The sequence below is a fragment of the Salvelinus alpinus genome, chromosome 38 (assembly GCF_045679555.1).
Source record: "Salvelinus alpinus chromosome 38, SLU_Salpinus.1, whole genome shotgun sequence".
Taxonomy (NCBI): domain Eukaryota; kingdom Metazoa; phylum Chordata; class Actinopteri; order Salmoniformes; family Salmonidae; genus Salvelinus; species Salvelinus alpinus.
Window position 1 is genome coordinate 2461938 of NC_092123.1, and position 288358 is coordinate 2750295.

General features: G+C 43.4%; 4 protein-coding genes across 13 annotated transcripts; 1 reads left to right on the forward strand and 3 right to left on the reverse strand.

Annotated features, from left to right (window-relative positions):
- Positions 1-2359: 2359 nt before the first annotated feature.
- Positions 2360-126429, reverse strand: LOC139566314 (beta-1,3-galactosyltransferase 1-like). Of its 4 annotated transcripts, XR_011673083.1 has the most exons (5): positions 126341-126429; positions 63116-63170; positions 35391-35538; positions 30411-35020; positions 29960-30162 (listed from the first exon to the last, which is right to left on the reverse strand). XR_011673083.1 is itself a non-coding variant. In XM_071387425.1 (4 exons), exon 4 carries the CDS (start codon positions 4515-4517, stop codon positions 3528-3530), a length of 990 nt encoding a protein of 329 aa, XP_071243526.1. In that variant the 5' UTR covers positions 4518-4796; positions 35391-35538; positions 63116-63170; positions 126341-126429; the 3' UTR covers positions 2360-3527. The 4 variants fall into 4 exon arrangements, 3 of the variants coding, with proteins under 3 accessions (XP_071243526.1, XP_071243527.1, XP_071243528.1); XM_071387425.1 differs by lacking the exons at positions 29960-30162; positions 30411-35020 and adding an exon at positions 2360-4796; XM_071387426.1 differs by lacking the exons at positions 29960-30162; positions 30411-35020; positions 35391-35538 and adding an exon at positions 2360-4796.
- Positions 126430-127392: 963 nt separating this feature from the next.
- Positions 127393-186082, reverse strand: LOC139566168 (xin actin-binding repeat-containing protein 2-like). 4 transcript variants are annotated; one of them, XM_071387145.1, is made up of 12 exons: positions 185934-186082; positions 185128-185427; positions 161434-161554; positions 152055-152230; positions 150735-150875; positions 148420-148512; positions 146116-146185; positions 145652-145755; positions 135020-145367; positions 131875-131913; positions 130758-130891; positions 127393-130660 (listed from the first exon to the last, which is right to left on the reverse strand). In XM_071387145.1, exons 2-11 carry the CDS (start codon positions 185356-185358, stop codon positions 130797-130799), a joined length of 11418 nt encoding a protein of 3805 aa, XP_071243246.1. In that variant the 5' UTR covers positions 185359-185427; positions 185934-186082; the 3' UTR covers positions 127393-130660; positions 130758-130796. The 4 variants fall into 4 exon arrangements, with proteins under 4 accessions (XP_071243246.1, XP_071243248.1, XP_071243247.1 ...); XM_071387147.1 differs by lacking the exon at positions 185934-186082 and having other exon boundaries at positions 185128-185612; XM_071387146.1 differs by lacking the exons at positions 131875-131913; positions 185934-186082 and having other exon boundaries at positions 185128-185509.
- Positions 186083-190771: 4689 nt separating this feature from the next.
- LOC139566311 (cysteine/serine-rich nuclear protein 3-like) lies at positions 190772-216060 on the forward strand. Of its 3 annotated transcripts, XM_071387422.1 has the most exons (7): positions 190772-191056; positions 192098-192147; positions 193484-193635; positions 208421-208609; positions 209371-209630; positions 211402-211713; positions 211950-216060. In XM_071387422.1, exons 4-7 carry the CDS (start codon positions 208453-208455, stop codon positions 212955-212957), a joined length of 1737 nt encoding a protein of 578 aa, XP_071243523.1. In that variant the 5' UTR covers positions 190772-191056; positions 192098-192147; positions 193484-193635; positions 208421-208452; the 3' UTR covers positions 212958-216060. The 3 variants fall into 3 exon arrangements, with proteins under 3 accessions (XP_071243523.1, XP_071243522.1, XP_071243524.1); XM_071387421.1 differs by lacking the exon at positions 193484-193635; XM_071387423.1 differs by lacking the exon at positions 193484-193635 and having other exon boundaries at positions 211402-211698.
- Positions 216061-220713: 4653 nt separating this feature from the next.
- Positions 220714-259017, reverse strand: LOC139566188 (sodium channel protein type 2 subunit alpha-like). Of its 2 annotated transcripts, none has more exons than XM_071387200.1 (27): positions 258710-259017; positions 253182-253498; positions 251703-251821; positions 251272-251361; positions 250575-250703; positions 249007-249098; positions 245996-246277; positions 241591-241654; positions 240515-240656; positions 239916-240122; positions 238860-239123; positions 238286-238627; positions 237917-238046; positions 237181-237419; positions 236340-236513; positions 235721-236077; positions 234918-235463; positions 228662-228797; positions 228144-228298; positions 227515-227688; positions 227121-227243; positions 225893-226168; positions 224997-225050; positions 224630-224767; positions 223666-223770; positions 223156-223426; positions 220714-223058 (listed from the first exon to the last, which is right to left on the reverse strand). In XM_071387200.1, the coding sequence occupies exons 2-27, from the start codon at positions 253443-253445 to the stop codon at positions 221893-221895; spliced, it is 6039 nt and encodes a 2012-aa protein (XP_071243301.1). In that variant the 5' UTR covers positions 253446-253498; positions 258710-259017; the 3' UTR covers positions 220714-221892. The 2 variants fall into 2 exon arrangements, with proteins under 2 accessions (XP_071243301.1, XP_071243303.1); XM_071387202.1 differs by lacking the exon at positions 249007-249098 and adding an exon at positions 249295-249386 and having other exon boundaries at positions 258710-259016.
- Positions 259018-288358: the final 29341 nt, after the last annotated feature.

A 288358-nucleotide genomic window follows, 5' to 3' on the forward strand; every position in this document is an offset into this window, starting at 1 on the left:
TCTTCGATCATTTCTATTTCAAGGCTTTTCCTCAGCACTCACAACAAGTGATCTGCACTCACCCACTCAGAAAAGCAGGTCAACAGCATCCCCGGCCCCCCTTCCTGTGTGTATGCTCCCATACACACAGACCACAGGCTCAACAAGAAACAGTGTACAATGAGTACCCTAGATAACTTCTCCCTATTAGATCCACCAACGCCCTCCGTGAAACAGACGCACAAAATCCCTATGCATATTCCTCCCACTGAACAACACCAACCAACAGCACCCACTCCATAATCCCATTGTATATTCAGAGATCATTTTGTGACACAATAGCATCACTGAAAATAAAAACGATTGTGTGCCCAGCTGCTTTCAGTGAGCCCTCATCTGAAGGAGCCCTTTGCTACCACGGCAGATGGTACATGCTGCCCTCAGATTGGTACCATATTTTTTTTTAACTTGGGTCGCAAATTTTTATGTGGTTCAGTTTTTTACTTAAATGCACTTTGAATGTGATAAAAGTCTACTAAGAAACTTGTATCTCTTTATTTTCCAATTTGTTTTACCAATGGCCTAGAGTCTATTGCGATAAACACACAAATGAATCCACTTCAAAGACTCACCAGAACTACCGTACTATCTGTCAACACAGCAGTTTGTCTTCCCTGTCTGTCTGATGCCTCCTTGGCTCCCACATGTCTTCCATTACCACAGTATGTTATTCCCAATTGTTCCGTTTATTGCACAACACTGCAAATATAACTACAATCTATGGAACACAAAATGAGTCATGTAGTGAATGTATCACCCGTGAGTCATTTAATAGAAAACCATCAGCTAAATGGCCATTCTACTGAACAATCTCTGGGAATGAAGGCAACATGTGGCTAAGTGGATCCATTTAGAATAGAGCAAGCCATCAAAACACCATTTATCTACAGTATTAAAAGTCCAATTACATTTCAAGGGGTTTCAAGTTGAACACAAGTTAACCAAATAGATTTTCAACCAGAACAGCATCTGGGAATACTCCTATTGTGAGGAAAACGGTTAGGACATAGAGATGTGTCTGTCCCCAAAGATGTCATGACAATATTGTGAGAACACTGTAAATGTTTTACCACAGTGTGTCTTTGTGTGTTCAACATATATACTGTTGAGAATCCCTTTTGTTCTATATAGAATCTACCTAACTCCCCAGAGGCTCCTAGCAGCTCCCAGGAGCCATGATGGTAAACTTGTGTTTCAAAGTGTTCTCACCTCCGCCACACACACACACCTGTCTGCATCTGACAAACCTGCTCTCACAGATAGGAAGAACCAATTACTGGAGCTCTATTCTTACATATCACACACACACACACACACACACACACACACACACACACACACACACACACACACACACACACACACACACACACACACACACACACACACACACACACACACACACACACACACACACACACACACACACACACACACACACACACACACAGCTCCCCATGTGACCTACTTTTTGTGTGTATGTACTGATATGTATGTGTAACTGATAAATGCACATAAACACATGTTTTTAAATGTCTGTAATGTATGTGTCGGACCCAAGTAAGACTAGCTGTCGCCAATGGCGTCAGCTAATGGGGAGCCTAATTGAAAACCCAAAACACACACACACACGTTTTTAAATGTCTGTAATGTATGTGTCGGACCCAAGTAAGACTATGGCGTCGGCTAATGGGGAGCCTAATTGAAAAATCAAACACACACACACGCCTCTACAGATGAGCAAATGTAAATCTTGAGTATTCAGTCGAGTAGTTCAGAGTCATAGCACGAAGGCGTTTCTCTGAGTAGTTCAGAGTCATAGCACGAAGGCATTTCTCTGAGTAGTTCAGAGTCATAGCATGAAGGCGTTTCTCTGAGTAGTTCAGAGTCATAGCACGAAGGCGTTTCTCTGAGTAGTTCAGAGTCATAGCACGAAGGCGTTTCTCTGAGTAGTTCAGAGTCATAGCACGAAGGCGTTTCTCTGAGTAGTTCAGAGTCATAGCACGAAGGCGTTTCTCTGAGTAGTTGTTCATGGCGTGTTGAGAGCTTTACACAGAGAGTTGTGTTGATAGGCAATCTTAATGAGCGCCGAACATGTTGACAATTCATTACCGGATGCACTGCAACTACAGAGAGGGACTTGGGTAAAGCTGAAGTCATTAATTCAGGTATAAATAGGTATTTGGCAGTCTACTGCATGTATTGAAATAAAACCCATTGAATAATTAAACAATATTATAAACTGCCCTCTTATTAGGATCACACACAATAAATTACAGCATTTTTAAATCCCAAATACGTGGAAAAAAAGAATGCACTCTAAAATGAAACAAGTCTTTAATGTAATGCGGCTTCAAGTAATATAAAATATAACACTCTGCAGTCTGTCTTGTCACAGCACGGCTTAAAGAGCAAAAAAATTATTGCACATCACATACAGATAGAATAACATTCACCTGGGAATGCATGTGGTTAATATCATTACATCGCCATTTGTACAGTCCCATAAGAAATACTGGTGTTCAAGAAATGAAGTCTTTCTCTACATAGTACAATACAAAGGACTCCAAATACATAGTAAGAAAATATGTTTGATCTTTAAAACAATATATTACAACTCAATTGCAGAGGCAAGTATGTCCGTCATGTCACACAGTAGGTCCATTGAACTGTTCTAACAATCTTAGGTCATTCCAATGAACACTCAATCTATGTCTACAGGACGTTGTTACATTGTGAACTTATCATGGTCTTTTCACTATGACAACATCTGTTGCGGTACCAAAACAGTACATCCCACAAATACATCTTTATTAAATATACAAAGACTGGAAATTAAGAGTGGACATTCATTATCAACCTAACTGACAGCAGAACATTTACATAGGTTGTATATCTTGGTATTTCTTATCATCCCTACTACTTCAGTAATGGGGCCAGACTTTTTCTGTAAATTAGCAGCGTTGCCTACATAGATTAGCCTGATTGCATCTGAGCTATTCTGTCCCACTGCTAAGCTTCTACCTCTGTGTTTTAGTGATTTCATCTAATAAACAATATATGGTGCAAATGGCATACTGCATAAATTGCATTGTGGGACATTACTTGATTTTCATAGAGTAAAATAAAGTCATTGAGTAATTTTAATCAAATATATTTCAGAAAATGTATAGAATTATTTTATTTTCTTACCTGTGGCCTTTAAACTCATCAATAGCTAAGGGGGAGAATGCAGGAGTTACAACAGCAGAGAGTAACCTCGGTCTGATAAAGAGGCTTTTAGCAAAGTGTCTCTTGAACTATGCAAACGGCCAGACGGTTATTGTTATAGTACCGTTCCCTCAGGGTCATGTGCTGTACATTGACAAAGAAAAGCAGAGATCGGAAGAGGAGGAAGGGGCAGAGGAGGAGGAAGAGAAGAAGCAATAAAGGAGAAGAAGAAGAAGAATTCCAGACCTCCTCATATTGGCACTAACTGTAGTAGCTGATTAACACTTGAGGTGTTTCTTGCTGGTCATGTCATTCCAGATGCGGTGCATCTCCTCCGGGGAGATCTGGTGGACCGTTACGACCCGTCTGTAGCGGCATAGACTGTAGGCCATCTTCCAGTGGTTGAAGCCACTGTTTTGGAAGGGGTGGATGCCCAGCTTGCGAAGGCACAGCCCCACGTACACATCCTCCAGGTGAAGCAGTCTGGTGTGCAGGGACGTCTTGTAGATGAGCTCGGCCACATCCGCCGAGAACACGTACCCCGTGCCCGAACAGAAAGGCGGGTACTTAGCCTCAGGGTAAAGGTCTCTGGGCATGTACCACTTACTGCGCATGTCTCTGATCGGACCTCCGTTGATGACGTAGCCCGTGAAGTAGCGTCTCCGCGGCTTGGAGGCGGGCTTGAGGAGGTTGTAGACCAGGTTCTCCATGTTGACGAAGATGTCCGAGTCCGTCTTGAGGACGTACTGTGCCTTGGAGCAGAAGGTGGCCACCCAGCGCAAGCCCATCAGGGTCTTGAGGGTGAGGTTGTGGTAGGAATCTATGAAGTCCTCCACCACGACATCGTGGAAGATCTGGCTCTCCTGTTCCACCATCTGGTTGAGCACCGGGTCCGTGTTCCTCCCAAGCAGGAAGAGTGTGAGGACGCGAACGCCATCGCCGAACGTGCTCTCGTCGCCCCACGTCTCTCGAATCGCTTGACGTGCGTCAAACTCCTTGTGGGTGGTGCTGATCAGGATGACTAAGAAAGGTGCCACCGTCTCACACTTCTTGGGCTCGTTGATGACAAAGTCGAAGGCGTGCGGGTTGAGCGGCCGAGTCCGTATATTGCTAAAGGTCACGTTCTTGGTGAGCTTGGTCTTCTGGCGGATGGGGATGGACAGCTGGCCCACGTAAGTGGTGGAGGGACGGGACAGACTCAGGTACCAGAGAGCGCTAGCCCAGCAAACGACCGTCAACAAGTATAAGCAGCTGACCTTTGAAGGCATTTCTGTTTACTTGGTGTGTGTTAGGAGCATTGAGAACGTTGAGAAGGCGGAATCTCCATGGGTGGTCCTCCAGCTACTTCCAGCGGTGCAGCATGATGCTGCCTCCACGAGACGCTTGACATTAATTCAATACCCTCGACTGCTTTAATACAGCCTAGCGGTGGGATTCTGGTTGAAAAGGAGGGTTGTCGTTTTTCCTCAATGCAGCCATTGTACTATTCCATTCCATTAGAGGTCCCAAGGGTGTTTTCCTTGCATTCTTCTCGCCAGCACTTGATTCTAGACAGAAACAGATAAAAAACAAATTAGTCAAGCCTTAACAAGAATGTTTCATAACTCTTTGGCAAAACTAGAGTGGTTATGAGGAGGGTTAGTATGAGCTTAGAAAAACATACAGAAAGATCCTCTTTGTTTGTTTCCTATAATCCCAGATAACAGATAACTCAACATGTGAGACGATCTCTATTGCTTTAGGTGAGTGAATACTCCTCCAAGCTGGCGGTATGTTTATTGCCTGCTTTTTCTTCTTCTTTAGTTCTGGCTACTTTTTGTTTACAAACACTGTTTATCTCCGCGTGTCCTTCCCTCGCTGCATATGCCGTGTCAAATCAGCAATATCACTCTTACTCTCTGAAAAGTCTCCTCAATAAGAAACACTCCCGAGGGAAATGCTCTGGAACCTCTCTTTATCCTTGCCTTTCTCTCTCTCTCTCTCTCTCTCTCTCTCTCTCTCTCTCTCTCTCTCTCTCTCTCTCTCTCTCTCTCTCTCTCTCTCTCTCTCTCTGTCTCTCTCTCTCTCTATGACGGGACATATTGTTCAGTAATGAGCTCTTCCTCGCTTGGTGGAATAGCATCCAGAGAAATAATGCAACAGTGCTCTGGCGCCATTATTATGAGTTGTATGGCATTCTCATGGGTATATATGTATGCACACACACTGCTTTTTAGAATGGTTTATGACGGAGCAAAATGAATCACAAAATAACCATTGTTTCGCTTCGATGATAAAGACATGATTAAAGAAAGTCAGCTCTGATAAAAAGCCCACCATGCTCAGTGAGTGTTTCCATCACACACAGCAACAGCACTGGTCCTGGATCAAAGTCAAGAGTGCATTTTTCCATCATTACAGTAACAAGAAGTGAGAGGCACTCTACTGGGTTTTACTCAGGGAACATGCACCTGTTGCTTCCAGCAGTGAGACTACTGATTGTGGTGTGGAGTAAAAAAGTGTGTCTTATGGGTGTGTTGATGAAAAACAGATTTCCACCATACGGAAATGTACAGGTAACTGCCAAAATAAAGGAAACGGCAACATAAAGTGTCTTTATAGGGTGTTGGGCCACCATGAGCCAGAACAGCTTCAATGCACCTTGGCATAGATTCTACAAATGTCTGGAACTCTATTGGAAGGATGCGACACCATTCTTCCACAAGAAATTCAATAATTTGGAGTTTTGTTGAAAACGCTGTCTCAGGTGCCGCTCCAGAAACTCCCATAAGAATTCAATTGTGTTGAGATTTGGAGACTGAGATGGCCATGGCACATGGCTTACATAGTTGTCTTGCTTATCAAACCATTCAGTGACCACTCGTGCGCTGTGGATGGGGGCATAGCCATGGTAGCCAAAATATTGACCTGCCCAGAATTTTTATACATGACCCTAAGCATGATGGGATGTTAATTGCTTAATTAACTCAGGATCTACACCTCTGTGGAAGCACCTGCGTTCATTATACTTTGTATCCCTCATTTACACAAGTGTTTCCATTATTTTGGCAGTTACCTGTATGTCGATACCAAAGATTAATCCCACAGTACAGTGGTTCCTCCGAACTTACATCGCGGGATTTAGAGGTACCCAGCATCACGGCTTCATTGCTCCACGCCACCACAAGGGGAGGTAGAGCACTCATTATGCATTTGGGTCCCAAGGTTTTTAAATGACCAATCATATCGAGTGGTTCCAATGAACCACCAAACGTTCCAATGAACCGCCAAATTTCTTGTTAACAAACTATAGTTTTGGCAAGTCGGTTAGGACATCTACTTTGTGCATGACACAAGTCATTTTTCCAACAATTGTTTTTCAGACAGATTATTTCACTTATAATTCACTGTATCACAATTCCAGTGGGTCAGAAGTTTACATACACTAAGTTGACTGTGTCTTAAAGCAGTTTGGAAAATTCCAGAAAATTATATAATGGCTTTAGAAGCTACTGATAGGCTAATTGACATTATTGTGTCAATTGGAGGTTTACCTGTGGATGTATTTCAAGGCCTACCTTCAAACTCAGTGCCTCTTTGCTTGACATCATGGGAAAATCAAAAGAAATCAGCCAAGACCAAAAAAATTGTAGACCTCCACAAGTCTGGTTCATCCTTGGGAGCAATTTCCAAATGCCTGAAGGTACCACGTTCATCTGTACAAACAATAGTACTCAAGTATAAACCCCATGGGACCACGCAGTTGTCATACCGCTGTAAGGGGTGCGTACTGGCGGCAGAGAAGTCAGATGCAGGTGGACAAAAACTGTGTTTCCAAACGGCACAGTTTAATAACAAAAAATCCCACCGGAAAACAGAACAATCAAATAATGGGTACATAACCCGACGCACACCAGGACAGACGTGCGCAAGCACTTACAATAAACAATCCCCGACAAGGACATGAGGGGGAACAGAGGGTTAAATACACAACATGTAATTGATGGGATTGGAACCAGGTGTGATGGAAGACAAGACAAAACCAAAGGAAAATTAAAAGAGGTTCAGCGATGGCTAGAAGGTCGGTGACATCGACCGCCAAACGCCGCCCGAACAAGGAGAGGGACCAACTTCGGCGGAAGTCGTGACAACCGCTCAGGAAGGAGACGCATTCAGTCTCCTAGAGATGAACGTACTTTGATGCGAAAAGTGCAAATCAATCCCAGAACAACAGCAAAGGACCTTGCGAAGATGCTGGAGGAAACAGGTACAAAAGTATCTATATCCACAGTAAAACGAGTCCTATATTGACATAACCAGAAAAGGCGCTCAGCAAGGAAGAAGCCACTGCTCCAAAACCGCCATAAATAAGCCAGACTACGGTTTGCAACTGCACATGGGAACAAAGATCGTACTTTTTGGAGAAATGTCCTCTGGTCTGATGAAACAAAAATATAACTGTTTGGCCATAATGACCATCGTTATGTTTGGAGGAGGCTTGCAAGCCGAAGAACACCATTCCAACCATGAAGCACGGGGGTTGCAGCATCATGCTGTGGGGGTGCTTTGCTGCAGGAGGGATTGGTGCACTTCACAAAATAGATGGCATCATGAGGATGGAAAATTTATGTGGATATATTGAAGCAACATCTCAAGACATCAGTCAGGAAGTTAAAGCTTGGTCGCAAATGGGTCTTCCAAATGGACAATGACACCAATCATACTTCCAAAGTTGTGGCAAAATGGCTTAAGGACAACAAAGTCAAGGTATTGGAGTGGCCATCACAAAGCCCTGACCACAATCCTATAGAAAATTTGTGGGCAGAACTGAAAAAGCGTGTGCGAGCAAAGAGGCCTACACACCTGACTCAGTTACACCAGCTCTGTCAGGAGGAATGGGCCAAAATTCACCCAACTTATTGGGGAAAGCTTGTGGAAGGCTACCCAAAACGTTTGACCCAAGTTAATCAATTTAAAGGCAATACTAATTGAGTGTATGTAAACGTCTGACCCACTGGGAATGTGATGAAAGAAAGAAAAGCTGAAATACTATTATTCTGACATTTCACATTCTTAAAATAAAGTGGTGATCCTGACTGAGCTAAGACATGGAACGTTTTGCTAGGCTTGAATGTCAGGAATTGTGAAAAACTGAGTTTAAATGAATTTGGCTAAGGTGCATGTAAACTTCCGACTTCAACTGTAGCTCAGATTTGAAAAGAATGCCGTCTTGAAATTTGTGGAGTGGTTGAAAAACGAGTGTTAATGACTCCAACCTAAGTGTATGTAAACTTACGACTTCAACTGTATATATATACTGTATATATATATAAATTAGTCATGACTCCCGAGTAGCGCAGCGGTCTAAGGCACTGCATCTCGGTGCAAGATGCTTTACTACAGTTCTTGGTTTGAATTCAGGCTGTAACACATCCAACCGTGATTGGGAGTGCCATAGGGCGGCGCACAAATGGCCCTGCGTCATCCGGATTTGGCTGAGGTAGGCCGTAATTGTAAATAAGAATTTGTTCGTACCTGACTTGCCTAGTTAAATAAAGGTTCAATTTAAAAATCAACTGGGGGAAACCGCAGCGCAATCAATAGGAGGTGAACAGTGGCTGGTGCTGAAAATATAGCTGACTTGTTATGCAAGTGTTGCACACCAACAGATGGAGGAAACCTACAGCAGTCGAGCAAATCATTTCAACAAAAATCTTTATTTTAATTTGACTTTACAAACAACAAGAGGGCTTAGTTGGAGTCTATTTCTTCGGAGCCTAGACCTATATAAAATAACTTAACTGGCTGAGGTAGGCTCTGAGCCTAAACAGCCTAATAGAAGTAGGATTTTTATTAGGCCTACTTACAATTGCAACTGGTCAAAAATGTAGCATCCTACATAAAATAATAATTTAAAGAAAAAAAGTCTGCACGTTCGAACTAAAACAATGTAACGAATAATTAAAAGTGCACATTTGTAAATCCCAAACTCTAAAAGTCATTGGAAAGGTAGATACAAAAATAATGTGTGGCATTGTGGTAGTCCATCATGCAAATGTTTGCTATTGGCAGGACAATATACTTTTTATAGCCCGGCTACTGTTGTGAAAATCCCTCAACTTGCAATGTATTCGATGCCTAAGTACTCTAAAGTGTTACATTTCTAACTCAAAACAGCAGTACAGTATTTCTTCATCAACATCTTTATGCTTTCGTTAATAAAATAAAATAACAAGAAAAAAGACATTCAAATGCAGATGTTTATATTAACTACATTTTAGTCACACTTCCACCCAGCTCCACGACCACAGGTAAAACCTTGCTTTCTCTAGCCAAAACATCTTGATGGCCTTGACCAGTTCATCTTTGCCTGTCGGCTTGGCAGAGTTACAGATGAATGTATTCAGTTGATGCCTAACAACTTCGGTCGGGTTTAAATCAGGAGACCTACATGTAGAGATGAAAAAATATATATTTTTAGATATACTGTAGGCCTACAGAAGGTCTTGTAGGTCTTTTATTTACTTATTTTTATTGAACCTTTATTTTACGACATAAAGGTCTACTTCCTCTGCTGGCGTCTTGACCCAGTTTTTGCCCTCATTTGCAATGCAAACCCGGGTGGCAGTGTGTTTTGGGTCATTGTCTGCATTTGGAGAAGAAAAAAATACATTTGGCCTAACAGCTAAAATTAGGTACAATAATAGAAATATACATGTAAATAGGCCTAAACCTAACAAAATATTGCTATAATCCTACCATGAAAGAAACGATGTGTACCCAGAAACACCTCTCTGACATAGGATCCAGCATATCTCTTTGATGTTTTCTTCCTCAAAGAAATCTTGAGCCATTATACCTGAAAAAGGAGGCAAGAGTGAATTATTGTGGAACACATAACAGTCCGTGTGGTGTAGGCTACAATATTTTAAGTACCTTTTGCTTTGTAAATAGCCAAACTTACCATCAAAAATCAAATATAGGCCTGGTCCCTGGCGAGAAATTGCCCCCCACACATGGAGTTTGAGGGGATGCTTGGGACTCAATGGCCACGGTTGATTCGTCTGTGAAGATGGCATTGTTGAATGTCTCGCCAGCTTTTTTCCATGCCTGGACCTGTAGGACGCGAAGTTCTTTGTTTGTCAGACGAATCATTGGGTCGAAACTACAGAACAGTACAAAACAAGCGAACACACATGCTTAATGTTCTGATAATTAAAAAAATAAATATATATAACATTTCTTACCGAGCCTTTCCATAAGTCCACACAAGTTTCTTCAACTGTCTTCTGACTGTGATCAGAGTGATGTTGATGTCGTGCCGTGATGCCAGCAGATTACAGATTGCCTTTGTCGATTGCTCATCATCTTCATGAATATAAGAAAGTGATGTCTGCTAAATAATCAAGTTAGGTTTCTCCAGAAATAAATAATTCTAAATAACAAACTGGCTTTATTTACAAATTAGTGAGAATGTCTCACCCCATGTTCAAGAATTGCCTTTTTCTCGCTCACTCTAGGTTAAATGAAAACGAAATCTCCAAAATATTGTTACTTTTTAAACAAAGCGATTACTATTACTACCATTTCGAATCCCACCGTACCTTCGTAGATATTCTCAGATATTCTCACAGATTCTAAAGAAAAATTGCCCCATAGATATTAATGTAGAGTCCTCCAATCCTCTAAATGTAAATATTGGCGGAGAGTCATGTCATTGATTTATTTTCTTCTCGATATACTGTAGGCCTACCATAGGCGAAATGAGTCTCACTAGTGTTGAGTAATGTGCTGTTAAAAATGGTGTAGGTCTTATTTATTTAAAGAGCATATAAAAGTTAGAAGCAAAAGCCTACAACTATTTTAGCACCGTTACGCGCTGCTCTGAGGCAAGCATGGGGACTGGTCTTGATAAATCAATGAGATTTTTATTTTCAGTTAATCTCAGTTTGGGTATTGGTTAGACAAGAATTAGAAAATTAAAGTGCAGAAATGTTATGCTCTTGGTGTAACCTTTATTTAACTAGGCAAGTCAGTTAAGAACAAATTCTTATTTACAAGGACAGCCTACTCCTTCCTCGTGCCCTGCTGGGATTCTTTAGCTAAATAGCCCAGTACTGTACCGTCACGTTGTACCGCGCCATAATTTCGGTTCCAGCAAGTACTGGGTGTGTCCAAAAGTTTGGACACACCTACTCATTCCAGGATTTTTCTATACTTTTACTATTTTCTACATTGTAGAATAATAGTGAAAACATCACAACTATGAAATAGCACATATGGAACCAGTTAAGAACAAATTCTTATTTACAAGAACAGCCTACTCCTTCCTCCCCACCGGGGATTTGAACCCCGGTCTCCCGCGTGCCCCACATTCTGTAGTACAGACATGGCCTGCTCTCCCTTATGTAAGGAAACAAGCACTTTCCCATGTTTACTACAGTATGTATTGCAGACTGCACAGTAGCCTAATAAACAAACAAACACATTTCGTTAATAAAATAATGATAAAAAAATACTCTTTCAAAATGCAGATGTTGATTTAGTTATGGATCCATAACGAATTACTACGGGAATAAATATCACTGATTTACAGAAATATTGGAACAAAGTTGACTAAAGAAGGCAAACAATTTAGAATCCTACAATCCTGTAGCCTATTCCCGACCGTCACATTGTACAACGCCATATTTTCCATTCCATCCTAACGGAAAGCCTGAGGGTTTCGTTTTTCATTTTTCTCTGAATAGAAACACCATTATATTAATCAAATTAATTAAGCCAAATTTCTTAAAATCATTCCCATATACTATGTTATTACAAAAAAGGTTTTCAATTCTCTGGTAATGCCAATACTAATGATAATGCAATATGACATCTAACTAACATACTAACTAATGCTTCTCAAAGATGCCCTCTGGTGGTCAAACTAGCAATAACTTGCAGTAAAAGAAAAAATGGCTGACAATTAAATGACGTGCCACAGAATGCTGCGGCACTATGACGCAACTTTTAAAGGAGGAACCACTGTATGTGTCCCTTTTATTTGTCACAAAGATAATCTTTCGGATAATGCAATATGACATCTGTGCATCAACATAGGTGAATATTTATATTACTGTATCCAAAGGATTATCTTTCTGACAAATAAAATGTTCAGAGGGCTGAAATCTATGTCTTTTGGGAATGAACATAGTTTTGGCATAGTTGAATGCTGTGTTGCGTGATCAAAGGAAAGTCCTGTGGATATCCCACAAATGTCATTTTGAGTGAGATGCTCAAAATGGTGAGATACTATCATGATTTTTTGGATTAGCTTGACATCACAGTTCTGGAGTTGTGGTCCTGCCTTATCTGTCACACTTTGAGAGTGGACACTATTACATCTAATCATATTCTTTATCCCATCTCTTTCAGTGGCAGAATGATCTATTCTATGTCCTCACATTTTCCATCCTCCCACCACTTTTCACTGGGAGTTCAATCCATCTCATCATGTTTCCCTACCTCTCCTCTCTTCTCAATCATTCCTCCTCCATCTCTGTTTATCACTCTCTCCCTCTCTCTTTCCCCATTGTTCGCCATAATTTCTCCTCCATCCCTTTCTCTCCCCTCATTCTCCATCATTCTTCTCTTTCTATCACTCACCCTCGCACTCCTTTTTCTCAGTGATACTGTTGATCCCTCTCCCCATGCTCTGCTGGGTCTTAGACACCCACTGAAAACACACTACCTTACTGGCAGCTTTTTTACGCCACCCACTATAAACCATTCAATCTCTATGGACACCTCTGGCTGCTTCCTCTCATCTATCTCTCTATTCCCCTCTCTCTTTTAGTCTATCTCCGCTACTAAATCATCTGCCCTTCTTCGTCCCGTTCACGCTATTATTTCAGTCTCTGAGCGAGAGAGCAATAGAGGGAGACATTTTGCTCGCTTTACATCAGTCATTTCCTTGGGATTGTACTGTACAATTCCTTTAATTATTCTCTCTTAGGCTGATTATTTGTGCTGGAGATCCCAGTGTCAGCTGATTCTGTTAAATGGTACAGGGAAAGTAGTACTAGAAACCTCAGCTCTTTCCATGACAGATGGACGTACTATTTCCTCACCATCTTAAATAAGCATGCCCCTTTCAAAAAATGTAGAACTAAGAACAGATATAGCCCTTGGTTCACTCCAGACCTGACTGCCCTTTGACCAGCACAAAAACATCCTGTGGCGGACTGCAATAGCATCGAATAGTCCCTGCGATATGCAACTGTTCAGGGAAGTCAGGAACCAATACACACAGTCAGTCAGGAAAGCAAAGGCTAGCTTTTCCAAACAGAAATTTGCATCCTGTAGCTCTAACTCCAAAAATGTTGGGACACTGTAAAGTCCATGGAGAACAAGAACACCTCCTCCCAGCTGCCCACTGCACTGAGGCTAGATGACACGGTCACCACCGATAAATCCATGATAATCGAAAATTTCAATAAGCATTTCTCTACGGCTGGCCATGCTTTCCTCCTGGCTACCCCAACCCCGGCCAACAGCTCCGCACCCCCCGCAGCTAATTGCCCGAGCCTCCCCAGCTTCTCCTTCACCCAAATCCAGATCGCAGATGTTCTGAAAGAGCTGCAAAATCTGGATCCCTACAAATCAGCTGGGCTAGACAATATGGACCCTCTCTTTCTAAAATGATCCGTCGCCATTGTTGTAACCCCTATTACCAGTCTGTTCAACCTCTCTTTCGTATCGTCCGAGATCCCTAAAGATTGGAAAGCTGCCGCGGTCATCCCCCTTACTCTAGACCCAAACTGTTATAGACCTATATCCATCCTGCCCTGCCTTTCTAAAGTCTTTGAAAGCCAAGTTAATCAACAGATCACTAACCATTTCGAATCCCACCGTACCTTCTCCGCTGTGCAGTCTGGTTTCCGAGCTGGTCATGGGTGCACCTCAGCCACGCTCAAGGTACTAAACGATATCATAACCACCATCGATAAAAGACAGTATTGTGCAGCCGTCTTCATCGACCTGGCCAAGGCTTTCGACTCTGTCAATCACCGCATTCTTATCTGCATTCTTATCGGCTACTTCGCAGACAGAGTTCAGTGTGTCAAATCGGAGGGCCTGTTGTCCGGACCTCTGGCAGTCTCTATGGGGGTACCACAGGGTTCAATTCTCGGGCCGACTCTTTTCTCTGTATATATCAATGATGTCGCTCTTACTTCTGGTGATTCTCTGATCCACCTCTACGCAGACGACATCATTCTGTATACATCTGGCCCTTCCTTGGACACTGTGTTAACTAACCTCCAAACAAGCTTCAATGCCATACAACACTCCTTCCGTGGCCTCCAACTGCTCTTAAACGCTAGCAAAACCAAATGCATGCTTTTCAACCGTTCACTGCCCGCACCCGCCCGCCCGACTAGCATCACTACTCTGGACGGTTTGGACCTAGAATACGTGGACAACTACAAATACCTAGGTGTCTGGCTAGATTGTAAACTCTCCTTCCAGACTCATATCCAACATCTCCAATCCAAAATCAAATCTAGAATCGGCTTTCTATTTCGCAACAAAGCCTCCTTCACTCACACCGCCAAACTTACCCTAGTAAAACTGACTATCCTACCGATCCTCGACTTCGGCGATTTCATCTACAAAATAGCTTCCAAAACTCTACTCAGCAAATTGGATGTAGTCTATCACAGTGCCATCCGTTTTGTTACCAAAGCGCCTTATACCACCCACCACTGCGACCTGTATGCTCTAGTCGGCTGGCCCTCGCTACATATTCATCGCCAGAGCCACTGGCTCCAGGTCATCTATAAGTCTATGCTAGGTAAAGCTCCGCCTTATCTCAGCTCACTGGTCACGATAACAACACCCACCCGTAGCACGCGCTCCAGCAGGTATATCTCACTGGTCATCCCCAAAGCCAACACCTCCTTTGGCCGTCTTTCCTGAATTGCAAAAATCGCTGAAGCTGGAGACTTACATTTCCCTCACTAACTTTAAAAATCAGCTATCTGAGCAGCTAACCGATCGCTGCAGCTGTACATAGTCCATCTGTAAATAGCCCACCCAATCTACCTACCCCATCCCCATATTGTTTTTATTTACTTTGCTGCTCTTTTGCACACCAGTATCACTACTTACACACCATCATCTGCTCATCTATCACTCCAGTGTTAATCTGCTAAATTCTAATTACTTTGCTACTATGGCCTATTTATTATTATTGTCTTACCTCCTCATGCCATTTGCACACACTGTATATAGACTTAATTTTTTTGCTATTGTGTTATTGACTGTACGCTTGTTTATTCCATGTGTAACTCTGTGTTGTTGTTTCTGTCACACTGCTTTGCTTTATCTTGGCCAGGTCGCATTTGTAAATGAGAACTTGTTCTCAACTAGTTTACCTGGTTAAATATATATATATATTTTTAAGTATTCATTCTCCCCTCATGTTGAAGTAGGTTCTTTTTTAGAGAGAACACCTTGACCTGCAGATGCTATTTGAATGAACAGGATATCAACAGGATATCATTGCAGTATCATATTCATGTTTTCTCCCTGATCCTGGGATTGCCATAACGGAAACGGAAAAGACAGGCTTTCAACAAAGCTTTGTTTAACTTTTTCTCAACATTCAATTAAAGATGAATAATTTTAACCGAAAATGTAAAAAAAAAAAAAGATCCTTACACTCAATAAAACTTAGTTAAACTTTTTCCCTTCACTCAATGAAGCGTTGTAGAGCTTAATTCACAAATGAAGTATTTGGTATAAATGACAATAGAAGCCTATTAACATCAAGCAACAGCAGTCTTTGACTGATGTGAGCTATTGTATTGGTTGTCATAACAGCAGGAAGCAGACAGTAAAGCCTCGTGTAGAGGGAAAGAGAGAGAGAGAGAGAGAGAAGGGAATGAAGAAAGAAGAAAGAGAGCCACTGTCGTCCCACCACGCCGCAGCCCTGTCACCGCTCCTGACTGACAACTGGCAGACAACAATGCACTCTGGGTAATTGAAAGGAAGTACTGTCTTCACACTGGACTGGGTGGGGGCTGGAGAGATGGGGGAGAAAATGCAATGCATCTGTCTGGATTAAACCATTTAGCTCTAAATCCTCACAAGCACCCCCCTTCCTTGAAGAACACAATTTAGCAGCCTTATAAATCATGGCTCACCCTCTCCTTAGTGTGTGTGTTTTTGTGTTGTTCATTTGTGTGTGTGTGTGTGCGTGTGATAATACACAAGCACTCTGTGTTGATGAAGGCTGGAGCCAGTTAAAGGTATTTTCCTCCCAGAAAGAGTATAATATACTGACTCTGATGCGCCACAACATTAGACCAGCCTGATGGTTACTCACTTCTGAGTAGCCTCTCTTTTTGTCCTAATTAACTGAAGTTGTTAACCGACGTTGTTATTTAAGAGGAAAATGTCCTTGGCTAGAAGGGTGTGATTAGGGACGGACAATTCACAACAAGTGTTCAGGTAGAGGCTATTGTTGAGTAGACTGAGAAAATGGAGTGTTTCAGAGATGGACTTCAGCTCATAAGATGAGAGGAACATGCTGCTTTATAATAAATCATACATCACATCCATCAAATGCCAAACCAAAGGTAGACGTCTCACGCTGCCCTGTCTAATTTACTGATCTATCTCGAGATAAAAGGCGGAAAGGGAGAAAAATACATAACTACCCCCTACAGATGTGATGCCTACCATCTCTTCATGAAAGAAGCTCCCATCTCCCTGTGATTATCAGATGTAACTATATCTGAAAGCAGGGAAAGAACTGTAACATAGAACTGTAATATAGAACTGTAATATAGAACTGTAATATCATTCAATCAAATCAAGGAGTACGAAAGGCAGATTTAAGACTGAAATGGAAATCCCCCTACATCCAAATAGAATATAGAGTATGCCGTTTCAGATATATTGTTAGCCAGACATGAAGTCTTGCTGTCAATGAGGTATGTCTCGGAAAGCTGCTGCTGCAACTTTGGGAAATCTCAAGAGACCCACTTTTCATTCTCTTTGAAATGCAAGCTGTGGAGTCAGTCAGACGGAGGCTGCTTGGGAATGCAGCACTGTGGGCCCCCATAGGCAGCGATACAGTGACATGGATTAATTCAAGGCAGCCTATCAACAGCCACCTTATATCTAAGACTGGACCTAACCCTATAGTAATTACATGGGCAGCAGTGGAGGCTGCTGAGGGGAGGACGGATCATAATAATGTCTAGAACGGAGCGAATTGAATGGCATCAGACACATAGAAACCATGTGTTTGATACCGTTCCACTGATTCCGCTTCAGCCATTACCACGAGCTTGTCCTCCCCAATTAAGGTGCCACCAACCTCCTGTGATGGGCATCTACACATAGGGAGCAGCTGGAGTAAGGGGGAGGGAATTGGGGTGCTCAGTGTCTTGAAATTAAATGAGTGTACTGCAGGTTGGATGGAGCCAGGAGGACATAGTGTAATACATAGTAAACTACACCTTAACACAGAAGCATAGGAGGAATATGAATATGTCACTTTTTGGGGGACCTGACCAAATTCACACAGAAATTTGAGTTATAGATCTGTCATTCCCATTGAAAGCAAGTCTAAGAAGCAGTTCTATGTGCACTATTTCTATGCTTCCCGTTCTTAAGATTCGTTTTTGTGTCTTTTACTTTCAGTTTTGTGCACCAGCTTCAAACAACTGAAAATACAAGATTTACAAGGAGAGTAAATCAGAAATCAACCCATTATGTTTGACATTCTTCCAAGCTTCTCTCATCCACCAATTGGATGTTGCTGTGAATACTGTGAAGATGTCATTCTGCTTTCCTGCTGTTAAATGATGCGTGAAGGTCCTGACGGAGGCTGAATTAATAAGCACTCTCTCACTTTGATTAGTGTTAATTAAAATGGCATTGATAAAGATTCCCAGTATGGTTCTAGCCTTTGTGTATTCTCCTGTTAACAGATATAATTGAATGATTGTTGGTAAGAAATAATTAACTTAAGGCCACACACTTCACTTCTTGGAATAGAGAATAATGCCGAGCTGCTTGGAAGAGGCTCTTAGAGAATGAATGTATGTTCTGCGCAGACACTGTTTCTGTAGGGGCCACCTTAACTATCTCTGGTCTCCTTATCAAATCTGTTAAAGATAAACAGATGCTGGCATTATTGGCACAGACTCTTCATTCAGTACCAACTTGTGAGTACACTATATGTTTTAACTGTGAGTCGCTTTGGATAAGCATTCGCTAAATTACAAATACATTTGAAATTCTGAAGAGGGTTTTGTATGTCGGAGTCAGAGAGACACTGCTACTGTTTGAGGAGGGACGGAGAGAGAGAGACAGAGAGAGAACAAGAGAGTGGACAGCATTAGTAGTCTGTCCATGGCACCAGGACCTGTGCTCTGTCATGAATTGGAAATGACAACTTGATTCATGCCGGTGATATATTTTACCGTAGGACCGGGTGACATTCTTATCATCTAATATCCGAGACTTGCTGTAGCGTTCCAGAGACGCGATGGGATGAAAATACTGGGTCCAGACGAATGAAGTAGAGCGAAAAGCAGGCCTAGAATTCCTAGTTTAGTATAAACATGAGTGGGTAGACCAGCTGTGCATGTGAAATCAAAGAAAATGGAAGGGGGTCTTTAAAACCTGCCGATACACTGTGAAGGAAGTACAGGATGTTTTACTACATCAATAGAGTAAAAGCCTCCAGCTAAACATGTAGGTGACAGAGACCTTCAAAACCCTCTCTCTCAGCTTAGCTATACTGTATATTCTGGAAGTTTGAACTCTTATTACCTGGTATGGTATCGAACACATGGAAACAACGTGTTTGATGTGTTGGATACCGTTCCATTCATTCGCTTCCAGTCATCACTATGAGCCCGTCCTTCCCAATTAAGGTGCGACCGGCCATCTGTGACTGAAACGTTCAGACTTCAAGAAGACAATCACTTTTCTGGCATTGACCTGTAACAGTTGATGGAGTTAGTTAGGGAGAGACAGAGTCCAACTCAGTGTGCCGATTGTTATTCTATTCATTTCTATGAACAATAGAACAGGACAAACAAGAACTGCTGCATTGCACCAGCGGGGCCAATTTGGATACATTATTTTACCCTTTAAAAGAAAGTGAAAATCTGTGCTTATAATTCAAATCAAATCATTTGATCTCAAGAGCCACTCCTGACAAAATGAAAAATACTTATTAGTACAGGCGAAACATTTCAGGAAATAATTGCACTAAGGCTATATTCTAATGTATAAATACACACACACACACACACACGCACACGCACACGCACACACACACACACACACACACACACACACACACACACACACACACACACACACACACACACACACACACACACACACACTACCCTCATCCCCACCCAGCCCTACTCTGACAAACACATATTCTGATTGTTCCAAGACCATTTTGCTTAGATAAACATCTGGAGGCCTGGGTGATGGAGAACTAGCAGCAACCAAAACACGTGTCCAGAAAATACCCCCTCCGGTGCCATTACCAACCCCCTGTGCTGCCCAGTCCAGACACAGCATCACACAAAGAGCTCCACCAATAAATGAATGAATGACATTTTATTTTCATGTGAAATCGTCCTTTCACAGTGAGAATGTATTGGGAATTATCACAGGCACCATCTCAGTGCTCATGGGTAGAGGCAGGCACGCTGCGAGTACCCTGAACATATCCCATTATACAGCACAGCTGAAACACCATATCTGTCCTGATAACATCACAGCTCTGTACAATAGGCTTGCTCTATCTCACACTCTCTTACACACACACACACACACACACACACACACACACACACACACACACACACACACACACACACACACACACACACACACACACACATACACACACACACACACACACACACTCTCTTACACACACACACACACTCTCTTACACACACACGCACACGCACACGCACACACACACACACACACACACACACACACACACACTCGCTCTCTCTTTTTCTCACCACTGCTCCATCTCTGTCTTTTTCACTTTACACACACGCACAAACACGCACACACACTCTCTCTCTCCCTTGCTCCATGTTGGTGCTGGAGGCTGACAGGGGTCCTGTTAGTCGCTCTGATGAACCTGGGAGGGGAGCTGTAGCGGTGTCTGGGCGGTGTTGAGGCGCTGAGCAGGCTTATGGCAATTACCCTGTCTTGTCCTCCTCTCCTCTCCGTGCCAGACCCTGCTGCTGCTGACACAGCCAGGCACAGGGACAGCCAGGCACAGGGACAGGACATGATGCGCCAGCATTTCCTTTCTCACTGCACTACTCCCAGAGAGGGTGCTGAAAAGCTGTATAAGATAGATGCTCTGTGTGAAGATAGATGCTCTGTTACGACAGCAACACATGCACACATACCGTATAAAGTCATGGGTATAATCAATTATATACTGTATTTGTGCATATAATCAATGCACACACACACACAATGGTACACACACTCGTCCCAGTGATATGTCAACCTGAGTTCAATACTTTCTGAGCCATGAGCAGGGTAAAGCATTTCCAGTGACCCTCTCTGGACCTAACCCGACAGTAAACTGTAGCAGATCCAGGCTGCTAACTACCGAGAATGATGCTCCGCTGGTAAGGAGCTGTCGCTGCTACATCTAACTACCCAGCATGGTGCTCTGCTGGTAAGGAGCTGTCGCTGCTACATCTAACTACCCAGCATGGTGCTCCGCTGGTAAGGAGCTGTCGCTGCTACATCTAACTACCCAGCATGGTGCTCCGCTGGTAAGGAGCTGTCGCTGCTACATCTAACTACCCAGCATGGTGCTCTGCTGGTAAGGAGCTGTCGCTGCTACATCTAACTACCCAGCATGGTGCTCTGCTGGTAAGGAGCTGTCGCTGCTACATCTAACTACCCAGCATGGTGCTCCGCTGGTAAGGAGCTGTCGCTGCTACATCTAACTACCCAGCATGGTGCTCTGCTGGTAAGGAGCTGTCGCTGCTACATCTAACTACCCAGCATGGTGCTCCGCTGGTAAGGAGCTGTCGCTGCTACATCTAACTACCCAGCATGGTGCTCTGCTGGTAAGGAGCTGTCGCTGCTACATCTAACTACCCAGCATGGTGCTCCGCTGGTAAGGAGCTGTCGCTGCTACATCTAACTACCCAGCATGGTGCTCTGCTGGTAAGGAGCTGTCGCTGCTACATCTAACTACCCAACATGGTGCTCCGCTGGTAAGGATCTGTCGCTGCTACATCTAACTACCCAGCATGGTGCTCTGCTGGTAAGGAGCTGTCGCTGCTACATCTAACTACCCAGCATGGTGCTCTGCTGGTAAGGAGCTGTCGTTGCTACATCTAACTACCCAACATGGTGCTCTGCTGGTAGGGAGCTGTCGCTGCCTCATCTAACTACTTATTTCCAACCTCTGCAGAGCAGGAGACCATAAATAAATGATTAAACTTGTCAGATCCACTCAAGCCTGATCGTTCAGGAAGTGGCTTGAGAGGAGGTGGTGGTGGAAGCGGGGCAAGGGGGTGGTGGCGGGGGACACCGGAGGATGTCCACAGGTTAGAGGTGGGAGGATTAGATGGAGGGCATGGGTTGGAGGTGGGGAAGGGTGTTACAAATGATATCTGTCTTTTTGAGCGATACAGTGAATCAAGCATACTTTATTTGATCTATTGTATTTTACCCTTATTTTACCAGGTAAGCTGACTGGGAACACATTTACTTTTAAAACAACGACCTAGTGAGTAGCTGCAGGGGAGAGGAGGCACACACACAGACAGATACACACCCCAGAGAAAACATTCGACATTAAGATCCCTGCCCCTCTGCCCACAGGCAAACAGATCTGTATGTGTCCAGGCCTTAACCTTTAACACGGCCTCTGTTTGACTACAACATGCTTCAAGGCAAAACAGAGTTGTGGGGAGTGCGTGAGCGTGTGTGATTCTGAGACAATGCGGATGAGAAAGATATAGTGTGTGAGTGAGTAATGTGTGTGTGTGTGTGTGTGCGGTATGTGTGTTTGGTAATGGAAGGGTGTGCATCGAAACACCCTTTTTGACTCCGAATGGCCATGTTACTATGGCAACAGGCTGGGTGAGGCGAGGGAATGTTCTCAATAGGAGAGTTCTGACACTGTGACGTGATCTGAATTCTCCCACATGATCAGCCGGACTCAGAACGATGTCTGTTCAAAAGAAAAGCCAACTTCCTCTTGGGTTTGGGCAGACTTGTCCTCTGATTTAGCCCAATAGACAGAGAGACTCAGGAATATTAGGCAATACTGGAACCACAGTGTGGTATCTAAATGGTATCATGAAAGTGATGTCCATCGGTGATTAGGAGAGCGTCAGGAGTGGTTATGTCAACGACTGACAGGAACAAATCATGAGATACACATTTCAGGTTTAGTTGATATGAAACAATGTATAATCCACAGCATTAGCAGGGTGAATCAAGTAAAAAATAAATAATAATCAGCTCAATAATATCATTATTGTTCATCCTCTATGGGTATCACATGATAAAGCCATGTGCACCAGCTTAAGCAGCCTTGGATATAGAGGACTTAAATGTATGCTGATACAAACACGTCAACAAGCAAAGATTGGCACAGCACGTTGGGTAGAATAATTGGCACAGCTCTGAATGAATATTTTACTATCTTCTGGACTGGTTCCCTCTGCTGAACGAGGGGGATCCACAACGCACTTCTACTGAGAGCTCCGTTTCAAATCCCTGACCATTGTTTTTAATGAGTGCACTCCATATGTTTTCTTGTGTGTGTGTGTGTGTGTGTGTGTGTGTGTTCGTTGGGCTCCCTTAACACTGTTGACAGCCATTGATACAGCACCAGCTTCACTGAGTATGACTGGCTGTCACGGTGGAAGGGGACATTAATTCATTGGAGACTGAAGGAAGGGGACTGGCTTTCTGCCATGACAGATCGATAGAAGGAGGCGTTAGGGAGAGACACCCTTTGGAAGACACCAAGATAGCAGCCAGCAGGCAGATATTGTAGGAACTCTTCAAAGAGCACTCAGTGGAACCTTAAAGAGACTGACTGGTGGGCAGCTGTCTGACTTAAGAGGAGGAGGAAGGAGGGAGGAGGACTGAGACGAGCCGTCATATCTAGCTGGCTGGCGTGATTAATGTTGAGATTGGAGAGGGAGGCTGTTCTACTTTATGAGGCCCCCGTCAGCTTTTACTGCCTGAAGTGAAGGGCCATGCAATCTGTTCTAAGATGGAGCCATCATGGAGAGATAGGGGGTTTGCATTCGCGGCTCGGGTTCACCTCTTGTCTTGTTGCTGCTTCGAGTTTATCCTCCATTCACAGTACCATTCAAAAGATGGGACACACCTACTCATTCAAGGGTTTTTCTTTATTGTAGAATAGCAGTAGACATCAATACTATGAAATAACTCATCTGGAATCATGTAGTAACCAAACAAGTGTTAAACAGATGAAAATATATAATGTATGTGAGATTCTTCAAAATATCCACCTGTCACGATCGTCATAATGATTGGACCAAGATGCAGCGTGGTATGTTTCCATCCCTTTATTTAGGAAGAGAAAACTCAAAGAACAAAAACAATAAAGCGAACAAAACGAAACATGAAGCTCAAAATAGTGCTAACAGGCAACTATACATAGTCAAGATCCCACAAAGCACAATGGGGAAATGGCTTAACCCTTAACCACCCTTAATCACACCCCGACCTAACCAACATAGAGAATAAAAAGCTCTCTATGGTCAGGGCGTGACACCACCCTTTGCCTTGATGACAGCTTTGCACACTCTTGGCATTCTCTCAACCAGCTTCATGAGGTAGTCACCTGGAATTAATTTCAATTAACAGGTGTACCTTATTAAAAGCTATTTTGTGGAATTTGCTTCTTTCTTAACGCGTTTCAGCCAATCAGTTGGGTTGTGACAAGGTAGGGGTGGTATACAGAAGATAGCCCTATTATGGCAAAAACAGCTCAAATAAGCAAAGAGAAATAGTCCATCCTTATTTTAAGACATGAAGGTCAGTCAGTCAATACAGAAAATGTCAAGAACTTTGAAAGTTTCTTCAGGTGCAGTCGCAAAAACCATCAAGCGATATGATGAAACTGGCTCTCATGAGGACCACCACAGGAAAGGAAGTCCCAGAGTTACCTCTGCTGCAGAGGATAAGTTCATTAGAGTTACCAGCCTCAGAAATTGCAGCCCAAACAAATGCTTCACAGAGTTCAAGTAACAGACACATCTCAACATCAACTGTTCAGAGGAGACTGCGGGAATCAGGCCTTCATGGTCGAATTGCTGCAAAGAAACCACTACTAAAGGACATCAATGAGAAGAAGAGACTTGCTTGGGTCAAGAAACACGAGCAATAGACATTAGACCGGTGGAAATTGGTCCTTTGGTCGGATGATCTCCGCATGTGTGGTTCCCACCGTGAAGCATGGAGGAGGAGGTGTAATTTTGTGGGGTGCTTTGCTGGTGACACTGTGATTTATTTAGAATTCAAGGCTCACTTAACTAACATGGCTACCACAGCATTCTGCAGCGATACGCCATCCCATCTGGTTTGCGCTTAGTGGACTATCATTTGTTTTTCAACAGGACAATGACCCAACACACCTACAGGCTGTGTAAGGGCTATTTGAACAAGAAGTAGAGTGATGGAGTGCTGCATCAGATGACCTGGCCTCCACAATCACCCGACCCCAACCCAATTGAGATGGTTTGGGATGAGTTGGACCGTAGAGTGAAGGAAAAGCACTCAACAAATGCAAAGCATATGTGGGAACTCCTTCAAGACTGTTGGAAAAGCATTCCAGATTTGTTTAACACTTTTTTGGTTACTACATGATATGTGTTATTTTATAGTTATGTTGTCTTCACTATTATTATACAATGTATAAAATAGTAAAAATAAATAAAAAGCCTTGAATTAGTAGGTGTGTCCAAACTTTTGAGTGGTACTGTACATGTATCAGCTGTATCTGGAGTGACACGGTTAATCAGATTGTTTTAAACCTTTTTAATACTGATCCATCTGCACATTATATAAGTTAAGAAAAAGGTGGAGTATATTATATACTGAATAAAAATATAAACACAACACGCAACAATTTCTAAGATTTTACTAAGTTGCAGTTCATATAAAGAAATCAGTCAATTGAAATAAGTTCATTAGGACCTAATCCATAGATTTCACATGACTGGCAATACAGTCATGTGGTCACAGATAACACAGATTTTAAAAAAGGTAGGGTCGTGGATCAGAAAACCAGTCAGTATCTGGTGTGACCACCATTTGCCTCATGCAGCGTGACACATCTGTTGATTGTGGCCTGTGTAATGTTGTCCCACTCCTCTTCAATGGCTGTGCAAAGTTGCTGGATATTGGCGGGAACTGGAACACGCTGTCGTACACGCCGATCCAGAGCATCCCAAACATGCTCAATGGGTGACATGTCTGGTGAGAATGCAGGCCATGAAGGAACTGGGACATTTTCAGCTTCCACGAATTGTGTACAGATCCTTGGGACATGGGGTCGTGCATTATCATGCTGAAACATCAGGTGATGGGGCGGATGAATGGCATGACAATGGACCCCAGGATCTCGTTACGGTATCTCTGTGAGTTCAAATTGTCATTGATAAAATGCAATTGTATTCACACTCTGTTCACAATGTTGACATCAGCAAACCGCACGCCCACACGACGCCATACACGTGGTCTGTGTTTGTGAGGCTGGTTGGACGTCCTGAAAATTCTCTAAAACGACATTGGAAGTGACTTATGGTAGAGAAATGAATATTCAATTCTCTGGCAACAGCTCTGGTGGACATCCCTGCAGTCAGCATTCCAATTATAAGCTCCCTCAAAACTTGAGACATTTGTCACATTGTGTTGTGTGACAAAACTGCACATGTTGGAGTTGCTTTTTATTGTCCCCAGCACCTGTGTAAAGATCATTATCTTGGCAAAAGAGACACTCTCACTAACAGGGATGTAAACAAATTTGTTCACAACATTTGAGTGAGGTAACCTTTTTATGCACATGGAACATTTCTGGGATCTTTTATTTCAGCTCATGAAAGATAGGAACAACACTTTACGTGTTGCGTTTATATTTTTGTATATAGTTGGTCTTTGAAAGTGACAGGCAGTGGAGCTGTCAGATGAGTGGGGCACGGGGGGAACTCGAGGTCTGTATTGTTCGTTAGTTCTCAGACAGGTAGCTATAGCAACGTGAGAGAGGAGCCAGTGTGAGTTTGCTCTGTGTGAGAGGAGAGTGAGTCGAGTGTTGCCTGTGTCGAGGGAGTGAGGGAAGAGGTAGCACTTCTCTGAGGTCTCAGAGGGAGAGCAGTGTGTGGTGTTTGTTTAAATTGGACCAGTCTGGTCTCCTGCTGGAGGTTGAGTGGACCAAGGGACCTCAGGGCCAGATATTGTAATGATGAGAAACCGATGTGTGAAGACTAGAGACAGGAAGCTGTCAAAAAATGCCTTAGCAGGAAGTAGGAAGTCATTAGAGCGACAGGTGGTGTGGTGTGGCATCCTTCTCATCACTTTCTTGTGTCTCTCGCTCCCCATCTTGCTATCTTTTCTTTCAGTCTCATCTTGCTCTATTACCCCTTACCTGAATACCTTCCATCTCTCCCCTTTCTCTTCCTGTTTCTCCTCATCTCTCTCTCGCCCCTTACCTGAATCCCTCCCATCTCTCTCCTTTCTCTTCCTGTTTCTCCTCATCTCTCTCTCTCTTGCCCCTTACCTGAATCCCTCCCATCTCTCTCCTTTCTCTTCCTGTTTCTCCTCATCTCTCTCTCTCTTGCCCCTTACCTGAATCCCTCCCATCTCTCTCCTTTCTCTTCCTGTTTCTCCTCATCTCTCTCTCTCTTGCCCCTTACCTGAATCCCTCCCATCTCTCTCCTTCCTCTTACTGTTTCTCCGTCTCTTTCCTACTCATTCACTCTTAGTTTTTTTTTCACCTTCCAATCCAAGAGGTTCTTCTAATCTCTCCCTCTCCTGCTCTTGCTTTTGTTGCTCTACTTCGAAATCAATTACAAAACAGTCTGCAGTTGTGATTGGTACAGCAGCGTCTGCTATATTGGAACAGTGAGTTCTTTTCAGGTTTACTTTATGTTAAATCTAGTCCTCTGACTCCCTTCTCAGAGTGCTACTTAACGAGACTGCTCTGCTTCTAAATGCATTAGGGAAGGTTTCCAATTATACGATGCAAATAGAATTAATAACATTCTTTGTCAGATAAATGACACATATCAAACTAAGGAGAGAGAAAAGGCACCAGGTTAGTTAGAACCTCTGCTCATTTAAATATTTGCATAGCCCCCCGTTCCTACTCTGCAATAAATAGAGGTGTGATATCGTGATCGACCAAAACAAAAAGGAACGATCGTGACTAGTAGAGTACTTGTCTTGTTTCTAGGGCTATTAGCGTTTCGGCTATTTTGAAAGGATCTGTGTATAATCAGGCTACACAACACATTATCCAGAGATGGGAGTGGTAATTATGGGCTCTAATAGGGGCCAATTAGGCTGACTCTTCAAGCTTTACACTGTAACGCTTTGTTTCATTCCTCTATCCACAGTGGCATGTGGTATTTCCTGTACTGTGAGGGCTGCTGTTACTGTGGTAGGAAGTCGGTTAAATCCTAGTGTAACCACGCCCATTTCTATTGTTCTATGATGAATACTAGTAGATTCAAAAACATGAACTGGCGCACACCCAGAAAAATGTGTTTGTGTGGAGGTGCTGACTAACGGCGAATAAACTATAAACTATCAAAATAAAGGAAGTCGCACACTCCATGTATAAACTCCCAGCATTAAGTTGCTGCAGCATTAAGTTGCTGGAAGTTTATACATGGGGTGTGCGACTTTCTTTATTTTGATAGTCTATGATGAATACTAAACATTTTAAAAATATATATTTAACCAGGCAAGTCAGTTAAGAACAAATTCTTATTTACAATGACGGCCTACCCCGGCCAAACACGGACAGCGCTGGGCCAATTGTGCACCGCCCTATTGGACTTCCAATCACGGCCGGATGTGATACAGCCTGGATTCAAACCAGGGACTGTAGTGACGCCTCTTGCACTGAGATGCAGTGCCTTAGACCACTGCGCCACTCAGGAGCCCCTAAATGTAGCTCTATGATCAAATATCATGACAAACATCATGTTTGATATTCTTGTGTCTATCCTGTTTGACTCAAATCAGGACGAGAACACACTTTTAGGTACATTTGTGATATAGCTTGATTAGCTCAAAGCTCCCCCTGAAAATCAAGCTAGATAGCAGATACTAATGCCTTGAGAAAAAAAGACGTCAGGCCAACACTACAAATGGAACACTTCAAGATACCCACTTGTTACCAGACGCCATGATCTTGTTAAAAAACTTGTTTTTGTTACTTTGTTAGTACTTTTATTTTATTATTTTATGATGTGATTATTTTACTTTGATACTTGTATCTTAACACTAAACAAATACATTTGCCTCCCCTTCCTCCCCCCAGTATGTCCTCTCCTCCTAGGCTGTAATGTGAAGGACACCTCCCATTGTGTCTCATCCAGAGGCTGCGATGTGAAGGACACCTCCCATTGTGTCTCATCCAGAGGCTGCGATGTGAAGGACACCTCCCAGTGTGTCTCATCCAGAGGCTGCGATGTGAAGGACACCTCCCAGTGTGTCTCATCCAGAGGCTGCGATGTGAAGGACACCTCCCAGTGTGTCTCATCCAGAGGCTGAGATGTGAAGGACACCTCCCAGTGTGTCTCATCCAGAGGCTGCGATGTGAAGGACACCTCCCAGTGTGTCTCATCCAGAGGCTGCGATGTGAAGGACACCTCCCAGTGTGTCTCATCCAGAGGCTGAGATGTGAAGGACACCTCCCAGTGTGTCTCATCCAGAGGCTGCGATGTGAAGGACACCTCCCATTGTGTCTCATCCAGAGGCTGCGATGTGAAGGACACCTCCCAGTGTGTCTCATCCAGAGGCTGAGATGTGAAGGACACCTCCCAGTGTGTCTCATCCAGAGGCTGCGATGTGAAGGACACCTCCCATTGTGTCTCATCCAGAGGCTGAGATGTGAAGGACACCTCCCAGTGTGTCTCATCCAGAGGCTGAGATGTGAAGGACACCTCCCAGTGTGTCTCATCCAGAGGCTGCGATGTGAAGGACACCTCCCATTGTGTCTCATCCAGAGGCTGCGATGTGAAGGACACCTCCCAGTGTGTCTCATCCAGAGGCTGCGATGTGAAGGACACCTCCCAGTGTGTCTCATCCAGAGGCTGCGATGTGAAGGACACCTCCCAGTGTGTCTCATACAGAGGCTGCGATGTGAAGGACACCTCCCATTGTGTCTCATCCAGAGGCTGCGATGTGAAGGACACCTCCCATTGTGTCTCATCCAGAGGCTGCGATGTGAAGGACACCTCCCAGTGTGTCTCATCCAGAGGCTGCGATGTGAAGGACACCTCCCATTGTGTCTCATCCAGAGGCTGCGATGTGAAGGACACCTCCCAGTGTGTCTCATCCAGAGGCTGCGATGTGAAGGACACCTCCCATTGTGTCTCATCCAGAGGCTGCGATGTGAAGGACACCTCCCATTGTGTGTCTCATCCAGAGGCTGCGATGTGAAGGACACCTCCCATTGTGTCTCATCCAGAGGCTGCGATGTGAAGGACACCTCCCAGTGTGTCTCATACAGAGGCTGCATGGTGTTGGAGAGATTGTGTCCCTGGAGCTCTAGGCCCAGGTAGGGAAGGATTCACTACTGTTCTCTAAGAACTCTGAAAACGTACAGCTCAAAACACTCTCAGTCGCTTTTCCAAACTAGATTATATTTTTGTGTGTGTGTGAGAGATAAGAGGGAGGGAGAGAGAGAGAGAGAGGGAACAAATTACAAAAATGTTCCTTGCCATAGAACAAATCAGTGGAGACAGTCGATGAGGAAAATAACCAAACCAATAATGCAAGCAAAGATAATAGCCTAGTTTAATAAAAGTTCTCATCAAACACATCTTTTAATTAACAAAACACTTTTTTCCCCAGAGATGCCAATGTGTAGAACTGGTTTTAACCTTAGTGACTCAAAGTCATGTTTTCCATCCACGACAGTAGAGGACAGTAGCCACTCTTCCAAGATGTTCAAAACCATGACAACGGCATACTGTAAGAAGAGCAAATACCACACTGTTAAAGAGCATCGTTCCTTGCTAATAGAACTGTGATGACTCCAGACATTGCAGGCTGGGTAATTCTGATTGGTTCTCTGTTGGTTCTATTGGCCTTGCCGAGCAGCCCTCTTTCGAAGCCCTCATTTCAACACTCAACGGAACACTGAGCAATATTGATTGAGATAGTTGGGTTGTTTGAACATTAAAGAGCCTAAAAGTGGTTATTTGAAGACTGACACCCCTTGCCCAGCACGCATAAAGACACAGATACACACGGACACACAGTGACAGTTGCTTCTAGTCAAACAGTCTCAGTCTGTGAGCCATAAGAGCATAAGATTCCCTTCAGACATGTGGCCCGTCAGTGAGGGGTGTTCCCAGGGCTCTATAGGTCTCTACTGCATACACCCCAACTTAACCCTTGTTTGACACTCTCAGCCACTGAACAGTAATCAGTGTACTATTGTGCTTGCATACTTTATATGCCTCAACTGTATATAAACCCCTTGTTAACCCTTGGTTGACACCCTCAGCCTCCTGGCAGTAATCACTGCACTGTTGTCACTCACACACTGACACCGACATGCGTTACTAAGACCCCTGCTACACCGTGGAAAGAGTGTGAGATCGATGTGGATCCAAACTGAATTGAACCATTATAATGAGGGCAATTCCCTGGGAAACTGCAGGAGAAACAAATCTCCTTAAATCACTACCCACACAGCAGCCTATAATGACCATATAATGGAGGCCTCCAGTGCTCCCACTCGATTTGGGCTGAGTGTAAAGAAATCATATTTGCACGTCTTAAATTATACACCACAATTTTTGTTTTACGTTGTAAAATGACTAAGCAACCATTTATTAGAAATATTGTAAAATACGGAAGCAAGTGTTATTGCAAAATCAACCATTGTTACAGCCTGAACAGTGTTAAAACATGTAATGTGCTATTTAGAACGGAAGAGGAGGGGGTGTGATGATTTACATTAAAGAACATATCCGATGTAAACAAATTGAGTGGTCATGTGATAATGAACTAGAATGTATTGGCCTGAACGTTACACTGTCTCCCCAAATGTCTTTTACCCTCATTGGAATGTATAGGCCACCTTCCACCAAAAGTGTGTTTTTTGATCAGTTTAATACCATGCTTAGGGAATGTGATTTTGGGAAAGAGGTCATCTTAATGGGAGATTTTAACATTAATTATGAAGACAAGTGTTGTAGGAAAACCCTCAAACGGATCACTAATACCTTTGACCTTACACAGCTAGTTAAAGGGCCAACCAGGGTGACTTGTTGCTCTAAAACACAGATTGATTTGGTGTTCAGTAATAAACCAGAGAGAGTGACTAAATCATTCAATATGGTTACTGGGCTGTCTGATCATAATCTGACACTTATAGCCAGAAAGCTGTCTAAGAGCAGGTTTAACCTCTCTACTGTTAGAAAGCCGGATCAACTCAGAATACCTAAGAGTGAATTAAACTATTTTGAAAAAGCAATTAAGGGAATAAACTGGAATGATCTCTTGTCCTATACAGACGTGGAAGCTGATAGTCAGGTTTTTCTATCCACAATCCAGACTACAATAAATGGCTTCCTAAAGAAAATCAAATCCAAACCTGGCCAAAAGAGCACTCTTCCTTGGCTAAATGGAGAAATCTGGAAATTGATGAAAGAACGAGATTATGCTCTAAAAATAGCCCTAAAATCTAAATTAGAGCATGACAGACGTAGGTTTACCATGTTGAGAAATAAGGTGATGAAAGAAATCAGACAGGCCAAGGCAAACTTTTTTATTAACATAATTGGTGAAGCAAAGGGAAATTCTAAATTGATATGGGAGAATCTAAAAAAGTTAACAGGGAAAGACCATAGTAACACTGCAAAAAGACTAGAAATCATGGTGAATAACAATCCAACACAGGATGCAGTCGAAATAGCAATAGCCTTCAATTCCTACTTTATTGACTCTGTCAGGGTAATGACACAGAACCCCTCCACTGGTTTCTTGGGCTCAGTGTTAGTGAATGACACTCAACCTGTCTTCATCATAAGGGAGGTTTCTGAGTCAAAGGTGAACAAGGTGATTAGCTCACTAAAGAACTCTAAAGCCAAAGATGTGTTTGGGATGGACTCTACCTTTCTTAAAAACTACAAAGAGTCACTCATTGGCCCCATTACTAAGGTCACCAACACATCTATTGGTCTCGGTGTGTTTTCAAGGTTATGGAATTCGGCCATAATAACGGCCATCTTTAAATCAGGCGACCCTGCTGACGTGAGTAACTACAGGCCCATTAGTATACTACCTGTGGTGTCAAAGGTTGTTGAAAAGTGTGTAGCAGAACAACTGATTGCCCACCTCAACAACAGCCCCTTCACATTACACTCCATGCAGTTTGGCTTCAGAGCGAAACACTCCACAGAAACAGCCAACTGCTTTCTTCTGGAAAATGTGAAGTCCAAGATGGACAAAGGGGGTGCTGTTGGGGCTGTGTTTCTGGACCTAAGGAAGGCTTTTGATACTGTTAACCATGAGATTCTCATCACAAAATTGTCCAAGTTCAACTTTTCCCCTGATGCCTTGAGATGGATGAAATCATACCTTGAAGGCAGAACTCAGTGTGTCAGAGTGAGCAATGAGCTGTCGCCCACTCTTAGCTATGATGTGGGCGTGCCCCAAGGGTCAATACTGGGGCCCCTCCTGTTCAGCCTGTACATTAATGATCTGCCTTCTGTCTGTACTGGGTCTGAAGTTCAAATGTATGCAGATGATACAGTGATATATGTGCATGCAAAGAGCAAACAACAAGCTGCACAAGAACTCACTACTGTAATGGTCCAGGTTACAAAGTGGCTCAGTGACTCGTGTTTGCATCTCAATGTGAAAAAAACTGTTTGCATGTTCTTCACAAAGAGGGCAACAGATGCTACTGAGCCAGATGTCTATGTGTCGGGGGAGAAGCTCCAGGTGGTATTCGATTTTAAGTACCTTGGCATCATACTTGATTCCAACCTCTCTTTTAAAAAGCATGTGAAAAAGGTAATTCAAATAACCAAATTCAACCTAGCTAATTTCCGATTTATACGAAATTGTTTGACTACAGAGGTAGCAAAACTGTACTTCAAATCTATGATACTCCCCCACTTAACATACTGCTTGACTAGTTGGGCCCAAGCTTGCTGTACAACATTAAAACCTATTCAGTCTGTCTACAAACAGGCTCTCAAAGTGCTTGATAGGAAGCCCAATAGCCATCATCATTGTCACATCCTCAGAAAGCATGAGCTCTTGAGTTGGGAAAATCTTGTGCAATACACCGACGCATGTCTTGTATTCAAGATCCTTAATGGCCTGGCTCCCTCTCCACTCAATATTTTTGTTAAACAGAAAACCCAGACATATGGCAGCAGATCCACAAGGTCTGCCATGAGAGGTGACTGTATAGTTCCCCTAAGGAAAAGCACCTTTAGTAAATCTGCATTCTCTGTGAGAGCTTCCCATGTCTGGAATACACTGCCATCAGACACACATAACTGCACCACATATCAGACTTTCACAAAATGCTTGAAGACATGGCTAAAGGTCAATCAGATTTGTGAACATGGTCCCTAGCTGTGTGTTGCCGCTTTCCATGTCTGTTGTCTGTAACTTGTAAGGTGTGGAAACACTTTGTTGCTTTTATGAATTTTGTCTTGCTGCTTTTTGTTCTATGTTGCTCTGTCTGTATGCTACGTCTTGCTTGTCCTATGTTGCTCTGTCTGTATGCTATGTCTTGCTTGTCCTATGTTGCTATGTCTTGCTTGTTCTATGTTGCTATTGTCTATATTGTAATTGTTTTTAATAACCTGCCCAGGGACTGCGGTTGAAAATTAGCCGGCTGGCTAAAACCGGCACTTTTACTGAAACGTTGATTAATGTGCACTGTCCCTGTAAAAATAAAAATAAACTCAAACTCAAAACCTCTTTCTAGGTAAATCTCCAACATGGTTGCCTAAACAATAGAACAAGGAATATCCAAGAGAATCTTGTATTAATACATCTCTTATTCAACGTAAACACTAAGTCCTACTTAAGTAAAGGGAAGTCGAGCATCACGTCAGTATGAGGTAGCGGAAAGTCTTTTTCGTGAACATAAATGACAATTAAAGAAAAAGCAGACAGTGAGAGAGTGAGAAACAGCGGGTATAGAGAGAGGTATTTGGAGCGGAGTGGTGCCGGAGCGCTCATTAGCCGAGGCTGAGGTGGCAGTACAGGATGCCCGACACGTCTTCAAACATGAGATTGCGCCGGTGTTTGACTCGCTTCTACACATTAGCATCATCAAAGTGAATAGTTAAGAGACCGAATTAAGAGAATAAAGCATATGCATGACAGAACCCATGACGCGTAAACCTTAGCAAAGGGCGTTAGTGTGGAAGAGAGAAAAAGAGAGATTGAGAGAGATAAAGAGAGAGAGAAAGGATGTGTGCAGTGCATGCAAGCAAACCTTAGCTTCCCCTGCCTGAGAGAGAGAGAGAGAGAGAGAGAGAGAGAGAGGGGTGAGATTTAAGCACACATCAAATCTATTGAACTTTTACCAATCAAAACAATGAATTACACTGTAAATACCGAAGTAATAGAAAATGACAATGCTGACATATGACAGTCAGTGCAATTCAAAGCTGCATCAAGGATACTTCTTTAGAAAAGGCTGGATAATGTTTTCTATAATTGTAGTCTTCAGGCCATGAAAAGAAAATGAACAAACAGAGAGATTTTCTACAGTGCAAAATCCTTGAATAAAAAAAATGGGAGGTACTTTATTTTCAACAGTTTTTCCCCCAAAACTATGGCGTCTTTTCATAAAGACTGACTTTGCATTTTTATCTCACCTTAAGGTATAGAGCTCGTCATCAAAACGTAATCTCTCACTGGTCCTGCAGGCAAAACAATGGACAGCCTTGACCTCAATCTTTCAGACTTCTGGCTTGGTTCCTTCAGCCCCTAGCCCCTTCTTCTACCCCTTTGGTGTTCACAGATCTGAAAGGAATGGATAGGAGTAAGCAAGAAAGATGATGACTCCACCTCTCCCATAGGCTAAGTGGAGTTCCTCCGCCATTATCTCTTACCAAACCAATCCTTTAATATCTGTGAGCCTGTGTCTCTGATTGGCAATTACTATTACCCTGCAATTACTCTTCAATTCAATGAATAGCTTACGATCACAATAGATAATTACAACACTCCTATTCTGACAGAGGCACAGTAGGCTGCTCTGAGGAAAATAGGAATGAATACACCGTCCAAGGATTTTAATCAGTGCAATTAGTAAATGGTGCACAATAGAAAGAGTATAAATGACAGTTTATCTTCTTGTAGAGTCTCTGTTGATGTGTCACCAGGTGGTTGTGGGTAAATTGGTGAGATGCAGGACCTGTAGACACTAGATAATACATGAAGCACTTTATACCATAAATTACCTGAAGTCTACCAAATAAACTATTTGCCGTACCTCCCAAGCTCCCATTTGAGCTTGGGAGGTACAGTACATTCCAATTATGATGTGAATTAATTCAGGCTAAAGCGTCACCATGGCATGTTGTACAGTACAAACAATGTAGGGATACAGAGAAGGTTAGAACTCTGAGTGAACTGTTTAACTTTGGTGTGTTTCGTCAGTGATGAGGGACTCTGTGTTAGTAATGTGATTTATGGTAGTTGGCAGATCAGAAGACAATTTCTCCAGGCATCTCTTTGTACTGTATGTGTGTGGGCAGATGTACGATACTGTGTGTATGTGTGTGTGTGTGTGTGTGTGTGTGTGTGTGTGTGTGTGTGTGTGTGTGTGTGTGTGTGTGTGTGTGTGTGTGTGCATGCGTGCGTGTGTAAGAGAGAGAAAGAGACTGCCTTAGGTACTCGTGTGTACAATAACTGTTAGTGTCTGTGTGTCCTTGTGTTTTTGTACGCGTGTGTTTGTGTGCACGACTTAGTGTGCTTATGTGTGACTTCGCAGTGTTCACAGGTCCGTGAGTGGGAAGAGAAAAAGCACATGGGCTGGGAGAAGGAGAGTGTGTGGTTGCATGGTGCCAGTTCTTTGGTTTTAGAATCTAAATTAGGATTCTTTTCAAAGAAAATAGAACAAAACCATTAGAGTCACAGTGCTCTTTGTTTGAGGTCAGAACAACTCGCTGAGGTAAAGCACTTTCAAATATTTATCCTTCTACTTTTTAAATTACCTTTAGTCATAGAGATTGATGAGCATCTAGCAAGGGAACAAGGATGAACTACAAAACAGAACATCAAGACGGTAATGGGTACGTCTACTTCACACTCAAACATGCATCCTTCAACCAGACACACTGTAGAAGAGACTCTGTCTTACTCTCTCGCTCTCTTTCTCTCTCTCTATCAACCTGTCTATAACCCTGTCACCATGGTGATAATGAAGACAAATTGATAATATATGCAGTAAACACACCTTGACCACAAATCTAAATGACTAGATAGATACCATAGGGTTCCCAGCCAATTTTCTCAACCAGGTGTTGATTGGCTATTTCTCTCTAGAACCATGACATAACAATACCTTCCATACCATCCATGGAATACATCATACATACATATCTACCACACTACACATATTTCTCTTTCTCTCATGAAATGTCCCAGATAATACTGACAAATCTGCTTCTTGGCCCAGTTTCTGCATTCAACATTCCTATACATAATTGGGTTAGTGTACAATAATCTATGCAGCTTCATGATGGTTCAAAGACTCCCCTGTTCCCCCTCCTCCCACCCCCGCCCGTCCCCCAGTCTCCAGATCGGTTTTGTTGCTAAACAACCAACCTAAGCGTGCGCAACTATGGGACAAAACAGACTTACTGTAGATTGTTGACAACATGTAAACTATATTTAGTGTCCAATGTTGTTGGCTCTCAAATACATAGTCACAGTTGTTGGTTAGCTAGCTAGCCAGCACATTTTTGCCATATTAACGTAGACATGACATCAGCCAAAACACCTAATAACAAGATGGTATCAAGAACAACATAAAACTAGCTGAAATGAGCATCCTGCAATTCTCCACATGGCAGCTTCTTGTCATCGTCATTGCTAGCTATCTGGCCATCCAGATTAAATTACAACAACACACAGACTTCTGCCCCATTGAATCGTGTGCATCTCTTCGGTGATGTTGTCAGCTAACCCGTCTATAAAGTCGAGCAGTGATGCGGTGACAGAGGGGGAAGGAGAGGAGGACGATGTCACCATGGGACAGGAACTAATTACGCTTCCATTATTCTACAGTTCCACTCTCTGCATAGCATTAAAAGCTTACACCCTCATAGAGTAATGTGCTCTGCTAGTGTGGTGTCTGTCAGTGTATCCTCAGAGCACAGCTGCATGGATATACTGCCATTTAGGTAGACACCCTGTCGCCATGGGGATAAGAGTGATGTAGCCTGGTCATTTTATTGGATATTTTTCATTCGGTTAGTCTTGCCTTACCTCTGCTCAGAGTACACTCCTGTGTTAGTAGTTCTAAGGCAAGCACAACATAGTAAACTTGACAAAACTGAATAGATGAATATTGAATAGGCTGACGCAATAAGGTAAACATTCCATAGAATGTAATTAATGGGGCTTGTGAAGCAAGAGTCCCCACTTTAAATCTTTGTCATACTTCCTATTATTAGGAACGCTACTCCTCTTATACTGTTTAAGCTAGAAACCTAATTCCAACTTTAAAATGTGCAAAAGGGTCAGGACCAGTGTGCTTGCATACAACTTTTTTATATATATTTTATACTTTTAAACTCCCAGATTTCCAACATTCCATTCACTGGGAACAATGCAACTTTTGACAAAAATCTGCTAATTTGACCCCTTTCGCAACCTGTTAGTCAAAACGTGAGAGCATGTGAAATCTTCCTCTACTTCTCTGCTATTCAAAAATAACTGCTACCAATCTACCGATACAGCTGTTTTAGTAACCGCATTAACATTTTTCCCCAGAACCTTTTACAAACAACTGAAAAATGACATCTTGGTCTACTGCTCTGGTATTACAATAATCTGGAATCAAAACAGAATTATCTACTACCAATCAAAAGTTCCAGCTGTTTGTCTGAGTTTAGAGCGACAAAAAGTAGCTAGCTAAAGCCAGCTAACAGCTCTCAGTCATGTCGTTGAGCAGCCCAAACGGAGCCATTGCTATGGACACTCACAAACACTTAAAGGCTATGACATCTTGGTTTACTTCTGTTCTATTTAAAGCTGGAATCAGAACGTAATTATCTTCTACCAATCAACAGTTACAGCTGTTTGTCGGAGTTTAGAGTGACGAAAATTAGCTAGCTAACATCAGCTAACAGCTCTCTCATGTCTTGTCATTAACTATATAACGTAAACTCACCCCATTCCGTACAAATGTGCGCAACCGCAACATTCAAACGAGGCTACAAAGAAAACGAATGGGACTGTAGCGACTGTGTTGACTTCAAAATCGGGGGTGTGAACTAGGTTTCTATTCAAGCGTTGATCGACATGGTAATGGTTCTATGGTATTGGAGAAAAGTTGAAAAAACGGACCCTCCGTTACATCGTGACGTGTCATGTCGTAACGTACAGCACGCATAAAGCAACTATTTCTGTCTTACAATCTCTCTCCACCAGGTGTAGCACTTCTCTCATCGTTTAAAAACAAGAAATGGACAGTGACGGGGTAAGGGGGTGATACCTAGTCATTTTTTGCGTCATCATTGCATGCGATCATCATTCTCAAAGCCGCTGTTTACTTCTAAGATCACTTTAGCACCGCCCTAAAAACCCGATTCAAATTCGACACAAACCTTCAAATAGGTATGTAATGACACATTATATAAACTCTTTATAGTGTTTTATTTACATTTTAGGTGACCTTACATAAGGTGATAAGTTGGACAGATCGAGTGAAAAAAAGCAATTTTCCCACACAAAATCTCTCCTTCTCACTATCACGCATTAGTTTCACTTCCCCACCCGCCATTTTTAAAAAGACCCGACGGGACTCATTGCCTGCTTGAATTATGCAGAAACGGGCAGCGTTTAGGTCATGTAATTGATCATGTTGGAAAGGGGAGAAATTGTGCTTTACAATGGTATTGATATTACAGTTGATCTGGAAGTATTACGTTTTTGGGGCGCTAAAATAAGAGCAATTGTACGGACCAAGGCGATGTACGAGTTTACGTGAGTTTACGTTAAATGTGCATAAATGTGCATAAAATAACTTACCAACAGTAATTCTTGAACCGTTCAAGATAGAGACCCCAAACCAACTTTCACATGTTCAGGCTATCTTAACCTCAAGTTCTCAAAAACGTTATTAATAAGGATTTGCCCTTTTTTTCAATTTTCACCAAAAATGACATACCCAAATCTAACTGCCTGTAGCTCAGGCCCTGAAGCAAGGATATGCATATTCTTGATACCATTTGAAAGGAAACACTTTGATGTTTATGGAAATGTGAAAGGAATGTAGTAGAATATAACATAATAGATCTGGTAAAAGATAATACAAAGAAGAAAAAATAACGTTCTTTTGTATTTGTTTTGTACCATCATCTTTGAAATCCAAGAGAAAGGCCATAATGTATTATTCCAGCCCAGGTGCAATTTAGATTTTGGCCACTATATGGCAGCAGTGTATGTGCTACGTATTAGACTGATCCAATGAACTGTTGCATTTCTGTTCAAGATTTTGTATCAAGACTGCCCAAATGTGCCTAATTTGTTTATTAATAACTTTTCATGTTCAAAATTGTGCACTCTTCTCAAACAAAAGCATTGGTATTATTTCGCTGTAATAGCTACTGCAAATTGGACAGTGCAGTTAGATTAACAAGAATTTAAGATTTCTGCCAATATCAGATATGTCTATGTCCTGGGAAATTTTCCTGGGAAAAACCTCATGTTGTAAGTAACAAGTACAACCTCATGTTGTAAGTATCATGTTTGTCGGAGTTTAGAGTGACGAAAAGAAGCTATCTTATGTCAGTTAACAGCTCTCTGATGTTTCGTCATTGAGCAGCCCAAACGGAGCCGTTGTTATGGATACTAGCACCCGCAGAGGAGCTCATGGGGCAGCACAGGAAGCTAGGGACAGACAGAGATGGACAGAAGTTGATCCATCCTTAGTTTTCCACTATCACAGCCATTAAACTATGTAACTGTTTTCCTTCCTCTCTGGCAACTGATTTAGGAAGGATGCCTGTATCTTTGAAGTGACTGGGATTATTGATACACCATCCAAAGTGTAATTAATAACTTCACCATGCTCAAAAGGATATTCAATGTCTGCTTTTTATTTTTTACCCATCTACCAATCAAATCAAATTGTATTTGTCACATGAGCCGAATACAACAGGTGTAGACCTTACAGTGAAATGCTTACTTATAAGCCCTTAACCAACAATGCCGTTTTCAGAAAAATACCTAAAAAATAAGAAATAAAAGTAACAAATAATTAAGAGAAGCAGTAAAATAACAATAGCGGGCTATATACAGGGGGTACCGGTACAGAGTCAAAGTGCGGGGCACCGGTTAGTCGAGGTAATTGAGGTAATATATACATGTAGGTAGAGTTATTAAAGTGACTTATGCATAGATAATAACAGAGTAACAGCAGTGTAAAAAGAGGGCCATTGGAAAACCTCCCTGGTCTTTGTGGTTTAAATTCAGTGCTCGACTGAGGGACCTTACAGATAATTGTATGTGTGTACAGAAATGAGGTAGTCATTAAAAAATGTAATTCAAACACTATTATTGTACACAGAGTGAGTCCATGCAACTTAATATGTGACTTATTAAGCAAAGCTTAACTTCTAAACTTATTTAGGCTTGCCATAACAAAGGGGTTGAATACTTATTGACTCAAGACATTTCAGCATTTCCTTTTTAATTAATTTGTAAACATTTCTAAACACATAATTCCACTTTGACATTATTGGGTATTGTGTGTAGGCCAGTGACACAAAATCTCAATTTAATCCATTTTAAATTCAGGCTGTAACACAACAAAATGTGGAAAAAGTCAAGGTGTGTGAATACTTTCTGAAGGCACTGTAACGGCTTTGCTTTAATAAATAGTTAGTTATTTTTTTTTAACTTCTTCCACTACCACAAATATACTTTTAAAAGAGCTAAAGCAAGCCCCACAACCATCTAGTTATCTAGTTATTGTTTTACTCTTCATAAAAGTAGAGTTTGTACATTTTGGAATTGGAAAACATGTTTGTTTTCAGCCAAAAAAGACTAACACTATCCTGCTTTTAAGCTGTACATTATACTGCAACATGGACAAAGGTCAAATGGACATTAGAGCCTTCATGAAGTGGCCACTAAAAGCACTCAACGCAGATTTGCCTACAGAATGTGCACTTGCTCTTACTACGAGTCAAATAAATGCTCCCAAAAAAGAACATAATATCCATAATTTGATTCAGAGACCAAAAAGGGCCTTGGGGGTATTTTATCTAACGTTATCAGAGAAGAGGATTCCAAAGTATTTCTTTCTTTATCAGTTTCAGAGGCACATGTTTTATATATAATTCCTGAAGACACATATTTTTTTTTAGCTGTTCTACTTTTCTCTCAGTCTATTGTACAGCCTGAAGAGGTACAGATGCTCTGATTTATCTACTACACACTATCCTCAAGGTCTGTTCAGCAATACATCCATTCGTTCTACTGACAGACAGCAGTAAAAATACAGGAAGACAGGTTATCTTACATATGCTAACATTGTAGCTTTATCTTTATGTTCACTATAGACCTACAGTAGAGCACACATCCAATCTGTTTAAATCTTCCATAGACCGTACCATAGACTACCTTGTTGTCGTTGTACCTAATGATCATAGGGCGTGATAATATGTGCAGGGGGCACGTCTCACCATTTGGCAACGTGGGGAAATGTACCTTTGTTCACTGCTGCAGACCACATAATATGACAGAGCATAAAGTCAGCCTGGAGCAAACGGATGGTGTTCAGAGCACAACTGTGGCCCATGACAAATTGGGTTTGGACAATCGTTTTATGAAATTAAGCGTGTGTGTGGAGGCCAGAGCATGCTGAGCTGACATGCCCCTGTGCTGTGAGACTTATGGTACGGGCCGGGGACAGACTCACAATTAAATCATGGCCCTAATGGCAACACAAACACACACACTGTACATACATCGGGCGTGGGCCAAGGTTTCACTAAACAAACATGGGGAGAGCAGAGAGAATCATATGCAAACAGGTGATAGCTGAGTAAAGCCAGCAAAGCTGGTACGGTTCCCATTCAGTGAGCCTTTGATACCTAGGTCCATCCCTGTCAGTGTAGGTCCCATGGTGGCACTGTAGTGCAGTACAGTAGCAGGATAGGGCTGTCGGTGTAGGTCCCATGGTGGCACTGTAGTGCAGTACAGTAGCAGGATAGGGCTGTCAGTGTTGGTCCCATGGTGGTACTGTAGTGCAGTACAGTAGCAGGATAGGGCTGTCGGTGTAGGTCCCATGGTGGTACTGTAGTGCAGTACAGTAGCAGGATAGGGCTGTCAGTGTTGGTCCCATGGTGGTACTGTAGTGCAGTACAGTACCAGGATAGGGCTGTCGGTGTAGGTCCCATGGTGGCACTGTAGTGCAGTACAGTAGCAGGATAGGGCTGTCCGTGTAGGTCCCATGGTGGCACTGTAGTGCAGTACAGTAGCAGGATAGGGCTGTCGGTGTAGGTCCCATGGTGGCACTGTAGTGTAGTACAGTAGCAGGATAGGGCTGTCCGTGTAGGTCCCATGGTGGTACTGTAGTGCAGTACAGTAGCAGGATAGGGCTGTCAGTGTAGGTCCCATGGTGGTACTGTAGTGCAGTACAGTAGCAGGATAGGTCTGTCAGTGTTGGTCCCATGGTGGCACTGTAATGCAGTACAGTAGCAGGATAGGGCTGTCGGTGTAGGTCCCATGGTGGCACTGTAGTGCAGTACAGAAGCAGGATAGGGCTGTCAGTGTAGGTCCCATGGTGGTACTGTAGTGCAGTACAGTAGCAGGATAGGGCAGTCAGTGCAGGTCCCATGGTGGTACTGTAGTGCAGTACAGTAGCAGGATAGGGCTGTCAGTGTAGGTCCCATGGTGGTACTGTAGTGCAGTACAGTAGCAGGATAGGGCTGTCAGTGTAGGTCCCATGGTGGTACTGTAGTGCAGTACAGTAGCAGGATAGGGCTGTCAGTGTAGGTCCCATGGTGGTACTGTTGTGCAGTACAGTAGCAGGATTGGGCAGTCAGTGCAGGTCCCATGGTGGCACTGTAGTGCAGTACAGTAGCAGGATAGGGCTGTCAGTGTAGGTCCCATGGTGGTACTGTAGTGCAGTACAGTAGCAGGATAGGGCTGTCGGTGCAGGTCCCATGGTGGTACTGTAGTGCAGTACAGTAGCAGGATAGGGCAGTCAGAGCAGGTCCCAAGGTGGTACTGTAGTGCAGTACAGTAGCAGGATAGGGCAGTCAGAGCAGGTCCCATGGTGGTACTATAGAGCAGTACAGTAGCAGGATAGGGCAGTCAGAGCAGGTCCCATGGTGGTACTGTAGTGCAATACAGTAGCAGGATAGGGCAGTCAGAGCAGGTCCCATGGTGGTACTGTAGTGCAGTACAGTAGCAGGATAGGGCAGTCAGAGCAGGTCCCATGGTGGTACTGTAGTGCAGTACAGTAGCAGGATAGGGCAGTCAGAGCAGGTCCCATGGTGGTACTGTAGTGTAATACAGTAGCAGGATAGGGCAGTCAGAGCAGGTCCCATGGTGGTACTGTAGAGCAGTACAGTAGCAGGATAGGGCAGTCAGAGCAGGTCCCATGGTGGTACTGTAGTGTAATACAGTAGCAGGATAGGGCAGTCAGAGCAGGTCCCATGGTGGTACTGTAGTGCAGTACAGTAGCAGGATAGGGCAGTCAGTGCAGGTCCCATGGTGGTACTGTAGTGCAGTACAGTAGCAGGATAGGGCAGTCAGACCAGGTCCCATGGTGGTACTGTAGTGCAGTACAGTAGCAGGATAGGGCAGTCAGAGCAGGTCCCATGGTGGTACTGTAGTGCAGTACAGTAGCAGGATAGGGCAGTCAGAGCAGGTCCCATGGTGGCACTGTAGTGCAGTACAGTAGCAGGATAGGGCAGTCAGAGCAGGTCCCATGGTGGTACTGTAGAGCAGTACAGTAGCAGGATAGGGCAGTCAGAGCAGGTCCCATGGTGGTACTGTAGTGCAATACAGTAGCAGGATAGGGCAGTCAGAGCAGGTCCCATGGTGGTACTGTAGAGCAGTACAGTAGCAGGATAGGGCAGTCAGAGCAGGTCCCATGGTGGTACTGTAGTGCAATACAGTAGCAGGATAGGGCAGTCAGAGCAGGTCCCATGGTGGTACTGTAGTGCAGTACAGTAGCAGGATAGGGCAGTCAGTGCAGGTCCCATGGTGGTACTGTAGTGCAGTACAGTAGCAGGATAGGGCAGTCAGAGCAGGTCCCATGGTGGTACTGTAGTGCAGTACAGTAGCAGGATAGGGCAGTCAGTGCAGGTCCCATGGTGGTACTGTAGTGCAGTACAGTAGCAGGATAGGGCAGTCAGAGCAGGTCCCATGGTGGTACTGTAGTGCAGTACAGTAGCAGGATAGGGCAGTCAGAGCAGGTCCCATGGTAGTAGAGTCCTGCATGGGTCAGTTTTTTGGAGCCGCACCCGCCCCGCGCGGGCCATATCAAGTCCCCGACCCACCCGACACTTAACATCATGACCAATTTTACTCTGCAACCTGACCCAACCCACATAGAATTGTTCCAAGAGCCGACCTGTTACCTGCCAATTACATTAATGTATTATTATTTTATTTATAAAAAAAATACCAAAAATTAAGGGGTGGATCAGCTTTATATTGTGGATAGATTGTTGCTTCCATCAATGTAATTGTCTGCATCATTTCCAATCCCCCATATATTTTGGGGGTAATTATATATATCCATATAAATACATACATACAGTTGAAGTCGGAAGTTTACATACACTTAGGTTGGAGTTATTAAAACTAGTTTTTCAACCACTCCACAAATTTCTTGTTAACAAACTATAGTTTTGGCAAGTGGTAAGGACATCTACTTTGTGCATGCCACAAGTAATTTCTCCAACAATTGTTGACAGACAGATTATTTCACTTAATCACAATTTCAGTGGGTCAGAAGCTTCGGATAGGCGAATTGACATCATTTCAGTCAATTGGAGGTGTACCTGTGGATGTATTTCAAGGCCTACGTTCAAACTCAGTGCGTTTTTGCATGATATCATGGGAAAATCAAAAGAAATCAGCCAAGACCTCAGAAAAAAATATGTAGACCTCCACAAGTCTGGTTCATCCTTGGGAGCAATTTCCAATGCCTGAAGGTACCACGTTCATCTGTACAAACAATAGTACGCAAGTATAAACACCATGGGACCACGCAGCCGTCATACCGCTCAGGAAGGAGACGCGTTCTGTCTCCTAGAGATGAACGTACTTTGGTGCAAAAAGTGCAAATAAATCCCAGAACAACAGCAAAAGACCTTGTGAAGATGCTGGAGGAAACAGGTACAAAAGTATCTATATCCACAGTAAAACTAGTCCTATATCGACATAACCTGAAATGCCGCTCAGCAAGTAAGAAGCCACTGCTCCAAAACCGCCATAAAGAAACCAGACTACAGTTTGCAACTGCACATGGGGACAAAGATCGTACTTTTTGGAGAAATGTGGCCAAACAGAAACTGGCCATAATGACCATCGTTATGTTTGGAGGAAAAAGGGGGAGGCTTGCAAGCCAAAGAAGACCATCCCAACCGTGAAGCACGTGGGTGGCAGTATCATGTTGTGGGGGTGCTTTCCTGCAGGAGGGACTGGTGCACTTCACAAAATAGATGGCATCATGAGGCTGGAAAATTATGTGGATATATTGAAGCAACATCTTAAGACATCAGTCAGGAAGTTAAAGCTTGGTCACTAATGGGTCTTCCAAATGGACAAACACCAAGCATACTTCCAAAGTTGTGGCAAAATGGCTTAAGGACAACAAGGTCAAGGTATTGAAGTGGCCATCACAAAGCCCTGACCTCAATCAAACAGAACATTTGTGGGCAGAACTGAAAAAGTGTGTGCGAGCAAGGAGGCCTACAAACCTGAATCAGTTACACCAGCTCTGTCAGGAGGAATGGGCCAAAATTCACCCAACTTAATGTGGGACGCTTGTGGAAGGCAACCCGAAACGTTTGACCCAAGTTAAACAATTTAAAGGCAATGCTACCAAATACTAATTGAGTATATGTAAACTTCTGACCCACTGGAATTGTGAAACAGTGAATTATAAGTGAAATAATCTGTCTGTAAACAATTGTTGGAAAAATGACGTGTGTCATGCACAAAGTGGATATCCTAACTGACTTGCCAAAACTATAGTTTGTTAACAAGACATTTGTGGAGTGGTTGAAAAACGAGTTTTAATGACTCCAACCTAAGTGTATGTAAACTTCCGACTTCAACTGTATATGCCAATTATGTGATGCTCTGACCGCATTCTGTCCCCTATCAACACTTTTTAATATATCAATGTATTTAGCTAATTGTTATTATGACTCCAGACAGTAGGCTATTTCCCTTCTCTGCATGCAATTCATTTGTCTGCATGTCAACTTTATTTTCAGGTAGTACATACAGTACCAGTCAAAAGTTTGGACACACCTACTCATTCAATTGTTTTTCTTTATTTTTACTATTTTCTACTTTGTAGAATAATAGTGAAGACATCAAAACTATGAAATAACACATATGGAATCATGTAGTAACCAAACAAGTGTTAAACAAATCAAAATATATTTTTGATTTTAGATTCTTCAAAGTAGCCACTCTTGTCCTTGATGACAGCTTTGCACACTCTTGGCATTCTCTCAACCAGCTTCATGAGGTAGTCACACGGAATGCACTTCAATTAACAGGTGTGCCTTGTTAAAAGTTCATTTGTGTAATTTCTTTCCTTCTTACTGGGTTTGAGCCCATCAGTTGTGTTGTGATAAGGTAGGGGGGTATACAGTAGACAGCCCTATTTGGTAAAAGACCAAGCCCATAGGCCAAGGACGATCTAGCGAGATCCTATTGGCATGTTATAGCCTGTGAAGTGTGCGTGTGCAATAACTCAATTCACCTTTGCAATCCTTCCAAACAACGCAATTTTTAAAAGGGTAAAGTCTTTAAAACTCATAACAGATTCTACTTTTGGGAACAGAAAACTGTATTGAGATTAAATATTTTATTTTTTACCAAAATCCATCTTGTTCTATCTTCTCCCACTGCCGGCCGGTGGGCTTCCTCTCACTACCATATTTGGTAGTGAGTGGAAACGCCAAGTGGATGCTTCACATTTATACATCTTTTGAAATATCTGTCTCATTGTTCTATCTGTGGTGGTACTGTACAGTACAGTTGCAGGATAAGGCCGAGCTGCTGACTGAGGCATTGGGCCGGCTCTGAAACAGTTACAGTAGGGAGAATAAAACTGCATAATGACTTGGGGTATTAATATTGTAAAGACCTGCCCGGGCTGACAGACTCTAGCTCTGAAATATCTGAGCCGTTAAGGGGAAAAATCTGTCTGAAATACCTGAGCCGACATGATGAAAATCCTTGAGCATAGCACTTACCCCTAATTTGCTACAGGGTCTCCGTACTAATATGACTGACCCTGTAAAACAACACATTTCACTGCACCTATCCGGTGTACTACTGCACGTCGAACATCTCATTCCAAAATCATGGGCATTGATATGGAGATGGTCCCCCCTTTGCTGCTATAACAGCCTCCACTCTTCTGGGAAAGCGTTCCACTAAATGTTGGAACATTGCTTTGGGGACTTGCTTCCATTCAGCCACAAGAGCAATAGTGAGGTCAGGCGCTGATGTTGGGCGATTAGGCCTGACTCGCAGTCGGCGTTACAATTCATCCCAAAGGTGTTTGGATGGGGTTGAGATCAGGGCTCTGTGCAGGCCAGTCAAGTTCGCTACGCGTTTCAGCACCCGGCGGTCCCGTTCTGTGAGCTTGTGTGGCCTACCACTTCGCGGCTGAGCCGTTGTTGCTCCAGGACGTATCCACTTCACAATAACAACACTTACAGTTGAACGGGGCAGCTCTAGCAGGGCAGAAATTTGACAAACTGATTTGTTGGAAAGGTGGCATCCTATGACAGTGCCACGTTGAAAGTCACTGAGCTCTTCAGTAAGGCCATTCTACTGCCAATGTTTGTCTATGGAGATTGCATGGCTGTGTGCTCGATTTTATACACCTGTCAGCAACAGGTGTGGCTGAAATAGCCAAATCCACTCATTTGAAGGGGTGTCCACATACTTTTGTATATATAGTCTATGGAAGTACGGTAATGTTGTCATGCACTGTATTACAAACACACATTACCTCTAAACACAGATTAAAAAGGCTAGAATAATTAAGTCTCTCTCTCTCAGCCCTGCGTTCTGTGGGTAATCCATGTTTTAATAACTCAAGGTGAGTTGGTGAGCCAAACTACATTATCCCCCAAGGAAATCACTTCTTTAGCACCTACGGGGCACCTTTGATTTTCCCCTATAGATTCGGACTCCCTTGGACCCTTCTCCTCTCCTCTCCGCTCCTCTCATGTCCTTATCCCTCCTCTCATATCCCCGTCTGCTCTCTTGGCAGCGTTGGCTCTGGAGTCCTTTTTCATTTCAACTTCAATTACCGCTGCCTTCAAGGCAGGAGTCCCTCCGCACTGCGCATTTTCAGGTGTCTCTGAAAGACGATCCTCGCTCTCTAGCAGCGCACACACTGATAATCGCATACACACACACCAAAGCCCCCATCCCACACACTCTACTTTATTTTTAATGTGAAACAGAAAAGGTGCAGTGCCAGCGTGGGGGACTGACTGAGCCAGGGTGTTGGGTGTAATCCCTCTCATAATGCCCTTCACCACTGCCAGGACATGATGTCATAAATGAACCTGCCGGGAGGTCAGCAGGACTAATGACCAGCACAGCAGCCTTGAAAACATCATGTATTATATCCTGAAAGACATTCAGAAGGTCGAATGGTGAAGTGGTCAAACGGTACTAAGGTGGTTGTGCTAGAGTGTCACACGTGAATTCATCATGTAAAAGTCTGTGAAATACGGCCATATGACCAGATGGTCAAGCGATCGTATGGTCAAGTGTCCAGACGGCCATGCCAGAGTGTTACGCATGTGATGACAGAAGGGGATGAAAGATCAGCTGTGGGCGTGTAAAGTGGTTGCACCGTCCTCCAGTGTCCCTGTCACAGACACACATGATGCCTGGGGGGTTGGAGTGGGGCCAGGCGGTGTTGTGAGCCTAGGTTAGCCAAGTCAGTGCAGAGCCAGGAGGTGAAAACAATAGCCCTCTTGTCTTGTGAATGTCTGGAGGTCATGTTGAATCTGACCCCTGTGATGATAGGTGAGAGCAAAGAATGTCTCATGGGAAACTAGAGCCTTGAGTTTGGCATTCTGCTATAGGCATTCTGCTATGGTGGGTGGACTAGGACTCATGGTTCACCTCTGTCTCCAGGGGCCCCTGGGGAACGTAGACCTTGCTGAGACCTTGAGCTACTCTCTCTTCGACACTCAGACATGCAAAAACTCACACTCGCAAACAAGCATATACACATGCACACAATGGCACAGCCCACACTTGTATCACATCATTGTATCAAATTAAGGTTTCGTTTGTTACAATATTGTAACAATCAATATTGTTACAACAGATACTGTTCTGTACACACCAACACACAGTCCTCAATATAAACCCACACCAAACACAGTGATCTGTCACCATACAGCACCCCAACACAAGGCTTCTATACTCCCACTCAAAATCTGTTCTGATAAAACTAACTGTGGCTCACATCAACTCCTGAAGACCATCGAAAAACACTTTAAAAGTTAACAGCCCCTCTAAACAGCAGGCTCCCACTGGTCAAACTGTTAAGAAGATATATACGTATACCTTTCTCTGATTACTGGGAGTAATACTGCCAGGTTAAAACATCAAATGATAAAATGAATGTTGTCTTTGTTCCGAGACAAAGCAGCAATTTGTGATATTCCCGCAAAAAATTGGTTCCGAGTGGAAGTCGGGAATAGAGGTATGCCTCACGTTTACCCTCTCATACAGGGAGGACCAACCAAACAGGAAGGAAGGACATGATAAATGAGGTTTGGAAACATCCGTCTTGAAACCTGTGTTCATTTCACTGGGCATCACAATACTGGTTTATTGTGTTCTTGCTCCTGACCTGGACTTGAAACAAATGTATTGAACTACAGAATAGTATTTTATGTGCTGTACTATAACTGAGGCAGCGTTTGTCTGTTCATCTACTGAAGTTCACCTCATCAAAGGTCGGTCTAGTGAAAGGGCTGCTCACTCTTTCAGTATGCAAAGGATACTAGGAGTCTGTGGTTATAAGGACTACGTGAACATAAAACAGGGAAGTGGACAGAAAAGTAAAAAAAATAATAATAATCTTAAAACGATCCTGTTTTTATTTGCTTATTGGTTTCCCTTTAATAGGTCCAGCATACTGTATTGTCAAAGATGCAGCACTTTGGCAACCTGATGGACGTGTTTGAACTATCAAGTACAGGCGCTTTACACTCTATAGTTCTACGCCAAAATCAGATATTTCTATCACCTAAAAACAACAAATCAACTGGACAGAAACACTTGACTGAGCAGTATACATTACAGATCCAGAAAACAGCTTCAGGGTTTACCCTATTAAAGCTACTCTGTAGCCACAACACTAAAAGGTATTTATCGTGCTTCTGAGGGCTACACCATCCAAGCTTTCACAGACTACAAAACAATCTCGACACAATGTTCTCAGCTTAGCGAAGCCTGGTGAAGATAATTTACAGTTGTGAATGCTACACTATTTTTGTGAAATGTCATTATGTGTCTAAAAACATGTATTTTCCTCGATCTGTGTAATCAGACTAGGCTGAAGATTTCAAACCTTTCTTTGTGGCTGACCCTAGTTTTAGACCTTGGGACTCTAAAGCTCAATTCAACTTTACAATTGCTTTTGTGGGTTACAGTACAAAGGGTTGAAGCTACAGCGGAGACAGGCTTTAACCCTATGAGCTATGATTCCATAATCTAGCCTTCAAATCTGAAGTGGTAGTTTGAATTTCTCCCATTGCATACAGCGTAATCTGCAGTACACAGCACTTTGAGTCCCCTAGAAAAGGGTGATATGAATCTAATCCAATATCAAATCAATTATCATTTGTTTTTTGTTTGTTTCCCCCATAAACCAGAGAACAGATTTGATTGAATATCACATCCCCACATTCCTGCCCCTCTATCTCAGGAGCAGTGGGTTTGTGTGTTTATACCCCCTGGAACTGAAGAGAAGCACTTCACGCTAGACTAATGAAACCTGTGCACTGTGTCATTTAATCTGACACTAGCGTAATCTTCTCAAATGCCTGTTTCCCACCCTGGTATGTTGCATTATCCCAATTACAGCCATGCTCCATTGATCTGAGGAGATTAAACGTGTTCTTAGCTGTTGGTACTCTCCACAGTAACTACATATAGACTGGAAAATAGAATCATGTCACCCAGTACCACTCAATAGTTTAATTGGTCATTTTTAGTTGGTGTGTGTGTGTGTGTGTGTGTGTGGCACTTCAATAGAGTGGCAGGCAGCAGATGCTTGCTTTGTGTGCCTACACTACTATAAGGGAACCTTTATCAGGAATGTGGTACTAGAGAAATCCACTCAGTGGCACTTTTCCCTCCAAGAAATGGGTGGGATCATTCCATGACTTCATTTTTCAGAGAAGAAAAAAATTCAAATATGTTTTACTGTCACATACAAACACTATATGTTGACTTGCTTCGGTCATTTAGCATTTCCTATTGATTCTCAATGGTAATCCTCGGATGCATCCTTAACATGTTAGGGAAACAGCTTTCCTACACAGCTGTAGTAGAAACAGCATCCCTTTCCCTCCCTCCCTCCCCCACAACCCTATACATGCCAGAATGGATTTTCCTCAGAGGTCGGCATTTAGGGTGCATCCTTCTAATTTCCCTCTGTAATTCAGGTCTGATTGATTAGCGACTATCGACTAATTAATTAAAACGCACAGGGCTCTGTGGGAGAGAGGCTGTTCATTTCAGAGTAGGATCCAACGACTCCATTAGCTTAGCATCCATTCACCAATAATCACAGGAGATTGGCTGCAGTTGGCTACTTTACCAACCAGGAAGCTTTGTACTGCTATAGTGTATGGAGTTTACACACCACAGACCATCACTGTGTCTGAAGTGGCACCCACAATGTCCCCTATAGAGTGCACTACTTTACCCTATTCCCTATAAGTAGTGCCCTATAGGGAATAGGATGCAATTTTTACAAAGCTCTACTACACAAGCTTTCAACTTACCTAACTTCGCTGTTAAAATATAAAAACATGAGATACCAAACCCATTCACAAGGTTGCTTAACTCTTGAGGTTCCTCAGGTGTCGTGTTAAAGCTTTTAGCTTTAAAGCACCTCATTGCTGGAACCAACTACAAAATACATTACAATTAGATGTTCTGGTGTTTCTGTATGGACCTCGCTTTGTGCACAGGAAAGGGCCTTCTCCAAACTGTTGCCACAAAGTTGGAAGCACAGAATCATCAGAATGTCATTGTATGCTGTAGCGTTAAGATTGTAAAGGGGCCTAGCCCAAACCATGAAAAACATGGTTCTTGTGCTGACGTTGCTTCCAGAGGCAGTTTGGAACTTGGTAGTGAGGGTTGCAACCGAGGATAGACGATTTTTATGCGCTACGTGCTTCAGCACTCGGGGGTCCCGTACTGTGAGCTTGTGTGGCCTACCACTTCGCGGCTGAGCCGTTGTTGCTCCTAGACATTTCCAATTCACAATAACAGAAATTACAGTTGACAGGGACAGCTCTAACAGGGCAGAAATTTGAAAAACTGACTTGTTGGAAAGGTGGCATCCTATGACGGTGCCACGTTGAAAGTCACAGAGCTCTTTAGGAAGGCCATTCTAATGCAAATGTTTGTCTATGGAAATTGCATGGCTGTGTACTCGATTATATACACCTGCTAGCAACGGGTGTGGCTGAAATAGCTGAATCCACTAATTTGATGGGGTGTCCACATACACTATATATAAAAAAGTATTTAAAAATATATATATTTCACCTTTATTTAACCAGGTAGGCTAGTTGAGAACAAGTTCTCATTTGCAACTGCGACCTGGCCAAGATAAAGCATAGCAATTTGAGTGCAAATGAGGTAAGATAAGGGAGTTAAGGCAATAAATAGGCCATGGTGGCGAAGTAATTACAATATAGCAATTAAAACACTGGAATGGTAGATGTGCAGAAGATGAATGTGCAAGTAGAGATACTGGGGTGCAAAGGAGCAAGATAAATAAATAAATACAGTATGGGGATGAGGTAGGTAGATAGATGGGCTGTTTACAGATGGGCTATGTACAGGTTCAGTAATCTGTGAGCTGCTCTGACAGCTGGTGCTTAAAGCTAGTGAGGGAGATATGAGTCTCCAGCTTCAGAGGGTTCCTTTGCAGGGTTCCTTTGTGAAAGAGACCCTGGTCTCAATGGTGACTCCCTGCTGAAAAAATTAAAATAAAAATATAAATAAAAATACAATCGGAAACACTGATTGCCAAAAACACAGATTGCATATCTATTCCAGATATAATGCACCTTGTGGAGTGGCATTGCGTGCATGTAAAATGGCACCCTATTCCCTGTATAGTGCACTACCTTTGACCAGGTCAGAATTAGTGCACTATATAGGGAAAAGGGTGCCATTTTGGACGTACCCCGATGCTAATCACATGGATACAACTATGTCCTTTGTGAAAGGGTGTGAGGCCAATGAATGTGCTGAAGACCAAGGAGCTAGTGGTAGATTTGAGGAAAAATAAAGATGTTTTTAATCCTATTTATATTAACGGTGAAGAGATTGGTACTGTTGACGCTTACAAGTACTTGGGTGTAATAGTGGAAACAAACTGAACTGGAAGGAGAACTCCCACAGCATCTACAAAAAAGCCCGATCCAAACTGTACTTTTTAAGGAAGCTTAGATCTTTAAACGTCTGTGACAAAATGCTTCGCATGTTCCATGTTCTACAGCAGTGTCGTGGTGAGTATAGTAAGCTATGCCACTCTCTGCTGGAAAGATAATTTAGCCAAGGAGGATATAAACAAGCTTGACAAAATCATCAGGGAAGTCAGCGCTACAATTGGCTGCAGCCTGGAATCAATGCAGGACATGTTCATAAAAAAGCTGCAAGCAAAAACACACATGATCATGGACAATGACACACACCCACTCCACAGCACTCTAATGCAACACAGGAGCAGCTTCAGTAGCAGGTCCATCCTGCCCAGAAGTTCCACAGAGAGGTTTAGACATTTTTACCCAAAGACATGAGGCTTTTTAACGAGTATAATCGATGAACTGTTTTATGATGTCTTCCTATTGTGAACAGTATTCTTGCAGGTTTTTCCTCCAGAGTGGGATGGAAAACAGCACTTGAATCCGACTGTTCTTCTGCGGATGCTAAGGAGCAGGTGCCTTCATGTGTCTTGATATGTTTTCTGTTTGGTTGTGTGTCTGTCATTGTGTCCTGTCCTTATACGTTATGGATGATGAATGCTGTGATAAAACAATTTCCCAAGTTGGTATTAATAAAGTAATACTCTACTTAGTCCACGCACAAGGACGGGCCAGGAAGATGTATGGGCTGGAAACATAATGTATTCATAGGGAGGACGATGGAAAAATTGGTCTGGAGACATGATGAAGCACCTGCTGAGGTGTCATTGATAAATGATTATGGAGTCTATAGAAATTGAGTCAGATCCCCACCGAAGACCATTCAATTAGCAGAGCACTATAACAGTGCTTTACTGCTTCAGTTGAATTGACATATATACAGTAGTGTAAACTGAACATATTGGGATGATTTGCATGGGAAATGACAAGGAAATATCCTATTTGAATATTTCAGAGGATGCTTACAACCAATATTAGTTTATGATTGATTTAATTATGCTAAGTGCATTGCTGCACACTGAGTCCTGAAGCACACTGTTCTGTGATGTTATCATCAGACTCTTGTCAGGTTGCAAGTCAACGAAAAATCTGCAACTTCAAGGCACTGACTTAGCTAGATTAGTGAAATGCTTGTTTTTGCATTATAGTTCTACCCAATGAGAATTGAATTTATACCGCACAAACTAACCATAACAGATTGGGTTTATCTGGCACATTTTCTTAGCTCGCACACTGTCACGCCCTGACCTTAGAGATCCTTTTTATGTCTCTATTTTGGTTGGTCAGGGCGTGAGTTGGGGTGGGCATTCTATGTTTTTGTTCTATGTTTTCTATTTATATGTGTTTGGCCGGGTGTGGTTCTCAATCAGAGGCAGCTGTCTATCGTTGTCTCTGATTGAGAACCATACTTAGGTAGCCTTTTCCCACCTGTGTTTTGTGGGTAGTTGTTTTCTGTTTTGTGTGTCTGCACCAGACAGAACTGTTTCGTTTGTTCCGTTTTGTTATTTTTTGTTCTAGTGTTCAGCTGTATTAAAAATCATGAACACGTACCACGCTGCACCTTGGTCCTCTCCTTCAGCCCACGAGAACCGTTACACACACGCCCATTATTCACAATATAGACTGTGTTAGAATCTGTGTCAGACCAGGTACTTTACTAAAACCTGCTCTAATGACGTGTGCATTATTCATAGGTAGCCTAACACTGTCTTTGTACAGTTTCCCTTCCTCGCTTCCCCGCACCAATCCTCTGGCTTTTCAGACAATTAGCCTAGCGCAGGGGTTGGAATATTTACAAGGGTCTTGCACTGAGTAACATCATACATGAAAGCCTTGGATAAATTGAGTGAAATTGATTTCTTTTAAATGTCTGACATCTTCATGTTGAACTCGATATGACTTCCGCTAGAACTAGCCGTGGATCTGTTCGGACGGGTTCAAAAGTGGGCCGAGGTGGTTTCTCTCTCCCAGACGTAGGCTATGCATCACTGACTGGATTTCCATTCTGGGATCACTGCACTCCTGGCTTTCACTCATGACCGGCCTTCGCCACACTGTATCTAGGAACTCTTCTGCTGTTGCTTCCCAATCATATCTGCATTCACGTAACGCGGCAGGCAGCTCTTGAAAGTTCTCTGTGCTGTTTGCCTTTGGTAATTAGACTGTGTCAAGACAACATGGGCGTCTACGAAAGCAGAGACGGGTTTGACTAACCCAGCCTCCCACTTTTCACAGAACACAGGGTGAAGCGACGAGTTGAACACAGTCTCACAAAAAGACGTAGGCCTTTATACATCTTCCTCTATTAGAAATTGATCTCTAGTAATGGTTGCTGAAGCTGTGTACATTTCTGATTTACTCGGTGTCTTCAATAAAACACTATAGTTCAGTGTAAGTAGAATGATTACCACTAATTCTGATCATTTCTACCCATATTATTATCATAATAAGTAGTGTTAGTCGTATTAGTACTGAAGTAGTATAGCAGTTAGTTGTACAGCAGTAGCGTGTAGCAGTGGTAGCAGTGGAGGTGGCGGAATTATCCCTGACCTCATTGACATACAATAGCCTACTTAGAGGTATAAATGTCAATCGTATGCAGATTGACAGAATGATTCACTCCTTGTATCGCCAAGGTGTTCAGCTGTAATTATGTGAGTGGGCTGGAGCAGTAGGTAGTAGAGGTCGACCGATTATAATTTTTCAACGCTGATACCGATACCGATTATTGGAGGTCCAAAAAAAAGCCGATACCGATTAATCGGACGATTTTATAGTGACAATAATGACAATTACAACAATACTGAATGAACACTTATTTTAACTTAATATAATACATCAATAAAATCAATTTAGTCTCAAATAAATAATGAAACATGTTCAATTTGGTTTAAATAATGCAAAAACAAAGTGTTGGAGAAGAAAGTAAAAGTGCAATATGTGCCATGTAAGAAAGCTAACGTTTAAGTTCCTTGCTCAGCACATGAGAACATATGAAAGCTGGTGGTTCCTTTTAACATGAGTCTTCAATATTCCCAGGTAAGACGTTTTAGGTTGTAGTTATTATAGGAACTAAAGGACTATTTCTCTCTATACGATTTGTATTTCATATACCTTTGACTATTGGATGTTCTTATAGGCACTTTAGTATTGCCAGTGTAAGAGGATAGCTTCCGTCCCTCTCCTCGCTCCTACCTGGGCTCGAACCAGGAACACATCGACAACAGCCACCCCCGAAGCAGCGTTACCCATGCAGAGCAAGGGGAACAACTATCGTTGTCTCTGATTGGGAACCATACTTTGGTAGCTTTTTCCCACATGGTTTTTGTGGGTAGTTATTTTCTGTTTAGTGTTTTGCACCTTACAGGACTGTTTCAGTTTCATTTATTCTCTTGTTATTTTGTTTTGGGTTCAGTGTAAATAAAAAACATGAACACTTACTATGCTGCGCTCTGGTCCGACTACTCTTCTTCAGACGACGAAAACCATTACAACCTGGTTAATATTGCCTGCTAACCTGGATTTCTTTTAGCTAAATATGCAGGTTTAAAAATATATACTTCTGTGTATTGATTTTAAGAAAGGCATTGATGTTTATGGTTAGGTACAGTCGTGCAACGATTGTGCTTTTTGCGCAAATGTGCTTTTGTTAAATCATCCCCCCGTTTGGCAAAGTTGTCTGTCTTTGTTAGGAAGAAATAGTCTTCACATAGTTCATAACAGCTGCATATACCCTGACTCTGTTGCAAGAGAAGTGACACAATTTTCCTAGTTAAAAGAAATTCATGTTAGCAGGCAATATTAACTAAATATGCAGGTTTAAAAATATATACTTGTGTATTGATTTTAAGAAAGGCATTGATGTTTATGGTTAGGTACACGTTGGAGCAACGACAGTCCTATAATCGATGCGGTGCGCATTCGCACCGCATCGATTATATGCAACGCAGGACACGCTAGATAAACTAGTAATATCATCAACCATGTGTAGTTAACTAGTGATTTATTGATTGTTTTTTATAAGATAAGTTTAATGCTAGCTAGCAACTTACCTTGGCTTCTTACTGCATTCGAGTAACAGGCAGGCTCCTCGTGGAGTGTAATGTAAAGCAGGTGGTTAGAGCGTGGTTAGTCTCTCACTGTTGCCACTTGCTATAGACCTCCCTCTGCCCCCAGCTGTGCCCTTGATACCATATGTGAATTGATTGTCCCCCATCTATGTTCTGAGCTCGTGCTACTAGGTGACCTAAACTGGGACATGCTTAACACCCTGGCCATCCTACAATCTAAGCTTGATGCCCTCAATCTCACACAAATTATCAATGAACCTACCAGGTACAACTCCAAATCCGTAAACATGGGCACCCTCATAGATGTCATCCTAACTAACTCGCCCTCCAAATACACCTCTGCTGTTTTCAAGATCTCAGCGATCACTGCCTCATTGCCTGCATCCGTAATGGGTCTGCGACCAAACGACCACCCCTCATCACTGTTAAACGCTCCCTAAAACACTTCTGTGAGCAGGCCTTTCTAATCGACCTGGCTGAGGTATCCTGGAATGACATTGACCTCATCCCGTCAGTAGATGATGCCTGGCTATTCTTTAAAAGTGCCTTCCTCACCATCTTAAATAAGCATGCCCCATTCAAAAAATGTTCACTCCAGACCTGTCTGGCCTTGACCAGCACAAAAACATCCTGTGGCGTTCTGCATTAGCATCGAATAGCCCCCGTGATATGCAACTTTTCAGGGAAGTTAGGAACAAATATACACAGGCAGTTAGGAAAGCTAAGGCTAGCTTTTTCAAACAGAAATTTGCATCCTGTAGTACTAACTCAAAAAAGTTCTGGGACACTGTAAAGTCCATGGAGAATAAGAGCACCTCCTCCCAGCTGCCCACTGCTCTGAGGCTAGGAAACACTATCACCACCGATAAATCCACTATAATTGAGAATTTCAATAAGCATTTCTCTACGGCTGGCCATGCTTTCCACCTGGCTACCACTACCCCGGTCAACTGCCCGGCACCCTCCACAGCAACCCGCCAAAGCCACCACCATTTCTCCTTCACCCAAATCCAGATAGCTGATGTTCTGAAAGAGCTGCAAAATCTGGACCCCTACAAATTAGCCGGGCTAGACAATCTGGACCCTCTCTTTCTAAAATTATCTGCCGAAATTGTTGCAACCCCTATTACTAGCCTGTTCAACCTCTCTTTTGTATCGTCTGAGTTTCCCAAAGATTGGAAAGCTGCCGCGGTCATCCCCCTCTTCAAAGGGGGTGACACTCTAGACCCAAACTGCTACAGACCTATATCTATCCTACCCTGTCTTTCTAAGGTCTTCGAAAGCCAAGTTAACAAACAGATTACCGACCATTTCGAATCCCACCGTACCTTCTCCGCTATGCAATCTGGTTTCAGAGCTGGTCATGGGTGCACCTCAGCCACGCTCAAGGTCCTAAACGACATCATACCCGCCATCGATAAGAGACATTACTGCGCAGCCGTATTCATCGACCTGGCCAAGGCTTTCGACTCTGTCAATCACCACACCACATTCTTATTGGCAGACTCGACAGCCTTGGTTTCTCAAATGATTGCCTTGCCTGGTTTACCAACTACTTCTCTGATAGAGTTCAGTGTGTCAAATCGGAGGGCCTGTTGTCCGGACCTCTGGCAGTCTCTATGGGGGTGCCACAGGGTTCAATCCTCGGGCCGACTCTCTTCTCTGTATACATCAATGATGTTGCTCTTGCTGCTGGTGATTCTCTTGTACACCTCTACGCAGACGACGCCATTCTGTATACTTCTGGCCCTTCTTTGGACACTGTGTTAACTAACCTCCAAACAAGCTTCAATGCCATACAACACTCCTTCCGTGGCCTCCAACTGCTCTTAAACGCAAGTAAAACTAAATGCATGCTATTCAATTGATCACTGCCCGCAGCTGCTCGCCCGTCCAGCATCACTACTCTGGACGGCTCTTACTTAGAATACGTGGACAACTACAAATACCTAGGTGTCTGGTTAGACTGTAAACTATCCTTCCAGACTCACATTAAGCATCTCCAATCCAAAATTATATCTAGAATCGGCTTCCTATATCGCAACAAATCATCCTTCACTCATGCTGCCAAACATACCCTCGTAAAACTGATCATCCTACCGATCCTCGACTTCGGTGATGTCATCTATAAAATAGCCTCCAACACTCTACTCAACAAACTGGATGCAGTCTATCACAGTGCCATCCGTTTTGTCACCAAAGCCCCATACACTACCCACCATTGCGACCTGTACGCTCTCGTTGGTTGGCCCTCGCTTCATACTCGTCGCCAAACCCACTGGCTACAGGTTATATACAAGTCTCTGCTAGGTGAAGCCCTGCCTTATCTCAGCTCACTGGTCACCATAGCAGCACCCACTCGTAGCACGCGCTCCAGCAGGTATATCTCACTGGTCACCCCCAAAGCCAATTCCTCCTTTGGTCGTCTTTCCTTCCAGTTCTCTGCTGCCAATGACTGGAACGAACTGCAAAAATCTCTGAAGCTGCAAACACTTATCTCCCTCACTAGCTTTAAGCACCAGCTGTCAGAGCAGCTCACAGATTACTGCACCTGTACATAGCCCATCTATAATTTAGCCCAAACAACTACCTCTTCCCCTACTGTATTTATTTATTTATTTAGCTCCTTTGCAACCCATTATTTCTATTTTGCACATTCTTCCACTGCAAATCTACCATTCCAGTGTTTTACTTGCTATATTGTATTTACCTTGCCACCATGGCCTTTTTTGCCTTTACCTGCCTTATCTCACCTCATTTGCTCACTTTGTATATAGACTTATTTTTCTACTGTATTATTGACTGTATGTTTTGTTTATTCCATGTGTAACTGTGTTGTTGTATGTGTCAAATTGCTATGCTTTAGTTGCAAATGAGAGCTTGTTCTCAACTAGCCTACCTGGTTAAATAAAGGTGAAATAAAAAATAAAAATAAAATAAAAAATAGCGTTGGACTAACGTTAACCGTAAAGTTGCAAGATTGAATCCCCGAGCTGACAAGGTAAAAATCTGTCGTTCTGCCCCTGAACAAGACAGTTAACCCACCGTTCCTAGGCCATCATTGAAAATAAGAATGTGTTCTTAACTGACTTGCCTCGTTAAATAAATGTGTAAAAAAATAAAATAAAATGAAAATAAATAAATAAATCGGCCAAATCGGTGTCCAAAAATACAGATTTCCGATTGTTATGAAAACTTGAAATCGGCCCTAATTAATCGGCCATTCTGATTAATCGGTCGACCTCTAGTAGGTAGGTAGGCAGGCGCCTCTTGCCGTGTTGTTAGCCAGCGCTAATGATGAAGGCCGCAACATACCTCTCAGCTTTACATAACAGCATGGAACATGGATGACCTTTCTACCTGCAACACACTGTCTGTATTCCAAATGGCACCCTATTTCCTATATAGTGCTCTACTTTTGACCATAGCCCTATGGGGCCTTGTCAAAAGTAGTGCATTATATAGGGAATAGGGTGCCATTTGGAATGCAAGCACTGATTCACTAAAAGAAAAGCGGAAGGTCAGCACAAGGCTAAGAACCCCTCGTAGCTTAGCATAGGATTGTATATAGTTTTTCCTCCCAATCACGTTACATAGCAGCCATACTGTAACACTATAGGTCAATGTGTTAGCTAGCTAGGCTGCTACAGGTAGATTGACAAGGTGTTAGCTAGCTAGACTGCTACAGGTAGATTGACAAGGTGTTAGCTAGCTAGGCTGCTACAGGTAGATTGACATGGTGTTAGCTGACTAGGCTGCTACAGGTATATTGACATGGTGTTAGCTAGCTAGACTGCTACAGGTAGATTGACAAGGTGTTAGCTAGCTAGGCTACTACAGGTAGATTGACATGGTGTTAGCTGGCTAGGCTGCTACAGGTAGATTGACAAGGTGTTAGCTAGATAGGCTGCTACAGGTAGATTGACATGGTGTTAGCTGGCTAGGCTGCTACAGGTAGATTGACATGGCGTTAGCTGGCTAGGCTGCTACAGTTAGATTGACAAGGTGTTAGCTGTCTAGGCTGCTACAGTTAGATTGACAAGGTGTTAGCTACAGTAACTAGGCTGCTACAGGTAGATCGAAAAGCAGCTTTGAAACATTATAACAGTCAAGGTGTTAGCCAGCAAGGTTATTACAGGTAAATTGACAACAGTGCTGTACTGTGTGTTTTCATATATATTCTGGGGCCTTCTGTTGCAATATTATACTGTATGCTGCCAGATACTGGGATGTTTTAGTACAGTACAGGCAGCATAGTGAGTCAAATACAATGTTGGTTCTTTATATCAGTTATGAATGATGTGATTTGACAGAGAGACAGAGAGGCCAAACCAGCAGAAAGGGTTTGATAGAAAACACTGAGTCATTCCTTACCTCACACAGCTGGCTCCTGCCCTTAACGATAGGCTCTTTCCTCTTCACTCCATCTCTGCAAACAGAAGACAAGACAGCAAGGTTAGTGGTGACGAGAAAGAAAAGAGAGGTGAATCATGAGAAAGAGAGTATAACGAGTCATCAAATCAAATCGTATTAGTCACATGCACCGAATACAACAGGTGTAGACCTTACAGTGAAATGCTTACTTACGAGCCCCTAACCGACAGTGCAGTTTTAAAAAAATACGGAAAAGAATAAGAGACAAAAGTAACAAGTCATTAAAGAGCAGCAGTAAAAAATAACAATATATACAGGGGGGTGCCGGTACAGAGTCAATGTGCGGGTGCAACGGTTAGTTGAGGTAGTATGTACATGTAGGTAGAGTTAATTAAAGGGACTATGCATAGATGACAACTGAGAGTGGCAGTGGTGTGGAGATGGGAGGGGTGTGGGGGCAATGCAAATAGTCTGGGTAGCCATTTGACTAGATGTTCAGGAGTCTTATGGCTTGGGGATATAAGCTATTTAGAAGCCTCTTGGACCTAGACTTGGCGCTCCGGTACCGCTTGCCGTGTGGTTGCAGAGAGAACAGTCTATGACTAGGGTGGCTGGAGCCTTTTTAGGGCCTTCCTCTGACACCGCCTGGTATAGAGGTCCTGGATGGTAGGAAGCTTGAGGGTTCGCACTACCCTCTGTAGTGCTTTGCGGTCGGAGGCCGAGCAGTTGCCATACCAGGCAGTGATGCAACCAGTCAGGATGCTCTCGATGGTGCAGCTGTAGAACCTTTTGAGGATCTGAGGACCAATGCCAAATCTTTTCAGTCTCCTGAGGGGGAATAGGTTTTGTCGTGCCCGCTTCACGACTGTCATGGTGTGCTTGGACCATGTTAGTTTGTTGGTGATGTGGACACCAAGGAACTTGAAGCTCTCAACCTGCTCCACTGCAGCCCCGTCGATGAGAATGGGGGCGTGCTTGGTCCTCTTTTCCTGTAGTTCACAATCATCTCCTTTGTCTTGATCACATTGAGGGAGAGGTTGTTGTCCTGGCACCACACGGCCAGGACCCTGACCTCCTCCCTATAGGCTGTCTCGTTGTTGTCGGTGATCAGGCCTACCACTGTTGTGTCATCGGCAAATTTAATGATGGTGTTGGAGTCGTGCCTGGCCGTGCAGTCATGAGTGAACAGGGAGTACAGGAGGGGTCTGAGCACGCACCCCCGAGAGGCCCCTGTGTTGAGGGTCAGCGTGGCGGATGTGTTGTTACCTACCATTACCACCTGGGGGCGGCCCGTCAGGAAGTCCAGGATCCAGTTACAGAGGGAGGTGTTTAGTGCTTTGAGGGCACTATGGTGTTGAACGCTGAGCTGTAGTCAATGAATAGCATTCTCACATAGGTGTTCCTTTTGTCCAGGTGGGAAAGGGCAGTGTGGCGTGCAATAGAGACAGCATCATCTGTGGATCTGTTGGGGCGGTATGCAAATTGGAGTGGGTCTAGGGTTTCTGGGATGATAGTGTTGATGTGAGCCATAACCAGCCTTTCAAAGCACTTCATGGCTACAGACGTGAGTGCTACAGGTTGGGAGTCATATAGGCAGGTTACCTTAGTGTTCTTGGGCACAGGCACTATGGTGGTCTGCTTAAAACATGTTGGTATTACAGACTCGGACAGGGAGAGGTTGAAAATGTCAGTGAAGACACTTGCTAGTTGGTCAGCGCATGCTCGCAGTACATGTCCTGGTAATCCGTCTGGCCCTGCGGCCTTGTGAATGTTGACCTGTCTAAAGGTCTTACTCACATCGGCTGTGGAGAGCGTGATCACACAGTCTTCTGGTACAGTTGATGTTCTCATGCATGTTTCAGTGTTATTTGCCTCGAAGCGAGCATAGAAGTAGTTTAGCTCATCTGGTAGGCTCGTGTCACTGGGCAGCTCTTAGCTGTGCTTCCCTTTGTAGTCTGTAATAGTTTGCAAGCCCTGCCACATCCGACGAGCATCAGCGCTGGTGTAGTACGGCTCAATCTTGTCTTACCAGACGCTGCTGTTCTATCCTACATCGTATAACCAGCCAGCTGTATGTTGATATTGTCGTCCTTCAGCCACGACTCCATAAAGCATAAGATGTTACAGATTTTAATGTCCCGTTGGTAGTTTAATCTTCCCAGTAACTCATCCATTTTATTGTGGAAAGATTGCAGTTTTTTTCTAGCAGAATTGCGGGAAGTGCGGGTCTATTCGATCGCTTCCAACTTCTCAGAAGGCAGCCCGCTCTCCAGCCTCTCTTTCTCCGCCTCCTCTTCACGCAGATCACTAGGGTCGGCGCCTGTTCCCGAGGGAGCCGTAAATCCTCCGCCTCAGGCTCGTCAGAGTCGTGAAAGAAGAAAAAGGATTCTGCTAGTCCGTGGTGAGTAATCGCAGTCCTGATGTCTAGAAGTTATTTTCGGTCATAAGAGACGGTAGCGGCAACATTATGAACAAAAAGTGTAAAAAGGTAAGTTACAAACAACGCAGATAAACGAACAAAAAACACAATCGGTTGGGTGCACGTAAAACGTCTGCCTTCTGCTCCAGCGCCATCTTACAGACGGACAGAGAGTGAAAAAAACACAGGGAAGATACGAGTCATTTGTATACTCTGCAGAATAAATGCACTTAGAAGTTGCACGTTGCCTTATCTATTATAACAATACTATTTCTATTTTACGACTACAGTGATACTGTGCAAAGGTAAGGGATCACAGCCGCTACCTCGCTCTCCAAACCAAGGTGTATGAATTGTGGACCAAACTGAAGTAGAGAGGCGATAGAGCAACTCCCAGAGGACAACAAAAGTAAATTAAAAAGCATATTTTTTTTGTTACAAGTAAAAACCTGATATTGTGAACAGCCTTTCTACCTCCACTGTGCAGTCATAACAATGAACAGGGTGGCCAATGAAAGAACAGATGTGGCCTCATTCATCCACACTGCATACAACTCAAGCCAAATTCATGTTGATATGGTAGAAGCGGAGAGCCAACATCTGATCAGTATTCTGCAGAAATGTTGCTGTATTAACCATCAACACTTCTGGAAGGTTGAGAATCGATTGATGTATGTGCAGTTCTTATTCAGACCCACTTACTGCATAAAAGGTCAAATGAATTTCTCCCGTATCAAATTGAGTTTCCCCTTTCTCTGTTGATGAATGTGTTGCTATGGCTGACAGTGCTGATGCAAAATGAAGGACTAAAACACATATATTACTATCAGGTTCTCATTTCTGTTGTGAATTATATTCATTTGAAGGAAAATGTATGTATTTAAATAACCATAAAATAGTCAAATTAATTGATTAGCATAATGCATCGGATTACTTTTTTTTAAATGAGGGAAAAGAACAGTGATTAAATGGAATCAAACACTTGCCTGTATGACAGCATCGGTATGTGCACACAATAGCTTGATAAAGGTTTTCAGAGAAACCTATATATAAAAGCAGAGAAAAGTTACTGCAATTACTGCTAGACTCTATTTTGCTCATAAAGGTTAAAACCCTGTGTAGTGTTTCTAAATGGGAAAGTAATTGAGAGTACAGTAATTTTAGAATACAAAGTGCACTTAGGTGTTCTGGAAACATAAAAAATAAATGTTGTTTTTCCACAACATGCCTTGTAATCCATTCTGAACCACTTCCTAGCCGAAGCCATTTCTAGTGCAAGCCAAGAACCTGCCATCTACCATTCAGCCTCTCTGTCAATCATAGAACCATACTGACTAGGTAAGTAAAGAGTAGAGCCAATTGAAAATAGAAAGGGAGAGACTGAAAGGGGTGGAGAGACACAGACAGAGACAGGAAGAGAGAGACTGTTGCCCCACCTTACTGCAGCCCTGTCACCGACCCTGACTGACAACTGGCAGACAACAGTGCATTCTGGGTAATGTAGAGGAACTCCTCTCTTCATAATGGACTCTAAGTGGCAGAAGGGAGTCTGTCTGTCTCAACCCCAGCATGTGCACTGTCACCTCAGGCTCTGACCCCTGAGAATCACAGCTGATAATGTCTTATACACCCATTCCTATCACCCAAGGGCCATAGCAGTCAGAGTACACGCAAGACATACATCTACAGGGCTGACTCACTGTAAGAGGGACACCAGCATGCACAAAGATGCATGTATGCGCACACACACATGCACACAAACAGGAACTCCTTAAACAAGTGGCCTGCCGATGATCTTTCATTACTTTATGAAAAACCCTTTATAATAGTGATAAATTAAACCGTTTGAAATCTATTTCACATCCCATCCACCAGGCATAGGCAATTTGGTCGGGATTCTGTGAATGATTCCGCATTCGGGGAGGTCTTTCTCACATTTACACTAATGCATTTATCGCAGTTAGAAAACATGCCGTTGTTCACAGTTCACTCCATTCATCTGAAGCTGTAATCATTTAGCCATTTGAAATGCATTATGCAACTCTTTCTGTGGGCTCATCAGCATAACATGAATTATTGCCATCATTACGGAGGGCAAAGCAGAAACACAGTATCAGTTAATTATTCACCAATCAAAGAATGAAGGTAAATTATGGCGCTTTTATTTTAACTGACAAGAAAGATAAGTCGCTTACTAGATTTCTCTCCTTCAGGAACATAAGACAGCACTAACATTATAACCCTTACTGTACTGGATCTCTCTCCTTCAGGAAAATAAGACAGCACTAACATTATAACCCTTACTGGATCTCGCTCCTTCAGGAAAATAAGACAGCACTAACAGTATAACCCTTACTGGATCTCTCTCCTTCAGGAAAATAAGACAGCACTAACATTATAACCCTTACTGTACTGGATCTTGCTCCTTCAGGAAAATAAGACAGCACTAACAGTATAACCCTTACTGGATCTCTCTCATTCAGGAAAATAAGACAGCACTAACAGTATAACCCTTACTGGATCTCTCTCCTTCAGGAAAATAAGACAGCACTAACAGTATAACCCTTACTGGATCTCTCTCCTTCAGGAAAATAAGACAGCACTAACATTATAACCCTTACTGGATCTCTCTCCTTCAGGAAAATAAGACAGCACTAACAGTATAACCCTTACTGGATCTCTCTCCTTCAGGAAAATAAGACAGCACTAACATTATAACCCTTACTGTACTGGATCTTGCTCCTTCAGGAAAATAAGACAGCACTAACAGTATAACCCTTACTGGATCTCTCTCATTCAGGAAAATAAGACAGCACTAACAGTATAACCCTTACTGGATCTCTCTCCTTCAGGAAAATAAGACAGCACTAACATTATAACCCTTACTGGATCTCGCTCCTTCAGGAAAATAAGACAGCACTAACAGTATAACCCTTACTGTATCTCTCTCCTTCAGGAAAATAAGACAGCACTAACAGTATAACCCTTACTGGATCTCTCTCCTTCAGGAAAATAAGACAGCACTAACAGTATAACCCTTACTGGATCTCTCTCCTTCAGGAAAATAAGACAGCACTAACAGTATAACCCTTACTGGATCTCTCTCCTTCAGGAAAATAAGACAGCACTAACAGTATAACCCTTACTGGATCTCTCTCCTTCAGGAAAATAAGACAGCACTAACAGTATAACCCTTACTGGATCTCTCTCCTTCAGGAAAATAAGACAGCACTAACAGTATAACCCTTACTGGATCTCTCTCCTTCAGGACAATAAGACAGCACTAACAGTATAACCCTTACTAGATCTCTCTCCTTCAGGAAAATAAGACAGCACTAACAGTATAACCCTTACTGGATCTCTCTCCTTCAGGACAATAAGACAGCACTAACATTATAACCCTTACTGGATCTCTCTCCTTCAGGAAAATAAGACAGCACTAACAGTATAACCCTTACTGGATCTCTCTCCTTCAGGAAAATAAGACAGCACTAACATTATAACCCTTACTGGATCTCTCTCCTTCAGGAAAATAAGACAGCATTAACAGTATAACCCTTACTGGATCTCTCTCCTTCAGGAAAATAAGACAGCACTAACAGTATAACCCTTACTGGATCTCTCTCCTTCAGGAAAATAAGACAGCACTAACATTATAACCCTTACTGGATCTCTCTCCTTCAGGACAATAAGACAGCACTAACAGTATAACCCTTACTGGATCTCTCTCCTGCAGGAAAATAAGACAGCACTAACAGTATAACCCTTACTGGATCTCTCTCCTTCAGGACAATAAGACAGCACTAACATTATAACCCTTACTGGATCTCTCTCCTTCAGGAAAATAAGACAGCACTAACAGTATAACCCTTACTGGATCTCTCTCCTTCAGGACAATAAGACAGCACTAACATTATAACCCTTACTGGATCTCTCTCCTTCAGGAAAATAAGACAGCACTAACAGTATAACCCTTACTGGATCTCTCTCCTTCAGGAAAATAAGACAGCACTAACAGTATAACCCTTACTGGATCTCTCTCCTTCAGGAAAATAAGACAGCACTAACAGTATAACCCTTACTGGATCTCTCTCCTTCAGGAAAATAAGACAGCACTAACAGTATAACCCTTACTGGATCTCTCTCCTTCAGGAAAATAAGACAGCACTAACAGTATAACCCTTACTGGATCTCTCTCCTTCAGGAAAATAAGACAGCACTAACAGTATAACCCTTACTGGATCTCTCTCCTTCAGGAAAATAAGACAGCACTAACATTATAACCCTTACTGGATCTCTCTCCTTCAGGAAAATAAGACAGCACTAACAGTATAACCCTTACTGGATCTCTCTCCTTCAGGAAAATAAGACAGCACTAACAGTATAACCCTTACTGGATCTCTCTCCTTCAGGAAAATAAGACAGCACTAACAGTATAACCCTTACTGGATCTCTCTCCTTCAGGAAAATAAGACAGCACTAACAGTATAACCCTTACTGGATCTCTCTCCTTCAGGAAAATAAGACAGCACTAACAGTATAACCCTTACTGTATCTCTCTCCTTCAGGAAAATAAGACAGCACTAACAGTATAACCCTTACTGGATCTCTCTCCTTCAGGAAAATAAGACAGCACTAACAGTATAACCCTTACCGGATCTTGCTCCTTCAGGAAAATAAGACAGCACTAACAGTATAACCCTTACTGGATCTCTCTCCTTCAGAAAAATAAGACAGCACTAACAGTATAACCCTTACTGGATCTCTCTCCTTCAGGAAAATAAGACAGCACTAACAGTATAACCCTTACTGGATCTCTCTCCTTCAGGAAAATAAGACAGCACTAACAGTATAACCCTTACTGGATCTCTCTCCTTCAGAAAAATAAGACAGCACTAACAGTATAACCCTTACTGGATCTCTCTCCTTCAGGAAAATAAGACAGCACTAACAGTATAACCCTTACTGGATCTCTCTCCTTCAGGAAAATAAGACAGCACTAACAGTATAACCCTTACTGGATCTCTCTCCTTCAGGAAAATAAGACAGCACTAACAGTATAACCCTTACTGGATCTCTCTCCTTCAGGAAAATAAGACAGCACTAACAGTATAACCCTTACTGTATCTCTCTCCTTCAGGAAAATAAGACAGCACTAACAGTATAACCCTTACTGGATCTCTCTCCTTCAGGAAAATAAGACAGCACTAACAGTATAACCCTTACCGGATCTTGCTCCTTCAGGAAAATAAGACAGCACTAACAGTATAACCCTTACTGGATCTCTCTCCTTCAGAAAAATAAGACAGCACTAACAGTATAACCCTTACTGGATCTCTCTCCTTCAGGAAAATAAGACAGCACTAACAGTATAACCCTTACTGGATCTCTCTCCTTCAGGAAAATAAGACAGCACTAACAGTATAACCCTTACTGGATCTCTCTCCTTCAGAAAAATAAGACAGCACTAACAGTATAACCCTTACTGGATCTCTCTCCTTCAGGAAAATAAGACAGCACTAACAGTATAACCCTTACTGGATCTTGCTCCTTCAGGAAAATAAGACAGCACTAACAGTATAACCCTTACTGGATCTCTCTCCTTCAGGAAAATAAGACAGCACTAACAGTATAACCCTTACTGGATCTTGCTCCTTCAGGAAAATAAGACAGCACTAACAGTATAACCCTTACTGGATCTCTCTCCTTCAGGAAAATAAGACAGCACTAACAGTATAACCCTTACTGGATCTCTCTCCTTCAGGAAAATAAGACAGCACTAACAGTATAACCCTTACTGGATCTTGCTCCTTCAGGAAAATAAGACAGCACTAACAGTATAACCCTTACTGGATCTCTCTCCTTCAGGAAAATAAGACAACACTAACAGTATAACCCTTACTGGATCTTGCTCCTTCAGGAAAATAAGACAGCACTAACAGTATAACCCTTATTTGTGATCAGTTGTAAAATAAGTTGTGATGCCAGACTCTGGTAAGTTTATTATTATGTGGCAAGATGTTGAGCGTTGACATTACATTAAAGGCACACTAAGCTTTAATAATCCTCTAAACAGCTACGAACAACACAGGGCCGTCGAAAAACGTGTGGCAAGCAGACATTTTCCCTTTTCAATCAGGTGGAGCACCATTTCTTATTTAGTTTAATACAAAATATTGAAGCAAAGTACTGTTTTTTAGACTGATTTGCCTCATGATTTGTCAACTCGCAATTTATCTGTCCTTCACATCAGAGTACTGAAGGTTCGGTGAGTGCTTGACCAATCAGATTCACGGAAATCACGGGCTGCGTGGGCTGGGCACAACGCACACTCAAGTGCGCTTTCCACTTTCCTCCTGTATTTATTTAGCAAACGTGGTAATACATCACCCTGACAGACACATGCAAAAACTCTTTCAATAAATGTTGCAGGACTAGGTGTCACATCTGCTCCTGCAACGCCCTCTACAGCTCATCCTGTGTCTCCTTGACCTGCCGCCACTCCCCCTCTCCCTCTCTCTCTGTGTGTGTGTGTGATTGTGTGGGCGGAGACAGGTGTGCTGGAGTCAGAGCAGATCCCGACCAGCTGCAACCTGTTCCATAATCAAGACCTCTACAAATACTCAGCCCTGCCACTTCCACGCTGCCAGATCGTAATCTCTGCTCAGTCATTCTACGCATCTAGCTGTTACTATTAGATCCTAGTCGTGCCTGTTTTTCTTGACTGACGCCGTTTTCCTCTCCGCTGCAGTTTTGCCCGCTCTGACCCTGGCCCCTGTCTCCAGTTCCACATCTCGTCATCCTGCTACTCTGTCCTGGATTCCCCACTCTACTATTCCCTTGGATTCCCCTCCGGACCTGCTTACCCTGTCCCAACCCCTCTCGCTCCAGCCTCAGCCTCCGTACCTGGTTTCCTGCAACCCACCCGAGCTTCCCCTGGCCTGCACTCCAACTTCCCCCTGTGTTTCAATAAATACCTTGGTTACTTCATCCCAGTCTCCTCATCTGAGTCTGCTCTTGGGATCCCCTGTCCACTCCGCGTAACACTAGGCTACTAACAACAGCAGCTTCATACAGCCTATGCGCCCTGTCCATCTGGCCAGGGTAAATAAAGTGGTAATGTTAAGTATTTATAATCAATTTATTTGTGTTAGGAGACAATGTGTATGTGATTAAACTTGGTTTATATTAAAACCTGGGCTGCCTATTCCTTTTCCATCCAAAATGTTTAACTGGAATTAATTAATCAGTAATTTATTTTATTAGACATACAGTTTTTATTGTTTAAATGTAAACTTTATTTAACTAGGCAAGTCAGTTAAGAACAAATTCTTATTTACAATGACGGCCTACCCCAGCCAAACCCAGACAACGCTGGGCCAATTGTGCGCTGCCCTATGGGACTCCCAATCACGGCCTGGATGTGATACAGCCTGGAATCGAAACAGGGACTGTAGTGACGCCTCTTGCACTGAGATGCAGTGCCTTAGACCGCTGCGCCACTCAGGAGCCCTGCATAGTTGCATAGGCCTACACGATGCAAACATGCATAACGCATGTTCTATTGTCCAATCCCAGTTGTCTCTGTGTTTGTAGAGGAAACCCCTGTTAGTCTAGTTTTAAAATATAATTCATATGAACAAGTACAAGGTTGCTGAAGTTTGACAAGATTTTCATCCTCTCCAGGACCAGTTTTTCCATGATTCTTTTTTAAAATCATGTGACCTGATAACAGTTTTTTCCATCCCATTATACCCCAGATAAAACATTGTCACAACTGATTTAATCACTGTCATACGCTATAGAGTCTGAAAAAAATGACCCACCACTCTGGGACCTGTGGTTCCACCTCTGTAACAACATCTTAGCGACCAGAGAACATTCTGATTTTGACAATGTAAAATCACTGTAAAATATATCAGCACAATACCTGATTATCTATGTAAGACCTGCGAGCATACAGGGTAGATCATGGATCAATTAGCCATTCCGGTGTTAATTAGCTGAAATATGCTTCCGCTTCCTCACTTAACAAAATAGTGTTACCGTCCCTGAATCAATCAATTCATTTAAACACTGTTAAAGCATCCGTGGTCTAACCATCCTCTTCCGTTGTCATGGCGCATTACCATCAATCGTAGCCTATTTTGTGAACAAAACATTAGGTTCAATCCACACATCCATCTTACTGTATTATTATGAACCATATCAAATCAAGTACTGCCAATCACGTCTATCCATCTTAATGACTATGGTAACAGCGAGATAATAGTGCCAGTGATTAACGACTTTAAATATCCTTGTCCGTCAAAAATGAACCACCAAAAGTCATGGACGGCTCTGGTATAGATGAGTTATGACTTCCTGTTGATGGAAAAAGAACGACGTTGTTTCAGATTGTGTGGCGTCACCTGTAGATTAATGATACCACCCTCCATCCTCCCCTTCAACCCCCCCTCATTATCCCCCCCTCGAACGCCATTGTAAGAACACGGCCTTGGTGACCGAAGGCCATTAGAAGCATCAGTCAAACCCACCGTCTTCCCTTTAAACTTTTACATTGACACTCCTGCTCTCTCCGATCCTAATTACCGTGGAGAAGTGTGCGGCTGAAGGGAGCGTTCTGAATTCAAAGTGTCAGCGGCTCGGCTGCTTGGAAACGGATAGCGAGCGTCTGATCCAAAGAGGACCACAGGCGGGAAACGGGATGATTAACCTTCAGAAAAACGTTTCTTAAGGGGAACCTATCAGATGTCGTTAGCGACGGGGAAGTGCCCGAAAGACTGATGACATTAAATAACTGTGTGAGCGTCATGGAAGTGTAGGTGCTGAAACGTTCTCTAAGCGGTTCCATGAGATTAATGGCCTCAAAGTTGTAGGGTTGAAATACATCTGGGAAGATAGGGAGATAGCAACCCTGAAGTCAATGTGTTTTCAAAGTGGATATAATTAAGGATGACAATAATGGGCTCTGTACTGTAGGTACTGTACCACAAACTCTAGCCAACATGAACCTACCGGCTCAAAACAATGTCGGCCCATCGACCTTTATCAACATCATGCCAAAGACCATAACACCATTCTTGTAATACTGGTGAAATCATGTTTGTTGAGCTTTGTCTACTCAACAAAACTCTCAATACATTGAGCAGAAAAAGCTTCCATACACAACTCCATCTCTAGCAGTATTGAAATTCCTAGTGAAACACTACCTGTAACCTGGAGAAATGATCTTCAGTCTGCCCTGATAGGCTCACATCTTGATGTAAATGTTTACAAAAAGGAAGTGTTCCAATCAAGGTTGATCTGAGCACTTGTCACTCTTTAAGCTCTGCTCAGCATTATAAGTCAGATGTCCTTCAAGCTCAGATGCAGAGATAGGTTTGTGCATAGCAGTGGAAAACACAGGGCTGATTGAAGTGGAAGCACATCCCTCCCTCTCTCCCTTTATCTCTCTCTCCCTCTGAACAGTGATTTACCATCGATTCACACTTGAGACACTGGATATAACGGTTTGCTCTACCGGAAAATACTACAGAGGATGTTATGGACATACCTAGGTAGGGCTATGGTGGTCACAAAATGTTGTCAGCCGGTGATTGTCAAGCAAATAACTGTCGGTTTCACGGTAATTGACCGTTAATTAACATAAACACATTTAGCATCTCCTGGCTTCCACACAGAGCCTACAAGCCATTTTAAAAAGTCTAATAAATCCATGTAATATAGCCTACACCTTCACAATAAATCCATTATTTATTTTAGACAGGTCTAAAAAAGGATGATATGAAGAAAATGTAGTATATTTAAGAAGAAAATAATAGCATACTCTGAGTTGTCCTTATGTTAGGTCCCGATGTGGCTATGCCAAATGGCTGTGGGCTACACTAGTTCATTCAGCAGATAAGATTTGCTTATAATTCCGTGGCATTATTTTATAGTTTGAAGAATACAATTGAACAAAGCTGAATAAAATATACATATTTTCTCCAAACGATTTGAGGGAGTGCACACATGTTGGACTATATGTTATGTTCAGATTTTTAATACAGTGTAAGGCTGAATGATGAGACTCTAATGATGATTTGAAAAAAGTTGCTTGAAAGGAATGAGCCCTGCTTTGTTTTTTTTTGCCCAGGCTGTTCACACTCCAATAGTCTCTCATTCACAATTTGACAAGCACTTGATGATGCCTCAAATTTCACGGCAGCATCCCCTTTGTGGCCGTAATGCACTCTAAAGAAATCCATGGCTTTTGTGGACCGGAGTGATGCATTGTGCCCTTCTCCTTGTGTGTGCTGCGCAATCCAAAGCGTCTCTCACTCACACAACTCTCCGTCACGTGATCGGGTCTTTCTCACAGGCTACAAGTTAAGACAGACACATCGGGGACACAACTGTGGGCATCCTTATCCAATTCCGAGGTGCATATTGAATATATTTTTTCAGCAGCCAACAAGATGAGTAGGCCTACCAAACAGCAAAAGCACTAGCCTATGTCAATCTACTATCCCCCATAGTACAAAAGTCGACCTATTCTATTCTGTGCGAGAAATACATATTCCAAACACAGTCTGGGACAGTTGTGGGATGAATACAAAACTTTTTTTTACGCAACAGATCAAAACGTTTAGCTTAAAATGTTGATAAACTATTAGACTATTTCTTGACATTATCAGCGCAGCAATGCACACATGGTAGTAGGCTATAAGTGCGAATGTTCCATAAGCGGAAAACACAATTATCAAAAGTGACCGCAAATGCAATTATGCATGTAATGCTTTTATTAAAAAGGTGCATTTTTATGGTGAAAATTATCTTCCCCAAACTTGAAACTCACGCACTGCTTATGTATATACCAGTTAGGCTCTACACCCCTTGCAAAGCGGATTAATGTGCTTAATTTTAAGAAGTTATTTGACCACTTTATTTGTGATACAAACCTTATTAAAACATATAGGCCTATGGGCTAGGCTACATGAGGTGTGTGACCATGATTCGAACAAGTCGCAAAAAAAAGCATTGTTTCTTATGCTGGGCATCATTCACAAGTGATAATATATCATTCACAAGTGACAGGCTAATATTGTCACCCATCAGACTATTCTTGATTTAATCTTGTCTTTACATATTCTAAATAATATATGTGTGAAATATGTTTTGATTTAGAATGGACCATTATCATTCACCTGTATTGAAACAGGGGCAGCGGGAAAAAATACATGTCATCTATGCACTTAAATTGCGGATGGAGGACACTTTTCCCCGTAGTTTATTTTCATGCCAGCCAGGTAGGCTATACTCCTGCTGTAAATATAAGCAATGTGCTTAATATTAGGAAAGTTGAGAAAAAAATATATGAATCCTAGCCTATAGAAAGCTGATGGGATCCTCCTCTTTTTATTAGCGGCCATCACTCTTTTTTCTCCCGCAATTGCATAGCCTATAGAAATGTTGCGCAACATGAACTCATGGGCTCTCATGAAGTGTTTGATTAGATTTTCGAAAACATTTGCAATAGAGTGCTGAGTACCAGGCAGTTAGCAAGTTTGGTAGGCTACTAATGACCAGCAGCAGCATCAGAGCTTGGAGAAGCCTAATTACAGTGATTAAATGGTCATGTGGAATTTGACTGCCTTCATGACTCGTGACCACCGGTGTAGCAGTAATACGGGCACCGCAACAGCCCTAGATATTCAGTTGAAGTCGGAAGTTTACATACACCTTAGCCAAATACATTTAAACTCAGTTTTTCACAATTCCTGACATTTAATCCTAGTAAAAATTCCCTGTCTTAGGTCAGTTAGGATCATCACTTTATTTTAAGAACGTGAATTGTCAGAATAATAGTAGAGAGAATGATTTATTACAGCTTTTATTTCTTTCATCACATTCCCAGTGGGTCAGAAGTTTACATACACTCAATTAGTATTTGGTAGCATTGCCTTTAAATTGTTTAACTTGGGTCAAACGTTTTGGGTAGCCTACCACAATCGTCCCACAATAAGTTGGGTGAATTTTGGCCCATTCCTCCTGACAGAGCTGGTGTAACTGAGTCAGGTTTGTAGGCCTCCTTGCTCGCACACGCTTTTTCAGTTCTGCCCACACATTTTCTATAGGATTGATGTCAAGGCTCGGTGATGGCCACTCCAATACCTTGACTTTGTTGTCCTTAAGCCATTTTGCCACAACTTTGGAAGTATGCTTGGGGTCATTGTCCATTTGGAAGACCCATTTGCGACCAAGCTTTAACTTCCTGACTGCTGTCTTGAGATGTTGCTTCAATATATCCACATAATTTTCCAACCTCATGATGCCATCTATTTTGTGAAGTGCACCAGTCCCTCCTCCAGCAAAGCACCCCCACAACATGATGCTAAAACCCCCGTGCTTCACGGTTGGGATGGTGTTCTTCGCTTGCAAGCCTCCCCCTTTTTCCTCCAAACATAACGATGGTCATTATGGCCAAACAGTTCTATTTTTGTTTCATCAGACCAGAGGACATTTCTCCAAAAAGTACGAACTTTGTCTCCACGTACAGTTGCAAACCGTAGTCTGGCTTTTTTATGACGGTTTCGGAGCAGTGACTTCTTCCTTGCTGAGCGGCCTTTCAGGTTATGTCGATATAGGACTAATTTTACTGTGGAAAAATATGCTTTTGTACCTGTTTCCTCCAGCATCTTCACAAGGTCCTTTGCTATTGTTCTGGGATTGATTTGCACTTTTCACACCATAAGTGAAATAATCTGTCTGTAAACAATTGTTGGAAAAATTCCTTGTGTCATGCACAAAGTAAATGTCCTAACCCGACTTGCCAAAACTTTAGTTTGTTAACAAGAAATGTGTGGAGTGGTTGAAAAATGAGTTTTAATGACTCCAACCTAAGTGTATGTAAACTTCTGACTTCAACTGTACCTCATCATGAGACTCAAAAGTTTTAACAATTGAACCATTATTTCTTGGACTTTGTGGATGCTTCCTCTTGAGAATCTGAGGCTTCGCAAACCAGAGAGTCTTAAACACTTCCATCACTGCCTCACTGGAAGTCAACCTTCCTTTCCTCTCCTCTTCTCCCATCATCTCCCCTCTTTTCCTTTCCTCCCCTCCACTCTCCTCTCCTTCTTCCCAGTATGACAAAAGAGCATCTGCGCTCCACAGTAAAATAGGTCAGGCTGGCCTAGATTTCCTCAGTAACCTTCTGGTTCATTATCATCATGTGTAATGAGGGAAGTCGCTCTCGAGGCATCGTTAAACATGGAAGTGTGTGCACCAGGGCCACCAGGCCACTTCGTTTTACCACCGGCATGTTACTGTCCGCGACAAATAGCCAGAGGGTGCGTAGACTGGGCGTAAGGCGGAAAAGCGGAAAAATGGTCAGTCACTCACATGGCCAATCGGTCTTGAGGAATGAATCTGCTCAGTCAACTGTATGATAAGCAGTGATTCATTTTAAAAGCTTTTGCTAGTGTAGGTTCAAACATCTTAGTAATGATGATGATAAATAATATGAATATGCTAACGATTAAAGAGAAAAATGAAGAGAAACGGTTTTAGCTAGCTAAAGGAGAAGGCTTCGTCCATCCTGATGGCTACAGAGTCTCGTCCCTCACTCTCAATTGGCATTGCAGTGCATCACAGCCGAAGAAGAGACAATCTTCCCTTAATATGATTTCCTTTGATCTTCCGGAAGCCTCCAAACACCCCGCACTCTTTCTACGTCTCTTATACCTCCTCTCTCCCCTACCCTCTTACTCTTTCTTTCTGCCTCTCCTCTTCTTACCCTCTTTCTTTCTCTCTGCCTCTCCCCCTCTCCTATCAATTAAATTCAAAGGGCTTTATTGGCATGGGAAACATATGTTTACATTGCCAAAGCAAGTCTCCTCTCTCTCTGTCAGGACCCTGAAGTGTGGCATGTCTGTCTGCACCTCTCCTCACCAATCGCACCTCATCCCGCCATGGACACCATCGCTGACCGTCTGTGTACCTGGGCTCCCTTCATCCTCTCCCAAACCTAACGCCTTGCACGTCACGTGGCCAGTCCACCGAGAGTGCTCTTCTCACTAATCGGAGCTGGCTATTCCCTCCGTCAAAGCGGAGCCATTCGATGGTGAGGGGATGTTCCTTCCTCAGTACAGCCAATTGTCTAAATTACGGTACGGTGCTGCAACTGTGCGAGTGTGTGAGAGACTGGTATGAAGGATGGGGATGGCTTGCTCAGCTAAAGAGACATTGTGGAATTCCAGTGTTTTAAGGAGACATAGCTCCAATTTAATGTTTGTATGGGGTTCTTCATACATTGTGTACAAGACACCCAAAATGGTGGCGTGATCTATTAGGTTCAGATTAGGAAGTACAAAGAAGGACGGAGAATCATTCCTCTCTGTTGGCGCTCTGTTATTTGTTCGGCCTGATGTGTTTTGATGTTAGATCAATGCCTCCTCACAGCAGGCCATTTCAATCAACGTCTTTTCTTTTCTCTGACTAGACTGGCTCACTTACTGTTTATATGTCTGATGAGACTGATACTTCTCATTACCTCAATGTTCTCCTGCACCTCGTGTTAGTCAAAGCCCTTTTCATTCTCTTCACTTCTCTATTGGACCCACGTCCCAGTCTCCTGCTTCTCTATTGGACCCACATCCCAGTCTCCTGCTGCTCTATTGGACCCACATCCCAGTCTCCTGCTGCTCTATTGGAGCCACATCCCAGTCTCCTGCTGCTCTATTGGACCCACATCCCAGTCTCCTGCTTCTCTATTGGACCCACATCCCAGTCTCCTGCTGCTCTATTGGACCCACATCCCAGTCTCCTGCTTCTGTATTGGACAAACATCTCAGTTCCCTGCTTCTCTATTGGACAAACAAATCAAATCAATTGTATTTGTCACATGTACCGAATACAACAGGTCGCCTTACAGTGAAATCCTTACATACAAGCCCTTAACCAACAATGCAGTTTTAGGAAAAATAAGTGTTAAGTAAAAAAATGGATAAGTAAAAAAATAAGAAATAGAAGTAACAAACAATTAAAGAGCAGCAGTAAAATAACAATAAGGAGGCTATACAGTCGTGGCAAAAGGTTTTGAGAATGACACAAATATATTTCCACAAAGTCTGCTGCCTCAGTGTCTTTAGATATTTTTGTCAGATGCTACTATAGAATACTGAATTATAATTATAAGTGTCAAATGCTTTTATTGACAATTACATGAAGTTGATGCAAAGAGTCAATATTTGCCGTGTTGAACCTTCTTTTTCAAGACCTCTGCAATCCGCCCTGGCATGCTGTCAATTAACTTCTGGGCCACATCCTGACTGATGGCAGCCCATTCTTGCATAATCAATGTTTGGAGTTTGTCAGAATTTGTGTGTTTTTGTTTGTCCACCCGCCTCTTGAGAATTGACCACACGTTCTCAATGGGATTAAGGTCTGGGGAGTTTCCTGGCCATGGACCCAAAATATCGATGTTTTGTTCCCCAAGCCACTTAGTTATCACTTTTGCCTTATGGCAAGGTGCTCCATCATGCTGGAAAAGGCATTGTTCATCACCAAACTGTTCCTGGATGGTTGGGAGAAGATGCTCTCTGAGGATGTGTTGGTACCATTCTTTATTCATGGCTGTGTTCTTAGGCAAAATTGTGAGTGAGCCCACTCCCTTGGCTGAGAGGCAACACATGAATGGTCTCAGGATGCTTTACTGTTGGCATGTCATAGGACTGATGGTAGCGATCACCTTCTCTTCTCCGGACAAGCTTTTCTCCGAATGCCCCAAACAATCGGAAAGGGGATTTATCAGAGAAAATGACTTTACCCCAGTCCTCAGCAGTCCAATCCCTGTACCTTTTGCAGAATATCAGTCTGTACCTGATGTGGCTTCTTTGCTGCCCTTCTTGACACCAGGCCATCCTCCAAAAGTCTTTGCCTCACTGTGCGTACAGATGCACTCACACCTGCCTGCTGCCATTCCTGAGCAAGCTCTGTACTGGTGGTGCTCCGATCCTCCAGCTGAATCAACTTTAGGAGACGGTCCTGGCGCTTGCTGGACTTTCTTGGGCGCCCTGAAGCCTTCTTCACAACAATTGAACCGCTCTCCTTGAAGTTCTTGATGATCCGACAAATGGTTGGTGCAATCTTACTGGCAGCAATATCCTTGCCAGTGTTTCCTTGCAGGTAACCGTGGTTGACAGAGGAAGAACAATGATTCCAAGCACCACCCTCCTTTTGAAGCTTCCAGTCTGTTATTCGAACTCAATCAGCATGACAGAGTGATCGCCAGCCTTGTCCTCGTCAACACTCACACCTGTGTTAACGAGAGAATCACTGGCATGATGTCAGCTGGTCCTTTTGTGGCAGGGCTGAAATGCAGTGGAAATGTTTTTGGGGGATTCAGTTCATTTGCATGGCAAAGAGGGACTTTGCAATTAATTGCAATTCATCTGATCACTCTTCATAACATTCTGGAGTATATGCAAATTGCCATCATACAAACTGAGGAAGCAGACTTTGAAAATTAATATTTGTGTCATTCTCAAAACTTTTGGCCACGACTGTATACAGGGGGTACCGGTAGAGTCAATGTGCGGGGGAACCGGTTAGTCAAGGTAATTGAGGTAATATGTTCATATAGGTAGAGTTAAAGTGACTATGCATAGATAATAAACAGAGAGTAGCAGCAGAGTAAAAGGGGGGGTGGGGGGGCAATGCAAATAGTCATTTGATTAGCTGTTAAGGAGTCTTATGGCTTGGGGGTATAAGCTGTTGAGAAGCCTTTTGGACCTAGACTTGGCGCTCCGGTACCGCTTGCCGTGCGGTAGCAGAGAACAGTCTAAGACTAGGGTGGCTGGAGTCGTTGACAATTTTTAGGGCGTTCCTCTGACACCGCTTGGTATAGAGGTCCTGGATGGCAGGAAGCTTAGCCCCAGTGATGAACTGGGCCGTACACACTACCCTCTGTAGTGTCTTGCGGTCGGAGGCCGAGCAGTTGCCATACCTGACAGTGATGCAACCAGTCAGGATGCTCTCGATGGTGCAGCTGTAGAACCTTTTGAGGATCTGAATACCCATGCCAAATCTTTTCTGTCTCCTGAGGGGGAATGGATTTTGTCGTGCCTTCTTCACGACTGCCTTGATGTGCTTGGACCATGATAGTTTGTTGGTGATGTGGACACCTTGAAACTTGAAGCTCTCAACCTGCTCAACTGCAGCTACGTTGATGAGAATGGGGTTGTTCTCTGTCCTCCTTTTCCTGTTGTCCACAATCATCTCCTTTGTCTTGATCACGTTGAGGGAGAGGTTGTTGTCCTGGCACCACACGGCCAGGTCTCTGACCTCCTCCCTATAGGCTGTCTCATCATTGTCGGTGATCAGGCCTACCACTGTTGTGTCATCAGCAAACGTAATGATGGTGTTGGAGTCATGCCTGGCCATGCAGTCATGAGTGAACAGGGAGTACAGGAGGGGACTGAGCACGCACCCCCGAGGGGCCCCCATGTTGAGGATCAGCGTGGCGGATGTGTTGTTACCTACCCTTACCACCTGGGCCGGCCCGTCAGGAAGTCCAGAATCCAGCTGCAGAGGGAGGTGTTTAGTCCCAGGGTCCTCAGTTACGTAATGAGCTTTGAGGGCACTATGGTGTTGAACGCTGAGCTGGACAACAGTAGCAGAGAACAGTCTAAGACTAGGGTGGCTGGAGTCGTTGACAATTTTTAGGAGGGCAATGCAAATAGTCATTTGATTAGCTGTTAAGGAGTCTTATGGCTTGGGGGTATAAGCTGTTGAGAAGCCTTTTGGACCTAGACTTGGCGCTCCGGTAAGGAGTCTTATGGCTTGGGGGTATAAGCTGTTGAGAAGCCTTTTGGACCTAGACTTGGCGCTCCGGTACCGCTTGCCGTGCGGTAGCAGAGAACAGTCTAAGACTAGGGTGGCTGGAGTCGTTGACAATTTTTAGGGCGTTCCTCTGACACCGCTTGGTATAGAGGTCCTGGATGGCAGGAAGCTTAGCCCCAGTGATGAACTGGGCCGTACACACTACCCTCTGTAGTGTCTTGCGGTCGGAGGCCGAGCAGTTGCCATACCTGACAGTGATGCAACCAGTCAGGATGCTCTCGATGGTGCAGCTGTAGAACCTTTTGAGGATCTGAATACCCATGCCAAATCTTTTCTGTCTCCTGAGGGGGAATGGATTTTGTCGTGCCTTCTTCACGACTGCCTTGATGTGCTTGGACCATGATAGTTTGTTGGTGATGTGGACACCTTGAAACTTGAAGCTCTCAACCTGCTCAACTGCAGCTACGTTGATGAGAATGGGGTTGTTCTCTGTCCTCCTTTTCCTGTTGTCCACAATCATCTCCTTTGTCTTGATCACGTTGAGGGAGAGGTTGTTGTCCTGGCACCACACGGCCAGGTCTCTGACCTCCTCCCTATAGGCTGTCTCATCATTGTCGGTGATCAGGCCTACCACTGTTGTGTCATCAGCAAACGTAATGATGGTGTTGAAGTCATGCCTGGCCATGCAGTCATGAGTGAACAGGGAGTACAGGAGGGGACTGAGCACGCACCCCCGAGGGGCCCCCATGTTGAGGATCAGCGTGGCGGATGTGTTGTTACCTACCCTTACCACCTGGGCCGGCCCGTCAGGAAGTCCAGAATCCAGCTGCAGAGGGAGGTGTTTAGTCCCAGGGTCCTCAGTTACGTAATGAGCTTTGAGGGCACTATGGTGTTGAACGCTGAGCTGTAGTTAATGAATAGCATTCTCACATAGGTGTTCCTTTTGTACAGGTGGGAAAGGGCAGTGTTGAGTGAAATAGAGACTGTATCATCTGTGGATCTGTTGGGGCGGTATGCAAACTGGAGTGGGTCTAGGGTTTCTGGGATAATGGTGTTGACATGAGACATGACCAGCCTTTCAAAGCACTTCATGGCTATAGATGTGAGTGTTACGGGTCGGTAGTCATATAGGCAGGTTACCTTGGTGTTCTTGGGCACAGGGACTATGGTGGTCTGCTTGAAACATGTTGGTATTACGTCACAGACAGGAGAGGTTGAAAATGACAGTGAAGACACTTGACAGTTGGCCAGCGCATGCTCGGAGTACACGTCCTGGTAATCCGTCTGGCCCTGCGGCCTTGTGAATTGTGAACATGTTTAAAAGGTCTTTCTCACATCGGCTACGGAGAGCATGATCACACAGTCGTCCGGAACAGCTGGTGCTTTCATGCATGTTTCTGTGTTACTTTCCTTGAAGCGAGCATAGAAGTAATTTAGCTCGTCTGGTAGGCTCGTGGGCAGCTCGCGGCTGTGCTTCCCTTTGTAGTCTGTAATAGTTTGCAAGCCCTTCCACATCCGACGAGCGTCGGAGTCAGTGTAGTTCGATTTGATCTTAGTCCTTTATTTAAAAAATAATTATTATTAGGGGTAGATCAGCTTAATATTGTGGAGAGAATGTTACTTCCATCAATGTAATTGTCTGCATCATTTCCAATCCCGCATATATTTTTGGGGTAAATATATATATCCATATACATACACGCATGCATACATATACACATATATACATACACATACCTATATAGACATACATACTTTTTAGAATATACCTTTATTATTCCCCGCAAACCCTGTGCAGTGATGCTTCACAAAAGTATTGAACCTTCCTATTCTCATAGCTTCTACAGATTGTAAATAAAAAATATATTTTTTTGCTAAAATAATTATTATATTATTGATTGATTGTCTATGGCTTTTCAAATCACCCAGTAGTGCTATCTGCAGCGTTAGTTCTAGGCAAATGTTGCAATTCTTCAGCCATTCCTGGACCTGTGACCAAAAATGAGCTACATATGGACAATACCAAAATAAATGCTCTAATGACTCTGCTTCCTCACAGCAGAATCTGCAGAGCTGGGAAGATTGTATCCCCCATATATATAACATTCTATTGGTTGCAAGACTTTTGTATAGTAATTTAAATTGAAAAATGTGAAGTTTTGAATCCGGCGTTGTTTTGCGTATCAATTCATAAACCATGTGCCATGGAATGGGTACATCGAAAATCTCTTCCCAACTATTTTGCAATTTATATGGCACAGCTGTCAGTTTTTGGTCCTTAAATGAAATTGGTATATGTTTTTATTTATCACACTTTTCTTTAACCATTTTTGTTCTTTAATACAGGGCCAACATACAAGTTCCTTACTTTTTTCCCCTTCTACTTGCCTCTTCCATTTTTGTGGTAATGCTGCAATTAATTGGTTGTAATTTTGGGTAGAGCAGACATTTCCATATGTCTGTGGTAGCTGTATGTGTGACATAACTCCACCAGTCCTATTTATGATATCATTCACTAAAATTATACATTTTTTAAAAATTTCTTCGAAAAATATGTTTTTTTAATCAGTTTAACCACAATATTTGTTGTATTATTTGTTCTGCCTTTTCAGGTGGATTAAACTGAAATTGCAACCAACTTTCTAAGGCTTGTTTAAAAAATGACGATATTTTGGAGATTATTTTCTTTTCAAACAACCGAAAGTGAGCAGGTGTAATCTGAATAAAGAGAAAAAGGCCATTCTTGAACATAGGATGAGACATTCTTACCAATTTACTAGAGAACCAGTTTGGATGTAGGTATAACTTTTGTGTGACTGATGCCTTTAGTGAGAGGTCTAATGCTTTAATATTTAATAATTTCTGCCCTCCGAATTCATATTCGTTATATAAATAGGGCCTTTTAATTTTTTCTGGCTTGCCGTTCCAAATAAAATTGAATATTTTTTGTTCATATAATTTAAAAAGCAGGTCACTAGGTGTAGGCAAAACCATAAGCAAATATGTAAACTGTGATATGACTAAAGAGTTAATCAGGGTGATTTTTCCACAAATAGACAGGTATTTTGCTTTCCATGGTAGCAAGATCTTATCTATTTTTGCTAACTATCTATAAAAATGTATTGAAGTGAGATCATTTCTTTCTTTTGGGATTTGTATACCGAGTATGTCCACATCTCCATCAGACCATTTAATTGGTCAACTACATGGTAATTTGTTAGTGATCCAATACGTAATATAGTACACTTATCATAATTTGGTTTTAATCCAGAGAGGATAGCAAAAGTATCTAGATCCTCTATGAGGCCGAGGAGAGATTCTAATTGTGGTTTTAAACGAAAACATGAATCATCAGCGTACAATGACACGTTCGTTTTTAAGCCACGGATTTCTAATCCCTTAATATTATTGTTTGATCTAATTTTAACAGCTAACATTTCGATGGCAATAATAAATAGATATGCTGATAGTGGACAACCTTGTTTTAGTCCTCTAGATAGTTTAAAACTTTCTGAGGTGTAGCCATTATTTACTATTTTACACCTAGGGTTACTATACATAATTTTAACCCATTTTATAAGAGATTCCCCAAAATTGAAATATTCTAGGTATTTAAATTAAAACTCCAGTCGTACTTTATCAAAAGCCTTTTCAAAATCAGCTATGAAAACTACGCCTGGTGTCCCTGAAATGTCATAGTAATCTATTGTTTCCAGTACTTGTCTTAAATTATCTCCAATGTATCATCCATGTAAAAAACCTGTCTGATTAGGATGAATAATATCTGACAATACTTTTTTAATTCTATGCGCCAAGCATTTTGCTAGGATTTTTGCATCACAACACTGAAGTAAGTGTAAGAGGTCTCCAATTTTTAAATGGACTGGATCTTTATATATACCATTTGGGTCCTGTTTCAATAATAATGATATCAGACCTTCTTGTTGCGTTTTGATAATCTACCATTTATATAGAAGTGGTTAAAACATGCTAATAATGGTCCTCTGAGTATATCAAAAAAAGTTTTGTATACTTCCACTGGTATGCCATCCAGCCCTGGAGTTTTCCCATCCTTAAAGGCCCCAATTGCATCAAGAAGTTCCTCCTCTGTAATTTGGCCTTCACATGAGTCTTTCTGTACAGATGTTAATTTTACATTTTTATTAGGGGAAAAATCCATACAATTAGTTTGAATTAGTGGAGATGGAGGAGACGGAAACAAAAACATATTCTTAAAGTACTTTACTTCCTCTTTCAAAATATAATTCGGTGAATCATGCATGACTCCATCATTTGTAACAAGTTTTAATACATTTTTTTTCGTACCATTTCTATATTGAAGATTGAAAAAGAATTTGGTGTATTTTTTCCCATATTCCATCCAGTTCGCTTTATTTTTATAATATATTACACTGGATCTTTCTTGAATAAGTTCCTCCATTTCTTTTTGTTTTTCCTCTAACTTATTCTGTGCCTATATGGTACAGTTTTTATTGCTATCTAACTGTACTGTTAGTCCTTCAATTTCCTTTGTTAATATGGACTCTTTTGATCTAAATTGCTTTTGTTTTATAGATGAGTACTGAATTGCATGGCCTCTAAAGGCCATACAATAAGGGGATCTGCTGTACCTATGTTATGTCTGAAAAAGTCAGTTATAAATTCTTCTGTCCTAGATCTAAACAATTTATCATCTACTAGGCTTTGATTAATTTCCAATATCCTCGCCCACGTGGAAGTTCTGTTAGAGTAATATATATGCCAATTATGTGATGATTCGACCGCATTCTGTCCCCTATCAACACTTTTTAAACTTTTGGTGCCAGAGAGAATGGCATAAGAAAGTAGTCAAGACGACTAGCTTGATTAAGCCTCCGCCATGTATATCTCACTAGGTCAGGGTATTTAAGTCTCCATATATCCACTAATTCCAACATATCCATGACATTCATGATTTCCTTAAGTGCCTGAGGGTGATAGTTTGTAGTGTGTTTTCCTTTCTGGTCCATAGAGGTATTTAAGACCGTATTAAAATCTCCCACCATAATAATAGAGTCTAGTGTTGCTTGTAGAGTTGATAAATTCTTATATATATTTTCAAAGAAGCTTGGATCATCATTATTTGGATCGTATAGGTTAATAAGCCATATCTGTTTATTGTCCAATAACATATTTAAAATAATCCATCTACCTTGATTATCTGTTTGGACAAATTGCACATTTGGATCAAAATTACTGTTAATTAAAACCATCACCCATTTTGAATTTCTTTGACCACGGGATAAATATATTTCACCCCCCAGTCCTTTTTCCACAAAACTTCCTCTAAAATTGTTGAATGAGTTTCCTGTAATCAATAGATATTATATTCCTTCTCTTTTAGCCAGGTAAATACTGATCGTCTTTTCTTATTATCTGCCATTACAGTTGTAACTGGCTATACTTATTATTTCACCATAATGAGACACAACTTTAAATTCTATTTATCAAAATATATGTTTGTAAACGTACCATTAAAAAGTAACATGATGATTGAGTGTCTATATAGCTGTATCATGATATTTGCATTGCTACTAAGTAAACCTCCAATTGGTCCCCACTGTTCCACCCTCTAAAAGCCCTCCTCCTCCCGAGTTGGGTTGTCATCCCAATGCCCGGCAGACCACCCCCGGCCCCCCGTATCCCATAGCCCTGAAAAGACTGGGATCCATCCTTCGAAAAGAGCACACAGTCCCATTTACAGAACAGAAGTAGATCAACTGCCAAATGCATTTCCATCGCCCTCACCTCAATTTGTATTATATATAGCCATCCCAAAAAATAGATATATATATTTTAAGAATTCTGTTTCTTATTTTCCATAATTAGCTATTAATATTTGTAGTAATGTAGGCAATTTATGAAAAGGATTTTACCTCTCACCAGTCTCGCCATTATCAAGATTACATTATTACAAGCAATTATTATATTAGCAAACAATCGCTGTGAATCATCCTCTATTGTCCCTAACATCTGTTACTCCTTCACAACAATTGTGGGATACACACATACACATACACCCACACACTCATACTCACTCAACCCTTTACCCCCACACAACCATAGGCTCACATTCTCAACAGTTGCACCATCCCAGAGCCCAACTCTTGATTTACAAATGCATTTACAGTTGCAGCTGTATGAGAAGGCCTGCAAGACTGTGCAACAAAAAAAATAAGAAAAAAAGGCAGAAATTGAGAGATTTTATTAACCATTGTCATGTCCTAGATCAGGGGTGTCAAACTCAAATACCCAGTGGGCCAAAATGTAAAACCTGAACAAAGTCGCGGGCCAACATTGAACAAATGAACCTTTTAATATGGACCCAAACAAGTTTTGCTTTAACATTGAATATGGAACAAGCATCGCTTATTACCATACAATATATAATTTAATAGTGGAGACATGCAAAATGGAATTTCAAATGAAAAAACACATCAATGGCATTCATTTATTAAATAAATAAAATGTAATTCCTGCTCAGGCTCACGTTTGAAAATGCTTGCTTTTTCTCTGGGCATACGAGGTCACAAACTTTCATCATGCACTTTTTCACGAACTCTCCCTCATTAAAGGGCCGGGCTGATTTTGCGATCTCTGCTGCCACTATATAACTAGCCTTTACAGCAGCCTCACTTTGTGATGTGGCTTTTTTGAACATATTCTGTTGTGAAACCAAACTTATTTTCATCTCCTCTACTTTCTGGCTCCTTTGAGTCATGTCCATGTCCTTGTATTTGTCATGGTGTTTCGTTTCATAGTGTCGTCTAATGTTGTACTCCTTACTTACAGCCACGTTGACTCCACAAACAAGACAAACAGGTTTGTCTTTTACATATGTAAACAGATATTCTGCCTCCCACTTGTCCAGAAAGCTCCTGTTTTCTGCCTTTCTTTTCGCCATTTTTGGGAAGGGATAGCGCGCTGACAGTTGTAGCGTCTATGTTGCTATGACTACTGTCACAGAGGAGAGGGCGTTTCTGGGTCCTGTCCTGATTGGCGCGCGAAAACAACAGCAGAGCATTATGGGATTCGTAGTATTAGCGGTGAATGCGCTGTATAATACCGGCGGGCCAGCTCTAGTAGTAATTTGGTATTGTCTCGCGGGCCAAATATAATTACCCCGCGGGCCAAATTTGGCCCGCGGGCCAGAGTTTGACACCCATGTCCTAGATGATGGAGGGCAAATGTAGTCCCGTATTGACGCGTTGCCTGTTTGATGGTTCGTCGGAGGGCATAGCAGGATTTCTTATAAGCAACCCTCTGCATCCCTGTGATTGGACGTTACATAATTATGATAAACATGAATGATATGAGTCTGAGTAACAGCAGAGTGTGAGCTGAACAGTGAGAGTTGATTGGAGTGCACAGACCTCATCACTGCAGGCTGCTATAGACGTTAATGGAGGGAGAGGGTAAACAACATTGAATGTTAAGTTCTCGCCTTGTCAAAGCCAGCAGAACAGTAGCGGGCTGATGAGAAAATTACATATTGCAGTAACGGTGTCTTGCTATGAAAACATGCTTTCAGACCTTGATCAATAAATTGTATTATGCGGTGGTAGGAGTCACCTTAACCTGGTTAAATATGTAAATGAATGCACCTTTTGAGAATTAAATGCATAAATTGGTGTTAATAACCTAAAGTGAGCGCATTTTTATCATATTTTGTATGATGAATTGTCTGTGTGGAACAATGCCTTTGTGGTAACAATATTGTGACTAGGCAAAAACACACATTTGAATGAATCATGGTTACTTATTAAGGGAAATATTATGCAGCAACATAGTGTAAAGAAAAGTATTATGAACATACTTTTTATTCATTATGTTATGAACGATTCCAGGTAAGTTTAGAAATACAGTGTATTTCTTCCACCACGGCGTAACCTTTGCCGTGACTGTCTACCATTATCTTTACCTACAATTTCCGAAAGCCCAAATCCTTTTTAAGACGCCGAAATGGTTGGATGACAAAAACTGTCACCTCAGGCAGGAATAATGGTTACCAAGGGAACCTCAGAATGGAGAGGAGGTCAGAGTAAGCCAAAGTCATCTCTCTTCACTTCCCCAGAGCCATTAGAGACCTGCACAAGGCGTTCCTCTCAACAGAGCATTACAGCTGGCACAGTAACTTACAAACTCACACAGGGTTCAATTGTTTCCCCTCTGACTGAGCATTTTAACTAAAAGCAATGACCTACTAATCAGGAAAGACTTTGGGTTTAATTTTTTAACCAAAGCTAAGTGTTTACACAGTGCATGCTAAACCCTAGGGGAATAAATACTTTATTTACCTGAAACACTTTGCCAAACAATCTGAGACGAAAATGGAAAAGTTCAATCCCGTGTTGAATATACGTATTTTGCCTCTATGGTAAAACGGGTCGGTCATCTGAGGTGAAATTTGTCAATATTATGAACATCATCAGAACGATGAGAAAACATAAGTAGAGGAGAACGAGAGAGACAGATATAGAGAGAAAGGAAGGAGTGGGGGAGAAACATGGACAGAGAGGGAGAAAGAGAGACCTCGTCCAATGGAATGTGCGTAGGGTTACTTTCTAAAGAAAACAGTTGAATTCACACCTCAGCTTTCTCTGGCACAGCACGCCTGCACTTAAAGGTGAACGGAGCCAGAGCCAGAGGAAAAGGAAAGGCATGATCTGTCTTAAAGGTACAGTCATAACAACCTGCCTTGTGCCTCCTACCTAGACAACATCCCAGGTCTTTTACCAGCACGCATACAGGAAGTGTTTCGCACGGTAGCAACAGCTACGGACACCAGGGAGTGAAGGTTACACTGGAAGGCGTGAGCTACACATTACTGATAGCCTACAGAGTCACTACCCAAATGAAGAGACAGAATGTGGTAGGCAGGAAGCAGCTCTCTAGGTGAATTAACTGTCACCCTTAGTCACCTGCTCGTGTCCGGATGCTGCCATGAACTGTCACCGTCATAGAATCACAGTCGTGCCAAGGAAAGAGAGAAAAAAGAGAGTGAGAGAGAGAGAGAGAGAGCAGACGGACTCATCACAGGGCCTGTTGCTTTTTGAGCACCTCTCTACTGTGACTCTGTCTGTAATTCATGACTACCGCTTCCCCGCCACGCCTGTTATGACAATATCCTGTAGATGAGATTTTAAAAAGCCCATTGAGGTAGTTTCGTTTGCCCTCTCTGTCCTATTTGAAATGGGCTGCTCAGATGGCAATCAGACACGCGCCACAACCTAGCTGACGTGGCGGCGAATAAATAAAGCAGTCGCTGCTGGGAGTCGCAGCACTGTGGGTAGGCATTGACGTACAGGCAGAACCCAGACAATTTCACATTGATTCTCTCACAATGTGATTATAAAAGGGGATAAAAGAGGTTCAATGTAGTGGGTCGATAGAATTATTCTAGCTTTTAACCCTTTTGAGTGAGAGCTCAAGGATACAATGGAAGCAACTAGGCTCCTAGGGACTACAGCGAGGCAGTTCACCTTCCCTTCGGTCGTCACAGACAAAAACAAATGAGACAGAGAGAGAGAGGTCTTCAGTGAAAGCTCTGTTGTTGCTTAGAAGCTCTATGAAACCACCAGACAAAAACGAAAACGCCCCAAGCTCGAAACGAACAGCAGGCATTATGTGGGAACAAAAAATGAATGCACTTGCGCTTTCGACATACAAGATGGAGTATTACTCATTCTAATTAGACACACTCTTTCTTTTCTTCCCTCTCTAGATACAAACAGCACACACACTATAAAAGATGAGACTTTGAATGAGAGTGTGAATGGAAGCTATGCCCTCCAGACAGATATGGTAATTAGGCTTCTTTTCAAAACAAACCAGTCAATAACTAGTGTAGTCGTATTCTCCTACCTTTTGGACCATTAAACCCACTGAGTTTGATGCTTTATAAAATGTCAATTATGACATGTGAACTGGATGAATACAAAGTATCTGCCCTCCCACACAGATGTAAAGAATTGTCCTCACACGGGGCACCATTACACACATATGCACCCACGTAGCCAAATGATATGAGCTGTCTTTATCTGTCTCTCGCTAAGCAAGAAAAATAAGATATTTCTGCACATGAATAAAGCAATCACATAGTTGTCAAACTCATAATGGTGTTTACACACACAAGGAACAACTGTTGGTTATTGTTTCACGAGTAGACAAGTCCCCATAATTGCTCATCTTTTCACGAGGAGCCTGACACCCGTTCATCTATATTATCATTACTGACTGCCGGTTATTATTCTCAGCCTCCTTGTTAGCGCGGCAGAATGGCAACGACACTCGTTTGTTTCCCCATGATTCCCTTTCTTCACGGCACAATTGGCTGAATCATATTTCTGCAGGAAATTGCACAGTGGCGGTTGGCAGGTGGTGGTCTGAAAAAAAACGGAACGTGTGCGTGAGAATGCAGATAGGGAGAGAGAGACTCACTGAGCCCGGCACACACATCAGCTCTGACACAGACGCACCAGATGGGCAGCAGCAAAACAGAGGTAGGGCAAAAAAAGTTGCTGAGAAAACAACAGCTGTCAAGCCACAGAGCTGGCAAAACAAAGACGTTATTATTCCAATCCACCCTTGTACAATATCTATGGTCCCAACCTCTAATTAAGCCCAGGTAAACTGGCTAAATCTGATTGGTGTTGAATTATCTGTCAATCTCATCAGGAATCATGGAGGGATTAGCGAATAAACATGTCAACAGCTAACAACATGTCAAAATGTCAGCCGGCTACGGAGCAGTTTTTCTCTGGTAGCTGCCAGAGCCAGAGAGAAACATTTACATGTGTTCATGAAGCTGATTGGCGAGGAGGGGATAGAGGATGAGTAGTGCACAGATGGAACACAAGCACACCAATGGACCAACACACAAACAGTGCAAACATGCACACATGCATAAACATGCAAACACACAAGCGCGCACATGGACACGCATGTGCAGACGCGCACAAACACTTCCGTCTATCCACCCACCCAGCAATCCATTCCCATACGTCATTCTGATTCACCTAGCATACAGTGAGTGTGGAAAGGGAGGGGGAGTCTCTCAGTCCGCCATTCTCTCCCCCCCCTCATCTCTCCTGGGTGTGAGTTATCAGGATCCAGCCCTGCTCCCAGCAGCTGCTGCTTCCCCAGCTCTGGACTGCAATGAGCTGTGTTAAATGATCGCAAGCCATCTGCAGAATCAGGCTACATACACACAACTCCCCCTTTTATACATATTGTATGTACGGAATGATATGATATAATATATTACAAGGAGAATGTATACACTATGTCACCAGAATGGCGAAGAGAAATCAACAAGGATTACTGGGCAACAAACATGGCTGCATCCCAAATTGCAACCTATTCCCTATATAGTGCACACCAAATATTTCTAGCCCGGGCTAACGGAGGGACGGTTGTTTCATTCATATTACATATAAAAAGGGAAGGGAACGGATGAAAGTGTGTTTGGTTAAATTAAACTGATATGGAGTTATTTATCCTGGAGTATAGGGACACTGACTAGGAACATCAGCCACATGTCTAGATGCTTCTAAGCAGAGGAGACTTCACAACCCAATTGGTATTCATTTATGCAGAAATGGGGCGGCTGTGGAAAAGACCCAGTCTAGTACATAGAATATTGTTTTTTTGGTCTTTCTCCCAATCTAACGCTTTCCTCTCTCTCAATACATATTTTCTTTTCAGTACACATTTGTGAAGAACAATATATTGTTATAAAACGTGTTGTTTGTATCCTGGATGCTGATTGGTTGATAGCAGGGAGTTATTAACGACAATCCCTGGGTAATGCCTGTTAACAGGGTTCCTGAGTGGCGCAGCGGTCTAAGGCACTGTATCTCAGTGCTAGGGGCGTCACTATGGACCTTGGTTCGATTCCAGGCTGTATCACAACCGGCCATGATTGGCAGTCCCATAGAATGGGGGCACAATTGGCCCAGCTTAGTCCGTGTTAGGGTTAAGCTGGGGTAGACTGTCACTGTTCTTAACTGACTTGCCTAGTTAAATAAAGGTAAAATTTAAAAAACAGTTTGAATAATCAATGCGCATCCACTGTCCCACAACCCAGCCAAGCAATTCATAAACTTCATTTCCCCTGGAAAAAAGCATCTAGACATTTCCCCATGCTTCTAGCCTAGTCTTCTAAACCAGACATTTTCAAAGTTAGAGACAGTGGGCCTCCCTTCGTTCAGAACAAACTGTCATGCAAACATTTAAATCAAACTGACCACAACCCGATGCTACAAATTCCGGTTGTATTTGCATTTTTAAAACAATTCCATGCTCGCAATTTTAGGAATTGAAAAAATAAACGTGGTAGCACTGGAAAGCTAAAATATGTGTTTTCCCCTCGATTGTAGCTAGAAACAAGCCTAACATTTATTCATTTTAGAGAACCAAATACAGTTTGACTTGGCTTTCCTTTCACGCCTCCCCTGAAAACTCTCTGGTACCCCCCTTGGGAGGTGCGCCACACACTTTGAAAACCTCTGGTCTAAACCTTGCTGCCTGCCTCTCCGACCTGTGCAACAATGTTGCTGGGGTGCCATTGAGAATGAACGTGTCCAGAGGAGACTCACTATAATGGATATATCCGAAGAAATTACAATAAAAATCAAGGTAAAACAAACTCTAATGTACATAGTTTGCTGTAATTACAGCTGCTTGATGTGATTGTCTGAAAGCTTTAGTTAGCTAGCTAGCAAAGGAGAAGTAGCCAGCTTGCATAGGAACTTTTTTAGCATAGAATGGATGACCAGTCCGCTTGGCGGGAAACCATGCCAATAGAATGGACGACCAACCTGCTTGGCAAGCAATTTCAAAATCTCCAAACTAACTAATGGCTTTTTCACAGACTATATTGTCTGGTGGAAGGATGAAATAAAACAAATGTAAAGTTTTTAATGTAAACCTGTCTTTAAATATTTTTTTAATATGTTGGCAACCATTTTATAAAAGCAATAAGGCACTCGAACCCGGGGATTATTGTGAATAACGTAAGAGCTGTTTTCCCGGCCCTAAGCTTCACGGCAGCCCCGGGTTCGAATGCCTTATTGCTTAAATACTCTGTTAGTTTCTCAAAATATCTCTCAATTTCTCCTCAATCCTTGTAAATGTAGCTGTTGTGAAGAACAATATCTTAATAATATATTTTGTTCAAATGCTCTCTCTCTCTCTCTCCATATCTCTCTGTTCAGTGAAATCCCTGTGCATGTTACTGTTTCAGTACAATGTGGTGAGAAACAATAGCCAAAATACCTCCAGCAGCCGCAGCCTGGAGCTAAGCTAAATAGCCTACATTAGTCTAAAACAAGGGCACTAATATCCCAGAGGGAGGGAGGGATGGGGACCACACTGGCAGAGTCCTCATTTACTCTAGACTCACAAATTGCTGTGCATTACGGGAGTTCTCCCCGTGCCTAGACTGTTCCTGCCTGCTCAATTACGGGTCTCATTTTCCAAGTTGGCTTTGCAAAAGTCCCAAATCACGAACAGCATGGGGACGTCAGAGCAGTTCATCTTAGACAACACAACTCTAATGGCTGCACAGCCAGCGCACACATTTTTGCAGCCCACTGTATGCATATTTTACTGTCGTATCAGCGGTGTTTCATGTATTGGACTAAATTCGATAAAACAGTTATATTGCATCTGCTCAGTATACAGCAATAATGATATGTGACCGACCGGCTCGATTCGGTCTTATGTAGCACATTTTGAAGTGGTGTTTTTTTACATTGGATAAAAGTAGAGACTCAGAGCTAGAAAATGGTATATCATACACTACAGTTGAGGAACAATGTGAAAGTAATTCTGCTTTGAAAGTTGATACATTTGTAACCTCACTTTTGAGTGTATTCTGGGCATTTGTAAACTTGTCAGATTGGCCGTTCGTAAATTCAGAGCGTTTCGCTCCCGGAGCTCTCAAAGCACACACTGGACGCTATGGCCGAAAAGTAGGGTTGATCCGAGCGTTCTGAGCTAACAACAGCAGTCAAGCACCCAAGCTAACTGGCTAATGTTGGCTAGCTTGCTAGCTACTTCCAGACACAAATGATAGAACAGCTGACATTGATCATTTTACTCGCCCTAGCAGAACTGGTTAGGCTGTTGTTATGTTATCCATTGCGTTGGTGACTGTCAACAATTTAATTATGCTTTTTTGCCAAAGTTTACTGACACCAGCCATATTCAACAGGTGTTGAGCGTTCGTAAATGTATCAGTTATTCTGCACTCTGGCACACTTAGATGAGAGTGCTCTGAAATCGTAGTAGATAGCCAGAGTGAATTTACCAGCTATGTCTATCGATAGTGGTTGCAGTGACATTTCATTTATTTCATTTAAGTCATTTAGCAGACGCTCTTATCCAGAGCGACTTACAAAATTGGAAAGTTCATACATAAGTTCATACATACATATTCATCCTGGTCCCCCCGTGGGAATTGAACCCACAACCCTGGCGTTGCAAGCGCCATGCTCTACCAACTGAGCCACACGGGACATCATAAACATTTGAAATAGTTACTGAAATAGTTACTTGCACAGTGGAGTCTTTTGTTTCACAGATCATACATGTAACGTTAGCTAGCTAGCCAGCTAACAGTACATTTTAACTTGAAGTTAAGTTAAAATTACTTTCTGACAAAATTAGAAACGTGTAATATCTGAAAATGTAGCTAGCTAGACTCTCTTACCCGTATACATGGATGGACGCTTCTCAATCTCTGTCACGGGTGCCATGTTTGCCCTTAGTTTGAAGATGTAATCCAGAGACAGGTGTTTTATACAACAGCCTTCCGTGTGTTCTCTTTTCAACCCCGTCTGCATATTTGCAATCAAACGCCTGAATTTTCTCCATCTCCTTAGCTATCATACTCTAATTCCACTGATTTCAAAACTACGTCTTCCAGAAAGCGAAGAGCAAAACTTATACAGTTCTACTACGTGATATCTTTCAAAAAGCCGCATTAGAAAGGATGACCTACACATACTGACCAGCTCATATTATAGACAGAAGCGGCAACATGGCAGACCAATCCAATCCGAACTCATCTCTCGGCATGTCCAGCACACTCATTATCTCAGCCAATCATGGCTAGCGGGAAGGTTGCTCACTTTTTCGGTGGCTAAACCAACTAGGCTTGTAATTTAACAATTTTATTCGTATTTACAGATGGCATACAAGTTTGTTATTACAGCACATGAAAGTTCAAATATTCCAGAAGGCATTTCTGCCCCAAAAAGTTAGTTTACATTCAAATGGCACTCCTGTGAAGTAGTGACACACGACATACGCCTAGTTTCCTGAAATGAGTCACATATAGCTAATCCTTTAGGGTTACCCACTTTATAATGTCAGCCCTAGGCACACTTAAACCTAATGAGACCACCTACAGTATTACAGTACAAATCATGCAAGGCTGTGCCAACACATCACTCTTCTCCAGTGCACCTCTGCATCGTTATCCGGAAACACCTCCACTCATTAATCAGACAGAGAGAGAGGCAGTGTCCCAAATGGCAACCTATTCCCAATATAGTGCACAGCCTTATGGGCCATGGTGAAAAGTAGTGCACTACATAAGGAATAGGGTGACATTTGGGACACAGCCAGAGACTAGGCACTGGGCCCGTTTTCTTCGTGCAGCATGACACCACGTCACGAGGCTGAGAAACATATTAGTCGCTGACAAGTATTGTTGCTCTTCAAATGTTTTGCCCAAGAAGACATGAAATGAAGACTGAGTAGAACACTGTAGGCGCAGGAACTAAATCCCTATTTTCAAAGACTGGAATACATGCAAATAGGATGTCATTGTCTTTAGGCATCTTTCACAATTGAAACATTGGTATGTTTCTGTGTATTGTATGCAAAGACAAAGCCACTAAGCCAGTGGGTGTTTATCTACCAATGAAACAAGTCAATGTCCAAGGCCAGAAGCAGCCAGCCAGGGAGGATGCAGTACAGTAACGTTCCAATGACATTCAGGAATGGAAATCTCACCACCAGCCCTCCTTCCCCTTGAATATGGAACAGGGCCATAAATGATTATGAGAATTTTGAGAATAAATTAGAGAGCTTGCAACTGGAATTCTAATGTCCATGTTAACCGGTTAGCCAAAGTCCCTTTGACATTCACTTTGAGGGTCCTCGTGTAATTCCACTTAAATGCAGCTCAACCTTTGCTATTTTTTTTACCCTTGTGTTCTGAGTTTTGCCAATCTAATTGGGAGAGAAAACTTCCAGTGGATGAGAAGATTGAAAATCAGATTAAAGAAGATTAATGTAATTCAAATCACAGCCCCCCCCCCCCCGATGACATCAAGGGCTACAGGAGAGTAAGGAGAGTATAAAAGCTGTTTGAACTCGTGTGTGTGTGTGTGTGTGTGTGTGTGTGTGTGTGTGTGTGTGTGTGTGCGTGCGTGCGTGTGTGCGTGCGTGCGTGCGTGCGTGCGTGTGTGTGTGTGCGTGCGCGCGTGTGTGTGTGCGTGCGCGTGTGAATAGCGTATGATTAATATGCGATCATCTGATACCGTCACTGAGGCATGAACCATTTCAAACGTCATCGTGCCAGGGCCCACACAGCGTTTGTCAACTGACACATCACCGTTACATCACTACACCACAATTAGTCTTAACTCAGTGATTAACAGTCAAACAGCTACATACCTCCACTTTTAAATAACACACGCTTCATACAGAGAGGATGAGACCTCCTCTTCCCGAATGCCCTTTTATGAGGCAAAACATACAGACACACACGCACGCACGCACGCACGCACGCGCGCGCGCACACACACACACACACACACACACACACACACACACACACACACACACACACACACACACACACACACACACACACACACACACAAAGCAGAAGCAAATCTCAGGAGGGAGACGGACAGAAAAGAAGAAGAGAGGAGTGGATAGAGGAGTGGATCCAGCAGCATGCAGGCTGTGTTGTCTGTGCCTCCAGGTGGGTGCTTATCTATTCCAGGGAGATAAGAGAAAAACAAGCGTGCTATCTCCCCCGAGGGCTGGCCTGTGTTGGGTGGTTAACCTCAGAGCGCCTCGCTGCAACCCACAGCAAATGAAACCGAGAGCAAGAACGATACAGCTGAATGCTCACACACGTTCCCTTAGCACACCTATCATCTTGAAATGAGAAATCTATGCCAACACAGCATAATGTGTTTGGTAGGAAAAGCCATACCTTTAACATTCCAAGTAGCGAGCGGAGGTTTAGCGCCTTTCTGCACTGAATAATAATGGTTTATGATGTTTATGATGCAGTGGGCTGAAACATTATTGTATGTGGAAATGATGTTTGTGACAACCTGTGGCTGTGTATCTAGGGAGAGAGAGAGAGAGAGAGAGAGAGAGAGAGAGAGAGAGAGAGAGAGAGAGAGAGAGGGCGAGTAGAGGAGGAAGGGGGAAGGGATGTGGAGAAAGGGAGGGAGGGGTATGGAAAGATGATGTATGAACAGAGGGATGAATCAGTTGAAAGACTGCCATTTTCATACCACAGGATCATTCCTGGATGGATGAAGGTTTGATTTTTTTATTTTTTATACAGGTAAAACTATGTAATACACAACACTAAGAATGACAGTATGGATCTCCTACCAAAGATCATTGTAATATTTCTATATTTTTAGCAGATCGATTATCACCTCATTTTACAATGTTTCGAGATACAGTAAGTCCTGCAGCAAGTACTGGGAGTAATAGGGTAATTTCTGCCCATTCCTGTGCCGTTTCCTGTCACCCTGGAGTCTCCTGTCAGAATACCCTGGTAATTCTATCGTGTAGGACTCAGTTCCTCATCCTCATTTCCATTTGGCCTGGACTACAAACAGAAGTAAAACTTTTTTTTTTTACTGAAAAACACTGGGTTTATTAATGAAATTCAGCCTGCCTGCCCACATATTTTCCTTCTCTAGAGTATTTACATAAAAGAGCTGCCCCCCCCCTTTTCTAAATAGGAGATGGTAGCTTCATCAGTGTGAGTTCTGGGTTTGATGCTGTCGCTCTGCCAGAAGCCCATCGCTCATAATTACTGCATTTAGCTATCGCTGGGTCTCGCCTACTAACTGAGCTCAGACCAGTCTTTGCATGTGTCTTAAATTGTACCATATTCCCTACATAGTGCATTACTTTTCCATTTATAGTGCATGACCTCTGGTCAAAAGTAGTGCACTAAATAGGGAATAGGGTGCCATTTGGGATACACTGTTTTTCATCGGCTGAGCTGGGAATCAGTCTAAGACCAACGGTGTGGTCGCCCACGTGCCGATACTATATGTCCTATCTAAAAAAAAAAAACTGGAAATGGGAATGCAATGTAAATGAATTCATTGTTATTGGCGAGATAACAGATGGTGGTGAATGAAGGCATAAGGGGTGTGGTTCTGGCTACAGGGAGCGTCTTTGTGAGGTAGGAGTGATGATGTTTTTGTTTGCGCCTCGCACACTCTCTCTCTCTCCCGCTCTCTCTCTCTCTCCCGCTCTCTCTCTCTCTCCCGCTCTCTCTCTCTCTCCCGCTCTCTCTCTCTCTCCCGCTCTCTCTCTCTCTCCCTCTCTCTCTCTCTCTCTCTCTCTCTCTCTCTCTCTCTCTCTCTCTCTCTCTCTCTCTCTCTCTCTCTCTCTCTCTCTCTCTCTCTCCCGCTCTCTCTCTCTCTCCCGCTCTCTCTCTCTCTCTCTCTCTCTCTCTCTCTCTCCCGCTCTCTCTCTCTCTCCCGCTCTCTCTCTCTCTCTCTCTCTCTCTCTCTCTCCCGCTCTCTCTCTCTCTCCCGCTCTCTCTATCTCTCCCGCTCTCTCTCTCTCTCCCGCTCTCTCTCTCTCTCCCGCTCTCTCTCTCTCTCCCGCTCTCTCTCTCTCTCCCGCTCTCTCTCTCTCTCCCGCTCTCTCTCTCTCTCTCTCTCTCCCGCTCTCTCTCTCTCTCCCGCTCTCTCTCTCTCTCTCTCTCTCTCTCTCTCTCTCCCGCTCTCTCTCTCTCTCCCGCTCTCTCTATCTCCTCCTTGTTCGAGCTTGAGGTTCTTCTTATCACTCCCATACTCCACATCTGACAGTCGTTGTAGGAGAAGAAGCATCACATAGCTAATCTTTTTATCAACTACTGTGTACAATAATTTGTGAACGCAAAGTTAATACAGCATTGGGATTTAATCGAAGGAATCTTCAAAGACAGCATCATAAGGGAGTCGGGTATGGCCCGGAGGCTATAAAACAAAGTCATAATGTTATTATTTTCCCATGTGAATAATACAATCTACATTTGACAGTCAGGGATGGTTATTAGCTTTTGCTTGTGAAAAAGCATTTTGGATAAAGGCGTATTAAGAAGATTACAACACTAATCTATCTCACAACATAATGAAGCAGCTGTCTTTATACAAGCCTTTCGGATCTTATGTATTTGAGTACTGCGTGTATTTAACTCTCCGATACAGAATCACATGGAAAAATAATGCCTGTAAATTGCCACAAACTTCCATCTATGTAATTACGGTATTGAACATTTCCATGTGAAGGCAGCCTCCACCATAATGTGAAATTAATGCATTTCTGAGACGCAAACGAGACACAAAAGATAATGTTCTGCAATGAAATTACCCGTTTGATTGTGTTTTCTGCTGTGATTCAATTCACCTTGTGAAAACAGATGCCGATGTGCCACGTCTTCCTTAATTGTTTCTGTGCAATGTGTTTTTTTATAGCATCAATTCATAAAACACATTATATCACAATTATAAGCAACACTAGTGCATTTATATTTTTGTATGTGGAACTTTCCTACCATGACAGAGAGCAGCTTAGAGCTGAATTCTGAAAGAGCACCAAGTACGTACTTGCTCATTCCTCACACAGTCAAGTCGTATGATACCTCCAAAACAGGATGGCTTCCATTGGAATAGAAACAGGAAGAAAGACAGGTTTTTTATTGAAGTATGCAGGAGAAGGTCTCAGGCTATGGCCAGGTGACCTGTGAGTGACTGTTCTGAAAAGTCCCTTCTTAAGAACAAAAAGCACAACACCACGTTAACATCGCTATCTGCTGCTGCACGGCGGCAGTAAATCCAGTCTTTCTCTCAGGCTATTGCTCCATCTATGGCATCATAGCCTTAACAAAAGCTCCCAATATAAAAGAGGCATGGACAAAAAAAAGTGGTAAACAAAACAAAAACATGAAGAGCTTTCTACTGTGGAACGCAATGGGACTGTAACACCCAATCCGTCGAGCGTCGCCATCCTCCATATAAAACCCCAACAGCTTTCACGGGGAGATATCAAGCCACTTTAAATGAGATCTGTCTGTGTTTTGTGTGTTTTTTCAATTTCACAGACCCAGGCCTCCGTGTTTTCTTAAGAAATGGACAGACACTAGAAGACTGTCTGTTTAGACTTAGAGTCACGTGTGTGTGTGTTTACACGTCGTGCCTGTCAGGGAACACAGGGGACAAACACATCCCTGGAGGTTCACAGCGCTGCTCCTCCACTTCTCCGTCCGCCAGGGTCACCATGAAAGATAGGAAAGGACTTGTACGGCGACGTCGTCATAACCAGGCCTGGGATCAATTCAATTCAATTCAAATGGCCATTATGATCACAGGAGGTGAATGACAAAAATAGTTTTCCATGCTTCAGAAAATTTCACTGTTGGAAACTGGAAGCATTGGATGTATTCAAATGTTTTTTTTTGCCTAAGGTCTGATTTTCACTCTGGAGCAGGGCTGATTTGTTAGGGAAGCAGAGCTATGATTTGCCTGCTGTCTCTGTGCAGGTGAACAGAGTCTACTAATGATACTGATTTGCCTAAATAGGTACACTGCCAAGACAGGTGGGTTTAGGCAACACAACTCCATTGTTGAGGTCAGAATGCCCTCTGATTATTATCATATCATAATCACCATTAACAACCAATAAAATCATATGAAATTAGGCCTATAGCTGATATTCAGCCAGGTTCAATAGATATTTTGTAGCTGTCTACCTTGCATCAGGATCATAAAGGTCTACTAATAATGATGATGACAATAACGGATTGCACATATACAGAAAATGTTTGACTCTCAAAACGCTTCACATTGTGTGGGGTTGCTCACCCCATCCATCATTTATGTGAGTTTCTGAAATATCCTGCGTTTTCCCAGAATCAACCACATTTACAAGTCCCTGGAATAAAACCAACCTCTCACAACTGGGGAGTTCTGAAACAATAACCTCAACGCCAGGCTCCTGTACATTCAACAAGAATACTTATCATCTGTTTTCTCCTTCTCATCCCATCGCCCACACTGTCCTATAATGACACACCCTCGGGCTCCTAGTACCAACATAAGCCAACTATATAAAAAGGCAATGGTAAACATGTGAATGATGCAGTACCCCCCTTAGGCCAATCAGTGTAATTTTGTAAATTACAGATCTTTATGGCAAGACGCATCATTCACCCAAGTTTTGTCAAAATCAGGCTAGTGATGTCTGAGATATTGTGTGGGTTAGCTAGACTCATATCCCTGAGCATGTGAGCCAAATTTCATCACTGTGAGTCAAACAGCTCAAGAGATATAAACATGTGCCTGTTATAGCGCCACCATGTGGTCGATGTTGAGGCTTGACAGTGTTTGCAACATGTGTACACATTTTGTTACACACACCCACGTGAATGTTTATTGGCCAATAGCAGCCATGTTGTTTTAGGTACTAGTCTGGAAAGTATTCAGCTGAGAGAGCTTTGTCCATAGTTTCGTGCAGATCGGTCATTCGGTGCCAGAGAAGTAGCATTTTAAGTGTTTTTCACAAACTTCAAAATGGCAGAAAATCCATCATGGCGGACCTTATTGGTCCCTGAGGCAAATGTGTTCCTTGTGATGAGAGAGACCTTTGTACCGAATTATAACTTTAGGTCAAACAGGTTGAGGGGCATGACATTTCAAAGTTATAATTTTCAATCTCTTGTTAACGCGATACCAACTTGCCAAACAGTGTAATTTTGTAAATGTGTGATCTCTATGGCAAGACGCATCATTCACCCAGGTTTCGTCAAAATCGGGCCAGTGCTGTCTGAGATTTTACGTGTGACTATCGCATGAATGTACTAATGTACTAACAGAAGGAGACAGATCCACAGTCCCCTTCACGCTTTCATTGTGGGGGACAATAATATCACTGTAAAATTAATACAATAATGCAACAGCAGGTCTGAAGGCAGGGTGAAGTACCCTGTACAGTACAAGACACAGGACCTTGGTGAAAACATGTGGGTCAGCCAATTCATGTTGGAATGCAGCCCTCTCCAGCCTTCTATTTTGCTCTGAGGGAGTGAGGAGTTTTGCATGGCTATTATTTGCCTGAGAGGGAAAGTGGAGATGTATCTAATGTTCAGGGTTAGAGGTAAGAGCAATGACCCGCCTCGGACAGAGAGAGGGTGGGGGCCACAATGAGCAATGGGATGTTCAGGTGAGAAAAGGAAGCCCTATGATTGGTGGGCTGGGTTTTCCAGGTGGGTGTGGCCAGGTAGATGGAGCAGGTAGAAGAGCAGCAGCAGGGTCAGTTCAGCTCCACACCACATTGACTGATCATCATGCAGAGGAAGAGCAGCTTCACTGGGCTCCTCGTCACTGCTCTGTGTGCAGTGGCCTCTGGGCTGACCAGCAAAAAGTACTACCATGTGGATAAAATATTGACCTGGCACGATGCTCAACAGTACTGCCGAGAGCACTACACTGACCTGGCATTCATCAGCAACCAGGAAGAGGCAGAGCTGGTCTTTAACATTAAAGAAACGACCAAGGTGATGTGGATTGGTCTGTACAGAGATAACAATGACCCAATTGGGTGGAAGTGGTCAGGAGGGGAGGACTCAGAGTTCAGGCTTTGGGGAAAAAAAGAACCAAGCAAAGGTAAATCTGAGACCTGCGCCCATGTGCTTGATAATGTATGGATTGACACATCATGCAATAATAAACACACTTTTCTCTGCTATGGAGGGGAGCGTGAGCTGATCCTGGTTCAGGAGAATAAGACGTGGTTGGAGGCTCTGAAGTACTGCAGGGATCACCACGCAGAACTCCCCAGCCTACTCTCTGAGACAGAGCAGCTCCAGGCCCAGAGCAAGATGAAGGGGGCCCAGACGGACCACGTGTGGACGGGCCTGCGCTTCCATGCCGGCTACTGGCTGTGGGTGAACGGGGATGCTCTGGAGTACCAGGCCGGGTTAGGGACCGGGGGAAAGCTGCCCCAGTGCCCAGGCAGTTACCACTGTGGGACCCTGGCCAAAGAAGAAGAGTACTGGGGAATTAGGGACTGTGAGGAGATGATGAACTTCCTCTGCTGTAGAAAGTGATTTGACTACATCGGCCAACTGTCTTATCCATATGCCTCCAAGTCAATTTTGCCAGGTTTTGAAGGAGCACATTTTATTGCCGTGTGTACAAAGTGTATCTATTACTTATTTACTGTGTGATAAATATACTGAACGTGTATATTCATAAATTAATCAAACTTTCTTTTACTATCAGAAAATACATACAAATATTTATGAAGAGAAAAAAGCTCTAATGGTTTCTGTTTGTTCATGCTTCATATTGTAGACTGCACATTATTGTCTTACAGAAGATACAGTAGACTTTGCTTATGCTGGCCTTTTACGAGGCTGGCAACGCTACATTAGAGTTTACTTGATAACTGATAACTGTAACTTGATAACTGTGGCCAGAGTTGTCATACATGCAATATGTCATCGGTGTGGGAGATGTGCTATTCCTCTTCACGTAAGGGAACATGTTTTCCCTGTCATCTATAGCAGGGATGGGCAACTTTGGTCGGAGTGGGGTCCACAAAAAAACGGAACTCATCATGTTTGCAGTTTTTAATATGATAACTGATGATCAATGGGCCCCACCCCGGGTGGTAATTGGACCATGCTTACTACAAGTTTAGATAGCTGGCAGCTAGACTCATTTACCAATCTCATTTGTTTTAGCTGACATGGGCTAAAGTGACTGCTGATGCACAACCAATTTTTGAAATTGCACATTGGATATTCTATTATTCTAACTCTCAACAGTAAGTTGAGACCCCGACTGAGTTCCAAAAAAAAGTATTATTATTTTTTTTTTAAAATGGTCTGCGGGCCTACAAAAGTGGGGTCCAGTTGACCATCCCTGTTCTATAGCATGCACCAGCTGAGACACAGGTAAACAGAACCGGCAGGGCTGGCCACCTGCTGTCACCCTTCCTTTCCTACGTCTCATCCTCCGTCTCGCTCCGGGGCCTACCCGCTCTGCATGGTAGCAGCCTCATCAGCATTCACTCAGGGGAGCACCTGCTGCTGCTGAGGTGGATGCTCCACCGTTATTGGATCGCTAATCTGTTCCTGGGAGGCCTTTCAGACATGCGAACGCTGGAGGAAACGGTAATAAGCCATCTACAGGGGCCGTAATGATAAACTTTGAGCACGGCAAGGCGTGAGAATACAACGGTGGCCCAGACACGTTTGGGTTTGTGAGGGAAAAAGACAGTCGGTTGTCGGTTGCTTGCCAGCTAGGCCCGGCACCAACCGGAAGCACAGAGTTATTGCTTTTATTTGAAGACTGCTCCGGTTTTCACCCCCAATAAATCACAGCACTCGATATTGTAGCGGGGAGATGGTGGAGGAACCTGGCCTGCAAACCATCTGGTCTCTGTGTCTCACAGACTACTATGCCAATCTCCTGGAACATTGAGTGCTTGCTCAATGGTGATGAATATACTGTAGCCTAGCTACCAGTGGAGAAAAATGTATTTCTCAAATTTGGTTTCACTTTACTGTACCGAGGCTGCTCTGTACAAACCTCCAACTGTGACTCAAAGCGATTCATTCTTGCAGTGAAAATATTTCTCATTATTTTCCTACAATGCACCTACAAATTACTTATGGCTCTTGGAGATCCATTACATTTCCACCTCCAATATTAATTAGAAACCACAAAGGACGATGCCCTTAGACTGTAGTATTTCTCAATTCGGTAACACAATACTTGACACACAGCGTCATAACACGTTATGACACAGTCATAATCATGTCATAATACGTCATAACAGCTGACATAACTTGTCATAACCTGTCATAAAATGGTCATAACGCTGTCATGACACATATATTTACATCTGTTGTGACATATATTGCGTTATTTTATAGCTGGTTATGACACCCACATAAGAGTGTCAAAACCCAATTTTATTCAAATGTGTTTTTTCCCTGCCGAGAAGTTTCCTTTTGATTTAAAGTTTGTTTCTTAAATCCCTTGTTGTTGTTGTATTTCATTCTTTACAGTCATGTTTTTTCCCCATCATATTTTAAATAACTGGTAGAAAATACACTTTATGACACTGTCATAAAGCATCATGACCATCTTGTGTCACTTTACTTGGACTAAGAAAATATACTTTATGACTATGTCAAGAAGCATTATGACCATCATAATCATATAAGCCAGATAAACCTATCATGTCCATGCCATTATGTCAGTCATCAGTCAAAAAGAGGGAGACGTGTCCTGCTCCTGAAATCCTGAAATGTTATATAACATAAACATACCGTTGACAGGTAAATTATGGTTTAATGGAATGTTTTTCCTTGTGTGGTAGGTTTTGTGGGTTTTGACACTCTTATGTAAGTGTCATAACCAACCATTTAATGACCCAATATATGTCACAACAAGTCTAAATATATGTGTCATGACAGTGTTATGACCATATTATGACAGGTTATGACACGTTATGTCTGCTGTCATGACATATTATGACATGGTTATGACCGTGTCATAACGTGTTATGACGCTGGGTGTCAAGTAAGGTGTTACCCTCGATTCCTTTCTATTTTGCTAGCCAGGCAATGAGTTACTTTGTCTCACTAAACCTCATCAACAGTAATGATAGTGTATAATTAAAAGAAGATGCCGCAAAAGAGAGAACAATTCTAGGAGAAAGTTCATAGAGAAAGATACAATCAAACATCTAAGCATTGAGCACAAAGCAAAAAACGAAATGTCGGATAATAAAACAGATAGCTGTCATAAAACAGATTCTGCTTGGCCTAATGGCTGTAAGTTTGGCTTTTAAACAGAAGAACCCATTGGTTCTGTGGTTATAAGAATCACAGTGTGCCCGCCACATCTTTGATTCAGAGCTGTGATCAACACTGCAGAGCAGACATGGGCTGTAAAAGCACTGGTGGTGTGCTTAATGGCTCTCAGTTGATGTTTCGCTGAGAAGAGTGATGCATGCATCCTTGACGGTGTCTTTTTTACGAGACAAAATGATGGCATGTAGCCTCTGTTCTTTTGATCTCTCTCCAACCGCTGCCAGTCTTTAATGCCCCCAAACTGAAATGCCCAATAAATGAATAGCGGATATTCATAACACTCTTTCCATTTGGGCTGACATCCACTACTCTGTTGGCAGAGTACGGCGTCAATAATGGATCATTCATTATCGTTGAACAATGGTGAAGAGTAGCGCAGTGGTAAATGGCTTGTGGTAAAATGTCCAAGAGGAACAGATGGTGAATTAAAGTTGAGATATGTTGCATGATGGTGGATGGAACACTGTCAAAAGTTACAGGTTTGGGATACGGATATACTGCTACTCTCAGAACTGGCAATTTAAGCAGGAGGCTAAGAGCAGTACGACAATAGATAAATAAGAATTGACAGAAACAATGAATGACCATGAGTAGAGCTGTTGCGTTGACCGTATTACCGCCACACTGTTTAGTCACGGCAATTAGGCTTCTCCAAGCCCTGATGCTGCCGATGGTCATTGGTAAACTTGCTAGCTGGTACTCAGTACTCTATTGTTCCTCTAATCACTCTGACATCAATGCAAATGTAATCGAAAATCTAATCAAACACTTCATGAGAGCCCATGAGCTCATGTTGCGCAACATTTCTATAGGCATGAAAATGAACCACAGGAAAAGTGTCCTCCATCCACTATTTAAGAGCATAGATGACATGTATTCTTTCCCGCTGCCCCTATCCTCCACCGGATGGAATGAGTCGGCTCTGGTCACCGGGAAATCTTGGTGGTCAAGAAGGCTCTGAAGGTGTAGAGACACTGGCTGGAGAGGTCCAAACACCCTTTCCTGGTGTGGACGGACCACCACAACCTGGAGTACATCAGGGCAGCGAAGAGGCTAAACCCGAGACAGGCCAGGTGGGCTATATTCTTCGCCAGGATCCAATTCCCGCTTTCATATAGGCCAGGCTCGAAGAACGTGAAGGCAGACGCCCTGTCTTGCCTCTATGACGCAGAGGAGGGGAGACCCCCATCATCCCTCTGTCCCGTGTCATCGCACCAGTGGTGTGATGCACCTGCTCATGCACAGTGCCCGGAGAATCGCACGGGTGTGAGGGACCGCCTCCTTACCTAGGCACCCACGGCGCCTGTGTCGGGTCATCCTGGGATAAGCTGTACCATCGCCTGCCTGACTGAGAAGTACTGGTGGCCCACCTTGGCTAGGGACGTTTAAAGTCCTGAGGAGGGTTAATGAGGTAAGGTACCGTTTGCAACTCCCTGCTGATTACCGCATTAACCCGACTTTTCATGTGTCTTTTCATGTGCCAGTGGTGCCTGGTCCCCTCGCTGAGGCTGGACCCAGTGACTCCCCGTCTCCTCCTCTGGACATCGAGGGAGGTCCAGCGTACTCGGTCCGTGAAGTCCTGGATTCGAGGTGTCGGGCGGGGCGTCTCCAGTACCTCATGGAATGGGAGGGGTACGGCCCAGAGGAGCGGTCCTGGGTTCCTGCGGTGAACATCCTGGACGATTCGCTGACCAGGGATTTTCACCGTTGGCGCCCTGACCGACGCACACCACGTCCTTGTGGTCCTCCCCGAGGCCGGTGTCATCCAGCTGCTGGTACAGCGGGTCAGGGGGGTACTGTCACAGATCCCCCCGGTACTGCTGCTCATTCCGTTCACCAGCTCCGGAGGTCTACGTCACCGGCCTTCTAGACATCACTGAATTGGATACATTACCACCAACCCCGGACTGTCTTGTCTCATTACACAAACCTGGTTCCCATTCCCCCTGATTAGTATGTATTATGTGATTAGTATTATATGTGCCCTCTGTTCCCCATTGTCCTTGTCAATTATTGTCCCCATGTCTGTTGGTCTTGTGAGTACCTGTGCTCTGTTGTATCGGCTTTCGTGCTACGTGTTATTGTGTACTATTACGGGTCTCGTCCCTTGTATTATTCAGAGGTTTACTCCTCGCTCTTTTGTTTGGGTTACATCACTGTGTTATATATATATATATATATACTTATTTGTTTTGGGCTTCGTCCCCGACATTTTCATGACGTACTTTATTTTTGGTGGAGAAATAAAAAAAACTCTTACGTATTCCTGCGCCTGTCTCCAATCATTAAACAGCGTGACAGTAGTACTTTAAAGTATTTTTACTTAAGTACTTTACACCACTGCTTTTGATAAGGGTGTTTTCCCACTAATGGAAAATTTGCGCTTATAGCCTACTGCCATATGTGCGCATTGCTGCGCTTATTATGTCAAGAAATAGCCTAATAGTTTATCAACATTTTAAGCTAAACGTTCTGATCTATTGCGTCAGACACATTGAGTAAAACAAATGTTTTATGCTAGTGGTTCTATTAATTTGGGATCTATTGCACCCCACAACTGTCCCAGACTATGTTTGGAATATTTATTTATTGCACAGAATATAACAGGTTGACTATTTTACTATGGGGGATAGTAGATTGACATAGGCTAGTGATTTTGCTGTTCGTTAGGCATACTCATCTTGTTGGCTGACGAAAAGTAAATGTGGACAGTTCTTCTAAGATCTTCAATATGCACTTTGGAATTGGATAAGGACGCGCGTATTTGCATCCTCAATGTGTCTGCCTTCACTTGTAGACTGCGAGAAAGACCCGATCACGTGTATTCTTCATACTATAAAATAATATTAAATAATGCCACGGAATTCTAAGCAAATCTTGTCTGCTAAATGAACTAGTGTAGCTCACAGCCATTTGGCATAGCCACATCAGTGGCTTGTAGGCTATGTGTGGAAGCCAGGAGATGCTAAATGTGTTTATGGTAATTAACAGTCAATTACAGTGAGACCGACAGTTATTTGCCTGACAATCACCAGCTGACTACATTTTGTGACCGCCACAGCCTTAATCATGAGCTCATCTTAATTTAGCTGGAAGGGTCATAAGGGTCAAATGTTAACTTAGTAGATCAAGACTAATGATAACTATCAACAACATTAATAAGAGATTGATTATTTGGACACACATCGGCAGATGCTTGGGAATATGTCAGGAAAGAATATTCCAAATATTCCAAATGGCACTTATTCTTTGCTAAGGCGATGTGATAAGCACAGTGAACAGAAGTATATTTTCCTATAAGCCAATATAAAGAGATTGATGTGCATCTGAAGTCTAAGCTTGGTTTATTCTCCATCATGTGGAGTTATCAGATCACTCATCATAATCACTCCATCCCTTCCCAATTTTCTGGGTCGCTGGCAGATAGCTCCTAAGCACAATGAGATTAAATCCGTATTGTATGAAGATCAAGGAGTTTGCTATCAAAGATTTAATCAAAAGGAGGCTCATCACATATTTCAGTTTCGGGAAAGACTCAATGGCTTTATGTACTGATGTACAGTGGTGGAAAAAGTACCCAATTGTCATACTTGAGTTTAAGTAGATGTAATTGCAAAAATAAACTTAAGTATCAAAAGTACAAGTAAATGTATAAATCATTTCAAATTACTTCTATTTGGCAATCCAAATGGCGCAACTTTCTTGCATTTTTATTTTATTTATGGACAGTCAAGGGCACACTCCAACACTCCAACACTCCAACACTCCAACACTCCAACACTCCAACATAATTTATAAATGAAGCATGTGTGTTTAGTGAATCCGCCAGATCAGAGCCAGTAGGGATGACCAGGGATGTTCTCTTGATAAGTGTGTGAATTGGACCATTTCCTGTCCTGTTAAGCATTCATAATTTTGTACTTTGGGTGTCACGGAAAAACATACATTATTTCTTTAGGAATGTAGTAGAGTAAAAGTAATAGTTGTCAAAAATGTAAATAGTAAAGTACAGATACCAAAAAAAACGACTTAAGTAGGACTTTCAATTATTTTTGCTTAAGTACTTTACACCACTCCTGATGTATAAACTGGTCCTGGGTCAGATGACAGCAAGGTGAAATGTGCACAGGACAAAGTGAGAAAGGAAAGGGAAAGGGGGATACCTAGTCAGTTAAACAACTGAATGCATTCAACTGAAATGTGTCTTCCACATTTAACCCAACCCCTCGGAATCAGAGAGGTGCGGAGGGCTGCCTTAATCAACATCCACGTCTTCGGTGCCCGGAAGGGGCCAAGGGAGCATAATGTGTGTCACGGAAGCAATCCTTGTTGCATTGAACAGATTTAATTGAATTCCTGCTTTCATAAGGTAATTGATAGCATCTGATAAACATCTGAAAAAATAGCTGGAGTATTACCGACTCGTGGTAATCATGATGTATAATACGTATACTCAAGACATAATCCAGTATCTTCCCTTGTGTGAGTTCATCCCATCTAATGCTCTGTGCTTATTAAATACAAACATCCTCCAGAAACTGTAATCAACTGCATCATGAAATATGCATGGGCGCAACAAATGAGAGATGATATTGTGTGCAACACATCACAGTGCCCGTATCATGAAGCAATGACATTTTGTGTAGCCTGCGAAAGGAAAATAAGGACTGAAGGAGACAGATGTTTTGCTAAGAAATGGCTAAATCCAAATATCTGGATTACAGTTACAGTACAAGTCAGGTCGCATTTACTATTTTTGACCGCAACAGATGATGTTCTTTAAAACCTTGTTAAACTACAAAATGCAATATATTCAACACCCATGTTCAAATCCATGTTCAAATGCCTACAGTACTGGGGGTCTCGTCAAGAATAAACTGTGAAAACGGTGACCTCTATATGTACTGTATATCACATGATTAAACAAAAACAAAACAACTACAAATTAAAGGACAATAATGTAAGCAGTGCACACAATTGATTTCAAATTCCTCTCAGGAGGGATAATAGAGCATTCCTTCATCCTTAAGTCACAGATTTTCTTTCCCACAATTCCCAGGGGACAGTAAATACACGCAATTTGGCTCTATACACCAGCATTTTGGATTTGAGATCAAATATTTCATATGAGGTCACAGTACAGAATGTCACCTTTTATGTAAGAGAATTTTCACTTGATGACAACAAAAAAATCATAAGCATTTTGACAAATTCACGTAAATGTAAGTGTATTCAAGTATGCAAAATGTTAGTATTTGGTCCCATATTCCTAGCCCGCAATGACTACATTACATTTGTGATTCTACAAACTTGTTGGATGCATTTGCAGTTTTCTGGAGGGTTTGTGTTTCAGATTATGCTTTGCCCAATAGGAACTGAATGGTGCATAATGTCATGTTGTAGTCGTTCTTATTGTAAATAAGAATAGAAGATGTTTCTCAACACTTCTACATTAATGTGGATGCTACCATGAATATGGATAATCATGAATAATGATGAGTGAGAAAGTTACAAAAGAACAAAGATTATACACCCCCCCCCCCAAAAAAATGCTAACTTCCCCTGTTTATTGGTAATGGAGAGATATTGGATCAGAGCCGGGCTACTGCATTTGAGGCCCTGGGGCACCGGCCTCCAGCAAATGTCCTGCAATTCTACACATTTTCCTAACATATACAATGTTACCTCCAGGAGGCACACAACCCCCCAAAACAAAAACATTACTTGGTTAGGGGCCCCCTGGAAATCAGGGGCCACAGGGCACGTGCCCTGCATGCCCGTTCGGTAATCCAGCCCTGGGTATGATCTCAAATCCAAAATGCTTGGATATAGAGCTAAATGTACACATTTTAGCTTCACCTTGGGGAATTTATATCCTTGGTAAAATGAACTACTTGGAAAACAGACAAAATGAGGCAAGCCAGTACCATGCTGTAAATATATCTACAGGACAGAGTGGTACCAAAAGAAGCCATTTTTGGGTCAAAATTGTAGCTGGGGAGTCTGACTCCCTCCCTGAATATGCTCCAGGAAAAGCAGTGCATTCCTTTGTTCACTGGCTTTCTTCCAGTCATATCATCTCACCTAGCTAACTACGGTAAACAGAGAAAAAAGAGGGGGAGGTGATATCCCTTCCCATTACACAACAGTAGCTAAGATGGGAAGAAGTCTGTCCACAATAAAGCCCTTCTCTGCCTTCTTAACAACACTATCAACAAGGCAGGTCCTACAGGTCCTAGTTTTGTCGCACCTGAACTTCTGTTAAGTCGTGTGGTCAGGTGCCACAAAGAGGGACATAGGAAATGTACAATTGGCTTAGAACAGGGCAGCACGGCTGGCCCTTAAATGTATACAGGGAGCTAACATTAATGAAATGCAGGCTGACCACCTGTTACGCGAGTGCAGCAAGGAGCCAAGGTAAGTTGCTAGCTAGCATTAAACTTATCTTATAAAAAACAATCAATCTTAACATAATCACTAGTTAACTACACATGGTTGATGATATTACTAGTTTAACTAGCTTGTCCTGCGTTGCAAATAATCAATGCGGTGCCTGTTAATTTATCATTGAATCACAGCCTACTTCGCCAAACTCGTGATGATTTAACAAGCGCATTCGTGAAAAAAGCACTGCCATTGCACCAATGTACTTAACCATGAACATCAATGCCTTTCTTAAAATCAATACACAAGTATATATTTTTAAACCTGCATATTTAGTTAAAATAAATTTATGTTAGCAGGCAATATTAACCAGGGAAATTGTGTCACTTCTCTTGGGTTCTGTGCAAGCAGAGTCAGGGTATATGCAGCAGTTTGGGCTGCCTGGCTCGTTGCGAACTGTGTGAAGACCATTTCTTCCTAACAAAGACCTTAATTAATTTGCCAGAATTTTACATGATTATGACATAACATTGAGGGTTGTGCAACGTAACAGCAATGTTTAGACTTATGGATGCCACCCGTTCGATAAAATACGGAACGGTTCCGTATTTCACAGAAAAAATTTAAGTTTTGTTTTCGAAATAATAGTTTCCGGATTTGACCATATTGATGACCAAATGCTCGTATTTCTGTGTGTTTCTTATATTATAATTAAGTCTATGATTTGATATTTGATAGAGCAGTCTGACTGAGCGATGGTAGGCAGCAGCAGGCTCGTAAGCATTCATTCAAACAGCACTTTCCTGCGTTTGCCATCAGCTCTTCGCAATGCTTGCTTCACAGCACTGTTTATGACTTAAAGCCTATCAACTCCCAAGATTAGGCTGGCAATACTATAGTGCCTATAAGAACATCCCATTGTCAAAGGTATATGAAATACAAATGGTATAGAGAGAAATAGTCCTATAATTCCTATAATAACTACAACCTAAAACTTCTTAACTGGGAATATTGAAGACTCATGTTAAAAGGAACCACCAGCTTTCATATGTTCTCATGTTCTGAGCAAGGAACTTAAACGTTAGCCTTTTTAAATGGCACATATTGCACTTTTACTTTCTTCTCCAACTGTCAAAACCTGAACCTATAGGGGAGGGTCTGGGTGGGCATCTATCCGCGGTGGCGGCTCAGGTGCAGGACGCAGACCCCGCTCCACCACTGGCTCACCCCACTTTCGTGGCACCTCTGGTGTGGGGACCCTGATAGCGGTCCCCGGACTGGGCACCCTCGTTGCGGGCCCCGGACTGGGCACCCTCGTTGCGGGCCCCGGACTGGGCACCGTCGCTGGAAGCTCCGGACTGGAGACCGTCGCTGGAAGCTCCGGACTGGAGACCGTCGCTGGGGGCTCCGGACTGGGCACCGTCGCTGGGGGCTCCGAACTGGAGACCGTCGCTGTAGGCTCCGGACTGGAGACCGTCGCTGGAGGCTCCGGACTGGAGAACGTCGCTGGAGGCTCCGGACTGGAGACCGTCGCTGGAGGCTCCGGACTGGAGAACGTCGCTGGAGGCTCCGGACTGGAGAACGTCGCTGGAGGCTCCGGACTATGACTCCTCCCTGGAGGCGTCGTGCCATGGATCATCACTGGAGGCTTCTTGCCATGGATCATCACTGGAGGCTTCGTGCCATGGATCATCACTGGAGGCTTCTTGCCATGGATCATCACTGGAGGCTTCGTGCCATGGATCATCACTGGAGGCTTCGTGCCATGGATCATCACTGGAGGCTTCTTGCCATGGATAATCACTGGAGGCTTCGTGCCATGGATCATCACTGGAGGCTTCTTGCCATGGATTATCACTGGAGGCTTCGTGCCATGGATCATCACTGGAGGCTTCTTGCCATGGATCATCACTGGAGGCTTCGTGCCATGGATCATCACTGGAGTGAGGAGACGTATGGGCAGTCTGGTACGTGGAGCTGCCACAGGGCTCACCAGGCTGGGGAGACATACCAGAGGCTTAGTTCTGGGCGCAGGCACAGGACTCACCAGGCTGGAGAGACATACAGGAGGCCTTGTCCTTGGCAGAGGCACCGGATACACTGGGCTGTGGAGGCGCACTGGAGGTCTTGAGCTTAGAGCCTGCACAACCCGTCCTGGCTGGGTGGTTATCTTCACCCTGCAAATGCGGGGCGCTGGCACAGGACGCACTGGGCTGTGCAGACGTACCGGAGACACAGTGCGCAGAGCCGGCGCAGGATATACTGGGCCGAGGAGGCGCACTGGAGGTCTGGAGAGCAGGGCTGGCACAACCCGTCCTGGCTGGATGCTCACCCTAGCCCGGCAGATGCTGGGATGTATCGCACCGGGCTGTGAAAGCGCATTGGAGACACCGTGCGCTCCACCGCATAACACGGTGCCTGACCAGTACGACGCTCGCCACGGTAAGCACGAGGAGTTGGCTCAGGTCTCCAACCTGACTCAGCCAATCTCCTCGTGGCTGCCTCTCGGGCTTCCTTGCTAGCCATGTTCCCTTGTAACGATGCCGTTCCGCCTTTGCTGCCTCCAGCTCCTCCTTGGGACAACGATATTCCCCAGCCTGCCTCCAGGGTCCTTGACCGTCCAGGATTTCCTCCCAAGTCCATGAGTCCCCCTTACCACGCTGCTTGGTCGTTTTGTGGTGGGAGGTTCTGTCACGGCCGTCAACAGCCAAGGTGCAGCGTGGTGAGCATACATAATCCTTTATTTATTATGACGCCGACAAAAACAACAAACAATCAAAAACAACCGTGAAGCTAAAGGGCTATGTGCTACAACCAAAGTTAACCTCCCACAAAGACAGGTGGGAAAAAGGGCTACCTAAGTATGGTTCTCAATCAGAGACAACGATAGACAGCTGTCCCTGATTGAGAACCCTACCCGGCCAAAACATAGAAATGCAAATAATAGAACTAAAGAACATAGAATAACCACCCCAAATCACACCCTGACCAAACCAAATAGAGACATAAAAAGAATCTTTAAGGTCAGGGCGTGACACCAACACTGTGTTTTTGCATTATTTAAACCAAATTGAACATGTTTCATTATTTATTTGAGAGTAAATTGATTTTTATTTATGTATTATATTAAGTTAAAATAAAAGTGTTCATTGATTATTGTTGTAATTGTCATTATAACAAATATATATATGTAAAAATCAGCCGATTAATCGGTATCGGCTTTTTTTGGTCCTCCAATAATCGGTATCGGTATTGGCGTTGAAAAATCATAATCGGTCGACCTCTAGTACACACACACGCATACGCACACAAACGTTAGCACTCTACACACACGTACCTTGAAATAATGTTGTATGGTGGTATTATACATTTTGTATTGTAGATATGTAATAATGTTTTATGATGTACTGTTTTATCTTTTGTTTTATGTGTGATGTAAGTGCCTTAATGTGTTGGGACCCCAGAAAGAGTAGCTGCTGCCTTGGCAGGAACTAATGGGGATCCATAATAAACCCCAGCAAGAGTAGCTGCTGCCTTGGCAGGAACTAATGGGGATACATAATAAACCCCAGCAAGAGTAGCTGCTGCCTTGGCAGGAACTAATGGGGCTCCATAATAAACCCCAGCAAGAGTAGCTGCTGCCTTGGCAGGAACTAATGGGGATCCATAATAAACCCCAGCAAGAGTAGCTGCTGCCTTGACAGGAACTAATGGGGATCCATAATAAACCCCAGCAAGAGTAGCTGCTGCCTTGGCAGGAACTAATGGGGATCCCTAATAAACCCAAGCAAGAGTAGCTGCTGCCTTGGCAGGAACTAATGGGGATCCCTAATAAACCCCAGCAAGAGTAGCTGCTGCCTTGGCAGGAACTAATGGGGATCCATAATAAACCCCAGCAAGAGTAGCTGCTGCCTTGACAGGAACTAATGGGGATCCATAATAAACCCCAGCAAGAGTAGCTGCTGCCTTGGCAGGAACTAATGGGGATCCATAATAAACCCCAGCAAGAGTAGCTGCTGCCTTGGCAGGAACTAATGGGGATCCATAATAAACCCCAGCAAGAGTAGCTGCTGCCTTGACAGGAACTAATGGGGATCCCTAATAAACCCCAGCAAGAGTAGCTGCTGCCTTGGCAGGAACCAATGGGGATCCATAATAAACCCCAGCAAGAGTAGCTGCTGCCTTGGAAGGAACTAATGGGGATCCATAATATAAAGAATACCTCTCATTTTCTTTCTCACAGAAGACGAGTCTAGTGGAGCAAATGAGATGAGTCAATGTATGTGTTTAAAAAAAAGGTGATCTTCAATTTTTGGTTCATTTCAAAGTCAGTCAAAGCCTTTAAAGAGCACCTCTGATTCATAGAGTGTTTAAATCCCCTAGTACTAGTAGGTCATGTGACCATCGGGGATAAGCCAGGGATCAGACAGTTCCATATTAAACCTGCCTCCCTTCAAAATCTATTTGAGAGGCATAATTCTGAGCGGAAGGCAAATGTCAAATTGACATGCAGATCTCAGAGGGAAACTGAAACATGCGTGGTCTGTATCTAATTACTGTTTGCAATAAAAATACTGTTAGGTCTACTCCATCCTATATACCGTATAAACAATCAGAATAGTACATCAGTGGAGGCCGCTGAGGGGAGGCGGCTCATAATAATGGCTGGAACAGAGCGAATGGAATGGCATCAAACACATAGAAACCATGTGTTTGATGTTGTTGATACCTTTCCACCTATTCCGCTCTAGCCATTGCCACTTGCCCGTCCTCCCCAATAAAGGTGCCACCAACCTCCTGTGTAGTACATAGCCTATTGGAGTGAACAAATTAGTATTCAAATGGAACATTGTAGTCCACTGAGCTGTAATATTGTTTTGTTCACAGACTCACAGCGTGGAAACAGACTAGAATTGACAATGTGAACAAGGTTACCTTGTCACATCTAAATGTAGCATGTCCTTCCAACAAGCCATAATCCTTCAATGTGACATCTGGGGGCTATAGTGGTCTGTACATTGCTTCAGATATGCAAAGTAACATGTATGGACCAAGCCTCCTCTTCCTCATCCTCCCTTTCTCTCAGTCTCTCGACCTCTAACCCAGGCCCATCATGAGTTCGGAGTCATGCTGTGTTCTAGGAGGATAAAAAAAACAATTATGAGCTTAAATGGTTCTAATGGCGCGCTGAGCCTGACCCTCCCTTTCTATATGGCACAGGACCAGAGACATAATGTATGTGGTGTGGGTGGGACATATCAGCTTCCACATAATGGAAATATAGGAGCAGATTCAACAACTACTATTGTTGGAAGAAGGGCACTTGCCAAAGTTTAACACAAGGAGGCAGCGAGGGGACCGCTCGTTCCCCTGAAGCCCCTCTCTTGTATGACTACCGCAGCGCAAATCCAATCATCCACTTGACCAGGGGAGCTGGGAGCCGTCCGCCTCCAGTGGCCAGGTTGGCAAACCAACAAAGGCCCTTCAGCAGAACCAAATTATACCCGAGACCCATGAGAAACTCTCAGAGCTTGGAGCTCTTCCCTTCCCACAGCCAACAGTGGTGTGGTGGCCTATGCTCTGTAGGCTGCTCATGTACTGTAGATCCACACACCAACACCGCAGAGCACGGACCAGAGTCGGTGTTCAGTCCCAGCTTGGTGGCGGCAGGGCTGCAGAAAACAAAGTGGGCTACGGCTGCTGATGCTGCCGATGTGGTGGAATCGTGGTGCATTTGCCTCCTCTTTATCTCTTGTCCCAGATTGGCTGTCGAACACAGTGATACCAGCTCTACGAGCTCCAAGGACATGTTAAAGGGGAACCTTTGTCCTAAAGGTCCTCACATACTGTCTAAAGCACTTAAAGGAAGACTGCAACTGCAAGTTTACAGTTTAGATCCCCACATAATCCGCCATTGGATTATATTGGGAAAGCTAATGGACTGAGTTTATGTAGCTGCGTTCATTAGACATCACATTGCTCACAATTGTTCAGATGGCGGTAGCTCACCTCATCAACCACGGATGTGTTTGTGGTTTTGGCGTGACAGCCGCTTGGCTCCGCTCCGACACGTTCACATCACATCACACGCTATTCAATTGTTTCACAGAAAATGAATGTGGACGTCTGCCATTAGAATGCTTATGGAGGATAACAATGCTGTGTTTGCCATACAGGGCCATTTGCCATTCTTGTAAACAAATATGGTGGACAATGCTTGTGTCTATAGCTTGGCTTTGCTTAAATCACTGATAAAACAACCATTCACATACTGTACAACACAATCAATTTGACTCTGTACCTTCCTAATCACTGGCGTTGCATGCAGTTTGGTATACAACACAGTGTTGTGGTCCTTTGTGGCTCAGTTGGTAGAGCATGGGGCATGCAACGCCAGGGTTGTGGGTTTGATTCCCACGGGGGACCAGTACGACATTGTATGCACTCACTACTTACTGTAAGTCGCTCTGGATAAGAGTGTCTGCTAAACGTCGTCAAATGTATCTAGCTAGCCTATTTTATGCATGTGTCAAATCAAATAGAACTTTAAAATGGTAACACTGTCTCTGTGGTTGACTGACTGTGTGCTGCTGTCACATTTGGGCCTTGGAAAGCACAAGCAGGACGGGAGCCATGTGTGACTGTCATAGCTAAAGGGATTATCTAGTGATCCAATAAACTCTGGACGGCAATGACAAAGATGATCACGGCCGAGCACTGAGTGAGACGGATGAAATGTACAGTTGCATTTGTTAGTGACTCCGTATAGAGGAGGACAGCACAGGTCAAATCACATCAGCATGAAAACGTCGGAGACGCTTGGAGAATGAAAGTCACTAATGGAAATGTGAGGAATTGTATTATAGCTGTACTGTGGTTCATATTAAGACTACACTACACAAGACTTTTATGCATGGTATAACAAACACAAATGACATTACCAGCAGAAACACATAGAGTCTTTTGGTAAAACAAGTGAACTACTGCTTTAGGCAGAATATAGTCCCACAAAAACGTGGTCACAAAAAGAATATATAGCCAACAGACTACAGGTACAGTCTTAGAAAAAAAGGTGCTATCTAGAACCTAAAAGGGCTCTCCAGCTGTACTCATAGGAGAACACTTTGAAGAACCCTTTTTGGTTCCAGGCAGAGCCCTATTGGTTTCCATGTAGAACCCTTTCCCAAAAGAGTTCTACCTGGAATCAGAAAGAGTTCTACCTGGAACCAAAACGGGTTCTCCTACGGGGACAGGAATAGAATAGTAAAATATATGACACTCTAAGTCATATTAATTCATAAGTAAGGGGTAAACTGTATTTATTGTAAACAGCGGAGGACACTTTACAGGGAGTTTGTGCTACTGCTAGGCCACTTACTAAACCAACCTGCCATATAGCAGGCTTTTAAAAGGCCTTCAACTAAAACAATCCCAAATACTGACCCAATATACACACATCCACAAGGTGTTAATAAAATGGCAGATGTTTCAAGCTGACTCTGTTTGGACAAAAGAAGATTGGCATTTGACAAGCTCAGGCCGGCTGGACTTGAAAGACAGAAATATTCCCCTGAGAAAAAAAAAACTAAAAAAGTTTACCCGCGACACAGATTTTCCTTTTAAATTGTTCTGATAAGAAAAACAACTAACGCTGAAGTGCACATGACCTGGGAACAGCGTAAAATGCTATTTTGCAATCCACATTTATATTGCTCTCTTATCGATGCCATCCACCACTGTCACATAGTGTTTATCTCCTGAATGAACTATTAACCGTGTAGATTCTTATAAATAACATTCCACCACAGCACACAAATGTAACTAAGAATATGTAGCTCTTGGCTATTTTATGATCCCTGTGGGTATAAGAGCATTCAATATTCCATTCAATTAGAACTGTGGCAGTACACTGTTGCATGGTTCTGAAGTGTTTATTTCAAAGGATCAATTTCTCAAGTCAAATACATCCTAGATGTAGATCTACATGTTCCCTACACGAATGGAACAACGCATACAATGAATCTTAAGCAAGTAGCCAGTGGAGAGAAGGGCCATAAACACGCAATCAAATAGAGAGTTAATACATTGGGTACACTTCTCCTCACCAGTGTCAATGGGACATGGCTTACGGGAAAAGATAAGTAGCTATTTATAGATAAGAGGGTTTGTGATATGACCTGGATCGGTACACGTTCAATATTGCAATAGATTTGACGGGAATGAGTGCTTCTAAAAAATAATGCACAGGGTGTTTCCTAAGGCAAATTGTTGTTTCCCGTCTACCACCGCTGTTAACGTAAGGGAATGTGCATCCAAGGCTTTTAGTGGGTTCCTATTACACTTGACCGATGCATGGCCTGCTGACAGCACACGGCTACTTATTGTATTGACTTACTATCGATCTATATCTAAGGTAATGCAAACGTGAACATAGACGCTGTAGGGTACAGCCAGGAGAAATAAGACGCTTTCGCTTTGATTATAGCCCATGATTGCCATTGAAGGAACCGTAATCTTTCAATGCAGTAGAGAAGAATAGTCAATTGTGATAAGTATGATATTATTGAGATCTGTCAATATGACAGTGTTTAGATGGATCAAACCAATTCAGCATCTCAATCTCTTGTACATATAAAGACCCCTCCTCTCTTCTACCACCTTCATTGTTCTCCACATTTAAAGCTTCCATCTGTCCAAGACAACTATGTTGATATGTAATTGTTTAATTGAGATTCAACTGCTGCATTTCTTGTCGAATTAGATAAAAGGGGCACTGAGGATGTTTGAAATTAAATGGGACATTTTTTTTCACCCGTAAAATATCAGTTACTGGTAGGATGCCAGAACGCAGGTTTAAATGAGGGAATTTTGGCAGGACCGGGGGAATTAGCGACCAGGCACTGTAAGGTCGAGAGACAGAGAGAGGCTGCGCTTACACAAGATGGACTATACTTCTTGCTACAGCATTACTCTCTGACAAGCAAGTGTGTGAAAAGTATTAATGTAGCAACTTCAAACAGCAGTGTAATTCCAAAAGAGGATCAGTCGCCCAGTGAAAAAGCCTTTGAGATCTATGGCGTTTCGCCCCACAAAGGCTCTGTTAGAATAAGTCTCTGTCAATAGATTTCCCGAGGTTTAGACACACTGTCCACAGAATGACAAGACGCTGCAGCTTAAATGGTCACTATGCCCTATTGGCTACAATCAACAGTTCTATAAACGGAGGAGGTTCAGTCTTGCTTTGATTAACTTTGTCATGCTTGTGTATACTACACCTAAATGGTAAACAGTGGTGATACTCTAGTCCTGGAGAGTAAACAAATCAACGCCTACTACTGTTGGGTACGTAACAATTGTTGTCCACATGCAGTTATTGGCTTTGTATGTGCAAGGTCATTGTGGTAGAACAAGTGCATTGAACTTACTTACTGCAAACAGATGCCTCTATCAACACTGTTCGTCCTCTCCTCCCCTATAATATAATTAAAGGCTTTTTCAAGTATAGCAATTACATTTTCATCTCAATCGTGTGGTGCGGCTGGTGCACCATCATGTCAAAAAACAGATGCTTTCCCCAAAACGTAATATGAAAATCAATACGTAAAAAGTGAATATACTGTAGCCTATGCAAAGTCGATATTAAGAAACCATTCATAATTCATATGTTTATGCTTTGAATATGATGACTCCTTGTCACCCAGGGCTTATAGGTTCTCACTTGATGAGGGAGATTCTGAGTAAAATATACTGTCAGCGTAGCCTATGTGTGGTATTTAAAACAGTAGTTGTATATTAATGTATGTCCCTATGCTGAACGCCCTGTAGTATTTGGATGACATACAGTAAGTACTAGTGGACTTGTTCCCGAGGCATGTGCTCAGTATGATAGCCTCTATCAACAAACAACAATATGACATGAAGTTCAAAATGAGATAAACATGTAGGCTAGCCTCGCGCAATTCACTTCAAGCGCAGCAATAAAAGGGTTTCAACTCATAGCTATTTGGATCGCTTTGCATCAAAGCCGTAGGTTACATCAAATCTGACGACAATCCTGGACCACAAAACATCGCAGCATCACTGCTAATGTGAGACGCACTCTTCAATACAGAACATTCCTTTGGAGTCCCGGACGGTCCATCAGAGGGCAAAGCCAATAGGACAACAGCAAACAACGGACGGTGTATTTCTAAAAACAAAGAAGCAGCGACCGAATGGTTTGCACTGTCACTATAAAATGATTCTAATCTAACCACAAAGTAGTCGCATGCACGAAATAAAAAGGCTGAATGACGACGAAAGCTTGTACCAAGTGTTCAGTAAGCTGTTGCGGGCTGTCGCCACTGGACAAACACAAATAGCAGCAATAGGATTCAGTTTACAAAGCATTTGAACCTACCGGTCTACTTGTCTACATCCCACCAAGACAAGAGGTGCTGAAACTGTGTCCGTCCTGCGCGGGGCTCTGCATCTGATCTCAACGCAAGAAAGGAGTTGGGGAGACATGATAGTGACTGTATGCGGTACTGCAGCTGACAAGAGAGCTGTCCAATCAGGATTATTTGCGAAATGAATAGTAGCCAATCAATCTGTCTGGAAGTGAGGATTCTACTTTCTTTAGCAAGGTTGACTGACATTGCTACTAAACACATTTGCAATGCATGACCGATGGCTTCAAGGAATTGCACTGCAAAAGATGAGAAGTTTGAGGTAGGCTAATGTGTATTTTTGTAGAGTTTGCATGGATATGATGCTACTCATAACAGACAATTGGAATTAGACAATTTTAGGCTAAACTAACTCATGACTCGACTTCACAGTGTGGCCATTTTGCTAAACTGCTATGTGACAGAGCTCTACAGTGCCTTCAGAAAGTATTCACACCCCTTAACTTTTTCCACATTTTGTTGTGTTACAGCCTGAATATTAAAATTGATACACCATAATGTCAAAGTGGAATTTTACTTGTAGAAACGTTTTGCAATCAATAAAACATGTCAAGCTGAAATGTTAGTCAAGTATTCAACGCCTTCATTATAGCAAGCCTTAATAAGTTCAAAATGTAAAATGTGCTTAACAAATCGCATAATAACTTGCATGGACTCATTCCGTGTTCAATAATAGTGGGTAGCATGATTTTTGAATGACTACCCCATTTCTGTACCCCGACACATACAATTATCTTTAAGGTCCCTCAATCAAGTAGTGAATTTCAAGCACAGATTCAATCACAAAGAGCAGGGAGGTTTTTAGTTGCTTTGCAAAGAAGGGCACCGATTTGGTAGATGTGTAAACAGACGCTGAATATCCCTTCGTGTACGGTGAAGTTATTAATCATGCTTTGGGTGGTGTATTGATACACCCAGTCATTACAAAGTCACAGGCGTCCTTCCTAACTCAGTTGCCGGAGAGGAAGGAAACTGCTCAGGGATTTCACCATGAGACCAATGGTGATTTTAAAACAGTGACAGAGTTTAATGGTTGTGATATGAGAAAACTGAGGATGGATCAACAACATTGTAGTTACTCCGCAATACTAACCTAAATGACAGAGTGAAAAGAAGGAAGCCTGTACATAATAAAAATATTCCAAAACATGCCTCCTGTTTGCAACAAGGCACTTAAGTAATACTGCAAAAATTACTTTTTGTCCTGAATACAAAGCGCTATGTTTGGAGCAAATCCAACACAACACATCACTGAGTACCACTCTTCATATTTTCAAGCATGCTAGCATGCTGGTGGCTGCATCATGTAATGGGTATGCTTGTCATCGGCAAGGACTAAAGAGCTCTTTAGGATAAAAAGAAACAGAATACATCTATAAACTGGTTAAAATTGCTTTCCAACAGACACTGGGAGACAAATTCACCTTTCAGCAGGACAATAACCTAAAAACTCAAGGCCAAATCTACACTGGAGTTGCTTACCAAGATGTCATTGAATTCTCCTGAGCGGCCTAATTACAGTTTTGACTTAAATCGGCTTGAAAATCTATGGCGAGACTTATAAATGGCTGTCTAGCAATATCAACAATCAATTTGATAGAGCTTGAAGAATTTTAAAAAGAATAATGGGCAAATATTGTACAATCCAGGTGTGCAAAGCTCTTAGAGACTTACCCCAAAAGACTCACAGCTGTAATCACTGCCAAAGGTGATTCTAACATTTATTGACTCAGGGGTATGAATACTTATGTAAATTAGATATTGCTGTATTTCATTTTCAATAAATTAGCAAACATTTCTAAAAACATGTTTTCACTTTGTCATTATGGGGTAGTGTGTGTAGATGTGGGAGACAAACATATATATATATATATATATATATATATTGAATTCAGGCTGTAATACAACAAAATGTGGAATAAGTCAAGGGGTATGAATTATTTCTGAAGGCACTGAACATGTTAAAATCTGTATTCCTCCTACAACCCTCTGGTTCCCTCAATGGAAATTCAAAATGGCTCTAACTTAAGAGATCTCAGCTGGCCATACATACATACATACATACATACATACATACATACATACATACATACATACATACATACATACATACATACATACAGACCCGTAGACCAAACTACACCTCTACACACAATGTTTACCTTAGTATCTCTTCCCCCACTGATTAAAAAGTCATGTACCAGAAACATGTCAAGTCTTTAATAATACCTACATTACTAACGTAGAAACAATAGAATATGAAAAGTAAATCATCTTTAATCAGACTCAGAAGATTAAACCTCATAGGCATTCTTTACAACAAACCAAGCAAATTGAAAACCATTATACTGTAGCAAGAAATTATAATGAATGTATTGCAAAATATGAATATGTTCTGTTTTAATGGTTTTAAAATATCAGAATCAATGTATACAGAAAAACATGAAACAAAAAATCCCTTTATCGTTTTTAAAAAACTGCACACCAGTTGCTTTTAAACAGTGAGATCAAATCTAGATAATGTAATAAAGAGCATCGATATCATTGCCAAAACACGGTACAAAAATTGTTATAGGGAAGTTGTGATATTAGCTTGATTCTTCTCTCCACGGACAGAAATTAAATTAGGGATTGCATGAGGACAGAATTAACTAATTGAGTGATAGAAAATATGGATTAAATGTTATCAGATTTAGGAGTTGTCACTGTCGTCATCGTCATAATATCTGTTCCTCTTGATTTGTTCCTCCACTGACAGCGAGTCATAATCATCTTTCCACAGCATGTTGCTTTTCCCCTGTGCGCAGACATCCTTCATGGCAAAGCTGTCAAGCTGTTCATCCCTTTTCCACCCGTCTTTGGGTTTATCTGTGTGTCCTCTTGACTCCATTCCAAAATCCAAAAGGTGGTCCAGCGATGACACCAAGGGCCTCTCGCTAACAGACTCACTGAAGATGTCAGACTTGAAATCAGACAGGAGGATGGAACTGTTATCGAGCCCAGCAAAAATGTCCTCCAGGAAGCTAGAGGTGCTAATCTTTGGTTCCGCTTCAAAAGAAAATGTACTTTGAGTCGCCTCTGTGAAGACATGTTCATCTAGACTGTTGTCTGTGGCCTCCATACATTTGGCACCCATTGGCACAAAAGCGTCCTCCCTCTGTGCCATGTCTAGAACATCGGTTGGCATCCATTTTAGTTCTTTATCCCCGAATATGCCCTCCTTAAAATCGCTTTCGGCAGCAGCTGGTTCTGTGGACTGAAGTATTATATCTCTTTCTCTCGTTTTGTAGTCATCAAGCATTTTGAACATTGGTTCATGGTCAAATAATAATTGTCCGTTATTGTTGTTGTTGGAGTTTGCGTTTACTGCTGGCTCACCTGATGCCTCACCATCTATCACTGTGACCTTGACCTTATCCTCCTCACTCCCATTTACTTTCTCGATTTTCTTCTTCTCCTCTTTATAAGGGTTCTCTGCCTCAGCCTCCCTGCTATGCCCATTTACTCTCACATCCTCTACCTTCTCTCCACTTTCCTTTTCATCTTTTTCTGTCACATTCCCACTTTCTACAGCTCCTTCCTCGTTCACCTCGCTTGTCACTTCCACATTGGCTTCCACTTTCCCAGCTACCTCTATGCCACTGTCTTTTGGGGGTTCATGGGTGGGACTACTCTCTGTTACCTCTACTAGGTCTACAGGAGTGGTCAAAGCCTTCTTCTCTGCTGGAGTTTCTACAGTTACAACGGCACTTTCCCATGCAGTTTCTTGAGGACAATTTTGTGTTTTTATAGCAGGGCTATCATTTAAAGAAGGTTCATTGATCTGGCTTTTATTGGCATCGGTGTCGGTCTGTGGAGAGCTATCCTGGGGGGGCCATGAGGGTTTAACCAGCTTCACCTCGTCCTCCATCATGAACACTTTCTTGGGAGAATCATTCTGAGGGGGCCATACAACCGCAATCTTACTAGTGGGCTTTTTGTTTTCATCCTGTGATTTGCTCACTTCCTTTTCCTGTGGAGGTGGTACCTCTATCTTTGTCGAACTGACACTGCTCCTGGCTGTGGAATTTCTGGAATCTAGTTTTTCAGGGGACGGTGATTTTAGCTTAGTCTTTTCATTTTCAATGGAATACTCTTGATTTTTAGTACTCCAAAGGTCTTTGTGAGGCTTCTGTCCGAATCCTTCGTCATAATTTCCTTTGGACTTGAAGAGTTGTTTGAAGTGGGGCTTGCAGTACATTCGTCCATGGAGAGAGGCGTAGTTGCCAAGGCTGAGAAAGACAAATCTTGTAACTATTCAGACACAACATTTGAAATGAGATAGTTGTTATTATTTGTACTGATTATAAGTCCAAGTTTGTGGTTTACCTTAGTTTGCCACTGCAGTGCTCACAGCGGAAGCAGCTTTTATGGAAATTGTGTTTGTCTGCGATCAGACACTCCATCGGATACACCCTCTTCCGACACACCGTACACAGTTCGGACTCTGGAACTCGAATTTTCTGAAAGAGAAAGATAGTGTTAGGTCATTCTTTTATTGACCTTTTCAGTAAAAACAAACAAAGCAACAACACTATTAGTTAATAATTAGTCATTATTACGAAACCTACTGGACTGTAAATCATTTATGAAATCACAAAAAAAATGGTTCCCACTTTAAACAAACTACAAATTATGAAGGCTTTATGTAGCATACATACAGTAACATCTTACTAAGCACTACACAGATGCTTCACAAATCTGTTAATTCCATACTCTATAAAGGGTGTAGAAAAGGTGACATAGTCTACCATTTTTTTACCTTTATTTTTAACTAGGCAAATCAGACAAATTAGTTTTACAATGACGGCCTACCCCAGCAAAACCCTCCCCTAACCCAGACGATGCTGTGCCAATTGTGCGCCATCCTATGGGACTCCCGATCACGGATGGTTGTGATACAGCCCGGGATCGTACCAGGGTCTGTAGTGACGCCTTGAGCACTGAGATGCAGTGCCTTAGACCGCTGCGCCACTCGGGAGCATCTCCCTATGTATAGTAGGCTGCATTGCCAAATGTGACTTAACCGAGACAGACATAACACACACGGACACACAGATGTTACCAAGCTAAGCTAAGCAGGCCTCATAAAGATGGCGTTTGTGCTGATGTTAATGATGATGATTGTATGTTAATGATGATGATTGTATGTTAATGATGATGATTGTATGTTAATGATGATGATTGCGGGTTCCGATACTGATTGTACATTAAAATAACACTCCTGTAACATAATTGTTCACCCAGACACATTAATGTGACTTTTTATCTAGTTATAATTTGGAAGAAAACAAGCCTAGCAGAATTGCTATTTGGCTAGTTAGCGGGTAGGGTATTTTGAAATAATAGCTAAGCTAGCTATCTAACAAGGTATTGTTCAGGCCGGTTAGCCTTGCTAATTTCAAGGGTATAAGGGTTTCCTATTAATTTTCAAAAAACAGATTACCTTCTTTTCCAAAACCTCTTCTCCTGCGTCTTCTTTTATCTGTTTATAACAGATAAAAGAAGAGGTCAATAACAGGACAATTAACTTGGCTGTTAATAGCTGTAAGTGTATGAGACCTCATGTCCGAGGCCTGTAACACACTTATTCAGCATGCATCTGTGTTTTACGAATGTCTAAATCCAAGATTCTCATAGCTAACCTAATTTAGTTCAGATGCATTGTTTCCAATAGGAATGGTTGTCACACTATGGGCAGAGCAAGCAAGGACGTGTGCAGAACCAAGCAATGTGTGTCACTTTAAAGGAAGTATGACAAAGCACTACCCAAAGTAGTCATGAGTGTGATCTAAATTAATCTACCCTATTATAAAGGTAGTATCGGGAATGATTGGTTACTTTAGGTGTGATAGGGTGTGTGACATCAGATCGGCAATTATTTTTATGGCGTAGATGGAGGCCTCTTCATGCAAGGTATGTACAACAAAGCAATGTTAAAGTAAATATGTAGCATACACCATGTGGCCTACCTATGCCATTCAAACATTTGTGTGTATGACTATAAGTGGTGACTGGGTCCACGTGTCTGTACGTTTTGGCACTGAGAAAGATGTAACTTGGTGGTAGGTGTTATAATACCGGTTGTCTGCTTTCTATCCCCTTTTAAGGCCCTAGTTGAGGGCTTTCCTGAAAACAAGTAATGTCACCATCAGAATTGCCTCCTAATTAGTAGGGCTGTGACGATACCAATATCAAAATATTTTTTACATGGCAAAAATGAAAACACGAAGCAGACCAAACACGCTGGTCCTTAAAAAATCTGCTGTATTTAAAATATTGTGTGCTATAGCTTGGAAAATAAATACCTGTGACTGGTTGACAACATAATGATGTTTGTTTCCAACATTAAGGATGTTTTCCTGAAGAAATTAAATCCGCTTTCAGTTGTGTTTCCTTGCCATTATACTAATGAGTATCGCGATACTGGTATCGTCCGGTCCCTACCAATAAGCATACGTCATGTCACCCTTTATAAAAACAGCTTTTTGGGGGAATTAGCATAGTGTGTTATGCATTTAGCAGTGCACCCTACATATGGAGCGGTTATGTTAACCATCTATTTAGTGCTTTATAGGTGACTCGTGAAACATCTACAGTCGGTTCCCACACCCTTGATAAAGATCAGCAATAATGACTGTATAAAATACAGAATTCAAATGCTGAGCTCTATTGTATGCTAAAAAAATTAGAAATTATATCATTTTTCCACTAATACAATTGCTCAGAGAAAGATATTTTGTTTAACAAGTAATACTTTTTTTCTCTCTAAGGGGGGCCCTAAAGATTCTTAAATAAATAATGTAGTCAAACGTTTAGTATTTGGTCCCATATTCCTAGCATGCAATGACTACGGATTACAGATAATCTTGAATGAATTGTGAATAATGATGAGTGAGAAAGTTACAGAAGGTCAAAGATCATACCCCCAAGACATGCTATCCTCCCTGTTATTGGTTATGGTGAGAGGACAGCATGTCTTGGGGGTACGATCTTTGAACCTCTGTAACTTTCTCACTCATCATTATTCAGGATTCATTCAGGATTATCCGTAATCATGCTAGCATTCATATTAATGTAGAAGTGTTTAGAAACATATTATATTCTTATTTGCATTAAAAGTGAATCCAAAATGACACAATACATTATTTAGCATTCATTACTATTGGCCACAAAATAATCTGAAACACAACCAAAACTATGTAATTAGGCAAATGCATCCAACAAGTTTGTAGAGTCACGTGTTCGAAATATGGGAACAAATACTCAACTTTTGAATACTTTATTTATAAGATTTATTTTTATGCATTTGACTTATTCAATAAAATCTCTTTCTCTGAGCAATTGTATTAGTATAAAATAATATAATTTCCCCATAAAATGTTGCATACAATATACAGTAGCTCAGTATTTTAATTGTTTATTAGTCATCAGTCATTATTGCTCATATTTATTAAGGGTGTCAATAATTTAGGACCCCACTGTATGTAGTGCTCACGAAGACTTTATATTATACTATATGAGTCCATTATAAATTGTAGTTCATGTTTAGATCATTTCAATTTAGATTTAAAGGTACACTATGCAGAAATCGCGCCGCCATCTCCTGGTTGCTAAAATTCGAATAGTTCGCCTAATTACATTTTTAGTGACAAAACAAGTGAATATAGTGTAGCGAATCATTGTACCATCTAAACCGCTGTGAAATCTATTTTACATAACCAAAAATATTGTATTTTCAGCTGTTTGAAGATGGTGTACAAAACCAAAAGTGGAAGACTCAAAAATGAAACTTAAGAAATGGAAGCATTGTAATAACACAGTAGAACATATCTACCGCTTCTTAGACTTGCTTTCAATGAGAAATCTATAACTCACATTTCTATGTGACTTTGGTCGGGTCCCCCAAAAAGTTACATATTGCAGCTTTAAATCCTATAACTTGTTACTTTTTGATGGAATATACATGCTAATTCTATACTTAAGCATACGGCCCGAGGAGGTGTGGTATATGGCCAATATACCACGGCTAAGGGCTGTTTTTAGGCAACCCCCGAGGTGCCTTATTGCTATTATAAACTGGTTACCAGTAAAAATATATATTTTGTCATACCTGTGGTATACGGGCTTAAATACTACGGCTATCAGCCAATCAGCATTTATGGCTCGACCCACCCAGTTTGTAATTAGAAATATACAACCGCATCCTCACACAAGCATGAAAACATTCATCCATAACTTCCCATCACTGCTTTTTGCAAAAGCAGCTCTATATCTTAGGCATCGACTCAACCACCCCCTGTAGACAAGCACATCATGAGGCGCTTTCTTGCTGTGTTTTAATGCATTCTAAACAGACTGTCAGTACCCATTAGATTCATTATGCTTTAGAAGTATTAGTGTCTGTCAGATAAAAATAAATAAGAAGAGCAACAAAGGGGAAATGCATCATTAAAAACAGTGCAGATGCAAAACTTTAATGCTGAGTTTGAAGGCACTGTTAATATTTTTTTTACTTTCACACAAAAAAATATGTTAAACACACCATCACTCTCTATTAGTCTCCCCTCATGCTCCACGCGTTGGTTTACCCGTCACGACAGTCTCCTGCTGGTGTGTTACGATCTGTGATGTCCTCTGTTCTGAGACACTGAATCCCAGATTCTGGAACACACTCTCGCTTTCGGCCCAGGACTGGTGGAAGCTCTTCAGTAGGTCCTCGGTGGCGGCCTCCACAGGAACTGCCATCTCTTCAACCGTCCCTTTCACCACGTCGGCATAGGAGGGAGGGAGGGGGCGGGTCATGTGGCTCTCAGAGTGCATGCTGGTCTCGCTCCTCACCCCTCTTGTTACGGTGCCAAATTCATCCATGCCAGAGAACTCCTCAGTGACGGACTTTGTTTTGGAGTGCCCCGTCGGTTCGGCAGACTCTGATTCTCTCCTCTCTCTCTCCTCTTGTTTCTCTCTCACTTCTTTGAGAGCATTACGATCACCCAAGTCAAAGGCATTCTTGATGGCCTTTATGTTGAAGGCAGGTGTTTCATCGGTTTTTGGCGTTTTGGGGTCTGCCTCTGGATCTTCAGTGTCACTTCCCAGTCTATCTGTGATGATGATGGGATCTTTTCTGATGTACAGCTTTGGTTTTGGGGATTCAAATTGATTGACCAGCTTTGACAGGTCAAGCCTAGGGAGATCCTCTTTCATTATGTCTATATTCACACCCTCAGGAACTTCCTCTATATCCTCTGGACCCAGGCGCTCTGGGATTTCTATGGGGTCCTTCCGCATGTAAGTCCTGCTCACCTCTGCCTTCTGAGCTTCCTCAAAGAAGAACTTTTTGTCTCTGACAGTCATCATGGAGTCAACCATATCAGCCACATCCGGAGTCGTCGTCCCAGTCTCCATCTCCTGTGTCTGCATGTGGATCTCAGGTTCAATCAGCGCTGGGGAATCCTCTCTGTCAGAGGCTTGCTCTGTCGTCAGAAACTCAGGCATGGGTGGGGGAGGGGTCATGCCCCGAGAGAGCTTCGCAGTGGTGTCCTTCAACTTGGCTAGCTTCTCTGAGCGGCTTAAGGTGGGAGAGGGTGTGGCCCTACAGAACCGAGAGGTAGGGGTGCGGGGAGGGGGAGGTGGTGGGGTTGGGGTGGCACCAGACCTGTATGACAGAGGAGGTGAGGGTGTCACTGTGAAGGGTGAGTTTGTTCTCCTCACTGATTCAATGCTTATGAAGGTAGGTGAAGGTGTTCGCGTTGCAAGCATGGGAGAGGGAACTCTGGGATCAGGACCTTTTACTTCAGTCAGCTCTGGCTTTTTGCTCTCATGAGAGATCTTCTTCTCCTCAACCACTTTCTTATGGGTTTCGACTCTTGACGAGCCAATGCTTATTTTAGATATCTTGGCTGTTGCTCCTCCAAATCGTTTCTTTTCAAGTGCTGGTGCAGGTGATGGTGCAGGTGGTGGTGCAGGTGATGATGCAGGTGCCGGTTCACTTTCCTGTTTTGCCATGGCTGCCATGTGTCCTTCTAAGAATACAAGTTTTGCTTGTGCTAGGTTTCTCACACGGAAAAGGATCTCTGTGAGCTTATTCTTATTCTGCTGAACAGCAACCTGTGTTAAATCACGCTTTTCCTCCGCCCTGATCAACCAGTCAGGGACCTCACTAAGTATTGTCCTCACTGAGTTTGAATCCATGTTCCCTGGATGAAGCTGCTTAATGTTAAAAAGCAGCTTCTGTACCATTACACATTTCTCTGAATCTGTGCTCTCCTCCACTGATTGAGCTGTGTTTTCCACCATTGATTGAGCTGTTTCTGTTTGTGCTGCTGCCTTCCCTGCAATGTTCATGGAGTCAGCCTTAGACTCTGCCTTCGACCTCTCTTGATGCTGCTGCATTTTGCTTACTTCTCCTTGTTGTTGGAAAGACTTGACCTGCTGCTTCTGTGTGCAAACCTGCTGTTCCTGCTTCTGGAAGCTCTGTTGAACTACTCTGTCATTAACAATCACTTGCTCGTGCTTCTGAATGTGCTGTTCCTGCATGCTTTGTTGACTACGGGAGACAGATATGTGGCAGTGCCTTGGAGTTTGAGCTACTGGCAAGGGAACTAGCTTTGGCTCTTTGGGCAAAGGGACTTTAATGCCTTTCTGCTTTGCCTTTGTCTTCATTTGGATTTCCAGCTTTGTTTCCTTGGCAGCTGCAGTTTTCTCAACCTCCTCAGCTTTCTCCTGTGTCACATTCATCTCCACCTTTACTTCATTTTTTGCTGAGCTACTGGTGGCCATCTGGGTGCTCTCCTGAACTACTCTGGTCTCACTCTTAGAAATAGTCTCCATACTCGTTTGATGTACATGTAATTCATTTTTCACTGCTCGTTGATCTTTTTCCACCACCTCGCTTTTCTCCTCCTTCTTCTCTGTTGGCAACTTCACTGTTCTCACCTTGAAATTTGGTGTCACTTTTGGAATTTTGATTTTGGTGGGCTGAGATGGAATCTTTTTTACTTCCTGTGTGAGTAAGGCGTTAGTATTCTTTGCATCCTCTGCTTCGGATGTGACGGCGGATTGGGATTGAAGATTGACATTTTCCTGGACAATGCTCTGAGTGGAGATGATAGACTGTGAGCTAGCATTCATACCACTCTGCTGCTCAGCTACTGAGGACGAAATCACATTAGAGCCAGATTGGACTTTAATGTTGGACTCATGGTGAAGGTGAGCAGCAGAGACTGAAACAGCCTGATGCTTGCCAGAAGAAACAGACTGATGCTTGCCAGAGGAAACAGCCTGATGTTTTCTGGAGGCAGCAGATGAGGTGAGTTCTTTCCCAGAAGAGGCCATAGAGGACTGATCAGTGGTAATGTGTTTCTTATCTGAGGAAATATTTCCAGATTCAGAGGTTGATTTCTTATTTCCCACTGAGATCAAAGGTTTGCTCAGGGGGATATGTGATAGAGCTTTCTTCATGGGCGGCTCTTGTGATGCTGTGCATACTTTGCTTTTAGACTGAGTTTCCTTAGCCTGTGTTACCTCTGAGGTCACTTTTGACTGCTCTGTTTTGTGTGCAACTGAGTGTTGTTCACTTGCAACATTGGTTGAGCCCATCATCTGCATCATATTAGTTGGAGGAGAGGAGGGAGATGCGACTCGTGAAGTGGCGGGAGTTGTGTCTTGTGACTTGTTTCTCTCAGCCTCCTCTCTTTGCACACGATACCTTTCCTCTGCCAGCATCAGTGGGGTTTTGAATTTACGGGCATATGGTTTAGGTTTTGCCACTGGTGCAAGTTCTGCAGGTGGGGGTATTTTGATTGGAGGGATGAATACCTTTTTAGGTGGTCGTGGCAACTCTTCCTGTGGTGGTTTTGCCACTGGGATTGGTGAAGGGATTTTAGTCGTGGACACTGTAGAATCAGATTGAACCTGTGTGTTGGTAGTATTTGTATTTTCTTCCTGTTTACAACTGATTTCACTTTTGACTTCCTGGACTACTCCTTCCTCTTTATGTTCTGTTTGAACTGTCATTGGCTGAAGAGGTGGAGGAGTCGGTGGTGGTGCTGCTTGCTTTTTCTGCCATTTTGGTTTGACCAGTATTGGTTGCTTGGGTGGCTCAGGTTTTGGGATTTTGAATAAAGGCCTAGCTTTAAATGGCTTTCCAGGTGGTGGTGTAGGCACTTGGTGTGGCATTGAGTTTAGCTCTTGTTGTGAGGGCGGTGGAGGAAGAAAGTCTTGCCCTGCCACGGAGGGAGGGGGTGGGGGAGGGGGAGAAGGGAAAAAGTCGGGCTCCCCGCATTCTACTGGGGGTGGAGGAGGTGGAGGCGGAAGGTCACTGTCCTGTCTCATAATCAGGGGACGGGATGTGGGAAACATTGGGCTACAGCTTGACAGGGACATTGGGCAGCCTGCCACTGGTGAGGGCGGGGGAGGTAGAGACATCTCAGACTCAGAGGGTGGAGGCGGGGACGTGGGAGGAGGGGGGAAATTAATCTCAGGCGTCCCTTTTTTTAGCATACCTTTTCCCTTCATGTCCAGGTTCCGGAAATTTGTATTCAGATTTTTGACGTTGTGTTTTTGTGTGACAGTCTTATGCTCTGTCACTGTTGTTTGCAACTGTTTCATTGTTTTTGTTTCCTGTGTTTGCTTTGAAACAATATTAGTTTGAGATGTGCTTTGTGTTTCTTTCATCACATTTATGTCTGAGGCTGCTTTATTCTCAGTCATCTGATTGGCTGCTTTAATCTCCTTCACCTGATTCGTTGATGTATTATCAGTCATCTGATTGGTCACGTTTTTCTTGTTTATGAAGATGGGTTTAGGGGGTGGTGGTATTTTCTGTTTCACAGCCTGTTCTTTAACATGTGTCTTCTGTGAGGACTCAGACATATTGACTGTTTTGACCTGTGTTGTCACGTTCATGTCCGAGACTTGTGTTTCTCTCTGTGTTTCTTTCGTCACATTTTTGTCTGAGACTGCTTTATTCTCAGTCATATGATTGGCTGCTTTATTCTCAGTCATATGATTGGCTGATTTATTCACACTCATCTGATTGGATGCTTTATTTTCAGTCATGTGATTGGCTGATTTATTCACAATCATCTGATTGGCTTCTTTATTCTCAGTCATATGATTGGCTGATTTATTCACACTCATCTGATTGGCTGCTTTATTTTCAGTCATCTGATTGGCTGCTTTATTCTCAGTCATGTGATTGGCTGATTTATTCACAATCTTCTGATTGGCTGCTTTATTCTCAGTCATCTGATTTGCTGCTTTATTCACAGTCATCTGATTGGCTGATTGATTTACAGTCATCTGATTGGCTGCTTTAATCTCTGCCATCTGATTCATTGATGTATTATCAGTCATCTGACTGGTCAGGTTCTTCTTCTTTATGATCATGTGCTTAGGAGGGGGTTGCATTTTCTGTTTCACACTCTGTTGTTTAACATGTGTCTGTTCTTTAACTTGAGTCTGTTCTTTTACATGTTCCTGCTGTGAGTCCTCCAACATATTTACTGTTTGGACCTGTGTTGTCATAGAGTGTTCCTCTTGGGTGAGGGTCTTGCTGCTCTTCACTGATTTGTTCTCGGTGTACTTCTCAGTGTGCTTTTGTGTGGTGTCCTGTGATTTACTGCTCAGGTTTTTCACAGCAGGGGCTAGATTGACTGTGACGTTCTCATTCTTAGCCACATCTGAGTATTCATGGTCCACCACTTGCTGTGTGGGTAATGGATTTTTCACATGAGCTCTGGGAGCTTTCCTGGGAGGATACTTTCGTACTTTCCGATTGGAATATTCTTTTCTCTGCATCAGATTCTTTATGGCTCCTTTAACATCTCCCTTTATCACCTCCTCCTTCTCCATCTGTGATTGCTCCTCATCCTGGTCCTGCCCCTGCCCTTCGTAGAGGCATTTTATGGAGGTCTTCACATCTCCCTCAGTGCTTCCCCTGCGTTGCATTCGTGGGGATGTGGATGGTTCTAGTAACAGCTGTATTGTGCCTCTCACGTCCCCCTGTTCACTCACTTGGTGCTGGTAAAGTTTTTTCTCACTCGAGGCCTCATGCAAACCCTTCAGCGCAGTATGAATGTCTCCCTTTACAATCTCCTCCTTTTCCATCTCTTTCACTGCCTGCTTAGCCTCTTCTAGTGATTTCAAGGTGCCTTTGATATCGCCGGGCACTAAATCCTCAACAGTTACCTCAGTCTTGGTGGTCGCCGATTTCTCTAATGATTGGAGGGCTCCTCGGATATCACCTCGGACAATTTCTGGCTTTTCCATTTCCTTGGCTTGGTTTTGAGCCTCCTCCAAAGACCTCAGAGTGGTGTGCAGGTCCCCTTTCACCACTTCCTCTTTCTCTATCACGACTCTCTTGCTAATAGTTTTGGTCAGTGAGTCCAGGGCCGCCCTCAGATCTCCCTTGACAATTTCCTCTTTCTGCAGGTTTTCCAGTAAGAGAGCAGGTTCCATCATGAACACCTTCACTGTGTTGTTGACATCACCAGGGACAATATCGTCCTCAGCTACTGTGCGTTCAATCTGCTGTTGATTCTTCCTTAGTGTCATTTTGGTTTCCATAACGTCGCCGCCAATGATACGTTCCTTCTGCGCCTGTTCTTGTTCCTCATTAGGTTCAAACTGGAGTTGTTTGAGGTAATCCAGAGCCCCAGATTCAATACAGGTGGAGTAAAAGCTAACGTTACCCCTCTCCGTGTCTTCCACCCTTATCCTTTTAGATTCCTCTGACCCTGGGTTGGACAAGAGTCTGTGAAGGGTCCTACTGACATTGCCTTTGATGATATCCTCCTTCTCAATGCCAGCACCGTCTTCCTTATTGAGGAGGGAGTATATAGTCATTCGCACATCTCCCTTTTCATCTTCTTGAATCAGAATTCCACGTTTTGAGGAGCCCTCCTCCTTCAGTAGGTTGTTGATGGCCTCTTGAATGTCGCCTCTGAGGATTTCCTCCTTTTCAACATTGAATCCCTTTTCTTGGTTGAATAGCTGTTTTACCGTTGTGTTGATGTTGCCTCTCTCGTCCTGGTCTATGACTATCCCTTTCTCTGTCATGTCTCGTCTGTTTAGGAGGTTCATCATGATGTTGTTCAGATCCCCTCTGATCACCTCCTCCTTCTGGATTTCTGGAGCATCTTGGTTCATGAGTCTGTATTTTGCCATTCTGACATCTCCTATCTCATCCGTCTCAATGAGAATCCCTTGTGAGTCAACCATTTTCTGACAATAGAGCTCTTCAAGGGTCTCTTTGATGCTCTTCCCCATTATTTCAGTTCTATCTACACTGTTCTCATTAAATTTGGTTAAAGGAGTGGTTTCAAAAAGCCATGTTGTTGTCTTTACATCTGCTTGTGGGATCTCCTCCCGGGTGACAACAGTCTCTGTTCCGTCTGACTCTTTAATGCTGTCAAGCGGCTGCTTTTCAAAGAGCCACACAGACTGCTTGACATCTCCTTTCATCACTTCTTCTTTTGTCACTGTCTCCATTTCATCATATTCTGAGCCCTCGCCATGGATCTTATCGATGCTGTGTGTTTCAAACATCCATGAGGCCGTCCTGACGTCCCCTTTTTGGATCTCACTCACGCTAACAGTTCTAACATACTTCTGGGACATTTCATCTGTCTCAAAAAGGTGTTTGTTTGTCTTCACATCACCACCCTGGATATCTTCAACTGTTTTAGTCAACACTTTCATGTCCTCAGCGATTTCATCAAGAGGTTGTGTTTCGAACCTCCACCTGGCCGTGCTGACATCACCTTTCTGGACGTCCTCCTCAGTGACAGATTTGATGACATAGACGTCGTCTGTGTCCCTTATTGAATCCAGAGGTTTTGTCTCAAATAACCACCGGGCCCCCACCACGTCTCCGCTCATGATTTCTTCCTTTGTCATAGTGGTAACTTCATGGTAGTGGCCCTCTTTGTCACAGATTGCATACAGTGGCTGATTTTCAAACATCATGGTGTAGCTTTTCACATCCCCTTTCTCTATATCGTCCCTGATGATGCTCTGGAGTTTTGACATCTCAGTCTCGGTGGACTCCTCCTGGATTTTATCGAGAGAGTAAGTCTCAAAAACGAAGCGACCTTGACCAACGTTTCCTCCCTGCACATCGGTTACGGTGCGAGTGTCCTTGGCTTCCTCTGTATCCTCGCGGATAGTGTCTATAGGTTGGTTTTCAAAAAGCCACATGTTGTTCACTACATTTCCTTTCTGAATTTCCTCCGCCGTAAGGGTCTTCAGCTTATGCATTGTTTCAGATGAGGTTGAGGTCATGATGTCGGAAGACCGATTCTGAAAGAGAAACTTCATCCTAGACACATCTCCAGACTGGACATCAATCTTAGTCACCCTTCTGAAGGCACCACTCTCCTCCCCTGTGAGGTTCTCCAGGTTCTCTGTCTCAAAGAGGAAGCGAGCATGATGCACATCTTTGCCTTGGACGTCCTCTTGTTTGACAGTGCAGGTTTTGAGAACGGTCTCCGATTGGTCACAGATGTTATCGAGGTTCTGAGTCTCAAAGAGCCATGTGCATGTTTTGACGTCCCCTTTGTTGACCTCCTCAACCTCAGTCTCATTCCTCACCTTATCTGCTTTCTCATACAGATTATCCATTGGTTGAGTCTCAAACAGCCACCTGCAGGTTTTCACATCACCTTTCTCAATTTCAACACTCTCCTTTGTCTTAGTTTCATCTTCTTCAGTGTTGCTGAAATGTTTAATACCATCGAGGGGTTGAGTTTCGAATAACCACTTGGCAGTCTTGACATCGCCCGATTCAATCTCCTCCTTTGATATACCTTTTATAATCTGGAATTTATTGCTACTTTCATCAAACTCATCGATAGGACGTGTTTCAAACATCCACCTGCAGCTTCGAACATCTCCTTTTACTATCTCCTCACGTCGCACGGTTTTCACCTCGTGGTAGTGTCCCTCGCTGTCTTGCATGGCATACATCGGGGTGGATTCAAAAAGAACTTTGTTTGATTTCACAGACCCACTGGTAACACCTTCAACTTGAATTCTCTGTGCCCCCTCACATCTGCTTAAATCCAAGGTTTCAAATCTTTCCTTGTGATTTGTGACGTCGCCCTTATCAAGTTCTTCAAGGTTTATAGAGCGTGTCATTTCCTTCTTCTCCTCCCTTAGGTTTTCAAGTGGTTGACTTTCAAAAACCCACTTCTGATGTCTAACATCACCCTTCTCCTCCTCGGACGCAACCATCTTCTGAAGTTTCCCTACTTCAGCCAAATCCTTCAGGTTCTCCATTGGCACTGTCTCAAACAGATGTTTTGCTGATCGCACATCACCTCCTACAATCTCCTCTGAGGGTAAAGGTCTGGCATTGGCGTTGTCTTTCAGAGTATCCATCTGCTGTGTCTCGAAAACCAGGCAGTGCTTCCGCACATCAGCTCCAATAATCTCCTCCTTTTGCCTGATGCTTTGCCATTCCTCATCTTTAATGGAGTCCAGTGTCTTTGTCTCGAACAGCCACCTCCCTCGGTTCACGTCTCCCTGCGAGTTGTCCTCCATGGAGACTCCACAGATCAGCTTCACCTTGGCAGGGTCTTTGTTGATCATGTCCAGAGCTTGGGTCTCAAAGAGCCAGCGGGAGGTCTTCACGTCTCCTTTCTCCATCTCCTCCCTGCGGATGGCGGTGATCTCCAGTATATTTCCAGAGTCGCCCCTGATGACACACATGGGCTGGGTCTCAAACATCCGTGTGGTTGTCTTCACTTCCCCTTTGATCTCCTCAAGCTCTGACTTCAGGTTCAAGAAGTGGCTCTCCTCAATGGTCTCTGTGTGGCTGAGGGAATCCAAGTGTTGAGTTTCAAACAGATACCTGGCCGTTTTCACGTCCCCTCCTGTAATATCTTTAGTGAAGACAACCTCCAAGGCTTGCTCATCCTCCTGGTAGATTTTATTCAGACAATCCAGTGGCTGGGTCTCAAAAAGATATGTGGCTGTTCGTACGTCTCCTCTCGCCAGCTCGGTCAATTTCCCTGTCTGTACGGTGGAGTCTGGGGTGTCTGCACGCAGCGCATCCATGGGCTGGGTCTCAAACATCCAGGCTGTGTATTTGACATCACTTCCTGCAATGATTTCCTGCTGAGCAATGTTCTTCACTTCATCATCCTCATCTGGGGTGTCATCTTTAATGGTATCCAGCGGCTTATTCTCAAACATCCAGCGCATGGACTGCACCTCCCCTTTAAGGATCTCGTCCCACTCCAGGTAATCTCCCTCAGGGCTCATACATTCATCCCCACCACTGTTCTCAAACACATAGCAAGCCTGCTGGACTTCCCCGGTCATCTCATCTTCACTATCCAGCTGTGCCTGCTCGATCTCCGTGACGTCGGTGAAGTAGTCCTTCTCCATGGTCCTCCGAACCTCTGGGTGCATGTGCTTGTACAGGCGCTTCAGCTCATTGCGGTTCCTCTGCTTGGAGTACTGCTCCTTGTTGAAGATGTATCTCTGTTGGCCAGCCTGCTCCTGAGGCGGGAGAAAGTCACAGAACTCTGGGACCTCCTGGGACATTAGTTCAGTGGGTGGAGGAGGGAAGTGCTCCATGGTCTCATAATCCATGGATGAGGCTGAGGCAGCGGTAGAGGAAGAGGCAGCCCCTGTTCTCATAGTGGATGAGGCTGAGGCATTGGTAGATGAGGAGACAGCCCCTGTCCTCATAGTGGATGAGGCTGAGGCAGCAGTAGATGAGGAGACAGCCCCTGTCCTCATAGTGGATGAGGCTGAGGCAGCGGTAGATGAAGAGACAGCCCCTGTCCTCATAGTGGATGAGGTTTCATAGCTCGTTGCTGCTGAAGCTCTGGATGACTGTTTAACAGTGGAGGAACTTTCATAGCTAGCTGCTGCTGAGGAGGACTGGTTTACCGGTGCCCATTGAAACTGGTTGTAATCCAGATCAATCTATGGTTTAATGATTGATGGAAAGAAGGACAGTGATAGTTGCAGTCAGAATATGAAGTGAGAGAAATGGAAAAGAGGACAGTATAGCAGAAAAAGCGTAGAGTAGATTTAAGCAGATAATGAGATCTCTGAATATGTTTGTTTTTACACAAAATTCTCACGTCATCCAATTTACTCAGTACACACTACCCTCAAAGTGAATTCCCCTGCTTTGATGTTGATATCATGACATCGTCTATAGACACACTATAATGGCCATGTAGATAAACAGACTGCATCATTACCTTAATTTGCTTGCCCGGCGTGGCCTGCTCGATCGTCTTCTCATACTGCTGCTTCAAAGCCTGAGTGGAGACCTTTGGTAAGTCCTCTCCTCCTATGACCCTAACTGAAATAGAAACAGGAAGCAGTTGTCTCATTAAATGATTCTCAGTTTGAAGTCCAGGTGGTTTGGAGGAAACTAAAATTGTGTCTTTAAAACCTACCATTTCCAATTCCGAAAGTGGCATTGATTACCCTATTCCCAGTTGCAATATTTTTTACCTTCCTATGCCTTGATTTAATTTGCGGCCATGCACTGAATTTCTAATAGAAAAGCATCTGCAATACAATTCAATTCCACACCTCCTCTGTAATTTAGGCTTGGAGAATAATCTCCAGCTTTTCAACAGTCATTACAATACAACGTACACTCTAGGGTGTGATCAAAAAAGCCAACATTTGAAATGTGAATGGTATTATACTCTACCCGTTTCATCATAATGCTTTTCATAACTGGAGGCCACGTTGTTTTGTTGAACTCTTTGATCATGAGTCACCTGTAATGAGATGGAGGCAAGCGGTGAGCACAATAGGCAATTCTTCAAATTGATTTCCTTTCCACACACAGACAACAGAAAGGGTGTGTACGTTGACTGTTCTTTCGCTATGAAAACAGCATTTTTCTTACCACGTAAGGTTAATTTAGTCCTGCATTCGTTTTTTTTAAACTTTACTCTATGTAGGAAAACTTTGGTAAACAAATAAAGTGATATGAGAAACAAAAAGTGTTCAAATGATTCACGTACACTTAATTATAGATGTTGCGGGTAGTTGCATTGGCAGCTAACATATTGAGTTTAAACAATTCGACTTATTGAGTAGATGTGGGCTGAAATTATGGGAAACGGCCTTGCAGGCTTCATGATGGGCTCAATATGCGTTTGTGAGAAATAGGTTTAGTTTGAGACTGCACAGTTGCAGGGTTAAGGGTCCAACTGAATATAAAGACTAATTAAAATATATATACAGTTGAAGTCGGAAGTTTACATACACTTAGTTTGGAGTCATTAAAACTCGTTTTTCAACCACTCCACTAATTTCTTGTTTTAACAAACTATAGTTTTGGCAAGTCGGTTAGGACATCTACTTTGTGCATGACACATGTCATTTTCCCAACAATTGTTTACAGACAGATTATTTCATTTATAATTCACTGTATCACACTTCCAGTGGGTCAGAAATGTACATACACTAAGGTGACTGTGCCTTTAAATAGCTTGGAAAATTCCAGAAAAAGATTTATGGCTTTAGAATATTTTGATAGGCTAATTGACATCATTTGAGTCAATTGGAGGTGTATCTGTGGATGTATTTCAAGGCCTACCTTCAAACTCAGTGCCTCTTTGCTTGACAAGAGAAAATCTAAAGAAATCAGCCATGACCTCAGAAAAAAATTGTAGACCTCCACAGGTCTGGTTCATCCCTGGGAGCAATTTCCAAACGCCTAAAGGTACCACGTTCATCTGTACAAACAATAGTACGCAAGTATAAACACCATGGGACCACGCAGCCGTCATACCGCTCAGGAAGGAGATGCGTTCTGTCTCCTAGAGATGAACGTACTTCAGTGCGAAAAGTGCAAATCAATCCCAGAACAAAAGCAAAGGACCTTGTGAAGATGCTGGAGGAAACAGGTACAAATGTATCTATATCCACAGAAAAACAAGTCCTATATCGACGTAACCTGAAAGGCCACTCAGCAAGGAAGAAGCCACTGCTCCAAAACAGCCATAAAAAGCCAGACTATGGTTTGCAACTGCACATGGGGACCAAAATCGTACTTTTTGGAGAAATGTCCTCTGGTCTGATGGAACATAAATAGAACTGTTTGGCCATAATGACCATCGTTATGTTTGGAGGAAAAAGGGGGAGGCTTGCAAGCCGAAGAACACCATCCCAACCGTGAAGCACGGGGGTGGCAGCATCATGTTGTGGGGGTGCTTTGCTGCAGGAGGGATTGGTGCGCTTCATAAAATAGATGGCATCATGAGTATGTGTAACTGCTTTCTTCCTGGGGTGAAGGAGAGGACCAAAATGCAGCGCGGCTAGTGTTCAACATGATTTAATAAAGAAGAGACAATGACGTGAACACTATACAAAATACAAAATAACAAACGTGAAAACCGAGACAGTCCTATCTGGTGCAGAACACAAAGACAGAAGACAACCACCCACAATCCCCAACACAAAACAAGCCACCTATATATGATTCTCAATCAGGGACAACGATTGACAGCTGCCTCTGATTGAGAACCATATTAGGCTGAACACAGAAACAGACAAACTAGACACACAACATAGAATGCCCACCCAGCTCACGTCCTGACCAACACTAAACAAGCAAAACACACAAGAACTATGGTCAGGACGTGACAGTATGTAAACTTCTGACCCACTGGGAATGTGATGAAAGAAATAAAAGCTGAAATAAATCATTCTCTCTACTATTATTCTGACATTTCACATTCTTAAAATAAAGTGGTGATCCTAACTGACCTAAAACAGGGAATTTCTACTAGGATTAAATGTCAGGAATTGTGAAAACTGAGTTTAAATGTATTTGGCTAAGGTGTATGTAAACTTCCGACTTCAACTATACAGTTGACATTTAATCCTAGTAAAAATTACCTGTTTTAGGTCAGTTAGGATCACCACTTTATTTTAAGAATGTGAAATGTCAATAATAATAACAGGTAAGTAATGCATTGTAATAAGGTTTAAGTGATATTACCTCCTGGTCATGGAAGTAGGCCACTTGCTGAGTGGTGGGAATGACCTCCCTGACACTGCTCCTCACTGTCACCTCCTGTGAGCTGGACACCTCCTGTCAGAAAGACCACACAGACCGTTCACACACTAGGCCTACATATTTATGATTCACAAACACAAATGTCTCCAGATGCCGGTGGGTGTGGTTTACACCGGTTCTACTTTACGGGGGTACTTTACTTGAGGGCGGCATACAGTATTTTGTCACGGACCTGCTCGACTAGCGTCTGTCCACACAAACACTTTAACACACACACATTGTAGCTAGCAGTCACAAACACACAGCAATATTGTGTTCTCCATGACAGCAGACCATATTTAGCAGCAGGAGGGGAAAATATGAATGTTTAGAGAGCAAAGCTTACTGGAAAATTAATCTGCTACAAATAATACATTATTTTATATCAATTGCAGAGCTCTCTCCGTGAGAAAAGTAGACAGTAACTTAAGGAGAGAGTGAGTGACAAATAGAGAGAGGTGGAAAATCTCTGAAGTAAATTGAAAATACACCAAATGCACCTCAAATAGGTTTTCGAAATTGAATACCTGAAATTGGACTTTCTTTCCCTGGCATGTAGAGCATAGAAGCATACATGCCAGAATAGTACTGGCTCCCGGAGACCACCTAGGTCTGGTATAACATACAGTGGGGCAAAAAAGTATTTAGTCAGCCACCAATTGTGCAAGTTCTCCCACTTAAAAAGATGAGAGAGGCCTGTCATTTTCATCATAGGTACACTTCAACTATGACAGACAAAATGATAGAAAAAAATCCAGAAAATGATTTTTAATGAATTTATTTGCAAATTATGGTGGAAAATAAGTATTTGGTCACCTACAAACAAGCAAGATTTCTGGCTCTCACAGACCTGTAACTACCATCAGTAACACACTACGCCGCCAGGGACTCAAATCCTGCAGTGCCAGACGTGTCCCCCTGCTTAAGCCAGTACATGTCCAGGCCCGTCTGAAGTTTGCTAGAGAGCATTTGGATGATCCAGAAGAAGATTGGGAGAATGTCATATGGTCAGATGAAACCAAAATAGAACTTTTTGGTAAAAACTCAACTCGTCGTGTTTGGAGGACAAAGAATGCTGAGTTGCATCCAAAGAACACCATACCTACTGTGAAGCATGGGGGTGGAAACATCATGCTTTGGGGCTGTTTTTCTGCAAAGGGACCAGGACGACTGATCCGTGTAAAGGAAAGAATGAATGGGGCCATGTATCGTGAGATTTTGAGTGAAAACCTCCTTCCATCAGCAAGGGCATTGAAGATGAAACGTGGCTGGGTCTTTCAGCATGACAATGATCCCAAACACACCGCCCGGGCAACGAAGGAGTGGCTTTGTAAGAAGCATTTCAAGGTCCTGGAGTGGCCTAGCCAGTCTCCAGATCTCAACCCCATAGAAAATCTTTGGAGGGAGTTGAAAGTCCGTGTTGCCCAGCAACAGCCCCAAAACATCACTGCTCTAGAGGAGATCTGCATGGAGGAATGGGCCAAAATATCAGCAACAGTGTGTGAAAACCTTGTGAAGACTTACAGAAAAGGTTTGACCTCTGTCATTGCCAACAAAGGATATATAACAAAGTATTGAGATAAACTTTTGTTATTGACCAAATACTTATTTTCCACCATAATTTGCAAATAAATTCATTAAAAATCCTACAATGTGATTTTCTGGATTTTTTTCTCTCATTTTGTCTGTCATAGTTGAAGTGTACCTATGATGAAAATGACAGGCCTCTCTCATCTTTTTAAGTGGGAGAACTTGCACAATTGGTGGCTGACTAAATACTTTTTTCCCCCACTGTATGTTGTTGCTGTACAACTTGCCACACAGCATGTGGACCCATTACCTGAGCTGCATTACCTGAGCTGCAGAGACACGTAAAAAGGCTCTTGACGCACAGTAACAACAACTCAACAAAACCCACTGCTCCACATCTGACCACAGCCCCATGCATCATTAAGTATTTACACAAGTCCGGGCCCACTCTCTGAATCCAGCCTGTTTTTAAAGCTCGGCAGGATGAGAGAGAATGCATGACTGGGCAAAATTGAGTCGACTTCTATGAGATCCAGTGAGATCACTACAGCATGCTGAGTCATCAGACACCTCTATCCCTGTGTGGCTGTGACCTGTATATGGGCTTTCTGCCTTGTTTTACTAGGAATTTGTATGGTTCAGTATGCTTTACTATGGTAGTGCAATATAAATAAATAAGAATACATTTCTATGTATGGCTTATGCTTTGCCTGTTTAGTTGCCAGTACCTGTACGGATCTCTTTTCTAAGTGGACCTGCTTAACGCTGGTCTGGGACTGGGAGGAGGAGGCGTACTCCTGGCTCTCAAACTGTTTCTTCACGCTGGCCAAACCCCCTGGCAGAGAACAGGCTTCAGACTCCTCCATAACCTATTAAGAGAAGACATAGGCATCATTAGTTCGAGTCATCTCCATGCAAACAGTTCTCATTAAAGTATCTTCAGGGGTACAGTGGTAGTTAATGCAGAAGTGATAGTTCCCAGGACTTCCTGAAGGGGGCATAAGTGAGCAGCATATTCCACAGGACTGGACTACTTCCAACCCTAAATACAGTAGGGAGTTATGACTTGGACCTCATGACGTTTGCAAGAGAAGGATGTCCCCAGTCTCCCCACACGATTGGAAATCCCAAACATCTGTGACATCAAGTCAAATCAAACTAACTAGTACAACACAGTATAACAGTATCAAGCAATGTTTTAGCGGCGTATGCAGACAGTGGCTGTAAATGTATTGATGGATAATTCTGGTCCAGATTCTGTCTGTTACCCCTCAAAGTGTGCAGTAACCCTACAGCCCAGCCTCCCACCGTCAGCTGTCAGCAGTCTCCCCATGGGCTGTGACACTGGGATCAACGGAGGTCACCGCAGTGGCACTGGCAAATGACACTGATGGCCTCAGAGCAAATCTACATTGGTGTACATTATTCAGTACTGAATGTAAAAGTAAATGATGCATGGTGAATGTTGATATCCCACTACTTGTCTTCAGAATGTTACATATTACTGTGTGGACAGAGGTTCCTGGAATATGTGGTTGCTGGAAGATCTTTGTAGTGTCCAGTAATATTCAACGTTGGGTTTCTTCATGACAAAAGAGGAATTATTTCTAATTATGAGGATTCTCAATATAAAAAGGCTTAGGAATATGAAAATGTATTCCTGACTTCCTTTCAGTTCCAATCAGATAACAGTGACCTGGGTATGAGGTGTGAGCTGCTTTCGGAGAGGTGTTTCTTTACTCTGATGAGCCAGGCATGTAAGCTCTTTTTTGTTGTGTTTTTTACACAGCATGTTTGTGTGGTCATGGATGTCTGTGTAGAATAGTTTTGAGAATGCGTCATATTTGGAGATATGTGAAAATGTTCTGTTAATACTATGCATTAAAATGGGATGCACTGCCAATTATACCACACACATTTCAATGTGTGTGTTTGAAGGTATAGTATCTGTCTGCCTGTCCTGCCTGCTTAGCAGCCTGTCTAGTTATTATCCTTGGAGTGTCTTTCCCTCCATCTCTCTTTACGTCCTTGTGGAAGTATCCCCTTACCGTGGCGGATGAGCTGCTGGCCTCCTTCTTGGACACGGCAGCCTGATACATGGCCATGCGTTCCTTTAGTGACCCGGACTCCGGCTCCTCGCTGGTGGGCGCTCCTCCTTCTCCTTTCCTCTGACTCACCACCCCTTCCCTTTCCTCAGGACGTCCTGACCTGGTTCCACCCGCAGCTGCAAAACGCAACAGTTTACTCTCCAGGACATGAGAATGCAGTTTATGCACATAAAGAGCCGAATCCTGACTTGAAAGTGGGGTTTGTCACACGGATGTCTGCATTCGTTCTCATCCTTGATTTACAGTAAATCCATGGTTTACGTAAGAGATCAGTTATGAGTCAACCTTTCAGCGTTTCAGCCCATTGATGTCCACCATTTTGTGGTGCCAATAGACTAATGGTAAAATAAAATAAAACATGTACAAACAGAATAGATACTTTCAAGAGATACTTGTTGAAATAATCATGGACGACATTTTACCAGGACGTATTGGAAAACAGCTCTGCTAGCTACATCCTATTATCTGTAAGGACGGGGCCATGATGTAACTGCGAGCGGCAGAGCGACAACAGTGACAATCTCCACCAGTGTAGGCTGCTGTAGGGAGGACGGCTCATAATAATGGCTAGAATGGAGTCAGTGGAATAGTATCAAACACAAACACGCGGTTTCCATGTAGTTTATACCATTCCAGCCATTATTATGAGCCGTCCTCCCCTCAGCAGCCTCCACTCATCTCTTCTGCCATCCAAGTTAGCTACACACCTCCGTCTGGCTTGTTCCAGAACCAGGCCCTGTCACATGTTCCTTACAGGACCCCTCTATACATAGCCATAGACAAGACAATGGGGATTCACAAAGGGGGTTGTCATGAAACTGAATCGAGTCAAACTCATCAATCAACCAGGACTGCTCTAACATCACACGCACGCACACACAAATTGACGCGCACACTGATTAGCGGTTAGTACAGTACATCCCTGTAGACGTCCAATTAGAGTCAAGTATTGATTTATGGTTGACTCCGCTACGCTATAAAGCATCGTTAAGCCAGTGAGATGACTCCCTAACACCCATACTGGACCTCAAGGCTTTTAGCATGTTGATTCTGCCTGGGTTATAATGCATTGGAAACGGATGGAAATGGTCATTGTGTTATGTAGTACACGTTGACATTTCTATGTTGTGGATTTTCTCTGCTGTTTCACATACTGGGGGGGGGATCTTAGCCAAACAGAAGCACGGATAGAACACTGGTATCTTTTAAGGAACTATTCCAATGGTAGCTCGGCTACAACTATTAGCGATTAAAGCTATTCTTTGCTTGGTACATACCGTACGCATATACCCCTATGGATAAGAGCTAGTCGTCCTAATGCCTGTCACACCACTTTTAGAAAAGTCCTATGAATACATGTGTTACGATCTGCCGGTTTGATGTCCTATTCCTGGAATTGACTGGTTATCCGACTGGATGACACAAGTCAAACATGCTCCCTACTTCAAGTCTATTAAAACAGGGCCAAAGTATATATTTGTCTCATAAACAAACAGGATTTCTCACAGGAGCAGAGCACATGGATTGGCTACCATGTGATGAAACCACCATTTTTTGATCCTCCTGCTATGGCGGGCGTGTTAGTGTTAACCAATCACCCTGCGCTGCCGAGAGAGATAGGTAGAGGATTACTGACCAGCACAGCAACGTCCAAAAATAAATGTGGGTTTTACCCGCTCTTGACTATAAATACGGGTCAGATACTCTGCACCTGAGATCACCTGAAACCTGACACTCGTTTAACACAGCGAACGAGGGATAATGTCCTCATTTATCACTGGGGATAAGTGCGTACCACACGTCATGGTTCTGGTCCCGGTTTCCCAAAGGCATCTTAAGGCTAAATTCCTCGTTAGAACCTTCGCAGGAGCATCATTAAATCTCCGAGCTGTTTCCCAAAACCATTATTAACGTTGCACTTGAAAACGTTTGTAATCTAACGCCTGCCTCGGACCACTCGTAAAACAGCAAAGTGCGTTGTTAGAGGCTTGTTGGCGTTCCTGCGTCACTTTATCCACAGCAGATCGCCGGTAATTAGAATAAGCCACCTCAATATTTGTAGCCGTAGGTGGTAATATCTCTCTAGAAGCTGATCCGTTGTCAGTATTGTGGAATAATTATAATGTTAAGGAAAGATTTGAATGGAGAAAGCTGATCCAAGAGCAGCGCTCCCTTTCTATTGATCCCATCAGTATTGACACATGCGCCAACAACACACTTAGTGACCGTTCTCTCTGCCTGGTGTTTTGGGAAACGTGTGTTATATCTTCGGACGTTGTAGGAAAGATGCATATTTTAAACAATCCTAACCCTAAATTACATCGCTATCAGGAAACTGGGCCCTGGGCTGTCAGTAAGACAGACAGACATACAAGCGTTCTGATGCCATAAAAACATTGACAACAGTCCCTTGGTATGTTCAGCCTGCGGGCGGAGGTATGGTGGTGAATGAATGCAAAGCTCGCCATAGCGGGAAAGTGAGGTAACTAAACCAGGCTCCATGAGAGTCGCAAAATAAATCCTCCTTTTTTTACGGCCCTGTCTGCAGTCATGTTTCCCAGTAAGAGAAAGAGGGATGAAGGGGAAAGAGAAAGAGAGAGAGGTCAAACACAAGGACATCTCAAAAGAGCAAAATTTTTCCAGAAGCCAAAAAGCTTTTTCCTCTACATCACTGGCGCGTTCCTCTGTTTAATTAGCGATATCAACCGATTTCAATGATTATAACGTTTACAAATGACTTACTGGGTAAGATGCCATAATCTTCTAGCAGATTACCATCTGTTTGCGTTTTGACATCGCTATCTTAAAAGCAGAGGTGCTTTCACAGATTTTATTTTCCTATATTAACTTCCCTTCCATGGAAGGCCACCTACTGTATGATTAGTCAGCAGTGTGTTTGCAGAAACTCCACATGGAAGGGATGGGCGGCTCTTATTCTCTTCCTGAGGAGTGATAACTCTTAATCTCTCTGATTTGCGAGGCAGAGGTGCCTTCATCTGGCTCTAGGGATAGGAGCGGGAGGTTGAGGCGGCTGGTGGATGGTTGGAGGTGGCGGGTGGGCGTCAGGAAAAGTCTATGGGGAGACAGTATGTGTGGGGGAGGCCTTGCATCTGGTATGCATGGCTCAGTGGCTATATTGAGCTGAGCCAGCCCCCCCCCCCCCCCCCCACGGTCACTGCTGCTGCTCTGCCTGTGGTTATGTGATCAGAGGTGGGCTACACTACTAGCTAGCTAGCCTCATGGAACCACAGACCCAGAGAAGCAGCTGAGATCCTGAGCCAAAGCTCACTGTTCTGTGACTCCAGTTCAACTGGCTGTTCCACAGGCACAGAGACGACGCACAATTATTAAGCTGTCAAATGGATCAAAGAGACCACTGGATCGGCCTCAAGTACTTGGTCACGATGTTTCTCCTGAGTACGCTCACAGTCGGACAGTCGGAGAGCATTCCAGGCGAAATAACTAAGTCATATCAGATCGGGAAAAACAAGCTGACTTCATGCATACTTAACAATCCCACATCCTCGTGGAATCATGCTTCCTGTCACAATTTTACATTTTATTCATTTAGCAGACGCTCTTATCCAGAGCATCTTACAGGAGCAACTAGGGCCAAGTGCCTTGCTTAAGGGCACATCGACAGATCCCTCACCTAGATAGAGCGGGGATTCGAACCATCGACCCCTCGGTCACCGGCCCAATCAGCATCATCTGACAACTCTATACTTCTGGAACACGTTTAGAAGACTCTCGCTGTAATTCCAGTCCTGTTTTACATGGTAAAACAACCTAGTCGTACAGTACACACAAGCAAAAGCTGTATAAAGCTGAAAAGGCAATCTACTGTCAACATAGTCAATTTACCATTCAGCCTCTCATTCATCCAGTACATATAGTATCTCTCTCTCTCTCTCTACATATCTCTCGAAGTGTCTTTATGTGTCTCACTCAAATCAATCATGTGTCAATGAATGTCAGTTCACCTTTACATGCAGAGTATTGTAACACACTGAAAGGCTATGAAGGTTGTAAAGACTGGCTTACTTACTGTAGTGCTCTCTATGCCTTTAGCACGACCGTGTACCTCGGACAATACAATCCCTCAGATAATGTTGAAGGGCCTTGAAATCCCCTGAGAACCAGCAGCAGGGTCTTTTCGCCCAGCCGTTACCAGAGGAAACTTAACAAAACCCTGGGAGGTGATTTAATCAGGGTTGGAGACCGGCTCCAGCAGTGTTGCGATCAGCTCAGCTCTGTGGGGCCTAGTGGACAGTGACAGCTGATTTTATTTTAGATGCCCCATTCCTAAAAGACGGAGCTCAGGAGGGGTAGGGGGGCTTTTTTTAGATGAGGTACCCTACATGCCTTTTACCTTAAGTCACACGGACCTAACGGAACAGACGTTCTTCACTGAGACCTCGAAACCGGACCCGCATCCCTCGTTCCTCAGAGAGGAGGGGAAAAGACGAAGGGATGGGGGGGGTAATCAACCCAATGAGAGGACCGACCCAGATAATCTCATGCACGTCCCCAAATCCAGAAATATTGACAACGATGATTCACCATGATGACGTTATTTTAATATCTTTGATGATGAAATGCGTGAATCCACCCTAGGCTCCCTTTTATTAAGAGCCACAGACAGCAGGAATTTTTACATGCCAAAAATGAAAATTAGAAAGTGAAGGGGACTGAGTAGAGGGCAGACACCTGAGGTTCAGGGATCTCCCTTGGCTGCCCGGGCCCAGATGGGGGACAGGGATACCAGATGGGCAGGAGTCCCCTCTGAGACCACAACAGAGCCGCCTGTCATAGCTCGCCCTGATGCATCAGCCATGATCATGGCATTTACAACACACTATATACAAATATATCTCAGATCTCAGTGTGTGTGTGTGTTTGTGGTACCGGGCCTGTCTAAGTAACTGAGTGAGGTTGCTCCCTCTTTGTGCCATCGAGGCTCCCTCCCCTTAAGTTACTGCCCAGCCTTTCTGAACTGCCTTTCTGAACTGCCTTTCTGAACTGCCATTCTGAACTGCCTTTCTGAACTGCCTTTCTGAACTGCCTTTCTGAACTGCCTTTCTGAACTGCACCTTATCATCTGAAGATGGAAGAACATCGTCCAAGAGCTGCCAGATCTCTACATTAGTTTTGTTTGTTTTCACAGCGTGTTTGAAATGATCTTTGTAATGAAAAGCGCTACATAAAATGCATCGATTATTATTACTATTATTCTTATTATTAAAGCCACTTGTGTTCTGGGAATCCTTGAAAACATTTCCAGGAACTGTTACATAAATGCATGCCTTAAAGCTAGAATCCTTAGTTGCTAAATCCATTTTTGGACTTATTGATTCCCATTGATTCTTGAAGAATATCTTATAAATGCTTAATGAGTTTAGTTCAACTGTCGTACCCCATCAGAACCCCAAATAGCTTGCTTTACTCCAATGTTTTTAAAACAGCGTGAATTGAAACAAACACTATAGAGATTCAAAACATGGTTAAAACTATACATTTGATATCATAAATTTGAGAGTGGTTAAATTTCTCCAGCCCCATTACTTAGCTTTTTAGCTAAACAGGGGCGGGGATTGTGTTTTGTTATTGTTTCAATTAAGAATTCTATCTTAACACACATAAATTACACACATAAATTAAATACAATATTTGGTGAATGAAAACTTGGCCCTTTACGTAACATACAAGAAGTATCATTCAATAACTTTTCAACCTCATATTCATCATCTCCAGCACCAACCCAGTGTTTACATACAGTGGGGTCCAAAATTATTGATACCCTTGTTAAAGATGAGCAATAATAAGTGTATAAAATAAATAATTCAAATACTGAGCTATGTTATATGCTCCAAAAAATTGTTCAGAGAAAGAGATTTTGTTTAACAAGAAATTCATTTTATTTTTTACCTCTTAAGGATCTGCCCCTTTTTTTTTCAATTTTCGCCTAAAATGACATACCCAAATCTAACTGCCTGTAGCTCAGGCCCTGAAGCAAGGATATGCATATTCTTGATACCATTTGAAAGGAAACACTTTGAAGTTTGTGGAAATGTGAAAGGAATATAGGATACTATAACAGATTAGATCTGGTAAAAGATAATGCAAAGAAAAAAACAAAAGGTCATAATGTATTATTCCAGCCCACGTGCAATTTAGATTTTGGCCACTAGATGGCAGCAGTGTATGTGCATAGTTTTAGACTGATCCAATGAACCAATGCATTTCTGTTCAAAATGTTGTATCGAGACTGCCCAAATGTGCCTAATTTGTTTATTAATAACTTTTCAAGTTCAAAACTGTGCACTCTCAAACAATAACGTGGTATTATTTCACTGTGATAGCTACTGTAAATTGGACAGTGCAGTTAGATTAACAAGAATTGAATCTTTCTGCCAAAATGAGATATGTCTATGACCTGGGAAATGTTCTTGTTACTTACAACCTCATGCTAATCACATTAGCCTACGTTAGCTCAACGGTCCCATGGGGGACGCACCAATCCTGAAGAAGTTTTAAGGTAGGAGTCAAAATTATTGACACCCCTGAAGATTCTTATAAATAAAGAAGTCAAAAGTGTAGTATTTGGTCCCATATTCGTAGCAATGACTCTGAGTCTGATTTTGTGTCCAATAGAAATGCATGGTAAATAATGTATTGTTTCATTTTGAAGTCCCTTTTATTGTAAATTGAATATAATAGGTTTCTAAACACTACTACAGTAATGTGGATGCCACAATGATTACGGATAATCCTAAATGAATTGTGAATAATGATGAGTGAGAAAGTTACAGAGTGTCAAAGATCATACCCCCAGGACAGGCTATCCTCCCTGTTATTGGTAATAGAGAAGAGGTTAGCATGTCTTGGGGGAATGGTCTTTGACCCTCTGTAACTTTCTCACTAACCTGCAGAAAGAGAAAAGAGCTCAGCATGAAAGAGGGGAGTAAACTTTGCCCAACAAGAGCCATTGACCTTGTGAGAGTAGCTTCATCATGCTAACTTCTCTCATTCAGGCCTTTTATCAAAGACTGATTAGCATTAGCTCACTCAAGGCATCAATGTGCAGACCCTGACGTATCTTGACATTTTACCCAGGGTACTCCTGATTCTGTTCAGAAAGCCACCAGGTATTGTATAGTTCACTAAATTCAAATAGATTGTTGTTTCCTGGCCCTGCAGAGGAAACACAGTGCATACTATAGGAGGCTATTGGGAGGAGCTATAGGAGGAAGGGCTCATTGTATTGGCTGGAAAGGAATGAATAGAACAGTATCAAACATATGGAAACCACATGATTGACTCCATTCCATAAATTCCATTCCAGCCATTACAATGAGCCCTTCCTCCTATATCTCCTCCCACCAGCCTCCTCTGGTGTGTAAGTACCCCCAGAGTCAGACATAGCAGTGCATTGACTAAAGGAAAGCCTGGTTATCTCTGCTGTAGGAACCTGTGCCATGCTGATAATCCCTCTGAAATTGCACATGGATTTCCTGTTCGTGGAGTGTAAACAAACTCGCCCGGAATATCTGATGTCATAGGCAGCATCCCCTGGCGCTTTATCAGCTAGCTGACGCCTGCAGGCCTTCAAAGGGTTAATAATGAACGCATTTCACACATCCTGGAAACTTCTTTTGCTTAGGCACAGTAGATGTGTATGCAAATTCACTGGCAAGGCTTATTTTCAGGTCAGTGATAATCACAGTTTATTTTATGTGCTGCCTGTCTAGGTAGAGACTCTTGTCCCTCAAAGCACCGTAGCCCTCTGATTCTGTTTGAGTATTGTGCTTAATGGAAGATAATGGGAGGAAGTGAACTTTTGCCATTTAGAGAAGCCCTAAGAGAAATAATGTGGATCAATAGGTGTCAATCTGAGTGACTGGAGCTTCGATTTCCAATTCAAGCAGGTATCCTGAGGCTAAAATCTCCTCCAATAACCTTCGTTGGGTAAAATCCCAAAACAAATTTGCCTTGTTTAACAAAATCAGTGGTGCTTTTCCCAACGGAGCGTATCCCCTGATATTATAAAATAATACCACTACAACTGTGAATATTACATTCCATATAAAAAATATAGTGTTGTTTGGACCCACAGGTGTGGGCTATATAAACCAGACCCAGATGCCAGTGGGATATACAAAAGGGAGATATTGTAACCAAGGTTGTCTATTTAAAAGACAAAAGCATGCTGCTTCGGAGGTGAGGTCGGTGCTTGTTTAAAGCACAAAGCGCAGTGTGTCGTTCACAGGTCTTTATTTAACACGGTGGCTTTGGGAAAACAGCACCTTTACCTCCTCTGTCACTCACTGTGAGCTGTAAATCACATGATGCTGTCACTGACATGACACTGTCGATCGGTCAGCTCTTACAAACCCTCATCAGTTACACCAACACCAGTCTGCAAAGGCCACAGTGTCTTCCAGCTTTAGCCACCACAGTGATTTAGGACTGGTTAACCATTTCACATGGCCGACGTAACATTTGAGAAGAGAAAAAAAACATTCTGGAGATTGAACTGCTGTATATAGGTTGTTACTGAAACCACCACAACAACTAGGATTAATGTCGTGTGTGCTTGTGAGTGTGTGTCTGTGTCTGTGTGTGTGCGTGTCAGTAAGTATGTGAGTGAAACACACAGTGAGCTGTCAACATGTCCATCAATCCACTGAGCCTTTCTGTCTCTCACACACACACACACACTCACTCACAGAAGCACCTCAACATGACCCCAATGTCACACACTCAAGCACTATCTCTCTCAAGTCATGTCTTCTGCCTTCACACGTGTAAATAATTTAAATGGAGTGAAACAGTGAAATTATTTGTGGATGGTTTTCCATAAAGAAACATATATCTGTGAACCTTTTTAAATGAGAAATACTGCAGTTTTTCAGATGGAGAATACTGCACCTTCCCCACGACTACTCTGTACAGCCAGTGTTATCAGTTGCAGTGGAAAAGAGAAAAGCCACAATGCAGCCACTCAGCAACTTCTCCTATCACAGTAATGGAAACACTGTTTGTGTATCTAGGGTTGTTCATTTTCTGCCTCGGATGATACTCAATTCCCAGAGTTGATTTGATCCCACACAGGACAATACAGTACATTCTCAACACACAAGCTCGTCTTCGGATTTCTCTCTCAAGTACACATAACCAGTATCACATTCTGTAGCTGCTATGTGGATTTGAAGAAATTCTTTGAAAGTTGTGAAACCTGATTTCTGATGGAATAAAAGTCCTGGAGGAGGAGGAGGAGGTAGGGCAGTGTGTAATACTACAGTAATGAACTACTTACAGAGGCTGGGCTCATGAGTTGAGGCCATCTTCTCACCAGGTGATGGGTCCCTCTTCTGGTCCAGCTGGTAGCTACTGGCTGGGGCTCTTCTGGATGGGCTGGACTGTACAGCTCTCACTTCCTGGTTAGGGAAAGAGAGGGAGGGAGGGAGGGAGGGAGGGAGGGAGGGAGGGAGGGAGGGAGGGGAGAGAGACAAGAGGGGCAGGTGAGTATATTATCAGAGGAAACACCTGTGCTTTCGCAGAAGGGGGTGGTGATTGAGGTACAGGTCATAGCTCAATCGGCACACACACACAGGCTGGTATACACACACACACACACATGCCCATATCTGAAAAATGATCTACCCAGTGAGTGTTAGGTGTCATTGAACCCCTGGACACCAGTGGAACATTATAGTTGGTAGCGAGGATGTCTGTGTCTGTTGACTGGATGGCAAACAAACCTCTGAACTTACAGCGCAAACACTGACGACCTTGACTGGAATGTGCAAAACAGGCAACGACTGGGAAGTTACAGCAAACAAAACACTCCACTGAATTTTAATTGGCAAACTCCTGGTGTGTGTAGCAGCTTAAGGCTCCACCCTTCAACAGAATTGTAGGTTACACAACTACCGTGCTAGACAAAACGCAATATTATAATGCAAAACATGTCTTGTTGTTAGTGGTATATCCTTGAGGCATATAATCTTGTGTTTCCTAAAGTGTTTTTTTGTCAAATGTAGAAACCAGTAGAATAAGCACGCCTAGTTTTCTTGCAAATCAGCACTGTCTGGAACAAACACACCTATGTGTTGTTTTCCAAGAACTATTTGCAAATCAAATGTGTTCCCTGTGGTATTTCATCTACAGATTCCCAGCGGGACCTGGGGAAGAGTGACAACAAGCAAACAACAACACAAGGACACAACAGACAATGCTCCAAAACACACTGCCACAATCAGAGAAACGCACCTGAGACAAATCTGGGACACACACACACACAAAGATACAATGTATTTGAAGGGCATGTCCACACCGCTTGTGCGGTGTGTCGAGGTTACAGGTCCCAAAACAGCGTGAACAGAGTTAACCTGTGGTCTGGGTTCCTCGATTGACTGAATGTGGGACTAAGTCCATCACACTTCAAGCTTTGTCAACAGCAGTACAGTAGTAAACACCATGTAGCTGAACGCTCCATTCTGAGACTGTAAAGCTCAAACCACTCCTCCCCTCAGGAACGAGCTCCCAGCATCCCACTGGATCGTGTTACCATTTCTGTTGACGTCTCCTGTTATTTAATAATGATAAATAGTTGCGTTGTGTGTTGCTCCAGAGATGTTTAAGAGCGTCGTTAGCGGCAATAGAACTGATGCTTGAACAGCATGTGTGTCTGTGAAGTGGGGATTGACGGTATAGAGAGGACTGTGTGCTAATCTCGAGACGAGGGTTCCATTCAATCTAATCCACAAGGGGATTTTGGAGTTAAATCTCCTGTAAATAATAATGCTCCACTACAAACATGTTGGCACAGTGAGTTTATTTCACTGTTTACAAGAATCCAGTTGCACATTGTATCACAGCAAGCAAGTGGTGTATTCTAATTGATTTCATTGGATAGGGCCCGCAGTCATGTTACCGGGCAGACTCGAGCCCCTCTGTGGCTATTCAGCTCTGAGGTCAGATGTCAACAAACAGGGCAGGATGTAGAACATCTTTATCAGCGGAGTGAGCATTTACATCACATAATATAGGCAGCAATTATATGACATATTTCTATACAAAACATGTCATATCTCTACTGTGTATATATACAGTTGAAGTCGGAAGTTTACATACACTTAGGTTGGAGTCATTAAAACTCGTTTTTCAGCCACTCCACAAATTCCTTGTTAACAAACTATAGTCGGTTAGGACATCTACTTTGTGCATGACACAAGTCATTTTTCCAACAATTGTTTACAGAAAGATTATTTCACTTATAATTCACTGTATCACAATTCCAGTGTGTCTGAAGTTTACATACATACGGTTGACAGTGCCTTTAAACAGCTTGGAAAATTCCAGAAAATGATGTCATGGCTTTAGAAGCTTCTGATAGGCTAATTGGCATAATTTGAGTCAATCGGAGGTGTACCTGTGGATGTATTACAAGGCCTACCTTCAAACTTGGTGCCTCTTTGCTTGACATCATGAGAAAATTAGCCAAGACCTCAGAAAAAAATTGTAGACCTCCACAAGTCTGGTTCATTCTTGTGAGCAATCTCCAAACGCCTGAAGGTACCACATTAATCTGTACAAACAATAGTACGCAAGTATAAACACCATGGGACCACGCAGCTGTCATACCGCTCAGGAAGGAGACGCGTTCTGTCTCCTAGAGATGAACGTACTTTGGTGCGAAAAGTGCAAATCAATCCCAGAATCAATCCCAGAACAACAGCAAAGGACCTTGTGAAGATGCTGGAGGAAACAGGTACAAAACTATCTACATCCACAGTAAAATGAGTCCTATATCGACATAACCTGAAAGGCCGCTCAGCAAGGAAGAAGCCACTGCTCAAAAAACGTCATAAAAAAGCCAGACTACGGTTTGCAACTGCACATGGGGACAAAGATCGTACTTTTTAGAGAAATGTCCTCTGGTCTGATGAAACAAAAATAGAACTGTTCGGCCATAATGACCATCGTTATGTTTGGAGGAAAAAGGGGGAGGCTTGCAAGCCGAAGAACACCATCCCAACCGTGAAGCACGGGGGTGGCAGCATCATGTTGTGGGGGTGCTTTGCTGCAGGAGGGACTGGTGCACTTCACAAAATAGATGGCATCATGAGGCTGGAAAATTATGTGGATATATTGAAGCAACATCTCAAGACATCAGTCAGGAAGTTAAAGCTTGGTCGCAAATTGGTCTTCCAAATGGACAATGACCCCAAGCATACTTCCAAAGTTGTGGCAAATGGCTTAAGGACAACAAAGTCAAGGTATTGGAGTGGCCATCACAAAGCCCTGACCTCAATCCTATAGAAAATGTGTGGGCAGAACTGAAAAAGCGAGCAAGGACGCCTACAAACCTGACTCAGTTACACCAGCTCTGTCAGGAGGAATGGGCCAAAATTCAGCCAACTTATTGTGGGAAGCTTGTGGAAGTCTACCAGAAACGTTTGACCCAAGTTAAACAATTTAAAGGCAATGCTACCAAATACTAATTGAGTGTATGTAAACTTCTGACCCACTGGGAATGTGATGAAAGAAATAAAAGCTGAAATAAATAATTCTCTCTACTATTATTCTGACATTTCACATTCTTAAAATAAAGTGGTGATCCTAACTGACCTAAGACAGGACATTTTTACTAGGATTAAATGTCAGGAATTGTGAAAAACTTAAATGAAATGTATTTGGCTAAGGTGTATGTGAACTTCCGACTTCAACTGTACATATATGGTCATTCAGCAGTATACTAATGTATTTCATCACCCATTCCCATTAAAATAGATCAAATGTTTTCTGCTTTTCTCCACTATCATGCCACAGCATCTCCTGTTCTGAAGAGGAATGGGGGTCAGATAAGCCACAGACAGGAGGCCATTTCCCAGGGCTCCCTGTTAGCCAGATCTTGTCCTCCATATGTTCCCATTGGCCCTGCCACAGCTTCAACGCCAGCTTCCCCGTCAGCCTTCCCGTCCAGCCTGGGGAATTACTTCCCCTTACGCTCCCCTTGACAGACTGACATCATTAATAAGGTACGTGCTTCAGGAAATCTGCCAGCCTCAGAGACAATCCTGCAGGAAAAATAAATAACTATTTCAAGGGTGTCTCACTAATGAATTCAATGCCACCCATCCAGGATATTAATGCTGATATGACAGCGTGCACAGTAAAAACGGTGAGGCCGGTCAGACACTTGTCAGGGGAAACCATGGCGATGACATCAGTTTATTATATGGAGCTGAAGATTAGGAAGTGACATCGCGACTTGTTGTTTTGTGTCACCTCGAGGTGTACTCAGGCACAACCATGCCTATTAAAATCCAGTGAAGCACGTCATACAGCAGCTATAGGTGATCTCTCTCTCTCTCTCTGTGTCTGTATAGAAAAAGGAGTTCTGGCTGAGATGACGGACTAGAAGGGGTTGCTGAGGGAAATGGCAGCTCATATGTGGCTGACTCACCGCTTGGAGGGATGCTTTATTTCAAATGATGCACACACAGATGCACATATACACACCACCAAGCCTGATTGCTCCTGGCTAGGAGGTCTAATGTTGTGAAAGCTGCCTTATTGCTTTCCTGGCACAACATGAAGTGACATGAAGATGACTCATCGGGATCCACAGTTGATAGTCAAGACAGAGACATACCATTAGGCTGTAGGAGGCATCTGCCTTGCTGCTGGTGGAGAACATCTAATTTTTCTTTCCTCACCTTAAATCAATCCAATACTTTACTAATCGATCCGATGTTTTGAGTTACAGCGTCACAAAACTTGCTTCACCTGAGCACGTACTGTGCCTGAACAAGTTTGATTTCACGTTCTCCTCCTCTTGGTGAAATAACAAAGCTTTAGTTTCTGGTTTGGAAGCTTTTGCTGAAACAGCAGATATTTCCTGTCTTTGAAGGTCACCCAGAGGCACTTAACAGACTCCAGAGTGTCTCATCCAACCCTTGGCACGAGCTTCTCTTTCCATCTGAGTTACTTGTTTGTATCCAATGCCATAAGCTCTCCTCACAATCCAAAAGTTTGCAGTGAAGAATATTGCACAGTACAATTCTCTATTGACTCTAACCATTATTAGGACACACAGGCCACAGAGATCCACCCACTTATATTTCACTCTCAAGCCAACACAGTCACAAAAGAGTTGCAGCGAGGATAGAAAGATAGAGATGAGAGCGGGGAGAGCAAGAGATAAAGGGGGATACCTAGTCAGTTGTACAACTGAATGCATTCAACTGTAAGAGATAATGACGATAGTTGGCAGTAGAAAGCCTAAATAGTCTAATTGACCTTTCAGCTTCCCTATCAAATCTAAACATTTCAAGCAGACAATTAACAACAATGACAAATGATTTGATGCAAAAACCTAAGAAAGATCCATCCAGATCTATCTATCCATCCAAAAACATAGAGATCCAGAAAACCGCAGCCTACGCTTTCACTATGGTGAATCACTAAAACAATACAGAAATACACTACGGAAAAAGAAGAAACAACACATCAGAATTCAGCTCAATGTAATTGAAGAATCCATAGAATCTAACCACTTCTGGTAAAATTGGAACACACTAAACAAACAACAACACAAATAGTTATCTATGCAAAACGGAGATGTATGGGTAAACCACTTATCCAATCTTTTTGACCCTACAACAAAGATCACCAGCAAAGACATATACATAATCAATAAAAAATCTTAGAATCAACTATTAAAGACTACCAGAACCCACAGGATTCTCCAATTACATTGAATGAACTACAGGACAATTTCTTCAGTGAAAACAATGTACTGAGCAAATGTCAAATGGGCTTTTTACTAAATTAAGGTATGACAGACCATGTATTCACCCTGCACACTGTAATTGACATACAAACAAACCAAAACAAAGACAAAGTCTTCTCATGCTTTGTTGATTTCAAAAAAGCTTTTGACTCAATTTGGCATGAAGGTCTGCTATATAATTACAAAAAATCTGCTATGCAATAATAAAATGGTGTTGGGGGAAAACAATATAAAATCCATGTACACAAACAATAAATGTGCAAAAAAAAAACATTTTTTTCCAAAGGGTCTACGTCTTCAACATATATATATATATATATATATATATCAACGAATTGGCGAGGGCACTAGAACAGACTGGAGCACCCCGCTTCACCCTACTAGAATCTGAAGTCAAATATCTACTGTTTGCTGATGATCTGGTGCTTCTGTCCCCAACCAAGGAGGGCGTATAGCAGCACCTAGATCTTCTGCACAGATTCTGTCAGACCTGGGCCCTGACAGTAAATCTGAGTAAGACAAAAAATAATGGTGTTCCAAAAAAGGTCCAGTTGCCAGGACCACAAATACATATTTCATCTAGACGCTGTTAACCTAGAGCACACAAAAAATGATACATACCTAGGCCTAAACATCAGCACCACAGGTAAGTTCCACAAAGCTGTGAACAGTCTGAGAGGCAAAAAGGGCCTTCTACGCCATCGAAAGGAACATAAAATTCGACATCCCAATTAGGATGTATGAGACACATATTTATCTCAGATTACACAGATCCACAAAGAATTTCAAAACAAATCCAATTTTGATAAACTCCCATATCTATTGGGTGAAATACGACAGTGTGCCGTTTTGTGACCTGTTGCCAAAAGAAAAGGGCAACCAGTGAAAAACATAAATATGGGTTGTATTTACAATGGTGTTTGTTCATTTATTTTAAAATCGTTATAACACTGTACATGGCCATAATATGATATTTGAGATGTCTCTATTCCTTTGAAACTTTTGTGACTCTAATTTTTACTGTTAATTTCTGATTGTTTATTCAACTTTTGTTTATTGTCTATTTAACTTGCTTTGACACTGAAAACATATGTTTCCCATGCCAATAAAGCCATTTGAATTGAATTGAGAGGTAGAGAGAGGGATACGGAGAGAGAGACAGAAAGGGAGCAAGAGAGCGAAAAACAGAGAGTGCGAGAGGAGACATACAGACAGGCACATAGTGGAGAGAAAGACAGAAGCTGAGTAGAGAGAGAGAGTGTGTTGACGGAGTGGGCCCAGCTTGGCTGTGGCGTCTCCAAGCAGGTTTGAGATGATTAGGAGCCTCTGTCTCGCTGGGCCAGCTGACACACACAGAGGAGCTAAACAGTACTGTGTGCCAGATGGCCAGACGGCCAGACAGACAGGCTGCAGAGGTGTCATATGTTGTATGGGTGGAGAGCACTATTCTAGGCACCAGGGTTTATTGTTGGTAACACCTCTCACTCTATCACACTCATCACAACACAGCACATCAAACCCAGAAAAGCCCCAGCTACAGTGGTGGGTTAGTGATGATGTAACACTCCTCTGAGTGTAGGCTGCTTTGCACTGGATTTATGGAAGGTGTAGGAAGTACTCTGAAAAAGTTGTCAATGTTGATATAACATGTATAATAATTTTTTTCACTGAACATTTCTGAGAGAGATGTATAGAGAGATAGCGAGTTGGAACCACAGAGAGTCAACATGAACAAAATAGAGTGTGGTTCTGAAATGTGCTCGTCATGCTTCAGCATAGATGGGACTTGTTTATGAAGTACAGTGACCTGCTTGTTAAGTCCCGAGAACCAACATCTCTCTCTCTCTCTCTCGCTCTCTCTCTCTCTCGCTCTCTCTCTCTCTCGCTCTCTCTTTCTCTCGCTCTCTCTTTCTCTCGCTATCTCTTTCAATCTCTCTCTCTTTCTCAATTTCAATTTAAGGGCTTTATTGGCATGGGAAACATATGTTAACATTGCCAAAGCAAGTGAACTAGATAATAAACAAAGTGAAATAAACAATAATAATTAACAGTAAACATTACACTCACAAACGTTCCAAAAGAATAAAGACATTACAAATGTCATATTATGTGCAAATAGTTAAAGTACAAAAGGGAAAATAAATAAACATAAATATGGGTTGTATTTACAATGGTGTTTGTTCTTCACTGGTTGACCTTTTCTTGTGGCAACAGGTCACAAATCTTGCTGCTGTGATACTGTGGTATTTCACCCAGTAGATATGGGAGATATTGGATTTGTTTTCAAATTCTTTGTGGATCTGTGTAATCTGAGAGAAATATGTGTCTCTAATATCGTACATTGGGCAGGAGGTTAGGAAGTGCAGCTCAGTTTTCACCTAATTTTGTGGGCAGTGTGCACATAGCCTGTCTTCTCTTGAGAGCCAGGTCTGCCTACGGCGCCTTTCTCAATAGCAAGGCTATGCTCACTGAGTCTGTAAAGCTTTCCTTAAGTTTGGGTCAGTTATAGTGGTCAGGCATTCTGCCACTGTGTACTCTCTGTTTAGGGCCAAATAGCATTCTAGTTTGCTCAGTTTTTTTGTTAATTCTTTCCAATGTCTCTCTCTCTCTCTCTCTCTCTCTCTCTCTCTCTCTCTCTCTCTCTCTCTCTCTCTCTCTCTCTCTCTCTCTCTCTCTCTGACTAGGCCATTCTCTCTGTCTCTTCCCACTGGGCCTATGCGTAATGAATGCAAATCATGTTTCACTCCCTTTCATCAGGCTCCTCTGCCTCTAAATGTTTACTGAGCGCTGCCAAACACCAACTCCATCCGACGCTATTTATACGTACGAGTGACGGATCTAAACCGGGATATCCAGATCCTTCTCCATTTCCAGACAGTGACTTTGGACATAAACTGAATCAGGGGCCCCTTGTTCATCAATACCGATACAATGTTCTGGGGATATAGGCCTGGTCTATCTTTGTTTATATGAATATAGACAGGTGGAAGTAAAATAAACTAGCTGCGAGTGTGTTCTCAGTTTGACCAACGGTGCTGCTGTTAATGATTAAGCCGTCACTCCGAATACCGTTCGTCATCCAGTAAGTTATAAATAAAGCTTTAACAGGTTTGGAAACAAACAACAATTTAATCTATTTCGCCATGGCAACAGTCACAGTAGCAGCCAGGTCTGTGTGAGGGGACGTTATGAATTATAGTGCTGTCTTTGTCTCAGAGCAATATCTACATAAATGATTAAACTGTAAGCCCCGTGGTTCGTGTGGTAATCCGTTAGCATGCACGCTCCGGTGCCGTTCTGGGTGTCATCATAATACTGTTGAAAAAAAAGAAAAGGGCCCTGAAACACAGAATCATGCTGGTGGCGAAGATGGGTTATGACGATAATGAAGATGACTGGTGAACAATAGGAAAGGAATGCTCATATGCACATAACAGTAGTACAAGATGAATGCTTTAGAAAGGGAAACCCCCAATCAAATTCCCTACCTGTAGAGTATCTAGAATAGAACCTGTTGTAGGTCAAGTCAATGGAAATGGAAAGCCAGGTGAGGATGTGGCCTGGCCGTTGGTTTAACTATACAACAGATAAGTGCTGGTAATAATTGGAATGTCTAGCGTTCAGAGACCAACTCCTTTGTCATTGAGCCGTGTGGTTGGACTCATACAGCCGTGACTCCATTAAATGATTTGAATCAGTGAAACTGAGAAGAGGTGGAAGTGTCTCATAGAGCTAATGGAATTTTACAAGTGAGCCATGAGGGCCGGGCTGGGCTGGACAAGAGAGGGCTGGAAGAATGGGTCAAAATGAAGGGGTTTTGGTATGGGTGTTAGTAAACTGTAGCCTTAATGTCAACATAACATTAACCATTTGGAGCTTTAAAAGAGGCTCTCATACTTGTTTTCCAAATACCACTTCCTGTCAACCAGGGCAGCCAATGAAATGACAGTAAACACAATTGACTAACCCCTAAATAAAACACACAAGCATACACATGATGTTGTGTCAAGTGTCAAGTTACCTAGCTGATAATTATGCATATGGGACACATTAAGCAATGTTCAAAGCCTCCATAAAAATGAAAGACAATCATTCTCCCGAGTGGCGCAGCGGTCTAAGGCATTGCATCTCAGTGCTAGAGGTGTCACTACAGACCCTGGTTCAATTCCAGGCTGTATCACCGTGATTGGGTGGCGCACAATTGGCACAGCGTCCTCTGGGTTTGGCCGGAGTAGGTTGTCATTGTAAATAAGAATTTGTTCTTAACTGACTTGCCTAGCTAAATAAAGATAAATGCTTTTGTAGTACATCCAACACAGTACAGAGGTACGGTAGCTACTCAAGCTGTGAAGATCAACCTAAGCTCCCATGTACATTCCCACCCGCACGTGCCACCATCTGAATGTGTGCAGACGCCTCCCATTTAAGTGTCCAACTGGACTTCAGGATATGTCACATTTAAAGCCACCCATGACATCAAGCTTCATAAGTCACAGTGGGCTGTATATTTAGAGTCTGGATGTCCCGTGAAGTGAGGATGGGGAGTGGGCTATCTATCTCAGAGAACCCCTAGGACCTCCAAAAACAAACACCAGAGATTAAATCCCTGGTGAAATAACAGGACAATGACACAGGATGTGCCGTGCTGTGGTGACATAGATCCTATCTCTGTGGCATGGTGTGGTGACATAGATTCTATCTCTGTGCCATGGTGTGGTGACATAGATTCTATCTCTGTGCCATGGTGTGGTGTCATAGATTCTATCTCTGTGCCATGGTTTGGTGACATAGATTCTATCTCTGTGCCATGGTGTGGTGACATAGATTCTATCTCTGTGCCGTGGTGTGGTGTCATAGATCCTATCTCTGTGCCATGGTGTGGTGACATAGATTCTATCTCTGTGCCATGGTGTGGTGACATAGATTCTATCTCTGTGCCATGGTTTGGTGACATAGATCCTATCTCTGTGCCATGGTGTGGTGACATAGATTCTATCTCTGTGCCATGGTGTGGTGACATAGATCCTATCTCCGTGCCATGGTGTGGTGACATAGATTCTATCTCCGTGCCATGGTGTGGTGACATAGATTCTATCTCTGTGCCATGGTGTGGTGTCATAGAATCTATCTCCGTGCCATGGTGTCGTGACATAGATCCAATCTCCGTGCCATGGTGTGGTGACATAGATCCAATCTCTGTGCCATGGTGTGGTGACATAGATCCTATCTCTGTGCCATGGTGTGGTGTCATAGATTCTATCTCTGTGCCATGGTGTGGTGACATAGATTCTATCTCTGTGCCATGGTGTGGTGTCATAGATTCTATCTCTGTGCCATGGTGTGGTGACATAGATTCTATCTCTGTGCCATGGTGTGGTGTCATAGATTCTATCTCTGTGCCGTGGTGTGGTGACATAGATTCTATCTCTGTGCCATGGTGTGGTGTCATAGATTCTATCTCTGTGCCATGGTGTGGTGACATAGATTCTATCTCTGTGCCATGGTGTGGTGACATAGATTCTATCTCTGTGCCATGGTGTGGTGACATAGATTCTATCTCTGTGCCATGGTGTGGTGACATAGATTCTATCTCTGTGGCATGGTGTGGTGACATAGATTCTATCTCTGTGCCATGGTGTGGTGACATAGATTCTATCTCTGTGCCATGGTGTGGTGTCATAGATTCTATCTCTGTGCCATGGTGTGGTGTCATAGATTCTATCTCTGTGCCATGGTGTGGTGACATAGATTCTATCTCTGTGCCGTGGTGTGGTGACATAGATTCTATCTCTGTGCCATGGTGTGGTGACATAGATTCTATCTCTGTGCCATGGTGTGGTGACATAGATTCTATCTCTGTGCCATGGTGTGGTGACATAGATTCTATCTCTGTGCCATGGTGTGGTGACATAGATCCTATCTCTGTGCCATGGTGTGGTGTCATAGATTCTATCTCTGTGCCATGGTGTGGTGTCATAGATTCTATCTCTGTGCCGTGGTGTGGTGACATAGATTCTATCTCTGTGCCATGGTGTGGTGACATAGATTCTATCTCTGTGCCATGGTGTGGTGACATAGATTCTATCTCTGTGCCATGGTGTGGTGACATAGATTCTATCTCTGTGCCGTGGTGTGGTGACATAGATTATATCTCTGTGCCATGGTGTGGTGACATAGATTCTATCTCTGTGCCATGGTGTGGTGTCATAGATTCTATCTCTGTGCCATGGTGTGGTGTCATAGATTCTATCTCTGTGCCATGGTGTGGTGTCATAGATTCTATCTCTGTGCCATGGTGTGGTGTCATAGATTCTATCTCTGTGCCATGGTGTGGTGTCATAGATTCTATCTCTGTGCCATGGTGTGGTGTCATAGAATCTATCTCTGTGCCATGGTTTGGTGACATAGAATCTATCTCTGTGCCATGGTGTGGTGACATAGATTCTATCTCTGTGGCGACATAGATTCTATCTCTGTGCCATGGTGTGGTGTCATAGAATCTATCTCTGTGCCATGGTGTGGTGTCATAGAATCTATCTCTGTGCCATGGTTTGGTGACATAGAATCTATCTCTGTGCCATGGTGTGGTGACATAGATTCTATCTCTGTGGCGACATAGATTCTATCTCTGTGGCATGGTTTGGTGACATAGAATCTATCTCTGTGCCATGGTGTGGTGACATAGATTCTATCTCTGTGGAATGATATATGCTGTATGACTTTGGTTTCTTCATTATAGACCTACCTGTTGAGGTATGTAACTTTTATGGATGGCTTCAGATTGCATTTGGATTACAGTTGTTAACTGGATTCGTTCTGACATTTGTGATTTATTGTTCTTGATTATTATTTGACATTTTTGCTGCACTGTTAGGAGCTAGTAACACAAGCCTTTCGCTGAACCCGCTATAACATCTGCTGAACTATGTACAGTACGTGACCAATAAACTTTGATTTGATTAAACAGCTATGACATTTATAAACCCTTTAGTGGTTAGCGCTATTGTTTCTCATCTATAACAAATGTCATGTTTTATTCAAATCTAAATATCAGATGATAATGAAAATGTTGATATTGCTCCTCTATGATGTGCATTAAAACAACATGTTAAAACACCACAAATTATTAAGAAGTTGCAATATGGAGATGTCTCTATATTCACATTAAATGTGTATATGACTTGTGAATACATATATACAGTACCAGTCAAAAGTTTGGACACACCTACTCATTCAAAGGTTTTTCTTTATTTTTACTATTTTCTACATTGTAGAATAATAGTGAAGACATCAAAACTATGAAATAACACATATGGAATCATGTAGTAACCAAAAGAAGTGTTAAACAAATCAAAATATATTTTATATTTGAGATTCTTCAAAGTAGCCACCCTTTGCCTTGATGACAGCTTTGCACACTCTTGGAATTCTCTCAACCAGCTTCACCTGGAATGCTTTTCCAACAGTCTGAAGGAGTTCCCATATATGTTGAGCACTTGTTGGCTGCTTTTCCTTCACTCAACTCATCCCAAACCATCTCAATTGGGTTGAGGTCGGCTGATTGTGGAGGCCAGGTCATCTGATGCAGCATTACATCACTCTCCTTCTTGGACAAATAGCCCTTACACAGCCTGGAGGTGTGTTGGGTCATTGTCCTGTTGAAAAACAAATGATCGTCCCACTAAGTGCAAACCAGATGGGATTACGTTTTTCTGCAGAATGCTGTTGTAGCCATGCTGGTTAAGTGTGCCTTGAATTCTAAATAAATAATTGACAGCGTCATAAGCAAAGCACCCCCACAACATCACACCTCCTTCTGCAGGCTTCATGGTGGGAACCACACATGCGGAGATCATTTTACCTACTCTGCATCTCACAAAGACACGTCGGTTTGAACCAAAAATCTGAAATTTGGACTCATCAGACCAAGGGACCAATTTCCACCGGTCTAATGTCCATTGCTTTTGTTTCTTGGCCCAGGCAAGTCTCTTCTTCTTAGGTGTCCTTTAGTAGTGGTTTCTTTGCAGCAATTTGACCATGGCCTGATTCATGCAGTCTCCTCTGAACAGTTGATGTTCAGATGTATCAGTTACTTGAACTCTGTGAAGCATTTATTTGCGCTGCAATTTCTAAGGCTGGTAACTCTAATGAACTTATCCTCTGCAGCAGAGGTAACTCTGGGTCTTCCTTTCCTGTGGCAGTCCTCATGAGGGCCAGTTTCATCATAGCGCTTGATGTTTTTTGAAAATGTTCCGGATTGACTGACCTTCATGTTTTAAAATAATGATGGACTGTCATTTCTCTTTGCTTATTGGAGCTGTTCTTGCCATAATATGGACTTGGTATTTTACCTAATAGGGTTATCTTCTGTATACCTCCCTACCTTGTCACCACACAACTGATTGGCTCAAACGCATTAAGAAGGAAAGAAATTCCACAAATTCACTTTTAACAAGGCACACCTGTTAGTTGAAGTGCATTCCAGGTGACTACCTCATGAACCTGGTTGAGAGAATGCCAAGAGTGTGCAAAGCCGTCATCAAGGTAAATTGTGGCTACTTTGAAGAATCTCAAAAATAAAAAATATTTTGATTTGTTTAACACTTTTTTGGTTACTACATGATTCCATATGTGTTATTTCATAGTTTTGATGTCTTCACTATTATTCTACAACGTAGAAAATAGTTTAAAAAGTAGGTGTGTCCAAACTTTTGACTGGTACTGTATATATTTAAAAAAAAAAAAAGATATATTTATATATACACACATCAATCCCTGAGGTCATCTCATTAGGATAGCATGATGATTAAGCAGAAGCAGGACTAATTGATGTGACTCCCAGACATTTGATTGCCCCCCTCTGGTTGGGACAGGTAATGACATCTGATTCCACTGTCAACCAGTACAGGGAACCCGTGTGTATGTGAGTGTGTGCATGTGTGTGCGGGCGTGTACATGTGTGTTACACAACCAGGGTCAGACAGACCATGTAAACATAAACAGATGGGGTCGGCTAGTCAGCTAGTCCACTCGAGCAAAAAAGGAAGTCTTCGCTCCGAACATAAACTATTGCATCACTCCACATCTGTGGATAATGGAAACATAGCCTGTCCTCCTCTACAGTGGAATCAGTGAAGTTTTGGCACTACTTATACGACCACCCGGCGATGATCCATCCTCCATTGTTATGTCTAACCTCTCAATGACATCCCAGGCATTCCACTGTATAAATAATAAAATATCCCACCAAAGCTGACATTTGCATTACAACCCTACAGATAAGGCAAGAGACAGAGTCATGTTTTATAGTGAGCTGCAAACCTTTTCTTCTGTGATCTGTGAACACTGGCCCTGTGAGGAACTGACACAGGCTTTTGTTAGACGACTAAATCAGAGATAAGAAGGTGACCTTCCCATTGCCTGTGAATACTGTGTGGCTGAGAATGTTATTAGAAACCAGAGTGAAACAGAGACAAATTAACAGTCAGATTATTGTGCTTCATTCAAGGTCTCCTTTAATTAAATGTTCTAAAGGGGTATTAATCAAATATTAATATTCCGCTTTATTGTTTCTCAGGTCACCTTGCCCCAAAAGGGGACAATTCATCTGATTTGGGGGAATAAAAAAGCACTTTGACACCATGGGCACGCAGAACGAAAATTAAAAACGAGAATGAAATCTTCTGCAGAGGAAATTGAAAGGAAACGCCAAATTGGATTGACATTCATTAAGAATCAAATGTCAAATAGAAAGGTCAGGTTAAGTATGATTCAAAGGAAGAATTAAACAGGTATCCGTGTTCTCAAAATTAAGATTCGAGATAATGACAGAAAGATCGGTTTCTTTACGAATTTTGGTCATGCAAAATAAAGGATGAATTCCAAATGGGTGTTGTAGACTAAAAGTAAGGCCATATCCCTGTTTCCTTGACTTGAAAGATGAAATAGAAGAAGGATTGAGAGTCGTCATATTGGATCCCTATAGAAATACAAGCAGTTCAGCGTTAGTATATCATAACGGTACAGTAGATAACCACCATTGTATGGGGTTTGGGGGAAGCAGGTAGCCTAGTGGTTAAGAGCATTGAGCCAGTAACCAAAAAGTTGCTGGTTCAAGTCCTTGAGCTGACTGGGTGAAAAATCTGTTGATGTGCCCTTGAGCAAAGCACTCAACCCTAATTGCTCCTGTAAGTCGCTCTGGATAAGAGCATCTGTTAGCCTAACCTACATCGTCTCAGTCTCATCATGACTGTCAGTCAGCTCATGTCAAGGGAATAAAATAATACATCTTTGAAGCAAATGTCTCCTAAATGTATTATAGGACAAGGTCCATTGGGGAATAGCCAAACTCTGTTCTTATCAGGACGTGTTTGGTTTATTATGGCTCTGTTCCACTCTGTCTCGCCACACTAGTCTAAATATACTTAATAAGACTTAACTTTCCCTAAAATACTACATTTCACTCAGTACCAGATGAAGTTTTTACTGTGTATTTGAGACATGGCCAGTTATTCTGAGCCAAAGAATGTCTGTGAAAGATTGCATCTTTTGGACCTTTGGCATCAGTGGTTCAGTGTTGTGGTCACAGCAAACTACGGTACAGTCATCTGAGAAACCTCTCACATTTCCTTTCACATCTTTAGTCACTCTCACCCCTGTTTCTGTTTCTGTCTCTGTCTCTGTCTCTGTCTCTGTCTCTCTGTCTCTGTCTCTCTGTCTCTGTCTCTGTCTCAACTTGTCAGTGAGGTCACTTATACATATTAATTAAAGAACAGTAAAGATTAAAAAAACAACCCCATCACAAAAAGAAAAAAAGAAAAAAAAGAAGAACTATTTCGTTTTTTACACTTCTGCTCTTGTGGTTAAACTACTAAGAATGAAGCTTCTCAGCTGCCCTTTAATCAGTTTAGCTGACTGCACCTTCCTCTTTGTGATCTGAAGCAACACCAGAACCCACAGATCCACATAAGAAGACAGACAGCAGAACCCAGTCCAGAACTCTGACTACGACAGGCATGATCCAGTTCTCTATAGATCCACGTCTCCACTCTGCCTGTGCTCCCATCTGATCTATGGCAGGCTGGCAGTATCTAGGCCCTCCACTCCCCCGCTGTCAGCCACAGCAGACATACCAATTACAGGGTTATTTTAAAATACAGCTTAACCATACAACCCCAGGAATAGGCCTTAAATAGCACAGTGTGGAATAAGCCCCGTCGTCTGCACGGACAGCATGTGCCACCTACAGGTTTCAGCCCACAGTCGGCAGACTAGAGAGACACCATACTGCAGCTGTGCTGCCGCCACAAGAACTCTAAAACCCACAGAGTTGGAACTACTGTATGTTTATTATGAGTAGGGCTCGGAGTTTTCCCTGACCATGAGCTAACTAGGAACAACTTTGGTTAAGTTAAGGCTATATGGTCAGGAACAACTCTAGAACCTAATTATGGACTAGTCAGAGCTACTATGAGTCCCACAACTAAGCAATCAAAGCCAGTGAGCTCACTGAATAGATAAATAAGAAGTTAATCGGTATCAGAATGGGTGATTAATAATACACAGGCCTTAAATACATCTAAAACTAAAAGTATTGTATTTGAAAAAAAAATCTAATCTAAGACCCAAACCTCAACTGGAGTTATACATTAAGTGTGTGACCATTGAGCAAGTTGAGGAAGCTAAACTCCGAGGTACAGTTGAAGTCAGAAGTTTACATACACTTAGGTTGGAGACATTAAAACTATTTTTTTCAACCACTCCACAAGTTTCTTGTTAACAAACTATAGTTTTGGCAAGTCGGTTAGGACATCTACTTTGTGCATGACACAAATAATTTTTCCAACGATTGTTTACAGACAGATTATTTCACTTATAATTCACTGTATCACAATTCCAGTGGGTCAGAAGTTTACATACACTAAGTTGACTGTGCCTTTAAACAGCTTGGAAAATTCCCGAAAAGGATGTCATGGTTTTAGAAGCTTCTAATAGGCTAATTGACATAATTTGAGTCAATTGGAGGTGTACCTGTGGATGTATTTCAAGGCCTACCTTCAGTGCCTCTTTGCTTGACATCATGGGAAAATCAAAAATCAGCCAAGACCTCAGAAAATAATTGTAGACCTCCACAAGTCTGGTTCATCCAGCAATTTCCAAACGCCTGAAGGTATCACGTTCATCTGTACAAACAATAGTACGCAAGTATAAACACCATGGGATCACGCATACCGCTCAGGAAGGAGACGCTTTCTGTCTCCTAGAGATGAATGTACTTTGGTGCGAAAAGTGCAAATCAATCCCAGAACAACAGCAGTGGACCTTGTGAAGATGCTGGAGGAAACAGGTACAAAAGTATCTATATCCACAGTAAAACGAGTGCTATATCGACATAACCTGAAAGGCCGCTCAGCAAGGAAGAAGCCATTGCTCCAAAACCACCATAAAAAAAGCCAGACTACGGTTTGCAACTGCACATGGGGACAAAGATTGTACTTTTGGAGAAATGTTCTCTGGTCTGATGAAACAAAAATAGAACTGTTTGGCCATAATGACCATTGTTATGTTTGGAGGAAGAAGGGGGAGGCTTGCAAACCGAAGAACACCATCCCAACCGTAAAGCACGGGGGTGGCAGCATTATGTTGTGGGGGTGCTTTGCTGCATGAGAGACTGGTGCACTTCAGAAAATAGATGGCATCATGAGGGAGGAAAATGATGTGGATATATTGAAGCAACATCTCAAGACATCAGTCAGGAAGTTAAAGCTTGGTCACAAATGGGTCTTCCAAATGGACAATGACACCAAGCATACTTCCAAAGTTGTGGCAAAATGGCTTAAGGACAACAAAGTCAAGCTATTGGAGTGGCCATCACAAAGCCCTGACCACAATCCTTTAGAAAATATGTGGGCAGAACTGAAAAAGCACGTGCGAGCAAAGAGGCCTTACAAACCTGACTCAGTTACACCAGCTCTGTCAGGAGGAATGGGCCAAAATTCACCCAACTTATTTTGGGAAGCTTGTGGAAGTCTACCAGAAACGTTTGACCCAAGTTAAACAATTTAAAGGCAATGCTACCAAATACTAATTGAGTGTATGTGAACTTCTGAACCACTGGGAATGTGATGAAAGAAATAAAAGCTGAAATAAATAATTCTCTCTACTATTATTCTGACATTTCACATTCTTAAAATAAAGTGGTGATCCTAACTGACCTTAAACAGGGAATTTTTACTAGGATTAAATGTCAGGAATTGTGAAAAACTGAGTTTAAATGTATTTGGCTAAGGTGTATGTAAACTTCCGACTTCAACTGTATAACATTGGATGGTCAATTATCATGGTCAAGTTATATTGAAAAATGTGTTGTGAAGATGGGGAGGGGTATGTCTGTTCTGAAATTATGTTCTGCGTTTTAGACACAAAAATCAACTGCACTAGTTGTTCAGGCTCTGGTCTTGTCCCATCTTGATTACTGTCCGGTAATATGGTCAAGTGCAGCAAACAAAGACCAAGCAAAGTTGAAAATGGCTCAAAACAGAGCAGCACGCCTTGCCCTTAACTGCACATACAGAACTAGCATCAACGACATTCATGATAGTCTTTCCTGGTTGAGGGTTGATGAGAGATTAACTGCTTGTCTTTTTATTTTTATGAGAAGTATTACTGTAATGAAAATTCCAGATTGTCTGTATAATCAAATAACATTCAGCACAGACACCCATACATACCTCTCAAGACATGCCATCAGGGGTCTCTTCACATTCCCCAAGTCCAAAACGAATTCACGACAACACACATTATTATACAGAGGCATGATCCAATTACTCCAGCAAACAGCAAAATGACCCTAAAAAAGTGGATAAAACAATGTCTGATGGCAAACTAGCGACTGTGAAATGACACACACACAGACACACTCGAACACAATCTACACACACGTTATTTTTCAGTTGTACATCGTTTTATTCTACATTTGTGTGACTGTTCTTGTCTATCAGTGTATCAGTGCTTGGTTACTCGTCATGTTTTGTGTTTTGTGTGGACTCCAGGAAGAGTAGCTGCTGCTTCGTCAAAAGCTAATGGACATCTGAATAAACCAATAAACACTGTCAGTGTATTGATCTAGTTTAGAAATTACTAAAGCTGCTTTCAGGTGGTTGACACTGAGACATGGTCATCTGTTTTGTTTACAGCATGACTAAGTTCCCTTTACAACTCTCAAGAGGACAGTAATACCATGGCCGGGGCTAAGAAGCATCAGTTGTGTATTTAGGCTACACTTCACAGGCAGGAGGATGAACTGGAGATCGATACAGATCTCTCAGTGCAGCTAATGGGGAGAGTTCACTCATTTCTTTCACTTTTGCTGTGCTCTTCATGCCATCTACTGGTAGCTTATAGATTCACTAAGGATATTGTAATAATATTTGTATTATAGTTATGATTAAACCGATCGAATCTGCGGTGGATCTTTGGCATTACGAACACATCATGGCCAGATTTGGGAAGAATATGGTGGACATCATGACGTTTTTTTAAACCAACTAAGAGAATAACTAGGTCAGATGGACCATTCGTTACTCACTGGTAGACATTTGGCAGTGGGATGCTTTCCCCAAAATGACCCACTTTGCTTCCAAGTGTCTTAGATTTTCCTCTGAGAGCAGCCAGCTGTAATGTGATGGAAAACCAGGCGGTGAGTCATTCGCCCTCGACTTCAGTGAAAAAATAAGACGTAAGCACTTTTAACAGAGTCAACAAACTTTGGGTAAACCCTATGCCAAAGGCTGAATCATATTCTCTGGCTTTGAAACAATTCTCCTAACCCCTAGACCGTGGTATCCACTGCTCTTTGTAACAATACTCCTAACCCCTAGACCGTGGTATCCACTGCTCTTTGAAACAATACTCCTAACCCCTAGACCGTGGTATCCACTGCTCTTTGTAACAATACTCCTAACCCCTAGACCGTGGTATCCACTGCTCTTTGTAACAATACTCCTAACCCCTAGACCGAGGTATCCACTGCTCTTTGTAACAATACTCCTAACCCCTAGACCGTGGTATCCACTGCTCTTTGAAACAATACTCCTAACCCCTAGACCGAGGTATCCACTGCTCTTTGAAACAATACTCCTAACCCCTAGACCGTGGTATCCACTGCTCTTTGAAACAATACTCCTAACCCCTAGACCGTGGTATCCACTGCTCTTTGAAACAATACTCCTAACCCCTAGACCGTGGTATCCACTGCTCTTTGTAACAATACTCCTAACCCCTTGACCGAGGTATCCACTGCTCTTTGTAACAATACTCCTAACCCCTAGACCGAGGTATCCACTGCTCTTTGTAACAATACTCCTAACCCCTAGACCGTGGTATCCACTGCTCTTAGTAACAATACTCCTAACCCCTAGACCGAGGTATCCACTGCTCTTTGGAATAATACTCCTAACCCCTAGACCGTGGTATCCACTGCTCTTTGTAAAAATACTCCTAACCCCTAGACCGTGGTATCCACTGCTCTTTGTAACAATACTCCTAACCCCTAGACCGTGGTATCCACTGCTCTTTGTAATAATACTCCTAACCCCTAGACCGTGGTATCCACTGCTCTTTGTAATAATACTCCTAACCCCTAGACCGAGGTATCCACTGCTCTTTGAAACAATACTCCTAACCCCTAGACCGAGGTATCCACTGCTCTTTGTAACAATACTCCTAACCCCTAGACCGTGGTATCCACTGCTCTTTGAAACAATACTCCTAACCCCTAGACCGTGGTATCCACTGCTCTTTGAAACAATACTCCTAACCCCTAGACCGTGGTATCCACTGCTCTTTGAAACAATACTCCTAACCCCTAGACCGAGGTATCCACTGCTCTTTGAAACAATACTCCTAACCCCTAGACCGTGGTATCCACTGCTCTTTGAAACAATACTCCTAACCCCTAGACCGTGGTATCCACTGCTCTTTGTAACAATACTCCTAACCCCTAGACCGTGGTATCCACTGCTCTTTGTAACAATACTCCTAACCCCTAGACCGAGGTATCCACTGCTCTTTGTAACAATACTCCTAACCCCTAGACCGTGGTATCCACTGCTCTTAGTAACAATACTCCTAACCCCTAGACCGAGGTATCCACTGCTCTTTGGAATAATACTCCTAACCCCTAGACCGTGGTATCCACTGCTCTTTGTAAAAATACTCCTAACCCCTAGACCGTGGTATCCACTGCTCTTTGTAACAATACTCCTAACCCCTAGACCGTGGTATCCACTGCTCTTTGTAATAATACTCCTAACCCCTAGACCGTGGTATCCACTGCTCTTTGTAATAATACTCCTAACCCCTAGACCGAGGTATCCACTGCTCTTTGAAACAATACTCCTAACCCCTAGACCGAGGTATCCACTGCTCTTTGTAACAATACTCCTAACCCCTAGACCGTGGTATCCACTGCTCTTTGAAACAATACTCCTAACCCCTAGACCGTGGTATCCACTGCTCTTTGAAACAATACTCCTAACCCCTAGACCGTGGTATCCACTGCTCTTTGAAACAATACTCCTAACCCCTAGACCGAGGTATCCACTGCTCTTTGAAACAATACTCCTAACCCCTAGACCGTGGTATCCACTGCTCTTTGAAACAATACTCCTAACCCCTAGACCGTGGTATCCACTGCTCTTTGTAACAATACTCCTAACCCCTAGACCGTGGTATCCACTGCTCTTTGGAACAATACTCCTAACCCCTAGACCGAGGTATCCACTGCTCTTTGGAACAATACTCCTAACCCCTAGACCGTGGTATCCACTGCTCTTTGAAACAATACTCCTAACCCCTAGACCGAGGTATCCACTGCTCTTTGAAACAATACTCCTAACCCCTAGACCGTGGTATCCACTGCTCTTTGAAACAATACTCCTAACCCCTAGACCGTGGTATCCACTGCTCTTTGAAACAATACTCCTAACCCCTAGACCGTGGTATCCACTGCTCTTTGTAACAATACTCCTAACCCCTTGACCGAGGTATCCACTGCTCTTTGTAACAATACTCCTAACCCCTAGACCGAGGTATCCACTGCTCTTTGTAACAATACTCCTAACCCCTAGACCGTGGTATCCACTGCTCTTAGTAACAATACTCCTAACCCCTAGACCGAGGTATCCACTGCTCTTTGGAATAATACTCCTAACCCCTAGACCGTGGTATCCACTGCTCTTTGTAAAAATACTCCTAACCCCTAGACCGTGGTATCCACTGCTCTTTGTAACAATACTCCTAACCCCTAGACCGTGGTATCCACTGCTCTTTGTAATAATACTCCTAACCCCTAGACCGTGGTATCCACTGCTCTTTGTAATAATACTCCTAACCCCTAGACCGAGGTATCCACTGCTCTTTGAAACAATACTCCTAACCCCTAGACCGAGGTATCCACTGCTCTTTGTAACAATACTCCTAACCCCTAGACCGTGGTATCCACTGCTCTTTGGAATAATACTCCTAACCCCTAGACCGAGGTATCCACTGCTCTTTGTAATAATACTCCTAACCCCTAGACCGTGGTATCCACTGCTCTTTGAAACATACTTTCTATCCCTTGTCATCTTGTTCTATCGTGACATTTAAACCATCCATCTTAGTAAATAGTGCATTTTCTAACTGTGTTAAAACAAAATGCAATAAAAAGAGAGGCCAAAATCCTGAAACCAGGTGCTGCACCAGGGGTTTTCTATTTGTCAGTGATCACACGGAAGTCTTTCACAGGATCCCACATAGCCACCTTGAAACTAGAATAGACGTATTTATGGAATTAAGTGAGAGACGCAACAAGAACACAAAAACGAGCAGCAGAGCTGATGTTTTTAAAAGATGTGATGCCGTTGGTCACCAGACCTCCCTCTATCTACACTGATACTCTGCTCACTGTCGTTCAGAAACTAGAGACAGATGCATTACAACTGTGACAAAATCTCCAATGAACCTACTTCACTAAACTTACTTTTTGAACTAAAGTTTCCACTAAAGTTTTATTCCGTTTCTCACAGTAAATGTAGCCCATCAGTTGGTTCCCTCCCAAACAGTCCATGGACAGAACGCTTTGGGCCACAGTAAGTTAGGGCACTGTTTGGCTAAAACATTCAATTCACATAAAGCTGTACTGCATAATAAGCAAAGAAGTGTACTTACAGTGTTGGCTGCTCCTGGGGGCTTCTCAAACATCCTCTTCAAGTTACTCAGAGGGATGTCAAACCTCTCAATGGTCTTGGCAGCCTGGAGGTCCTCCCGGAGTACTTGGTCGTCCGTGCCGTCTGCCTGAGGGACAGAGAGATACGGCGAGGAGGAAACGGAGCCCGAGGTCGCTAATGACTCGCCACTCACCACCTCCAACTCCTCTCCATTTCCTGATTGAATTTCCATTGTTGTGGAAACCGTATCCCCCCGTTCTTTCTTCTGGGCAGGAGCGTACAGGGGAAGTCTATTGTATGACTGGGAGGTAAAAGGGGGAGAAAGGAAGAGAGATTTGTGAGTATTGTGAGTGAGAGAATGAGAGAAAGAAGAGTAGATGGGGGTAGATGCCTTTCTCTGCTCTGTTCTGACCCTGTGGCTAGCTCTAGACACACCAGGCTGATAGACGACACAGAGAGGCTGGCCTTCAGAGGAGGAGAGAGGGAGAGGAGAGAGGAAAGGGTTTTCCCAGTGACACACCGTTTTGGGTCTTGGATGCAGCTCACAGTAACGTCAGCTACATAGCTATGAGAAATAAATATTCACTTTAGAGAGAGAGACAGAGGGAGACAAAGGGAGACACAGAGAGAGAGAGAGAGAGAGAGAGAGAGAGAGAGAGAGAGAGAGAGAGAGAGAGAGAGAGAGAGAGAGAGAGAGACAGAGAGAGAGAGAGAGAGAGCGATAGTAAGAGAAAGACAGACAGACTGACCAACATAAGGCCTCCTTTATAAATGTAATATTACACTAATAGAAGTATTATATCCTACCTTTCAGCTTAATCCTGAAGCAAGGAACTCCAGAACCCAGTTTAGACTGAACAGACCCCTTTCTCCCTCCCTCTGTCAGTACCACCCAGGCCAGGCTGACAGGAAACAGTTGAGACGCAGTGTTGACAACGTCTCCACCCTCACACCGCCCAACCCTAGCCTTGTCTGGCTCCAATCCTATTATTCCTGAACAAATCATGGAAGCTCTGTCACAATTAACCTCCCACCCCAGCCGCCAGTGTGATGGTTGTTTTATTGCCCTTCCTTTCCTTGGGAGGATTTTACTTCACTGGTCACGGCTAAAGGTTGTTTGACGGTTTAAACACATATTTTCCTCTACTGACACCATTGGAGCACAACTTTTCTACTGTTTTTCTTTGTCCCCTGTAACATTAATGGTGTCTCTCACAGCTTTGCGTTGAATGTTTTTTTGTGTCAAGGCAAGGGTCTTTCAGTGTGGGGACTTTGTGCAGTGTGAGGATATGCTAACTGTACTGTAAGGTTTTGCTGGGTTTTCTGAATGAGTTTAAGCAATGAATCGTCAACCATATGAAATTATTTGAATTACTTATGCATAGGTTGTGAAATCCGCCAAGGCAACTCTGTGGTCCTCTCAGGTATGTCAAAAGGACTTTTTTTTTTAAGTACCTTGAAAACCATCTCAGGTAGTAGTTTAATATATTTTAAAATACACTTAGAAGGTATTGGAAAATACTCAAATACACTGACTCAAACACACCACCATGTGTTTTAAAATAGTATTTAAAATAAGTATTTGAAAATATTTTCAAATAGTAGGCTATTTATAGCATATTATTTGAAAATGCCTTAAATTACTCCCAATAGAAGTAAGTAGTTGATTCGGGCCACATTATTCGAAAATAGTCAAATCCCCCAAAGTCGTTCAGCTCAGGGAATAAAGAGATGGATACAGCGGGATATGAGAAAGGGAAAAAGATTGAGCGAGAGATCAGATCATCATAATGAGTGCGAGGCCATGACAGATGCATCTGATAGTACTGTGGGGATATAGTATCCAGCTTCATTTGAACCTGTGGCATATACATTATTTAGTGGAGGCCAAAGGTATGTGTGTCACTTTCAAATGGATCCTGTATCCGCCTGGCACACTCATCTTACAGGAGTTACAACACTCACGTGCAAGCCCATGCATGCACACAAACACATGCACATAAACTCAGCAAAAAAAGAAACGTCCTCTCACTGTCAACTGCGTTTATTTTCAGCAAACTTAACATGCGTAAATATTTGTATGAACATAACAAGATTCAACAACTGAGACATAAACAGAACAAGTTCCACAGACATGTGACTAACATAAATTGAATAATGTATCCCTGAACAAAGGGGGGGGTCAAAATCAAAAGTAACAGTCAGTATCTGGTGTGGCCACCAGCTGCATTTAGTACTGCAGTGCATCTCCTCCTCATGGACTGCACCAGATTTGCCAGTTCTTGCTGTGAGATGTTACCCCACTCTTCTACCAAGGCACCTGCAAGTTCCCAGACATTTTTGGTGGGAATGGCCCTAGCCCTCACCCTCCGATCCAACAGGTCCCAGGCGTGCTCAATGGGATTGAGATCTGGGCTCTTCGCTAGCCATGGCAGGACACTGACATTCCTGTCTTGCAGGAAATCTCGCACAGAACGAGTAGTATGGCTGGTGGCATTGTCATGCTGGAGGGTCATGTCAGGATGAGCCTGCAGGAAGGGTACCACATGAGGGAGGAGGATGTCTTCCCTGTAATGCACAGCGTTGAGATTGCCTGCAATGACAACAAGCTCAGTCCGATGATGCTGTGACACACCGCCCCAGACCATGACGGACCCTCCACCTCCAAATCGATCCCGCTCCAGAGTACAGGCCTCGGTGTAACGCTCATTCCTTCGATGATAAACGCAAATCTGACCATCACCCCTGGTGAGACAAAACCGCGACTCCTCAGTGAAGAGCACATTTTGCCAGTCCTGTCTGGTGATGTTCTGATATACCCATCCTGTGCAGGCGTTGTTACACGTGGTCTGCTACTGCGAGGACGATCATCTGTCCATCCTGTCTCCCTGTAGCGCTGTCTTAGGCGTCTTACAGTACGGACATTTCAATTTATTGCCCTGGCCACATCTGCAGTCCTCATGCCTCCTTGCAGCATGCCTAAGGCACGTTCACGCAGATGAGCAGGGACCCTGGGCATCTTTCTTTTGGTGTTTTTCAGAGTCAGTAGGTATGCCTCTTTAGTGTCCTAAGTTTTCATTACTGTGACCTTAATTGCCTACGTCTGTAAGCTGTTAGTGTCTTAACGACCGTTCCAAAGGTGCATGTTCATTAATTGTCTATGGTTCATTGAATAAGCATGGGAAACAGTGTTTAAACCCTTTACAATGAAGAGCTGTGAAGTTATTTGGATTTTTACGAATTATCTTTGAAAGACAGGGTCCTGAAAAAGGGACATTTCTTTTTTTGATGAGTTTTACGTACGCACACACACTGCCCTCTCCCTCCCAGAGCGGATCAGACGTAAGAAATGGGCCTCATAATCTGTAGTCCTAAAGTCCTCTTCATTCCCATGGAAAATACATAACTCAACAGCTACATACCAACCATGTCATGACAAGTATGAATATAAGTTGTTATCTTGGATTGCAAAAAGTAAGATGGGGGTGTATTTCTCTACAGAGAAGTTCTCAATAAAAAAACACTGTATTGTTTCTTTTGTATCCAAATAAAAGCTCTTATTTCTAAGCTTTCATTAGATTAACGTGTGCTTTTTGCAGCAGACGGAGAATTGCTGCATGCAGTACTAGACATGTGGGTAGGTATGATCTATTCCTGGCTTTCTAGTCATTCAGTATCAGATCTCTGTCTCACATACTCCAGTTACTGAGGTTTACTTCAGAGCTTGGTTTTCACACGTCACCGATACGGCAGGTGAGAAGGGACACTACCTAGTGAACAGTAATACTAATACTGCAGCCTATGTTTACACAATGTTTAATGGGGTGTTCATGTAGCTCAACAGCTACAACAGAGATGCACATGGCACTCAATGCCTTGGACACTATGTGACATTATCAAACATTTCCTTTTATATGATTTAGTTGTGCTTGTTTCACGATAGGTGTTAAACAGTGTATTGACCTGTCTTATTTATTGACTATACATCTTTAAACAAACGTCCATTTGATTTAACTTCTAACAATGCTTGACCAAAAGAACAATGCATAAACTGTTATTGGAGATTTTTTCCCCCAACTGTTACACTGCTTCTTCCCCCGTTCAGTCTTTCGTCGTGTTCTCTTGACAGCCAGATGGAATAGTTTAATGACTGACTTCCTGGAAACCAGACTGAAGAGACAGATTGCAACATAGACAGTTGAGAGTTCACCATTTTAGTGAGGGAACGCTTTATCTTGCAGTTTTGGAGAGGAATGACTAGGCTACAAGCAAAGAGCTATTCAACTTATCCTAAGCTTGAGGCCATAGTTAGCTTGTTTGGCTTGGTACTCTGCCCAGACCAGACCGTTCTTTAAACACAAACTCAGATGGTATCTGGACATTTCTCAGCCACCTCTCTCTCTCTACTGCTGCTGCTGGAAAAAGTGACTCCATCTCATTTAGCTCTCATTACAATGCAGCGAGAGTCAACAGGGGATAAGGGTCTCATAGATCCTATGTTTCCCAGGTACTAAGCAAGACTTTCTGTTACAAAGACAGATGGAAGACGATGAATGTGCAAGACATTCAACATTAGTTACCTTTGTGTATGTAGACTGCAATGAGCCCTACAGTGCCTGTCATTAATACAGATGTAGGATCTTAATTTGAGCCAGTTTGTTTCAGCAGGAAAGGACATTTGAATTATTATGTGGATTACAATTAATGGATATTTTTGAAGGGGTTGATACATTTTCCGTTAGGGTAAATCAAGTCTTAAATTTCAAAGTGGAAATTACACACTTTAGAAGCTTTTTAAAAAAAAAAATCACACTACAGGTTTGCATTTCCTGCTGTGCGGGAAAATTCTCAGCAACAGAAGAGTGATTAAATAAGTCTGTAAAACCAGAGACTGGAAATGGAACAGAACGGATCCAGTGCCGTATATGGGCTGTCAGCGCCCTCTACTGTCTCCTGGCTCTAATATCACGCTCTCCAGTTCCTGTACCCATTGATAATAAAACATTTAGGCCAGTGCTGCAAATGGCCCCAAGTAGTTGCTATTAAGTAATCTATTCAAATAAACGATGTGCTGTACCCAAATCCAACACTTGAATAAAACAAATTTAATGAAATATCACATGATAATCATACAGAATATACTATATATATATTAGTTATTATACAACTATAACAACTTGTGGACACATCCTGGCAGGGTGTTTCTGTACCTCAGCTACGCCATTCAAATATAATACTTATACTTGACAGCTCAATACATAAAACAATACATTAAGTATTTAAATACCCTGCTGAGAGTCTAGCCAAGCTTTCCACTGGATGGCAGCAAAACATTTCCACCGCACCAAATCCATAGCTGACACACACACGCGCGCACACCCTCACGCACGCATGCACACACACGCACGCACGCACGCACACACACACACACACACACACAGCTTCTTATCTGAAGACCAAAGACCACAATTATTTTTGTTGGCGTTGACAAAAATATTGTTTTATGTTTTCAAAGATAAGCTACCATGTTTCAAAAACGTGTAATTATTTGCTACAGTAGCCAACACTTTGGTAGTCCACGTATAATTTCATTCACCTGGAAATGATTGGCTAACCGTAGTCACGTTGCCTGTAGCGCTCGTGTCAACCCCTTTCTCTCCACCATTGTCAGCGCGCGCAGCCGAAAAATCCTCCATGCATCTGTCGTGCTGCAAAACCTACTAATTGTTTTACAACATAATCAGTTACAGGACCATATCACTCTGTTATGCGTTTGTGTGTATGGTGCGCAAATATAATTTAAGTTGCATTGACAATTAGCCTTTAATTTAACAGTTGTCATTGAGACTATTCATTCGTTTATTTTAGCCAATACAGGACATCATTTTATACAGTTGCCAGTTTTTCGTGATGGTTTGACAACATGATTGGTAAGTCACTGTTTTTGATACCTCTGTATTAGTCTTTCCCGCTAGCCTTTTCAATTCCTATATAGCACTGTATACCGCGATACCATGAGCGCATTACTGTGCTTTTTCACTATCTGAATTTTAAACAAGCTGAGTGAGTGCATGATTTGAGAGATGTTACGCTAACAATGCACATATTTTACAAATATAAAGTGTTTTGGAATAGAATAGTACATTTTGTTGTAGGATACGTGGTTTGTCATAGAGGCCTCATAGCCTTCAGGTTTTCTTGCTTTGTCACAGGCATAACTACATTATGTTTTCATTCAAAAGGTTTCACCACTATGTTTTATTATTAAAACAATTTGACATTGGTTTTATATAAGCTGTAGTTTATATGCTAGTACCCCAAAACATTTATAATTAATGACATCATAGTTTAACCTTTTCTGTTTAACTTATTCCGAGGTTATGATTAGTTACAACAGATTGATAAAAAAAATAAATAATCTATGCTCTTGTAAACACACGCACACGCACACACACACACACACACACACACACACACACACACACACACATAAACACACACACACACACACACACACACACACACACACACACACACACACACACACACACACACACACACACACACACACACACACACACACACACACACACACACACACACACACACACACACTTACACTTCAGTGCTGCAGAGAGGAGGCTACAGCCCCAGTCAGTCTGTTGAGAAAGGGCATCTGTGTGTGTAGAACTGCTGGGCCCCACTCCTGAGTCCCCTGGGAACCAATTATTCATCACAAGAGGAGAAGAGGGAGGAGGGGGTAGTGGGGGGGGGGGGGGGGGGGGGGCAGCTACGCCTGCTTTCCACTTCCCCAAGCCAAACTCTCACTATAGGCTGTGTCTCACTGCATGAGTAGTTTCTATGAGAACCCAATCCACACTATCAGTGAATTGTGTCTCGCTATATTTCAGCCATTGTCAAATAAGAATACATTAGCTCATCACTCCTCACCTGTGTGCATTTCCTTACAGGCCAGCGACTTCTCATGCCAACAACATAACCTGATCTCTCAGCATCTAAGGTAGGTTGGCTTTAACTTGTCCAAGCGTTGTTATTCCAGTTTGTATAGACTGATTTTAAACATAAACTCCATATAAGGTCTGTCCAACTAGCAGCCCTGTTAGCTGTCTGGCGTTTCCTAAAAGGTTCCTGATGGGACAAGCCATCATGTCGTGAGTGGGGCAGCTAAGTGCCAGTGCAGGCTGAATGATGCTTGATTTATCTGGGTAGAGCCTCTCTTTGTCCACCACCCCATGGTTATTATCTCTACAGGAGATATCAGGGGAGAGAAAATAGAGCTGGAGAAGTATGGGGTGTTATTACACAATACAATGCAAAGACACAGACACACAGACACACAGACACACACAGACACACACACACACACACACACACACACACACACACACACACACACACACACACACACACACACACACACTCTGTAAAGGTCACCCTGATTCTCCATCTGTCAACATCTGTCTATCAAATCCATCATCAAGCAATTCCCAATGCATAAATTATATTACTAGAGGTCATGCCATGTTTTCATCAGGCTTTGACTGTATATTATTAAGGTGAAGGATACATTGTTAACATTTCATAGGGAGGGAGGGAGGGAGAGAGAGAGAGAGGGAGAGAGAGAGAGGGAGAGAGAAGAGAGAGGGAGAGAGAAGAGAGAGAGAGAGAGAGAGCGAAAGCGGCTGCATCATTGTCTGTTAAATATAGTATTCTAGTTACACTTCCAATGAATGCTTCATAATGCATAGTAATAATATGATAGTCTATACTGTATTTTACATGTAGAATTGTATTACTATTCTATATTTCAATGGATCATTCTGTATTGTCATTGATACAGCTCCATAACTATTGTGTGCAACCACACTGTATATTGTATCTATAGTCCTCGCCTCTCCTGGCTAGCATACATAACAGTTCTTCTTTGTGAGATGTGGTATACTTCCCAGTCCAACTCACGCTTCAGCATAGTGCTCTCCCCTCACCTCCACCCCCCTCCCCTCACTCCCCCCTCCCCCTCGTGGCTGGTTGCCATGGCAGCTGATTGGAATGTTCACTCAGTCTCCAGCAGCATATTGCTGTTCACCCCCTAGGAGAGGACAAGCCGCTTACAAAAGGTAACATCTAGGAATTAACCAGGGTACTGAGGTCAGCTGAAATTGGGATTAATTCATTTCACACGTTCATTACTTGTAAGAGATAGTCATTATTTGGGATTATTTAGTGTAATAAAAATATATATATTATGACCTAGCAAACCACTGTAAATGTATAGTATTCTTTGTATTTGACTTGGTTTAGTGGACAAATGTTCATCGCTTTTTTTGTTGTTGCAGGTTTAGTAAACTAATTCTCCAACCCCCCAATCATAGCCAACCATGATCACACCTCTTTAAGGCTTCTGTCTGGAGACTTTCCATGAAATAAACTAGCAGACAGAATGCAGACAGGAGATACACAGCACCGCTCACCTTCCACAGTCATCGAGGTAATTACTTTGCATCCCCTTGCTCCACGTTTGATTGGAGAGAGATAATTTGAGAGAGAGTAAGAGCAAGGGAGAGAGAAAGAAATGGATATGGATAGAGAGAGAGGGAGAGGAGAGAAAGAGAGAGAGAGAGAGGGATGTTGAGAGAGTGAGAAAGAGAGAGAGAGAGACACACATATAGAGAGAGAAACAGAGAGACACATATAGAGAAAGAGAAACACAGAAAGAGAGAGAGAAACAGATAGAGAGAGAAGCACAGAAAGAGAGGGAAATGGGGAGAGAAGTTGTAATGAGAAAGAGAGAGAAATAGACAGAAAGCGGAAGTGTGGGTGAGAGAGATAGAGAGGAGAGAAAGAGAGAGAGGGATGTTGAGAGAGATAAAGAGAGCGAGAGCAGAGGCTGGGAGAGAAATCAGTAGCAGATTTTAAATGCAGCAATATTAGTTTCCACCAGTCACTAGGAGAAGAGAGGGAGAAGAGAGCAGCGAAAAGGGCTCACTAACTCGCTGTAGGAAACGAAACATACAGTAGGAATTGGACGTCTCCACTATCTCCTCTTATTGTGCTTCCAACAGCTAGGCCATATTTTGTGCAGTGGTAAAGGCCACTGTTTATTCAGTGGTAAATTAATCTATGTTAGACCTCTCGTTTGAGTGCATTTGTTTAACATTTTCTAGAGACTGAATTGATTTCCAGTGACGCGTTAGCTCATGAGACAAGTGTCCGTAGATTAACTTTGCAAATAGCTCATTATCTTACGTTGGTCTTTGTTCTCCAAAAGCTTTAGAGTCTAAAGTCTAAAGTTTAGACTGTGAGTGCATACTGACAGAATGTCAACCCTCCCCAATACTATATCAGTCATGTCTAGGTAGAATTTAGATGGATGGATGTTCAAGTGTCCCTTATAGGATTTGAGTGGTGCGCTGGGTTATGATGAAAGGGTATTCCTTCTCTCGTTAGGCTGTGGGATTTGGGATGTTTGTCTGGGTGCTATATGTCTGGTATTGCTATAGCAACCAGTTTTCATTCATGTATGGGTAAACTGTAGCTGCTGCACACACACACACACACACACACTCACCCAAGGTACCATTATAAGACCGTATTGACTCTGAAGAGCCCTCTGAATAAGGGAGATACAGCTCACCGAATAAGGGAGATACAGCCCTCTGAATAAGGGACATACAGCTCACCGAATAAGGGAGATACAGCCCTCTGAATAAGGGAGATACAGCTCACCGAATAAGGGACATACAGCCCTCTGAATAAGGGAGATACAGCTCTCTGAATAAGGGAGATACAGCGCTCTGAATAAGGGAGATACAGCTCTCTGAAGATACAGCTCTCTGAATAAGGGAGATACAGCTCTCTGAATAAGGGAGATACAGCTCTCTGAATAAGGGAGATACAGCTCTCTGAATAAGGGAGATACAGCTATCTGAATAAGGGAGATACAGCTCTCTGAATAAGGGAGATACAGCTCTCTGAATAAGGGAGATACAGCTCTCTGAATAAGGCAGATACAGCTCTCTGAATAAGGGAGATACAGCTCTCTGAATAAGGGAGATACAGCGCTCTGAATAAGGGAGATACAGTTCTCTGAATAAGGGAGAACAGAGCTCTGAATAAGGGAGATACAGCTCTCTGAATAAGGGAGAACAGCGCTCTGAATAAGGGAGATACAGCTCTCTGAATAAGGGAGATACAGCTCTCTGAATAAGGGAGATACAGCTCTCTGAATAAGGGAGATACAGCTCTCTGAATAAGGGAGAACAGCGCTCTGAATAAGGGAGATACAGCTCTCTGAATAAGGGAGATACAGCTCTCTGAATAAGGGAGAACAGCGCTCTGAATAAGGGAGATACAACTCTTTGAATAAGGGAGATACAGCTCTCTGAATAAGGGAGATACAGCACTCTGTCTGGTATTGCTCATGACTCATGTCTATTTGAAATATAATGGCAGAACATATGAATGGCATGGAGTCATCGTTTCGTGATTTGTTCGATGGCGCCTAGTCTAATTTTTGATTTTTCTCTTAGTCTTTGTCTGTCCACCTCTCTCTCTCTCTCTCTCTCTCTCTCTCTCTCTCTCTCTCTCTCTCTCTCTCTCTCTCTCTCTCTCTCTCTCTCTCTCTCTCTCTCTCTCTCTCTCTCTCTCTCTCTCTCTCTCTCTCTCTCTCTCTCTCTCTCTCTCTCTCTCTCTCTCTCTCCGTTCTGGCAATCCAGCAACATTTTCAACTCAAATTGAAAGAAAGAGCACATTTGTATAGGTGGGTGTGGGTGGGTGGATAGGAAGAGGAAACATTGTTCCATAAAGTCAACTCCCTCACATCTCCTTCAGTCCCCTCCAGCCCCTCCCTGCCTTACCCAGCTCTACCCAGCCCTGCTCCCCTGTACTTCCTGCCTTACCCAGCTCTACCCAGCCCTGCTCCCCTGTACTCCCTGTCTTACCCAGCCCTACCCAGCCCTGCTCCCCTGTACTCCCTGCCCTACCCAGCCCTACCCAGCCCTGCTCCCCTGTACTCCCTGCCTTACCCAGCCCTACCCAGCCCTGCTCCCCTGTACTCCCTGTCTTACCCAGCCCTGCTCCCCTGTACTCCCTGTCTTACCCAGCCCTACCCAGCCCTGCTCCCCTGTACTCCCTGTCTTACCCAGCCCTACCCAGCCCTGCTCCCCTGTACTTCCTGCCTTACCCAGCCCTACCCAGCCCTGCTCCCCTGTACTCCCTGTCTTACCCAGCCCTACCCAGCCCTGCTCCCCTGTACTCCCTGTCTTACCCAGCCCTACCCAGCCCTGCTCCCCTGTACTCCCTGTCTTACCCAGCCCTACCCAGCCCTGCTCCCCTGTACTCCCTGTATTACCCAGCCCTACCCAGCCCTGCTCCCCTGTACTCCCTGTATTACCCAGCCCTACCCAGCCCTGCTCCCCTGTACTCCCTGTCTTACCCAGCCCTACCCAGCCCTGCTCCCCTGTACTCCCTGCCTTACCCAGCCCTACCCAGCCCTGCTCCCCTGTACTCCCTGTCTCACCCAGCCCTACCCAGCCCTGCTCCCCTGTACTCCCTGTCTTTCCCAGCTCTACCCAGCCCTGCTCCCCTGTACTCCCTGTCTTACCCAGCCCTACCCAGCCCTGCTCCCCTGTACTCACTGTCTTACCCAGCCCTACCCAGCCCTGCTCCCCTGTACTCCCTGTCTTACCCAGCCCTACCCAGCCCTGCTCCCCTGTACTCCCTGTCTTACCCAGCCCTACCCAGCCCTGCTCCCCTGTACTCCCTGTCTTACCCAGCCCTACCCAGCCCTGCTCCCCTGTACTCCCTGTCTTACCCAGCCCTGCTCCCCTGTACTCCCTGCCTTACCCAGCCCTACCCAGCCCTGCTCCCCTGTACTCCCTGCCTTACCCAGCCCTGCTCCCCTGTACTCCCTGCCTTACCCAGCCCTACCCAGCCCTGCTCCCCTGTACTCCCTGTCTTACCCAGCCCTACCCAGCCCTGCTCCCCTGTACTTCCTGCCTTACCCAGCCCTACCCAGCCCTGCTCCCCTGTACTCCCTGTCTTACCCAGCCCTACCCAGCCCTGCTCCCCTGTACTTCCTGCCTTACCCAGCCCTACCCAGCCCTGCTCCCCTGTACTCCCTGCCTTACCCAGCCCTACCCAGCCCTGCTCCCCTGTACTCCCTGTCTTACCCAGCCCTACCCAGCCCTGCTCCCCTGTACTTCCTGCCTTACCCAGCCCTACCCAGCCCTGCTCCCCTGTACTCCCTGCCTTACCCAGCCCTACCCAGCCCTGCTCCCCTGTACTTCCTGCCTTACCCAGCCCTACCCAGCCCTGCTCCCCTGTACTCCCTGTCTTACCCAGCCCTGCTCCCCTGTACTCCCTGTCTTACCCAGCCCTACCCAGCCCTGCTCCCCTGTACTCCCTGTCTTACCCAGCCCTACCCAGCCCTGCTCCCCTGTACTTCCTGCCTTACCCATCCCTACCCAGCCCTGCTCCCCTGTACTCCCTGTCTTACCCAGCCCTACCCAGCCCTGCTCCCCTGTACTTCCTGCCTTACCCAGCCCTACCCAGCCCTGCTCCCCTGTACTTCCTGCCTTACCCAGCCCTACCCAGCCCTGCTCCCCTGTACTTCCTGCCTTACCCAGCCCTACCCAGCCCTGCTCCCCTGTACTCCCAGCCCTACCCAGCCCTGCTCCCCTGTACTCCCTGTCTTACCCAGCCCTGCTCCCCTGTACTCCCTGTCTTACCCAGCCCTACCCAGCCCTGCTCCCCTGTACTCCCTGTCTTACCCAGCCCTACCCAGCCCTGCTCCCCTGTACTTCCTTCCTTACCCAGCCCTACCCAGCCCTGCTCCCCTGTACTCCCTGTCTTACCCAGCCCTACCCAGCCCTGCTCCCCTGTACTTCCTGCCTTACCCAGCCCTACCCAGCCCTGCTCCCCTGTACTTCCTGCCTTACCCAGCCCTACCCAGCCCTGCTCCCCTGTACCCAGCCCTGCTCCCCTGTACTCCCTGCCTTACCCAGCCCTACCCAGCCCTGCTCCCCTGTACCCAGCCCTGCTCCCCTGTACTCCCTGTGCCCAGAGGTGAAGACAGGTCTGTGTGTCTTTGTGTGTGTCTGCCTGCCTCCGTGTGTGTGAGTATGTGCACGTGTGTGTGTAGTATTTGTGCATGTCTGCGGCAGTAGGCTTCTTCAGCGCCAGATGCCATTAGGGTCCGTTCCCATTTAACTGACCCTCTCTGTGAGGTCCTTCTAGAATCTAGAGAGGGCTTCCTTTCTCAACCTCCCTGCCTGTAGGCTGAATGGAGGCTGGCTAGCTAGCCTAGCGCTAATTCAACCAGTCTCACTGCAGTGAGTGAGTCAGGGCTCCTCTCTGCTGTGTGACACACACACACCATTAACCCAATGAATCCAAACATGAATGTAGGAGGAGGAGTAGAGATGAGAGGAAAGGGGAAGTAGAGAGAGAGGAAGAGAGGAAATGCAGGAGGGTATTTTAGGGCAGTGAGTTAAGTTGAGTTGACAGTTGGCCCGTATTCACAATCGAGACTGAGTGTCTGTGGACAGGGTCAGGACAGGGGCTGGCAACGGTGCCTCCCACTAAGCTTTGTCACTCATCTCCATGCTATTTGTGGCAACCTGAGCCTGTAAAGTGACACAGTGGTGTTGTGTCTGTCTGTTATACAGGGGCAGTGCAGGGTTTGGGATTATAAAAGGGAGATTTCGTATTGCAGATCTGTCTCCTTGCCCTTTTTGCTATTTTGTTGAAATTGTCTGAGTACACCCCCCCCTCTCTCTCTCTCTCTCCCCATCTCTCTCTCTCCTCTTCTTTCATTCTATCCTCTTCCTCTTTATGTGATCTCCAAGGGCTTCCTCCTCTACCTCAGTCAGGCTTCGGCACTTCAGCCAGCACAAGCCAACGAGTCTTTGTGTGGAAAGGGAGAGAGTGCGAGCGAGAGCAAGAGAAACGGAGGGCGAGAGAAATAGAGATACAAATAGAAAGAAAGAGAGAGAGAGAGAGAGAGAGAGCTAGAGGGGATAGAGAAGCTGGCTGAGAAAGCTGACAGCAAGCAACACCAGAGGGAGAGAGGCAGAGAGGGGGTAGAGAGAGATAATGCATGCAGAGCAGAATTAGGCCGATACCCGCTAATTATCAAAATCCAGAAAAGAGCCGTTAAATTCTACAACCACCTAAAAGGAAGCGATTCCCAAACCTTCCATAACAAAGCCATCACCTACAGAGAGATGAACCTGGAGAAGAGTCCCCTAAGCACGCTGGTCCTGGGGCTCTGTTCACAAACACAAACACACCCCACAGAGCCCCAGGACAGCAACACAATTAGACCCAACCAAATCATGAGAAAACAAAAAGATAATTACTTGACACATTGGAAAGAATTAACAAAAAAACTGAGCAAACTAGAATGCTATTTGGCCCTAAACAGAGAGTACACAGTGGCAGAATACCTGACCACTGTGACTGACCCAAACTTAAGGAAAGCTTTGACTATGTACAGACTCAGTGAGCATAGCCTTGCTATTGAGAAAGGCTGACGTAGGCAGACATGGCTCTCAAGAGAAGACAGGCTATGTGCCCACTGCCCACAAAATGAGGTGGAAACTGAGCTGCACTTCCTAACCTCCTGCCCAATGTGTGACCATATTAGAGACACATATTTCCCTCAGATTCCACAGATCCACAAAGAATTTTGATAAACTCCCATTTCTACTGGGAGAAATACCACAGTGTGCCATCACAGCAGCAAGATTTGTGACCTGTTGCCACAAGAAAAGGTCAACCAGTGAAGAACAAACACCATTGTAAATACAACCCATATTTATGCTTATTTATTTTACCTTTTTGTACTTTAACCATTTGCACATTGTTACAACACTGTATACAGTGGGGCAAAAAAGTATTTAGTCAGCCACCAATTGTATAAGTTCTCCCACTTAAAAATATGAGAGAGGCCTGTAATTTTCATCATAGGTACACTTCAACTATGACAGACAAAATGAGAGAAAAAAATCCAGAAAATCACATTGTAGGATTCTTTATGAATTTATTTGCAAATTATGGTGGAAAATAAGTATTTGGTCACCTACAAACAAGCAAGACTTCTGGCTCTCACAGACCTGTAACTTCTTCTTTAAGAGGCTTCTCTGTCCTCCACTCGTTACCTGTATTAATGGCACCTGTTTGAACTTGTTATCAGTATAAAAGACACCTGTCCGCAACCTCAAACAGTCACACTCCAAACTCCACTATGGCCAAGTCCAAAGAGCTGTCAAAGGACACAAGAAACAAAATTGTAGACCTGCACCAGGCTGGGAAGACTGAATCTGCAATAGGTAAGCAGCTTGGTTTGAAGAAATCAACTGTGGGAGCAATTATTAGGAAATGGAAGGCATACAAGACCACTGATAATCTCCCTCGATCTGGGGCTCCACGCAAGATCTCACCCCGTGGGGTCAAAATGATCACAAGAACGGTGAGTAAAAATCCCAGAACCACACGGGGGGACCTAGTGAATGACCTGCAGAGAGCTGGGACCAAAGTAACAAAGCCTACCATCAGCAAGGGCATTGAAGATGAAACGTGGCTGGGTCTTTCAGCATGACAATGATCCCAAACACACCGCCCGGGCAACGAAGGAGTGGCTTCGTAAGAAGCATTTCAAGGTCCTGGAGTGGCCTAGCCAGTCTCCAGATCTCAACCCCATAGAAAATCTTTGGAGGGAGTTGAAAGTCCGTCTTGCCCAGCAACAGCCCCAAAACATCACTGCTCTAGAGGAGATCTGCATGGAGGAATGGGCCAAAATACCAGCAACAGTGTGTGAAAACCTTGTGAAGACTTACAGAAAACGTTTGACCTCTGTCATTGCCAACAAAGGGTATATAATTGTTATTGACCAAATACTTATTTGCCACCATAATTTGCAAATAAATTCATAAAAAATCCTACAATGTGATTTTCTGGATTTTGTCTGTCATAGTTGAAGTGTACCTATGATGAAAATTACAGGCCTCTCTCATCTTTTTAAGTGGGAGAACTTTATTCTTTTGGAACTTCTGTGAGTGATGTTTACTGTTCATTTTTATTGTTTATTTCACTTTTGTATATTATCTACTTCACTTGCTTTGGCAATGTTAACATATGTTTCCCATGCCAATAAAGCCCCTTGAATTGAATTTGATTGAGAGAAAGATTGTGAACGCCAGACAGGTGCTAAACAATAGAGTAAGAGGGTAGCAGCAAGGTCTGTTCTTCTGGGAGCCCTGTCGATGTGGACATTTATGTAGTGAATAGTGTGGGGATGCACTCGAGGATTCCTGGAGTTTGCAAGGCGATACGACACAGGTCAGTCAGTGGTAACATACATTATTGAATTGTGGCGGTAATATTTCCTCACCTTTGGTACTTTTACATTTTATGGGGGAAAGTCACGAATGTGATCCATTCAGCACAGGACACTATCTGTAGCACCTGGTGTTGAGGGAGCGTATGCAGCGTTGTGTTCCCAGTGTATGTCCTGCTGCACAGCTACAGTTCTTGAGAGAGAGAGATTCTCTCACTGCCATTGCAGGGTAGTCTGCTCCTGTGTTCTGTTGTGGTGCATGATGTCATCCGGTACCAGTTCACAGAGGGAGAAGCTCCCAGCCTCAGGTCCTGTTTTGTGGCCATCAGTAAGGAGGCATTTATTATGAGATTGGGATTTGTGTGGACAGTAAACCATAGTTTTAAGTGGTATTGTTTTGCACATAGTATCCATAATGTCTATATCAGGCGACGACTGTCTGAATTTAACATGTCTCTTAATAAGATACATGTATACGATGACACTGTTGTCATGGCAACCACCGCAGGGTTTTCAAGGAATAGGTAGCATGGTGTACGGAGCGCTGGATTCTGAGGATGGGAATGAGAATACATGACTGAAATGAAGTGCAGGAAGTTGGTACATGATGCTTAGATATAGCCATGGAAACCCTTACCCAGTTCCCACCATCTCCCCATACTGTCAGTGTGGGGGGTTGTGTTTGAAGTTTAGTTTATTCACTCGACCATTTAAAAAAAAAAAAAAACACATAAAACTTGAAAAGCCATACATGCGCATGAGTAACATCATGGAGGATAACACACAATAACGTCTGGGACTTATTTCCATTGTGGTCCTCTTGAGACAAGATGGCTAGACAAGATGCAACACGGTTGAACACAGTATGACTGCGAGATGTCCTGTACTGTATGTGGAGTGGGATGGGAAGGGTGGGACAGGGCTGCCACTGCAACATCTGTGTATTATGTCTAAAACATCCCTCTATGAGTCCTGTGTGTGTGCATGCACAGTGCAGGTGATTACGTGTGTGCATTCCTTGATGCGTGTTCCCTATCAGTCAGTCAACTTCGGTACAACATACTATGGTGAGTCGCACCCTGGCGAAAACACAATTGGAAGACGAGACAGTCTGACGTCGTGCCATCTCAACTGTCCCGTAGTGGTAGAGAGTGCTCACCCACTGGATGTTGTGTTCTGAAGTTTGTATGGTTCTCATACATTTCCCAATCACAAACAATTAGTTATTCTTCGAATTGCTTGGCCTGGCTATAGCAATAAGTAAGCTGGCTTACGCGACCAACTCCCGGATAAATATGACGGCACCCCATCTAAATGCCGTAGCTTCCTACTTCAGTACTCCCTCTACTTTATGCACCAAATGGGAGTCCCCAGCAACGAGAGGTCCAAGGTTGCCGAGGTTATTTCTCTGCTGACTGGGCGAGTGTTGGAATGGGCCACGGCCGTCTAGCAGAGGAGAGTAGGAGCTAGATTCATGAGGGGTTCATGGCTCTGTTCAAATGCATCTTCGATCATCCCTGGAGAGCAGAGGGGGGTGAGCGCCTACTCCAATTATGGCAGGGGTACCAGACGGCTGCCGAGTATGCGCTCACCTTCCGGACAGTAGCAGCATCCAGCGGATGGAACGAGTGGATATTTCGTACACTATTCAGAAGAGGTCTGCACAAGTAGGTCCAGACGGAACTGGCCTGTCGATGACAACCTCTGCTTGGACGCACTCATTGTGATGGCCGTCCGTCTGGATATCCTACTTCGGCAGCGTTGGCACTCATCGCTTCTCTCTCCCTCTCAGTGAACACTCTTGATCAGAGCCTGAACACATGGAGTTAGGGGTCACATGCCTCCCCACGACGCAGACTGAGATAGATGGGGTTCTGTCTGTATTGTGGTCAAGGAGGGCACCAGCTCCAGCGGTGTCCGGCACTTCCTAATCCGGGATCCACAAGAGCAGAGTTACGTGATCTTCCACCTCCTGGGGCAGGAGTGAGTATTCCATCTTCATCACTTTCTGCTAAACTCTTTTTGGTGTCCATAATACTAGTTGACTGTCCCGCATGTACTGCGTCTACAGCGTTAGTGGATTCCGGTGCCACAGGGAACTTTATTGACCAGACCCTTGCCTCCTCTCTTAACATCTCATACCCGCTCTCCTCTCCTTTCCCAGTTCAAGCCCTCGATAGTCGGCCACTAGGATCCAGAACCATTACACACATCACCCAATCACTCACCCTCACCGTGGAGTCCATTCATCAGGAGAACATCCCTTTCTACATTACCAGTTCACAAGATCTCCCTCAGCCTCCCTTGGCTTCAATGCCATAACCCCACCATCTCATGGTCGAGGATGAGAATCAGACTGGTCACCCGAATGCTGGTTCTACGTCGGTTGAGTCCTGTGGTTGCCCTTCAGCCCAACAACCCAGGTATACCAGGACCTGGAGGAGGTATTCTCCAAGACCTGCGCCACCTGTCTTCCTCCTCATCCTATGTCGGTGGCTGAGACCCAGGCCACGGAGGATTACATCCAAGAGGCGCTCCAACAAGGATTCATCCGCACGTCCTCTTCTCCTGCATCAGCTGGCTTCATCTTTGTGACCAAGAAAGATGGAGGGTTACATTCATGTATTGATTACAGAGGACTCAATGAAATCAGCACAAAGTACCGTTACTCTCTCCCGTTGTTTTCCGACAGCTGTCGAACAGCTCCGCGGGGCCCGTTTTTTTTACCGAACTGCGGAGTGCATACAAGCTCATCCACATTCGGGAACTGTTTAGCACGATGTCTGGCCACCATGAGTACTTGGTGAAGCCATTTAGCTTAGCCAATGATCCATCAGTGTTCCAGGCATTTGTTAACGAGGTGTTCAGGGACGTGCTTGGATGCCAGGTGGTTGTGTACCCTAGAGGATCACATCACTCACGTTCGAGCAGTCCTGGAACGCCTCCTGGCTAACCACCAGTTCGTCAAGGCTGAGAAGTGCCAATTTCATCAGAAGGCTGTCTCCTTCTTAGGCTACCATATCAGCCCGCTGGGAGTGAGAATGGACGACAAGAGGGTAGATGCGGTCAGGTCATGGCCAGTCCCAACCCCCATAAAGGGGTGCAATGGTTTTTGGGGTTTGCCAACTTCTACTGCAGTTTCATCAGGAACTTCAGCGCCGTCACCGCCCCTCTCAGAGAGTGGTTCTCTCCTCAAGGGTGGTCCCCATAGGTTGGTGTGGAGCCCAGCAGCCGACGAGGCCTTCCATCTACTCAAGGGACGTTTCACCTCCGCCCCATTGCTCAAAATACCCAGGCCGATGCCCCGTCTCTGAGATTCGGGAGAGGGTCCTGTTCAGAATGCACCTATAATATCACCCTCCTGTGGTCTGGGACGTAGATGTGGACATTCGTCAGGCTCTGGAGAGGGAGCCCGCACCCACTGACTGTCCTCCCGAGGGCGTCTACGTTCCCACGGAGATAAGGGATTGGCTGCTGACCTGGGCACACAGCTGCCATTGCTGGACATCCAGGTATTTCTCACACTACCCAATCCAGCTTTGAGAAGTACTGGTGGCCCACCTTGGCGCAGGACGTCACTCGCTACGTCAACTCCTGTTCCGTATGTACCCAAACCAAATCCCCCCCGGCACACTCCAGCGGGGAAACTCCTTCCCGTGCCTCAGCGTCCCTGGTCCCATCTATCCATTGACTTTGTTACTGATCTCCCCTCTGACGGTTTCATGGTGGTTATGTATAGATTTTCAAAATCCTGTCATCATTTTAATCCCTCTTTCTGGTCTCCCTACTGCTCTCCAGGTCGGTGAGGTACTATTCCAACAGGTCTTCTGACATTATGGCCTTCCGGAGGACATCATCTCCGACCATGTCCCCCAATTCACGTCACGGGCATGGAGAGCCTTTATGGAGAAGCTCGGTCACGGTCAGCCTCACTTCCGGGTATAGACCTCAGTCCAATGGGCAGGTGGAGAGGATAACCAGGAACTGGGGAGGTTCCTGAAAAGTCATTGTCAGGGAGAGTGGGCTCGATTCCTTCCATGGGCGTACGCCCAGAACTCGCTACGTCACTCCTCCACTGGGTTGACCCCCTTCCAGTTCTGGGTTTTCAGCCGGGCCCTGGCTCCGTGGACCCCGGGCCAGACCGAAGCTCCTGCGGTTGAGTGGTTCAGGCACGCAGAAGTGTGGAGCAACACTCGCATGAGACTCCAACGTGCCGTCCACCGTAGACTGCCACCACAGTGCAACCCCCATGTACCACCCTAGGGATAGTGTCTGGCTCTCTACCAGGAACCTCACACTCCACCTGCCATGTAAGACGCCGAGCCCCTGGTTTATGGGACCGTTCAAGGTTCTCCGGAGGGTCAACAAGGGGACGTATAGGTTACAGCTTTCCATTGACTACCGTATCTCACTTTCTTTTCATGTATCCCTTCTCAGGCCGGTGGTTCCTGGTCCCCTAGCTGATGCCCCCCCCCCGGACACCGTCAGATCTCTACTGGATTCCTGACATTGTGGGAGGGGAATGGCCCAGAGGAGCGGTGTTGGGGTCCGATGGACGACATTCTGGATCCCAACATCATCCGTGATTTCCATCTTCATCACCCGGCCCGCTCCTTGTCCTCAGGGCCGCGCGTCGGGGAGGAGGAGGAGTACTGTCACGTCTACCCCTGCTCCTCCCCTCTGGTGTTCAACGTCGGCGGTATACTAACCACCGGTCCTGGGATCCATCATTACGCACACATGCACGTCATCATGAGGCACATCTGGACTCTGTTACCTCCCCTATTTCTGGCACTCCCTTAGGCTCTTTCCCCAGTCATTATTGTTTATGTGTAGATGCTACTGTTATGTTGTCTCGTTCCATGTTTTATTAAACATTTCACCTGCTTCTCGACTTTGTCTCCGTTACACTATGGGTATATCAGTCTCCACGGGTAATAAGTTGGCCAATTCGCTCTGTCCACAAGCGGCACCCCTCGCCATAGGTGGCTCATTACTGGGATTCATTGCTGATTCCTGCCTGTATCTTATTAGTCCTTACTAGTTTTATAGTGATACAGATTGTAGGCCCTGTAGGTGGTTGGTAGTGAAGTTGAGGGACAGGAAGTGCTGGACACGGCCATGCTATTATTCAACAGTCTCTGTGGTTCATATGAACCCTGAAATGAGCTGTCTCCAGCTCCAAGCTTTTCATTCCTGGGAATTAGATTTGATTACAAATCGCCCCGGTCTCTTACCACAGAAGGGGTAAGAGACCGTTCCATTCCCAGCTAGGCTAAAAGGCGCTTTGTCGCCAGTACCTATGGCTGGTCAGTAGGTTTACTTCCAGTGTTCATGGGTGTCAAAAGTGTCTCTTGCATGTGAGTTCAATGAAAAGTGTCCCTCCGCGTTCATACAAGAGTGGTGGAAATGGAGGAAGAACCAATCTCTCCCAGACCACAAAGTGGCATCCCACCCCTTCAGATGGCACTTCACGGGAGGCTCACTATCTGCTCCGAACAGAGTCCCCCTACATCATGCGAACAGTGACATCAGGGTACATGCTACAATTTGTCTCCCATGCTTCTGCAGCATCACTTCGACTGTTGCCAAGTCCTCAGCCCCATTTAGAGGGAGGGAATACCCTCCCGTCTCCAGAAGCAGGCAATCCGAGTGGTTCCTATGTTGAAAATACAAGATGGCTGGTACAGACGGTATTTCCTGGTTCCGAAAAGGGACAGGACTTTGCATCCCATTCTAGACCTACATGCCCTCAGCAAGCACCTCAGACTGCAAACTCAGAATGCTCACGCGCCGCCGGCTTTTACAACCTATTGGCTGGTGGCGGCAGAGTCGAGGGGGCACGCAGTGTTACACACATCCATACTACTGTCCCGTATTGAGTTTCTAGGCTTCATAAGAAACCAGAAAAAGATCTCAGCACATACCGTTTTTGGGTCTCGAGCTAGACTCACTCGCATATCGCTCTTTTCTATCCCTGTGGAGGGTGTCCGGGTTCCGGCTCTGCTTAGGCAAATTTCGGTTGGATCACACAGTGCATTTTCGCCAGTGGCTATGCCTACTGGGGATGATTGATCGTTACCGTGGGGCTATTGTTGATGTGGCCCTTCCAGCGCTGAATGCTAGCCACTCACCTGGACGCATCTCGCAGTCTAACGCGGACGCTTTGGGTGTCCCTGTCAGGCCTTCGGGCCCTGGCCCAGTGGTGGGACCCTCTGTTATTGTCAGGGAGCTCACATGGGCTGAGTTATATCTGGCAAGGTGATCACGACAGATGCATCCCCCCAAGGGTGGGGTCTGCTGTACAAAGGCAACTCGATTCGGGAGGTATGTATACTGGTGTGGAGTGCACCATATCAATTACCCAGAGCTCCTAATGGTATATCGGCGCTCACTTCCCCGTGCTTTTATCGGGCAGGCTTGTGCTGGTCAGAACCAACAATATGTGAGTGGTGGTGTGCATCAACAGACGGGGAGAGACTGTCTCTCGTCCTCCTAACCTTGGCACGCTCTCTATTTCTGGGGAGCAGTGCGCACATGCTCTCGCTTTGGGCTACTGTTCCCTGAAGGAGGGAAACGAGGTACAACACCTGTTTGGCCCCGTGCCGCCCGTTCCTGGGCTCAGTGAAGAGCGGTATTATCAGGCGTGATTGTAGATCCTTCAACCGAAGTCGCGAGAGTGCGACTCCCCATAGTAAGGTGTACCTCGTTTCCCTCCTTCAGAGAACAGTAGTTATAGTCATAATGTTAAGTTTACTTTTATGCACTCGACGTGCATACTCTCATCACCTATACCTATTGGGAGAGATCAATGCCCACCATGGCATTAACTGAGCAACCATGTACAGTAGCATGGGTTTGCTCAGCGGCCATCTACACTCTTGTGCAATAACGGTAATAAAATGTCTTACCACGTTCTTTCTCTCTCTCTCAGGGGCAGACGTTGGGTGGTAGACCTACGGCAGGATGAGTGGGATCCTGAAGAGGAAGTTTGAGGAGGTGGAGGTGGATAGCCCCTCCCCCTGCCTCTCTCTCCGGGGGTCCGATGACGAGGTCTCCGCTGGCAGCGACAGCGGGAACAGCAGCGACAGCGTCAACCCAGGCCCCTCCACCCCCGTCACCCGTGAGTTGCTTACCCAGCATTGCATGTACTTGACTGCTTAACTAACAAAGCCAGCTTTGCCAACTTTGGACAACACTGTCAACTATTTGACCCCAAGTGAATGAAATAGCGCCTTACATTGTGCTAGTGAGTAGCCTTCCATCTTTTCAGTAGAAAAAACTCCCAGTTACGAGAACCTCTTCCTCACCTACTGCTTTTCAAATCAGCTGCGATTCCTTCAAGCACCACCAGCATAGAGAGCCTCAGCGGGATTCGAATGATAGAGAGAAACAGGAAGTAACTCTTGGGAGTAGTGTGATTTCATCTCTCTTTAGGAGTCATAGGGGGTGATCTCCCCTAGCTCCTGCTCCCTGTGGGTTTTTAGATGACAGGGAGGATGTTAGGGATGCTAGAACTCACTCAAGGGGTCCATAGGGAGATCAATAGCAGCAATACTCACTCAAGAGCTCCTGAGTGGCACAGTGGTCTAAGGCACTGCGTCTCAGTGCAAGAGCTGTCACTATAGTCCCTGGTTCAAACCCAGGCTGTATCACATTTGGCCATGATTGGGAGTCCCATAGGGCGGTCCAGGTTTGGCCGGGGGTAGGCTGTCATTGTAAATAAGAATTTGTTCTTAACTGACTTGCCTAGTTAAATAAAGGGTCAATAAATAAAGTTAAACATTTATATAGTGATACTTTGTCTCTAAATTCCCCTTCTCTATCCAACTCTCTCTCCTTTTCTCTCATCCCTCGTTCTCTCCCTATCCCTCCCTCTAACAGCCTCTTCTATCTTGAGGTGTGAAAAGCGCCTGCGTGTGCGCAACGTGCACTTTGAGAGTGTGACGGTGTACTACTTCAGCCGGCGCCAGGGCTTCACCAGCGTGCCCACGCAGGGTGGCAGCACCCTGGGCATGTCCACGCGCCACAGCTGGGTGCAGCGCTACACCCTGGGGGAGTTCGCCGTGGAGCAGGAGAGAAGCCACCGAGACATGCTGCGAGACCACCTCAAAGAGGAAAAACTCAACTCCATCAAACTCAAGGTAGTCAAGTCGATCTAACTAAAGGTAGTCAACTTTAGTCAACTCCATCAAACTCAAAGTAGTCAACTACTTCTAACATAGGGGCTCCTAAACCTTTTTAACCCAGAACCCTATTTTGATATCTGAAAATTCTTGTGACCATCACATACTTTTAATGTGGGGCTATGAGAGTCAATTGCAAATTAGTCTGACATAATGTATCCAGCATCCCGGAGTCGCCTCTTTATTGTTGATGTTGAGACTGGTGTTTTGCGGGTACTATTTAATGAAGCTGCCAGTTGAAGACTTGTGAGGCGTCTGTTTCTCAAACTAGACACTAATGTACTTGTCCTTTTGCTCAGTTGTGCACCGGGGCCTCCCACTCCTCTTTATATTCTGGTTAGAGACAGTTTTCTCTGTTCTGTGAAGGGAGTAGTACACAGCATTGTACGAGATCTTCAGTTTCTTGACAATTTCTCGCATGGAATAGCCTTAATTTCTCAGAACACGAATAGACTGACGAGTTTCAGAAGAAAGGTCTTTGTTTCTGGCCATTTTGAGCCTGTAATCGAACCCACAAATGCTGATGCTCCAGATACTCAACTAGTCTAAAGAAGGCCAGTTTTATTGCTTCTTTAATCAGGACAACAGTTTTCAGCTGTGCTAACATAATTGCAAAACGGTTTTCTAATGATCAATTAGCCTTTTAAAATGATACATTTGGATTAGCTAACACAACGTGCCATTGGAACACAGGAGTGATGGTTTCTGATAATGGGCCTCTGTACACCTATGTAGATATTCCATAAAAAATCTGCCGTTTCCAGCTACAATAGTTATTTACAACATTAACAATGTCTACACTGTATTTCTGATCAATTTGATGTTATTTTAATGGACAAAACATTTGCTTTTCTTTCAAAAACAAGGAATTCTCTAAGTGACCCCAAACATTTGAACGCTAGTGTACATTGTTTTTCTTCAGGATTTTGGAAATTCTCCCGCTACCCCATTTTCATATCAGGTGACCCCACATGGGGTCGCGACCCCAAGTTTGGGAACCATTAGTCCAACTAACGGTAGTGAACTCTGTCTAACTAAAGGTAGTCAACTCCATCAAACTAATGGTAGTCAACTTTAGTCAACACCATCAAACTAAAGCTAGTCAACTTTAGTCAATTCCATATAACTAAAGGTAGTCAAATGAATCTAACTCAAAGTAATCAACTCTGCCTAGTCAACTCCATCAAACTAAAGGTAGTCAACTCCGTCTAACTAAACGTTTGGACTGTGCCTTTAATGCCTTTGTATTAAAGTATCCGGCAGTGCAGTGGCAAATGCAGTTTATTAAAAATAGATTGCATAAAGCATTCACAGTGGCACTTCTCCAAGTGCATTACATTGTCCATCGATGTGTAGCATGGCAGCTATTTTTGTGCTAGAAATCAGCTAACATAGCAGAGAGATGAGGAAGGAATGTTTTCCCATTTGTAAGCCGGGGATAACCAGGAAAGCAGGGTAGCATTAGGACTAGGTTATGAATTCAAGGTTAATGACAAATCACATGAATAACCTGAGTGCCACAGTCCTTTCTAGTCCAAATGACCTTTACATTCCTTATAATGTATTTCTTCAGTGTATTCACTAGCACTCTAAGGTGCGTTATCGCAGTGATTCTAATCCAACACAAGGGGATGCGCTAACACAAGCGGTCAGTATTAGGAAGGTGTTCGGTATACTCAGTGTGCATCACTAGAGAGCATCACCATCTACTCATGTGTTTTTCCTCCAGCTGACCAATAATGGCACTGTGGAGTCGGACGAGGCCGAGTCGCTGACCCTGGACGACATCTCAGAGGACGACATCGACCTGGACAACACAGAGGTGGACGAGTACTTCTTCCTGCAGCCGATGACCACCAGGCGGCGCCGCGCTCTCCTCCGGGCGTCCGGGGTGCGACGCATCGACGTGGAGGAGAAGCACGAGCTGCGGGCCATCCGGGTGTCCCGGGAGGAGTGCGGCTGTGACTGCAGGGGGCTGTGCCACCCCGCGACCTGCGCTTGCAGCCTGGCCGGCATCAAGTGCCAGGTAAATGGAGCTGTGGTGAGGGTCTCCTGAATTACCTCTGTCAGTATGTTTGCCTGTTAAGTGATGGCTGGCTAGCTGGCCCGCTATTGGCTGGCTGGCTGTTTGCCTGGCTGTTTGCCTGTCTTTTTGCCTGTCTGTCTGTTTGACCGTCTGCTATGCTTATGCATCTGTCTATGTGTTCGTTATTCATTGGAAACGGGAACCGTCCAGTATTGGAGGCTAACTGAGGCGTTGGTTGTCTGTCTGTACAGGTAGATCGAATGTCATTCCCGTGCGGTTGCAGCAAGGAGGGCTGCAGTAACAGCACAGGCCGCATCGAGTTCAACCCCATCCGTGTTCGCACCCACTTCCTGCACACCATCATGAAGCTGGAGCTGGAAAAGAGCCGCGAGCAACAACAACAACCGCAGGTCACCAATGGCAATGGTTACCATGGAGAACTACCAGTCAACGTCCCTGTCCAGCGTGCTCTGCAGTACCCCCTGATGTCTGACAACATCCCAGTCCTGCAGGCTCCCATCATGCACCTGCCGAGCACCAGCGACACAGAGCAGCATCTGGAAGAGGAAGTGGACGAAGATGAGGAAGATGATGAGGAGGAGTACGAGGATGAGGACGATGGTAGTAGTTTATGTAGCGGCCTCTCGGACTGCAGCACCGACAGCCTGCACACTAGTGACTCTGAGGAGGAAGAGGAGGAGGAGGAGGAAGATGACTGTGAGTCTATGGAGGAGGGGGTGAGTGGACCCCCAGTCTCTCACACAGAGGTGGTTTCTCTCTCCTCTGTGTTGGGTTACACTGATGGGACACACACCAACACCAACCACGCTAACCCCAACTCATACTACCACAACCCTTCATCAGGGTACTACCAGATGGACAACTCAGCCAACCTGAACCCCACACCCAAAGCCCCTAGTGAAGCTCCCTCACTCCTCTCACTCCCCAACAGGCAGGGGGCCACCGATGGCCCCACGGTCGTGTCACAGGAGCAGCCTAAAACCACCTCCGAGCCACACACAGACCACCTCAGCCAGATAGAGGGACTGTATATGCATTTTCCCCACACTGACAAAGCACCAGCAGCCAACGCCTGTTCCTCAGCCCCGCAGCAGAGCAACACTCCCCACAGTGGGGAGACTAGTACACTACACCATGAGCAGCCCTTTCAGACGCAGGTCAGCGTTTTTCATCATGAATCTTGTTCTAGAGGCAGCTCTGCAGAGTGGTCACTAGCTGGCACAGCCACAAAGTCATAAAATCTGATTTTAAACCTAACCTTAACCCTAAACGTAACCACACTGCTAACCCTAATGCCTAACCCTAACCTTAAGATCAAAAGCACATTTTTGTTTTCATTCATTTTTATAATATAGACGATTTTGACTCAGCAGATGGCCTATCTAAGGGGAAATCGCTCAGTTCTGCCTCCAGGACAAGACTTATGACAATAATTGTCAATCTGCCTTTCAGACAGACATGAACGGTAATGATATTACACGTCCCTGAAGAATAGCACACGGTCTGAGGTATCTGTGGGGACTGAGAAGCAGCAAAGCCAGGGGTCTTTCAACGGGCTGGCTGAGGCGTCCTCTCTTGCCTGAGAATAAAAGGGATCCACCAATTCTAGAGACTAACACTAGTCACTAGCAGTGTCAGGTAGACGTGTGGCAAGTTCAATGAAACTGGTTAGTGTGATAAGTTAAATTAGCATTCCTTTGCAGCAAGTATGCACATTTGGATGAATGTGCTGACCAACTTAATCAAAGGGATACTTCAGGATGTTGGCAATGAAGCCCTTTATTGACTTCCCCAGATCCAGTTGAACATTTTTGTGTCTCTGCATGTAGTTTGAAAGAAGTTGCTAACTAGCGTTAGCGCAATGACCGGAAGTCTATGGTACCAGATGCTAGCTGTGACCATAGACTTCCAGTCATTGCACTAACACTAGTTAGCATTGGCTTGCAAAACTACCTCTAACTTCCTTCGTACTGGATGAAGGATGCAGGGACATAAAGATGGTATCCATGAGTTCATCGGACTGGGGAAGTAGATGGCAAATTCCCAATCTGGCCCTCAACCATCACGGTCACCTAATAATCCCCAGTTTACAATTGGCTCATTCATCCCCCTCCTCTCCCCTGTAACTATTCCCCAGGTCGTTGCTGCAAATGAGAACGTGTTCTCAGTCAACTTACCTGGTAAAATAACGGTAAAATAAATAAATAAAAAAGATAACGGGCTTCATTGCCAAAATCCTTAAGTATCCCTTTACCAGTGAAACTACATGATGTCAATACCAATTCATTTTCTGTACAGGAATAATGCTGTTTTTGACCTATCCTAGAAACTGGGTTGTCCGTTTGATTGAATAGAACCTGAAGGACAGTGTTTGTTGTTTTAAACTCCTGATGAATGTACCTTTTTAAAGTGAACGATTAGGTTGCAAAGGCAAGTTGTGGGGTTTTGCCTCAGAAGGATCTTTGCACATTATTGCACACACAGTTTCCATGTCCTGGATCTGAATGTCTAACAGGTATTGGACAATGACTGTGAAATAGTTCAAATTAAACAATGATTCCTTATTTCAACAGTATAACCATGTCGAATGGGAAAATGAAAAGATCATCTGATTTGAGTTAAATGAATGAACTAAGATAGACGCTAGGGCTCGGACGATATCAGTAACGCGATACTTGTTGGTAGCGTGGCAAAGAAACAAAACACAAAGCGGATTTCACTTCTTTAGAAAAACAGCCCTAATGTTGGAAATACACATTGTGTTGTCACCCAGAGTCACATGTATTTATTTTCCATGCTATAGCACAGATTATTTACATAAAGCAGGTTTTTAAAAGACCAAAGAGTTTTGTCTGCTTCGTGTAAAAAAAAAAATGCCATGGGAAAAAAATTGCAATACTGGTATAGTCACAGCCTTAGTAGATTGAACTTTTATATGGAGTCAACTGGAAAATGTATATAGCTGCAGTTTATTTATGCCTATACAAAGTTTATGTAATATTATGTATGTTTTGATAATGAGAGCATGCGGTGGTTAGTATTGATGACAAATCAACACGATTTTGAGGTACTACAATTATTAAGCGTCGGTCTCGTGTTTATTTGTGTTGTCTCATAGATGTTGAATACTTTGCATGTGTTTTGTTAAAAGGAATGTTTAAAAATGAACGTTTTTTTTATATATACAGTGAGAATGTCAAAAGGAAACAAATTAAATAACATTTATACTTTACATTAGATTGGACAACACTCCAATATACTGTAGTTCGAGTCACAGACGTATAATCATCTCTGGTCGTACCATTACATTTAGGTCCATTTTCAAAAGGACCATGAAACTTGGAAAATGTACGTCGTTTGAAATCGTTTTAAACGTCGTGCTCAATTTCATGAGACAAGCTATATTTTCAGTGCTGCTATTATGATTTGTTATCAAGTTTTATTGTCACATGCACAGGATACAGCAGGTGTAAAACAGTACAGAGAGAACCTTAATTGGGGGCTCTTTCCCCAAAATGCGCAATAACAGTAGTAATACAGATAAGAAATAAAACACGTGAAATGCGACAGAAGAAAAAAAGAAAAGAAACAGGAGAATAGAGTTATATAACGTTCTTATATACAGATCAGTACGGTGCCAGTACTGTTATTACAGTGTGCAGGGGTACTGGAGGGATTGAGGAAGGAATGGACCTACTCCATCACAGCATGTTCTTTGTCTCCTCTCTCTTTTCTCTATGTATCCAGTCTCTTCATCTAGCCCCTTTACGGTTCTCCTCGCTCTCTCTGTCTTTCCTGCTCTCTCACATTCTCTTGCTCTCATGACCTCTCCTCTCTCCCATCCTGTGACATCACATCACGTCAGCCAATGAGGTGGTGTACGGCGTGAGGGTGCCAAAGCGTTCATGTTCAGGTGATCTATAGTGAAGTAAGCTGCGTCTGTACCAGTCTCTGCTATTCTGCTGTAGATATGATTTGCTAGTCTATATTGTGGCCAATGTGAAACTGGGTATTTTATTGTGGTTTATTCTCGCAGCAGTCTGTTGTGTCATGAAGGCCTTGAAGTTCACAGAGCTCATGTTGTTTTTGACTTTGTCCCAAATGGCACCTTATTCCCTATATACTGCACTTCTTTTTAACAAGGAAGTCGTACCATTATAGGGTATTTGGGACACGGCCTTCCTGTTCTGTTTAGTTTTGTTCCAGAATGTCTCTTTGTTTATCAAGACTGCGTAGAACTGGGGGCCTAAAATAGATATTCTCTGTCTCTTCTTTTTTACACCACCATTTGTTCCTTTTCCACAAACATCAGACTTTGAGAATAAATAACCAATGGAATAATTGTGTCCCTTGTCAATCATTTTGGTTGCAGATTATTATGACCTTGACATTTTGTCAAGATGAATCATACATATCAGAAATGTAATGTATTGTTGGAATTATTAAAGGAAGACTAAATGTACATCCTAAATCAACGGCTGTTTCAGTTTATAGTTTTTTTTTTTTTAAGTCTGTGTCAACACCCATTTTTCAGTTCCAAATGTAGCCTCTGAAATCCCTAGAGAAAACCAGTGCCATGTTGTCTGTCCCGCCCACAGAGTCAGAGTGAGATGGATTCTCCGGAATGTGTCTGTTTCCCAGGGTAACACATAGCTAAGACTGCTGTCTTGCGCTCAAGACCTCTACATTATGTAATGAATTTGAGGAGTTCTTTCAGTGTTGTCTCAGCAGCTGATTATTCCAGGATGTACAGTGCCTTCGGAAAGTATTCAGACGCCTTGATTATTTCCACATTTTGTTAGGTTACAGCCTTTTTCTAAAAGTGATTAAAAAAACAATCCAACAATCAATCTACACACACATAATGACAAAGAAAAAAACGTTTTTTAGGCTCTGTCTGGGCCACTCAAGGACATTCAGAGAGTTTGTCCTGAAGCCACTCACTTGGCTGTGTGCTTAGGGTCGTTGTCCTGTTGGAAGGTGAACCTTCGCCCCCCAGTCTGAGGTCCTGAACGCTCTGGAGCAGGTTTTCATCAAGGATCTCTGTGCTTTCCTCTGTTAATCTTTGCCTCGATCCTGACTAATCTCCCAGTCCCTGCCGCTGAAAAACACCCCCACAGCATGATGCTGTCACCACCATGCTTCACTGTAGGGATTCTGCCAGGTTTTCTCCAGACGTGATGCTTGGCATTCAGGCCAAAGAGTTGAATCTTGGTTTCATCAGACCAGAGAATCTTGTTCCTCATGGTCTGAGAGTCTTTAGGTGCCTTTTGGCAAACCAAGTGGGCTGTCATATGCCTTTTACTTTGGTGTGGCTTCTGTCTGGCCACTCTACCATAAAGGCATGATTGGTGGAGTGCTGCAGAGATGGTTGTCCTTCAGGAAGGTTCTTCCATCTCCACAGAGGAACTCTAGACCTCTGTCAGTGACCATTGGGTTCTTGGTCACCTCCCTGACCAAGGCCCTTCTCCACGATTGCTCAGTTTGGCCGGGCGGCCAGCTCTACGAAGAGTCTTGGTGGTTCCAAACTTCTTCCATTTAAGAATGATGAAGGCCACTGTGTTCTTGGGGACCTTCAATGCTGCAGAAATTGTTTGGTACCCTTCCTCAGATCTGTGCCTCAACATAATCCTGTCTCTGAGCTCTACTGACAATTCCTTCGACCTCATGGCTTGGTTTTTGCTCTGACATGCACTGTCAACTGTGGGACCTTATATAGACAGGTGTGTGCCTTTCCAAATCATTTCCAATCAATTGAATTTACCACAGGTGGACTCCATTCAAGTTGTAGAAACATCTCAAGGATGATCAATGGAAACATGAGTCTCATAGCAAAGGGTCTGAATACTTATGTAAATAAGCTATTTCAGTTTATGTTTAATGTATTTTCAAAAGTGTCTGTTTTTGCTTTGTCATTATGGGGTATTGTGATGTCATTATGGGGTATTGTGATGTCATTATGGGGTATTGTGTGTAGATTGCTGAGGATTTTTTTTTTATTAATCCATTTTTGAATAAGGCTGTATGTGGAAAAAGTCAAGGGGTCTGAATACTTTCTGAAGGCACTGTATGTATTGTTATTTAGTATAAAGTCAGTTATAGTTAATACGATTCTGTTCTTGTTCATACCTTCAAAAGTAGTGATTGTAGTGAATTGAGAAATATTCCCGAAAATACATTAGGAACAAGGTCTTAGTTTTAAACTGACTGTCAGATCAGTCAGTCTACTCTGGTGTTCTTGAGATGTCAGCCCTGTGCTATACCTCTACACCTGGATAGTTGACAACAAATGTAATCATGACTAAATTATGGATTAATGAGGAGTTAAGTAACAACACTGAAATAATCATTATTACATTCATTAAAATATTCTTAAAATTACATAATACAAGTACAATAAATTATAATAGGTTGTACGGTTTGACTCAATGGAACTTGATGACAAAACCAAAATTCCCTTGCTTACTGTGTTTGCCTATGGGGGGTTATTGTTTATTGCCCATTTGTGCTGTTGCTGAGCAACTATTGCTAGGTAATCATGGAAATTATTCTCAAGAGTTGAACAGACATAATAACCTACTATAATGACATAATTTGAGTACTTAATTGAGCGCATAAGTTCAGCCTACTGCGTGATTTGAGCCAGTCAACAAGCACTCATAGAACATGTTTACTGAAAAGCTCATTGAAATCAGCCAGACTGGTCGTGTGTCTCCCCACCTCTAGGTGGAGCCACTGACCTTGTTTTGCAGGGACTCCTCTCTTTGGTGGCAGGCAGGTTAGGGTATAAGGTGGTCCTGTCTTCCCACCTCACACAGGCTAATATGTTCCTGTATGGGGACCTTGTCATGGCTTATTGCCTATGGGTGTATATTAAACTAACATTTACTCAAACAGACCCCACTGTAGCAGGTGCTGAGCACACAAAGGACTTGTATGGATTAAAGCACAGGGATATGAAGGCAGTTCATCGATACTATGCATATACTGTAATACTGTACAGTATAATAAGTGTATTATATGGCTTCTGATGATGGTGTTTATTTCTGATGCAGGGAAGGAGGGAAGGAAAGGGTTTGGGAAGGGTATGCCTGCTCGCAACAAGGTATTTTTGTGTGTCCTCCTCCCAGAGTGCTAAGAACCTTGGCGTGATCCTGGACAACACCCTGTCGTTCTCAACTAACATCAAGGCGGTGACCCGTTCCTGTAGGTTCATGCTCTACAACATTCGCAGAGTACGACCCTGCCTCACGCAGGAAGCGGCGCAGGTCCTAATCCAGGCACTTGTCATCTCCCGTCTGGATTACTGCAACTCGCTGTTGGCTGGGCTCCCTGCCTGTGCCATTAAACCCCTACAACTCATCCAGAACGCCGCAGCCCGTCTGGTGTTCAACTTTCCCAAGTTCTCTCACGTCACCCCGCTCCTCCGCTCTCTCCACTGGCTTCCAGTTGAAGCTTGCATCCGCTACAAGACCATGGTGCTTGCCTACGGAGCTGTGAGGGGAACGGCACCTCCGTACCTTCAGGCTCTGATCAGGCCCTACACCCAAACAAGGGCACTGCGTTCATCCACCTCTGGCCTGCTCGCCTCCCTACCTCTGAGGAAGTACAGTTCCCGCTCAGCCCAGTCAAAACTGTTCGCTGCTCTGGCACCCCAATGGTGGAACAAACTCCCTCACGACGCCAGGTCAGCGGAGTCAATCACCACCTTCCGGAGACACCTGAAACCCCACCTCTTTAAGGAATACCTAGGATAGGATAAAGTAATCCTTCTAACCCCCCCCCCCCTTAAAAGAGTTAGATGCACTATTGTAAAGTGGTTGTTCCACTGGATATCATAAGGTGAATGCACCAATTTGTAAGTCGCTCTGGATAAGAGCGTCTGCTAAATGACTTAAATGTAAATGTAATGTATTGTGGGTAGGCAGTTGGGAAACACTACTGATCAATCAAAAGCGGGGGAGCTGTGATGTAAGGTTGCCAAGCAACAGCAGGGGAGAATCTGGCGGCAGGTTCAGCAAAGTGTTTTGAGGCGGTAAGGGTGGGGGTAATCTCAATCTCTCTCCCTCTGTATACAGCTCATATACAGTATGTCTCCCAGCTGCCTATTGACCATTCAACATGCTAACTATAGATTGCATAATGCAACAGTTTAATCTGACTGAAAATATTCTGTGTACAAAGTATGCTTTCCAAAATCGTTTTTATTTTAGAAATCTTGAATTTGTGTTTTGTGGTCACATCTTTGGTTCTAAAAAAATGTCACTCGTCACACATGTGCAAAGTTATACATTTCAGTGTAACATGAAATTCAACCACATGGATGATCCCTTCAATCAAATATCCAGCAATATCCAGCAATCGTCATACTTTCTGATAGAGCATAACTTAAAAGAGAATGGTAACAAATGTGTAAAAACAAATATGTTCTTTATTCTTTTGAATGTTTTCATTCATGTTAGCAGATGAGCTGATACTAATCCTGACCTGCATGCCCTTCACTAACACACTACCCGAAGGGAAAATGGCTGCCGATTGCTTTATGGTTCATATCTACTGAAATGTGGACCATACACGTGTTTCATGTGTCAATGTGTGCAGAATGTAAAACAAGTTGTAGACAAATGGCAACCTAAACTTCACTTTAAAAAGCAACAGTAGCTACTGTAAAAGCGCTATTTATAATACTTGTTATACAAGTAAACTGTAGACCCCAGTCACACACACTTGCACACACACACACGCTCACATAATACCCATTGGGGTGGCCATTAAAAGATCAAAAGTGCTCTTACATCAAATGGAAGTGTTATGCATACAGTGGGTCCATATAGTACACCATACTATTTATACATCAAACCAAATCACTATGTTGAAAGAATCAGGCTTTGAATTAAAATCATTAATGAACTATGAGTACAGTATGCAGTACAGACGAGTGCTAAACTCAATGCCAGGTGTCATATGCACATATTATAATGGAGTTAGACACCGTTGAAAAAGACCATCAATGAGTTCCCTTTATTATATTTTTGTTAGTCACCTTTCTTTACAAGAGCGTTTAGACAGAAACAAGGAGTGGAGAGAGAGAGAGAGAGATTGAAATACATCTTTCGGACACATTGCTTTGTGACAATGAAGGTCTACGAAAAATGAAGAAGATCTCATTGAATCCCTCTCAATGAATCTGTTGACATACATTCAGGATCTCTGTGTCCGTGGGCGTGTTCATAGAACAGCGTGGGGAGAACAACAGCAATTCATATAGAGGTACAAGATATATCTTTGCCAAGTGTCACCGATGATAGGTTGTGGAATTAAGCTTGTGCATAAGGTGACGTTCACGTGATAAATAACCTTGCCTGAGACCTGAAGACCTGGGTTAGCTCCCCGAGCTAAGTCTCAGACCTTACCTCAGCGGGCTAGCACAGTCTTGTGGTTTGCAGGAGACCCGGTTAGTTACATATACAGTATCTATGCTTATTCCCAGAGGGATACACGAAAACTGCGGCCTGAGCACAAAGAGTTCTGGGAGTAACAAAACGTATGTGGCGTTAGTGTTGGAACATGGATTTGCTTAGTCGCTGAGTTTTGCTGTACATGGTGTTTTTACAACCGTGAAAAGCAGCGGACACATTCTCACAATTACACGATAAAACATTCCTTACCATTAAAAAAAATGAAATTATACAAAAATGCAAGAACCTTTAAGTACCACGGCGATCGTTATTCAAGACACTGGATGTATGATGGCAGCAGCAGCACTAGCTACAGAAAACTTCACAGTATACACAAGTGTGTCAGGTAGTAACACTCAACAGACAATCACAAGCGGTTTCGCAACGGCTTTTTGAGTTGCCGTCTTTCACTTACTCCTGGCAGTGATACATAACAAGTGGCTATCTTCCCCTGCCTTGTAACTATGTAACCCCCTGGAACAGTCCCCTTAAATGGCTCCAAACCTGCTCTCTGGCCTCAGCCTTAGCTAGCTACATATCAGTTTGGCCTAGCACCCAACACCACCACACACCCTACACCAACACATTAGCATTTAGCATACATCGATAATCCAAAACTGTAAACAAGTTTTCCTTCAAAGCAAACGTCTTAGTACTCATAATTTCTCCTTTCGCTCACTTATTTATTTCGCTCTCTTAGATCTTTCTCTCTGTCCTATTTCTCCCTCTGTTCTTTCTCATATTTGTCCTTTTCCGACTTTGTGGCACTGTTGTACGAAGGCAGCGAGGCGGTGGAGGACGTCATGTCCATTTTCTCTGTGGAGGTGGAGTTGTCCGCAAACTTCCCTATCACCAACACCTCCTTGTCCTCCAGCTCGCACATCATGCTGCCTTTAGGCTGCTCCTTGTAGAGCTCTGCTGCTTTCTTCCGGGAGAGTCGGGCCAGGTAGCGCCTGAAGGACCTCTGGATCACCACGGCAGACATGTCTTCCTGCTTGCGCCGCAGGGTACTGGTGATGGGTTCGTAGGAGACTTTGGAGGGGTTGGAGGCCATGAAGCGCTCCTCCATCTGGCCCCGGAGGAGGTCCAAGCCTTCGCCCTCTCCCAGGACACGCTTGGTGAAGGCAAACAGGATGTCAAGGCAGTGGATGCGCTCCCCACTGACCATGGGCAGATCCATTTTGATCAGCTGGATGTGGTTGGGCTTGGCCATTCGCAGCGGCGGGTCCAACGCGTCTGCAAAGTCCGACAGCTTGTCGTACTCCACGAACTGAGTGGCGTCCGGGTCGAAGCGCTCCCACACCTCGTAGAACATCTCAAAGTCGTCCTCGCTCAGCGGCTCGGCCGACTCCTCGGTGGCCACGCTGAAGTTCTCCAGGATGACAGCAATGTACATGTTGACCACGATGAGGAAACAGATGATGATGTAGCTGACGAAGAAGAACATGGCCACTGGCGGGTTGCCGCAGTTTCCCCGGTACAAGGTGCCCGGGTGCTCCATCTGGCTGTCACAGTCGGGCTCCTTCTTGTTGAGGATGGGAGCAAGGAGGCCGTCCCAGCCCGCCGACGTGGTGATCTGGAATAGGCAGAGCATGCTGTTGCCGAACGTCTCGAAGTTGAACATGTCGTCGATTCCTGCCTCGTGCTTGACGTAGGCGAAGTTGGACATGCCGAAGATGGCGTAGATGAACATGACCAGGAAGAGCAGGAGGCCAATGTTAAACAGGGCAGGAAGTGACATCATCAAGGCGAACAAAAGCGTCCGGATGCCCTTGGCGCCCTTGATGAGACGGAGGATGCGGCCGATTCTGGCAAGTCGGATGACTCGGAATAACGTTGGGGAAACAAAGTACTTCTCAATCAATTCTGATAAAAACATACCTGTAAGGACAGAGACAAAAACCACACCAATTAAACACATACAATTTCTCAGTTACAACTTAAGATTCAAATGACTATGAAGAGTCGGGGCTCTTACCTACGATTGAAAGGATGACAACGACAAAGTCAAACACGTTCCAGCCAATGGTGAAGTAGTAATGGCGGAGGGATATCATTTTGAGCGTACACTCCCCAGTGAAGAGCACTATAAAGACAAAGTTAATCCAGTGCAGGACATTTTCCCTCTCTGGTGTCTGGTCATCCTCTTCCACCATCATAGTGACCATGTTGAGGCAGATGAGGATCATGATGACAATGTCAAAAGCCTGCTTCGTTACGAAGTCAAACACACAGCCTTGCAATGCATTCTAGAATGGAAAGACAGATGAAGGGAGAGAGAGAAACAGAGGTAGAGTGCGATATAAATATATATATTTTTAATGATCATTACAGTGAGAATTCAAATAAATATTGATTTACAATTTTTGTTATTTTGCATTGAGAAATCAATCTTAAATATTGATTCTTAATCAGTCTTAAATATTTGAGCTACTGCTTGGTTGAATGGTTATTGTAATATCAACAGGTATCAATATCAGTGTCAAACCATTGGCCTGGGAATAGGCTTCTGGGGTTTCTTGGAGCCGAGCTTCTTCATGGCATTGTAGTATTTCTTCTGTTCCTCTGTCATGAAGATGTCCTGACCTCCAAAGTAAAGGGAACAATACAAAACCTGGTAAAAATCTAACACATGTACACCCAGAGCGTCCGTCCGTCCGTCCGTCCGTCTGTCTGTCTGTCAAGTTTCTTTCAGTCATTGTTATCTCATGGCAAGGCACGCTTTTCACATCTCTCTCTCTCTTTCTCATCCCTCTCTTCTCTCGATATCTCTCATGCTATTTTACGCTCTCTCCTCTTTCTCCTTGATCTCTCTTTCTTTCTTTTTCTCTTGTCTCCTCTGTCTCTGTATTATGGAGACTGTATTCACATTGTTAGCTCTCTTAACAACTGGAAGGTGAATGTGTGTGTGTGTGTGTGTGTGTGTGTGTGTGTGTGTGTGTGTGTGTGTGTGTGTGTGTTTGACTCATATGCCTGCTGTATTCCGAATACTAGCTAGCAGCAGGTTTAAAAAAAACACTGTGCTGTCAATATCACAGTGTATACGAACACCTGGTCACTACTGCACACCTAATCAAATGGCAACCCAGACTATTTGCATTGCTCCCGCCCCCCCCCCCCTTCCCCTCTTTTACACCGCTGCTACTCTCTGTTGTTATCATCTATGCATAGTCACTTTAATAACTCTACCTTCATGTACATATTACCTCAACTAACCGGTGCCCCCGCACATTGACTCTGTACCGGTATCCCCCTGCAGATAGTCTCGCTATTGTTATTTTACTGCTGCTCTTTACTTACTTGTTTCTTTTATTTCTTATTCTTATTCGTTTAAAAAAACTGCTTTGTTGTTTAGGGGCTCGTAAGTAAGCATTTCACTGTAAGGTCTACACCTGTGGTATTCGGCGCATGTGACTAATAAGATTGGATTTGATTTGATACTGAATACGTATCTTTTTCTTCTGTTGGTTGAAGTTGTCAATGATGACACCAATGAAGAGGTTGAGAGTGAAGAAGGAGCCAAAGATGATGAAGATGACGAAGTACAGATACATGTAGAGGTTCTGTTCATATTGGGGCTGAAGTTCCACCTGAAACAGACAAGAAAGATATACAGCAAAATGTTTAAATATTGGACATTTTCCACCATATTCAAGTCAAACCCGTCTTTACAGGTAAAAAAAAAAAAATGTTTACGAAAGCCATAAAAACACCAACATTCCAATAAAAAATGTCAACTCAAAACCTTAAATGCAAGAGTCAACCAGACTTTAAACTGTCAGCCATTCTCCATGACCAGAGCCCCATAGAAACACGTACATTACGAGAGTCCACAGCTGCGTACATGATGTCCATCCAACCTTTGAACGTTGCCTAGGAGCAGAGAACAGAGAACAGAATGAGTTACTCTCTGAGGGGTCACTCTCGAGTGATTACTTACATCTGACTTCCCTGTTCCCTTGCTGCAACCTTGCAGTCAGGCTCCGCTCCACTACTTTTAGTTAAGGAGAGCTATTTTGGTAGCAGGTAGAATATATTAAATGAACAGTCTCAATAGTCTGTGAAAGGTGCTAAGCTACAGCTGAAGTCGGAAGTTAACATACACCTTCGCCAAAATACATTTCAACTCAGTGTTTCACAATTGCTGACATTTAATCCTAGTAAAAATTCCCTGTCTTAGGTCAGTTAGGATCACCACTTTATTTTAAGAATGTGAAATGTCAGAATAATAGTAGAGAGAATTATTTATTTCAGCTTTTATTTCTTTCATAACGTTCCCAGTGGTTCAGAAGTTTACATACAATCAATTAGTATTTGGTAGCATTGCCTTTATATTGTTTAACTTGGGTCAAACGTTTGGGGTAGCCTTCCACAAGCTTCCCACAATAAGTTGGGTGAATTTTGGCCCATTCCTCCTGACAGAGCTGGTGTAACTGAGTCAGGTTTGTAGGTCTCCTTGCTCGCACACGCTTTTTCAGTTCTGCCCACAAATTTCCTATAGGATGGAGGTCATGGCTTTGTGATGGCCACTCCAATACCTTGACTTTGTTGGAAAGTGCAGGTTTTCCTAATGTTTTGTTCACTCAATGTAAATTAACATTATATGCACATTTCATAATAACTACACTTTTAAACCAGATTTAAAGCATAATCTTCCTGAACAAGGTAAAACGGCAACAGACAACTGACCATGTCCTCATGTCTGTCCCACTCACCACTTGCAACAAGGCCAAGTACCCGGCCCCGACATTATCAAAGTTGATCTTGACATTCTTCCATCGGGCGCTGTCATTGGCCAGGGCCAGACAGTCGCTCTTGTTGTTGACCACCTCGATGGGAAAGGTCTCGTCGTTGGTGGTGTTGACGCAGTAGTAGTACTTCCCTGCGAACAGATTGACGCCCATGATGCTGAAGATGAGCCAGAAGATGAGGCACACCAGCAGCACGTTCATGATGGACGGAATGGCACCCAGGAGGGCGTTCACCACCACCTGTCAATCAAAGATGACACGGTTAGAGCGCTCGATCAAAGCGGTTCTCTGAGGTTTCTCTGGATAGGACTAGAAAGTAATGTGACCAAGTTGTTGAGTGAGATAAAGTTGAAGCTGAAATGCACTCTCTTGTTGCTCAAGAAAACATGTATTTCTAGGCTTATCCAAGAAACCTGGTTGCCATAGATGATAACATATGTAATAATAATATAATCATATATGTATAGGAAGGGTTAATAGCGCTGGTAATATGGAGATATTGTGTTAGGTTAAGGAACACATGAGAATATGTGTACAGTATTTTCACTGTGTTATTTTCAGTACAAAGCATGTTACTAGCACTACCACAGAGGGTTAACAAGAGTTTGACAGTTAACTATTTGAGGAAAGGAAAAGGGAGGAAACGCTCTTTCAAAGGAGTGGCGACGGAGCACATTTAACCACTCAAAACAGAAAAAAACCTTAGAAGAGTCAGGATGAAGTCACAACAGTGTTTACTGTAAATGAAAAGACACACAAAGAAAATAATTACACATCAAAAGGCCTCACACAAGCAACATCGAGGCAGAGCAATGTCAGAGAACATCGATATAGAATCTATCGACACAGTGTGGAGAAAGTCATGCAGATACACACAACGAGAGACATATAGCTCGAAATCTAGCTCTACACACAAGCATGCATCCATTTTAAAATACATCACTGGTTCCTATTTTCCTCCTTCTAGAAGCCTAAGCCATTTGAAAAGGACTGCAGCTAAGAATGCTACAAGATGTCAAATGTAACAAGGCATTACTCTCCTAAAATAAGTTACATTTAGTTATGACATTTAGTTATTTTCAAGAGACTCAATTGCTGTGGACTTTCTATCGTAACAAATATCCTAAAAGCTGCTTGAGAGGCTCTTTCTGATTTCAGTTCAGCACGAAACATGTTCTCCAGTAACCCTTACCCTCATGCCCTCGAACCGTGACAAGGCCCTCAGGGGTCTTAAGGCCCGCAGTGTTCGTAGGGACTTGATGGCACTCAGCTCAGAGTAGCCTAACGCATTGGCTACCAAGCTCACCAGAGACACCTGAGAGAGAGACAGAGACAGAGACAGAGAGAGAGAGAGAAATAAGCAATGTCAGGAGAGACATTTGCACAAGGAGAAGTATGTGTGGTACATGGATAAAAAATGTAATGTGATTTCCATTCATTCCAATTGGTAAATGAATAATTACAAAATTAATCAAATCACTTTCAATTGCTATCCAAAGCTTAGATTTGAATTCATCTGCTGACAAAGCGTGTTCAAGGTCATCGCGTGTGTACAGAGTTCGCATACAACTCCAGCAAATACATACATCAACAATGAGGAAGTCCAGCCAACACCAGGCGTTGGTGAAGTACTTCTTGAATCCGTAGGCCACCCACTTCAGCAGCATCTCCAGGATGAAGATATAGGTGAAGACTTTGTCTGCGTACTCCAGCACTATCTTAATGGTCTTCCGCTGCTCTATGTAAATGTCTTCAAACGCCTACACGGAAACACAAACCAGGAATCAAGCATCAGATAGTTGACAGTGTCTGAGGTCTGGGCTAAGGTCATGTTTGTCAAGTGTTTTGAGTCACATACAGTAGGTTGGTGTTTTTTTGGTCAAATGTAGGGCTCTGATTTTTTTCTGAACACAAGACCTGACTAGGAAATAAACTGGGCCCTAGTTATGCATATGGTTCAGAGTTTTCCCTGTCCATACTCAACCCTACTGAGGAGTACACTCTGACCAATCAACGTTTCAGTTTTCACTTCAAAGCAGAAGTGTCAGGCTAAACAAGAAGCCATAAATCTCATCTTCACTCTACATCAAAGTAAGCAGACTAATTATTTGACACTCACATTGTGATGTAAAGACAACTAGAGCACACGTTTACTTGACTTTTCTTAAAGGAGCGGTGCAACATTACACAGGCCAAGTGAGCAGCAGCCACTCACCAGAGCGCCACTGCTGAGCAGGATCATGAAAATGATTAAGGTCTCGAACCAGTTGTGTTCCACGATGATGAAACACGTCTTCCTCAAGGTCCACCACATCTTCCACTTGCCCTCCTCAACGTTCACCTGGCAACACTGGAACCTGAGTACACAGCCTGGGCGAGACAGAGAGAGAGAGAGAGAGAGAGAGAGACAGAGAGAGACAGAGAGAGACAGAGAGAGACAGAGACACAGAGAGACAGAGAGAGACAGAGGAGATAAAATAATGCCTTGTCCTTGACAAACAAAACTGTCCTCCCATTTTTCAAACAGTTTTCCCCCCTATCAGAGCTCGGAATTCCCTCTAGACTACTTCTAATGTTTGAAAGGACAAAGTATGTTAAAGATAAAACTTTTGTCTCTGTCAGTCACTCTCAAACCTTCCTCTCACCAGCCCCTCTCTCCCTTCCCTCCTTCTCCTTCCCTCCTTCTTCCCCCCACTCTTCCTCATCCTCTCCCCCAGCCCCTCCCTCCCTCACCATCAGTGAAGCAGTTGTCTGGGTCCTCTGACTCCTCGTCCTCCAGCTCCACTGACTCAACTCCATCCCCCGGGGGCCCGATATCCACCGAGCTGCCCTCCGACGAGGTAAGGTGCTGGGGCTCTACAGGTAGCTTCTGTACGGGGGGGAGTGAGAGAACCAGCATGTTTAACCAGACAATGTCTACAGTAATACAGCCCCAGCCCTTCTCACCAGCTCCCTCCATACAGGAGACAACCTTCTGAGCTACTAGAGATCTTGAGATTCTTGTAATGGTTCATTCTCCATTGTCATGGACTGTAACAGTACAGTAGTCTCACCAGATACTTTGGTCTGGACTGGAGACATGACTTTGGCTTAAATATAAACTCAGAGTTGGACCTGTTTCATCATTATAATCATCATTACATGCAGCGTCGATCAAACGTACCTACAGGCTTTGGGATCAGTTTGATCAGGGGAGATCCAATCACACTGTAGTATACAGCACCTGGTAGCAACAATACACGCTACAGGGAGAGGTTGGTGTTACAATGCACTGTGGGTATGTTTGATATCGGCTCAGACAGTCGAAGGGGGCATGCAGTATTCCAGTGCATTTCCAATCCTGAAATCGGAAAACAAGCAAGAGAACGTGGGCTGACGTATTTTCATGTCCACTGAAAAATGGCCCAGGATTTGATTGGTTGTTAGCCCCATCGATCAAAAGACGATAACGAATCAATTCCCCCCTCTTCCCTCCCTCCCCCGAAATACTGAACATTCTCCTCATTGACATGAAAACACATTTTTTTCCCATCCTTAAAAAAAGCAATGTTCACAAGCTTCGGTCTCTGTTTCGGGGAAATAAATGGGTATTACCACGTTAGCTAACCAGCAAAACCCAGTACTGTGCACTGTTTACAAGACAGCATGTGATAATGAATACTAATATAACATTAGATGCAGTGTGACCATGCTACCCAGAAAACATACAGGGGAGACACAGCTAAATGGGGTACTCTATTGTGATTATCCACTGGAGACTAAGAGGAAATGTCCCTCCAAGAGGAAATAATATTGGAGGGATCTCTGGGGCTGACTAGTACTACTGTCCTTATTCTTTGCTATTGGCAGGATAAGCTTTGGATTGTAATGCACACTTTGACATTAGAGCCCTGCAATCCATGCAAGTTATCCATAGTACAGTACTAGAGATATTTTATATATATATAAATACACTGCTCAAAAAAATAAAGGGAACACTTAAACACAATGTAACTCCAAGTCAATCACACTTCTGTGAAATCAAACTGTCCACTTAGGAAGCAACACTGATTGACAATACATTTCACATGCTGTTGTGCAAATGGAATAGACAACAGGTGGAAATTATAGGCAATTAGCAAGACACCCCCAATAAAGGAGTGGTTCTGCAGGTGGTGATCACAGACCACTTCTCAGTTCCTATGCATCCTGGCTGATGTTTTGGTCACTTTTGAATGCTGGCGGTGCTTTCACTCTAGTGGTAGCATGAGACGGAGTCTACAACCCACACAAGTGGCTCAGGTAGTGCAGCTCATCCAGGATGGCACATCAATGCGAGCTGTGGCAAGAAGGTTTGCTGTGTCTGTCAGCGTAGTGTCCAGAGCATGGAGGCGCTACCAGGAGACAGGCCAGTACATCAGGAGACGTGGAGGAGGCCGTAGGAGGGCAACAACCCAGCAGCAGGACCGCTACCTCCGCCTTTGTGCAAGGAGAAGCAGGAGGAGCACTGCCAGAGCCCTGCAAAATGACCTCCAGCAGGCCACAAATGTGCATGTGTCTGCTCAAACGGTCAGAAACAGACTCCATGAGGGTGGTATGAGGGCCCAACGTCCACAGGTGGGGGTTGTGCTTACAACCCAACACCGTGCAGGACGTTTGGCATTTGCCAGAGAACACCAAGATTGGCAAATTCGCCACTGGCGCCCTGTGCTCTTCACAAATGAAAGCAGGTTCACACTGAGCACATGTGACAGACGTGACAGAGTCTGGAGACGCCGTGGAGAACGTTCTGCTGCCTGCAACATCCTCCAGCATGACCGGTTTGGGGGTGGGTCAGTCATGGTGTGGGGTGGCATTTCTTTGGGGGCCGCACAGCACTCCATATGCTCGCCAGAGGTAGCCTGACTGCCATTAGGTACCGAGATGAGATCCTCAGACCCCTTGTGAGACCATATGCTGGTGCGGTTGGCCCTGGGTTCCTCCTAATGCAAGACAATGCTAGACCTCATGTGGCTGGAGTGTGTCAGCAGTTCCTGCAAGAGGAAGGCATTGATGCTATGGACTGGCCCGCCCGTTCCCCAGACCTGAATCCAATTGAGCACATCTGGGACATCATGTCTCGCTCCATCCACCAACGCCACGTAGCACCACAGACTGTCCAGGAGTTGGCGGATGCTTTAGTCCAGGTCTGGGAGGAGATCCCTCAGGAGACCATCCGCCACCTCATCAGGAGCATGCCCAGGCGTTGTAGGGAGGTCATACAGGCACGTGGAGGCCACACACACTACTGAGCCTCATTTTGACTTTTAAGGACATTACATCAAAGTTGGATCAGCCTGTAGTGTGGTTTTCCACTTTAATTTTGAGTGTGGCTCCAAATCCAGACCTCCATGGGTTGATAAATTTGATTTCCATTGATAATTTTTGTGTGATTTTGTTGTCAGCACATTCAACTATGTAAAGAAAAAAGTATTTAATAAGAATATTTAATTCATTCAGATCTAGGATGTGTTATTTTAGTGTTCCCTTTATTTTTTTGAGCAGTGTATATAATCTATATGCTGATTTGGATCCCGAGTGGTACAGCGGTCTAAGGCACTGCATCTCAGTGCTAGAGGCGTCACTATAGACCCTGGTTAGATTTCCAGGCTGTATCACAACTGGCTGTGATTGGGAGTCCCATAGGGCGGCGCACAATTGGCCCAGCGTTGTCCAGGTTCGGGTTTGGCCGGGGTAGGCCGTCATTGTAAATAAGAATTTGTTCTTAACTGACTTACCTAGTTAAATAAAGGCTAAATACATTAAAAAAAGATACAATACAGTGTTCTGTGTACTATATGGTGAGGAGGTCTAGCTTAGCTCCGTAGGTGGAATCCCTGTCCTGTTTTCATTGGTCAAACATGCTGCAATCTTTAGGGAGTTTGGGGCATCTGGTTGGCTGGCAGACAGAGGAGTAACATGCCATCAGTACTAGACAGTGCAGCAGGTCTGATTGCCGTGGGACCCAGCTAATAGGTAGTGGGAATGACGGAAGCATGCTACCCTGCCCGCTCCACGCCCCTCCCACCCCGAGATACACAATGTTCCAGAAGGAGGGTTGGCGCTCTCTCTCGCTCTTTCTTTCTCTCTCTATACTTCTCTCTCTCTCACATATTATATCCCCCTCTCGCACATGTTCTCTATTCCTTCCTCTCCCTCTCTATACCTCTCTCACACACATTCTATCTCTCCCTCTGTCTCACACGTTTTCTCATCCGGCTTGCTTCCGTCCTTTCCGTCTCCCTCCCTCTCTCTTTCACACATCTTCTCCTTCTCTCTCTTTCCCAGTCTCTCTCTCTCTGCCATCTCTCGCTCTCTCTCTCTCTTTGTTCAGGGTGAAGGCTATATATAAATTGAGGGTGCCCTCCTGCCATGCCTTTGGAAGGCAATATGTAATTTGTGTCTTGATTTCACTTGTTTGCTATAATTGCTGCATCAGTATGGTATGGCTGACGGTATGCCACCACTAATCTACCAGGGGTACAAAGAGACTAATATTCAGACTCCAAAACATTCACTAGATCTGCACAGGGAGAAAATGTAACCCTCGTGATCTTAACCTACAGTACTTTGGGCAAAATTAATTGATTTAATCTTTGTCTCTTCCTCTCCTCATTTTCTCTCTTCATCAATTCTCAGTAATTTTTTTTCAATCTTGGGGTGTACAATGCCAATCACCTCCAAAATCAATACAAACCAAGCAAGGAAATCAAAAACAAGTCACATGACCTATCAATGGGAGAAGTGGGTGCAGCTCATTCATAATGGTGTGAAAACTACAAAAAATCCTTATGCTCAAATTAGAAGTAAAAAATGACATAAAATACAAAGCAGGTGGGGGGGGGGGTTTAGTCAGGCAGAGAACGAAACAATAGGCAATCCATTGAAAAAAATGCAAGACGAGTATTGGTTGGTTCTGTTAAATGGCATAGGCAGTCTTCATGGTTAGTGCTATGTAGAATAAAATGGTCTTACAAGTCTCCTCTCTCTCACTGACAACCTTGTGAGCGTCTGTAACACAGCTGCAATAACAAACGGTGGGTTAAGCAAGGTATAGTGATACAACCATGAGCCAGCACATAATGTACAGTACAACCTCGATGTCTGTTTCCATCAGCTGCCAGACACATAGCGACACAGGTTATCCACAGAGACACACTTCCATGCAGATACACGTTCGATGACAAGGCTCTAGCATGATATAGAGTAGGATTAAACAGTGTGTGAGGGCCACAATTGACCCTGTACTGTTCGTAGCACAAAATCACACACACACACACACATGATCCCGTTCCCAATAAATAGAGTAATTTGAAGCTATTATTTATAAGGGAGAAGGGGGATAGGGGATCAGCAGTGGCTTCTAATGCATATTTGGAGCATGGGGAGTCATGGCCAGAAACAGACCTGGCTAGCTTTCTCTAATAACTGAAGGAGTTGGCTGGGGGCAGGTTGGCGACACTACCGTAGGTCGGCTCCACTCCACTCCCTGTCCTTGGCTCTGGTCTGGAGATGTGGGGGCGGGGCTACGGAGCCAAGGATGCCACCTGACCCTCCTCGCCTAACGTGACATTATGTCTTCGAAACAGACACACATCTTATTTACAACATCTGCTCCAGAATGTCGTGTGTGTGTGTGCGTGTGCGTGCGTGCGTGTGTGTGTGCGTGCGTGTGTAGGCCAGTGAGTGGGATATTTTTTTCTCCTTTATCTGTCTTCCGGCCTTAATTTACAGTCCATTAAAAATGTCATAAAGATGTTGTTGATTTTAAAATCTCACTGGTGTGATTTCTAATGACTGGGATTAAATGTGTGAGAAATTAGCCTCCACACACATCCATGAGCATCCACACACATCCATGAGCCTCCACACACATCCATGAGCCTCCACACACATCCATGAGTATACTCCGTCAACACACACACACATCAGCCCATTATAGATATGTAATGAAAACATCCAGAAAAGACCTGCTACTTGTGCCATAGGCCATTCTGACTCATTATCTGTAGTTACTGTACTGTACTCTCATGCTACGTCATTGTTTTGACGCCTAGGGCTTTATAACAGTACACTACAACTCCCTGGATAATGGACTAGGCTAGAATGACATGATGCAATGACTCAATGAGTCAGCAAAATATCTAGTTGGTAACTGCCTCTGGAAAGTCTGGAATTGTCAGATTCTATCCATTGATGTTTAGTGGTAAAATAATCAGTGAACAAAGTAACGCTGTCTATATTTTCAATATGCATTGTTCTGCTTTAGGTGGGTAAACGCCTGGCAAGATGAAAAGGTGTGTGAATGCCGATTATGTGCGTTTCCCTTCCACTTCACCACTGATTCTTTATACAGATCTACGTCAAACACAGTCAAAAACATATGACAAAAACGTTGAAATACCACAGAGTTGCGCTGTATTTAGCTTGCCTGACAAAATGGAACCAATGGCACAGTCCCAAAGGTGTAAACCAATGGAATAGTCCAAAAGGTGTAATCCAATATGCCTTGTTCAACCATCCTGACCTCCCGAGCTCACATTATGTTTCACTACACGTGACACGATACAGGAGCACAAACGGTTAGTTATGGTTCACAAGGCTAGTAAACCAATGGAACAGTCTCAATAGTTTTAACTAATGGAATCGTCCCAAAAGTGTAAACCAATGGAATTGTACCAAAAGTGTAAACCAATGGAATAGTCCCAAAAGCACCCACTCTGCTTAAGGTCAAGCTAAATCAGTATTTGACATAGTGTATTGACCCAGATGTGGCACACAGACACCACTCAAAGCTAACACAGACACCACTCAAAACTAACACAGACACCACTCAAAACTAACACAGACACCACGCAAAACTAACACAGACACCACTCAAAGATACCACGATTAAAAGATGTGATTAGACGGTGCTCGTTGCTACTGAACAGAGCAGCACAGGGGTCTCTAGTCAAACCTCCTCTCTTACCTCTTTGCTGCCCATCGACATTTCCTCGGAGGCCGAGTCGCTGCTGAAGTCCTCCGTGATAGCGGTCTCAAAGTCCGACTCGCACACCGCGATGGGCACGCTCACCGTCAGGCTGGGGTTGTGGATGAACGACATGTAGTTGCACTCCTCCTTTGGGTAATTCTCCGTACTGTCTCCTAGCCCCACCCCCAACCCCCCTCCGGGCCGCACGTTCCCCTCCTTCAGATAGTCCCCACTCGGATCTTTACTGATCTCGACCAACGTGTGATTTGAGATGCAGTTGCCCCCCTTGCCGTTGATGGAGCTGTGGAGCTCGTCCAGGGGCTTGCCCTCCTCCAGTGACCCCTCCTTGACCCCTTTGGTGGCTCTGCCCCCGAGGAACAGGCTCTGAATGACCTGGCGGATGGTCACCTTGACCCAGGCCACGCCCCTCTGGATGCGGCCCACAGCGATCTGCAGGTTGTTCATCTCGCTGTCGTCGTCCGTGGCCGCCAGGTTGTCGGCGCTGAAGGAGCTGAGCAGCAGGGCCAGGAACAGATTCAGGACCTGCAGAGACAGAGGGAGGAAAGGACCAGGAGGGAGGAGAGTTGGAGTCCATTCTGATCTGGGTTCAGTTGTTAATTTGGAGATTCAGGTCAAATTGAAAATTGCATTTCACGTGAATATGGCAATGCTTAAAACATATCTGCTGTCCCAGTGTCAAAAAAACAAATTGACCACGAAAGATTCATCACAAGTACAGTGATATCATCCATAGGTATGGGGATTCTGGGATATACAATGACTACAGTACAACCACCTACCACCAGGTTCCCTATAACCATGACCATCAGGAAGACGATGAGGCACATGCTCTGACCAGCCACCTCCATGCAGTCCCACATGGTCTCGATCCACTCCCCACACAGCACCCGGAACACGATGAGGAACGAGTGGAAGAAGTCATGCATGTGCCAGCGCGGCAGCTGGCAGTTGTCTGCGATCTTACACACACACTCTTTGTAGCTCTTGCCGAACAGCTGCATGCCCACCACGGCGAAGATGAACACGATGATGGCTAGGACCAGTGTCAAATTACCCAACGCTCCCACCGAGTTACCGATGATCTTGATCAGCATGTTCAGGGTGGGCCAAGACTTGGCCAGCTTGAACACCCTCAACTGTTGACAAGAAGAATCACATGAGGAGTTTTGTTGTTCCTGGTTGTGACTACGGTATTAATATCTAGCGAACATCAATCAACAAAGGATGAAGATGAATATTACCACTGTATCAAGGAGTCGTAAAAGAAAGGATAACTGTTATTCCGCTAAGGAACGGTAGTATAGTTATGTCTCCTGTAGAAATGTGTCAACTAGAACGTACACAATCTACTCTGACAGGGTGGTTCGGGAGAAACTGGTGTCAGAAGTGGGATCTTACCAATCGGAAAGACCGGAGCACAGACAGGCCCTCTACATTGGCCAGGCCGAGCTCCATCAGACTCAGACTGACGATGATGCCGTCAAATATGTTCCATCCCTGTTGAAAGTAGTAGTAGGGGTCCAGAGCGATTAGCTTGAAACACATCTCAGCCGTGAAGATGCCCGTGAACACCTATACAGAGACAGAGACAGTAGTTAGATTTGAGCACGGTTAGACATACTTCCATAGAATGAATGTTAATGGTTGTGTGGGTTAAGCTTGGCTAGCCATACTTATTTGGACCTATGGATAGTGGATAGATATACATCGTTGTATACAATTTCAATAGTATGTGGCCAACTTGGTGGCTGAATCTTCTAAAATAGACTTAGACAATGAAACTGTGAAAAATAACAGATTGGGGATTTGGAAGGTGCCACGTGTGACTTTGAGGAGAAGCTATATCAGGTGCAAAAGATTTTCCTTACAAATTCATTAGAAATGAAAAAAGCAGCAGCGGACATTTCGGAACTCTTATCCACCATGAATGGATCTCTATCATTTGTAACTGTTTCTGATGTATGTATTGTGAAGTATTGTTCAATAGATGTACTATGTAAGGCATTTATTCATCTGTGTTCCTATTTCACGATTCATTTGACATATTCTATCAGATTGCTGAGTAAAGGGTTTGGGAGTACAAAATATCTAAATATATATGATGTATTGTATGAAGAAAAAAATCTACAATTAGAAATGGCCGTTAGGGTAGAAAACCAGCCCAGTAACAGTCCATCTTTAACAGCTTGATATTTCGATAAAGCCTTGCAAGTTTACCTCAATAATATTGAACACTTACCAAGTTCCCGACAGAGAGGACGTGATTGAACTCCTTGGTCATGGGATAATGTTCCATGGCCATGAAGAGGGTGTTGAGGACGATACAGACGGTGATGGCCAGGTCCACGAAGGGATCCATCACCACCGTGTTGACGATCCCCTTGAAACTCAACCACATAGGACAGCAGTCCCAGATCAGATAGGTGTTGGCAAACTTATACCAGCATGGTGGACACTTCTGCCTGGACTCTTCAAGCTCTGGAAAGGGTTAAAACAGACACATTTTAGTGACACTTTCTAATGTCATTTTCCCTCCTTTTTCTTTTTACTATTTAGTCATTTAGCAGACGCTATTCTCCAGAGGGACTTACAGGAGCAATTAAGGTTAAGTGCCTTGCTCAAGGGCAAAGACAGATTTTTCACCGTCGACTCAGGGATTTGAACCAGCGGTTACTGGCTCAACGGTTTAGGCTACCTAGGCTACCTGCCGCCTGTTGGCATGCTAGGCTACATGTATACATGTCCCCATTTTGGCTATAAGGCATTATGACTTGTTAAAGGCATGTATAACAAATATCAAATATCATATAGTTAGCTTTTAGGAAAGTGCTAGCATGCTTTTATAATGTTAAGGAGGACACTTGATCGAAGGCATACACATTATAATGGTTGTTGTAGGCTATGGGTCTTCAAGATGTTTGGTTCATCGGTCTAGTATAATAACGTATTATTTGAGAACTTAGTGTGACACCAACCCTCCATGGTGTTGGTGAGAATACTGGCCACACTCATAGCTCTGGCTCTGGCTGGCTCATCTAGGTAGGCCATGGAAGCCTGGCGAGACCTCCTCTTCTTCAGCCTTATCTCAGAGTCAGTGGTAGTCCCCTGGAGACAAAGAAACATCTGGAAGAGTTATTCAGTGTATGGACTAGGTGGCCTGTAAGGGACCATAACCATGACTATACCATCTATGTTGGGTTCACATCAAATATTTTTTTTTCTGTCAAATACTTTAGATGGGCAGTGGAACCAATTGAATAATTGGTGCAAACCTGTGTCATCTGGCTCAACCAAAAGAAAAGTAATACTATATGGAGCCTGGACTGATAAAAAGTATAGCTCACCTCAGGCAGGAGCAGTCCTACAGGCGAGGTGGGCACCGAGGTCCCTCCCACTAGCGAGACGACGCCGTTACAGTCCACGGTGCAGTGCATCTTGCCGTTGGCGGGCAGCAGGACGCGCTGAGGGGCCAGGCTAGTCTGACTGACCGTGCTGGAGCGGCGCTCGACACGGCAAGGCACGAACAGGGAGCCGCGGCGGCTGTCGGTGTCCTCGAACGTGCTTTGCTCGTCGTCGGCGAAGTCGTTATCGGAGACCACATCGCGGGCGCGGCCTCGGAAGCTAAACAGGCTAGCTCGGCTGTTCCTCCTCGGGGAGAAGAGGGAGCCACGGGTACTGAGGAGAGACTGGTGGAAGGGGAGAGGAAGGAGAGAGAGAAAGGGGAGAGGAGAGAAAGGTATCAGTACTGAAAAAGAGGAGGAGGATGGAGGTTATGGAGACGATGAAACAGAAGAAGGGAGACCGACATGATTGGAGTGACTCAGTGGACACTCTGCTCAGTGCAGTGATGAGGAAGATGATGGCAATGAGGACAATGGTGACTAAGACAATGGCCCTTTCCCCTCACTGTGTACTCGCCTGGTTGGGTGAGGAGCATCTCTTCTCGTAGGACAGCCGGTTGGCATCTATCGAAAACCGGAAGCTTAACCTCTTGATACTGTCCTCTGACTCGGACTTGTGGAACTTCTCGTGCTCGCCCCTCTCTTTTCTCTTCTTCTGACGGTTCATTCTCTCCTTGGCGCTCTTGGAGCTGAGTTTGGAGGTCCCTGAGGAGGCTTCTGAGGAGGGCCCCCCTCTCCCGCTGTACTCTCCGTGGCTCTCTGTGGCTGCTGCCGCGGCAACCTGCCAGCCAATCACACACAAGCACAGTTGTCACGGCAACCGGCACCCGTCTTTGGTGGACAGAGCACAGAGCAGAGCAGCAGGCAGCACAAATACCCAAATCAACTTCAAAGAACTTCTAAAAATGGAGGCCTGTGTTTTGTCCCACAAACTGACTGTTTTCTTAACGAAACTGGCAAAGACTAAAAGGTTATCTGTTCCGGAAGCAAGTGAAAAACCCAATTGCTCTTTGAAATAATAACAAGCCCTGCATAACCTGAATCCCTGTGGATTCATTTACAACAACAAAAAGCATGGGATACAAAATCAATAATTTTTCAAAAGCAACATTGTACTTGGTATATAAAATCTTTGTGATATCCATGTTTTTGTTATTATTGCATTGCTGGACTCTTGGTCAAGCTGTTATTGTAAATAAGAAATGATGTGTAGCAGATGGAACCTCCCTCCCTCCACGGAACCTAATACTGTACTACCAATACCGCACAGAGTAATTATTCCTTCTTTATCTACCTCTTGTTTCCATAGTAATGGAGCGCCCTTGTCTTTAGAAGCTTGACACCAAGCAAGCACCAAGACATACTTATGTAAGAGAGGATTATGGACTTGAGAGAGGAAGGGCAATAGAGGGCAGGGTAGTGAAAGACAGAGAAAGACAGGGAGGACTTTGGCTGTGTGCACCCACTACTGTGTCGTCGCTCTGGATAAGACGGTCTGCGTAATGACTCGAATGCAAATGATAAAAAGGTCAAACTCCGCAATGCAAATGCACAAGCAGAAATCAGCCAATACCAATGCCTCCTCCTGCTGTCTCTTGAGCTGCTCCAGCATAGCCTGGAACTCCTCCTCCTTCTGGGCTGCCTCCTCTATGGTGGCCTGGTTCTGCTCATCGTAGGCCATGGCCACCACAGCCAGGATCAGGTTGACCAGGTAGAAGGAACCCAGGAAGATCACCAACACAAAGAAGATCATGTAGGGCTTCCCCGCCGCTCGCAGGGTCTAAGAGGGAGGGAGAGAGAGAGAGGTATGGTGGAGGGAGAGAGAGGGGGGAGGGGGAGAATGGAGGTAGGGGGAGGGAGAGAGAGAAGAAAAGAGAGAGATATAGAGAGGGAGGGAGAGATAGAGGGATAGAGGGAGGGGAGGGAGAGAGGGATAGAGGGAGAGGAGGGAGAGGAGGGAGAGAGGGATAGAGGGAGGGGAGGGAGAGAAGGATAGAGGGAGGGGAGGGAGATAGAGAATTGTTTTCATTATATGCATTTTATTTTATTTACCAGTATTCCTGAGTTGTTTCACTGTTATTTTCAAAGATAAAGCACTAAAAGGGGATCAAGTATATCAGATCAGCAAACAGTGAGCGGACATTTTGTTTTTAACCAATAGCTTTGGCCCACCTGTTGGTAGAGATTTTCCCAGAAGTCCTGGGTCATGAGTCTGAACAGGGACAGAAAGGCCCAGCCAAACGAGTCGAAGCTTGTGTAGTCGTAGTCTGGGTTCCTGCCCGCCTTGATGCACGTGAATCCCTCTGGGCACAACCTGTGGTGAAGACCCCCGTACACAACACACAGGTCAGCAAACATGTGACGGTCACTAAACCACAACCACAAGCCACTTATACAGTACAGAGCAATACAGTGGATACTTACGGTGTCCACTGAGCAGCATTGGTTTTCATTAGATTGACTTAACTGCACTTACACTGAATATGATTTAATTTCCTAAGATCAGCCTGACTACATTAACACTATCCACAGTAAGAACCTGTTTTTATTTGACTGACTGGACTGCATCAAATTAATCAATTCTTCTGAAATAGTATCTCTCCACTCTCTTGTATTTGCGCCAAGTTCTCTATTCCAGTTAGCATGTCTTCAATGCCTAAGTGTTAAGGAAACAAGTGAGTACGCTTACATGCACACTAATAACTTGATATTAAACTGATTAAGGCAGAAGGCCGAGTGTGGCATTAGTCATGTAAACACCTTACTCTGCTGATCTTAACCGGCGTACGGTCAAAGTCAATTAAAACACCTGCTTTTCTGAGCAGTCTTTCTAATTATTAGGACATGTAAACAGCTTAATTGGCGTTCCAGCTGTGTATTTGATCTTTGTATGTACCAGCACATACATACTGAAAGTATGCATCTTACAGATACTTTTCACAAACAAACTTCATATGTCCAAACTCAGAATCAAATAGTCTTTGCAAAAATAACGGGTTCGCTGTTGTAAAAACATTTATTTTGATTGCTAATTTTCCAACGTGTCCATTTAAACATGATTATTAGGTAAATCGTTCTTCTTGCAGAGCACATAAAGGTTTTAATCAAATTATTATATTAATCTGACAGTGCACAATAAACATATTTATTGTGTGCATGTAATCGTGCTCAGTAATTCCGTATGCGTGTTGAGGCTGGGTTGGTGAATGTAATTGGCTATATAAATAAAGGATGTTGTCAAGTCTCACCCGGCTCCACTGCCATTCCCACAGAGGAGGGCGTCCCTGCGGTTGAGGAGGTAATAGTAATTACCTAGAAGGAAGAACAGAGAGAGGAACAATCAGTCAATATGTTGAGGAGCGCAGGAGGAAAGGAGGGAGGCAGGCAGGGAGGAAAGAGAGGAGGGAGGTTTGAAACTGGATTAGAAGGTTTGAAATTGAGCAAATAATGTTAATGGGTTTTCAAACTTGTACAGTATTCTGAATGATGAATTAAGCAAATAATATGCTGTGGCCCAGTGGTTGAGTGCTTTGAGTGAAATAAACAAAATCACGTTACTAAAATAATTGTTATTATCATTAAATATTATATATGGCAAAAGGGGGGGTGCAACTCAATATTAGGAAGGTGTCCTTAATATATACTGAACAAATATATAAACGCAACATGTCCTATGGTCCTATGTTTCATGAGCTGAAATAAAATATCCCAGAAATGTTCCATATACACAAAAAGCTTATTTCTCTTACATTTTGTGCTCAAAGTTATTACATCCCTATTAATGAGTGTTTCTCCTTTGCCAAGATAATCCATCCACTTGACAGGTGTGACATATCAAGAAGCTGATTAAACAGCATGATCATTAAACAGGTGCGCCTTGTGCTGGGGACAATAAAAGGCCACTCTAAAATGTGCACTTTTGCCACACAACGCCACAGATGTCTCAAGTTTTGAGGGAGTGTGCAATTGGCATGCTGACTGCAGGAATGGCTACCAGAGCTGTTGCCAGATAATTTAATGTTCATTTCTCTACCATAAGCCGCCTTCAACGTCATTTTTGAAAATTTGGCAGTACGTCCAACCGGCCTCACAACCGCAGACCACGTGTAAACTTCTTCACCTGCGGGATCGTCTGAGACCAGCCTATCAGACAGCTGATGAAACTGAGGAGTATTTCTGTCCGTAATAAAACCCTTTTGTGGGGGAAAACTAATTCTGATTGCTTGGGCCTGGCTCCCAAGTGGGTGGGCCTACGCCCTTGGGAGCCAGGCCCAAGCAATCAGAATTAGTTTTTCCCCACAAAAGGGTTTTATTACGGACAGAAATACTCCTCAGTACTGTAAATCAGTAAAATCATTGAAATTGTTACATGTTGCGTTTATATTTTTGTTTAGTATATATATATATATATATATATATATACACACATACACATACACACACACTGAGTGTACAAAACATTAAGGACACCTTCCTAATATTGAGTTGCAACCCCCTTTTGCCCTCAGAACAGCCTCAATTTGTCGGGGCATGGACTCGACAAGTTCAACGGCACTTACATATGTTGCCTTTCCCATTAACCTTCTGAATAGCACACCTACACAAGCTATGTCTCAATTGTCTCAAGGCTTAAACCTGTCTCCTCCCCTTCATCTACACTGATTGAAGTGACATTAATAAGGGATCATAGCTTTCAAATGGATTCACCTGGTCAGTCTGTGACATGGAAAGTGCAGGTATCCTTAATGTTTTATACACTCAGTTGTGTATATACAGTTGAAGTCTGAACTTTACATACACTTAGGTTGGAGTCATTAAAACTTGTTTTTCAACCAATTTTTCCAACAATTGTTTAAAGACAGATTATTTCACTTATAGTTCACTGTATCACACTTCCAGTGGGTCAGAAGTTTACATACACTAAGTTGACTATGCCTTTAAACAGCTTGGAAAATTCCAGAAAATTATGTCATGGCTTTAGAGGCTTCTGATAGGCTAATGATGTCAATTAGCCTATCATCCTTGGGAGAAATTTCCAAACGCCTGAAGGCACCACGTTCATCTGTACAAACAATAGTACACAAGTATAAACACCATGGGACCACGCAGCTGTCATACCGCTCAGGAAGGAGACGCGTTCTGTCTCCTAGAGATGAACGTACTTCGGTGCGAAAAGAGCAAATCAATCCCAGAACAACAGCAAAGGACCTTGTGAAGATGCTGGAGGAAACAGGTACAAAGGTATCTATATCCACAGTAAAACGAGACCTATATCGACATAACCTGAAAGGCCACTCAGCAAGGAAGAAGCCACTGCTCCAAAACCGCCATAAAAAAGCCAGACTATGGTTTACAACTGCACATGCGGACAAAGTTCGTGTAACGGCTGATTTCCTCCTCTTCGTCTGAAGAGGAGGTGTAGGGATCGGACCAAGACGCAGAGTGGAAAGTGTCCATGTTTTATTATCAATAAACTGAACACTACACGAAACAAAATAACAAAAGAGAATCTAACCGACAAACAGTCCCGTGTGGCACAACTACTGACACGGAAGACAAACACCCACAAAAACACACGTGAAACCCAGGCTGCCTAAGTATGATTGTCAATCAGGGACAACGATTGACAGCTGCCTCTGATTGAGAATCATACCAGGCCGAACACAAAATCCCAACATAGAAAATCACACATAGACAACCCACCCAACTCACGCCCTGACCATACTAAATAAATACAAAACAAGGGAAAACAGGTCAGGAACGTGACAGTTCGTACTTTTTGGAGAAATGTCCTCTGGTCTGATGAAACAAAAACAGAACTGTTCGGCCATAATGACCATCTTTATGTTTGGAGTAAAAAGGGGGATGCTTGCAAGCCGAAGAACACCATCCCAACCGTGAAGAACGGAGGTGGCCCCATCATGTTGTGGGGGTGATTTGCTGCAGGAGGGACTGGTGCACTTCACAAAATAGATGGCCTCATGAGGATGGAAAATTATGTGGATACATTGAAGCAACATCTCAAGACATCAGTCAGGAAGTTAAAGCTTGGTCGCAAATGAGTCTTCCAAATGGACAATGACCCCAAGAATGCTTCCATAGTTGTGGCAAAATGGCTTAAGGACAACAAAGTCAAGGTATTGGAGTGGCCATCACAAAGCCCTGACCTCAATCCTATAGAAAATGTGTGGGCAGAACTGAAAAAGCGTGTGCGAGCAAGGAGACCTACAAAACTGACTCAGTTACACTAGCTCTGTCAGGAGGAATGGGCCAAAATTCACCCAAATTATTGTGGGAAGCTTGTGGAAGGCTACCCCAAACATTTGACCCAAGTTAAACCAGTTAAAGGCAATGCTTTGAAATACTAATTGAGTGTATGTAAACGTCAGACCCACTGGGAATGTGATGAAAGAAATAAAAGCTGAAATAAATCATTCTCTCTACTATTATTCTGACATTTCACATTCTTAAAATAAAGTGGTGATCCTAACTGACCTAAGACAGGGAATTTTTACTAGGATTAAAGGTCAGGAATTGTGAAAAACTGAGTTTAAATGTATTTGGCTAAGGTGTATGTAAACTTCCGACTTCAACTGTATATTTATATATCGTGCAGAGGTAATAACTCCAATAATATCTCATCATGACCATAACTGGAACACTATGGACCAAGGAGGACCACAATAAGCCACTACTGTGGGTGAATGATAGATTGTTGTCAATAAATGAATTATTCACAAAAACAAAGGACGCAAGGAGTAAACATTAAATTATACAAGGATATCAATTATTCACACCAATGTATCCCCTGAGACTGGAGGTCAATGAGACGGATACTGTCTGTTTGGCAGTGTACCAACAGCTCAGGGGAAGAGGACAGAGTCGTCCAAGAGAGAGTTTGACCCCGTGACCTACTGGCCTTGATTACTAAAAAATGCTGGCTGCAGAGAGATGGAGAGGCTTACTGGAACTCTCACCCAGCTAACTGCTACACCTCCCTCCCAGACCTCTGTGACTCACATCCTCCATTACTCTCTCCATCTTTCCATCTCTCACTCAAATTGATTTATTTGCATGACATTGCATCAGTTCCATTGTCATTTTCCCCTGTTTTCTCTATTTTCTCTCTCCCGCTCTCGCTCTCTCTATCTTTGTAAATCCATTTCCTCTTTATCCTTAGACCATTTTCACTCTACCCTTTCTCTCTTCTTCATTTATCTCCTCCTCCGTTTCCACCTTGTCCCCTCTCTCCCCATGACGTCAGTGTCATATGTTGCTGGTCTGGTCTGTGTGCCCACCTGCCTGCCCGCCTGCCGCGCCCAACCAGCGGCCAGTGATAGCCTCCTCTCTCTCTCTTTCTCTCATAATGTGCCTGTTTTCTCACACACAGACAGGGTGTAGGAGGGGATGGGGGGTGGGGGGGGGGGGGGTGTTGTGGGCGATTATCCGCCACATTTGCCACAATTTCCCACCAATCGCTGTCACTCTTCATCACGCTGCTTCACAGAAAAATGGGCAGGGCATGGGCTGTCTGGTTTTATTTCACGGAATATGAAGTCTGTCTGAGTGGTGTGACTCAGATACTGTCTGAGGTATAGAACTTGACACTCATTACCCCAGTACCCCTGCAGACAAAACAAGCACTTAGCTTACTCTCATCGTTGATGTACTCAGTCCAGTTTACGGAGCTAGTGACGTTGAAATCAGTGCCATTGAAATCGGTTCCATTTAAGTCTGGAGTTCCCAGAGTTCTGTTCAGGCGGTCGTCGGGGATCGTGTCATTGACGAGGTTGCGGATACACTTCTGCCTCAGGTTGCCCATGAAGAGCTGCAGGCCAATCAGGGCGAAGACGCTGAGACAGAAAACGGTGAGGATCATGACGTCGGAGAGCTTCTTGACCGACTGGATCAGAGCGCCCACAATGGTCTTTAGTCCTGCAAGGGAGGGACGACGCACAGTCCTGGTTAACAGCTCCAACTGATTAATAGAACAGATACATAATACAGTATAGAAATATAGTATAGAAATGCTAAGGTATATAGAAATGCTTCAGCCCCCAATGATAGCTAGCAAGCAGCATAGGAGATCCATATGTCAAGTTTCTGTATGGCATTCATACAGGAGCCAGTTGAGGTTTAGACTGATCATTTTTACTCATGGATCTCTCCAGAGATGGTGTTGTTGGTGTTAAGATTACCCAGTTCATAACACACTTAGATTAACCCCTAGCAAACTGTCTACACAGAAAGTCTGTTTGCTGATAATCAAATTCTCTTTCCGAATAGACTCAGATCACTACAGATATCGTATCATATTCATATCATTACTTAGTGATCTGTACAGCAATGTAATAATGACGTAATGGACAAATTGCGATCATTCAGTTTGATAGGGACCAAGTGTGTTGGGGTTTTAGTGATGCTAAGCAGATGCTAAGCTACAGGACTGTTTTCTGTGATCACGCTCTCCGCAGCCGATGTAAGACCTTTAATCAGGTCAACAATCACAAGGCCGCAGGGCCAGACGGATTACCAGGACGTGTACTCCGAGCATACGCTGACCAACTGGCAAGTGTCTTCACTGACATTTTCAACCTCCCCTGTCTGAATCTGTAATACCAACATGTTTCAAGCAGACCACCAAAGTCCCTGTGCCCAAGAACACTAAGGTAACTTGCCTAAATGACTACCGACCCATAGCACTTACGTCTGTAGCCATGAAGTGCTTTGAAAGGCTGGTCATGGCTCATATCAACATCATTATCCCAGAAACTCTAGACCCACTCCAATTTGCATACCGCCCCAACAAATCTACAGATGATGCAATCTCACTGCCCTTTCACTCCTGGACAAAAGGAACACCTATGTGAGAATGCTATTCATTGACTACAGCTCAGCGTTCAACACCATAGTGCCCTCGAAGCTCATCACTAAGCTAAGGACCCTGGGACTAAACACCTCCCTCTGCAACTGGATCCTGGACTTCCTGACGGGCCGCCCCCAGGTGGTAAGGGTAGGTAACAACACATCCACCACGCTGATCCTCAACATGGGGGCCCCTCAGGGGTGCGTCCTCAGTTCCCTCCTGTACTCCCTGTTCACTCATGACTGCATGGCCAGGCATGACTCCAACACCATCATTAAGTTTTCAGATGACACAACAGTGGTAGGCCTGATTACTGACAATGACGAGACAGCCTATAGGGAAGAGGTCAGAGACCTGGCCATGTGGTGCCAGGACAACAACCTCTCCCTCAACATGATCAAGACAAAGGAGATGATTGTGGACTACAGGAATAGGAGTACCGAGCAGGAACACATCACCAACAAACTAACATGGTCCAAGCACACCAAGACAGTTGTGAAGAGGGCATGACAAAACTTATTCCCCCTCAATAGACTGAAAAGATTTGGCATGGGTCCTCAGATCCTCAAAAGGTTCTACAGCTGCACCATCGAGAGCATCCTGACGGGTTGCATCACTGCCTGGTACGGCAACTGCTCAGCCTCCGACCGCAAGGCACTACAGAGGGCTAAGCTTCCTGCCATCCAGGACCTCTATACCAGTTGGTGTCAGAGGAAGGCCCTAAAAATTGTCAAAGACTCCAGCCACCCTAGTCATAGACTGTTCTCTCTGCTACAGCATGGCAAGCGGTACCAGAGCGCCAAGTCTAGGTCCAAGAGGCTTCTAAACAGCTTCTACCCTCAAGCCATAAGACTCCTGAACATCTAATCAAATGGCTACCCAGAATATTTGCATTGCCCCCCCCTCTTTTACACTGCTGCTACACTCTGTTATTATCTATGCATAGTCACTTTAATAACTCTGCCTACATGTACATATTACCTCAATTACCTCGACACCGGTGCCCCCGCACATTGCCTCTGTACCGGTACCCCCTGTATACAGCCTCGCTATTGTTATTTTACTGCTGCTCTTTAATTATTTGGTATTTTTCTTAAAACTGCATTGTTGGTTAGGGGCTTGTAAGTAAGCATTTCAATGTAAGGTCTACCTGTTGTATTCGTCACATGTGACAAATAACATTTGATTTGATTGGATTTGATTTGATTTGAAAGAGGGCTGATGTAGGTTGAAGATAGAGACCCACATTAATCATGGGGTCAATGATTGGTTGGTCCATGAAACCGAGAGATGACAACTTTGTGAGAGTGTGTGTCATGGCATTGCCTAGCATCACTCTAGTACAGCCCTATACAACAACCACCATACACAGTGAACAAGACATACATGCAACCTAGAACAAGGACAGAGGGGGAACCCTAAACACAAATGCTCACCACACCACATTGCTTTTGCAATGTCTCATGCATAAAAAAAGCTAACAAATAATAAATATTCTACCTAATTTCCCCAAAGGGCAAGATAACAAAGAAAGAGAATTACAGGAAGAAAGTGAAAGTAACGTAATGTGTCTAAAAGCGTGGAATCGTTTCCATCTCGATGGAGTGGGACTGGATTCCTGCTTTTACTGGCCTGTGGAAAGGCAGCGTGACAGAGGCAACAACGCTAGGCTAAGCTAACGTAAGATGAGCAGTTACTGCATCTCAGATGGAGCGAATTAGCCATTAGCCGTTAGCTTATAGCCTTGTTGCTAGCATTTAAGCATTTAACCTTTAACCTCTGACCTGGGCTCTCTCACCTGGGATGACTGATATAGTTTTGAGGGCTCGGAGAACCCTGAAGGTTCTGAGGGCCGAGACATTACCCAGGTCCACAAACTCTGTCACATATCTGTAAGGGAAGGCAGCAGGGGGAGGTTTGGGGGAGGGAGGAGGAGCGAGGGAAGGAAGGGGGAAGTCACACAAACGGACAGGACAGACACCATGACAAGACAAGGGGGTTGGGGGAGGGGGGGGGGGGGGTCGACAAACGTCACAAACAAAAGACATCTTGGCTGACGGGTGAGAGAGCAGACACAGGTTCTTACCTGGGATTACCGAGATAGTTTTCAAAGCTCGCAATACTCTGAAAGTGCGCAGAGCTGAAACATTGCCTAGGTTTACAAACTCTGTTACATACCTGCAGGATTAAATGCACAGTTAAAAATCTGCATTGTACCCTGACATACTTGCAAATGCACACACACACACACACGTACAGACGCAGGTACACACATATGCGCATATGAATACACATCAAGTACACACTTTCACAGTAGAATTAATTCGATCAAATGCACTACACCATAAACATAGGAGATACATTATATCATATATACAGTATATACGTTTTCGAGAAAGATCATTTGAAAAATACAATTTTATTGAGTAAATGTAGTTAATGGATTCTTTTCATTTTAAAGAGAGATTAAAAATGTAATGAATTGATGGCCCTTTGTTAATGTAAAAATAGAGACGTAACAAACTAAGATTGCGCCATTAGATTAGGGGTGGGGTCGCGAGATCAAAATAAACGGGGTCCCCAGAAATTCTGGCAAACAAAATGGGGTCCTCGCTGAAAAAGTTTGAATGCCCCCGGTCTAGAGGGATGAGTGTGGTGACACTGCTCTAATCTCTGTGTCCTGACAGACCTGACAGACCTCTGTGTCCACACTTTTCAAACCAGTCCTTCCAGTTACATGGCAGAATCAGAATATACACTGACTGTACAAACATTAAGGACACCTGCTCTCTCCATGACATAGACTGAACAGGTGATTCCAGGTGAAAAGCTATGATCCCTTATTGAAGTCACTTGTTAAATCCACTTCAGTCAGTGTAGTTGAAGGGGAGGAGACAGGTTAGAGAAAGATGTTTAAGCCTCGAGACAATTGAGACATGGATTGTGTATGTGTGCCATTCAGGGGGTGAATGGGCAAGACAAAAGATTTAAGTGCCTTTGAACGGGGTGTGGTAGTAGGTGCCAGGCACACCGGTTTGTGTCATGAACTGCAATGCTGCTGGGTTTTCCACGCTCAACATGGGCCAGCATTTTGAGCGTGGGTGGGGGTGGGGGTGGACGGGAGCAACTGAAGGTGTTCCTAATGTTTTGTATAGTCAGTGTATAATGATATTTGGATTAGTGAAATGAGCAGCAGTTTTGTAGTGAAGTGTTATATTAATTATACTTTTTTTTTTTTTATCTAGACTGGTTAGGAGGAATACATACATCAGTCCTAGATAATAATGGATCAATGCCTCATAATATCCTATTCTATTGATCAAAGCTGGAAATATAAGTCATACATACATCCGTGGTAATACTTACGCCATGGAGATTACCATGAAGTCCAACCAGTTCCATGGATCCCTGAGGAAGGTGAACTTCCCCACACAGAACCCCCTCGCCAAGATTTTAATGAGAGACTCGAATGTGTAAATCCCTGTGAATGTGTACCTGATCAAACCAAGACAGAAAGGCATTATGGTGGTTGCTATGGAAGTCAACAACAACAGCCCTATTCAATCAAAACCTTATGCCTGTTTTCCGGGGCTAGACCAAAACAACACTATTTGTCCTGTGCCAGTGTAGGCTCTGTTCCAATTTTGATACCAAGATAACAAGTGTAAGTGTTATGCTAGTGTGGATATCAGTGGAGGCTGCTGAGGGGAGAACGGCTTATAATAATGTCTGGAACGGAGTGGATGGAATGGAACAAAACCATGTGTTTGATGTATTTGATACCATTCCACCAATTCCTCCAGTCATTACCACCAGCCCGTCCTCCCCAATTAAGGTGCCGCCAACCTCCTGTGGTGGATACTGGAGCATAGCCAATGTTTGAATTGTCATGCTAATTCGTTTCTTTTGGTTTCTCACAAACGCAAACACGCATTCTCACACTGGAAACAGAATTGTATCTTTGTCTTACCAAGGAAGCTATAAAAACGGGTGTCAATTGAATAGGGTAACAGCCAATAATAAGTAACCTACAGGAATTAAATCTAGAATATAAGTTACTTACTCAACATTCTTGGCCCAGTCCGGGGGGTTGCTCAGAGTCATAAAAGCACAGTTGGTCAAAATGGTGAACATGATTAACATGCTGAACAACGTACAGAGACACAAGTCAAGGAAAGAACCCAACATGTTCAGAGACACATGTAAAGCAATGTCACATCAAGGCTAACTAATAACGAGGCCTAGGCCCCGAGTGTTCCGTGACCATAGGCCTTTACCAGGAAAAACTCCATGCCCTATACAGCCTAGAAATATCGACCCAGAGTTATTTCTTGGTCAGGTCACATGGTCACGAACCACTCAAGGAACCCTCTACCATAACATATTTTCAAAGTCAACATACAATTTAGTCACATTTCTCTCACATACATGCTCCATATGACACCAAACTAGGCCATAATTATATCAAACCTTGATATAGATGTGAAAGGATATGAGTGTACTAAAACTGCAATTGCTATTCTCCGTAGAGGATTGAAGGGGCTTAGGATGTAACAGGCAGGAGTGGCGTTGAAACGGAATATTGCCTTGCCGCGATTCAATACTATAAATGTCTGAAAGAGGAAGAGAGAAAGAGAGAGAGAAAGAGAAAGAGAGACAGAGAGAGACAAAGAGAGAGAGACAGAGAGAGACAGAGAGTGAGAGAGAGAGAGAGAGAGAGAGAGAGAGAGAGAGAGAGAGAGAGAGAGAGAGAGAGAGAGAGAGAGAGAGAGAGAGAGAGAGAGAGAGAGAGAGAGAGAGAGAGAGAGAGAGAGAGAGAGAGAGAGAGAGAGAGAGAGAGAGAGAGAGAGAGAGTGAGGAAGAGTTGAGTTGTCCAAATGACATGAGGTAATAAGTAGAACATCTTCGACTGACTATGGAACTAAGACTACAAGAAGTGACTGTGGCTGTGAAACACACCCATCCCAGCTGTGCACACCACCACAGCACCAAGGCAAGGCCAAGACATTGTCCTCCACTGTTGATGGTGTGCTGAGGCTGTGGTCCTGTTACTATTGGTGTTGTTCCTTCTGTCTGGCACGCTCAAACCCCAGAGGACAGGAGAGCAGCCAGGCAGTCCCTCTCTCTCTCTCAGATGGACTCATGATGCGTGTGTGTGTGTGTACCCGTGCAAGTGTGACTTTCTATGTGTTTGTATGTGTACACACGTGTGTAGGGTGTGAGGGGTGTGTGTGTTTACCCATGCAAGTGTAACTCTGTGTGCATGTATGTGTGTTTGTGTGTTTCCGTCTATGTGCGTGTGTGTGTTGTCTGATCACGGCAGTGTGAAAGTGTTAGGTAGGCCCTGTAAACAACCATCCTACAGAAGGGGCTTCTACAGTACACTGTGTCTGGATGACTACATCAAAGACTCAGCTGGGGCCACAGTTCAGCTCAGTTCCTGTCACCTGTGTGTTGGCTGCTAGTTACCCTTGGCACCATCTGAGGAGGACCCTAGAGTGTGGCTGCTAGTTAGCCTTGGCACCATCTGAGGAGGACCCTAGAGTGCGATGACATGACTGAGTGCTCAGAAACAGTGCCTCAAATGTAATTTGGTCTGTTTTTGTTATTCTTTGAAGATGCATCACTGATTGCACCAGTTAATACATAAATGACACAACATGGCACATGAAGGCAGCATGAGGACACGGCACCATGTTGCCGCTTTGGAGCACGGTATGCCCGCTTTGCTTAAAATTCAGAACATTCTGTGAACTCCTATGTGTCATTATTGGCCAGCAGGGGATAACGTGATTGCCAATGAGTTTTGCAATGTCTTGTGAATGTACCATCATAATTTGGGATTGAAAAATAGACCAAACCTTAAAGGTTGTGGGTGTGGTTTAGCCTGTCTACCATATGACATGAAATAGGAGTTGGCAAGAGAGCACAAACAGATCTGGAACTTAGGCTAGGTGTGGGTGTGTCCAGTACCTTCTGATTGGAGTAGAAGGGGTCCAGGTCCTCCAGAGGGGTGGAGACAAAGCCTTGGGGGACGTCACCGTAGATGAAGGGGAGGGACTTCCCCGCCTCCAGGTCACTGTTGGGCTTGGGCCCGTTGTCATCACTGTCGCTACAGCGGTCAACGTGGGGTTTCCGGGCCTCCTCCTCGGCAACGCGCCTTTCGATGGCGGCAAGCGAGTCGGGACAGAAGTGGCAGAAGCTATCAGGTCCGGGCGGTACAAGCAGCTGTGCCATCTTGTCATGGTGCTCCTTCACAGGGACGCTTGGGGCTCCGCCAGGGCAGGGGGCTGGGGATAGAGAAAGGGAGATCAGGAAGGCCCAGCTACAACATTCAGCCTATAGCACATGGTGTGCATGACAAGTGGCCAGGGATACACCCAGTACTCTACTGTATGTTTAGACAAATTACTCCCCCCTCCCCCTAAGACGAATGTCAAATACGTATTGGGAGGACACAACTGAAACAGCATGAATGGCAATATAATCTCAATTTCCCCTGACGTCTACTGTATCTTACTGTACTGTAGCACCATGTTCAGATATACCAGTACGTCATCATATACAGAGACCTGGTTTCAGCCCTTTTGTTTATATGAAACAATACACACTCTTTTTCTGCTGAGAAGGGAAGCGGTCACCAAGTTAAAACAGAGATATAGGTGACCACAGAGACTATTTTAAGCTTCTTAAATGTAATTCTACGTAGGTGACCTTCAATATGTCCCCATGGTTGTCACTGCCACTGTGGCTGTTTTAAAAACAGCCAACTGCTGTGGATAGATCACCCTCATTGTGGATGCATCTGTGATGGAAATAACCACTCATTTTCTCTCTCACCATGGCCCGATTCTCCATCAACATCAATCAACGCCCACACACACCTTCCTCTCCCCCCCCCCCTGCTCCCCCGTTTCTCTTTCTCTCCCTCTCTCCAAAGGCCTACCCTGTTTCCTCCAGAGGCCCAGGGAGAGATACAAACAAGCACTCCCTTAAAACCCAAGTGGGCCATTAGAACAAAGCATGTACCTTGAAGACAACACATATTCAGAGGCCAGTGAGGGCAGTGGGGCCTCCCTGTCTGGGAGCAGGGGCCAGAGAATAGGACTGTGATCCCCCCCACCGGCTCCTCTCTCATCACATCTTTCACACTTTGATCCTCGTTACAGAATGGCACTACTGACAAAGCCTTCATTGTCAGTCTTTACTGTAATATGTCTGAAACAATGACGGAGCTGCAGTTGTGTCACCTAGCAACCCTAATATTGTCTGACTTATGAGAAATGGCAACCCTATATTGTCTGACTACTGACAATTGGCACATACAAAACAGTGACACAGCACCCAGCATACACTTCCATGGTGCTCCTAGGCCAGCCGAGGAGGGATCTCATTTGCATTCATCAGGTTAGCACCATTTGGTTTCTGATTGTTTCTGATTGCCGTTTGAGCTACTGACACCAAAGTAGTAATTCAACTAACCATCTACTAACCCTAACGCTTATCCTAACCCTAAACTTAACTGTCAGTAGTGGAGAAGGTGGAAAGTTTTAAGTTCCTCGGTGTACACATCACGGACAAACTGAATTGGTCCACCCACACAGACAGCGTTGTGAAGAAGGCGCAGCAGCGCCTCTTCAACCTCAGGAGGCTGAAGAAATTCGGCTTGTCACCAAAAGCACTCACAAACTTCTACAGATGCACAATCGAGAGCATCCTGTCGGGCTGTATCACCGCCTGGTACGGCAACTGCTCCGCCCACAACCGTAAGGCTCTCCAGAGGGTAGTGAGGTCTGCAGAACGCATCACCGGGGGCAAACTACCTGCCCTCCAGGACACCTACACCACCCGATGTCACAGGAAGGCCATAAAGATCATCAAGGACAACAACCACCCAAGCCACTGCCTGTTCACCCCGCTATCATCCAGAAGGCGAGGTCAGTACAGGTGCATCAAAGCAGGGACCGAGAGACTGAAAAACAGCTTCTATCTCAAGGCCATCAGACTGTTAAACAGCCACCACTAACATTTAGCGGCCGCTGCCAACATACTGACTCAACTCCAGCCACTTTAAAAATGGGAATTGATGGAAATTATGTAAAAATGTACCACTAGCCACTTTAAACAATGCCACTTAATATAATGTTTACATACCCTACATTACCCATCTCATATGTATATACTGTACTCTATATCATCTACTGCATCTTGCCATCTTTATGTAATACATGTACCACTAGCCACTTTAAACTATGCCACTTTATGTTTACATACCCTACAGTACTCATCTCATATGTATATACCGTACTCTATACCATCTACTGCATCTGCCATGCCGTTCTGTACCACCACTCATTCATATATCTTTATGTACATATTCTTTATCCCTTTACACTTGTGTGTATAAGGTAGTAGTTGTGGAATTGTTAGGTTAGATTACTTGTTGTTATTACTGCATTGTCGGAACTAGAAGCACAAGCATTTCGCTACCCTCGCATTAACATCTGCTAACCATGTGTATGTGACTAATAAAATTTGATTTGATTTGATTTACCCTTATCCTAGCACTAGCACTAACCCTTACCCTATAACCCTTATTCTAAACCTAACCGTGACCTTAGCAACCAGTTGCTTATCAACAGATAGTTTGTTGATAGTATGACCATCGTTTGAGCATCTACAGATCCACTATCAGGACTATCTAAATAAAGTGTGCCCAAAAACACATTTCTTTCTAATTAATGGCATGGAATAGGCGTATAAATGGGGAATTACAGTGACCTCATACAGTTGAAGTCGGAAGTTTACATACATCTTAGCCAAATACATTTAAACTCAGTTTTTCACAATTCCTGACCTTTAATCCTAGTAAAAATTCCCTGTCTTAGGTCAGGTAGGATCACCACTTTATTTTATTTTAAGAATGTGAAATGTCAGAATAATAGTAGAAAGAATTATTTATTTCAGCTTTTATTTCTTTCATCACATTCCCAGTGGGTAAGACATTTACATACACTCAATTAGTATTTGGTAGCATTGCCTTTAAATTGCTTAACTTCAGTCAAATGTTTCGGGTAGCCTTCCACAAGCTTCCCACAATAATTTGGGTGAATTTTAGCCCATTCCTCCTGACAGAGCTGGTGTAACTGAGTCAGGTTTGTAGGCCTCCTTGCTCGGAACAAACACTTTTTCAGTTCTGCCCACACATTTTCTATAGGATTGAGGTCAGGGTTTTGTGATGGCCACTCCAATACCTTGACTTTGTTGTCCTTAAGCCATTTTGCCACAACTTTGGAAGTATGCTTGGGGTCATTGTCCATTTGGAAGACCCATTTGCGACCAAGCTTTAACTTCCTGACTGATGTCTTGAGATGTTGCTTCAATATATCCACATCATTTTCCATCCTCATGATGCCATCTATTTTGTGAAGTGCACCAGTCCCTCCTGCAGCAAAGCACCCCCACAACATGATGCTGCCACCCCCGTGCTTCACGGTTGGGATGGTGTTCTTCGGCTTGCAAGCATCCCCCTTTTTCCTCCAAACATAAAGATGGTCATTATGGCCGAACAGTTCTATTTTTGTTTCATCAGACCAGAGGACATTTCTCTAAAAAGTACTATCTTTGTCCCCATGTGCAGTTGCAAAACGTAGTCTGGCTTTTTTATGGCGGTTTTGGAGCAGTAGCTTCTTCCTTGCTGAGTGGCCTTTCAGGTTATGTCGATATAGGACTCGTTTTACTGTGGTTATAGATACTTTTTTGCCCGTTTCCTCCAGCATCTGCACAAGGTCGTTTGCTGTTGTTCTGGGATTGATTTGACTTTTCGCACCAAAGTACGTTCATCTCTAGGAGACAGAACGCGTCTCCTTCCTGAGCGGTATGACGACTGCGTGGTCCCATGGTGTTTATACTTGCGTACTATTGTTTGTACAGATGAACGTGGTACCTTCAGGCATTTGGAAATTGCTCCCAAGGATGAACCAGACTTGTGGAGGACTACAATTATTTTTCTGAGGTCTTGGCTGATGTCTTTTGATTTCCCCATGATGTCAAGCAAAGGGGCACTGAGTTTTAAGGTAGGCCTTGAAATACATCCACAGGTGCACCTCCAATTGACTCAAATGACGTCAATTAGCCTTTCAGAAGCTTCTGAAGCCATGACATCATTTTCTGGAATTTTTCAAGCTGTTTAAAGGCACAGTCAACTTAGTGTATGTAAACTTCTGACCCACTGGAATTGTGATACAGTGAATTATAAGTGAAATAATCTGTCTGTAAACAATTGTTGGAAAAATTACTTGTGTCATGCACAAAGTAGATGTCCTAATCGACTTGCCAAAACTCTAGTTTGTTAACAAGAAATTTGTGGAGTAGTTGAAAAACGAGTTTTAATGACTACAACCTAAGTGTATGTAAACTTCTGACTTCAACTGTATATCCTATGGTTCTTTGTACTTTAGCCGATATCTGTGTCACTGTGTCCTAGCTAGCTTTTCCCATGGGGAACTTCATAAACACATCTGCTTGTGTTCTAATGACAGCTTGGGGATCCACTGCTCTGATGTGTGAGTTAGTCGACATCACGTCATCTAAGAGCCCTATGAGAGGTTTGCTAGACCCTATGCTAGTACACACGCCCACAACTGAACCAGTCTCTGACGGCTTGTTTTGCCTGGAGTCAAACAACACCGCAGACACTGATTATTTCTATACTCTAACGATGAATGCAATGGTATCTCCAGTTCTAGCATGCATCGGTAGCTATACTTTCTGGCACGTTAGGGTTTTGAATGGACATGACATTTCCAAAGACATTTTAAATCAAAAGGTAGTCCTGGGTGGACGGCATTTATCCAAAGAATGTTTCAAATGTCGACCTCCACATTTAAAAAGGTTGTTTTAATATTATGATGTCTGTCTGTGATAGGGATAAAGAAGCTTCGGTAATATCATACTCAGCATGTGATCGATATCACAGCTGGAATTTGTCAGATCTGTTCACAGACACACGAATCCCTCGAGACTTTATGTAGGCTGTTATCAACAAAAGTATGTACTCAAGACATATATTAAATCAATACATACAGTTATTATATCAATACATTAAATGTGACATATGAGTTGTAGTAACCGTTCATATTAGTACGTATTGCTGCGTTGCCTAATTTTCTCTGAACACGTCTGCTGTCCATGGTGCTGAAATGTGAAACAACACGGAAAACACCAATTTGTGGCTCATACGCCAAACGGCAGACATAAACCAAATGGTAAGCTACTAACAGAGACACAGGTAACCACAACATACAGCCGTTTTGTCACCATGAAACGCATAGCCAAACACATGAAGGTGTGAAACAAGTTAGGAATCGATTGATGGCTAATACATCCGTCTAGACAAGTTCAGTGGTTTGCTTTTAAATACATTTATGTAGCCTTATCACCAACAATAAGCACAGGCTACAGGTATAATCTGAAAGATAAGGTGAGGCTAGTAGCCATACCTTAATTGTCGTGGATTCAAAACGAGCAGGGGAGGCGGCAGCTGTCGCCATATTGACGTATCCGTGTATTTCCTCGAATTTACCGCTTCTCATTTGTAACATCTCCGCCTTGCCACCACCATCTGACACGCACACAAGTCTCCAAAAACCGAGGGACTCAGATCGTAGTTGGAAAGAGCGAGAAACATTAAGGAACAACAGTGGCCATCTCTCTCAATCACCACAATTCCCGAAAACAGTGACGTGAGTGACAAAATCTGTTCCCAAGCGCGCGTCACCGTCAACCACCCAACTGAATGGGTGTGAATGGATCTCTTAACAGGGCGTTCCCTTACCCATACCAGTTGTCTATTCCTTGTAATGGATCCACTATAGATCCTGTTAGCTGAAATATGGATAAACGTTTGTATTTTGCCACTACATTCTCTATGTAGCAGTGTTTCATCTATAGCCATGAACATATCTTATGGCCATGACACTAGAGTCATCTATTCTAAGTTATAGCCTAAGAAGCAGTTTTGCCATCTATTTTTACATTATCGAGACATGACCTCAAATGACTCAAGCTTTTTGAACAATATCGATGGAAAATATTATCGTGTTCAACGTCTGCTCTATGCGTTCGTGTGTTTGAGTAAGACACATTTAGAGACAACAACATCCCTACCAATTTTGATAAATGCATTGCTAGAGGTGTATATGTCAATTTAAGGCAAATCTGTTAAACAATAGACTTCTTGTCATTGATATGTATTACAACAAATTAAATGATCTAATTGCGACACCCACGTATAAAAAAAAGTTACGCCATTATTTGGAGATTATAAGAAAGAAGCATAGGAAGGTAGCCTAAAAAAATAATTGATTGTCATTAATTGTCTATGTCAGGGGTTCCTAAACCTTTTCACTCGAGCCCCCAATGGGAACACCCCGCGCTCCCCCTGTGCGCAAGCGCCACGTCTATGTCTATGGGCACAAGCACTGTTCATGACAAATCAACATCTTGAACCCCATTAAAAACCTGTGGTTTGAGTTGAAGAGGTCAGTCCATTAGAGCAGACGAAGGATATCAAGTATCTGGAAAGAGTATGTCTCGAGGAATTGTCTAAGATCCCTCCCAACGTGTTCTCCAATCTCATACAACATTTTACAAAAAGGCTCAGTGTCAGTATCCTGGCAAGGGGAGGGTGCTAGAGTATTGAAAACAGGTTGTTAGTCTTTTTTGCTAATCTTTTTTCAAGGGTGCCAATAATTATGGATCTGGCTTATTGCCAATGATATCTCTAGATGTCTGAAAGGGAGCGCTGTTTTGAAGCCACAGCACAGCCATTTTGGTACTCCCCTCTGTTGTCATTTTTTTTAAATGCATTTATTAATGTCTACATTCGTTTTTGACAAGTATGTTCTACAGACACCTTAATGCACACTTTGAAATTATATTAAGTGAACTTAAAATGATTTTATTTCATATATATAAAACATATTCCTGAAGAAAAACACATTTGAGAGTGCTAATGATACTTTGCCCACTACAAAAAAATAAATACTTAAATACATGCAATTTTGTCATTTTATTGACATACTGTAGAATTTCTTTCATTCCTATGGAGGACTGCTCATTCTGGGGAGTGCCAATATGGTGGCCGGTGGCTTCAAAGCCTCTCATTGGCCATTACATAGTATCAACCATCCAGGTTATCATTGGTTAGTGTCTTGTATTGTTTGTGTGAATGTTTTATGAAATCCAGTAAAACAAATCTATAAAAAAAATATTTGTAAGTCTGAGCTAGACTCTATTAAATAGACCACTAGCCTACCTCTCAGCTGCTGCTCAGTCACTCCATGACTCCGCCTTCCGCTTGTTCACGAGACGCTTTGAAGAAACGGAAATCTGTTGTAACAGTAGGCTATTGCGAAAATACGCACGACACAAACAGGTTGTCTAGCAATTTCGTATTTTTTTAAGGAGGGGAGTTACATGCAGATATTTAGGCAAGCTATATGTAGCCTACACAACATATCATACAAGTAAGTCACAGACAGATAGTCAATAGCGAATTTAATGTTCAAACAATTTTTTTGCATCTTTGCAAACATTGGCTAAAGTGGAGGCAGACTGCTAACTATATGGCAGCATAACTACAAACATTACATCCACCACACAAAACGGTAATTGTTTTTGCCCCAATGCAATGTGTAGACTGCTTCTTGCTTGTGCTACGGCAATATCCGTTACAACAGACAGACGGTTGTATGTAGACTTCATATACAGTGAGCTGCGAAAGTATTGGGACAGTGACGCTTTTTTGTTGTTGTTTTGGCTCTGTACTCCAGCACTTTGGGTTTGAAATGATACAATGTCTGTGAGGTTAACGTGCAGACCGTCAGCTTTAACTTGAGGGTATTTTCATCCATATCAGGTGAACGTTTAGAAATTTCAGCACTTTTTGGTCCCCCCCCCCCCCCCCCCATTTTAGGGGACCAAGAGTATTGGGCCAAATTCACTTCTATGTGTATTAAAGTAGTCAAGTGTAGTAGTATTTGGTCCCATATTCCTAGCACGCAATGATTACATCAAGCTTGTGACTCAACAAACTGGTTGGATGGGGGGACTATGTTAAAAAAGTGCTGTAATTTCTAAACGGTACACCTGAAATGAAAGCTGTCAGTCTGCACTCATTGTATTATTTACAATCCAAAACTACAAAAAAAATGTGTCACTGTCCCAATACTTTTGGAGCTCGCTGTATATTTTTGGAACGTTCGTTAAAGTCGCAGCTGTTCCCGAAATATGAGGCAGAGACATAGGCTACATCATCATATCGATCTAATCGGTTGAGGCTTCAGAAGAGGGTGAGTAAAGAGAGAAACATGAATGTGTGTGAATAACACATGCACAGTATGGGATTTGGATCCTTAGATTTGAGAAAGAAGTTTCCAGAAGGGGAGGGACGGGAGCGAAAACTGTATTCGTAGCCTCGGCCGCAAAATAAACTCCAGCACACTGGTGATCTTGATCCTCCACAACTGCACCAATCTGAAAACACCAAATATAATGGCAGAAATCATAGTAGATGATGTTGCTTCCACCTATCCAGCTGTTTCATTTCGATCAATGCAGAAGACGAAGGGTAGGACACAAGGTCAGGGTGCCAATGTAGACTATTGGGACGCAGGCTCTCTGTCAGATGGGCTGTAGTGTAGCGTGGGTGAAACAGGCTACTGATCTGTCTTCTTAGCACGAGCCATACTTGAGCATTCTAAAGAACTACACTGCGAACTAAAGGGCGACATGTGTTCTTTCTGAAGTGGCACTCAGGGAGAACCGGCAAGCTGTGTGTGTTTGTGTTTGTGTGTGTGTGTGTGTGTGTGTGTGTAGGGAAAGCACGATAGCATGTCTATACCATTTTGCCACCCTGTGATTCTTGCAGGTCCCTGCCCTCTGCTGGTGAATGTGCATTTTTACAACAAGCCAAGAAAGCACATCTCCATCAAATACACTCTAACCCACACGCGTCAAACTCATTCCATGGAGGGCCGAGTGTCTACGGGTTTTCGGTCCACCCTTGTACTTGATTGATGAATTAAGGTCACTGATTAGTAAGGAACTCCCCTCCCCTGGTTGTCTAGGTCTTAATTGAAAGGAAGAAACAAAAACCCGCAGACACTCGGCCCTCCATGGATTGAGTTTGACACCCCTGCCTAACCCCTCTAATGCCAAAATATACCTGAATTTAACACAGTACATGACATTTTCGTTTTTCAATGCTGTCATAGTGAGTAAAAGGCTGTAGTGTTGCCGTTGTGGAGTGTCTGACTATTTGAAATTCACCTGGCTCCTCATCAAGGGAAGTTCCTGAAGCTGCCTGTCATCATGGTTCTCCTCTCATTACCGTCTCAGTGATGAAAGTAATACGCGTGAGTTTCTGTCACATACACACACACACACAGACACAAAAACACACACACCTATACACATACATGCACACAGTGCCTGTGGAAAGCGCTAATTGTTTTTACTTTACCCCTTTACTTTTTCCACATTTTATTATGTCAAAGGATTACTCTAAAATTGATTAAATGAAATGTTTCCATCATGAATCTACACGCAATACCCCATAATGACAAAGCGAAAATAGTTTTTTTGAAATGTTAGCAAATTTATTTAAAAAAACAGAAATACCATATTTACATAAGGGGAATACCTAGTCAGTTGTACAACTGAATGCATTCAACTGAAATGTGTCTTCCGCATTTAACCCAACCCCTCTGAATCAGAGAGGTGCGGAGGGCTGCCTTAATGGACATCCAGAAATTTGGAACCACCAAGACTCTACGTAGAGCCGGCCAAACTGAGCAATTGGGGAAGAAGGGCCTTGGACAGGGGGGTGACCAAGAACCCGATGGCCACTCTGACAGAGCTCCAGAGTTCCTCTGTGGAGATGGAAGAACCATCCAGAAGGACAACCATCTCTGCAGCACTCCACCAATCAGGCCTTTATGGTAGAGTGGCCAGACGGAAGCCACTCCTCAGTTAAAGGCACATGACAGCCCACTTGGAGTTTGCCATAAGGCACCTAAAGGACTCTCAGACCATGAGAAACAAGATTCTCTGGTCTGATGAAACCAAGATTGAACTATTTGGCCTGAATGCCAAGCGTCACGTCTGGAGGAAACCTGGCACCATCCCTATGGTGAAGCATGGTGGTGGCAGCATCATGCTGTGGGGATGTCTTTCAGCGGCAGGGACTGGGAGACTAGTCAGGATCGAGGGAAAGATGAACGGAGCAAAGTACAGAGAGATCCTTGCTGAAAACCTGCTCCAGGGTGCTCAGGACCTCAGACTGGGTCAAACATTCACCTTCCAACAGGACAACAACCCTAAGCACACAGCCAAGACATTGCAGGAGTGGCTTCGGGACAAATCTCTGAATGTCCTTGAGTGGCCCAGCCAGAGCCCGGACCCGATTGAACATCTCTGGAGAGACCTGAAAATAGCTGTGCAGCGATGCACCCCATCTAACCTGACAGAGCTCGAAAGGATCTGCAGAAAAGAATGGGAGAAACTCCCCAAATACAGGTGTGCCAAGCTTGTAGCGTCATACTCAAGAAGTCTCGAGGCTGTAATCGCTGCCAAAGGTGCTTACTTATGTAAATGTGATAATACCGTTTTTTATGTTTAACATATTTGCAAAATATGGGGTATTGCGGGGTATTGTGTGTAGTTTGATGAGGAAAAAAACATTTATTCCATTTTAGAATAAGGCTGTAACACAACAAAATGTGGAAAAAGTCAAAGGGTCCGAAAACTTTCCGAATGCACTGTACACACACACACACACACACACATGAACACACACATACATAATCTCACGATCAATGATCACTCCATCGACAGACACACCCAAGACTTCAGCTTAGCATGACTTTCCAAGAAGAACAAACTCGGGTTTCTCCCAAACACCATATTTTTAAGCCTTAAGGCATCTAATCAAACTATTGATCAAGCACTGACCTGCCATTCAAAGTGACCACAGGCATATGCAAAAAAAAAAATATTTTAAAAAATTGTCACACTGTTACATTCCAGACACTTTACATTCTACTCGAGTAGAAGAAGACAGTTGAAGGTGTCTGGGATGTCATATTGTGACAAAATATTTAGTTGTTTATCAGGCTGGCAGGGCATCGGACTGACCTCACTGTGCTCCTGAAACAATGTCCGCTATGTGACTGAGGTGGAGCTCATGGCTCCTGTCCCCTCTTGACATTTGGCTTTGACTCTGCTAACGTTTTCATTAGAGTGCTAGTGGTGAATGTGAGTGCCTTGCAACAGCTTGACCCTTACAGCTCTGTGGTATTTAGGGTTATATCATGCCATAGTACTCAGGGAGGGGATGTTGGAAGTTAGTTAGCCATTCAATACACTGTACATCTACTGCACTTCCTGATTATTCCAAGACTGAAAAAATAGTCAGAACTGGATAGTGAAAATTCTGAATGAATTGCCAAAATTGTGCTTGCTTCGGTCAAATGTTGATTTATTTAAAACTGTTAATTTAGTCAGATGGTAATGTTTTCTGACTAACCTCCATTTTGCTGGTGGACATGTAATCAGGGGATTGTACAGGACAGGAAACCAGTAGGAGTCTAGGGGCTACACACACAAGCCAGAGTCAAAACTTCCAGAGTTACCTCTGACCTATTCAATAAAGCGTCTCGAGTAAATAGTGCATTGAGATAAAAAAAAAAAAAAGTCATGCGGGAAAACAGAGGAGGAAAATGAGTTCAAATTAGGGGCTTTATACTTACTGACTCTATTTCCTCACCTATAGGTAAGACTATTCACTATGGGGTCAGGGTGCAACGTTTTTCAGAAATGCTAATCAAACACTGTTTAAAGATGGATAAGTTTAGATCTGTGTGCGTAGGCTGTAATAGTAGGGGAAATGCTGATTATTATTCCAAGACAGCCATTTAAAAATGATAGTGTGAGTGTCCATCTCACAGATTTCAGTATATAAACATTAGTGCACACCAGATAAGTGATACACGATTTGTAACAATGAAATGAGCCAATGCAACACATTTACATAAGTATATATTTACTAACTAACTGGTGCAGGGAATCTCCACTGTTTAACCACCAAAGAAGATTACACGATTACATTTAATGTGGACATGTGTTCCTGGGCTTAATTTGATTAAACTCCTACTTGGTGAGTGACTGCTACTGTGTAAATTAAACTTTAGTATAGGGACAATGTCCATCGCCTGCCATAGTCCAGTCTGACCTTGTGTGATAGTGTTGAACCAAGCGGAGCCTCCAAACAGTAGATTTCTACTCCCAGGCAAGGGTGTGTGTATTCATTAGTTGCATTCCGTTGCAAAACCTTTCGTCTGTTGCATAATGTCTGCAAATAAACTGTTTACCATCTCCTTTAGGTGTGATGGTGTGGGGGTGCTTTGCTGGTGATGTTGTCTGTGATTTATTTAGATATCTTGTCCAGCATGGCTACCACAGCATTCGGCAGCGATACGCCATCCCATCTAGTTTGCGCTTAGTGTAGTGGGACTATCACTTGTTTTTCAACAGGACAATGATCCAACACACCTCCAGGCTGTGTAAGGGCTATTTGACCAAGAAGGAGAGTGATGGAGTGCTGCATCAGATGAGCTGGCCTCCACAAACAGCCGACCTCAACCCAATTGAGATGGTTTGGGATGAGTTGAACCGCAGAGTGAAGGAAAAGCAGCCAACAAGTGCTCAGCATATGTGGGAACTCCTTTAAGACTGTTGGAAAAGCAGAGAATGAGAGAGAATGCCAAGAGTGTGCAAAGCTGTCATCAAGGCAAAAGGTGGCTACTTTGAAGAATCTAAAATATACAATATATTTTGATTTGTTTAACACTTTTTTTGGTTACTACATGATTCCATATGTGTTATTTCCTAGTTTTGATGTCTTCACTATTATTCTACTATGTAGAACATAGTAAAAATAAAGAAAAACTCTTGAATGAGTAGGTGTGTCCAAACTTTTGACGGGTACTGTACGTGAATTTGTACAATACAAACTCTTGTTTTCATTTGGAGTAAAGGGTTTTTGTTGCAGAACGTTTTGCAACAGACGAAAAGTTTTGCAATGGAATCTGACAAATGAATACACCCCAGAACAGTCCTCCCCATTGATGTGAATGCATTGTAGACACAGAAATCGGAATGGGTTACCTTCAGTATAGTATCACCACACAGGACAACATGACTGACGATGCAAAGATGGCAGCACACAGACCTATAAGGCATACTGTATAGTCTCTAGTCCGAGCAGGATGAGAAGGATACAGCAACTACGAAACTAAGCAACTAAGGATACAGCTTGGAGAGCACTAATCCCTCCTGCTCTTGGAGGAGTAAAGCCTATTCTGGTTTGCATTAGCCAGTTGACCAACATGGCCCAGGCGGGGTTGCATTTCATTATGTGCTTGGTCTATTGAGTATATTTGCTCTTTTTTTAAAGAGACAAAAAATATGTGAATTTAAGTTGTGTTTAACCTATTCAATTAGGTGCTTTGATTACCACCAACATTCAGTTGTGTATTTAGTAGAGGCAAGAATAGAACGGCTCTAAAATAAAACGTGTTTTGGTTATGTCATTTAGATGTTCACAGGAGCCCCCAGCATATTCTTCCACATTGAGTGGAGCGCAGGCACCCCCAAACTGTTGGAGTCCAACAGCTATAAAGCTTACTAGCAACGCATTCCAGAGAGCAAGCACTCACGCTTTGCGGTATAGGAACGTGGTGACGAACAGTTTGCTTGGAGCTGCTGAGGAAGGCGTGCATTGTTGAACTCACTTCTTTAAATACTCTGGGGATGTCTGATATAGACCAGGGGTTTGACACTTTGCATGCTGGTGCTCCGTTGTGTCAACCACGCGTGCCCCAAAACGTTGAACAATACGTTTGTGTGCGTCGCGGTTGGTGCGTGAATATTACAGTAGGTCTCCCTTATTTGACGAACGTGTCCAGAAAAGCCGTTTCGATGTTGTCTCGTAAGTAGGTTCATGTTGTAGTTTGTATAACTGTTAAACGAGAAGTATTATAAATGCACTTGGCAGTGACATTAAAACATTTAATTTAGAACTAGTGTGCCAAATGCACACAGTCAAAATCCAGTAATTGCCAGGTGGTCAAGTCTGGTGACAATTTCAAATTAAAACAATTTAAATGTAGTTACTCTTGCTGAGTAAGTCTTGTAGGATAAGTCCATGTTTTTGTCTGAGAAAAGGAGGATGACTGTTTTACGGTCTGTGATAGACTATATATGCAAAAGTATGTGGACACCCGCTTCAAATTTGTGGATTTGGCTTTTTCAGGCACACCTGTTGCTGACAGGTGTATAAAATCGAGCAAGCAGCCATGCAATCTCCATAAACAAACATTGGCAGTAGAAGGGCCTTACTGAAGAACTCAGTGACTTTCAACATGGCACCTTCATGGGATGCCACCTTTCCAACAAGTCAGTTCATCACATTTCTGCCCTGCTATTTTTATTATTTTTTAATTTTTAATTTCACCTTTATTTAACCAGGTAGGCTAGTTGAGAACAAGTTCTCATTTACAACTGCGACCTGGCCAAGATAAAGCATAGCAGTGTGAACAGACAACAACACAGAGTTACACATGGAGTAAACAATAAACAAGTCAATAACACAGTTGGAAAAAAAACCAAATGAGTCTATATACATTGTGTGCAAAAGGCATGAGGTAGGCAATAAATAGGCCATAGGAGCGAATAATTACAATTTAGCAGATTAACACTGGAGTGATAAATCATCAGATGATCATGAGCAAGTAGAGATACTGATGTGCAAAAGAGCAGAAAGTAAATAAATAAAAACAGTAAGGGGATGAGGTAGGTAAATTGGGTGGGCTGTTTACAGATGGACTATGTACAGCTGCAGCGATCGGTTAGCTGCTCAGATAGCAGATGTTTAAAGTTGGTGAGGGAAATAAAAGTCTAGAGCTGTTCTGGTCAACTGTAAGTGCTGTTATTGTGAAGTGGAAACGTCTAGGAGCAACAACGGTTCAGCAGTGAAGTGGCAGGCCACTGAAGCTTACAGAACGGGATTGATAAGTCTGTCCTCGGTTGCAACCGAGGAATCTGGGTTTGGCGGATGCCAGGAGAAGGCTACTTGCCCCAATGCATAGTTCCAACTGTAATGTTTGGTGGAGGAGGACTAATGGCCTGGGGATGTTTTTCATTCCAGTGAAGGGAAAACTTAACGCTACAGCATACAATGATGTTCTAGAAGATGTGCTTCCAACCTTGTGGCAACAGTTTGGGGAAGGCCCTTTCCTGTTTCAGCATGACAATGCCCCCGTGCACCAAGCGATGTCCATACAGAAATGGTTTGTTGAGATCGGTGTGGAAAAACTTGACTGGCCTGCACAGAGCCCTGACCTCAACCCCATCGAACACCTTTGGGATGAATTGGAACGCCGACTGCGAGCCAGGCCTAATCGCCCAACATCAGTGCCCGATCTCACTAATGCTCTTGTAGCTGAATGGAAGCAAGTCCTCGCAGCAATGTTCCAACATCAAGTGGAAAGCCGTTCTCAGAAGAGTGGAGGCTGTTATAGCAGCAAAGGGGGACCAACTCCATATTAATGCCCATGATTTTGTAATGAGATGTTGGATGAGCAGGTGTCCACATGCTTTTGGTCATGCAGTGTAAGTCATGTATTATACTAACACTTTTAGTTGACTGTGACATCAGCTTCTCACAGGATGTCATCTCCTCTCCTTATGTTGACATTGTCCCTCTCTGTTAGGAGATTCAGTCAAGTCTCCGACTCTGGTCGCGTCTAGACCCCTGGGGAGGCTCCATGGAGGAGAGCCTGCTGGAGAGGGAGCATACTCTAGCAGTGGTTCTACCAGGAGGCCTGGAGAAAACGGCCACGGTACATGGGAGGTAAGAGGCATACAGACATAATGTTTTGTTGGAGCCATACGAAATCATACTGTGTATTTGAAATGGATTGAGTGAGTACGAAAAAGGTATGAAAATGTATGCACTCACTAAGATGCTCTCGATAAGAGCATCTGCTAAATGACTCAAATGTAAATTGGTTCCTTTTTATATTTGAACATCATTGAAATTCATTTTAAACCATGAATATAACTCTATACTGTGGACACATGTAGTACACCTGCACTGCATTTCGATCTCTACAGTAAACCTGTGATGGACATACCGGTCGCACTCTGTGCCCAGTACCACCTGACTCCATCTGACTCCATCTGAACTCCAGTCAGCCAATAGAAACTAAATCTCCTTCAACCCCAGCTCTCTGATTGGAGCCATGGAGGCTCACAGGATCCTACTGAAACCTAAAGGGGGAGAGGAGAAGATAAGGAGGCCGTACGTGCCAGAGGTAAATACTAACAAAATGCATCTGTACACACTAGCCAATCTCCAACGTAGGTCAGTTTATGTACTGAAGGGATACTGTTTCCTATAGGTCACTGTACGTCTGCTAATCAACTACAAGAAGAACCATAAGGCTGTTGTGAGGGTCAACCCTAGAGTCCCTCTGGAGCAGCTCCTGCCTGCGGTGTGTGTGAAGTGTGAGTTTGACCTGGAGTCCACCATTTTACTGAGAGCCAACGACTCTGAAGGACCTTTAAACCTGAGCAGGTCCCTCGATCAAATCAAATCAAATCAAATTTTATTAGTCACATACACATGGTTAGCAGATGTTAATGCGAGTGTAGCGAAATGCTTGTGCTTCTAGTTCCGACAATGCAGTAATAACCAACAGTAATCTAACCTAACAATTCCACAGAGTCGATGACTATGGACTAAGGGAACTATACGCCAGGGACATGGCAGGTGAGAGATGTTTTTATGTAACTCTGCTTTTGGTGGCACTGGTAGTGATGACGTACTTGTTTCATACGCAAACTGTGTTTTGGAAACTGTCTACAGTATATGATTTACCCACTGAGTGCATAGTGTCTATATACTGTAAATATGAAAATGCTAACATGGATGTCTATTTCTAATCTTGAACAGCTGTCAGTCCTGAAGTGGTTATCACACTACCTCCCCCCTAAGGTACAAAACTTAACGAAAATGTCTGAAAATGCCCCCAAATTTTGGCAATTAACACATTTCATTAGAATACCAGTTCTCGACCATCTGTCGTTGCTATTTCTTTCTCCTTGAAGCACCTGTAGAACCCCCCCCCACCCCCCCCACCAAGTAAAGAGAAGAAACAGAAAGAGAACAGAGGATTGTTCGGCTTATTCAGGAGAATTAAGAAGAAACCAGAAAAGGTACTTTATTTTACTTAACTCCCACAGCTTAGCTTTACCATTGTATGTAAGCATTGTGTAAGAAATAGATTTTAGACTTTGACGAGATGTGTGAATGCAGTTTTATTTCTCAGCTGTACTAGATTTGAGTGTGTGGTAGGATTTCAGTGTACACTGATAAAGCTTTGTGATATGTGGTCTTCTAAAGGGTCTCTCAGTGAGTGTCCCGACCTCGCGTGGTCTGAAAAACCAGCGGGTGGCAAGCATCAGAATGAACTCCCTGGGTGTCCACTCCTCCAACACCCTTCCCATGGACAACACCATGGCCATGAAAAGACGGGCACCCATGCCCCCCATGGCAGGCTCCCAAAGCGCCCCTGCCAACCTCAACGTCCAGTCGGTGAGTGACTGGTGGTTAGGGAGTAGGATTTAGGGCTGTGTCTCGATACTCTTTCATGGTTTTCTTTGCTTGTCTGCTTTGTTAAGCCTTAAGAAACACAGCCCTTATTTTAAGTGTTTCTAAAATCCCCCATTAGAAAAATGAATGGTGGAAAAACGATTGGAACCATTTCCTTGTTTGTCCGCTAGGTTTTTATGGGTATTATTACACAACCACTGTGGGGCTCTATAGGTGAAAGGACAGGGGAGGCTTCCACCATGTTGACTTCACCTGATCTGATTGCCTGACTATGCCCTGCGAGTTTAGTGGTTATAGAGAAAAGGAAGCATGTCAATACTATTGAGTCTCAGCCGTAGACTTTAGACTTAAACTAGTGGTCCCAAATCCTTGTTCCCTGACCACAGTGAGAATGTATGGTGGATATGGAGGATCCTGGGTGAAAAACGTCTAAATTGACAAGACGTAATGACGTAAAGGTAACGTAAGGGTAATGGCGGACTGAAGGGATTTATGTAGAGCACCTCAAGATAAAACATAATATTCGAAATATCTGCTAAATTAGACTAAAATATTAGCACTACATAATCTGGTGAGTGATAACCTTCAATCTGGACAATAACACAAAACAAATCCTAAAACTAGAGACATTTATCGACAAATATTACGAAAACAGGCAACAACCAAACATGACGGAGAGTAAGACAGGGGAACCGATTACAAAACGAAAACGTGACTCTTCTACAGACACTGATGATTTAATATTCTCACCACCGGGAATGGTAAAGGTCGAAACCGATCTGTTAAAATCAATAAATGACAAACTGGGTATACTTGAACTAGTTAGTAAGGATATAAAAGAGTTGAAGGCAAGCCTAGAGATGAGTGATGAAAAAGCTGCGACATTGGAGAAGGAAACACACAAGCTAAAAGGGACAGTCAATAAGATTGAAACCGAAATGAATGGAATTAAAAAGGAGAACACCGTTCTGAAGGAAGCCTTACTGGACATACAAACTAGATCCATGAGAGAGAATTTGGTACTTACAGGTATCCAAGAAAAAGAAGGAGAAGTTCCTGAATCTATAGTTAGAGACTTCCTCCTTACAGCGCTTCAGATTCCACGCGAAGTTATCGACAAAATCCAACTTGAACGCGTTCACCGCTTCGGACAGAGAGGGCAGAGGTACGAACGCCCAATCGTTGCCAAATTTGCATCATTTAAAGATAAAATAATGGTTAAAAGCCTGGGTAAAAGACTTGCTGGGACCAAAATTGGCATGAATGATCAGTTTCCGAAGGAAATTGCAGAACGGCGCAAAGTTCTGTATCCAATTTTCAAAGAAAATAGATTAAAAGCGAAACGAGTAGCTCTCGTCGTTGATAAACTATACTGTATATTGATAACCAGTTGTTCAGAGACACAAAGACTACTCCATGGTTATTTTAAAAATTACAAAGTTCTCATAGACGAGGGAAATAAACACAATTCAAGCCCGGTTACTGATTGTAACAATACAATAAAAAATATAGCTTTTCTATAAATCTTCACATATAACTAATTGAACACACAAGCACTAATTCAACATAGTGAAGATAAAAACTAAGTAAACAGAAGGCACAGTATGTGTGGATGGTATGGTTTGTGTTTATTTTTATTTTATTTGCTATGTTTGGAAAGTTGAGTGAGTGAGTAATGAAATGGTTGCATATCCCAGAGCCAATGTATTGCTGTGAGCCGGGTATGAGAGGGCTTTCAATGTTGTTCAGATGATGGATATACTTTTATAATGAATTATACGTCTTATTTATTTATTGTCCTATCATGGAGAACTACATTTTTTTCTAATTATTTATTATCCTATTTTAATGGTACGGTCCATGGCACTATACCCTAGACACCCACCTGAATGACCCAGATACTAAGGAGAAGTCCCTAACTGTTTTATGTGCTCGCTGTAAGCGGTCTGTATGCAGCTAAAATGAGGTCAGAGACCAAGAGCAGCACTGCCCCCTCAAGATTCTGAGCCTGCTTGGCAGGGTTGGTCCTGCAAAGCCAAAGCCCCCTAAAGGGAGAGCATAATATACAAGGAAATTCTCAAAGCTGCTAATGAGAACCTTGACGACCTTGTACCTAGCCGGTGGGGATTCCGGTGGGGTGCCCCCACCCAGGCAGTGGCAGTGCTGGCAACACTAGCTGCAGTAACCCATGGGGAGGGGGTCACACTCGGACATTCAGAGAGGGGGTATATTATTGTGGCCCTGGCGGCACAAAATCAAAGTCGGACTGCATGGAGATGCGTGGGGACATGGTCATGACGGGTGGCCATATTGTGGGTGTTTCAGGAATAAGGTGTACATTTGACCTCCATTATCTAGGATGTGACAATGGTAAATAAATCTCAATTTTTGCTCATTTTTTGTGCGGTCTTGCAGGCCTTCTCATGCAGCTGCAACTGCAAGTGCATTTGTAAATCATGACCCATCTTGAGTTGGGATCTGGGATGGTGCAATTGTTGAGAAAGTGAGCTTATGGTTGTGTGGGGGTAAGGGCTGAGTGTGTGTGGGTGTATGTGTGTATCCCACAACTGTTGCGAAGGAAGAAGTAAAAGATGTTAGGGACAATAGAGGATGATCCACAGATATATATAATACAAATCGAGGTGAGGGCAATGGAAATGCATATGGCAATTGATCTACTTCAATTCGGTAAATGGCACTGTATGCTCTTTTCAAAGAATGGATCCCAGTCGGTTCAGGGTTATGGGATACAGGGGGTCGAGGGTGGTCTGCCGGGCATTGGGATGACAAGCCATCTCGAGATGAGGCCTTTTAGCGGGTGGAATAGTAGGGACCAATTGGAGGTTTACTTAGTAGAAATGCAAATATCATGGTACAACTATATAGACACTCAATCATTATGTTACTTTTTAATAGTACGTTTACAAAAATATATTCTGATTAAAAGAATGAAAGGTGTGTCTCATTATGGTAAGTGGTGAAATAAGTATAGCCAGTTACAATTGTAATGGCTTAGCAGATAATAAGAAAAGACGATCAGTATTTACCTGGCTAAAAGAGAAGGATTATAATATCTATTGTTTACAGGAAACCCATTCAACAGTTTTAGATGGAGTTTTGTGGAAAAAGAACTGGGGGGGCAAAATATATTTCTCCCATGGGCAAAGAAATTCAAAAGGGGTGATGGTTTTAATTAACAATAATTTTGATCCAAATGTGCAAATTGTCCAAACAGATCCTCAAGGTAGATGGCTTATTTTAAATATGTTATTGGACAATAAACAAATATGGCTTGTTAACCTATACGGTCCGAATAATGATGATCCAAGCTTCTTTGAAAATATATATAAGAATTTATCAACTCTACAAGCAACACTAGACTCTATTATTATAGTGGGAGATTTTAATACGGTCTTAAATACCTCTATAGACCGGAAAGGAAATCACACTACAAACTATCACCCTCAGGCACTTAAGGAAATCATGAATGTCATGGATATATTGGAATTAGTGGATATATGGAGACTTAAATACCCTGATTTAGTGAGATATACATGTCGGAGGCTGAATCAAGCTAGTCGTCTTGACTACTTTCTTATACCATTCTCTCTGGCGCCAAAAGTTAAAAAAGTGTTGATAGGGGACAGAATGCGGTCGGATCATCACATAATTGGCATATATATTTCTCTTACAGAATTTCCACGTGGGCGAGGATATTGGAAATTTAATCAAAGTCTACTAGATGATCAATTGTTTAGAACTAGGACAGAAGATTTTATAACTGACTTTTTCAGACATAACATAGGTACAGCAGATCCCCTTATTGTATGGGACACTTAAGTGTGCCTTTAGAGGCCATGCAATTCAGTACTCATCTATAAAACAAAGGGAATTTAGATCAAAAGAGTCCATATTAACAAAGGAAATTGAAGGACTAACAGTACAGTTAGATAGCAATAAAAACGGTACCATAGAGGCACAGAATAAGTTAGAGGAAAAACAAAAAGAAATGGAGGAACTTATTCAAGAAAGATCCAGTGTAATATATTATAAAAATAAAGCGAACTGGATGGAATATGGGGAAAAATGCACCAAATTCTTTTTCAATCTTCAATATAGAAATGCTACCAAAAAAAATGCATTAAAACTTGTTACAAATGATGGAGTCACGCATGATTCACCAAATGATATTTTGAAAGAGGAAGTAAAGTACTTTAAGAATATGTTTTCATTTCAGGCTCCTCCATCTCCACTAACTGAAACTAATTGTATGGATTTTTTTCCTATTAATAATGTAAAATTAACATCTGTACAGAAAGACTCATGTGAAGGCCAAATTACAGAGGAGGAACTGCTTGATGCAATTGGGGCCTTTAAGGATGGGAAAACTCCAGGGCTGGATGGCATACCAGTGGAAGTATACAAAACTTTTTTTGATATACTCAAAGGACCATTATTAGCTTGTTTTAACCACTCCTATATAAATGGTAGATTATCAGACACGCAACAAGAAGGTCTGATATCGTTATTACTGAAACAGGACCCAAGTGGTATATATAAAGATCCAGTCCAATTAAAAAATTGGAGACCTCTTACACTTCAGTGTTGTGATGCAAAAATCCTAGCAAAATGCTTGGCGCATAGAATAAAAAAAGTTTTGTCAGATATTATTCATCCTAATCAGACAGGTTTTTTACATGGACGATACATTGGAGATAATATAAGGCAAGTACTGGAAACAATAGAACACTATGAAATATCGGGGACACCAGGCCTGGTTTTCATAGCTGATTTTGAAAAGGCTTTTGATAAAGTACGACTGGAGTTTATATATAAATGCCTAGAATATTTCAATTTTGGGGAATCTCTTATAAAATGGGTTAAAATTATGTATAGTAACCCTCGGTGTAAAATAGTAAATAATGGCTACATCTCAGAAAATGTTAAACTATCTAGAGGAGTAAAACAAGGTTGTCCACTATCGGCATATCTATTTATTATTGCCATCGAAATGTTAGCTGTTAAAATTAGATCAAACATTAATATTAATGGATTAGAAATCCGTGGCTTAAAAACTAAGGTGTCATTGTACGCTGATGATTCATGTTTTCTTTTAAAACCACAACTAGAGTCTCTCCACGGCCTCATAGAGGATCTAGATACCTTTGCTATCCTCTCTGGATTAAAACCAAATTATGATAAATGTACCATATTACGTATTGGATCACTAAAAAATACACATTTTATATTGCCATGTAGTTTACCAATTTTAAACCGGTATTTGTTTCTGGTGTTTTCCAGTTGACCTCTAGGAAGAAGAGGAGAGCCCCCCCGCCACCTCCCTGTGTCCCCCCACCACCATCATCCTCCTGTGTTAACACCCACAACGGACCACCCCAGGACACTGAGATCAAAGGTCAGTCATTTTGAATCACTAGTTGACTTGAAATTTGAATGGACTCTCAGGGTTGTAATATTGAGTGAGATCAGGAATTGGCAACTTTGATGGGGGGGGGTGGCTCATGAGGGGCTGCAGTGGCTCATGGGACTGCATACCTAAATCATACAGTTGACCATCCCTGAGTTAGAGGGTGGGCTCATGTATAATCATATACTGCATATGGTGCCTCACCTGTCTGCTAGTGGTCAATATGTTAGATGGCTCTTTCTGTTGACTCCTATTTCCCTGTCTGACGGGTTGTCCTGCTTGGCTGTTGGTTCTCCTTGGCAGTGGTGTTCATCTGTAGGCTGTTAATAACAGATTAGGGCTTCATGTCGGCAGTACTTCTCAATCCTGGCACCTGAGCAGGATTGTAGACCACTGTTCTAAGCAGTGTCCCTTCTTTCTCCCCTGCAGACGGCGAGTGAGAGCTGCGTCCTCCTTTCCTCTTCCTCTGTGCTACTCCTTCTGTTCCACTCTCCTCTTGTCCCCGTGGTGAACGATTCCTGCTCTCCTCCATGTTGGTTTTTGGACTGTCATGTTTATCACTCGGTCGTCTTCTTTATAAGCTCTTATTTATTTAATTTGTTTAATGTGTTAGTGTATTGGGCTTTTACCGCCTGTGTAACCTTTTGTTTAGTTTCTCTGAGTTTAGGTGATAGGTTACTCAGTACAGTAACACATTGCTTTATTTCCTGCAAAATCATATCTGTGCCTTCTAAAGAGACGCATCATACAATACACACCTCCGTCTAAATGACGTATATTACTTCACAAGTTCACTTTTGAATGAAACCATGAAGGGATTTGGTTTTATTGTCTCCAACTTGTCTTTTCTGTTTTCTTTGTTTTTCTGCTCCTCCATTGACATGTTTTCTACCATTCACCGCTTTCTTTTCAGTCATAGTTTAAACTACATCTGTTGAGGAGATAATACGTTGATATTCCTTGTGCAAATGTATTCATTCGATTTTAATGAAGTGCTTTGATTAACTTGTTTTGTCAGAAACTGGGCTGTGTGTCTGTATTCTGTCTAAAATTAGTTATAACCACCTAAGTATTCATTTCAATCACAATCTAATCTACAATCCTCTTTGCACCCTTATTTCCTATATTGCAATCCTCAGTTACTCAAACCACCAGCCATTATCTATTCTAGATGAACTTAACAGTTTCTCTGTCTTTACATGGAATGGACAGTCACTTCACACACTTGAGGAGAAGATGGGAGAGTGTGAGGGGGACCTGGACTCCCCATCCCCAAACATCTCCAGCCCTTTGACTCAGCCTCGAGTGCCCCCCACTCCCCCTTCTACCCCTTCACTACCTCTCGTCCCTCTAGCAGTTTTCCACCCCTTTTTTCCACCCCTTTCCTGCTTTGTCAAACCCGGGCCAACCTCAAGCATCCTTCGTTCCCAACCCCAAGACCCGTCAACTCCACCAATGGAGGCTCACCTGGGTCCTTGACACAGTCGGGTGGAAGTAAGGGACTCAGTCCCGTCTTTACTGCAACTCAAGACCTAGGCCCTGGTGAGGCTTTGAGGAGTCCTGATCTGAGGGAGGGGATGACCCCATTTACTGTGGTGCCCCTAGGGCAGTCCCTGAAGGAGCAGAGAGGCTTGGAGGTGGACCTGACCCTGGTGAAGACCCAGGCCTTAGACCCAGCACAAACCATTGATGAATCCTCCAATGGTGTTGCTGAACCTGGATTGGAGCACCACCAGACAAGGAAGAAGACACCGGTATCACTGGAGAGGTTGAGGGATCCACCCCAGAGCCTGATATGGATTCTAAACTTTCTCCTCCAGTGTTTCCAGAAGGTTCCACTGACTGGGTCTTCAGTCCTCCTACCGTGTCTAGTCCTAGCGAGCTTTACCAGACCGCACCAAATTCACCAGTGGTAGTCAAGCAGGAGAGTTCAGAGATCGAGGCCCAGGAGGAGTCCAAATCACCCACAGACAGTCTAGATTCAGAACTACAGAAAATTCTAGAGGTAGAAGTCCTAGAGGAGTCAGATTCACTCTCAGAGATACCCAACCCATACGCAGCTGACCTGTTGGCCCACACCAATGGAATACCTGGAGATGAGGTGACCTCAACTCCTGAACTACTAGAGAGCAGGGGATTGTTCTGGAAGCCCAGTCTTGTGATAGAGGAGGCAGAAGAGGACCGTTTCTGTTTCCCTCCTCCCCCTGTGTGCTATGATAAGGAGGTGGAGGAGACGGAGCCGACCCAGTTACGAGTGAGGCCTCCTGGGGGAAGAAATCACCGCCCTCCCTCTTATCCTCCCCCTTCTCTTCCTACGCTGAGTCATACCATCTGTGAATCAGCGGAGGGAGACAATCAGACTGATGCCTCTTCTTCACCCAAACCGAACATGATTAATTTGACTTCACCCAAACCATACGTGCCTGCAGCCCTGGCCAGGAAAACTGCCATCCCCTCCTGCTTTACCCAGGCTGTGGCTCTAGCCGTCCGTAAGTCCCAGTCCTCCTGTCCCCGAAGGCCAGCACCAGACTTGCTTTCCTCCCTCTCCGGCTCCTCACGCTCCACTGCTTTACTGCTAACCAATGCGGTGAGGGATGATTTTGACCTGCACTGACACGGTGATGACATGCAAATTTTGCCATTTGTAGCAACTGGATTGGACCCAAAACTGAACCATTGGTTACCCCTATCATACTACGATGTGCTTGCTTCTATACATAAAGTTGCCATTCTTAACTTTCACGATCTCTCTGTGAACCTCACATGTTCCACAGGTGAACTCTTTACACCAGTGGAGGCTGGTGGGAGGAGCCATAGGAGGATGGGCTCATTGGAATGGCTGGGATGGAATAAATGGAACGGTGTCAAACATGGTTTCCATGTGTTGGATACCATTCCATTCCAGACATTCCATTGAGCCTGTCCTCATACAGCTCATCCCACCAGCCTCCACGGCTTTACACAGGAACGAAAGGAAGGGCATATCTTTATGTGAGTGTGTACATTCTACAGTGGGATTTTTTTTTTTCTCTTTGGAAAGACGCCATTTGTTACATTAAATGGCGACATATGCCTTTCTAAACAATCCTGGCAGGCTGGTATTCTTCTGAGACACCTTAGTGTGTGTCTGTTATCTTCATGTGTATGTGCAAAATGTGGTATATGGCCCTGTAGAATACCTCTATGGACATGCTCACACTCTGTGTGACCTGGTGGAGGAAGGACCTAATCTAAACTGGAGATATTTGTGTCTCTTGTCCTACAGGGGCCATAATGGCTTCATAGTAAATCTGTGAAATGGAAGTTCCTGTTTAGGGTGAGGCAACTGCAGTGAAGTAGAGCCGGCCACCACATAGTCACATCCAAATGGACCCCACTTAGAGGTCGACTGACAAATTCCAAAGAAGTCCAGGCCACTGTTTTGCACTGGGAGTCAGCACGTTATATAAACAACATTTATCCTAGACTTCATCCAAGAGTTTGATTAGTGTACAGGTCATTTTATGTTCACTGAATGTTTGTATACATGCTACCTGAATTAATTGGAGGCAGTGCTGCCTTTACTTATGTTATTAAGATAAGATATTTGACTATTATGCGAAGAAGTATTTATTTGACCTTGGTAGTACAGTATTTATGGGATCTACATTTTTGTATTTGGAGTCTCATTAGTGTTGAAATGTGCCAAAACCGAGATTAAATAATCCGTCATCTCTCCTCATTATCTCTTTTTGTTTGTCAAGGACAGAACTCTGAAATAAGATGACTTAAAATGTTACATTTCATTCTGTACATGTCACACCTTTCTGAGTGAATTATTCTCTAGATGATTTTCCGAGACATGTATCGTTACTATAAGTAAACGATACGCCATAATCAACTAGTGTGTTGCTTTCTTTTGCCACCGGAGGGCAGGAGCACACTTCACAAATATCTCATGTACAGAACCACTGAGTGAGCTGTTTTGTGATCCACACTTGATCAATTATTAGCATTGACATATCCAGATATTAAAGAAGAGCATCAATTATCATTCATCTTCTTTGTCTTTACTGGTTGTACTTTTTTATAATGCATTAGTGTGTTTTATTTCAGGCCTTGTTATCTTGTCCATTATTGAGTTATGGTTGGTATTTCACAAGGATATTCTACAGGGTGCCGTGTTTAGAACATTGCAGAAGATATGTAATATTAAATGGACATGATGTGAAATAAATAATGTTCTTGCTATGCATTGTTGTTCAGAGTGCAACACATTACTGAATAAACTGAGATGTACAGTGTTAAATCTTGTACTGTTGACATACTGTACCCCTGCCCGAAGGCTGCACTGTGTAACAGTATGTATGGGTGTTGAGTGCATCCACAGTATATTGATTCAGCTCTGGCCTTAGAGAGAGACAGCCAGCAAGCAGCCGCTACATACAGTCAGACCTAGCCAGAGCAGATGCAGCCTGTGGTTAAAGCCTCTTACTACCAGACCAGGGCAGAGCACTGGGATACACTCCTCTCCTCTAGCTTGTGAGGTGACCTCTGACCCTATCGTGTTTCCACGGTGATCCCCCCCGGAGGATGTGTCCTGGCCCTCAAGGGCAGCGGCGATGTCATGTGGCCGTTGTCATGGAGAATGCCATTATCGCCCCTAAGGGAGAGTCACGTCTCGAAGCTAGAGGAGAGACACACACCCACACACTGAAGCTACCTAAAGATATCCAGTACAAGTGACAACTCTGGCATTCTCCTTCTTGTGATGAAAGGTTGCATTTCAACCTGGGCTATGATGTTATACACTATATGACCAAAGTATGTGGACAACTGCTTGTCGGACATCTCATTCCAAACTCATGGGCATTAATATGGCGTTGGCCTCTCCCTTTGCACTAGATGTTGGAACATTGCTGCGGGGACTTGCTTCAATTCAGCCATGAGCATTAGTGAGATCGGGCACTGATGTTGGACGATTAGGCCTGGCTCGCAGTCGGCGTTCCAATTCATCCCAAAGGTGTTCGATGGGGTTGAGGTCAGGGCTCTGTGCAGGCCAGTCAAGTTCTTCCACACCGATCTCAACAAAACATTTCTGTACAGAACTCGCTTTGCGCACGGGGGCATTGTCATGCAGGAAAGGGCCTTCCCCAAACTGTTGCTAGAAAGTTGGAAGCACAGAATTGTTTAGAATGTCTTTATATGCTGTAGCGTTAAGATTTCCCTTCACTGGAACTAAGTGGCCTAGCCCGAACCTTGAAAAACAGCCCCAGAACATTATTCCTCCTTCACCAAATTTTACAGTTGGCACTATGCATTCGGGCAGGTAGCGTTCTCCTGGCATCCGCAAAACTCAGATTAGTCTGTCGGACTGCCAGATGGTTAACCGTGATTCAACACTCCAGAGAACGTGTTTCTACTGCTCCAGAGTTCAATGGCTATGAGCTTTACACCGCTTCAGCCGACGCTTGGCATTGCGATTTTAGGCTTTTGTGCGGCTCCTCGGCGATGGAAACCCATTTCATGATGCTCCCGACGAACAGTTCTTCTGCTGACGTTGCTTCCAGAGGCAGTTTGGAACTAGGTAGTGAGTGTTGCAAACAAGGACAGACGATTTGTTACGCGCTAGCGCTTCAGCACTCTGCGGCCCCGTTCTGTGAGCTTATGTGGCCTACCACTTCACGGCTGAGCCGTTGTTACTCCTAGACATTTCCACTTCACAATAACAGCACTTACAGTTGACCAGGGAAGCTCTAGCAGGGCAGAAATTTGACAAACTGATTTATTGGAAAGGTGGCATCCTATGACGGTGCCACGTTGAAAGTCACTGAGCTCTTCAGTAAGGAAATTCTACTGCCAATGTTTGTTTATGGAGATTGCACGGCTGTGTGCTTGATTTTATACACCTGTCACCAACGGGTGTGGCTGAAGTAGATGAATCCACTACTTTTAAAGGGTGTCCACATACGTTTGTATATATAGTGTATCTTGTCAGATGATTATGCAGATGTTCAAAGCACGAGGGAAACCTTTGAGATTACAACATACTGTAAATGTATGATCATATTGTGTCCGTCACATTAGAGCTTTAATTAATAAAGCCTTTGATTAAGCAGGGCCTTTTAGATCAAATTAAATCAAGCTTTATTTATACAGCACATTTCAGACATAAATGCAACACTGCACTTCACAGGGAAAACAATTCATAAAAAACTATGAAAATAAAAACTGAAATAAGAGGATAAAAAAAAGAATAACAAAGACTGAACAACTAAAAAGCACACTTAGGAAAAGCAAAACTAAAAAGATCTCTTTTAAATTATGTCCACAGTTTCAGCCCCCCTCAGGTTCTCTGGCAGGCTATTCCAGAGGTTGGGGGCATAACTAAAGGCTGCCTCTCCCTACTTCTTGGTCCTAGGCTTTGGGGACAGAGGACCTGAGGGACTTACTGGGTACATAACTTAAAAGCATGTCTGACATGTATTGGGGTGCACAATTGTGGATTGATTTAAAAATCTATGTAGTAATGTTAAAATGAATTCTGAAACAGGCAGCCAGTACAGAGACCTTAAAACCGGTGTAATGTGTGCTCTCTGTCTGGTCTTGGTCAGTACCCATGCTGCAGCATTCTGTATGTTTTGCAGTTGACCAATGGCTTTCTTGGGTAGACCAGACAGGAGAGCATTACAGTAGTCAAGCCTGCTTGTAATAAAAGCATGGAAAAAGTTTCTCTGTACCAGCCTGAGAGAGAAACGGACGCACCTTGGAAATATTCCTCAGGTGGTAAAAAGCTATTTTGGTCACATTCCTAATGTGTGATTTGAAGTTGAGTTCAGAATATAAAATGACACCTAGGTTTTGTACCTGGTGTTTTATCTTTACTGCCCGTAAATTAAAATGTGAGCCAAATTCTCTGTAATAATTGGCTCCAATAATAAGTACCTCAGTCTTGTCTTGATTTAGCTAGAGGAAGTTGTGAGCCATCCAAGTATTGAAATCACTAATACAGTCTAAGAATTTATCTGTGGAGCTAAAATACTCTGGTGACACAGAAATGTAAAGTTTCTGTGCGTAGCAGTGAAAATCAATGATGTGCTTTCTGATAACGCTGCCAAGGGGTTACATATACTGTATAAACTGAACAGTACCAGACCCAAAGCCAAACCTTTTGGAACTCCACATGTGATATCTTTTTTCTCTGAGTTCTGTTCACCAGCGGTGACAAAGATGAAGAGGCTGTTTTGTGTTGGTGTGGAGGCCTTACCGTGGGGAGGTAGGGAGAGAGCCACACACAGCCTGTTTAGTGTCAACCTGAGAGTGCCTTGAACACCACTACTAGGTCAAACACCATTGTTGTGTTACCAGTTCACACTTTGATTTGGTTCCTTGTCAAAGAGGGGTCTGGACTTCTTATCATGTCCATCAACATATGAATGTAACAACCTTTTACATTTTCAAATCAAATAAATCATTCATTTTTATGATTATTATTATCTTATTTTCCTTTGCCTCTGCAATTCTAACTGTCAAAAATACAAGGAAAAGCCTGGATAGAGTGAAGGAGTCGCTTTGCATCAATGATAGAAATAATCTGTCTTATTTATTGATCTCAAACTCACACCAGAGTGCTCCCTTCACATAGGGAAGAGCAGGAAGCCACTGAAGGTGCTGTAGTTACTCGACTTTTCATCATAGAGCTCCTGATTTACTGGGAGACGCATATAGACCACATCCCCGGCCTCCAGCTCTAGAGTCAACGCATTAGACAAGAACCTATTATGTCCATTGTCATTGTTCTGGTGATTGAACATGACACTCTTGTCGTTATGGTAAATATAGGCACCTATGGACTGTGGACCCTTGAGACCCATGGCAGTGAATCTGATGTAGTAGAGTCCTCTCACTGGTGCTGTGAAGACACCTGCATCAGAGGAGAGTAAAATAAGTCAATAGACTGTCACCGACACTGTTAGCAATGCTGGAATAGTTGGTTGTCTGCATGTTTTTATATGGGATAAAGATGACACAATCACAATGCATGTGTACACCTGTCTGATAGCAGATGTCTAATGTGAACATGATCTGATCCCAGGTCACATTTGAATACAAGGTGAAAAGAGGGTTTTAGTGTGTTCTGTACCTGTATTTGGGTTGTAGGCCTTGCCGATGTTGGTGATGACCCTTCTGTATACTAGTATGGTGATACTATTCAAGGGTCCTACATATCCATCATTAGTCAAACCAGCAGAGAAGGCCACCTTTGGTCTGTCTATGAACACAGAGGAGGGAATACAAATTCACTGATTAAAGACAAAAACAAACAATGTTAAATGCATAATATGAGCCTGATGAAGACAAAATTCACCTAAAAAAACATGGAAATTAAATCCTAATGAAATCTGCAACATGTATCATATTACAAACGCATTCGGCAATGAAGAAAAAAATAACACTGATTCGCCAACAGCCCAACAGCCATTCCATTAGATTACAAGCATGTGCAATTGCAGCCCTACAGTATATTCACCATGGAGTTTACCTGCATTCTCTCTCCTCAGCTCCTCCACCATCCCCTCGCTGGCATTCAGTCTGGCCTCTAAGGCTACCATTACAAAAAGACAGATTAGTAAACTGAAGCTTAAACTCTCTGTTTTAAGCAGAATGATTTCATATATGTGACTGAACTCAGGAAGGTGAGCTTATGTCCAATTTTCAAGATTGTCTTTCTTTTACATTTTATAAAAGTACAGACTCAGCTTCAAAACGGCATATAATATGATATAATTAAGTTATGCTTCTTGGAAATTTGATAAACCTGTTATTACATTTTGGAGACAAGTAGGAGGAAAAAATACCTTGAATAATTTTCACACTTTCTAGAGGGCTCTTTGTTTACGCTCATTCAGCATCATTCACACCCTCTTAATCCTTCGCCCCACTCATCTTTTTAAGAATTCACATGGAAACGAAAGAGTCAGCATGGCATCGTCCTCCAGGAAGTAGTCTCTCTCTATTATCCCCCTCCATTATCTCAAACATGGGATCCTGCCTTTCTCCCTACATAGCTCAGTGCTTTCTCCTTGGCAAAACTAAGGTCATCATTTAACAGATCCCCGACACGTTCGTAATATGAAAGTTCAGAGGAGTAGGAAATGGCAACAAACGCCTACGATCCGGGAATCCGGTCCTTTACCTGTGTTCCCATTCTCACTGTCTGTCACTCTGGCCTCCAGGGCTAAAATGGCATGGGAAACAGCCATGAAAAGTGAGTTCATATGAGAAATACGCATAAATAACTGTCTATAAACAATTTCATAGACAATTTTACAAATACAGTTTTATTCATTACCCTTTCTTTCTAACAAGAAACAACTGATGTTGGTGGACAAATTACATTACCTGCATTCATTCTCTTCAGCTCCTCCACCTCCCTTTCACTGGCACTCAGTCTGGTACCCATGGCTAGAATTATGGGAAAAAAGTAAGTTCATGATCCTCCTCTGAACTGACCTCATTATAACAAATTAATTTATATTACAAAACAGCCCCTCTACCTGTATTCTGTTCTTTCAAGTCCTCTACCTCCCTCTCGATGACACTCAGTCTGGCCCCCATAGCTGGATTTATGGAAACAAAACAATTCTCAAAAACATGTTGATCCTCCACTGAAATTACTTTTAAATTAACCAAATTCCATAAATACTAGCATTCTCACTCTCCAGTCTGGCCTCAGCTCCTCTCTGCCATTTTTCTCTCCACCTTCTTTCCATCTTTTTCTCCATGTTCCTCATCTTCTCTCTCTGCTCCAACATCATGGTTCCCAGGTTATCCACCATGTCTCTAAGCTCTTCTACCTCACCCCAGATATCAGGCGTTGTGATGGTCTGGCCGGTCGTCTGTTTGCTAGTCAACTCTGTATCTTCAGTCCCGTTGCTCTCCAACAAAATCTCTCTATCCCCTCCACTCTCTCCCTGAGCCCATGCCCCAGACCGACAGAACAGCAACACCAGCAGAGCTACAGCACCCCTCATTCTGAAACGACACCTCTTCAGAAATAATGCACCCTGTGAGGCTCACTCCAGGCAAAAAAGTAGTGAAGCACTGCCTGAGAAGTGTTTCACATGTTTCTGACGTGATGTGTACAAAATAACGTCAAGGATCCTGCTGAAGAATTCAAGGTGAGCTGACTGCCTTTTAATCTAAGACACTGCAAGGTTGTGGGAGAACCTGTTATTTGGTTGAAGGTTTTTCTTTATCTCCATAAGGTACAGTGTGTTGATGTTTGTGTTTATCTATTTACATAATACTAATACTGTGACAGATCACACACAGTGAATGAACACATACCGTAGACACACAGATTAACTGATTACACATTCACAAGTAACACAATCACATAATAATGACATTTCTTTTACAGATATGCACACACATACACACACACACACACACACACACACACACACACACACACACACACACACACACACACACACACACACACACACACACACACACACACACACACACACACACACACACACACACACACACACACACTGTTGCATGCTGTCGAATCAATTGAGCAGGCCACAGAACAACCAGTAATCAGTACTTCCCATTAATTTATTCAGTCATCTGTTCATTCGTTTTTTATCTATATATTCTACCATTAAATGTATAGATTTAGGATGTTTTACAAGGAGCCTCACGGCAGGTATACATACTGTAGTAGTAGGATGATATGCTCATCATAAATAAGCCTATAGGTGTGCTTGCGGTGTGTGTGTGTGTGTGTGTGTGTGTGTGTGTGTGTGTGTGTGTGTGTGTGTGTGTGTGTGTGTGTGTGTGTGTGTGTGTGTGTGTGTGTGTGTGTGTGTGTGTGTGTGTGTGTGTGTGTGTCCACTCGTTTGTACGTGTGTGTGCTCGTGTGTGTGTGTGTTCATGGAGTAGCTTTCGCTAGGATTGAAATAGGCAATCGATGAATTACCCAAAGCGTTGTTCTCCTGGACACACTGACTGACTAGCTGGTGGGGCTGAACAGTACTCGACAGCTCCACCTGGGGACTGACAGCCCCCCCACAGTCCGATAGAGATGCAGGAAAGAGAACGTTAGCAGCGCCTGAGGGGCTGTTGTGTTGGGAAACAAAATGCGGGGGAGACAATATTTGACCTTTGACCTGGACCATGTATTCAGCTGATCTCTTCTACTTTGGAAGAATGGGAAATCAGTGGGTTCCATGTAATTGATATTGTCATATTCTTGTAGTGGTGCTTTTTGTATGAGGATATGTGGTAACCTGGTTAAATGTTAGGGATATGATACTGGTGATTGTTTTTTATGATGTGGCAAATAGCCAGGGCAAACAAAGACAGAGCAAGAGAGATGTGCTTGTGTTCAAAATTACCATTTATTTGAGTTTTGTCAGATCGATGCCAACTATATAACTGTAAAAGAGAGAGAGAGAAAGTGTGTGTATGTATTCTGTAAGCAAAACTTTACAGCTAAACACAGCAGCATTTTTTTCAGTAATTTCGTCAGTATCAAGGTCATTCAATTAGATATTTTAAACAGGAGAATACAAATAGCATGATTTTCTAAGTATGTTTTTTATTTACCAGTTGGCTATAGTGAGTGTAATAATACAGTAGTGAATAGGAGATGAACAAGGCTACTGAACAAGGCTACTGAACAAGTCTACTGAACAAGGCTACTGAACAAGGCTACTGAACATGGTTACTGAACAAGGCTACTGAACAAGTCTACTGAACAAGGCTACTGAACAAGGCTACTGAACAAGGTTACTGAACAAGGCTACTGAACAAAGCTACTGAATTAAGTTCCTGAACAAGGTTAATGAACAAGGTTAATGAACAAGGCTACTGAACAAGGCTACTGAACAAGGCTACGAACAAGGTTACTGAACAAGGCTACTGTTTGTATAAACACTTTTCTGATTTATTTTGATACGACACAAATAGTATACTCTTATTTAGATT

Excerpts from the sequence above, each read along its gene's own strand:
- LOC139566314 (XM_071387426.1), bottom strand. The coding sequence starts at position 4,517 with ATGCCTTCAAAGGTCAGCTGCTTATACTTGTTGACGGTCGTTTGCTGG.
- LOC139566168 (XM_071387145.1), bottom strand. The coding sequence starts at position 185,358 with ATGGAAATTCAATCAGGAAATGGAGAGGAGTTGGAGGTGGTGAGTGGC. Across the intron at positions 150,876-152,054 it reads CCAGCAGCTCATCCGCCACG|GTTATGGAGGAGTCTGAAGC; the intron begins GTAAGGGGATAC and ends TTCTCTTAATAG. Across the intron at positions 148,513-150,734 it reads TAGAAAAGAGATCCGTACAG|GAGGTGTCCAGCTCACAGGA; the intron begins GTACTGGCAACT and ends TCTTTCTGACAG.
- LOC139566311 (XM_071387422.1), top strand. The coding sequence starts at position 208,453 with ATGAGTGGGATCCTGAAGAGGAAGTTTGAGGAGGTGGAGGTGGATAGC. Across the intron at positions 208,610-209,370 it reads CCCCTCCACCCCCGTCACCC|CCTCTTCTATCTTGAGGTGT; the intron begins GTGAGTTGCTTA and ends TCCCTCTAACAG. Across the intron at positions 209,631-211,401 it reads TCAACTCCATCAAACTCAAG|CTGACCAATAATGGCACTGT; the intron begins GTAGTCAAGTCG and ends TTTTTCCTCCAG.
- LOC139566188 (XM_071387200.1), bottom strand. The coding sequence starts at position 253,445 with ATGGCACAGCTGCTTGTACCGCCCGGACCTGATAGCTTCTGCCACTTC. Across the intron at positions 238,047-238,285 it reads TAGGACTGCTCCTGCCTGAG|GGGACTACCACTGACTCTGA; the intron begins GTGAGCTATACT and ends CTTTGTCTCCAG. Across the intron at positions 235,464-235,720 it reads TGGTTATAGGGAACCTGGTG|GTCCTGAATCTGTTCCTGGC; the intron begins GTAGGTGGTTGT and ends CTGTCTCTGCAG.